The sequence below is a fragment of the Agelaius phoeniceus genome, chromosome 17 (assembly GCF_051311805.1).
Source record: "Agelaius phoeniceus isolate bAgePho1 chromosome 17, bAgePho1.hap1, whole genome shotgun sequence".
Lineage (NCBI taxonomy): Eukaryota > Metazoa > Chordata > Aves > Passeriformes > Icteridae > Agelaius > Agelaius phoeniceus.
Window position 1 is genome coordinate 14,910,049 of NC_135281.1, and position 280,508 is coordinate 15,190,556.

The 280,508-nt window shown below is 49.4% G+C and overlaps 3 protein-coding genes and 1 long non-coding RNA gene across 8 annotated transcripts; 3 read left to right on the forward strand and 1 right to left on the reverse strand.

Annotated features, from left to right (window-relative positions):
* Window positions 1-41,326: 41,326 nt before the first annotated feature.
* SALL4 (spalt like transcription factor 4) lies at window positions 41,327-55,945 on the forward strand. Of its 2 annotated transcripts, none has more exons than XM_054644562.2 (4): window positions 41,327-41,465; window positions 49,323-51,854; window positions 52,449-52,756; window positions 53,821-55,945. In XM_054644562.2, the coding sequence occupies exons 1-4, from the start codon at window positions 41,396-41,398 to the stop codon at window positions 54,241-54,243; spliced, it is 3,333 nt and encodes a 1,110-aa protein (XP_054500537.2). In that variant the 5' UTR covers window positions 41,327-41,395; the 3' UTR covers window positions 54,244-55,945. The 2 variants fall into 2 exon arrangements, with proteins under 2 accessions (XP_054500537.2, XP_077043501.1); XM_077187386.1 differs by lacking the exon at window positions 41,327-41,465 and adding an exon at window positions 41,949-42,159.
* Window positions 55,946-64,976: 9,031 nt separating this feature from the next.
* ATP9A (ATPase phospholipid transporting 9A (putative)) lies at window positions 64,977-112,699 on the forward strand. Of its 2 annotated transcripts, none has more exons than XM_077187528.1 (28): window positions 64,977-65,214; window positions 71,038-71,182; window positions 71,495-71,608; window positions 73,041-73,149; window positions 78,240-78,298; window positions 79,183-79,234; window positions 79,783-79,877; window positions 80,205-80,285; window positions 80,465-80,540; window positions 82,562-82,638; window positions 83,246-83,406; window positions 84,080-84,222; window positions 84,941-85,053; window positions 87,133-87,345; window positions 92,232-92,393; window positions 95,799-95,891; window positions 96,783-96,866; window positions 98,268-98,438; window positions 100,168-100,266; window positions 100,522-100,611; window positions 101,524-101,668; window positions 102,154-102,218; window positions 102,970-103,125; window positions 103,452-103,516; window positions 104,276-104,384; window positions 105,622-105,679; window positions 107,520-107,723; window positions 108,853-112,699. In XM_077187528.1, exons 1-28 carry the CDS (start codon window positions 65,147-65,149, stop codon window positions 108,987-108,989), a joined length of 3,144 nt encoding a protein of 1,047 aa, XP_077043643.1. In that variant the 5' UTR covers window positions 64,977-65,146; the 3' UTR covers window positions 108,990-112,699. The 2 variants fall into 2 exon arrangements, with proteins under 2 accessions (XP_077043643.1, XP_077043644.1); XM_077187529.1 differs by having other exon boundaries at window positions 87,136-87,345.
* A 10,177-nt stretch (window positions 112,700-122,876) lies between these two features.
* On the forward strand, window positions 122,877-207,876 carry NFATC2 (nuclear factor of activated T cells 2). 2 transcript variants are annotated; one of them, XM_077187301.1, is made up of 10 exons: window positions 122,877-123,111; window positions 138,179-138,688; window positions 139,951-140,119; window positions 150,491-150,693; window positions 152,609-152,781; window positions 161,877-162,017; window positions 172,621-172,676; window positions 173,457-173,583; window positions 175,116-175,808; window positions 201,931-207,876. In XM_077187301.1, the coding sequence occupies exons 2-10, from the start codon at window positions 138,192-138,194 to the stop codon at window positions 201,984-201,986; spliced, it is 2,115 nt and encodes a 704-aa protein (XP_077043416.1). In that variant the 5' UTR covers window positions 122,877-123,111; window positions 138,179-138,191; the 3' UTR covers window positions 201,987-207,876. The 2 variants fall into 2 exon arrangements, with proteins under 2 accessions (XP_077043416.1, XP_054500296.2); XM_054644321.2 differs by lacking the exon at window positions 122,877-123,111 and adding an exon at window positions 129,436-129,786 and having other exon boundaries at window positions 137,662-138,688.
* Window positions 207,877-213,794: 5,918 nt separating this feature from the next.
* Window positions 213,795-224,267, reverse strand: LOC143695398 (uncharacterized). 2 transcript variants are annotated; one of them, XR_013184538.1, is made up of 4 exons: window positions 223,551-224,267; window positions 222,176-222,246; window positions 221,677-221,760; window positions 213,795-215,206 (listed from the first exon to the last, which is right to left on the reverse strand). It is a non-coding gene; the product is annotated as an uncharacterized LOC143695398 (long non-coding RNA). The 2 variants fall into 2 exon arrangements; XR_013184537.1 differs by lacking the exon at window positions 222,176-222,246.
* Between the last annotated feature and the right edge of the window lie 56,241 nt (window positions 224,268-280,508).

Here is a 280,508-nt window from a genome sequence, read left to right on the forward strand (position 1 = left end):
TGGGGTTGTTTTCCTTCAATATCACAGCCTGTCTGAGAGATGCACTTCTCTTTTTGTGACACATTTTCGTTACTAATGTCTGAGCAAGGTGGAATCAGGAGGTGAAGGTGACAAATAATGAGTGGGTGTTATCCCAGGCACTCTGCTCAGGGGCTGCACAATCTCCACTCATGACAAGTTTGCTGCAGCACTCAGGGCTGCAATTCACTGCCAGAGGTGCAACAGGGGCTGCTTGTGCTTCATCCCCAGCAGGACAGTTCCTTTGGGAACTGTGGTGTTCCCTAAAAGCCTGGGGGACCCTCCTGGCGTTAGAAAGGGGAGCTAAAGATGTTCCTTTGGAGGGGGACACCCAGCAGGCCAGCCCAGGACGGGCACCACCATCCCAGCATTGCCAGGCACCAGCCAGCCTTGAATTGACAAGGTCAGTCTGAGCTGCAAATGGATCCAGACCTGTTTGTGCATCCTCTGAATTTCCTGGCGTCACTATTTGGTCATTTGGGTTCATTGAATGGAATCCTTTCTTTTGGGCATGGAATGAAAGTCCTGCTTGCATTTAGCCCATCAGCAATGTGCAGTGGTGCTCTGGGCAGTTTGTAAAGGAAGTCTCATTGAAATTGCTGGTTACCATCATAACTGAGAGGCACTTCCTTTCATGCCTCCCTTTAAATGCAGCTCTGATGCTTGCTGGCCATAAATGCAGCCTGCTCCCTGCACTTGAAAAAGCTGGGAAAGCACATAAGTGATTCTGGTATTTTCCTGTTCCCATTAAAAATGCTCCACGTCCTGTATTTGCACGGTTGCCAATGTGATTTCGCTCAGGCCTGCTAAGCTCTTTTCTCTCTACTGTAGGTCTGATTGTACCATTTTTCCAAAGAGAACCCCAGGTTTCCCCTTTCCATGGCCCAGAAGCGCTCCTGCTGTGACCCTGCAGCCCAACTCTGTGTCCCAGCAGGGCACAGGGGGCACTTCCAGCCCCACTTCCTTCCCCAGGGGGGAGCAGGGTCCCCAGGGCTGCCCCCGGGGGCACTTCCAGCCCCATTTCCTTCCCCAGGGCTGCCCCCTGCCTCCCTGGCTGCTGTTTGCCAGCTTGCAGCCACACCTGCTCCAGGCCCTAACCCCTTTTATGAGGAAAACCTTAATTCCTTCCAGTAAAGTCACTGCTGAGGCTGCCACCCCCTGAGCCTCCCTTCCCATCCCCTCTGCAGCTCCAGCTCCTCAGTGCTGGCAGCAAACCCATCCCTGGCTTGATCCATTTGGTATAAACATTTCCTGGAGCTCATAAACACCTTTGTCATTTATCAGGGCAGCAGAGATGTTTATTGGCCAGATAGAAAACTCTGCTGGGATCAGGGCTCCTGGAGACTCCCTGATCCCTGCGCTGACACTCCCCAAAGAGGGGCTGAACGTGGGGCCAGGTTTCATTCCCGATGTGGGGCCCCCCAGTTTTTAATTGCTCCTGGTGATGATTGCAGCTTCCAGCAGGAGCTGGTGAGCACTGTCTGAGCAAAGCTGGTTTTACAGCAGTCCTGGTATGGACCAAATTGAGGGAGGTAAAAGGGCTGGGTGGTGGGGGAGGAAGAGGAGATCTATAACTGGCATGTTAATAAAACTCCAGTTTGTCACTTCAGCAGCACACCCTGAGTGTAATAACTAAGCTTCCTTTCTATACCCCCTATGAGTTCCTTTGTATTGACAGATGCCATTTGTTCATTTACGACGTGATAATAAAAACCTTCAGCTTTGCTGAATGTTGTTCTTTTCCTCCCCTGACACTGGGGCACCAAATGGTTTGTACTGCACTCAGCAGGCACTTTTCATTAAAGATCATGCCATGAAAATGAACTGTATTTGAAAACCATTTAGGAGCAGAAGTTCTGCTGCTGAATAGGCTGCACAGAAACCTTCCCTGGCTGCTTCCCAGGAGCCTCACAGGCTCCCACACGGATGCTGGCCTGAGGGGGGGTTCATGTCCAGCAGCATTTGGGACTCCAGCTGCTCAGACTCCTCTAGCAGTGATTCTCCATTGCTATCAGCTTCCTGCTATTATTTCTCTTTTTTTTTTTAATCTCTATCTGATTTTAAATGCCTCAAAAAATCTTTCTTTGTGCTTATCTGTGCTTCTTGAAACCGGTGATTTCAAAGTTTTCACACTCATGCAAATGAAGGCTAAACTGTAAGTTTGGATGGCTGAAAACAAACATAGGGATTGATAATTAAGCCTTTTTTCAGGAATGCTTTAAACATGGCTCAAACCATATTTTTAAGTACTGATCAAAATTCACCTGTAACTGTGATTTGCTTTGCAAAGTTACAGAATGCTTCAGATTCCCACTGAGCTGAGCAAAACATGGGTGCACAGCTTTGGGCTGCACTCACCTTGGAAAATCAGGCCCACAGGTTTGCAGTGCTCTGCCCAAAATGTAGCACTGTTAAAAAAGTTCAAACCAAAGCAATGAGCAACATTTGTTCAACACATTAATTAAATTTTACCCTGGGCAATAAGTGAGATTTCTCTCCCTCTGTAGAGTCAGTCATTTAGTAGCTGGCTGTAGGTTTTGCTGTGAGTATAAAAAAATAGAAGAATATGCATTAATTATTTCTAATTAAGCCAAAAAAATTATTATTGAAGCAAAAATAATTAAGCAAACTGGAACACAGCCACACACTGTACGTTTTAAATACCAACAGAGTGCTCTCAGCATTTTCCCTAGGCAGAACTCTAGAAACTCACCTCCAGCTTCTGCAAAGCTCCAGTAGGACAATGTGAGTATCTTCATTATAGTGACGATGATTTTAATTAATCATTTTTCATTGCACTTTACAAAATACCTGTAAAAGAAGGGATTACCAACCCCAAAAAAGGTACTCATAACTGTTCTCACCCTTCCCTGCTCATCCTGGAGGAGGGACTTCTATCACCAACATTATCACTTGTTGTCAAACAAGTACAGAGATGTTAGCCCGGAGGATGAAATAGTTTAATCATGGGGAAACAATTTGCAGTGCACAGATCTCAGCTGGTTCCCTTTCATCTGCTCACAGTTACTCAGCGACTCCCAAAATCTGTTTTGTGGCTGTAATAAAATTCATTCTCCACTCTCCCAGGCACACACCAAATGGTTTGGCTAATTCTGAAGTGTTGCAATCACCTGGAACAAAGACAGGATTCATAAGTTTTCAGGGGGAGCATTCTGGGGTTTTTGAATCACATAAACATGATATTTGTCTTTCAAAACATAAATAAAGGGGAGATTATAGATGTAAGGTCCGGGTTTATCTCTAGATTTACAACATCCATGTGATGATATAATCCATGTTACATGTGTGTTCTCACTCTGTATAGATGCACTTTGACTATTAAAAAGCAACAATTGTATTTATTCAATGGCTTCCTTTCCTCAGTGTGACCAAACCCAAGCAATTACTTCTTGGCAATTGTTCATTAGAATCGAAATAATGTTAACTTCATCAGAGCTGTCTGTCAACTTCTAATTTGCTGCCTGAGCAAGCCTGTTTCTTAAACTTTGATTAGACTGGCAATATCTTCTGTAATCTCTCCTAAGAAAGTGCCCTCTAACACTTTAAAGCTTTGTACATCCGAATATGAGCAGAGGAAATACAGGTCTGATGTTTTTCATATTCTCTTATCTCTTCCTCTCTCGCACAAAAATGGCTTTTGCTGAGTGCAGATAAGATCTCTGTGTGAGCACAAAGCTCTGGGGTTAATTCACAGTGCTGCTGCTGCTCTTCTCAGGCTCAGCTGCTCCTGGGCCGTTATTGTGGTCGCTGCAGGCACAGACAGACAGACAGACAGACAGAGCTGGTTCACCTGCCAGGGAGCCCTGGGCACCTCTCAGTGAGCCACAGGGACAGCAGGCAGGGCAGGGCAGGGCACAGGGCTTTCTCACTCTGGTGATGATGCCTCAGGTTCAGCTTTTCCATTTTTCACATTCTGTGCTGCTTTAGTGTGTGGGTCTGAGCTCCATATCAGGGGATGGTGAGCTCTGTGCACAGAGCAGGGAGACAAAACAATTCCTGCTCAAATGATCCAAATCTCAGCCCAGGAGCACAAACCCCGTGGGCTGGAGAGAGAAAAACAAGCAGGGTGGGACTGCAGGGGCTAAAGCTGGAATGGGACAATGAACTGCAAGATGCAAATGGAGCAGAACTGATCCCAGGGACAGAGCCCGTGCCCGGCCGTGCATTTTGGGGCCATTTTGGTTCATCTTGGGTGCAGCCCTGGCTGGGCTCTGGTGCTGCCCAAGGTAGATCCACTGAGGAGATCTTTGAATAAATCCGTGCTTCATTCTTTAGCTCTGTCCAGCCTCTGTTCTAGCTCAGCCTGCACAGGGCATGTGACAACAGCAGAACATTTGGGTTAGGCCAGGATGTCCCTCCAGGAGCTCCCTGGGAGTTCCATCAGTGCCTCAGAGAGGTTTGGTGTCCAGCTCCTTGCAGAGGGGACACAAAGATCCCCATGATGCTCAAACTCCAGCGTGGGGAGTGGTCCCTGTGTGGGGTGAGGGAAGGGGGGAGCTGAGAGCTGGGGCTGGTGATGGCCAGGGTGGTGTCAGAGCCCTGGTTGCTGTCAGGACAGCTGCCTCCACCCCAGCCCAGCCCTCTGGTGTCCTCACTGACCCCTGAGCTCCCAAACTTCCCAGGGAGAGGAGCTGAGCAGTTCCCAGGTGCAGGGCAGCCTCGCTGTGCCCTGAGCACACAGAGCAGGACCTGCCCATCCTCTGGGCTGCTGACAGCCCTGATCAGCTCTCTGTGCCACAGGCACCAGCACAGCTTCTCAGGAGGCATGAGAGGGACACCTGTGGGCCCTTGCAGAGCTCTGACAGCCCTGTCCATCAGCTGGGCCATCCCCTGGGCTCTGCACAGCTCCCAGACAGCAGCTGGGATTAGAACCCCACCGTGCTCACTTGGCAAGGGAAGAGCAGAGGGAAAGGACACCCTGCTGGCTGAGGACACTCACTGTGGTCACGTCCTCCCTCAGCTGGAAACCTCCTGGGCAACCTGGAGCAACCTGGCTGCTCCCTTTGCCTCAGTTTCCCCCGTGCAGGTTTCAGTGTTTCCCAAGGCCAGCATGCTGTTGTGACACATCATATTCAGCTACTCCCTAATGGGGACCATATAAATTCCGTAGCTGCTTTATCTGATCTAGCAGTCATGAGTCTGCCTGTCTGAAAGCTGCTGCTGCTCTTGATAAGAAAACATTCCTGCTCCAGAAATTCCTTTTTGAGGGAAGTGGGGAAGGTCTCAGTCATGTTCTGCTGAGCAGGTGCCTGGGCAGCAGCAGATTCATGGTCACAGCCCTGTCCTGGCACTCTGTGGCTGAGGTTCTCTGTAAATGTGCATCCAGGTGTGCCCTGGAGAAGGGGACAGTCCCTTGGCAGGCACCTGCTGCCATTTCTGCAATGCCAAGGGAGCCCTGCAGCCCAAATCCTGGGTCATCCCTTCTAAACAAACTGAGCAGGAATTACTGCTCTCATGGGCTTGGTTTGTGGTGTTTCCTTAAAGCAAAATAATGGGAATTAGTTATTCTAATCTCGTTTGAAAATGAGATTTTAGTGTGTTTCAATATGCCTAACAGCTCCTGACTGTAGCCCCTGAGTGTCCCTGTCCATTTTGGGGGCAGCTGAGGCCACTCAGACACGGAGGTGCCTTTTTACCTTCTGTGGCCAGCTCCCCAAAGGAGCTCCAGGTCCCACATCTCCCCCTCCACAAGCAAACAGAAAGAGGTTTCTGGGTTACAAATGGCAGCACTGGCAGCGTCCCAGCTGGGCACAGCTGCTGCCAGTGCCCATGGAAGTCCTGGGAAGTGCCACCAGTGCTGCTGCTGAGAGCTCTGACAGGGCATGGGACAGCTCTGAGCCACAGCAGAGCCACAGGGACCTGAGTTCAGTGCTTGGTACTGAATTCTGCCCTTCCCTCCCCACCTTTTCATTTCATTGCCCCTCCCTCCAGTCAGTCCTGCAGGGTTAATGCAAATAACCTGTTTATTACTTCAGCACTTCATGAGAAACATGACTTGTCTAGTTCTGTTTATAGAGCATGTAATCATTAGAATAAAATAACAACAAAGATCAAGTCACCATCTGTATTAAAGGTGACCTGGAGTCTTCCCTGGGACAGAAATGCTGCTCTGAGCACCTCAGAAGCTTTGGGGACCTCACTAAAATCTGTGCCATTTCTAACAATGCACATCATTAGCTTTTAGTTGTGAGTTACCCATAACCACTAGTTCTGGTGGGCTTTGCTGGGAGATTATTTCTGTTTTGTTGCTATGGTGGTTGCGTCTGGTTTTGAAAGGTGGGGATGTTTTGTCACTCAATTGGAATCAGATTAATTGAGCTCCTTCTGATATAAAAGTCTCAAATCAATACAGTGTTCACCTTGTAAAATGCACTTTTTTTTGTTTGTTTAGTGCCTCCTGAGATCAGATGCATTAAAATCCACGTGGAACTAACTTTTCTTTCTCTTCTCACCCCCACACTTCCCCATATGTGCTTTTGATTTTCCCCTCAGGGTACCTATGGGAGGTCTGGAAAACTCTTGGGAGCTTTCAAAGAATGTTAATATGTATAACACTGCATTTTCAGTTTTAAATACAACATGTAAAGACCTTTCTTTTGAGGATAAACAAGTAAAGCTGCTAGCTAAAAACTATTTGTAATAAAAAGTTCCCACTTACCATAAAAAAGCTTAATAACATTTAATTGTATTTCATAGCATTTTGCACCCATAGTATTAAGCTTTTACAGTTCCTTGTAAAATGTCTGGGCAACACCGACTTTCAATTCTTCTGAGCTGGTTTTTAACTCTTTTTGATAAGAAATTTCTGCCTAATGGTCCAGTGCAGCATTTTCCATTCAAACCTTGAGCATTTTGTTTGCCCCAGAGCAGAGCCCGGTGCTGGTATCTGCAGAGATCTAACAAACCCCATTCCTGATGCTTTCTGTGAGATTGCAATCAATTTGTGCCACAAGTCATTCTGCAGACAACAAGAATAAACATTTCTAAGATCAAGCCCTGCAGCTGAGGCGCAAAGAGCCAGCACCTTTGGGTGGATGGTGATTCTGTGGTGGTGATCAGCAGGCATTAACTTATTGGTTATAGCTGCACTCCCTCATTTTACCCTCCCTCGAAGAGTTAGCTGGGCAGTGCTTCAGATAAAGACTGTGAAATTTGATCACTGGAACTAAAATGGATGGCTTAGCTGCCTAATCTCCTCCATCCCGTTATCATCAGCTCCCAATCCCCTCCCCACACCATCTTCAAAATTGGGAAACAGCCCCAGACTTATGGGAATGTGCTGCTGAGTTAGGGTAAACAGCTCTCCCAGGCTGTGTGGCCACAGGCACAGGTGGGAGCCCAAAGGGGGAACATTCACTTTTGGGGAGATTTTGGCAGGTTGTCTGTGGGATCAGCTTCTTCGGGTCCATAACTGATTGTCTGATAGCAGCTGAAAGCATCTGGTAATACATTGCTAACTTGTATAATCTGCCTTGAACCCAGCAAATTGCCTCTGCTGGCCAAATCCCCCCAGGAAGGGAGCAGTCTGGGTGAGGCAGGAGGGGAGAGCTCTCTGCCCAGCCAGCAGTGCCACACCAATGGGGAGAGCAGAGCCCTGAGTGCCCCCTGCCAGGGCACCAGGCTGCCCTGGGGCTGGCTTTGCTTCCCCCAAAAGGGGCTGTTTCTCCACTGATGCAAATGAAGTGAATTCATTTTGCAGGATTGGTTATTGATCCCTTCCCTGGGGATGCGCTCCAGCCCAGATGTGATTCCTTTGTGCTGGGTTTCTCTTCACCCACAGCCTGGTTCACTCCTGCTGCTTCCAGAGCCAACTGCCCAGCCTGGAATGCACCAGGATTGGTGGCTGAGTGTCATTCATGGAGCTCCCCTCACCAGAATCGCTTCATGTGAAGAAAAAAATAAGTTTACTACTGACATCACATGTCCCTTTTTCACCCACAGATCTTACTGAGCTTCACAAAGGGGGAAATTATCCACGTTTTTGTGATCACAATAGTAAAGTACAGCTAAAATCCAGGTTTAATATGAGGTGTTTATTCCATGCTGCAGGAGTATATAAATACATAATATCCCAGATTTTGAATGTATTAGGTGCTGAAAATATTTTTAGGGAAAAAAAAGTGCTTCTTTTCCAAACTGCTTCAATCTCTCTGTGAGAAAAGATATCAAAGTGGGACAGAAAGCAAATGGATTGGGTTAAGAATCTGAACCTCTGGAATTCCAGCAATAAAGGTTTATGATTAGATTTTAACTGGACAACTTATTGGGCATATTGATAAATCATCCCCACCTACATTGTGTACTAATGCACTTCCCACAGAAATGAACAGGTACTAATAAACCAGCTGGGATTTCCTATGATGTTATTTGTGGGCTTTTGCCAGTTTGCCACTGCTCTGTCAGCTCTGGGCTCCTGCTCCTGCCTGGGGACAATGTCTGTGCTCTGGGCAAGGGGGAAATCCCCCAGGCACAGCTGGAATATTGGAGCTGGGACTGGGGTTGGCTTTGGTCTTCACGTTGTGACATCAGGACTGCTGTGAGTAAGGAAATGATGGCCTAATTTAATGTTTTATTGATATGGTTTATGTGTTTCTTCCATCTCATTTCAAACCAAATGTCCTCTATCCAAAAAGAGAAGCCTCTCAGAGCCTGCACTCCCCATCCCCCTTAGCCAGCCAAGGACATATTTAAAACTTAAGGGCAAATGTTCCATAAAACACTGCCCAACCCTTTGCAAATTCCCTGCATAACTCTCACATGCATCCTCTAACTCGAGTCCATCCCTACTCCAAAGTTGTAATTTGCCCTGCAGTCCTTTTCTCTCTCTCTCTCTCTCTCTTTTTTACAATCTCTGAGATGGCAATTAGCTCAAGAGATGCACTTAGAGCTTGGACTCAATTACAGATCCCTCCTCTCCAGGCTCTGCTGCTCCATGCTAATTTAAACGTCCTTTTGCATGAAGCATCAGTCTGAATTCTTTAATTGTTCCCTCCTTATCAGAGATTTGGAGGCTTTCCACCCATGGGTGTGGTAATCAGAGTCCCAAAGGCAAACTAGGACGAGGTTTTGTTAAAGAAAATCCCCTGGGGCAGAATCACCAAAGCTAAAGAAAGAAAAATAGCCATCCTAGAGCTGGCCATTAATGCAGACTTCTTCTCTCCACAGAGCTGACAGAGCTTCCCAAGAGGAGTGAACATTGTCACCTGCATTTTAGAGTGCGTGAGCTGAGCCAGAGCAGAAAGTCACATCTGATGGATCTGGACAAGGCAGCCCTGATGTGGAGCACAGAGGTTTGGATTTGCTGCCTGAGCTGTTATTCCCTGTTTTTCCTGGCTGAGGATATAAAGGGTGACACAGCAAGGGTCAGCACCACCTTCCCTTGTCCTGCAGGTCCCGCAGGTTTGTGGATTTGGTCTGAAATACATGCAGGGGGTGCCTTGAGTGAAATGCTTCTCCTGCTGTGAACCTGAACCCTGGTGCCTTTGGTTTAACTCTGTCAGTGCAGGCCAGGCTCCCAGGGTGTCCCCTTTGCCTTCCCCACACAACAGATGTCACCAACACGGGAGAGACGTGAGCTTGAGGTACCAGCGCTCTGCAGCAGCCCCTGGAGCAGCAGCACAAACAAAGATGCCCTTGAGGCTTTGAAGGAAGCTGTGCCTGTGTCCTTGCCAGCAGTCCTGCCTGTCCTATAGGCAGTGCTGCCTGGAAAATGCTGCTGGGCCTGATGGCTGCAGAGCCAAACATTGGATGTGACACTTTGCTACTCCTAGACCCCAACGTCCTGCTGCTGTATATTAAGCATCCCCCTCGTGAAGTGAAAGCAGCTCATAAAAGTGTGGAGCAGAAAGTCCAAACTTACATGGGGACTGCTCCATTTGCTCTGTGTGGCCATAATGGGGTTATTTATGGGACATGTAGGAAAGATTAAAGGTTTTCATAATAAAGGAAAGCGAGAGCTCAAGAACTGGGTGCCTCCTAACAGCACTGATTCTCGAGACAGGATAAATCACCCCAGCAACCATTAAAACTTCAAGAAGATTGCTTGTAAACCTCCAAGCCATGCCAATAAAGCATATTCCTTGCCACAGAGCAGCCCAGATGGTGGAGCTCAGCAGTTTTCAGAGCTGCTCACAGTTGAACCCTGGTGCCTGTCTCCCCAGAGGGCACAGTGCCAGGGGAGCACGATGGGATCCATGGGATCTGTCAGTGTGGGAGCACAGGGACAGCAGGGCCAGAACCTCCCAGCCTGAGGGAGCACGATGGGATCCATGGGATCTGTCAGTGTGGGAGCACAGGGACACCAGGGCCAGAGCCTCCCAGCCTGAGGGAGCACGATGGGATCCATGGGATCTGTCAGTGTGGGAGCACAGGGACAGCAGGGCCAGAACCTCCCAGCCTGAGGGAGCTCTATGGGATCCATGGGATCTGTCAGTGTGGGAGCACAGGGACACCAGGGCCAGAGCCTCCCAGCCTGAGGGAGCACGATGGGATCCATGGGATCTGTCAGTGTGGGAGCACAGGGACAGCAGGGCCAGAGCCTCCCAGCCTGAGGGAGCACGATGGGATCCATGGGATCTGTCAGTGTGGGAGCACAGGGACAGCAGGGCCAGAGCCTCCCAGCCTGAGGGAGCACGATGGGATCCATGGGATCTGTCAGTGTGGGAGCACAGGGACAGCAGGGCCAGAACCTCCCAGCCTGAGCCCAGCTCGGGGCTGGCTCCATCTCTGCCCTCAGCAGCTCCAGCCCATTCTGCATTCTGCTGCTTCTTGGGGGGCTCCCATCACGACACAATCTCAGAGACAAGTTTTTATGGGTTTTATGGGCTTCAGGAAGTTAGGAAAATATTCCAAGGCCCTTCAAGGTTCTGGTTCATTTGCATTTTAAAAAGTCAAGTCTGCCCATTCCTTCCACCCTGAAAGACCAAGTGGAATGTGCAATAAATCACAGTTTGAATTTGTGTGTGGCACAGCCTCACTCAGGGATCCTTCCCTGGGTCCTATCCCAGAGAAAAACCCCAAACCAAAGTTTTTGTATTGTTTCTCCTCCTCTTTTTGTTGTTTGGTTGTCTGGTTGGGATTTCTTCCGTTGGTTTTGGTTTGTGTTGGTTTTTTCTTCCCCGTTTCTGTTTCAGGAAAACCCAGCCCAGATTTCCAGGGGTGGCCCTGCTTGCTCAGGCTGGACAGAGGTGTAATACATGTATGTATCATTTATAACAGAGGTAAGTGCTGAGGAAGGTGATGAAGGGGTTAATCTGGGCCAGCACTGGCCCAAGATTAATTCCCATAGATGGATCATGCCTGGTCCAAATTCTACAAGTGGATTTTCCTCATGTTTCAGTTCTTTTTCAAGCCTTGCTCAAGAGAAGTAACCAGATCCAATTTTCATGTTAATTCTCAAACTTGATTTAAGAGAGAGGAGTAAATTTATGAAGAGTCTTGATTCTGCAGACTGCAGGCTCCCCATGGGGGTGTTCAGTGATTTTCTGGGGAGTTCTGGTAACAGGCTCAATTCCCACAACAACAGCTTGGCTCTTACTGGGGGATTTCTGCTCTTGCTACATAATAAATCCCAATTCTTATAATAAAAAAAAAAAGGAAAATCTACCAACATAAAAACCATTGATAGTTAAGCAGCTGTTCAGGTTTTGGGAAGCATTTTTTTTCCCAGACAATATAAGAAAGTCTTTCTGGGACAGAGATGAAGTAAATATCTCAAAAATACATCACCGTGGGTCACCTGTGTAAATCAATGGCAGTAGGAGAATGACAATCTGGTTTTTCCATTGCCATTCTGTTTTTTCATGGAGCCATTCCAAAGCTGTGCAGGAGGAATTGTCTTATTCAGTTGAAATCCATGGATCTTTGTTCCATGCCTTTGGTGCAAACTGGGATTTATCAACAGGAGGAGATGGATCCAAAGCTCCTGCCCATACAAACCAGGATGTCACAGTGTCCAAAGAACCTTCAGATATCCCATTTACCACAGGATGCCTGCAGGCCTGGCTCTAAATTCATAAATATTCCAGTCCCCTGAATGAGAGAATGAAGGAAAATTTAGAGGAGCTAGAAAACACCTCTAAAACTTAGGTGATAACATCACCAGGCCAAAATCCTGCATCTTTCTGGGAAGGAATAATGAGGAAACATCAGTGCCAAAACTCTCCCAGGTGACTTGGGCAGCAGCACCAGGAGCCCTGGGATGGGCCCGGGGTGCTGGGGCCATGGAGGTCACTGGGATTTGCCTCCCGAGCAGGGGGAGCCACAGGGGACGGGGGCAAGGGGGAGATGTGTCTGGGACCCCCAAACTCCACCCTGGTGCTCCTCCATGGCTTGCACTGCTCAGGAAACTCGAGTCCAGCACTTGGCCCCGGAGTGGGGAGAGTTTCCTGTCTGGAGACACCAAACTGTGCTTCGAGCACGGCCAAAGTGCATTTTCTTTGTCTGTGGGAAGGTCAAAAGCACTGAAGCACCAGACCTGCAGTCAGAGCAGTGCAGAAGGGAATTGTGAGTATAAAAACTGGCAAATGTGAGGCAAGTCCAGGAATATCTCGTTCCTGTTTGTTTCTGCTCCCTTACTCCCCAGATATTTGTGTGTTGCCAGCACAGCATCAGTATCTGAGTTGTGTTGTTTTTTTTTTTTTTAATTTTCCTCCTGAATTAAGCATCCAGAATCCTCCCAGAAATGCCCATGAGATTTGAAGTTAGCCTGGAAATCTTTCAAAGGACCCCAAAGATAACTGCACTGGGTCTTCTATTGCATTTCCATTTTATGGCATCTTTTTATATTCTGCAGTAGCCTTTTCTGAATAAAAATGAGACAGCCTCTTAAGAGGCCTTTTTATTATTTGCATTTGGCAAAAACAGCCTTAATGAGCTGTTAAGAGTCATTCCCCAGTCCTATTGTTGGTGATGCATGGGAGCCTGTAAAGTGCTGAAAAGCCAAAAGACAATTTATGATCCCTGATGCTATCCCTTCCTGAGACAATCCCACAGAAAGGAAGATATCAGGGAGTAGGAAGTCCCATTATTTAAATGGCTGGGTAAGTTTTACTGGAGTCATAACTGTGGAATTTGCTATTTTCATTTCAGAGCTGCCCCAGCCCCTGCTCCCCGGCAGAGGAGCGATGGCACCGAGCTCCTTCCCCCGTGCACAGAGTGGGAGATGGCTTAGGGAAATGTCCCCATTCATTCCCGGATGGAGAAATGGCCCCAGATTCCCAACAGGCAGAGATCAGTTGATGAATCTGCTGGTTTCTGCCGGCTGGGGCAGGGGGTCTGTGCTCACTCGCTCTGGGAAGGGCAAGGAACTGGAATTTCCTCAGATAGGGGACAGGAGGTGACTCAGCACCAGGCAAACCCCAAATGCAGAATCTCTGCAGGCTGTGCAGCCGAGGCATGGGAGGCTCTGGGGTCCCTTGGGAAGGGGCAGCAGCCAGCACCCCACAGTGAAAAGGAGAGCAGAGGAGTGAGGGTTTGTGGCCAGCTCCAGCCCCTGACCTGAGCAGAGCTGGCTCCTTGCCTGGCACTGATTGACAGAGGGAGCAGCATTGGAAGCTTTGGTGAATTTGGGCTGCAGAGCCACCCCCAGCCTGGCACACAGGGACTCATCCCTTCCCTTGGTCCTTGGTGGGTGCTGGGAATCTGCAGTTGGGATGGAGAGAGCAATCCCTGATTTTGGGACACACAGACCCAGCACTGGGCATTCAGGCCATTGCTGCACTTGTCTCTTCACCTGGTTCCAAAGGGCACCCTGTGAGCTTTATTTGAATTGAAATGTATCATTTACAACCTATTTTTTACTGAATAATCAAATCTGTGACTTGCTGATCTTTCTGTTATTGTGACATGTAGTAGCCATGTTCTGCTGGAACAGAACAGTTCCAAAATGAAGAGCTCAGGCCCACTTAGAACACCAGCACAGGTTCTGCTTTCCATCTCTGTCCCCCAGGAAGTTTGATAAAGGATCTCAACCTGCAGTGCTTTTCCCACTGATCTGTATTTTTTTCAGGCACAATTGAATTTGATTTTTGAATTCCCCTGAGACATCAGGCTCTGACTCTGACCTGGCATCCCAGAAGGAGCTGAGTGATTTAAGATTATCCCTTCCTGCACTAACAGCACTGGAGCTGCTGTATAATTTTTTCTTGCAGTGGGGATCTCTGTGCTGCTGGGTCCCAGGCCCAGCCCTTTGTGTGGAATGCAATCATCAGCAATTCCCCATGTGCCCAGCATTTTGTCACAGCTCCTTACAGCTCTCAGCCACGCCAGGGAACTCCTGGGAGAAGGGTGACAATAACCTGATGCAAGCCCACAGCAGCTGGATTCTTGGCACTTCACTTGGCTTCTGATTCTTTAAATGTTCTTTCCTTGGGGAACTTTATTTGCATGAAAACACAGCACAATAATTTGACGACTGCTCACCCTCATGATGTGCAGAGAAACAAAGCAGCTCAACAGTGAACTAAGCAATCAGTTATATTTAATTTTTTTTTCTGAAATCACACCTCTCACTTTCTTTCCTCTGCTGTGACTTACAAAGGTGACTTACAGTGCAGCTGGGTTATGCAGTAAAACGAGGAACTCAGAGCTGCTGAAAGAAAAGGATCATTCTTCTGTGAGCTGGGGGAACAAAGCTCCCCAATACATGTCCTGTTCTGCCTGCACCAAGTGCTTTTGTGCAGCTCTCAGCACCAACCCCGCTGCTCCCAGTGCTCATCCCAGCAGCTCTCTTCAGTGAGCTCACCAAAATAACGGCTGTGGAGCAAATGTTCTCAGCCTTCCCTTGCAGACTGAAGGGACAATTGTGCAAATTGTGTATGGGAATGGAGGGGAGCAAGGACAGCAGGAGCCCAGCTGAGGATGGGCCCATGCACAGGACAAAGCTGGGGCTGACAGTGCTGTCCCTGCCTCAGTCATGTCCCTTGTCCCCTGTCAAGTAGGGACACTTGCTGGGAGATGCTGCTGGCCTGAGAAAACTGCAAACAGCCCAGGGGCTGAGAACACAGCCTGGGGAATGAAAACCCAGCCCAGGGGCTGAGAACCCAGCCTGGGCACTGAGAATCCAGCCTGGGGACCAAAAACCCAGCCCAGGGACTGAGAACCCAGTCTGGGACTGAGAACCCAGCCCAGGGACTGAGAACCCAGCTCAGGGAATGGAAATACAGCCCAGGGATCAAGAACCCAGCCCAGGGACTGAGAACACAACCCAGGGACCAAAAACCCAGCCCAGGGGCTGAAAGCCCATCCCAGCTGCTGCCATGGACAGCACCCAGTGACCTTCCCAGCCTTGTTCTCAAGTTAAAGTTCCAGCTCTAACTGCCAGCTTTGCCTAATTATTATCCCCCAGATGAAAACTGTAATTATTTATGAGCAGCTTTACACAGGAACGGATCAGCCCAGTTCTCCCTTCTCAGAATAAATCTGTATAAAAACCAGAATAAATCTGTATAAAAAGCAGAATAAATCTGTATAAAAAACAGAATAAATCTGTATAAAAAGTCCTGTGTGAAACTTTGGGGGGTCCTTCGCATCACCTGGGGTCCTGTCCAAGCTCTGCCTCCAGTCTGGCCCAGCAGAGCATCCCAGTGCCCACCCCAAGCCTGGCAGCTCCTCGGGAGGGAGGCAGAGCAGGGCACAGAGGAGCAGCCCCTGCTCATTTGTCTGCCCATATATTTATATTTACATTTATAGTTATATTTAACAAATTTAAATATATATTTATATTATATCTAATTTGTCTGCCTTTATGTTTATATTTATATTTATATTTAATACACTGTTAAATATATGTATTTATATCTATATTATATTTAACAAACTGGTTTTTCTTCTGATGTTTGGAGGGCAGACTATATTTATATTTATTATATTTATGTTTATAATATTTATATTTATAATATTTATATTATTTATATTTATATTTATATTTATATTTATATTTATATTTATATTTATATTTATATTTATTTGCAGTTCTATTTCTACTTTCAATTACATTTATATTTATGTATCAAATGACATTTACAATTCTATTTATAGTTATTTTGTTTTCATATTTACATTTTCATTTCTTTGTGTGGACACGTAAATTCCCGGCGGAGGAAGGGCAAAGCCGAGCCCCGGCTTGGAAGCGGGGTGGGAGATGGACCAGCAGCTCGTGCTTGATGTGCATGTGATAAAGCGGAGCACAAAAGCCGCTTAGGACGGGCCCGCGGAGATTAGCTAACAAGAACCGAGCCTTTCTTTTCAGAGGCGTTATTAGCATATTTTTCATCAATACTACACTTAACAGCTCCTACATAGCAGGAAGTGGTATTTAACCTCTTGTTCCAACGTAACGAGATTACTTTGGTGGTTATGTTCCATTCCATTCATAAAGAGCCTCCTGTGCCCGGTTAATGAGATTCGCTGGGCTCCAGCTGAACTGGGAGAACGCTCCAGGATGGATTCGGAATATTGACATTTTAACCTGGCCTTGTCTCTCAGGCTGCACTGAGGGCGGTGTAAAACTCGATGGTGGCAGATAAGGGGTGTCTGTCGCTGGAAAACCCTGCCAGCTTCTGGTATTTAACTCTCATTCTGAAAGGTAAACGTTGTTTGAAATACATGAACATCACCTGAGGTTTGAGGCACAACCAGGTGAAACTCGTTTTTCCTTTATTTGGATATAAAACTCTGAGCCAGCAGAACTCTGCTGCCACAAAACTTTGCTGTTTCACTGAATACAGTGAATTGGAAAATGACAGAAGTAGAGTTTGGAATAAAACAACAAAGCAGGTGAGCCTTATGGGATTTCTGTTTTCAACAACTCCCTGCTCCTAATAGTTTCCTTTTTTAATTATTTTTTTGCCCTAGAGAGTTTGTGGGTTGCAAGAAGGGTACCAGCATTGTTTTTGTTACTTGAAGGATGCAGCATTAATTCATAAAAAATAACCTGAAAGAAAATAAATACTTGCAACAGCTGAATTTAGTTTAGCAGAGAGTTACAGCAGCATCTCCCTCCTGTACAAACTGGTTTGTTCTTCTACAAAAAAAACCTTCCAAAATAATTAAAGGAGTCTCCTTTCCCATCTTCTGTAAGAACAGGGGTTTACCTCTGGGTAAAAGAAAGGAATAAATATAGAAGCTAATTAAACTCAGCCATTTAGCTTAACAATGCAGCTGTTTTGCTGTTTGGCTGTAGTGTTGCGTGCAGCAGCACAAAAGAGACACTTTGGATTTTTATCCCACTCCCACCCACCTTCCCAAGACTCATCAGCACAGCCCTGACCCTCTGCATTGTCTTTAAGCCAAAGGAAAATCTCCAAGTGAACAGTGACAATGAGTTTTCATGCCCAAGATTAAAATTACAAAATTAGGAAAAAAGATGGGATTTTTTTTTTCCCTCCTCTATGCTGCTGCTTCAGAGAAGGTCTTTAAACCCTTTTGTTTGTGCATCTTCAGGCTGCAAAGTTAATTTAAAGGGGCACTGCCAAGGTTAGCAAGCTCAGAATTTGATTTGACTGGCTGTGCATGTTCCCTAATCACTGCTTGGAAAGTCTGCATAGTTCTACATCTTTTTATCTTGAGGGAGGAAAAAAAAATTCCTCCAGGAAAATACATCAAAGGTGCAGGTCTGACTCCATGGGCAACCCTGCAAAACCTGCCCAGCCTTTCTACAGAATAGAGGAAAACATTTTTGAATGAGAAACAACTTCCTTTGTAAGGTTCCCAAAGGAATGAGTTCAGTCAAAAAAGAAAAAGGTGACTGAGGAGGAGGAGGGTTCTGTCCGTGGTGTGCAATGTGAAACCCAAACCAGCACAGCAAGCACTTGTCAGGGGGTTTGGGGACACTTTTTATTATTCAAATAACTTCTGAACAGCAGCCCCAAAGCTATTTCCTTCATTTTGCTCTGAAAACATCAAGTATTTACTCATGACTTGGAGTTATAGTCAGATCCCATGGAATTGTTCCTGCAGAACAGAACATGGAGCACCGAGCTGGGTTTTCTGTGTCCTCCCAGCTCCTGTGGGTTTTCCTGGGGCACTGCAGAGTGGGGGCTGAGCTGAGCCCATCCCCTCTTAGTGCTCAGGTGAGCTGAGCCCTGCTGGGAGCCCAGCCCATCCCATCCCCGCTCAGGTGAGCTGAGCTCTGCGGGAGCTGAGCCCAGCCCATCCCATCCCCTCTCAATCTCAGGTGAGCTGGGCTCTGCCGGGAGCTGAGCCCATCCCATCCAATCTCTCAGGTGAGCTGAGCCCTGCCAGGAGCTGAGCCCATCCCATCCCATCCCCTCTCAGTGCTCAGGTGAGCTGAGCCCATCCCATCTCCTCTCAGGTGAGCTGGGCTCTGCAGGAGCTGAGCCCATCCCATCTCCTCTCAGGTGAGCTGGGCTCTGCCGGGAGCTGAGCCCATCCCCTCTCAATCTCAGGTGAGCTGGGCTCTGCCGGGAGCTGTCCAGCAAGGGCTGCCCCGAGCAGCAGCTCCTGCAGGGATGCTGAGAGCCCCGGGTCCTGCTCTGCTGCTTTGCACTTGGGAAAATCGCAGGGAAATTGGGGACTGGGCGTTTCCCTCTGCTGGGAACTGTGCAGAGCCACAGCTGCTGCTGCAGGGATGAGTCTGAGGAGCACAAACTCAGCCAGGGCCATGTCCCCGTGCCTCAGCCCTGCTGCCAGCCCTGGCTGTCCCACCCACGCTGATTTCCAGGCACTTTCTCCTGTGATTTCTGAAATGTTTAAACCTGGGTACAAGCATAAGCAGTTTGTTGAATCAGGATGTGAAGTGGCACCTTCTGCTCTTATAAATTGCATTTTAAAGCTCGTTTTGGAGCATCATGGTAAAATAAATCCTTATCTTAGTGCTAATAAAAACCACTATTATTGGGACCTTTCCTGGAGGAATTCATGGGAAGAGAAATGCTGTACAACTGCAGCTGACCTTGCTTCTTGATCAACCTGATAATTAATAGGAATAGGGAGAAAGCCCTGTATTTCTGAGTGCTGATCAGGCAGCAAAGGCACTCCAAACATCTGAAGAAAAAACAGTTTGTTAATTGCTGTCTAGACAGTTTATTGCTGCAATAAGATCAAAACACAGAATACTGAGGTTTGTGGTATGAATCATGCAGACTAAACAATTGTTTTATTGCATTTACAGAGCACTTGATTTATAATGCAGTCAGCTCGGTAATAAAATTCCTCCATTGTATATCCTGAATAATTTCAGCTCGTTTCACATCCCCCTGGTTGGATTCTATATGGAGATGTTTTAAAAATGCCTGGATGGAGAGGGGATTAGTGCCATGTGGGTATAAAGTTCCTTATCTGGGGTCTCTGCAGGATCATCAGAGGCATCCAGTGCTCAGCCAGCACTGCCTGGATCAGCTGTGGCACTGGGGACACCCCAAGGAGCAGATTTATGGGGCTGCAGCCCCAGAGAGGGCACTGCAGGGACAGCCAGGCTGGCCCATGGCAGGAGAGCTCATCCCATGCACCTTCAGCCAAAAGGGATCAATCAGACAAGAGGCTTTTCCCCTTTTTTTACACTTTATTACTCTATTTTACTGAGAAGGAAGATTTATCTGTCTGCTTCTGTGGGCATCTCTGGGGGTGAAAGGAGCTTCTTTGGAAACCAAGAAACTTTTAGGATGATGGAAATTCCTCTTTGTTAAGCACTGAGCTGGGCTAAGGGAATAACTGCATGACTCTGAGTCTGTGCAGAGTGCCAGCTTTCCCTGGGAGCACCAAGTGATGTTCCCTGTGCTTTGGGTGTTTGACATCTTTGTATTATTTTCATTTCCTAGTTTTGACAGATTATAATCATCCCAACATCCCTGAAGACCAAAGAAATAAAAGCTGAGATTGTAGTTCTGGAGCAAAGTCAAAGCAGAATCCCCATTCCCCAAAAGCTGGGCTGCCATTCTGCCCCAGTGAGAGGAAATGCAGCCTCGTGGCCAGAGGGATGCTTGAGAGAGAACCTGGGATGCAAACAGAGCCCAGAAATGCAGGAACTGGCTGCTCCTCTAGAACTAGAGATTTTCATTAATAGAGTTGTAAAGGAAATCCATAACATGGATGTCAATAATGCAGAACTGTAGCTTTGCAGTTTTGAATGTCCAGACAAATTATTTGGGTACTTTCTAACAAAAGTGAGAATCTGTTGCTGCCTGGGAGGATTTGACACTAGATCTGCAGGTAAAAATAGCAAATATTCTATTTAGAGCCCAACTTCTCTGCAGGTGGAGTGAATGTCTCCAGAGGGGGGGTGTGGTTTGGTGTGGCAGGGCACTGGCCCACGCTGCTCCAGCTGCCACAGCTTTTGGGTACAAATTCAGGCAGTTTTGTGCTCAGGATGTGCAGCAGGTGTCAGCCACCAGCACCACCCCTGGCAGCACCCATGGGCTCCCAGAGGAGCTGGATCAGCTCCTGCCCTCCCCAGCAGGAAGGGCCAGAAGGCTCTGACCAGAGTCAGGGCACTCTTGTGAAGAATTTTAGGAGAGAAATATGAGAATTTGGTTTGCCCCCTTTTCAGCCTAATTTTGATGTTCTGCTCCCTGATGGCCTTGAGGACTATTATTATTATTATTATTATTATTATTATTATTATTATTATTATTATTATTATTATTATTATTATTATTATTATTATTATTATTATTACAATAACAACCACAATAAAACAATAGTATTATTATTAAATAAATTAATAAATATATTATTAAATAAATTAATATTAATAAATAAATTAATAAAATTATTATTATTACAATAGCAAGCACAATAAAACAATAATACTATTATTAAATAAATTAATAAATATACTATTACATAAATTAATGTTAATAAAAATTAATAAAATTATTATTATTACAATAGCAAGCACAAATATTATTATTATTATTATTATTATTATTATTATTATTATTATTATTATTATTATTATTATTATTATTATTATTATTATTATTCAGAGAACAGCTTCAGAGCGTGAGCCCAAGCAGGAGGGTGGCACAGCCAGTGTGCCCTCTGCTCCAAAGCTGAGCTGGGAACAAGAAAGCAGATGCATTTATGGTGGGGAAAGAGAGAGAGGGAAGGATTCTCTCTGAGGAAAGGCACCAAGATTTTGGAGAGACTGTGAGCAGCACATGCAGGCTCTGGAAGGCTCCCAGGCAGCCCAGGCTGTGCCAGTCCCTGCCCCTGGCAGGGCACCTTCTCCCCCAGCCCAGCCCGAGCTGTTCCCAGCACTCAGCCCTCCATGCTTTATTTTATTTTTTACGTGCCTTTAAACGCTGTGAGCAGCATTTCTGTCGTTTATTGCTGCTCAATAAAGTTTTATCTCATGGAACTCCTGATTTATTTACTCCATCTTGCAGAACAGACACGTGCTCTCTCCCACATCAGCACCCCTTTACCAGATTCATAAAACGTGTTAACAATTCATTTAAAATTCATGCAGGAGGCAGGCCCAGCTCCCTGGCAGGGCAGAGCAAAGCAGCAGCACGGTCCCTGAGCATGGCACAGGCTGTCAGGGGCTGTCTGAGCTCCCTGCCACTGCTGCCCTGTCCAGCCGGCCAAACAACATCCCCACGCTGCCCACTCACCCCCCAGCTTCTGCTCATTTTCCTCCTCAGCCAGCAGGAAAGCACAGACTGGGAGAGTGCCTGGTCAGGAGTTTATCTGCAGCCTTTCAGTTTCTGCTCTCCCTGCTCAGCAGGGCTTTCACCTGCCCTGACAAGAGGCAGCTTTGCTGCTCTGCCTGGGGGTCAGCTGAGAATCAAAATGAGGGGGTTTTATCCCTGGGGGAAAATCATCCCAGCCAGTAGCTCTGGGGATGGCTGTGGAATACCCTGGTGACTGCTTGGCCCCGTGCATGGGGTTATTTACTGCCTGCAGCTGCTCTCAGCACTGCAGTGATTGCATTTCCCTGCTCACAGCACTGCAGTGATTGCATTTCCCTGCTCACAGCACTGCTGCTGATTGCATTTCCCTGCTCACAGCATTGCATTTCCCTGCTCACAGCACTGCAGTGATTGCATTTCCCTGCTCACAGCATTGCATTTCCCTGCTCACAGCACTGCAGTGATTGCATTTCCCTGCTCTCAGCACTGCATTTCCGTGCTCACAGACTGCTGATTGCATTTCCCTGCTCACAGCATTGCATTTCCCTGCCCACAGCATTGCTGCAGATTGCATTTCCCTGCTCACAGCACTGCTGATTGCATTTCCCTGCTCACAGCACTGCTGTTATTGCATTTCCCTGCTCACAGCATTGCATTTCCTGCCCACAGCATTGCTGCAGATTGCATTTCCCTGCTCACAGCATTGCAGTGATTGCATTTCCCTGCTCTCAGCACTGCATTTCCCTGCTCACAGCACTGCAGTGATTTCATTTCCCTGCTCACAGCACTGCTGTTATTGCATTTCCCTGCTCACAGCATTGCATTTCCCTGCTCACAGCACTGCTGTTATTGCATTTCCCTGCTCACAGCACTGCTGATTGCATTTCCCTGCTCTTAGCACTGCAAATTGCATTTCCCTGCTCACAGCATTGCATTTCCCTGCTCACAGCACAGCTGTTATTGCATTTCCCTGCTCACAGCATTGCTGTTTTATTTTCCAGCACCAAAGGACCCTGGCTCTGAGCCTGAGCACCAACATCCCACCCCAGGCTGCTCTCAGCAAGCTGCCCCACTCTGACCCTTGGCCAGCCAAAGAAGATTTCTGGGACACCTCAGGCTTCCTTATCCCCTGCAATCTCATGGTATTTGCACAATCCCCAACCCAGGGAGATGGGACTATCTCTGCTTGTTCCCTTCTATCCCAAACCTAGCTGGGAAAGACAGTCTGCTGTTTGTGAATTCCAGGGGGGAATTATTGGCAATTATTGGCAATTGTGTGCTGCCCCAGCTAGGAACACTAAAATCTGGGCTGTGGGCAGGTCCCAGGCGTGTGCTGCAGGCACCAAGTGTCCTTCAGAGGAGCACCCAGCTGGGTGTGCATTCCTCACCCATTGTACACACACTTGTGCAATATTTGGCTTATTTGTGCAACATAATTAATGAAACATGTCTCATTGGCACCAGCATCCCCAGGGACCCTAAAGTAAACGGGGGCCTTTGAAGCTGAGAGGCTCTTAAAAGCAGCAGATATTTCCCACAAGTTTATTAAACCAAGCTTTACTGGTGCTAAATGAGCAGCCTGCAGACAGGCCCTTATCTGGCAAAGCTGGCACAGATCTATTGGAGAAATACAGCAACAGTTTGCAGTGTCCACAGCAGCTCTCAGTCCTTCCTTCTGCACTGCTGGTGCACTTGGCTGCCAAAAGCGCCAGGTTTGGGGTGAGGTGTCCCTGCCTGAGGCTGCCCCTCTGCAGGAGCAGCCCTGAGCCCCAGGGCATTGCCCACGGGCAATTCCCAAAACCCAGGGAAGATGCCAAGCCCTGTAAAGCCCCTCGGGGGGGTCACTCCTGCCCCACAGCCACTGCCCCAGGCCTGAAGTGTTTGAGAGTGTCAGGACTTCTGGGACACCTCAGGCTTCCTTATCCCCTGCAATCTCATGGTATTTGCACAATTCCCAGCCCAGGGAGATGGGACTATCTCTGCTTGTTCCCTTCTATCCCAGTCCTAGCTGGGAACAGTCTGGTGTTTGTGAATTCCAGGGGGAGATTATTGGTAATTATTGGCAATTATTGGTAATTTTTTGAGGTGCCCCAGAGTGTCAGGAGCTGGGCTGGGGTGCTGGCAGTGCCCACCCTGCCCCTGCAGGTGATGGGAGCTCCCCGTGCTGCTCCAAGCCCTCAGAGCACTGGGGCTGTTTGTGGGTTTGCACATCCCTCACCCCACCCCAGTGGATGGTGAATGGTCCTGGAGCCTCTCCTGAGCTGCTGGACAGAGCCCATTGTTGGAGGGTGCTCATCCCTGTGCTCTGCCCAACACCTGCCCCTGGAGCAGGTGTGGAGTGAGTCCATGTGAGAACTGTTTGCTGCTATTTCTCTCTGGATTTTAATGGCATTTGTGCAGGTGCACAGCTTTAAAAGGGGCTTTTTCCTCATTGGTCCAAATTTCAGCTGGAGCAAGAGCCCTTCACAGCAATCTGAAGGTTGATTTTTAACAGTGCTCTCCAAATTTTGTGTTGCACCACTGAGAATTGCTCAGTTTTATTTAATAATGATGTGTTTGAGTATCTTAAATATGTTTGATAGGTGGGGGCAGTTTGTGCCAGCACTAAATGAAGCCAAGGCAGCTGAGGATGTGTGCAGCTATTCACATTCATAAGTTCATTTCAGTGCAAATGCTGTCTTAGTTAATAAGCAATTACGTTTAATTGCAGAACCAAGCCTCATTCTGTGGCATTCAGCACAATCCTCATCCTGATAATCATGGCAGAGCCCAAACCTCTGGGCTGAGGCTGTGGCTCCATGGCAGCAGGGCTCAGTGCACCCTTGCCCATCACACCTTTCCCAGTCTCATCCCTTGGTTTCTGAGTGTTTTCAGGCTGGACCAGTTCCCTGGGCAGGTGACAGAGCTCAGAACAAGGGGGGCAAGCACAGGAAGGATTTTGGTGCATGGAAGGGAATCCTGGATAATTGGAAAGCAGAACTGTGCCCAGCCCGGGGTGAAGGGATCTGCAGCTCAGGTGGGTGATGGCCCCAGCCTGCCCTGATGCCTGTTCCCATGGGAGAATCCCTCCCAGCAGGGCTTGATTCTCTGTCTTTGGAATTCCTGGAGGGCTGAAGCTTATTTGTACATCAAACAAGGCCCAGTTGGAGTCTAGCAGGCAGAATTGTCCCCCTAATATAACTCAGCTGTGTGTGTATTTCATTGCAAAGAAAATACAGCCATGGCTTGCACCAGGTCCCCTCATCAGAGGCCACAGCATCAGTGCTAAAAGCTCCTCTGACTTCTGTGTGCTGAAAGAGGGGCAGGAGTCTGGATAAATGCAAATTTATTCAGAATCATCTGAGGTATTTGGAGGTACAGGCACAGGAGATCTGAGTCAAGCCACTTGTCCTAGTTTCTGTCACCCAAACACTAACCCTCTATAAATCATTAATTTCCAGACTGTTTATTATCCAGGGGAAGTAACAAACCAGGAGTATCACATAACACATCCTAAGAATGCCTTGTTCATTTTAAGAGCAAATAAAACTAAATAGCACCAAGTTGTTAGTGATGCAGCCTAGGAGGCTGAGCAGAACACAAAAAGGGGCCTTAATCAGACAGAGGCCACAAAATAAACAGGGAAAAAAGAAGGGGGAAAGGCTTTGGACAAGAGTGAGCACACGTAGCCTCCCTCACATGGATATTCTTTGTTTGCTGTCCCAGGAAATGCCTCTGCTCCTCCTGTGCTGGGCTTTGGAGCAGCAATGCTTTCCACAGCTGCTGCTGCTGCCCCAGCCTCCTCCTCACAGCCCTGATTTCACTCCTGTCCCCAGGCAGAGAGCAGGGCAGAGCCTCTGCTTCAAAAAATAATCATCACAATTCATTACTGCACGGGGAAAGCAAACTTGTGGGTGTTTGGTTAGCAGGGCCATCCCTAATGTCCCTAATGTCCCTAATGGCTTTGTCAGGTGGCACCAGGAGCGGGGCAGGGACATGAATTCCCAGCTGAGGATGAGGAGGAGCAGAGGCAGCTTTATCTGAGCCCTGCCTCGTCTGGAGCTCACCCTCCAGGGCAGTGCAGGGTCAGAGCAGAGCCTGCCAGGGCACCCAGGGGATGCTCCAGCAGCCAGCCCAGGCACAGGGAGCCTGCTCCTGCATCCCCTGCTCCAAAGGGCCACCACAGAGGGGCCAGAGCGACAAGGAGTGAGATCCACGAGGTGGGAATTGTGATTTATTGGGTGGCTTTCAGTGGATAGTGCTGACAGCTGGGAAATGCAGATCCCCTGGCAGCTCTGCTAATGCAGCCCAGCCAGGCTCTGAGCTGCCTCCTCCTGCTCAGCCCTCCCAGCCCCACTTTCTGTCCATTTAGCTTAAATGCCTTTCAGCTTCCCCCAGTAAAGTCCTTTTCTGGGCAATATTTCAGAGCTCATAGTGAGCTGGGTGTTCTGCTGGTCACACTTGTCAGGAAGGTATTGTACTTCTGAAAGTGATGTCAGCAAAACTGTAATCCAGGCCTCACATGTTATTTTGCTCCATATGTTATTTATTTTAATCCTTTAAGGTCCCAAAATACTATTTATTTACAGCTGCCCTTTAAAGTTATTGTTAGTTACAAAATATTAGAAACATAGTTTCATCTATAAAATGTGTAATTAAATTAATCTTTACCATACTTTTTCTTACCTCACACAGGAAGCATTTTAGGCTGATGAATACCATGGACATATAATTAGTACTTTATACCATAAACTAGATTATAACTTACACTGTCCACCCTGGCTCCAAAAATCCTTGCAGATTTTAATTCAATTGCTGCCCTTTATCTGCATGAAAGCTTTTGAATTCAATTATTGGTTTGATTCTCCAGGGGGGATTTGTGCCTTTGTAGGGGTGGTAGTTTTAAACTTGGGTTTAGTGGAAGTCTCAAATTAGGCACTTGTATCTATATTTAGGCAACTAGCAGAGTTTAAATGCTGAACATCTGATTTTTCCAGCTGAGGTTTGCCTAAGTTGGGGTTTAATGGGAATCGAGGCTGCACATGAGAGTGAAGGGAAACAAATTCTGAGGTGTGTCTGAATTCCAGTGGGAATTGGGCACCTGAAATGCTCAGGCTCTTCTGAAAGCCCCCTCCATGCCTAACTCCACCCTGCAGTGCCTGAATCCCTTTCAGAACCTGGCAGGACACTTGGAGGAAATGTTTACCAGCAAACCCAGCAAAACCTCCTCATTCTCTGTGACTTGTCCTTTCCATGCCTGAGAAATTTCAGATATTTACACCCCCTGGGGCAGACCTGCCCTTTTGTATTTTAGCTGGAGATGATGGGTGCAGTTGAAACACATTTTGGACAGGGGCTGGGAACCAGCCAGGGTCTCTGCTCTGGGGTTCTCTCCCAGCTGGGGCTGCTTGGGGTTGATGCTGCAGGTCCAGGCTCCGTGGGACAGAGCAGAGCCAGCCCATTCATCCTCCTGGCCCTGCAGAGCCAGGCCTGTGTTTATAGCAGCTTGTTTAGCTTACCCCTAATGCACATCCTAGCACCCACCTCCCATGCACATCCCCAGACATGTTTATGAAAATTCTTTATAAGCAAAATATTTTACTCACATGGAGTGAGTTCAGCTACAGAACAGCCTCAGCACCAGGGGCTGGTCCAACCCTCCCTGTGCATCTTTTATTTGGGAATTCATCCTTCAGCCCACCCACGTCAGCACAGCAAAACTGGAGCTGCAGCACGTGTGGAACACCCTGTGCTGGTTGTGCTGCAGTTGCTCTGGAGATTAAACACCACTGCAGAGGCAAAGGTGAGCTGGCAGTGGAGAACAGCAGCTGGGATTTGGACCCAGGTTTGGATTGAATTCTTTAAATGTGTCTTTAGAGCAGGTAGTACATCCAATAGGGTTCAATATAGGCAGCACCGAGCTGCCTGAGCATTCACACCTGCCTTGGTCCCAAGGAGATCTCAGGCTCTCACAGAGCCACTGACTCCTTTTGTGGGTGCTCAGCACTTCTGAAAGTCTGGCAAGAGGCTTTGAAATATTAAACAATAGCCCCACTCCAGCAGGAAGTGAAATCATGTAAAATTAGCAGAGAGACACATAAAAAGGGGACATGACATTCAGGAGATATTTTATTATATTAGACAGCAACTTCATAGGAAATGCTTTCTAGGGAAGTGATTTATTGGACTGTGGGACTCGTGGCCACCCAGACAAGGATTTTAGAAGTTTCATGCACAGACTGGATGACAGACGTATCTTTGTTTAACTGGTGGTGTTAATGGCATTTCTGCAAGGCAGGTTTAACCTCAGGCTTCAGAATCTGATCTACGCTGAAAACAGAACCAAATGTGGTGCCTGGTTATCTTGCTGGTCTTTGACACCATCTTTCCTGAGCATCAAGTGATGCCCAGTGTCAAAACTCATTACTGGATGAGACAGGAACCTTCCCCTCCTCCTGGTTTAGTTATTTCCATCCCACACACTAATTTCTGTTCTCCTAAAATCAGATTTTGGTGCTCACACTCTGCAGGAAAGGTGAAATGTCCCTCAGAGAGATTCTGCCCTCAAAGATGGAGGGGATGAGCTCTAGAGCCAGCAATCAGCAGCAGCTCAGACAGGTCTCCCTCCCTGGATGCAGGTTTGTGCCCACACTGATCCCACCTGCCCTAATTCCAGGCTCATCAGGATTCAGGGGCACCACTGAATGCTGCACTCAGCCTTCTGCTGCATTATTTATGGTAATTCTTTCCTGAGGGGGGGAAAAAAATAAAGAAAATAAAAAATATTGAAGGTGCTTTTTAAACTCATAAATATCATGAATCAAAGGCAGTTTGGCAAATCTGTTTGATGGCTTCAGGCCCACTGGGGATGTGCCCACGGTGAGAGGCTGAGCCTTGCTGAGGGATCTGTGTGCCTGAGGGAAGAGTCACAGGAGCCATGGACCAGGAATCCTTCCCTTTATCCACCACTCCCTCCCTTCCTGCATCCCCCATTTCCTCTCCTTACTCTTGATACCTTTCCCAAGTTGTAGCTCCACAATCCATTCACCTGCTGTGATCCTCAGACTAAAAGCAGAAAGGGACTGAAGCTCAGATTCCAGCAGGCTGAAATCTGATTTCCTGCCTGTTTTATTCACCTGTCATTGAGAGGATCTGGAAAGCTGAATATTCACTGAGTTTGGATGAATAAATTCCGCATAAGAGATAACCACAGCATTATGCTCATAGTTCTAGAAGGAAAAAATCCCTATAGAGCACAGGCATACACACTCACACTGCCAGATATTAGCTTAAATTATCCCCCAAAGCTCCAGAATTACCTTAAAGTTATCTGTGACTTTAATGCATATAAATAAATATATATATATATACACACAGAGAGGTCATATATAAATACTGGAAATATCTATATACTAGAAATATATATACTAAAAATGTTCTGTTTACTTTCTGAGGGTTTATGACCTTAGGATGAACCCCACATTTTCAAGCTCTTCTTTATTTTCCCGTATTTTAAGATTACTTTTGAGATCTGCAGAAGAAAGGCTTCTCTGACAAGCATTTGTTTCTCCAGGAACTCCAGTTCTAAATGAAACCTCAAATATCGTGGGAGCTGGAAACCCGAAACCCCAGAGTTTGTATCAAGAACCTGCTGGATTGAACAGTGAGGCTCTGAATATCCTCATTCATCTTCAGAATCACCATCAGCTGCCTCTGTAACTGCAGAGCCCCAAAATTATGGAAGTTTGCAGAAATATCCCCTCACAACATGAATTAAACTCCTTTTTCCTTGTTTTTGAGCACATGAGGATGGAACTTCCATCGTGTTTCACAGATAACAAAATCCCATGGAAGGCTTGGTTTACAGGAGTAAACCAAGAGTTTGAGGATCACCTGGACACGACTCTCAGGTGGGGTTGTTGGGGTGTCTGCAGGGCCAGGAGCTGGGCTTGGTGATCCTTGTGGGTCCCTTTTAACTCAGGAGACTCCGTGGTGCTGTTAGAAACGGGACCACACTCCCACTACTGAAAGTGATACCTATTTTGGACAGTTCTATGAAATAAAATCCATTTTTCTTGGAGTAAATGTTGAAGGCAGAAAGGAGCTGGTGGGTCACCAGCACTGTGGGCTCAGAGCCTCAGGTGTTCCCCATCACCCCAGTGCTAAGGAGCACCCCCATTTATCCCACCAGGGCCAGCCCAGGAGGGCTCTGGAGGATGGGGCTGGGAGAAGATGCTGTTCTCTGGCTGCAGAACGAGAGCAGAGATGGACATCCCACTCCTCAGGACTCAGTAAGTGTGAAAAGGTGAATTTATGGATTCCTCTGTCCTTTCCCTCCTGTGTGGCACCCCCAGGCCAGGCTGGCAGAGCAGCTTCAGGGAGTGAATCCCTTGCAGGGGAGGCTGCAAACACCCCTTGGGACAAGAAGTCCAGGGATGAGATCAAGCCTTGCCTTGTTACACCAAATTTCAAGGCCTTAATAAGTTATTTTTCTATACCAAACCATTTTTGGGCATTCCTGCCCCTGCTTAGCTCTGCAGACACCTCAATATTGGAAAAGCTGCTTCACCAAGGGAGCACCCAGAGTGCAGGGAGAGGAGGATTTTAGGGGATTTTAAGAGAGTTGTGCTGTGCAGTCCCTGGGGAGGGAAATGCAGCCTGGCCCAGGAGATGCATCCCTGGCTGTGTGAGCCTTGCCCCGGGCTGTCCCAGCAGCACTCCCGGAGCTGCAGCAGCTCTGCCCACACAGGCCGGGGCTGCAGAGACAAACCCTGCCCTGGGCTGGGCCTGTTTGACAGCGCTCCCTCACTGCCGGGACCAACAGAGCCAGGCAGAGCTGCAGGACAAATCCCCCGGTTCACGTTTACAGAACAGGCTCCCCCTACTCCGGAAGAGCTACAAAATGCATTAATTGAGCTTCAGGGTGGCTGATAATTACATAATTGCAGACTAATTTCCCCTTTCCTAGAGGTGAAGTTACACTGGTGGCAAAAAAAGACCCACAGAGTCTTTTCAGGAGCAGAAAAGTTCCTGCACAAACCAGGCCTGAGCCCAGCCTGGGGCGGGCCTGAGCCTGAGCCCGGCCTGGGGAAGGGGGCCTGAGCCCAGCCTGGGGGATCTGAGCCCGGCCTGGGGAAGGGGGCCTGAGCCCGGCCTGGGGGGCAGCTTTGGGGCTGGGGGGCTCCAGCCCCATGTGCAGCCTCCTCTCCTCCCTGGAGAGACCCCCACACACTTTTTGTGGCCGTGGGCTGAGGAAATGACCCAGCTGAGCCTGCAGCTTTTTTTTTTTTTCTTTTTTTTTTGCCTTTTTTTTTTTTTTTCCTGGGTTATTTTTCAGCCAGTGCAGCGCAAAATGAACAAAAGCGAGCTGGGAGCACAGGCTGGTTTAGCAGTGATGCTGTTCATGCTGAAACTCCAGTGGCACTGAGCTGAACTGGGGGGTTTTGGCTCTGTGGGCTCAGAACCCTGCCCAAACCCTGCTGCCACCTTCCTTCCTGTGCCCAACCTGTAACTTCATCATCATCATCATCAGGGCTCCTGGCTGGGCCTCCTGGGCTTTGCCGTGCTCTGGTTTAACAGCCCTGAGCACACCCAGGGCCCAGAATAAAAACCAGGGGCAGGCTGATGGATGGGGCTGCAGTGGTTCCATTTCTGACAGAGCATTAGCACCCAAAGTTCAGGCTCCTCTGCCTTGATTTCACCCAAAATTCACATTCCTTAGCCTTGATTTCACCCAAAATTCAGGGTTCTTGATTTCACCATTTCTCATCTGAGTTCAGTGACTTCCTTTGAAGCCAGAACCAGCCCTGGGTGTTCAGAGGGGGTGATGAAGCTGTTCCACCTCAAGCTCTCTCTCACCTCACCTGCAGGTAACACCCCACACCTTGATCAGCCCTTCCAGCCCCAGGCAATAACTTTATGCTGCTGTAGGGAGGATAAAATCTGTGCATTTCTTGGGATGACCTCATCTGGTCCCTGAAAGCCCAAGTGCTTCCCAGTCTTTTGCTTTCCCCCCCCCAGAAAATAACAAATATTTCTCAGCCATTTTAAAACTTGTGGCTTCATACTCCAATAACAACTTGGAAAGGTTTGTGGGAAACAAGTCTGCAAATGTACTTAGTGTATGGAAAATGATTTTTCTGAAGAACATACAAGGTGTTCTATTTCACCTAATTCTCTGTATTGATTTCTGTGCATCATCTTCTTCCTTCCCTTTTTCATCTTTTAATGCATTTCTATTTCTTCCGAACACACAAAACTCCCCGGTTCTTTTACAAAACAGAACAAAGAAGTTTTCCTTCCCAATCAGTAATTTCGTTTTCTTTTGTAATTGTAAAAAGAAACTCCTGAAAAATCAATACATTGTTGCCAAGTCGTACAAAACCGGGAATGGAGCAAGGTTAGTAAATAAAGGAAATTGCATTTTCTTCCTCTCTTTGGTCACCCCTTTGCACACTCAAGGTGACTGCCAATCTCTTGGTGCTTCCACCCCAGCTATTCTCCCTTCCCTCCCTGGAAATTTCCAAGTCAATCTTGGAGATGAAAAGAAAAGTTTGAAAAGAATCGTTCTTGGAGCCCAAATTGCTGATGTCCCGAATGACAGCAACCCCCACCCGGGATGGCTGGCTCCGGAGGGTAACCCGAGCCCTCTCAATTAACCAGCCCGAGATAAAGATTGCTCATGCTAAAGATGTCACATAACACCGGCCTTGGAAATTGGAAAGTCTCAGCGACAGGGAAGATACCTGCTCGGCTGGATCAATAGTTTCAACATATATCAATATTTGGAGACGATTTACTCTCTTGATGTGCAAAACTGAGTGAATTTGTGCAAGGGCAGCTTCTTGTGGAAAAACCTCTTTAATTAAAACGTGGAAGGGCCCGTTTACAGGTGAGAGCTCAGATCTTTCTGTGAGGCTTTTTGCCATCTGTAAATCCCCACTCGGATTTTGGGAGCTCTGATGTGAGCTGCCCCCAAATCTGAAGGGGCAGAAGAGATGTGTTACCAGCTTGATTTGCACCTGCAATTAAACAGACACCCAGGCCAGGCCAATTTACACTGAAACTTAATTGCAAGTATAAATCTTGTGTATACAAATGACATATAAATAAAACCTCTCCCAGATACCCGTGATCTGTTACACAAAGGAGCCAAGGGCCCCATATCTCCTTTTTTTTTTCATGGTTACAAGTCTCACTTTGGGCCACAGAATCACCTTAATGCATTTGTCTTTTTGCCTAAAAATACCTAACTGTGGGATGTCAAAAAAATAAATCAGGACCCAGTGTGTCCTGGCACACTTTTAAACAGGGATGTTGTTAACAATTAATCAGCAGAAGAGTGTGGGGGTTACAATTTATTAACTGTTGTTCCAGTGTCTGTGAAGGGGCTTTGCTGCTCTTGAGTTTTGGTGGAGAGAGCCAGGAGTGAGTGTTGTGAGGAATAGGTCAGGGATTGTGGTTTGCTGAGGCTGTTTTTTGTTTTCTAACCCATATTTCATGTGTGGAAGGCACTTTGAGAGCTGAGCTGCGCAGAGCTCCTTCTGTGAGTGCCAAATTCCTGTGCAAGGAGAAGGTGAAGAAAGGGAACATCCAAAAAAGAGCAAACAGCAAAAAGAGCAGCCCAGGCTGGGTGCTTCCCCTGGAAACACCTCTCACATAATGATGTACAAAATGGAGTGTCTGGGGGCTTTGGGGAAGCCTGGACTGGAGACTGGAGGGGGGTGAGACGCGAGCTGGAGTGGTTTGGTGCCTGGACCAGGCTGAGCATCCTCCCAGGAGTGTTGGGATCTCCAGGGAGGCTCACACCGAACCAGGGCCGGCTGTTGGAGGGCGGAGCTGTAATTTCCTTCGGTCTCAAGGCTGGTCCCTGCAGAGGCAGTTAGATTTTTGGTTTTCTCCCCAAACTGTACCCAGGAGGTTTTTTGCACTGCTGTTGTGGTGATGAGCCCGTTCTCGGTGTGCCCTGCGTACCCAGGGCTCACAGCAGTGACAGACCAAAGGCCACAAACAGGAAAAGATATCATATGAAAAAAAAAACCAAAAACGTTTTCAGCTTTTGTCCTTTCCGTGCTGCAAGGTGTCAAGCGCTGAGCCGGGCCGGGACCATTGTTCACCCAAGTGCCCCTTTCAAATGGAAATTTGCAAAAGCCACATCCACCAAAGGGGTTCTTTCCCTCAACCCTGGCTCCTGCCTCTACCCCAATAAAACCTGAGGCCTCTTAGTCCATACTTAGGACTTGTTACTAGGTTTTAAAGCTTCTTTCAGGCACAGTTTTAGCCTAATCTGGCTGTACCACCACCACGGGCAAGATTAAAATAAGGCAAGGTTACACTGCCTTCGACTTGAATGTAAGGCAGGAATCTGATTTCGGGTTTTTACGAGTGAACTGTCTGTTCAAAAATATCTTTCTGGAGCTCCACGAGCCTGGCTGTGTCCCCACAGGAAACAGGCTCAAGGATTCCCAAAGGTTTGTTGATTTTTCAGCTTTCATGCTCCGAAGATGTATTTCCTTTGAAGTGTCTCAAATAGGGTAGTATCCAATTATATTTGTAATCCCAATCTAATTCAATCAGGGGCTCCAATTATAGCTGATCTGCCTCTTAATCTAGTTAAAATCTGTGGAGTAGACTGGACCTTGGTGAACATAACTACATTAAAATTTAGCTGTTAACAGGGATAACCAAGTTACAAGACACAACTAGCTGAAAAGTGGGAGGTTGGCAATGGAAATGGGTTTATCCTCCTCGAATCCAAACCCTGCACCAGCGCTCCTCGCAGCCAAATCCCTGCCAAGATTATCATTATGAAGGGCTTTAAAAAGTACTTTTGTTCTGAGCGAAATACAGCTGATTCAGCTTTGGCCCTTGTTTTCTTCCTCCTGAATTCTTCATCCCAGCTCCCCCCACAGAGGGAGAGCCTCAGGGGCATCCCCTTGGAGCTCCCTGGAGCCCTGCAGCTGCCTGGCACCTTCCTGCTCACCTTGGCACAGCTGGAGCAGCCAGGGGTGCCACAAACCCACCCTCCCCTGGCACCCCAAGAGGAGCTGAGGAGCTCAGCCGTGCCCAGTCTGAGCCGAGATATCAAACAATATTAAAAGTGTAACCCTAACTTCAGCAGGCTCGCTCTGCTGCGGCACTTCAGCATCTCTGAGAAGTCAGACAGAAACCCCTCAGTTCATTTCAAGGGGTGGTATTGGAAATGTCATCCAAGCTGGAGATAATGCACTGAAATCAGCTTTTTGAGATAATTATGGCAGCAGAGCACAGCACCAGCTTTGAGTGTTGGGCAAGAAAAGGCCTGTAGGGAATGGGGAGAAGGAAGGGATGGGCTTCCTTCACCCCCTACTCTTGGTACCAGATCTAGAAATTGTGAGACAATAACACTCTGTAAATTATGCAGATGCTGAAGGGTGATCATTCTGTTCTGACCCCTGCATTTCCCCCTCCCTCCTGGCATAGAGAGTAGAGCACTAAATTTGATCATTTTAGGTGTTCAAGTCATCATTCCAAGCTAACACTTCATAAAAAACCAACTCATACATTTATGTCCTTTTTTCTATCAGCTTCTATTTGGATAGTTTTGTGTTGATTTCTATTCATGCTTTTAAGTGTTAATGTTTTGGGTTGGGTTTTTTCCTATTGACTTCCAGCCACAACAGTTGAAGACAAGAGGCTTGGGGATTTTTTGTTGGTGATAATATTTCTTTTTTTTAAACTAAAAGTTGAGTTATCGAAGAGCAGACGGCACCTCCCAAACCTGCTCTCAATCTCCACTAACAATTGGTTGCCAGTCCTTCTCCAAGTGTGGCATGAACCAAATTCACCCATATGGAGAGTAGCCAAATTTAGGACTGGGTTATAACTGATAAAAGTAATTGGAAAAACTGCTGTAGCAGAAGAAATGGAATTAGGTCTACCACATTCAAAAAAATGTTATTAATCATAGTCATAAAAGCAGAAAATGAAAGCTAATTTTACTAAGTAAAAGCCCCCTGCTAAGTGGTATTTTGACATCTGAAAATAATTCAGTTTCGATCCTGGTGCTCCGCTGACACGAGCGAGGAAATTGATAATTCTCTCTCGAGCTGCTGTTTCAAGTCATCCCCACATGGATGATTTTCTCTGCAAGCAGCAGAACCCAGAGCTGGAGCCCAAGTCAGCCCTTTGCTCCACGTGCCTTTCACCAGCTGCTTTTTGGGATAACACAAAGTGTGACAACAAATGGATTATGGAGCAGCGCTGCCTCAATATCTGAGACAAGGACACAGGGGAAGGGAGTCCTCATTTGCTACCCACTAAGTTGTATTTTTATTGCCATCTGGTTCAATATTTCACTGGCACATTCAGATATTGCTTGGTATTCACTGGAAAAAAAAAATCCAATTCCAAAGCATGCAGAGGATTGAGCCAAGGCTGTGGCAGCCCTGGTGCACCCTCACACCACTGCTGTAAAAAGGGGAATAAAGAGACATCTCCCTAGGCTCCATTACAGCCCCGTGCTAAAGAAAGGGTTTGTGTACCTTGTCTGGGAGGAAAGGATCTCACAGGATTCCTGTTACTCTCCCTGATGTATCACTGGGCCATGAAATTCAAAGAAGACAGCAGACAAAGCCAAGTTACACCTACCTCTGATCTTGGGTTTATTCAGAAGCAAGTAAGTGTTTGAAATTGAACAAATATTGCAGAGGAGGGGGAATGTTATTCACTTTACACCCAGGTAACCCATTCTGAAATATGCTGGTACTCCTGGGGAAAGGTGGACCTCTTGCTCTCAGCTTGCATCTGACATCCAATACAAGACATTGCACAAGGACACTGAGAAATCAGAGCTGATAAAGCGTTCTCCTGCACAGGTGAAGTGCTGGGGCATTTCCACAAACACCCAGAGATTTGTTTGTTTACCTGCCTAACCCACATGCCTCTCATTCCTCCTGGCTGGCAGCTCCTTGGTGGCTCTTTCAAAAACTTCCAATTCCTGTGATATTCCCTTCCCTCGTGGGGGAGAGCTGAGCTTGGAAAGAAGTTTCTAACGTTGGCCTGAAGGGTAGTAAAGAACAGGGTACCCTGTGATTATATGGGCCTGAAAACACATTTAAAACTAGGAACATGGCCCAGCTGACAGCTCAGTCCTGCCTGCATTAACATTAATGGAATTCCCTCCTTCCCTCGTGGAAGGAGGGAATTCAGCTTCTCCTCTTTCAGCAGTGCTGTGCTGCATTTTCTGCAGCTGAACCCAAAGCACCACCAGGAAGAGCAGGGAGCTGTTCCCTGAGGCTGCTGAAGGATTGGTCTCCATCCTTCTCCCCCTGCTCAGCTTTCCCTGCTCAGTCCCACTTTGGTGCCTCTGCCTGGCTGGCTGCTGTCTGGGTAAGGTCTGAGCCCTAACTCTGCTTCCAACAGCCACATTAATTTGGATATTTCTTCTCTCTCCAGGTGATGATTGCCACACAATGAACACAAACTCATGTCTTCAGAACTTCTCCCCCGTGATCAGGTTTGACCGAGGTGCTCAGCAGCTTCTAGAATGGAGGATGGACTGAGGGAAAACATAACCTTTATTTTGCTATACAGGAGAAAAAAAATACAAAAAAAAGTCCCTCCATTATCACAGTTATAATGGTATAAAAGGTGTTTAAGGAGGAGTCTCCCGGGTTTGGATTGGGATGGAGTCTGCTCTGGAGGAGTCACTGCCCTTGCCAATATTAGGTTTAGCACCCTTATGAACTGCCTCTGAATTTGAATGTCTGAGTCTCTGCACTCAATCTTGATAAACTGGCCCGACCATGAATGTTAATCACCCTGATTTACATTGCCTGCAGAGCTATGGACAACTTCATATCAGCAACCTCCAGCTCCCTTGGCATGTTCCAACGGGGAACTTCCCTGCTGCCTCCCGGGCACTGGAGAGGAGCCCTGGGAGTGAGCCCTGGGAGTGAGGGAATGAGCACTGGAAGCTTTGTCTGGAGGGAGCTGCAGCCAGGAGCAGGGCAAGAACACCCCAGCCAAGGGCACTGCTGTGCCTCAAAGACCTTTCTCTTTTTCGGCTCTCCAAGCTCTAAAGATGTAGGTAACACACAGGAAAAGACATTTTCAGTTATATTTGGATTCTGAACACATAAAGAAAGACTTAAGTTTGAAACTTGTGTGTTCTTCCCAGCAACGAACGGAGCTGCTCAGAGGAACCAAGGCAGGATTTGAGGCAATGTCCTCTCCCTTGGTGGGTTAGTGAGTGAGCACAGGGAGATAGACACAATGCATGCATCTTCAGCAAACACCTCTATCCGTTTTTTCCATTTTCTTGCAGCACCATTCCAGAGGACAGGAATTTCCAGGGCTGGGCAGAGCCAGCTGCTGGCGGGTTCCTGGTGGCAGGAGCTCCACGTGCTGCTGGGGCAGGGTGTTCAAACATCTCCTGTTATCACCCGAGCTGCTCCTGGAAATTCGCCTGCCAGGGACGCTGCGCAGCTCCGTTGGTGGTAGGAGATTGTTCCTCTGCACTTTTCTTAAAAAAATAAATAAAATGTCAAGCCCGAAAAGGAAGCCTGCTATTTTTCAAATCCGGGAGCTGTAATCATGCTAATCCATATGATCGTGCTAAAGCCAAGCAAAATGCCTTTTTCATATGATGTAATCAGCCAGGGCAGCCTATTTATAACCACCACGGGCTGGGAACACCTTCCCAGAAAAATACAATCAGGACAGCTTTCCCTTGGTCACGTTCTTCCTCCCCGTATTTTTCACTTTCTTTGTGCTCTTTCACCTACTTGTGCTGTCTTCCCAGCCTTAAATACAGCAACTTTTTAATTTTTATTTTAAACTAATGCTTCCCATGCATTCTATTTTATCTGTGCTTTAGAGCCGTGCTGAGTGAAATCGCAGTCCTGTGAAATCAATACCAAAACTTCTATTGATTTCATATAATATATTCCTTTAAATTCAGTACAAATGCTCCACAGGAGTTGTCTATTTTAAGTATGGATCTACTGTACAGGGCTGTCAGTCTCTCAGCTGGATACATAAACCAGCGTGGTTTAATAAATTCATTGGTGTGGCTCGGGAGCTTTCCGTGTAATAACTGAAAATCTGTTGGTCATACCGAGCATATCAAGTGTAAAAGGAGAGGATTCATCAATGTGAATATCTATCTGTGGATCGATTGGTATCAATCTTGTTTAACAGTCTATTTCCTCAGGACACACTTTGGGAACAAAGAGCATTTCAAACTGTTGGTTAAACAAACAAATATAGAGAAGCTCTTTGGGCAACATGGGGGTGGAGTAAACACCAGAGAAAAATGGTCAGCAATTTCAAATACCCGGTAATCTCTCCCATTTCATATTAGTAAATACAGAGTTTCTCTTGATGTAATGTGCCCATTAAAATGCACCAAGAATGCTGGTTTTAAACAATTTTTTTGATTGCAGAAGAAAGTGGCCTGGAAACCAACATTTGTCCCCTGACCTCCATGTTCAGAAGTTGTCCAAGGAGGAGGGTGACATCTTCTGCTCTGCAAGATTTGTGTTATCCTTAGCTAAATAAAACCCCCTTATGAGACGCTGTAAAAACAAAACCAAGCCCCGAGAGGATACAGAGCTAATTAGATCAGGATGCACTGCTCACCTCCATCTACAGCAGCAAGAGATTTCATGCCTGTCCCATCCAGGTCTCCCCCTCCTCAAGCACCCCCAAAATAAAGAAAATCCTGACCAGTACTTGACATGACTGTGCAAAAGCACTCATTTTGGTACAGAGTAAAGGTTGTACAGCCCCCGGGGGTTTTGCAGGGTAAAAGTGCCAGTGAAGAACCAGGAGAAAGGAGCCCCTGGCGTTGTGCAATGTCCTGTGGCAGTTGTGCGGCTGCCTGAGGTGCCATCGCTTCCTCCCTCCGGCTGCCGAGGCAGATTTGGGGTTTCCAGCGTGCACCACCCTTGTGCACCGCCCCGTGCCCCGGGGTGGATGCAGCGCTGAGCCGAACCCTCCCTAAGCTGAGCCCTCCCTGAGCCGAACCCTCCCTGAGCCGAGCCCTCCCTAAGCTGAGCCCTCCCTGAGCCGAACCCTCCCTGAGCCGAACCCTCCCTGAGCTGAGCCCTCCCTGAGCCGAACCCTCCCTGAGCCGAACCCTCCCTGAGCCGAACCCTCCCTGAGCCGAGCCCTCCCTGAGCCGAACCCTCCCTGAGCCGAACCCTCCCTGAGCCGAACCCTCCCTGAGCCGAGCCCTCCCTAAGCTGAGCCTTCCCTGAGCCGAACCCTCCCTGAGCTGAGCCCTCCCTAAGCTGAGCCCTCCCTGAGCCGAACCTTCCCTGAGCCGAGCCCTCCCTAAGCCGAACCCTCCCTAAGCTGAGCCCTCCCTGAGCCGAACCCTCCCTGAGCCGAACCCTCCCTGAGCTGAGCCCTCCCTGAGCCGAACCCTCCCTGAGCCGAACCCTCCCTGAGCAGGCAGGAAACTGAGGCACAGACCCCGCTCCATTGCTCGCCGATGAATGCAATGGCAAAGGCAAACCCAGTGTGCCTTCAGCTGGACCTGATTCTCCTGAGCCCTTATCTCGCGTCCTCCTCCTCCAAATCGACATCATCATCTCTTCATCAAATAAATCCCCAGTGCTCTCCAGCAAAGCACTTCATTTTTCATAGACGGACCTGGGGTGTGCGTGTTGTTCTACATTAAATCAAAAAGCAATCATGTGTCCCACAGAGATTTCGCAGTTTTTGGAATTGTTTGGAGTGTTTGCAGGTTTTGGAGATGTGCAGTCCACATCTCCTCACATTGAAGGATCCTCACATTTTTGCTTTTGTGAGATCAGTGACGGTGCAGGGGTGACTCTGCCTGTGGCACTCGGGGGCTCTGCGGCACAGTTCAGTGCCAGGCTCAGCTGGGCCGGGTCCTGCAGCCGCACGGACCGTCCCCAATGTGCCACCCAGCGCCGGGGGCCACCCGGCTGGGGCTCGGGGGGAAGATTTCCGCGTGGCTCACGTTCCCATGGAACCCAACAGCCGAAAAGGGGAGTGAAGATGAAAATTATTCCGCTCTGCATTAACGCAGCCAACTTAGTGTGGGAAAACACTCTCAAAGCACTGCTGCTTCAACTTTTTCACACGTGCCTCACGTCTTTACTTGTTGTTAAAAATACTACTGTCTCAGCTTCGCCTGCTTCCCAGAAATCGAGACTTTAAAGCGTCCTCAAACAGCTGAACCAAACCAGTCTAATTACGCTCCGTCTGCATCCGCTTTTAAAGCCCCTCCAGCCGCCCTCCCCACCGCGGGACCCCGCGCTCGCCCCTCGCAGCTCCCGGTGCTCTTCCCTTGCCACCTTATCGAGCGACAAAGGGAAGAATGAGCATTGTCCCGGGCTGCTGCTTGCTTTAGGGGAGGGGGGGGGAAAAAACTCTTTAAAGCACGATATAAACCGCGCAGGTGAGACAACAAAGGTGCTGTCGGTGTGCGGCAGGAGAGCGGCGGTGCCCGGTGTTTGTTTACCGGGGGTGGCCCGGGCTGCCCCGGCCCCGGGGGCTCTCGCCTTTGTCGCCCGCCGGGGCGGGCCGGGCGCGGGGACTACATGGCCCAGCGTGCCCCGCTGCGCGGATCAATGGGGCTGATTTGAATAATCTGTGAGCCCTTGGACTCAGGCCAATCAGCCGTCAGGGACCCATGATAAATCGCAATGCATTATTGATAATAATAATTACTCTGACATGCGCATTCCGCCCAAATTTCCCAACTCTAGGAATTTGTTGTGAAGAGGAAAATAATTGCTACTATTGCATGCTCCCGATGCTGGTGCACCATGTCGCGACGGAAGCAGGCGAAGCCCCAGCACATCAACTCCGAGGAGCAGCCCCCAGATGCTGCAAGTGGTGAGCGCAGAGGGGCGCGGGGCGGCCGCGGCTCCGGGCTCGGCTGATGCGCGGAGGCGGCGGCGGGAGCGAGGGGCGCTTCCCAGGGCGCTTTTTCCACCCTCGTGCTTCACCCCCCGCGCTTTTCCCCCCGCGGGCTCCGCCACCCGCCGGCCCAAGGCTCGCCCCAGGTTTTTTTTGGGGGGCCGAACTCCCCGGCGGGGCTGAGCGAGGCGCGGGCTCCTCGCTGTTTTCGGGGAGGTTCGGCTTGGGGCGGCTGCGGAGCGCAGCATTGCCCCGCATTGCCCCGCGATGCTCCGCACGCTCCCCCCGAGCCCGCGGAGCCTCCGCCGGGTCCCGCGTGGGGCCGCGGCCGCGTGGGAGGGGAGCCCCAGAGGCTCCCCGAGGCGGAGGGAATTGGGGGGATGGGGCTAGAGGGGTGGGGGAGCAGGGGGAGAATTTACAGAGAACTTTGGAGGGCTAGGAAATGGTTCGGGCTGCGTTTCCTCGGCGTGCTTAGCACTTTGTCGGGAGTTAAATGAGAATTTTTGTGGGGCTTTAAAAAAAACCCAAAAAAACAAAAAAAACCCCACAAAATTGGGGGGGGGAAAGGCTCCACGCTCGGACTATTTTTGTTGGAGATCACAATCGCCCTGGACCTTTTGTAGCTTGACCTCCAGCCATCTTTGATTTCCGACTTCCTAAAATAACTCCGGTGAGCTAATGTGGGGTGTGCGCGAGCGCTTTGTACTGGGGCGGCGAGGGGGACCCGGCCCCGCCGATCGCTCTCCCCGCTTTTGGGGAGCTCGCGTTCCTGGGCCGCGCTTCGGGGAACGCAGAAATCCCGGCTGAAATCGGCCGGGAGCGGCCGTGGGGTGGGCGGGCAGGGGAAGGGCAGGGGGCACTCGCCGCTGGCCCCGCGGGAGCGGCGCTGCCGGAGCGGCATCTCCCGAGCCGGGCTGCGGGCAGGCGCCTCCCGGCTCTTCCCCCGCTCGCCGCGGGGCTCGGGGCGCTCCCGGGCGCAGTGCGGCGGCACCAGGGCACGGCCCGGCCCGGCCGGGAGAGTTTGCTCGGAGTTGTTGCGGTTGTTGTGCCCAAATGATTCCGTGTGCCCCCCAAGACCTTTCTTCGGGACCTTTGCTTGCGTTTGGGACTGGTTTTGTTTCCGTGCCTAGAACTGATGAAAACCCATGCACGTTACGGGAGCTGCTTATTCCCAGCCCGCAGGAGGTTCGGGCTCTTTAATTTTTTTTTTTTCCTCCTCCCCCTTCTCTTCTTTGAGTCGAAATGTGCAATTGTTGGGTCCGGTTAATGGTGACTTAAGAAACAGCATGCTGGCCAGAAGGCAATAAATCCCATGTTTAATGCATGACTGTTTTCCTTTGTGCATATGGTTAGGTTGGGGGATGGAGGTGATGTTTCCACATGTAAATCTCTGCCCGCTGCTGGAAAGGCACCTCCGGCCCCGCGCTGAAACAAAAGGGTTAATCACTCCTGATGCGGCGCTGGGGCGGGGGAGGCGTGCGGGAGGCAGGGAGGGAGGGAGGATCGCTCCACACCGCGCTCTCCGGGGCAATGGCCAGCTGCTTTTTTGTTATTGTTGTTCGGGCTTTTTCCCCCCCCGTCCCGTTCTCAATTTTAACAACCAAACCCTGGATGAAATCCCTCCGGAGCGCTCAGCGGCCGCCCAGGCCGGCGGACTTGGCGGAGCTGTGGCCCCGCCGGGGGGATTCTCCTGCTGCTCGTGGGGTGCTGTGGATTTTTGGGGTCGGGGCAGGTCCCGTCCTGCGGGATCTCCGCTCTCCGAAATGCAACCCGGGGCTGCGGCTCCGACGGCTTGGACCGCCCGCCAATCTCCCAAATAATCTCGATATTCCCCGCTCCAGGTGTGCCCGTAAATAATAAGTGATGAAGTTGCATAACAAAGTCGAAATTCCGCAGGGATTTGTCTGGGGCATTAGCGAGGATATACACATACTCGTAATAATAAAATCAAGCCCTTATCTCCTTTTTTGCAAGTATTCCCTTTTTTCGCAAAGCGATTTGGGACCCACCTCTGTGAACAATGCAGCGGGTTAAAGTGTCCCGCGAACCTGGGGATCCATTAACAGGTCAAAAAATCAGCAGGTGGTCACAGGGGAATAATGCTACATACTGAAAATTAGCATTTCCACAAAGGGCTTGAAAATGCCTATTGTGCTGGATTGCTGCCATTAAAAATCGGATTCATTCTTAAAAATACAGTATCAAACTGCAACTTTTTTTTTTCTCTTTTTCCTCAGGGTAAAATTAGCGTAGCTTTGCTTCAATTACATCTCCGATTCGTGCGCCGAGTTCTGTAGGACTGGAGAGGGATGTTGGCCGAGGAGAGGTTGAGCAAGGAAAGCCCAAGTTTTGCGGTGGTTTATCCTGGGTTTGTTTCGGCTGCCCGAAGCTGCTGGCGGGGGCCGGGAGCCCTGGGTGCGGGAGCATCCCCGCCGTGCCCGGGGTGCCGCAGCCCTGGCCAGGGGCAGAGGGTGCCGGGGGGCGATGCCCGGCTTGCTTTTCCTTTTACGTAAGTGAAACATTATATTCGTGGCGGGGATGGAGCCCTTTCGCCGCGCTCGGCGGCATGTGACGTTTTGACAGAGCTGCTGCTCTAACCTTTGCCTCCTCCTGCTTGCTGTGGGTGGTAAGTTGATGTCAGGCTCACAATTAGGACTCTCATGCAATTGACCTTGGCAGCGGGGTTTGTGCCGTTTAGCTCGCTCTTAAACACCGTGCGGGTGTTAAGTGTGCTCCAGGTAGGGCCGGGCGGGGGGCTCGGGGGGCCGCGGGCTCGGAGCCGGCCGGAGCCCCCCCCGTGGCCGCCGAGCGCGGAGCGGGGCTCGCTGGCACCTCAGGTGGGCCCGGGGGGCGGCGGCCCCGCCCGGCCTGGTGGTGCTGGCCCGGAGGGGCCGGAGCGCGGGCCGTGAGTGCCCTCCACCGACCGGCCCCGGCAGCGAGCACCGGGGGGCTCCGGGCACCGGGGGCTCCGAGCCCGGCCCGGCCCTCCACCGACCGGTCCCGGCAGCGAGCACCGGGGGGCTCCGGGCACCGGGGGCTCTGAGCCGAGCCCGGCCCCGGCAGCGCGCACCGGGGGGCTCCGAGCACCGGGGGCTCCGAGCCCGGCCCGGCCCTGGCTCCGAGCACTGGAGGGCTCCGAGCCCGGTCCGGCCCGGCCCTCCACCGACCGACCCCGGCTCCGAGCACCGGGGGCTCCGAGCCGAGCCCGGCCCTCCACCGACCGGCCCCGGCTCCGAGCACCGGAGCCTCCGTGCCCGGCCCGAGCGGGGTGAGCCCTCGAGGGGCAGCGTCTCCGATTTCCCCGCGGGTTTTAGCGCTTATTCTGCTCTTCACAAGCGCCTGTTCGCTGTGGTTTTTACGGTGTTCGGCTGAATATCTCGTTTGAAGTTGTGGATAGGCCAAAGGGGGAATTAGTCGGTAGATAATCAAATAGTTGAAGCATTGAGAGAGAGCCTGCAAGGATGTGAAATGGTGATTGTGGGGGAAAGGCGTTTCTGCGTCGTTCTTGGGTAGAAAAACGCAGCTGATGAATTCAGCGTAGAGAGCATCGAGGCCTTTGGAATATCTCTAAGTTGTCAGTCGCGCGTTTTGCTTACTCAAAAAAGTGATTTCGTCACAGTTAAAATGCACTAAATGTTGTTTGAGAGTGGGAGAAGGGCGATTTGGGGCAGTTAGGAGCTTTTGGAAGCCCTCTCCTTTGGAGAAGGAGAAAAGCATCAGGGACCCTGAGAGCGACAGCGAGCTGATGGCAGCGGGTTCGTGTCTGGGAGTGGAGGGTGGTAATCAATCCTCCCGGAGTTAATTTAAACCGGGGAGGTGCATGGTCTTTGTTAACCTTAGAGTAAAAGTAGTTGGTCAGATGTAGGCTGTGGGGAAAGTAAGCTCATGAAAGGTATCAAAACTCCTGAATAAAAAACGTGGGTGGGAAGGCTTGAGTTTTGTTTCATCCCAATTCAAGTGAAATAAAGTTGAGGGAAAAAAAGTCACTAATGTCTTAGATGAGTGGTAGGCCAGCAGCACCCTTCTTGAAATCCCATCAAACCAGATTTACTTCACTCCTTTTACTGTTTTCCTTAAAAAAAAATAAATCATTTGAGTGGTGTGGATTTTATCAGCCTTCCTTGTCGATGACCGCCTTGTCCTACACAATAGTGGATTTTATCCATCCATTTGCCAGTGATTCAATCTAACCCCCCTGCTGGGTTTACTGCATTCTTCTAACTTATTGGATAACTAGATGCTGAGAGATAACATTCCTGAAATTCGGGGGTGGGGAGATAAAAAAAACACAGTAGAAGTCCTGTCCCTTGGAAGCCTTTGGAGTGGGTTAAGTGAAGTGCAGAGGAATTGTCGTGGCAGGGCAGTGCTGGGTAAATCCCCAGCGGTCGTGGGCAGAGCCGCCCTCCTGGCATGAAAAACCCCGAGTTGAGGCTGTTGCTGCATTTCGGTGGCCACTGGTGGGCTCAGGCAGCTGAGGGGCTCTGATGATGGCAGCACTTGGGGCAGGGAGAGGAGGTCGTTACAAATCACCATGATTTTCACAGAAGCTGTTGGGTTTTTTTACAGAAACAGTCAATTGCTCCTTTGTTATTCCAGCTACTGTGAATTTATCTAAAACCCTTTCTCGAAGGTAAAAAGGAAAATAATGCATAACTTCCCTATTTGTCATGCAGCAAGTCGTTTCAAGCTCTGAACTGAATTTATTCAGAGTCCAGCTAATGCTTCACTGTCAGGGAAAGGAGAATATGTGACAGGGCAGGGCTGCCAGCCTCTGGTGCCCAGCTCAGGCACCCTCAGTGCACTGGAGTCTCTTTCTCTGAGATGGCCACTGCTGCTCCGAGCCAGCAAAGTCACCAGAGCTCCTCAGAATTACAAAAATGAGGAGCGTGGGCTGTGCTGGAGATTGGGAAAGGGGCATTTAATTGAGTGTGATCTTATCAGCGCAGAAGTAGAAAAATAAGAAGTATTATCATGGGAAAGGAGATAAATGATCGGATGCTTTGAAGCAGTTAAAGTTGGAGGACTTGTCTAGACATTATCCTGGAATATCTCCTTGGGGGTGGGCAACAGTGTTTGGTGCAGACATTTCTGTGCCACTGGAAAAAGTAAAAGCTGAGGTTATTTTTTATTATTTCGTGACGTGGAAACAGTGTTGTTCTGCCTGGGGGATGGGACTGGGAAAGCCCCAAACCCTGGAAGGATTTGGAAGTGATTTTTATGTTTTAGTATTCTATGAAATTCTAATTTACTATTCTGTGAAACAGGAAATTAGTCAAAGACCTCTCAAGTCAGCATAGAGTAGTTCTAGAGGTTTTCTTTTTTTTAATCCAGGTGCCTTCTTTCCAAGTATATCTGCTCAGACTCCTGCAAAACGAGTTTAAAATAATCTGTTCTTAATCCTGGTTGACTCTGTTGACCAAGTTCTGAATTGTGCAGTAGTTGTACTTGTCTGCAAGGCTGGGCTTCCCTGTGTGTTTTAGAGTTAAATCAGCTTTAGAGACATCACTTTAACGATATCTGGGGTGGGAAATGTGTGCTGCCGTTCTTGTTTCTGTCACTTGCAGGAGTTGTTTGGGCTGAAGGGAAAGTGTTTAATTTTCCCTGCTTAAATGGGAGGCATCCAAACATTTTTGATCTCATCTGTGCTGAGAACTCCCTTCGTCCCCGTTCAAGGACTTGTGCAGGTTTGGATTTATTGCTCTGCAGATCACAGAAGAACAGGCCTCTGATACTTGCGAATTTTTGTTATTGATCAAATGTTTATTTTTACAAGTAAACTTTCACATGCACTTAGTGCCACACAGCATTAAACGGTTGAAGTTTGCTCTGTTGAGCACACACAGTGCCCTTGTTGAGGTCGGAAATGGCGAGGGTTGCCATATCCTCCCTCAAGCAGGGTGATGTACTTGAATTGTCACCTGGCCATGGTCCCTCCACATTCGGGACACACCCAGGTGTGGTTTGGCCGCACCTTGCACAGACCAAAGCCACAAGAAGCTCCTGAGCTTCACCTCGTCCCACCCTGGGGGCAGCTGGGGACTGGAGCTGGGGGTGTGGGCAGGGCAGGGCAGGGGTGGCACCTTCCCTGAGCCCTCTGCACCCGTGGCACCTTCCCTGAGCCCTCTGCACCCATGGCACCCTTCCCTGAGCCCTCTGCACCCGTGGCACCTTCCCTGAGCCCTCTGCACCCATGGCACCCTTCCCTGAGCCCTCTGCACCCATGGCACCCTTCCCTGAGCCCTCTGCACCCGTGGCACCCGGGAATGGGAGCAGAGCCAGGGGAGCCCATGGGGGTGGCACCCTTCCCTGAGCCCTCTGCGCCCATGGCACCCTTCCCTGAGCCCTCTGCGCCCATGGCACCTTCCCTGAGCCCTCTGCGCCCATGGCACCTTCCCTGAGCCCTCTGCACCCATGGCACCCTTCCCTGAGCCCTCTGCACCTGTGGCACCTTCCCTGAGCCCTCTGCGCCCGTGGCACCCTTCCCTGAGCCCTCTGCGCCCGTGGCACCCTTCCCTGAGCCCTCTGCGCCCATGGCACCCTTCCCTGAGCCCTCTGCGCCCATGGCACCCTTCCCTGAGCCCTCTGCGCCCATGGCACCCTTCCCTGAGCCCTCTGCGCCCATGGCACCCTTCCCTGAGCCCTCTGTGCCTGTGGCACCTTCCCTGAGCCCTCTGCACCCGTGGCACCCAGGGAATGGGAGCAGAGCCAGGGGGAGCCCATGGGGGCTCAGCCCTTTCTGCCTCCCCCTTGCTGGGAGGTTTTCCCTCCTGCCCTGAGCTCTGCCACACCTCCAGCAGCCTGGGAGTTTCTTGTTTGAGGGATGGCAAGGCTGAGCAAAAACATCCTGTTTTGGTTATAATTTCTCTTAACCTCTTGCAGTTCAGATATTTCCCCGACTTTTTTTCTTTTTTTTTTTTTTCTTTTTTTTTTCTTTTTTTTTCTTTTTTTTTTTTTTTGGTCCATGTACAAATTCTGCTCAGTCTGAGCTGTGGTGTGCTGGTGGTGGAAGGGCAGGAGAGGACTCTTGGCTTTCCCTGCCCCTTCCCAAAGTGGGTGAGTTGTGGGTGCAGCTGAAGGAGGCCTCCTGCGAGGTCGGAAATGCCCCGGTGTAGTTTTGTGAACAGGACTTGTTACTTATATTATTTTTTAATAATCATAGGTATCAATGCAGGCGCATACTCGAGTGTCAAGTTCCAGATTTAATCATTCTCTGCTACTGTGTCCATGTAGAGATTATTAGTGGGGTGGGTTTGCTTTCAAAGGATTTCAGAGCTAATATTGGCCTTGCTTGGCTGTTGTCAGCCCTCTTGGCTTGTAATTACTTTCAGAATGGCAGAGCAAAACTCGTTTAGATCGGTACAGTAAGAATTGCTCAAAATTCCTGTGTTAACGATCTTTTATGAATTTGTGAGAGATGGTTAAGAAAGAGTTAGAACCTGAAGTGTAAACAGCAGATAACTCGTGTGTGGTGTTTTGCTCGGCACCTCCTCTGTCCTGGTGTTCCTTTTAAGCTGTGGTGCAGGTGCTGCCTTGCAGAACTGTTCCAGGGGATTTTTACCTGTATAAAGGGATTTGGAATGAATCTTTTTTCATTGAGCCTTGTGAGAGTTTTTTTAAAATACGTTTTTTCTTGTAAACTGAACTGAGATTAATATTTATTTTGGGTTGTGAAGGAGTTGGCATCAAAACAAAGAGCAGTACTTCAGCTTAATCTGCAAACTTGATTCCAGTGTCTTGTACTTTAATTTGCAATTGGGGTGGAGGCAGTGATCTTAATAGTGAATGCTTGATCTAAATCTGGCAATTAATAATGTGACTTTCTTTTATTTCAAGGGAGTCCACAAGACGTCCCAGGTGATAGAGATGGTGAAATGAGTTCCAAAAGGTGCCGCACGGAGGAAACCAAAATCTGTGAGAAATGCTGTGCAGAATTCTTTGTTCTCTCTGAATTCCTTGAGCATAAGAAAAATTGCACTAAAAATCCGCCTGTTCTAATCATGAACGACAGCGAGGGAACAGTCCCCCCTGAGAGCTTCTCCGAGGCTCCTCTGGGGACCTTCCCGAGCGACCGCGTGGACGGCAGGACACGCAAGGACATTCAGGCCAAGGGCTGCACTGCCTCCGTGGAAAAGAGAGAAGGAAAGATGGATGCTGAGCCGGTAGGAGGAATGTACCTTAAAATAGAACCCCCCCTGACGCCCGCGGCTCCCGGCCTGAGCTATCTACCGAAACCCAAAGTACCAAACACTAACGTGACTTTGCAGACCATCCGTGGCACTAAGGTGGCCGTGAACCAGCGGACGTCGGACGCCATCTCCTCCTCGGCGGCCGGGTTCAACGCCATCCCCATGATCCTGGAGCAGCTGGTGTGCCTGCAGCAGCAGCAGCTCCAGCAGATCCAGCTGACGGAGCAGATCCGCATCCAGATCGCCATGATGGCTCCCCACGCCCTGCACCCCTCCATCGCAGCTGCTACTGACCCGCTCAAAGCTCTGGGTGCCCACATGTCCCAGCAGCTCTCGGCTGCCGTGGCTTTAATCGGACAGAAAGCTGGGAGCCAGAGCCTATCACTGGAATCCTTGAAGCAAGGAAAACTACCTCATTCTAACACTGGCATTGCAGCCGCCAGCTCGCTGGCTGCTGGGCTCTCCTCCTCCTTCCCCCTGAAGCCAGAGGGGAGCCGAGGCCTGCCCGGCTCCATCTCTCAGTTCCCAAATCCTTTGCTACCTCAGTCCTCCGGCTCGGTCATCTTCCAGAACCCGCTTTCGGCCGTCTCGTCCGTGATGGATTCCTCAAAGAAGGGCAAGGGGAAACCGCCCAACATCAGCGTGTCTGAAAGCAAACCGAACGCGGAGGAGCCGTTCTTCAAACACAAGTGTAAATTCTGTGGGAAGGTCTTTGGCAACGACAGTGCCCTGCAGATCCACCTCCGCTCCCACACCGGGGAAAGGCCCTATAAGTGTAACATCTGTGGGAACCGCTTCACCACCAAAGGAAACCTCAAAGTGCATTTTCAGCGTCACAAAGACAAGTACCCCCACATAAAGATGAATCCTTACCCAGTTCCTGAGCACCTGGACAATGTTCCTACCAGCACTGGAATCCCATACGGGATGTCTGTGCCACTGGATGAGTCCAACCTGATTGTGGACAGCAAACCTCTCCTAACAACTCTGCCTACCTCTGCGGCCACCGGCGCACCTCAGGCCATCTCCAGCCTGGCAGGCATCAAGGAGGCTCTGCCTGGTACGTTCTCAAGTGAGCTGCAGTCGAGGCCCTCCCCCGAAAGCGAGGGTGGCTCCTCCTCGTCAGGGGCGGTCGGCCACGAGTCGGGAACGGAGCAGAGCTTGAGCTCACCGCAAGCTGCCTGCAGCGTGAGCATCTTCCACGTAGGTGGGTCAAACGAGCAAGGCTCAGAGACATCAAAGCTCCAGCAGCTGGTTGAAAATATCGACAAGTCCACTTCTGACCCCAACGAGTGCCTGATCTGTCATAGAGTGCTGAGCTGCCAGAGCTCACTGAAGATGCATTACCGCACCCACACCGGGGAGAGGCCATTCAAGTGTAAGATCTGTGGCCGTGCCTTCTCCACTAAAGGGAACCTCAAAACCCACTATGGTGTCCACAGGGCCAACACCCCCTTGAAGATGCAGCACTCGTGTCCCATTTGCCAGAAGAAGTTTACAAACGCCGTGGTGCTGCAGCAGCACATCCGCATGCACATGGGCGGGCAGATCCCCAACACGCCCATGCCAGAGCCCCCCTGCGACACCGAGGGGGATCCTGCCGTGCCCGAGAAGAACGGAGACATCGGGCGCCCAGAGGAGATCGTGGAAAGCATAGACATGGAAGATGACATGGACTCTCAGGATGGCCCCAGGAGCTCCTCCAAACCTCCTACTCCATATGATGCACAATCAGAGTCGCCAGCCGCGGCCGCCACCTTCTCTGGGGTTGGAGCGCTGGAGAACCAGATGAAGATGGTGGCCTCCTCGCTGAGCTTGCAGCGGCAGAGCAGTCTGAAGTCCAGCGACAACGGCTCTGCAGAGAGCGACGGCATGACCAATGACTCGGCCTCGCTGGTGGGTGATGCTGACTACCAGAACGGCCGGAGCCCCGCCGCCTCCGAGGCTGCCTCGCTGCAGGCACCGTCCCCGGCCAACAGCCAGGCTGAGAGCGTCAGGTCCAAGTCACCTGCCTTCAACAGCCAGGAGGATTCGGGCCTGGGGAGTAAATCAGAGGGTGCTGAGAACGCTCCTGCAGAAGTGGAAGGGGTTGTTGGAGCTTTGGATTTAACGTACGGCAACATCGGGCGGAAGGTCATCAAGGAAGAGCCGGGGCTACACTTTGCAAATGGAGAATATGGTGAGTAATGCAGAGTGCTGGCAGGGATTTGGGGTGGGGCAGTAGGAAATCAATCCTAAAAGGACCAACAGGAAACCAAACTTCCTCAGCTTTCCCCTCTTCCTGCTCCTCTGTTTAGATAAGGGCATAGGCCCTGTAAAGTTTTCCTGACTAAGTCAAGCCCAAAATTCTAAGGCTTAACTGCTGTCATCTCCTTAAAATTAATGTAGACTGTGCCCTCTCTGTCTTTCATGGGCTCATTTGGTATCTCCTTATAGCTCTTTAAAAATATGCATTTATGTGTTTAAGGGAAAACTGCTTATCCCGAGAGTGTGATGTGGAAATTCTAAAATAGTCTGTGGGGTTTTCAGGCTCTGTAGCAGTGAGCTTAAGGTTGATCTAAATTTGACCTGAAAGATTTTCTGTCTCTTAAGCTTATCAACAAACCCAAGGATGAACTGATTCCTTTTGGGGTATCCTAGGAAGCGTGGTGGCCTCTGCAGATGTGCTCTTGAGGCGCATACAGCTTCAAAGGCAGGGCCTGGAGTCTCAGCCAGGCTTAAGCTTGGAAGCAGAATTAGGCTGGGATAAGCAGCACCTCTGCTTTCTTTGCAGGTCGAAGCAGTATTCCAGCTGCTTTTGTCAGAGCCCCACCAGCCCTGATAAAAATGGAGCTGCCCGGCGATCGTCCCCTCAGCACTGGCCACTTCATTGGCCCCCCAGCTCTGTCCCCCGGCGTCGCCCCTCTGCTGGTGCCGCGCCCCAAGTTCTGCCGTCCTGCCAAACAGCACATCTGCACTACCTGCGGGAAGAACTTCTCCTCTGCCAGCGCCCTGCAGATCCACGAGCGCACCCACACCGGGGAGAAGCCCTTTGCCTGCACCATCTGTGGGAGAGCCTTCACCACCAAGGGGAACCTGAAGGTGGGTCCTGTCTGCTGTCATCTCCTTGGTCTCTGAGACTAAGACTAGGGAGTAGAAACTAGGGTTTCTAATATTTGACCTGCCTCTGAGGCAGCACTGATTTTTCTCTTAGCTCCTCAAATACTTACTTCTGACCCGTGTCTCCTTCCTGAGTTTCTCCACACAGTTTTTTGTGTAAGTGTTACTGAGATTCACCCTCGGGTCTTTGCTGCTGTCTTTGACTTTCCTTTTGGGACGGAAGGGGAGGCTTAGCCCTCACTAAGCAGATTGCTTTCTTTTTTAATTTGGATTTGGATGTGTCAAGACATAAGCATTTCATAGACTGCTACAAAATGCTGCCTGCTGAGTAAATGCATTACACTGCACTGCTTGAAATTTTGAGAGATGAGGAGGGATAAACTGGGATAATCCTGAGATGGCACAAAGTGCTTGGGGATTGTGGCTAAGCACACGCTGAAGAAGTGCTGTGAGTCTGTCCTTCTGCCAGATGAATCCATCTGTCCCGTGAGGGATTCAGCTACCTCACTTGCACAGAGGCTTCTCCCTCCCTGTGAGAACCTCTTCAAGCTCTTGCATAAATGCTGAAGGGGAGAGAAAATACTCTGCAGTGTGCGAGCAGTGCCTTGCTGGAAGCACCAGCAGAATGTGGTGTGGAAGATTTCAGCTTAAATGAACCTCTGCCAAATTACTTGGTGGTTTTTTTTGCATTACCCAGTATTTTTTTCAGTATGGTCTGTTTGCAGCAGATAATGTGGTTTCTGTTTTGAGGGGAGAGAGGGTGTCTTTGCCAACAACACTTATTACAAGTGTAAAACACAGTCCTCCGAGTCCTCTAACAGCCAGCTCCAGAGAACCATGGTGATGTCAGGCAGTGAATGACTGTGTCTTACACATGCCAGGAAGGGAGCTCTGACAAGAACCACCCAACTTAATATTTAGCTGAATTCAAACAGAGCAAGCCTGACTTCTTTGGGCTACTTGGCTGCAAGCACAGTAGAATTTGGGTCCACCATGGAAGAGCTGCAGAATTAACGATTCTCTTTGCTTTCCCCCCCCTCCGGAAGGTCCACGTAGGAACCCACATGTGGAACAGCTCAGCCAGGCGGGGCAGGCGGCTGTCCATCGACAACCCCATGGCCCTGCTGGGCAACGACCCCAAGAAGGTGTCGGAGATGTTCCCCAAGGAGATGGTGGCGCCCTCGGTGAGCATCGACCCCGCCGTGTGGAACCAGTACGCGGCCGTGCTCAGCAACGGGCTGGCCGTGAAGGCCAACGAGATCTCGGTGATCCAGAGCGGGGCCCTGCCCGCCCTGCCCGTGCCCCTGCCCGGGGGCTCGCCCCTGAACTCTGCCCCGGCCGCCAAGGCAGACCCGGCCCAGGCCGGCACCGCTGCCGAGGCGGAGAAGGCGGGCAGCGCTGCTGCAGACAGTGTGCCAAAACACCAGTTCCCTCTCTTCCTGGAGGAGAACAAAATCGCCGTCAGCTAAGGACTCGAGAGGAGATGACCTACAGAAAGAACAAATATATATAGACACAAACATATATTTTTAAGAGATTCCACTTCGGCCTCCTATTTTCCTATTGATGTGCAAATGATTTTATGGTTGTCTTTGTAAGAGTTGCCCAGAGTACAATCATGATATTGCTTTGCAAATAGTAATTAATAAAGAATAGGATTTCCTTCTATTTGGAAAGATGCGGGTCTTGCAAAGTAGTTCTTACGTGTGACTTTAATGTGTACAAGCCTTACAGAAGTTTCTACAACTTGAAATTCCAAAGGTTAGAATATTTACCTCTTTGTTTAGAGTGATAATGGGGGTTTTGAATAGAGTGGAAACAACCTACTGTTGATGGAAAAGCTTCTATTTACTGATGAGAAATGGAAACTATTGATGCGGGTAAATATCCTAGAATGTCTGCCACCCTCTTAGAGTTTTTCTGTTTGGATTTTTGGCTCTGTGTGGTTTCTGAATGTACTTTTTCTTAATAATTGCTATAAAAGCTACAAAGTTTTTTTTTTTAATTCCTTTGGTTTTTTGCCTCAGAAGTTCTATGAAAAGCAAGTTGCTGTTTTTCTTTAGTCACTGCTCCTAAGTAATTAATTCTTTGTGTTGTTGACTGCTGCTTATTTAATACTACTACTAGGACAGTCCTTCAAGTATAGTGCCAAAATTCCTGCTTCCAAAGGTGTGCAGTTTTTCCTAGATGTTTTATTTCAATACCAAGAGCCCCAAACAAGCATGGGTGGGTATGTATATACTTTTTTTTGTTGTTGTTGTTTCCTCTTGAAAGGGAAGACTTGCCTTGGGAAGTCAGGTCTGAAAGCTCTGCAAGGAATCTCAGGTGACTGTTGCAATTTGCCATGGGAACTGGTTTCCTTAGCAAGAGACTTTTTGTTTTTATTTTTTATTTTTCGTTTGGGTAATTTAGGAGATCAGTCTGTGTAAACCTGTATTTAAATATGAAGTATTCATGCTTAGGTTAAATGTTTTGTGGGTTTTTGGATGGCATTCCTACTCTGGTCATTAAGGTTTTTTTGGTGGTCTGTGAGCTTGCATTCCACCAAAATGGTAATTAATGATCCACGTGTGTTGTATGAAGGTTGCTGGGATAGTCATCTGGATTCTAAGTTATCTACCTCATTTTTTTCCTTTTGTAGTTGTAGTGTCTATTTTTTCTAATAATGACCACTGTAATGACTGAGATCCAAGCAGATGCTTCCATGCACTATGTGAAACCAAAACCTGTTGTATTATTAGTGGAAGCACCTGAGGAGTTGCTGGACTGACCTTTCACTATTCCTCAAATGCCTGCTGGAACTGGATGTGGAGTGGGATCTGAACCAGGCTGCAAAGGGAGCATTTGGTGTGGAAGGACTGAAGGAGGGAAAGAAACCTGGCTGTGGACTGCAGGAAATCTTCAAGTCCAGTCTCTTGTGGAAGGCCCCAAAAATGCAGATTTACCAAAAGTTTGTGTGATGTTGTTGCACCTGATTCTTGCTTATGATCTCTGTATGCCGAGTTGTGCCTTTCCTGCTGGACTCGTGGGTAAGAACATACCAGTACCTGTTTACACTGTAAAATGGATATTGTTACATAGACCACGCAAAAGGCATCCCAATTGTCACATTTCTACATTGTGAATGTATGACTTGGAAGAACTCTGTAGTTTTGAGTATCTACTGATGCGTTTCTGTTGACATTTTTGAGAATAAATTTTGGGATGGCTTTTTCACACTTGGTGCTGAACATTTTTCTGGCAAAAAGCTTTTTGTCTGCTGAAGAGTGAGTTTAGGAGGCAGCATGCTGCTTCACTCCAGGGACCTGAAATCCAGGAGCTAGAGTTGGGCTTTAGTTCATTGCTTAGAGCAACAGGGGCTAGGAGGCCATGGAGGAGTTGGAGATCCATTGCTCAGGAACAGCTGGGCTTTGATGCAGGGCTTGGGATGTGCCAGGGGTGTTGATTTCCCCACTAGAATACAATGACAGGAATATGGGCAATCATTTTTGTACTGTGATCATCCTACAAAGGGAAAACAAATATTAAGTTGTCAAATTGCCAGTGCCTGAAGATGCTGGCTGCATGGAAAAGGGATAAATAACTTCTCCTAAAGAGCAAAGAAAGACAGTTCTGAGATAAAATGGAAAAGTACTGAGATCCTGATTCTGGCAACAAAATCCAGTAAATGTCTTTTGCCTTCGGGAAGTAACAGAGGAGGAAAAGGGAACCCTAAAGCTGCACTCTTCCAACATCAGAGCTGCCTGATTGTGGTGCTCCTTGCTCAGTCCTTGGGAGTGCAAAGAGAGGCAAGAACAAACACTTTCTCATCTCTGGCAAGCTGTGTTGTCAAGCTCTGAAGGGAGGTGTAGGGAGGGCAGGACAAATCTGAGGAAGCTCTGACCCTTGCAGTGGTGGGTTGGATTTCTGGCCAAGCTGTGGGGCTCTGGCTACCTCTTCATTACCATCCACAGCAGTGTAATTCCATATTCACACCTCTGCTGCCTTCAGCTGTATTGTCCAGCAGGTGGGACAGTGAGGGGAGATGAGGAGGGAAGGAGTTTTATAAAGCCTGAGTGCAGGTCTAGAACTAAACAGCAAGGAAGGTGCTGGCACAGCAGGACAGCAGAGGCTGTGCTGGGGGAATGGGGCAGGCCCCAAACGCTGTGACCTGGCCTGGGGCAGTGCAGGGGCTCTGCTCTCCTGGCCTGGGGCAGTGCAGGGGCTCTGCTCTCCTGGCCTGGGGCACTCAGGGCTCTGCTCTCCTGGCCTGGGGCAGTGCAGGGGCTCTGCTCTCCTGACCTGGGGCAGTGCAGGGGCTCTGCTCTCCTGGCCTGGGGCACTCAGGGCTCTGCTCTCCTGACCTGGGGCAGTACAGGGGCTCTGCTCTCCTGGCCCGGGACACTCAGGGCTTGGCTCTCCTGGCCCGGGGCACTCAGGGCTCTGCTCTCCTGGCCTGGGGCACTCAGGGCTCTGCTCTCCTGGCCTGGGGCAGTGCAGGGGCTCTGCTCTCCTGGCCCGGGGCACTCAGGGCTCTGCTCTCCAGGCCATGTGCCAGGTGCTGGCTGTGCCCCACGCTGTCACAGCCTGGTGACAAGGCAGCTCCAGGCTGGAGCAGGGTGAGATCCCTGGCTAAGCTAGCAAGTCCTGGATCTCCCCACAGCTCCTGGGTAGCAGGTAGGACCTATCTGAGCCTGTCCTCACAGCAGGAGCTGGGCCACAGGGACGTTCCTGCTGCAGGGAGGGTGTTTGCAAAGCGAGCTGGGGATTACCTGCCCTCCCATGCGTGAGAGCTGAACCCACGCCTTGGGCAAGTCAGTGTGCTGGCACTGCCCACAGGGGCAAGTGTGCTTAGCTCACAGTAACATCTACAGTTGCATCTCAGCAGTTAAAAGAGACAGCTGATTGTCTTGTGGCCTGGCTGATGTGACTCAGGAGCGAGTTCAGGGAGCTGCTGCAGTGGTGTGAGAGCACAGTGAGCTCGGTGTGTGCACTCTCTGCTCATCAGCCTCTCCTCTTGCCTGGAGCACTCTGTTGTTGGTGTTTGTTACTGCTTGCTTTGCCCCTCACTCAGAGAATTTGCAGGCTGCTGCTGGTGTGTAAGTAGCAGATGTGCTTGCATGAGCTAAGGTAAAATCTGGCTTGCTTAAAATGTCAAATTTGAACTTAAACATTGCATTGCTTAAAACAAAAACCTGAACGGTAAGTAAGTACATTTGCTTTACTTTAATACATTACCTCAAGTATTCCTCTAAGGAAAGATTTCTTTAAACCTGCCCTTTCTGTTCAAAGCCTCCCAAAAAGTCGGCGGGAACTTTGAGGAGGGAATTTGACAATTGTAGATGAGCAGCTCTGGGCTGAGCTCAGCGAGGCTGATTTGCCTCTCCACAGCTGGCAGTGGGGGAAGGACCTGGCTGAGGTGCTTGAACTGATGGGATGGCAGAGAGGGGCTGAAACAACAGCAAAGAGAGGAGTATGACATTACTTTTCATTTTTTTTCTGTTGAAGGCCATGGTGCTCCTGGCAGGGTGTGCAGCCTGGAGTCAGGGAAGGTGATCATTTCTGTCAGAAATGAGACAGAAAGCTGCCCTGCTGTCTGTGTGATCCCCAGAGGTTTCTGCTCAGAGCTGAGGCTTTCTCGGTGCCTTTGTGTGCTGAGTGCTCAGCCCAGAGGGCTCCTCTGCCTGCCCTTGCCCTGCCTCCCTGCTGGCCGGGCTGCACTGAGTGCTGGCCTCACGTGTTTGACTTCAGCTCACATTCACCACTGACCTAGAAAAGCTCCTGGCACTGCACAGCCACAGCAGGACAGGAAACAGCTCAGAGGCACAGAAAGAACCAGCAATTACACACTCCTGGAGCCCATTACCATGCTATCTATTTTGTTATCATGGTTTCTGCTTTGTGCACGTTGAGTTCACTGCACATAAAGGGCCATGTTCTGATTGCTGCTGCTGCTGGCTGCTTTATTGGAAAGCTTGTTTGTTAATGCCTGTTCTAAGTGATTTTGTGCCGGACTTCCCAGCCACTCTCTGGCAGCATCACTCTCCTTTTAAACTTCTCTATTGACATATCTGATTGTCACATCTCACAAGCCAAAGATTCACTTCTCTGACTCAATTACTTTGTGCAGAAAGTGGAATCTCAAGTCAGAATGAGAACAGGTGGATCTCATCATGGGCCTTGTTTTCCATACTTGGCTTAGGCAAAATCCAGACATGACAAAACATTTGTGTGAATGACTCCCTAAAGAAAACGAAAACCCCAAATCCAGTAAAGTTCACAATATCTAGTGCTCTTAAATATGTATGTTTGTTTACTCAGAGCTCTGAGTGCCACCTCCAGGGGTTCCTGGGGCACCTCCAGGGATGGGCACTCCAAACCTCCCTGGGCTGCCTTTCCAGGAGGGACAAAACTGAGCAAACTGAGCTGAGTCAAACACTCAGATCATGAACCCATGGGAATCTGAGGGCCAGGTTGTTCTGTTCACACAGTGTGCTGTGAACAGAAGGTGATGCATGAGGAATGTATGGGGAAAAGAATGACAAATAACCTGTATTCTCAGTGTAGTGATACAGAATCAGTCCTGAAATCCTCTGTTCACTGCTTTTCCCAGATACTCCCTGGCTCTGCAGCCCTGTGCATGTGGTGACAGAGGCTGTTTGTAAATCAGGTTACCTGGGTTGGCTTCACAGCCCTGCACAGTCCTGTCCATCCTCTTGGCAAAGTTTGTTTTAGAAAAAATTGTCTCCATGCAGTCTAGATGTTCAGAATACCAAACATAACTTTTTAATTTTTTTTTTGACACACTGTTTTGGTTCTCTTTCCCACGAAACCAGTTTGATTACTTAGGTCCTTAAAGTTCAGCACACATTCAGGTGATTTGCTGCCTCGGGGTATCTAAATTTCTGTATGTATTAAAAGTACTCCACCCCTCTCAAGTCCCAAAGTGCAGATTTGAAAAACATCAAATTCCTTCATTACTTATTCTTCTGTCACCCCCTAAATTCTTCCAGTCCTAAATGACAAAATAACTGCATTATGTAGGGATTTTGGGTTTTGTTTTTTTATGTTTTATAAAAGTTGCACATATGAAATGTGTAACAAATATTTTCAGTTTATAGCTTTACATGTTTTATTACACTCGCAGGAGGTGTAACAGAAAAACAGCATGGCAAGAATTCACAGAACAGCTACAGCTAATAGCCAGATCATGTCAAGAGCTAACAAAATACAAACAAAATACAAGTGGGAGTGTATTTGTCTGGAAAGCCTTTTTCTTTCTTCATTTCTTAAGCTGACAGCTGTCCTAGCTGAACGACAGTTTGACTATTATAGTTTTAAAAAGTAGGTGCTAAAGGGTTGTTTTCTTCTTGATCCACAACATATAATTATGCAAGGAAGAAAAAGATCCTACACAAAGACTGCACTTCCTCAGAGCAGTATCTGCTCTGAAACTTCATTATGGGAATGCCAAATGTTCCCTGCGCAGCAGAGCCCATGGCAGTGGGAGCTTTATTGTAGTTTCCCTTAGCAAGTGTTGATGGATTTATGGAGGGCTTCATTAAATATAGGCTTAAAGGATATCCGCTATCGCCCACTTGTCAAAAGCCAAAATCATATCAAAGCCATGGCTGCAGCTCGGGGCTGCAGGTGTTAACAGTGCTCACTAATCTGGGAGTGTTTCAGCCCCCAATTAATGGCAGGGCTCTTGTCTGAGCCCAGCCCTCTCAGAGATAAATTTCCAAGATGAATGCATCCTGTGGAGGCTGAGGGCACTTGTACAGCGATCCCGCCCTGCTGATGGCTCCTGCTGGGCTGGCCCAGCTCGGCCTTGGGCTTCCCTGTGGTGCCTTGACAGGCTCCCTGCAACAGAGGCTGGGCAGAGTTAAGGAATAAAGCAGGGATTTATTAAAGGGCCTTAATGGATACGCCTTGGGCAGGAAAAGAGCCTGGCCAAGCCTACACCCAAGATGGATGGTGAGTCGTGAGTTTTCACACTTTTATAAGTTTTGGTCCATTTCCATATTGGGGTTCATTGTCTAATCACAGCTCCAGGTTAAGCAGTCCCATCCTCCCAGTTTGCTCTCCTCAATTCCCTGCTGTTTGCACTTTTTGGGCCTGAAGCTGCATTGGCTCTGGGGCTGGAAAGGGATTGTTTCATGTGACTGAGCTGTGAGGAGAACTGGCTAGCACTTTATATGCAGTTCAGAGTTATAAACCAATGCAGTCCAGAATCTGGAAAACATGAAAGCTAAAACTGGGGGCAGCACCTGGCTCTCAGTGCTCCTTCCCAGCAGTGGCTCCGTGTGTGGAGCTGAGCTGGGAATGGGCAGCTTTGGCAGGTTTGCTCTGATTGTGAGGGACTGAATGCCACAGCCCAGGCTCTGATTCTGGGGGACTGAATGCCACAGGCCAGGCTCTGATTTGGGGGGACTGAATGCCACAGCCCAGGCTCTGATTGTGAGGGATTGAATGCCACAGCCCAGGCTCTGATTGTGAGGGATTGAGTACCACAGCCCAGGCTCTGATTCTGGGGGACTGAATGCCACAGCCCAGGCTCTGATTTGGGGGGATTGAATGCCACAGCCCAGGCTCTGATTCTGGGGGATTGGATGCCACAGCCCAAGCTCTGATTCTGGGGGATTGGATGCCACAGCCCAGGCTCTGATTGTGAGGGATTGAATGCCACAGCCCAAGCTCTGATTTGAGGGGATTGAATGCCACAGCCCAGGCTCTGATTTGGGGGGATTGAATGCCACAGCCCAGGCTCTGATTTGGGGGGATTGAATGCCACAGCCCAGGCTCTGATTTTCAGGGATTGAATGCCACAGCCCAGGCTCTGATTGTGAGGGATTGACTGCCACAGCCCAGCCCTGTTTCAGTGCTGCTTGGGGAGCAGTGATGTGTCACAGCACCAAACTCTTTGCCTGTCACTGTGGGAGTGAGTCAGAGCACAGGGAATTATCCCAGTGCAGGAGCCCAGTGCTGCCCCTTTGCCCTTGGCAACCAAATCCCTTCTCCTGCCTTCCTCACAAGCGGGGCAGCTGCAGACACAGCCCTGGAACAAAGCTGCAAATACCACCTGCAACGGGCTGTGCTTCCAGACAAAGGGGGTGCACTCTGGTGTTTGTGAAACATGCACTTATGGAATCAGATAAGAACAGGTACAAAGAATAATGGCACAACTCGGGCTGCCCTGCCTGTGGAATTATAAACATTTTGTTCAACCAGTCGTACACCCTTAGTCTGGGCCAACTTCTTAGATGTCAGAATTCTCTATATTTTGATATTCATGGTTAGGGGAAAAAAGTAAAGTAAACAAACCCAAAAGTAGTTCCAAAATTGAATTAATCTTTCAGCTTATAAGAAGTCAAACAGGATATAATTATTATGACTTTCCTCTGTGTTCATCAGGAAAAATACAATAGTCCTATGCATAAAATACCCAATTATTTATTTAGTAGAGAACTATAATGGAACAAAATTTATAGCATATTGTGCTAAACAGGTAATGAGTACAATTTGCCAATGCATTGTTAGAACCACCCATCCATTGTTTGAGTGGGAAACTGGCACCAGGACTTGCTCCTTGAAGGAGTACCCCCAGCACACAATTTATTTACATGTTCTTTGATCAGTGGAGCTGAGAGACCTGGGTGCCTTTGAGGGTCAGGGGGGCCCTGAAGGCCTCACGTGTGGGTGAGAAATTGGTGTCATGGGCAGAGAGCAGGGGCCAAAGCCAGGGGACAAGGAGGGGACAGAGCTCTGCACCACACAGCTGAGCGGGAGAAAGGCAGGAGAGGAGGCAGCAAGGCTTCCAAAAGCAGTGGGAAATTGTGGCAGGGACTGATGGACACAGGAATTTCTGGTTTGATTAAGATGCACCTGCAGCCAGGTGTATCCACAGGCTGGGCTTTGCCAGAATCAGTTTCCACTTGTTTGTGTGAGCCTGAACTATGGGAGACAGTGCATAAAACACAATCCTGCTGGCAAAGCAGGTGTGCTTGTGCTGCCTGCTCAGGAAAAGGCATTAAATCACCCCAATCCACAGCCTGGTACTTTCACCCAACCTCTGTGTTCAAAATGGGGCTCAGCCTTGGACTGCCAACAAACCATCCCTGGGCTAAATGGGATTTATGGGGTGCAGTGGTGAGAACTGTGACAGAGTCTGAGGGACTCTCCCTACAGGACAACCTCAGAGGGGGCCAAGGGGCCCAGCCCTGGGTTTACGATAAATCACTTGCTGGGATCACAAGGAAGGATATAAAACTGCTTGCTCTGCTGTTAATTTAATCATCTGGGGGAAAAAGTCGTGGGAGGAAAAAAAACAACATAGATAATGATTTAAAATTATGGAAAATATCTTAGCTCCTTTTAATTAGCAGTGGTGCAGTATTAATTCTGGAGCTTGCAGGGCTCCTTTGTGAGCCTGAAGTTCTGTGCTTGCAAAAGTAGAGCATCAAAGCAAGCCAGTGGCATTGGAAAAAAACAAAATCAGTTTTATTTCAGTTGATTTAACAATTCTAACTTCTCAGACTGAGGCTGGAGGTTTTCCCTTGGGCATTCCTTCTCAACAGGAGAATGAAAATCAAAGGCTTGGAAACCAGGAGAGCTCATACCTGCTGTGAGTGCTGCTGAGATCACAAGAGGATCCTTCCAGCAAAGCAAATGTTATGCCAGAAATACATCAAGGAGTGGGTTTAGCCCATTGGGCTACAGCCTGGTCTAGACCCTCCAGAGTGATTTTATAGCTAAAACCCAAAAGTGTCTCAATACAAGGCAGAAAATCAGAGTGCCCATAAGGAGGCTTTGAGCGTTTTTCTGGCTCCTCAGATGCTGTGTGAGGCTGCAGAGCATCCCTTTGCTCCTCCTGGAGGATTTTTGGGACTGAGTCACCTTGCAGCAGTCAGTGGTTCCTTCTCCCACGTCCTTGGATGTTGGAGTGGGGCAGGAATGATGTGGGGGAGCTTCAGCTGCTCCATGTAAAAGAGAGATGTCATAAAGTTCTGTCTGACAGAAAGGTGTCAAGGGCATAAAAGAACATTGGATGTTTTACAAATCCAGTGCCACTTTCACATCAAAGCAAATGAAAAATGGCATTTGATAAGTTTTGTTTTAATCGAGGCTGGAGGCTCAGACTGGCATTCCAGCCTGTACAGCATTAGGGCAGTGGGTTTGTGGCAATGGTGTGACAAGGTCCTCTTTAGGTTCTTCAATTGCTCCTTTTAGGAAATTATAATTTGCAGTGAATTCTAGCATCACATCCTTTCATATAAAAAAAATTCAGATGTAGAATATGAGAAAAAATAGAGCAAATATGTTTTGTGCCCTGAAGTGTTTGTGGGAGAAGGGATTTCTGTTTCTACTTCAGCTGTCTCCAGGAGGTGGTAAGAACAGTAGATTGAGAAATAATAAATTAAAACATGGTATTACTTAATTGAAATACAGCCTAAAAATCAATCCTACAGTTTTTGTAACAAGACAGCCCAAGTTAGGATGGCATTGGAAATATGTGTCTAAACAGTACTGGTGCCTGAAACTGGTGTAACTCTTCATTGTCTTGCTGGTGTAACTCTTCATTGTCTTGCTGAAATGTCCTCATTGCAAAATGCCAGGATGACTCTGCTTCAACTGTAAGGGAAAATATTAAATGACAGTTGAAGGTTTTGTGCTGCTGTAATCCATAGTGTAACGAGATGCTTGAAATCAGAACCACAAGTGCTGGAGCAATTTGAGCCTAAATTTGCAGAGGACATCTGAATTTGGATCCAGAGACGGGCGTTGAGAGGAGGGGGTGAAGGTCACGGAGCGCGCAGGGTGCGAGCAGCAGCAGCAGGGATCCCATCCCTGCCGCGGGTGGGGTGCGCTACAGGAGGGGAGCCGAGCCCGCAGCTGCGCCAGGCAGAGCACAGAGCACGGCGGGGTGAGCTGCGGGCCTTGGGCCGGCCGGGGGCTGCCGAGGCTGGGAGAGAACGGGAAACGAGCGCGGGGCGCCGGGGAAAGCGCACGACGGGTGACGGACAGAGCGGGTGACGGCCGGGGACGGGACCAGGGTGGGGCAGGGCGGGGCAGATCAGGGCGGGGCAGATCAGGGCGGGGCTGCCCTGCCCGGTCCGGGGCGGAGCGGACCCGACCCCACCCGACCCCACCTGGCCCCTTGGAGCCGCCGGGTGCCGGCGCTCGGGGCCGGGCCGGCGGAGCCTCCCTGGCCGCTCGGTGCGGGGTGCCCGGAGCGCGGGGCGGAGCCGGCGGCGGGGCGGGCGCGGCACCTGCGTGCTGGGAGCCGGCGGCGCCGGGCCGGCCCCTCGGCGGTGCCGCCAGACGGCGGCGGCCGGGCTGGGCGCTGCCGGCAGCCGGAGCATCCCCGCTCCGCTCCGCCCCGCAGCCGCGGCCATGACCGACAACATCCCGCTGCAGCCGGTCCGGCAGAAGAAGCGCATGGACAGCAAGCACCGCGGCGGGTGAGGGGCGGCGCGACCCCCGGGGCGGCGGCGGAGCCGCGCTCGGGATGCGCGGGACGGGGGCGGCGGCCCGAGCCCGGGCGGGAGGAGGAGGAGGAGAGGATGAGGAGGATGAGCGGGGGGGAGGCAGGCGGGCGCTGACAGGTTGCTCCTGACGCCATTGCCGCGGCACGCCCGGCGCACGGCAGGATGCGGGCGGGCTGCGGGAGCGGGGACAGCCCCGGCGGGGAGCGGCTCGGCCCGGCCCGGCCTTCAGCGCCGGAGCCGCGGACACAGCGGGGCAGCAGCGCCCGGAGGGGCCGGGCCGGGCGGGGGCCGCGGTGACACGGCCGCGGTGACACGGCCCCCGCCCGGCCCGGCCCGGCCCGGCTCCTGCTTGTCATCGTCCATCCCCGCTGTGGAATCAGCCGGGGCCGGAGAATCCCCGGCCTCGGCTGGGAGGAGCGCAGGAGCATCGGTGGTGCGTGTAACAAAGGCCCGGCTCCCATTTACTGTATCAGCTCGGCAATACAATATCCTTGGTGGCGATGTCGCCGTAGCCCGGGCGTGCGATGCGTCCCTAAAGGAGACGTAGGGAAATGTTTATACCGGTGTGCCCATGCAGGAAGTTAAATAAGGAAAATGGTTTTCCAATAGTCTGCCATTACGAAATCGCACCACTGTGCAGACAGGTTGGTTTGCACACAGCAGGGTGTACGTGGTATCCGAGTCACCTGGCTGTCAATTATCACAGCATTTCATTCGTCCCTGGAGAATTTGGGTTTTTTAAATGTGGTGAGTGGTGTTAGCAAAATAAACCAAAATATTGACAGAAATTTTCACTATTAGAGCAAGGGGAAATATACACGTTTGCCTTGTTAATGTTTTTGGTTGGTAGTTTGTGTTCAGAGCCCTGCGACTGACATTGCTGTGCACGGTTTATTCAGCATTAGGTGTTTTCCTTGTTGCCAGGTGGTTGGCGGTGCTGTGGCCGTACCCGGGGCAGGGAGGTGTGTGTGATGCAGCAGCAATCCCCGGTGCCTGTGTCACATGCGCTGCTGAGCCAGTGCCACAAGGTGCAGCCACCACGGCCTTGCCTTTGGTGACGCGATTGAAGGGAGCGGGGAGAGGTGAGGGCCTGGGAAATTTCTCCAAGCTGCTCGATTGGATTCTTTTCCTGGAGTTCTGTAATCTCCAGCAAGAGCCTCCTGGGTGTTGGATGTGGTTAGTGCTGCCTAGCAGAGCCTGCCCTCAGCTAACCCGAGCCATGGGTCATTGCCTGTGGATTCTGCCTGATTAGCAGCCACTGAGAGGCTTTCCAGTGGTGGCAAAAAATTCCAGCGGCACAGGAAGGAAGCTTGCCTAGGGCTTTCACTCAATGGCAGTTGAAATAAATTGGATTTGGGGTTTCTGTTTGGTGCAGTAATTGTTTGGGGGTGGGATTTGTCATACATGAGGAACCCTTGTTTTAGTGATGTGATCTCCTGGTGTTTGATCAAGTGATGGATAGCAAAGCATTGAAGTCAAGTCAAACCAGTGTTAGAAACCACAGAATAAATCATCCAGCAAGTGGAGGGGTCCCTGGTGTCACAGCCAGAACAGAGTCCTGGGAATCCTAGGCCATAATCAAGGCCTCCTTTCTTCTGTTCCCTCTGAGGAAAAACCCACACGAAAGCCATCCAATTTATGTTCCTTGGCGCATATGAAACCCAGGATGAGCAAGTGTTGAGGGGCTTCACTTTAGCACAGCCCCAGCTGGTTCCTGCTCTGGGGGTCCTCCAGCAGTGAGGGTGAGTTTTCAGACAGATTTTTGTTGGTATGGTCTTCTGGAGTGGGGAGCAGATTTCTGATCATGAATGCCTCTATAGAAATCTTGGTTTCTGTTAAAATAAAAGCAAGAAATGGCTAATTCACCTGTAGGGCAGGTGCCATCCAGCAAGGCTTTTATTTCCTTCAGCTTCTGGCATGCTTGGAAAGGAAGCCAGGGAGGAGCTGGCTCAGGAACCTTGCAGAGATGAGTGATGGCTCAGACAGCTCAGGTCTGTGCTGGAGAGAAGCCATGAGCTTAAAGAAGCGAGTGGGAGAGTGGGGATCTGTTCCTGAGCACAGCTTCAGAGGGGCTGAGCTCTCCATTCCCATGCTGTGCCTTGATTCAGCCCTGTTCATCCCGAGGCTTTGCAGCTCTCTGGAGCCCTGTGAGGAGGGAGGGATGGCAGAACTGCAGCAGCCCTGCTGGGCTGGGGCTGAGCCCGAGCTGCCAGGGGCCCAGTCAGGAGCTGCAGGTTCCTGGAGCACCCTGGGCGCTCTGCTCAGCACGTGACACGAGTGGTCCCCTAAATAGCTCCTGGTGTCAGCCCTCAGTCCTGCAAGGCTCCTTTTAAAGCAGCAGACTGCTGTGCTCATGCAGCTGCTGTGAGGAGAAGGCCTGGCTCCAGAGCTGCAGGGGAAGGAGGAGCTTTACAGGAACACTTGCTGAGGCTGTGCCACGGTGCTGCCTGTGTACTCTGGCTCTGTTTAAAATGGCAAATTCCATTTCAGAGTCAACAGAGAGGGATGGCAGCTCCTGCCCTGGGAGAGCCTGTGTGGGTGTGCCCTGGCACATGCAGCCTGGGGCTGGGCTGCCTTCCCACAGCCTGGGAATTGGGAATTGCAGGAATTGCAGCTCCCCTGGCCCTTCCAGAGCCATGCCAGCTGCACGGCCTGCAGCAGGAGTGTTACAGAATGTTCCACCTGCAGGTGCATAAAAGGGTGAGGTGGTGGTCATGCATGGCTCTGGTTTTCTTTAGCCATGGAAAATTTGTCCCCTGTTTTTGGAATGATGTCACGTGGGGGTTGGTTTGTGTGTTAGAGGTGCCAAGCACAGCCCATGAGGGTCACAGAAACAAGATCTGAGAAATGGGCTCGGTTTAGAAGTGACTAAATATGCCAGTGAACTTCAGCACCAATTTGACAAATGCCACCTCAGAACTCATTTGGTTGTAGGTTTGCACGCCTACAAAAGTGGCACTTTTTTCCCATTGGGTTTGTTTTACATGGGAGTATTTTTCATTTGATCCTCAAATACTTCTCTGTCAAACATTTATAAATAAAACCTGCTTCTTGCTAGTGGCTGTTCACCTGGCAGTCACTCTGCTGTGTTCCTGCCTCTTACATCACCACTGGGAATGTGGTTTTGTGAGCAAATATAATCCCAGGTGAAGTGCACAGCAGACCTGTTCTTCAGTTCCTCCTGTTCATTTGGATCCCTCTGCAGATTGAGGGCAGCATCCCCTACAGGCCTGAGCTTCAGGTACGGTTTGCATCCTGAGAGATTCTTTTCAGTGGTTGTGACTCTATTTGAGGATTTTTGAGTTTGTTTCCCATTGTTATTTTTGCCAAGTTATGATTTAAAATGTGAATTGCACAGTGCTGTATAAGCTGTCCTCATGTGGTTTTCGTGGTCTTTCTGCAAGGTGATGTTTTTGAAAGTCCATTATTTACCCTGACTTCCTTTTCTATACTTCAGGGTTATTGCAGGACTGTTCTTCAGTCCTTCAGCTTCAAAATGGAGAAGGAGAAATGTTTAGGAACCTGTTCCCAAACTTTTACAGAAACTGTTTACATTTCTGTAACATTGTGATTCCTCTTCTTGGAAAGTGCACATTCACTTTATCAGCCTTTCTCAGCAGCAATGTAAACTCCCAGCTGTTTTTCTAGACAATCTTTCCCTTTCCAGGATGCAGTCTTTAGATTTCATGATGGAAAACATTTTATTATTCCTACTAATGCAAATAATTCTCTGCCAGAAACTTCCTCCTGTGCCACTGCCTTTGCTCTGAGCAGAGAATTTTGTAGTAATGGAGCCCCTTCCCTCATCATCTGCATCTCTAAGCTTGGGACTTAAAAATAGGGATGGCAGCCAGAGAAACAGCAGATCACAGAACTACACAGTGCCTGCAAAACTCTTGCAGGGAGGAACAAATAAAGTGACTGGAAAAAGCTGACAGCTCCAGTCAAAAGGACTTGATATTTAAAGGGCACCAAAGCTAATCTGAAAACACCTATGTATGTGCTCAGAGTACTTTGTTTCTGGTGCCCATATGAATAGGTTTTTCTTTTTTACATTAAGATTATTCAGTTTCCAGAGGAGAAAGGGAAAGGAGAACTAATAATCTTATTGATTCTTCCCCAGTGAAATTTAAGACATCACTGAAAAGTTTAAAAATAATTAAAAATTAAGGCAATTGGCCACCTTTGGGAGGAGTGATAAACATCTGCCTGGAAGAATGAGCACATGGTTCTGTGCTTGAGAAATTGCTCTGTTCTGACCAAAAGTTCACTTTTAACTGATTTCAGCAGTTCATGGGCTGGCACTGGAGCAGTTATTGTGAGATAACATTCCTGCTGGAGCAGGGTTTGGGCAGTGGATTGCTCTGAGCCCACCCAGCACAGCCCAGGAGGGGCAAACACGGTCACAGGGTGCTGAGGGTTAAACACCAGCACTGGGGTTGAGGGGGTGCCTTCAGAACAAAAATCCTGGAACTTTCTGGGGTAAGAGTCAGGATTTGCTGTCAGGATTTTCCTCCCTGGCACAGGAGCTCCAGGGCTGTGATGTAATGGGATTCCTGAGGGCTGAGGAACCTCCCCAGTTCCAGTGTTGCAACCTGGGGCTCCCAGTGCTGGTTGTAGTATTCTGTTCATTGGGAATTTCAAAATTAAATATTTTACAGGAAGCTCGTGCCGTAAGGCTGTGGAGGAGACTCCCAGCAGAAATTCTGGATATTCCTTACTCTGGCATCCACGCTCCTGATATTTGCCTTCAAAACTTGCTAGGCAGGAAGTTTTCCTTTTGTTTGTTTAATTAGGTTTTCAGTTTGCTTTCCCTGTAATTCAGGAGCTTGCAAAAACTGACTCCAGCCAGGCAGGGATTTCACAAACCTGTTAGTTTTACTCAGCAGATTCTCCCATGCCCTTTCTTGCATATTCTTGGAGCTGCATTATTTTTAGGTTGTTTCTCAGGCCCCGGAGTAGCACAGCATTTGTAAATGACCATTCTTACAGCAACAAGTGTGTTTGTGGGGCAAATGCTGCAAGGGGTCACCCTATTGTAAATATTATGATATAGGTGTGGGGCTATTTTGCTGTTGAGTACAATCCCTGTAAGAGGCCCAGCCTCAAAAATAAACAAAGGTAAATGGTTTCAGATGTCTGATTGCAAGGACTGACGGATTTTTCCTAACTGGAAAGCACATTGTGATGAAATAGGCTGTGTGGAGACCAGATTTGCTCCCTTGGGTAAAGCTTCATTTTGGAGCCTTTTCTCCTTTGTGAAGGAAGGAAAAACACATTTTTCTCCCTTTATTTCTGTAGAGCATATCTATATTCTGTTGAAATCCAAATAACACCATTTATAGCAGTTTCTATTCCAATATATTTGGGATGCAAGTGGCTATTTGTCTTAGGTCTTCACCTGCAAGCACAAAAGCAAACTGAAATTGAAAGGTATCTAGCTCATAAATACATTTCTGTAGTAGAGCTTCTGAATTTCAGTGTTTAACACCAATTTTGCTGTTTGTCTGATCTTGGTAACCAGCTGCCTTTCAGTGTGGATTTTATACATAAATGTGGGGGGGAAAGAATCTACTAGTTTGGTTTTTTTAACAAGCAAAACTAGTTTGTAGAGGTGACAAAAATTGAGAGTTTCAGGGGCACGCAGAACTTCCTGAAGTGGTTATATTGAGGGTATTTCTATTAATTCTGGTTGTATGGCACTCCCTAGGGAGCAGCTGAGGCAGGGGGTGTGTGTGTGACACCCAGAGGTGTGCTAGGAATGAACTCATTCATTAATGAATGGTCCCTCTGCAGGTGCTGTGAGTGCCTGAGGTGCTGTGGCAGGAGGGAGCCGAGGCCTCGGAGTGTCTGGCTTGGGCACCCAGAGAAGAGAGACCAGAGGTACCCTCGCAATGTCATCAACAACCAGAAGTACAACTTTTTTACCTTCCTCCCTGGGGTAAGCATGACTAAAGTTGCTTTTCATTGTCCCACCCCAACGCTTTCCCCATTTTTCAGTGGTTTTACAGTAGATAAGTGCAGAATCTGGAGCTGGAGAAAACGCTGGGGTTGTGTTTGGTGGAGTTGATGCCAAGGCTGCCTCAGGGCAGCAGCAAACCAGACACAGAAGTGTCCTGAGTGTCCAGGACTGCTTTAAAACTGCCCCAAGTCAGCATTTAGTCACTAGGAAAGCATGCAGAAATGTTTCTGGTGGTTACTTCAACATGCGTAACATCCTCCCTTCTCTTTTTGTCTACTTTTTTTTTTTTAGGTATTGTTTAACCAGTTCAAATACTTCTTCAACCTTTATTTCTTGCTCTTGGCCTGCTCTCAGTTCGTGGTTGAGATGAGGCTTGGTGCACTTTACACATACTGGGTTCCTCTGGTAGGTCCTTCAAGGTTATTTCTCCAAGTTTTGGTGTTTGACAAAATTTCTTGTGCTGTCTTTTCTGTGAGGTGTAAGTTTACACCTTCAATGGTATTTTTAACTTGCTTCCTGAGGCCTGTGCTGTGCATGTTGTAGGGTTTACCTTTCAGTGCAGTGACATCCCTGGGAAAAGCCAGAAAGGAGTGAAGGGGCAGCTCTGGGACACTGCTGTTAAAATTCTATTTGTTTTAAAGCCTGGATCTCCATGAATTCTCCATGAATGATATGTGAGATGACACAGTCAGCTGGAACATGTGGGAATATTTGGGGGTGATTATTTGAAGGCTCTTCAATCAGCTGAAACCTAAGCTGAAAATAGCTGATGCGTTTTTAGTTTTATTTTGGGAAGCAGGTAGGAATTTCTAGGTAAATGAATTAATGCATTTCATTGTTATATTAATTAATTAGATCACACATTTAGATATGTGTAAGTACTAGAAACCTGCAGTTTCTAACATCCCCTTGCTCCCTTCCTAAAGCTCCTTATTGACAGAGGTAATCAGTAGCTGGTTGAAGCTTTCAACACAAGTTGTAAAAAGTTCATTTTCTGTGGTGCATGAGGAGTCTTTTAACTGTTTAGTCTGAGCTAATAGTCTCTGGTAGAAACATGACTTTGTGATACCAAGCCCACAAAGAATTGCCTTGCATTTATTAATTATTTTTTATACAGTGAAGGATGGGATGCAGGCATTTCCTCATGGCAAGAGGAAATGAAATGACTGCTCAGATGTACAGAAGAGTAGGACTGAAGCCCTAATCAGGCAAACGTGTAATTATACCATGAGCAGAGCACATAAATATCTTTAGAGTGTTATTTGTGTAGGTGGAGTGTCTGTGTACATACACATGAAGGCACCTGCATCCTCTGTTTATCTGAATATATAAAAAGGGGTTTATACAGATTTCTCTTTACATTGCTATACAAAGAACTCTCCCAGATGAGTTGTGCTGAGTACAGTGGCTCTGAGGTGCTGAGCACTGGGATTAGAGGGGTCTGCCTTACCCTGGATTTCTCTCTCTTGATTACTCAGCTGTGGGGTGAAATGAGATCTGGTCCTTACATTCTTCAGGTAAACTCCACGGAGGTTCTTTGGGGATAAACTTTATAAAGATTTGCTTGGGGGATTACCTTTACAAAGGTGTGCCTGGGGAGAGCACCCTGATAAAACTGGGAAGTTTCTTAAGCAGCAAGTGTGTTTTTAAGGAGCTGGTGTGGGTTTGGTACTGGGGATTGCACAGCAGCACATCTCAGTGCACCGATGCAGGAGGATCAGCTAGAGGAAGGAAATGCAGATTGTTACATTGGCACTGATAAATATGGCTGTTGTTGGAGGCAGATGTGATTTCTCCCTGACCCTTTGCTCCCTCTGTTTCCCCGTGCTGCTGGCAGGGGTTTGTGCTGGCTGTCACCGTGATCCGCGAGGCGGCCGAGGAGCTGCGCTGCTACATGAGGGACAAGGAGGTGAACTCGCAGATCTACAGCAAGCTCACAGCCAGAGGTCAGCCCCAGGCTGGGAACTCAGCCCTGCTGACAGCCAGAGCCAGAGTTCAGGCCTGGGAGGGGGCTCTGGGCTCCCAGGCACGTGGCTTTGTGGCCACGGAGCCCCGGCACGCGGGGGCTGCTCCTGGGTGGCTCCTCAGCGGCTCTGCTGGAGGTTGGGGTTTGCTGAGGGATTCATGGCATGGGCTGGGTGGGAAGGGACCCTAAGGATCACCCAGTGCCACCCCATCCATGGGCAGGGACACCTCCCACTGTCCCAGGTGCTCCCAGGCCCTTCCAGGCCCAGTGTCCAGCCTGGCCTTGGGCACTGCCAGGGATCCAGGGGCAGCCCCAGCTGCTCTGGGCACCGGTGCCAGGGCCTGCCCACCCTACAGAGCCTAAAAAGACCCTAAAAATGATGAGGTGTGTGTTTGTCTGCAGCAGCTGCTGTGGTTCCTGAGGACTGGCAGGATCAGCTCCTGCATTTTCCATGTCCATCCCCTTGAGCTCCTCTGCAGCCCTGAGGAGTTTGGAGCCCCCGTTTGGGAGAGAGCCCAGGCTGGGCTCAGCTGAGCCTGACCCTGCTCTGGCCATTGTTTCCAGCTGTGCTGTACCTAACAAAGACATTTAAATTCTCATTTGAACAATCCAGTGCTGCCTCACCATGGAGTTACTTCTAATACCATGACAAAGATGGTGAGGCCAGAGTTTTGTTTCAAAAAGGGGATGAACTGAATTTGAGCAAGTTTTGGTTCTTTTCCGTTTCCAATTTCTGACTTATAAAAGTTTATACCCCTGGATTAAGATGCAGTGATGTAGGTGTAGTAAAAAAAAATGCTGCATTTGTAGGAATAAGGCTGCTTTTCAAATATAATTGCTTAAGGCTGGATATATTTCTCATGCCAGGAGTTATGAGGCAACTCCAAACTGGGGAGTTTGAGTTTTCTGAATATTAAATCCCCTTTTAATAACATGTTCTTAGTACAACACTTAAAATGCTTGGCAACCAACAAAAGCCTCATCCAAGAGGGGTGTACTACATCTATTTAAAGATATAAAAGAGTTGCCTTCTGGATTCTATTCAATGATCTATAAGGGGCCTGACCTCTCCTTTAGTTCTTTTCATATTGCTATTACGTTTCCCATGAATGATTTCCCTCCCCCCAGTCCTTTAACTTCTCTAATTTTTGTGAAAGAAACCAAGGAGGATTGGCAGCTGGGCACTAGCTGAAAATCTCAAGCCACTGTATTTAACATGATCTTTGTGCTGAAACAGGAATGAGAGTGTAGTATAGCTCAGAGTAGAAAAATTGTAGAAAATTATTTATGATTGTCACATGGTTTGGGGAGAAGAGTAATTTTCTGTCTCTCACTGAATCTCAGAACTTATTTTTTTGGGAGAGCTGATCATCTTTTCTGCTGATTAAAACCTCAGCTCCTCTGGGAATTACCTGGGAGCAGGGAAGGGCCTGGTGAGGCTGGGGATGGAAATTTGGGGGTTAATTTATCTCACCCCTTTATACAGTCAGAGGAAGGAGCTGGCTTTTCAAGGGAGAGTGTCACCAGCTCAGAGGTAGAGGCAGCAAATATCAAAATAAATTTGGAACAGCTGATGTGAACAATTAATTTTCAGTGTAGCTGACAGTAGGACCTGGGGTTTTTACAAGCTGTTTCTTTTGTTGCTGCTGTTGAAAAGCACAGGTCGTGCTGCAGGGGTTTGGTACAGCCCTGTGCTGAGACCTAATGACAAAAACCTCCACCCTAAACCTTTTTTATCTTTTTACCCAGATGATCCATTTATGTTCCAAAATGACAAAGCCAGCAGACTTCTCGAAAAGTGGTTTTTTTTGGTTGTTTCTTTTTTTAGTGGAAAGCTCTGCATTTAAAGAAGAATTGTTTGGATTGTTATAAAAAATAATCAAATTTCAATCCCCTATTCATAAGCCACAAGCCTTCCTGTGTTCAGGGCTCTGTGTTCTGATCTGCTTGATGGAGAGCTCGAACTGTGCTTGCAAATTCCTGGCTTGTTTTTCTTCTCCTGCAGCCCCCCTCCCTGGGTAACACTGCATAATAGAGAGAAACTCCACAGAAAAGTGGGAAGGGACCTCCTACTGAGGGGTGCTACTTAAGATACAGATCATTGGCATTTACCAGCCATAAAAAAACCAATATTTTCCCAAACTCTGCAAGTCCCGCTCCACAGCATAAGGCTACAAAAGCCAAAAGTTTGGTGCAGCACATCAAACAAACCCACCCCCCTTCTTTTTTATGTTTTAGATGCATTTAACTTGTTTTAGTAAACCTCTGGCTTCATCTTTAATTCCAGAGTAAGTGTTTGGGTCTGTACTTCAGTGCAGCTTTGCAGATCTATTGTGAAATTTTGACCTAAGTGTTCATAGGGCAAAAAGGGGAATCTTTTCTGGCTAATATATTTATTCCTTGAAATGATCTGCTTTCTGGTGCATCCATCATGCTGCAAATTTGGTGATAATTTCAAAAACCATAGCTTAAATTGGAGCAAACTGTTTGCATTTGATTATGTTTACTTTCTTGTCTTTAAACAAGATAAATCAGGGCATAGCAGAGAATGAAACAAATACCAGACAAATTTTAACAATAGATTTATTTGAATGAGAGCTCAAGACTAGTTCCTTTTAAAAAGTGATAAACACCAACTTCTATTCTGATAAACTTAAGGAAGTACAAGCTGAAAGTGATATAAACGCTGAATAAACCTGTGTGTATTTAGAGGAAGCATTTCTAGTTGCACTTACAAAACCAGGAGTTTATAATTACAAAAATATTTAATTACAAAAATATTTAAATAGAGCAGTTGTAGGAAATGGAACAGTTGTGCTTATTAGCTGGTTTTAAACATGCATGAGAAAACATCTGATGTTTAGGTGGCAGTTTCCCCACAGAAAGAAAAGGGAATTACAGAATTCCCAAGATCAAAATAAAACTAATTCAAGTAAGTTCTTTATGGGAGTCCTGAGTCAAAGGAAACATCTGGTCCTGGGCCTTCTTAGCAGGACGTGTGTGCACACTGCAGAGATGTCACCCACGGGGGCCAGGGAGGCTGCAAAAGCAGAATTAGCTACCTAAAAAGGGCATCTCATTTATCCAGGAGTTATAAAAACGTGTGCTGGTTAGAAAGGTCCCCTCTTTGTTTTACCCTCCAACAGCTGAGGTTGGGAGGGTTCCTGAACAAGACAAATCTGCTCCAGCTGCTTTGGGTTTTCTCAAATTGGAAAAATTCTGCAGCAGATGATACTGTTTTCAGCATAATGATCCCAAAAGCCTTTTATGTACGTAATGATAGGAAATCATCACGTTACAGCTTTGTCCAGGCATTAATTTTTCTTTTGCAGAATGATTTTTTTCCTTGTTAAGGAAAACCTAAAAAAGTAAGTTTGCCTGAACCCTGCAGGTAGCGCTGCTTCTGCTGACAGTCACCAGATAAGTCCTTGTGATCTTGGAGAGAATACAGAAAGTATGGTTAAACAAATCCATAGCTTTTCTGCACTTTGGGTCGGGAGTGGCTGTGCCTGTGTGGGGAGAGCACTCGGGCTTTTTCCCCCCCTTCCTTTGCACAGGAGAATATTCAAAAGCACTTTTTGTTGCTTTGTGAATAACCGTATTAAAAGGGGAGGAAGAGATGTTATCTGTCAGACCCTTTTAGTGTCATAGTACCTAACTTTGTATAGCCCATACAGAAGACTGCCAGGGATGCTTTTTTTGATCCTCTTGGAGTGCAGCTTTTCTTTTCAAGCCCCAGCGTAATGGACTCTTAATCCCCGGTTTGCTTCCTGCCCCGGCAGAGATGTCTTTAGCCCAGCATTCGTTTTGTTTACTTTTTTTTTTTTTTAAACCAAAAACCCTCACAAGGCAAACTCCAGAATCCATGAAAGACCTATGAGATATTTGTGAAATGGGCCATGACTGCTTATAATTTGTAGGAATAATTACAGCATGCAAGGAAGTCTGCATTTATTAGCAGCAGTGATGAAGCATGTTGTTAGGCACACAGTGTGTCACCAAAGCAGCAGGCTGCCCCAGCCCAGAATGGCTTTCATTGTTAATTTGGAGCAGAAACACTGAAGCATATCCTGAGAAGGATGCTAATGAAGGGACTGCCAGTAGTAAAATCCCAGTGACCTTTGTGCTTTGTGCTAATTTCTATTCCCCCTCCCTTCCCCCTCCTGCTTTCCCCTGAGCTGCTATCTGGCCAGTTAGCCCGTGAATTTTGAGGTACAGTAGGAGTGTTGTCCGTGCCAGGGTGAGCTCCACGTGCCTCCCCCACTTCCACTCAAATCACAGCAGATTAAAGAGGCTTTTGTTGAAATATAACAGACACGTGGAGGCAGGGTTCAAATTAACTGATTATAAATCACTAGTTAGTCTGAGAAGCCAAATCTAGAGCTGGCTAATGATTTGAAATTACTAGCCAATTGTTAAATTAATCCCCTGTTTTAAAGCAACTGGGAAATGTTTGACAGCTGCACAGGAATAAATATTTACATGATTTCTGTAGGACGTGTTCTCTGCTGGTTTGGCCAGGGCTGCAAGAGGCAAAGGAGAGGTGGCAGAGCTGAGCCAGAGACTGTAGCTGCAGCAGGCAGCAAGTGAGGCTGGATTTTGGAAGGACCCGTTGTACTTCCAGGCCTTGGCTTGAGAGTCGAGCTTTGCATTTCCAGGCACCTGAGATAAAGGAATTGGATTTGATGGTTCCCTGCTGTAACTTTCTGTTCTTGCTCTGGCACCTGCCTGATGCTGAAAGTGTTTTTGAATTCATGAGTTAAGCAGTACAAAAAGGAGTTTAGTGAGTTGTTTCAGAGTTATGACTAAGGAGTGGCTGGGGCTTTCTGCAGCCAGGGCTGGTGTCTGGAGCTGTTACAGGAGGGGCTTCAGCCCTTTGTGGGGGACCCACCCCTTAGTGGGGATAGTGAGCTCAGAAATCCTCCCAGGGCAGCATTGCCCAGTTCCTGGGGTGGAAACATTTCCCATTTTCACCCCCATAGTGCAGGGGAAGGAAGGGAGGGGAGGAGCAGCACACAGCACCCAAACCCTGTCCTGCTCCGCTCTGACACCAGCGCCTTTCCTTTGCAGGGACTGTCAAGGTGAAGAGCTCTAACATACAAGTGGGTGACCTCATCATTGTGGAAAAGGTTTGCCTTTATATTCATCTTTACTGTGGAAAGTTGGTTGTATGGGTTTTTTGGGTTTTTTTTTTTTTTGTTTGCAAGACCACAGAAAATGAGATCTTTTGAATTCCTACTTACTTTACAGCAGGCTTAGAATATCAGGTGTTGAACACAAGTTTAAATATTTAATCACTTTACGGTGTTCTCCCACTTCACCAATGACATCATTATCTTTTCAAATGAGGGTAAATCTGTAGGTATGCCTATAACCTCTTCTTTTACTTATACTATAGCAAGATAAAGAACTTCCCTATCCTTTCTGTGACTGTTGGCCACAGGTTAAATACCTGGAACAAATGCAGCACCCAGGTGTTTCTTTGGGTATAAGCATTGCAGCTTTGGGAGACCCAGTGATCTGTTTGTAGATACTGGTATATACAGGCATATTTCCCCCTTTGTACAACTTCTAATGTGTTTTTTTTAAATCCACTGATTTTGTTTTTCCCACCCACTCTCTGCAAGCAGCCGTGACCTCTAAAACCATTAGTATGAAAATACTCAGTACAAAATGAGAAACTTGGTAGCTGCAGATTCCAGATACAACCTTTCTGCTAACATGGGACTCCTTGAAAGGAAACCAGCACTAGTTTAAGATTTCTTCATACTTCTAGAATTACTCTCCAGCCCTTTTGTAAACCTAACCCTTGGGTCTGGTCAGTGGGAGCTGGCACCAGTTATTATCGTGCACTTGGAATTCTGCAGGGAAGCGAGTTCAGGATTCAAAGCAAACTGAATCCCAGGCTCCAGGCTGACAAAGGAATCCTCTTTGTGCCTCTGCTGCTCTGGGGAAGGCGCTGCACACGCGTGCAGGGCTGGCTGCACAATAATGGCCTTTCTTCTCCCCCCAGAACCAGAGGGTCCCTGCTGACATGATCTTCCTGAGGACGTCGGAGAAGAATGGTAAACATCTGGAACCAATTGTCAAAATAGCCATTAACCTTTCACTGGTTGTTTGGAGAAAATTATCTTTTGGAAATGTGAAAGAAATAGATAATAGTAAAATTTTAGAGAGAGGGGGAACTCAAGTGGTTTTATGGACCACCACTTCTCAGGATGTTATACTCTAGTTTTGTTTGCTAATCAAAGAATGTAGGGGTTCAGTCCAGGGTAAATGAATCTGGTTGCATTTTAGATATATTTACTTACTGTTCAGGCTTGCTTTGTTAAGTGTGGGATAAGGAAATGTTTGATCAGAAGGGTTAGAAAACAGATTAATGGGAACATTTCAAGTGTCTTAAAAAAAATATAGCACAGAGAATTCTGTCCTAGTGGAGGGAAAGGAATGTGGTGCAGGAACACCATCATTCCATTATTAACAAATGCAAATCAGCCCGTGTTTCCAGAGGAAGAAGGATGTGGGTGTCCTAGAGGGGAGGCCATGCCCTGAGTTACCTGCAGGTGTGCCTGGCAGAGGTGGCAGGGTCCCTGACTGCTGTTCCCATCCCCAGGGTCCTGCTTCCTGCGCACGGACCAGCTGGACGGGGAGACCGACTGGAAGCTGCGGCTGCCCGTCACCTGCACCCAGCGCCTGCCCACGGCCTCTGTGAGCACCTGCCTGGCACTCTGTGCTTGGGAGCTGTGGACAGGCTTTACCTGAAAACCTGGGGCTGCTGCAGTCCTGTTTTCAGGCTGGGGTTTCTTTCCTGGGGCACAGATAAGTCCCAGGAGTCCCTCAGGTGTCACCCCAGGAAGTCCCCTGCTACCCCAGGTGTGTTTTCTGGGGGACTCCTAGATTGCAGTAGGTATCAAGTCAATTCTAAAACCATGCCAAGTAACTCTTGGTGCAGTATTCTGATGAAACTCCTGTACATTATAAGCTGTGGCTGGCTGATAGGAGCTGGTAGGGCTGATGGATGTGTCTGTTTGACAGGACCTGCTGCAAATCCGCTCCTACGTCTACGCAGAAGAACCCAACATTGACATACACAACTTCGTGGGGACCTTCACCAGGGTGAGTCAGCTGGCAGGGCCTGAAATCAGCCAGGGTTTATGGAAATTCTCCATCCTATCAGAAATCCCTCTGCCAGCTTACCCAGCATCCCTCCCCAAACACCTCTGTGGACTCCTCTCATCCTCTGCTCTTTTCCATTACTGACAAGTTTGTTTATTTTTCTCTTTTTCCCATTGTAGGAGGACAGTGACCCTCCAGTAAATGAAAGTTTAAGCATAGAAAACACCCTGTGGGCCAGCACAGTGATTGCATCAGGTAAGGTGGAGACCCATGTAAAATTGTTTTTAAGGGAATATGTTAACAATTTTTAAAGGTATTTCTGTGATGGAATAATAATTCTGTCAGTTGGAGAAATTAGCAGTTGGAATGAGGTTTCCCCCTTGTCCTAACACCTCTGGGGAGCTAAGCTGACATCTAATTGCCTCTTGGACATTCCTAGATGAGAAAGAAGTGGAGTGGCCTTTGGGGCCCTTCTTTAGCATCTAGGAGCAGAATAGCACTTAATTGCTCTGCACATTGACATCCTAATCTGTAACAGAAATGGTGTCAAATGGATTCTGGGAACAGAAGCTGAGATGAAAGATTTCCAGGTAAGTGCTGCCATCGAGTTTGTCCTATATACTCTTAAGAAAGGAAAAAAATCAAGTCTTTGACAGATTTTGACTCATATGTACGATAAACTCCCGAGGCCTGAGATTAATCAATGCCCCCCTGTAGGGGCTTGTCAAAGTAAAAGCCTTGTTCCTCTCCTGCCCAGTGTGTTTGCTGGGCAGTAGCTGGAGGAGAGTGGAATTCTGGAGTCCAGCTCTGGAGCTAAACTTATCAAACGGAGAGACTTGACAGTGCATTTGCAAATATAATTTCAAAGGGTTTATGCGATTGAGTCTGTTTGAAATGGCCATAAACCAGCTAGAAACACTCCCTTTTCACAGATCAATCTGTTTTCAAGCTTATTCTAGTCCTGGCAGGTGCTTCCTCTCATTTTGACTGACTGATCAATACAATACTGGATTTTGTTTCTCCTGTGGTAATAACAAATAGCATGTTGTAAGTTATTTCTGTAAGGAGAAAATGTGGATATTATTTTTCTTCTGCTGTCGGGTTGTGGTGCCATCTCATGGGGCAGCCCCTGTAAGATGAAGCAGAGCAATGTGTCTTTCTCCATCTGCTGCAGGAGGGCTGGGTCTGACTGTTTGCAGTGGATTTGGAGTAGCTATGCCATCTGCTGATCTGAATTGTGATGATCTTACCACCACCTGCCATCTGGCTCCAAGGATTTGTTGTTGTTTTTGGGGGTGTTTTTTTAAAGGAATGTTTCTCAGCATATTTTTAGAAACCACCTCTCTTGAATCAGCCTTATTTTAAAATAAGTCACCTGCAGCTTGTTAAAACTGATCATTAGTGAGAGCAGGGGAGCAGTAGAGTATAAAGTAGCAATGTATTGGCAGTAGTGCTTTTTTTAGAGTTGGTTTTCTCCATTTTTACAGACTCCTAACTCTGGGCAATAGCAGCTTTTAAGCTGTTGATGGTAGACAGCTTTTTCTTCATGGCTCTTTGAAAAGTCTTTAAGAGAAAACCCATAGAAACCCTGTATTTTATGGTGAATTATGTTTCTGCAAGAAGAAAATTGGGGTCTTTGTTGCTCTCATCTCTTTAGCAACTGTGGGACAGAGCATTCAAATTCACTGATGGGCTCCCAGCAGCTCCATCTGTTCCAGGAAGGTAGGAGTTGGTGTGATTCACTTTGTGGTAGGAGCAGTATTTAGATAAATGCTTAAAGTAAATTGTAGATTTTAAAATAAGGTAATTCTGTCTTTGAGCTCTGGAATTAATTAGATTTGCTCTGTTTGTTTCAACCTTTGCCAGTAAATACCCCTAGCCCAGAGCTGGTGTAATTTGGAGACACAATGAAGGTTTGGTGGAAGGCAGCACCAAAGTGGGATTCCAAGTGGTGGGAGGAAATCCAAGAAATCCTCCATCCCTACCAACATTTATTTATAGTCTAGAGAGACAAATGGATCAAAAGGGGGTCAGGGAAGGTAGAGCAGAGCTGGCTGCTCTTCCCATGAGCTGATGGAGTCTGTGATGCTGCATCAAGTCCAGCCCTGAGACTGAATTACTGCCTGCGAGGATGTTTCCTGTTCCAGTCTGTGTTTTCATAGGTGTGGTGTTGCAGATCCCAGCTTTTTGAGTTTCTGCTTGCTTCTGAAATTAGCCTGCTGAAAGTGCTCTCCACCTGAGGAGTATTTTCATGGAGAAAACCTCTGTGTGTGCAGGTACTGTGGTGGGAGTTGTCCTCTACACGGGAAGGGAGCTGCGCAGTGTGATGAACACCTCCAACCCCAGAAGTAAGGTATGGTGAAGAAACAGGTTTGTAATAAATAACAAGGGTCAGAAACAGATCATTTTTTAAAAGGAGATCCTTCTAAATTCTCTATGTACACACTCTAGGGACAACTTCATAGGAGTAATTCATATTTTCCAGCCTGTGATTTAAGATAGTTACCAGGACAGAAGCTATTTCTCCTGGATTTCTATAGGATTTTTTTCATCCTATTATACATATGTCATGACACTTTTTTAAGGTTGTTCAAACCATTGTTTTATATGTTTATAATGAGACAGTTCCCATTAGAATAGAAAAGCTTCTTTTGCTGTATTTCTTCCATTGTAGCACAGCTAAGACACAGTGCAGGGATGTTTACACAGCTTTTGGCAGCGTGAGCCCTCTCACACCTCTGCATCCTCTGCTGAGCTTCTGAGGGATGGAAATCTCATGTAATAAGCTGGCAAGCGTATTGATTATAAATTTAAATATGTTTGTAGTGTTTTGAAAGAAGAGAAGCTGACTAGTGGGAATGGCTCTTTGGATGGAGTGGCAGCTCACTTCCTTTGTGAATATTGCACTGAGCTGGCACCTTCATCTGTGTGCCTGAAATCTGTCTCTCCTGCTGTTCTAGATTGGCCTCTTTGATTTGGAGGTGAACTGTCTCACAAAGATCCTGTTTGGGGCTCTGGTGGTGGTGTCCCTGGTCATGGTGGCCCTTCAGCACTTCGCAGGCCGCTGGTACCTGCAGATCATCAGGTTCCTGCTGCTGTTCTCAAACATCATTCCCATCAGGTGAGGGCACAGCTGGGAGTGCTCCCAGCACAGCACTGCCTGCTCGGGCCCCTGAGCTCTTACCTGCTCCTGGCACAGCTCAGCCAGGCCAGAAGTAGAAATGAAGCTAGAACATAAGAATTGCTTTGTAGTTTCTGCTGAATTTGTTGAATTTATTAACCCATTCGCTGGCTCAGACTGGGGATTAGGCATTTAAATTCCCTTCTCTCAGTGTTTGATATACTTGGTTACTGTGATTAGAACAGAGTAAAAAATGGAAAAGGAGGGTGTTTTATACAGAATGTAGGGGAATGCATTTAGAGGGCAATGAAACTTTGATATTAAATTGTACTGTATTAGAAAGTAGATTAGTAAATTTGGGTGCAGGACTGGGATTCATTTCAGTTCCATTTTTAATCTGCTCTCTGGTATCCATCACTGTCCTTACTCTGTCCACCTTCCCCTCAAATCATATCTGCTCTTCTCATTCAATTTTGTCATCTGTCTTTGAATGACAGGGTAATTACACTGGCCACCAGAGCACTGACTTTGAACAAACTTCTGAAACTCTCCTTTGGCACCTCAGGTTCACTGTGGAACTTGTTGTCCTTTCATTGCACTGTGGCAGTTCACAAGGATTTTTTCCAAAGTTTACCTGGTGATAATTTTTATTTTCCTTTTTCCTCCTGTGCAGTTTACGTGTGAATCTGGACATGGGGAAGATTGTGTACAGCTGGGTGATCCGCAGAGATTCCAAAATCCCTGGCACTGTGGTTCGGTCCAGCACCATCCCTGAGCAGCTGGGGAGGATTTCCTATTTGCTTACAGACAAAACAGGTACTGGTGCAGAAAATACAGCTTTGAGTCATGGCATGCTGTTTGGATTCTGTTATGTTTTTGGCCAGGAAAAGATAATAATGTGAGATTTCTTTGGACTGGAAGAAATATGCATTTCCTGTCACTTTGACAATATGATTTAATCAGATTTTGAAAAAAAAAGTTCTGCTTTTTTTTGTTCTGAATGTGCTGTAAGTAAGCTAGGACAGGAATATTATACTACTTGAAGGAATACTTAAAGCACACTATTACAACAACAGCTGAGGGTAAAAATAAAATTAAAATCAACTTTTTAGAGCTGGTTTTCAAAGCCAGGTTAAGATAACATATATATAGGCAGAAGCTGTCTGCTGCTGCCTTACACTTTTGAAGCTGAGCTTGAATTGAAGTCCTGAGCTGTAATGAAGAGCTTGGTCTGACATAAAATCCTGGTCCCACTGAAGTAGTTTCCGATGTTTTTGGTTCCAGTGAGACCAGAACTGTGCCTGCAGCTCCTGCTGGCATTGACTGTGGGCTAAATCTCATTGTTACTTATACACTCCCAGTTCCCAGGAGAATGAGCCCTCAGGTCTGTTGATTTTGGGTTTTTTGCCAGCCCTGGCTGTGCTGGGAGTGCTGCAGTGATGGCTTCAGCTGCTGGCCCACATTCAGGTTTCTGTGCTGGAGGCACAGCGGGGACAGGAGGTGTTGTTCCCACCCCATGGTGCTGTTTTCCCAGGGACTCTCACCCAGAATGAGATGGTTTTCAAGAGGCTCCACCTGGGAACGGTGGCGTACGGCCTGGACTCCATGGACGAGGTGCAGAGCCACATATTCAGCATTTACACACAGGTACAACCAGCTGCATCCCCTGGCTTCCTCTGCCCAAAATTCCACATTGCTGGGCCAGTGGGGAATTCATGTGGTAGGGATCTGCTTATGAGCTGCTTCTGGGAAAGCCTGAGGGTCACTGGATGCTTCATTCATAAATAATGTCGTGATTGCTCATTATGTTCTGTGGGTTGTTTCACATCACGAGCAAGTGTGTCTTGCTGCTGAGGTCTGAGTCTAAAATAACTTTTATTTAGACATCCAGCTATCTCTTTTTTTTCTCCTTCCTAGCATTTAGTTCTTCTCTTGTGTTGAGACCCTTAAATGACAGAACTGTATTTAAAAAAACCAAAAAACAAAAAAAAACCCAGACTTCAGCTTTATTTGCCTTCATTTTGTACAGAATCTCTAGAGAAAACTTGACTACTGATTAATTATTTGCCAAAGTGCCCAGTCAGGAACCTTTGGGTGACTGACTAGTGCAGTGTGTGAGCAGTGACTGAGTGCACTTCAGCTGAGGGTTTGCTGTTGGATTTTGGCAGCAGTGCTGATGAGCAGTGATACTAATTTTGAAGATCTTATGGGTCCTAATCACTAGTGTGGAAAATAACATGTGGAATTACCCTGGTAAGGGATATATGTCTCATAAAACTTTCATAATTACCAAGTGAGATTCCTTATAATGAGAAGCATTTGCTGGCAATGATTCATTTTGAACTGTAGTTCTTATTCTTTGCTCTTATTTTTACCATGTTGTGGCCCTTTGACCTGGAAGTGAAACTCTTGTCCTCTTGACACTAAAGGTTAACAGAGCAGGAAACTGGATCACTGTGTGTCCCTTCTTCAACTGGGATAATTTAGTAATTGTGCAATTATCTGAAGACTCCCATTCTGATACTAAAAATAGTATTAAAAAATAAATGAATGTAATTAAGATTTTCTAGCTCCATACCAGTCATCTGTTTTGTGTTTTCACCAATTATATTCTCTTGCACATGAAACCCAAGTGACTCTAAATTTCCCAAACCAATGGTCTTTTGTGGAGTAAAAAAGTGGTTTTGCTGAGTCTTTTGAGGCTGGTGTGTCCCCCTTTGGTGGATTTGCACCATTTTTCTTGGTGTACTGTCCCAAAGCTTCAATCTATTGGGGCCCTTCAGGAGCAATGCTCCAGGAGCTGAGCTGCACTGGGGTGTTCCCAGGGGACAATGAGTGGCCTGAGTGAGGGGTGGTATGGCAATGCTGCGAGGGCCCCGAAAAAGGAGGAATGATGAGGAGGACTCCATCAATCAGAGGGCTAATTAATTACTTTATTATACTATATTATTCTATACATCTAAAACTGAATCTGCCAAGCACTCAACCCTGCACACACTTCCCAGAATCTCGTGACTGTCACCCAACAGTCCCAACACACCCACACCTGGCCTTGATAGGCCAAGGAAACAAAACACCATCACTGTGGGTAAACAATCTGCACATTGCATTCTACTTTGGCACAAACACGGGCACAGCAAATGATAAGAATTGTGTTTCCTTTCTCTGAGGTTCAGAGAATGCAAAACCCAGAGATATTCTTGGGAAGAATCGTGCCTTGCTTTTCTCTGTGAAGAGAAATGTGGGGCTGCAGGGTGGAGAGTGTGCCTGGTCTGTCGGGACAGGGGCCTGCATGGTCTGTACAAACTGATTCCAAATGTCACTTTTCCCCCCATAAGAGCATGCCTGGTCTGTGGGGACACAGACCTGTGCAGTCCATACAAATGGAACCTAAATGTAATTTTTCCCCCCAGTAAGAGCATGCCTGGTCTGTGGGGACATGGGCCTGCACAAATTGCACCCAAATGTCATTTTTCCCCTCAGTAAGAGCGTGCCTGGTCTGTGGGGACATGGGCCTGCACAAACTGCACCCAAATGTCATTTTTCCCCTCAGTAAGAGCATGCCTGGTCTGTGGGGACATGGGCCTGCACAAACCGATCCTGAATATCATTTTTCCCCTTGGTAAGAGCATGCCTGGTCTGTGGGGACACAGGTCTGCGCAGTCCGTACAAACTGATCCCAAATGTCATTTTTCCCCCAGTAAGAGCGTGTTGTGTGTCCCCCAGCAGGCGCAGGACCCCCCGGCCGTGAAGGGGCTGTCCCTGGCCACCAAGGTGCGGCGCAGCATGAGCAGCCGCGTGCACGAGGCCGTCAAGGCCATCGCGCTGTGCCACAACGTCACCCCCGTCTACGAGAGCAACGGCGTCACCGACCAGGCCGAGGCCGAGCGCCACTATGAGGACTCCTGCAGGGTGTACCAGGCCTCCAGCCCTGACGAGGTCAGTCAGAGCAGCCTGGGACCCTGCTGGCTGCAAAAACCCCATGGTTCTCTGGGGGAGGGCTCGGGGTTAGTGAAGGGGATAATATTGTAATGTGTTTGTAGCTCTGATAAGCTGGGAATAGGCTGTGAGTGCCCTCTCAGCTGTTCTGCCTCTCTGCTTGAAGCTCCAGACTGCTGTCTGGCTGTTCTGTCAGCCTCTGCATCACAAAATTTTGTCCCTGTTTCTGCACCTTTTGTCCTGGGCGTATTTTTCATTTCAAGTCTGAGAATCCCTTTGACTAGGTTAGGTAAATTATGAGCAATCTTATCTTGTCTGGGGGAGGATGGCTTGTGGAAGAGGGTTGGAATGCTCCCTCAGCTCAGCTCTGCGAGGTGTGTGATGTTCCAGACCAGGGAAAAGCTGGGAATCACTGTAACCATGGCACATCCCACGTGCAGGTGGGCAGAGCCAGTGCCCAGGTTAATTCTGGGGAGGGAGTGAAGTGCACAAGTTTATTGGAGAGCAAAGCTGGGCCCTGCCATTCTCTGCCAGCACCCAGTGCAGCCAGGGCTGTGCAGGTGGCATGGTGGGGAGAAGCTTTGGAGCTCTCCAGACACCCACTGGAGACTTTTATTGAGCATTTGGGAGATCAGGTTCAATGCAGCACTTACAGTTTAAGTGCTGTTTGCCACCCCCTGCAAAATCTGGGAAATGTAATTATAGTGTTGTTTCCTTCTGTGACAAAGACAGGAGGAATAAAATGTGGTTTCATATATTGGTTAGGCTTCTTGGATACACCTTTTAGTGCAACAAAAGTAACACATTTTGCTTTCTATCAATATGTACAATTACATTTGCTCTGTGCTGGAGAGACACTGAAGTTTGAGATTTCTCCTGAGAATCCCACTGACTGTGAGATCAAATCACCCTTTTGACTACATTCAAAGGGTTCTTCCATGTATTGCCTCAGACAAACCAGCTTTGCCTCTGATAATAACCTTCCCACCTTTGCCATCACAAGAGAAGCTGGCTTGCCTCATTGCTGGAGAAATGGAATTCAATGCACCCGTTGGAAGCCCAGCTGAGTGAGGATTTTGGGGCTGTTGTGCTGCTGAAAGACTGGCACAGAGCTGGTTTGCACATTTACATACATTCAAAATATTCCCTATAGTGTTTTTCTCCCAAAGTAGGCAATTCATTTGTTTCATATATATTTATATATATTAATTTTCTTCCGTGCATCATCCAAAGGCTGCATTTCTGCAGTGCCCCCTGCATGGCTGGGCTGCAGTGAGGTGCCAGCAGCCTGGGCAGGGTGTGGGTGTCCTGTCCCACATGGCTGGGGCAGGGTTGCTCTCCCCTGAAAAGGCAGTGTACAGAAAGTAAGTGCCTATGCACTGAAACGAGTTCTGAATGATTTCCAGATGGTCATTTTTGTGATCTGCATCAAAGTTTGTTTTTTTTTTTTTTTTCTCCTAAAGCATTTACAGGCTATTTTTGCACAGATTTCTGTTTATTTACATATATACTGTGGTATATTGTGAAGTCAGTGATTTTTCTTTTACTTTTATCTTTATACTGTTCTGTCTTTAAAATATTTACACAGCAATTTGTCTGAAATACCCAGGGGATATTGTTTATTTGTTTTACTATAGCGTGATAACTAATCCTTCCAAGATTATTGTTTAAATTCTTTTTTCCTTTCCTAAGTAGAGAATTACAGCAGGTTCAGAAATCAGATATGCTTTGCTGCACTGAGGAAATCTTGTCTGTAGGTCTTGGATATACAAATATTATTTAGCCGTGCTCTGTATGTCATCCTAGATGGTACAAAATGCAGGAGCTACACAAGTGGAGCCCTTGAGAAGGGAGTAATGCTGTTAAATAACATTCCCTGTAGGGGAATGGCTTTGGACTCCTGTTAAAGCAGCCTTTGAAATCCTATATCAATAAAATATTGCCATGGCAGGGAAGGTCAGTTTATGAAATGAGTACAAAAACTTGTATTCTCTTTACTTTAACAGCAAGGGTAATTTCTACCAGTTGGCATAGGATTCATTTCCTGTAACAGAAAGCAGGATTTCCTAAATTTGTTTCCTGTGCACGCTGCCATTTAGAAGTCTTGAAGTATCTTTATTCAGGTATCAGTTACAGCCTTGGGGCTCTGCGAGCCAGTTGTCAGTTGTAGCCATACAGTAACTAACAGGGGAAATGAAATAGATATAATCTGATCAGAGATAAGAGGGCTGGGATTCCTGGGCAAACAGTCTTTAACCCTGACAAGGGCGGCAGCTGCCAGGACATGAAAGGGTGTGGGATCAATTGGTCTCTGCCTGCTGTCTGCCTGCCTAGGCAGCCCAGAGGGGACCCTGCAGAGCAGCTCATGGCACAGAAGGATCAATTTGTCTCTTTAGAATGAAATTTATTAGTCGATACTCACTTCAGTGGTGGCTTGGGTAATTTAATTGTCGGGGAGAGCAAAGTTGGAGGGTACTGTGCTGGGCTGCTGGGGTTGCTGTGCTTTGAAATGCTCACATCTGTATCAGGCCTGGCCTGGCCCTGCAAATGCTGGCAGGGACTTCATTGATTTCCCCCATCAGTGAGCATGGGCTCCCTTTAAGGTGTTCGACGGCTTTCAAACCTGCTTGTAATTCTCCTTCCTCTAAGTTGTAAATACACTTTTGCATCTTGAATATTTCTCATCTTTGTGCTGTGGCTGAGAGCACCTTGAGTTTTACAGGGGGAGCTGGGATGTGCTCCCCATCCCAGCCCAGCGCCCAGACATGCCAGAAGAGCTGGCAGTGCTTCTGGTGCCATGGGTGCTGGTGTCCCCTGTGCCACCTCCAACCTGCTGCTTATCCGTTTGTCCCTCTGCACAAAGCTTTGCTTCCAGAGCTCTGTGGGATGGCAGGGAAGGAGGGAGGAGGTGTTTGTGCAGAGGAGACCTTTAACAGGCCAGGCTGGAGCAGAGGTTTGTACCTCCAGGCATTTGGAGCTCACCAGCACAGGCTGAACAGCCAGGGCTGTTCACACGCTGAACGCCACGCAGCATCATGCTGGGAATAATTCCCAATAATTATTTATTAACCAGAGTATTAGAAAGTCAAGCTCCATCTCTGCTCTAGGAGGATTATCTAACTGCACACTTTAATGCACTGAGGAGGGCTTGAAGAAACTTCTGAGAAAGATAAGCTTGAAAGAGCCTTTGATTTGTCGTAATCTTTGGGAGTAAGCCTGCACAAACTTGTTAATATTAAGCTAAATATTGATTCAAATTGACTTAAAGGTCTTTCAAGGCAAAGCAACTCAATTATTTTTTTTTTTAATCTGACAATTTAAGACTACTTTATGAAAGGAAAAGTTTGGTTTAGGGTTCTCTTTTAAGCTTTTGGATGAAAAGGAGCCAAGTTTACAAAAGCTTCTTCAGTTAGTCCCAAATGTATCAATTCATTAATAAAATCTCAACTCAGTGCAAGTATTTACAGGTTCTGATTTTATTTATATCTCTTGTATGGGATTTTCCAAAATCAATTTCATTTTTAACTGAGGTATTTGTGGTCGCTTGAGGCAGTAGAGGCAGAACCTGAAAGGCAGAAGGGATAATTAACCTTCAAGTCGACAGCAACCATGTGCCCAGCACTCTTGTGCCTTTGAAAATGTCACTGTAAAACACTTCCAGTATTTCATGTCTGTTTATCCCTTGATCCTTTCTGGGGGCCAGTGATAGATGGGCTCGTGTCAGCTGCTGCTCCATCTGTTACTGCCCAGACAGCTTCTGCAGCTAAATCTCAGCAAGCTCAGGCTGAGATGGATGTGTCAGCTGAGCTGGGCACTCTGGGGGAAGCAAAATAAAGGCTTTGGTTTTCTGGCATGGCTCTGGTTGCAATTGAGTGAAAGTTTGCAGAGAATTCAGTTTTGTAGGTCCTAAAATAGTAGAGGCTGCAATCAAAATGATGCCCACCTCAGTTCAGTTAAACCTTGAACAATCTGGGGATTTTTGGGGGGTGTTTTTTTGGTTTTTTAATGTTTAGGAAGAAGGGTTCTCTGCTAATAAGTGTCTGAGCCAGCCTTCAGCTGTCTTGCTGATCACTGCAAAATTGTTGAAATTTGTTGATGAGCTGTTACTGCTGAAAACACAGAGAATACCACAGAGCTCATTTTGTTTGGGTGTTTTAATATGAATTTTTAATGTGCTGCATTAGTGTCTCTGGCTTTGAAATTGCAAATCCAGGGTGAATGTGTTGTTTTGAATTCTTAATTTCATAGACAGCAAGCTGGGAAATAGCTCTTTCCAAAAGTAAATGTTTGTAAAGGAGTTTCCCTGATGTGCCCATGAGGTTTGGGCACCCTAGGGCTGGGTGGAGAATTCCAGTGCCTGCCCCTTGCTGAGGGTTGTACTTTGGAATGAAATCATGGAATCATTTAGATTGGAAAAGCCCTCCCAGCCCATTGTGTCGAAACTCTGCCCAGTGCCCACCTTGTCCCCAGCCCAGAGCCCTGAGTGCCACCTCCAGCCCTTCCTGGGACACCTGCAGGGATGGGCACTCCAAACCTCCCTGGGCAGCCTTTCCATGGGGAAATTCCTGGTGTCCAGTGGAACATGGCAGGCAAAGGCAGGGAGGTGGCCACGGACACGTGGGCAGTGCCACAGCAGCATCAGACACGGGCTGGGCTGCCTAAAGCCTGGCAGGAAGGGTCTGGAAAAAGCCACTGGGAAAGCCATGGAGGAACACCTGTGTTTGTCAGTGGATGTGTTTGATAGCACTGCTAATGGCTGGTGAATTAATGACTGTGAGTTAATGCCTGGTGAATTAATGCCTGACTGGTGAATTCTCTGCAGCCACCTGCTAGCCCTCCCGTCGGGAGCTGTGGCAGGAGCCCTCACCGTGCCCTTCTCCTCTCAGGTGGCCCTGGTGCAGTGGACAGAGAGCGTGGGCCTGACCCTGGTGGGCAGAGACCAGTCCTCAGTGCAGCTGAGGAGCCCAGGGGGGCACATCCTCAACTTCACCATCCTGCAGATCTTCCCCTTCACCTACGAGAGCAAGCGCATGGGCATCATCGTGCGGGTAAGGGCTGCCAGGGCCGGGTACCTGGGGACAGCCACACCTGGGCCAGCCTGGGGCTTCACCTGGGCTGGCCTCCTGCTCAGGACTGTCACCAGAGCACAGTGGGACAGCCAGCCAGGGCTGGGCCATCAGCAAGGCAATCCACTCCCTGCCTGGGCAGCACGAGGGGAAGCACTTGGAAGGCTCTGGATAGGAACACGTGGCCAAGAGCAGGGATGGCAGGGCGAGGGAGCTGAGAGGCTGAGCTGGCACAAACCAATCACTGTGCTAAATCTGGGAGTTCAGAGAGCACAGGGTGCATTGAACAGACACTGAGTGCTCCCACAAACACCTTGTGCTGCAGGGGAGACCTGCAACAAGTGCAGCGTGCATGCAGTGCAGCAAGGGTAAATTCTTCAAATCAATTGCTTCTATAATGGAAATTATGTGGAGACTCTGGGCAATCTTTTTACAAGCTAGAATAGGAATACTGTCTATAGAAGAGGGAGGACTAAAGAACCTCCCTCCCTGCTGCTTTTATTGCAAGTGCAAACTTTTGGTGAAATGCTATTTTATCAAAGGTAGAAGAGGTGGACAAACAATCAAAGCCAGGGTGAGCTTCATTAAATCGTGGTTTTATGCTCAACAGAAGTGAATGCCCTGAAATTTTCTTATCATGAATGTAAGAGTGCTCCTTTTTCTTTTCCCTTCTTTGATTTGAAGTTTATCCCTTTTAAATTACTTATTTTTTATCTTCTCCCCCACTAGGAATAAAAAGGTTTCTAGTTTGTATTTCTCTGTTTAGATTTTGCCATTTGTATTTTAGGCAGAACCAGCAAAACTCCCACTTGTGGTCAGTGGGAGCAACATCAGGCCTGGATCCTGACTGTAAATACCTTTAAAGGAGCATTGGTCCCTCTCTGTGAATTGTCTTTATTTTGTAGCCATTCAGCTGCTCTAAGCCACTAAAATCAGCTCTGTGTGTGCTCTGTGCAGAATTAGGGTTAAGTAGCAGACCTTGACTGCCTGGGTATCACTTTGCCACGTTTCTGTATATTCCAAAATCGTATCTTCAAGCAGGGTTTTAATTTCCATTTAAAAAAAGACATTTATAAATAGATAGTTACTAAGTAAAATTTGCTTTAATTAGACATTTATTTTTGATTGTGTAGGCACTCCATTTGGTTTGATCCACAGCTTGAAGGGTGTTCACCTTTTCAGTGTTTCTCCTAAACTGTGCTGCTTATTTAAAAAACAGAAATAGTGGGAGGGAGAGCAGCATGAAGCATCCAGAAGAAAATACCCCCAGGGAGGGAGATGAAGCTGCACCCAGCACTGCAGTGAGCAGAACCCAAAGGGAAACATTCCTGCTCACCTGCACAGGGATTGCCTGTCCTTACAAACTGCAGTTTTCAGGCTCTTGAGAGCCCTGGGAGAATTTTGCCAGGCTTCCTGCCCAGCCTGGGGACAGAGTGTGAGCAGCTCCTGTGTCCAGCCCAGCAGTGCTGGCCCTGCAGGCAGCATCTCCCTGCACATCCTGTCTGCTCTGCCCCTAGGAAATGATCTCCTTCAACACAGCTTCTAGGAAATAAAGCAATAGTTAATAGTGAAAACAAGTGGCAGATGCTGCCTGCTTTGGGATATTTTTACAATATCTGAGTGTTTCCTTGCACTCAACTGTCATTTCTGTACCTGATTATTTCAGTTCTAAGAAAACCTGTTCTACCCAAGCAGCCTCCTCACCATAGTGTGCACTGACTTATCTGCCTCTTTGAAGAAGGCCTGTTTGTTTGACCACAATATTTTCCATTCTTTGTTTGCTTTATTTTTTTCCCCTTAGCCGTGTGGAATGATCTTTGTTGTAGAGCAGAGATAGTGCTATTGTCATATCTGGAATTGAAAAGGAGCCTTTGAACCGTGGCCAGAGGCAGCCCATGGTGGAAAAAGATGCTTCCCCAAAACAATGTAACTGGCAAATCTGTGTGCAGATTTATAGAGTGATCTTGCCATGATCTGAGAACGCACTAACCTCCTCCTGAACTCGGGCAGAGGAAATGACTAATGCAAGGAGATAGCTGATACAGTATTTATATTGGACAAAAAATCTAAACTATCTTAAGCCAGCTCTGCAGCACAGGAAGTGCAGTCTTTATTCAGCTTCCTACAGAGATGTTGTTAGACACTCTTTAATCAAATAATTTCATAGATAAACCTTTACCTTTGGGTACTGCCAGAAGTGGTGTGTTTTATTTAAACAGGTTCTGGTTGTTTTGGAAGAGTGACACCCATTTTCCTCTGGGGATGTGGGATGTGTATCACTCAGTGAGGGTTGGATGTTCCAGGACATTGAAAACCACACTTGGGCTCAATTATGAGCATCTTCCTTGTGAAAATCTCTATGAGCTTGGCAAAGATATTCAGCAAAGGAGCTTCATTATCCTTGGTTACTCCTTCATTTCCTCAGCAAAGACACTTTATTTCTTTGCAGTTTTAGTGTCCACATCAGGTGCTACATTTTGCCTTTTTTTTTTTTTTTGCTATGGATTTAAACTCTGTTTTGCCAGTGCCACAGAACCTGGGGCTTTTAACCTATTCATGTGTGAGAGCCTCTACCACTAATTTCTGTAACAGTGGAACAGACTGACCCAAATATTAGGTGAGAGAATGAAGTGTCCACTTTGCTTTTCTTTCATTTTTCTTATTTCTAAAGTTCTTTGGTCCCTTCATTCACAGCTGTTTATTTCAGATCTTCCTGGGCTTTTTGGTTTTGCATTTTAAGTTTGTTTTCCTCCTTTCCCTGGTGGCTGTCAAGGTTTACAGAGCAGTTTGTTCCTTACTCATAGTTTTGTCTCCTTTGAGGAAATTGCCAGGGTTTCCATTAGCTTGTAATACTCAGAGCTGTGGCCCCCTCACCTATCTGCCTGCTTAGAAGGGACCTTTTAATTTGTGGTAATGTAAATACGCTTTGCTTGCAGCCTATAAACCCCTTGTATCAGATAAGGCAGGCAGCAGTCTAAGCTTTCTGTGGCAAGCATGAGCTTTAATTATGCATATTCCATATGGTGTAACAGAGCAGGTAAATCAGAGGGATTTTTACCCTGCTAGGCTTTGTGCATCTGTTCTGTTGTTCAGGTAAGCAGAGAGTCAGGTTTCAAGGTGAGGGCTTGAGGTTATTCTGGAGGCACAGGCACTCAGGGCTGGGAGGGCCTGTCTGTGTGGAGATGCTGATTAAAAAGCTGATCCCCCTTGTCTAAAGCATGAATTCCTGCTGGGAGGAGGTGGGTAGGCATCTCCTTGTGGCCCCAGAGCAGGAGCTGAGCTGGTGGCCCTTCACTGCCCCAGAGCAGAGAGCTCTGTGCCTGCTGTGCTGAGAATTCATGGCTCCCTTTGCCCCTGAGCTGTGTGAGTGCTGTGTTGTGTCTGCAGGATGAATCCACAGGAGAGATCACGTTCTACATGAAGGGGGCCGACGTGGTGATGGCTGGCATCGTGCAGTACAACGACTGGCTGGAGGAGGAGGTACGGGGCTGCTCTGCTCTGCTCCAGCCCATTGCAGCAGGCCTCAAATATCCATGAAATGTCTGCAAGCCAGAAGGTTCTGATCCTGGCAGTTCCTTGGATTAGTCCTCAGCCAGATACACCCACAGGAACAAGGGTGTCAGTGGCGAGTTCAGCGTATCGAACGTGAAATAGGTGCTGGGAATAAAATGGGTTTGGCTCAAAATTGACTGACACTCACCAGATTTGTCCTGGGCTTGATTCTGTGTTTGGATCTGTCTTTGCCTGAAGGGTCCGGTTTCAAAACTACATTTGGCAGCTTTGTGCTGGGGTGTGTTTGTCAGGTTAGCAGTAAAGGTGGCACAGAGTTCATGGAATCCCAGAATGGGTTGGGTTGGGAGGGACCTTGAATCTCATCCCATTGCACCCCCTGCCATGGGCAGGGACACCCTTCCCAGGATGCTCCAAGCCCTGTCCAGCCTGGCCTGGGACACTTCCAGGGGCGTCCTAAAAGCAGCTTCACTTACTGATTCTCTGGTGTTCAGAGAAATAATAATATCTTGGGTGTATTTTAAAGAGTTGGTTGCCAAAGATGTGAAGTCTACAAATCACAGGCTTGTGCCCTTTTACTTAGACACAGAGAAAATCTAATCAGTGGGGTTGTTTTTGCCCCCCTGGTGTATTAGTGAGGACATTTTTCTTCCTGATCACTAGGCTAGGTCACAAACCACTGGAGATCCCCCTTTCCTCTCGTGTTTATCATGCACTTTATCAGATATTGCAGACTTGCTGGGGTTGCTCAAATGGGATGGTTATTTTCTTAACCTGCTATCTTACACTGGCATCTCCACGCTGCTGTGCATAAATCATTTCAGTGCAGTTTATGGTTTACAATGTGATCCTTCTTTGCAGTGTGGTAACATGGCTCGGGAAGGCCTCAGGGTTCTTGTCGTGGCCAAGAAGTCTCTGACAGAAGAGCAGTACCAAGACTTTGAAGTAAGTTTTTATTTGTTTTTTTTTCCTTTGTTTTCAAACAGTCACTGAAGTGATTCTCACAAAACTCCTGTGATAATGCTGCCTCTCACCTCCCAACTCTCTGCTAGAATTGTTCTGAAATGTCTTGATATTCTTTTTTCAAGTGATAGGTATGAAGTGTTTATCCCAAGGAAGACCCTCCCAAGCAGTTCCTGAATCCTGAATAACCAGAATATAAACCAGGCAACAATATAAACCTGCCTGGCAACAGGGGCTCCACATGTGGGGTTTGGGTCTCTGCTCAGGGCACTGCCTGGCTTATCCAGGCAGACAGAATGGGAAGGGGAACTGTTCAGTTAATGCAGGGATATGGTGCAGCTGCTTAGGGTTCTGTGGTGCCATTGTTTCTGGAAGTGTTGCCTGTGGTGGCAGGGAGCTGCTTGCAGGCTCTGCAGGTGCCCCTCCAGCAGCTGCTGTGCCTGTGTGTGCCCTGTGCTGCCCACCTGGAATGCCCAGGGACAAAACTGCAACAGCTCCCTGAAGCATGTTACACCTTGAATCATGGAATCAGAATTGCCTGGGTTGGAGGGCACCTTAAAGAGGACGTGGTTCCAAGCTGTGCATGGGGACACCTTTCCCTAGAGCAGGTGCAAGGCCACAGAGGGAGGCTGACTGCTTCCCTCTGGAGCTGGCCAGCCCTGTGTCCCCAGTCCCAGGCTGGCTGTGCTCTGTGTGTCCCCAGTCCCAGGCTGGCTGTGCTCTGTCCCCAGTGCCAGGCTGGCTGTGCTCTGTGTGTCCCCAGTGCCAGGCTGGCTGTGCTCTGTGTGTCCCCAGTCCCAGGCTGGCTGTGCTCTGTGTGTCCCCAGTCCCAGGCTGGCTGTGCTCTGTGTGTCCCCAGTCCCAGGCAGGCTGTGCTCTGTGTGTCCCCAGTCCCAAGCTGGCTGTGCTCTGTGTGTCCCCAGTCCCAGGCTGGCTGTGCTCTGTGTGTCCCCAGTCCCAGGCTGGCTGTGCTCTGTGTGTCCCCAGTCCCAGGCTGGCTGTGCTCTGTGTGTCCCCAGTCCCAGGCTGGCTGTGCTCTGTGTGTCCCCAGTCCCAGGCTGGCTGTGCTCTGTGTGTCCCCAGTCCCAGGCAGGCTGTGCTCTGTCCCCAGTCCTGAGCAGGCTGTGCTCTGTGTGTCCCCAGTCCCAGGCTGGCTGTGCTCTGTGTGTCCCCAGTCCCAGGCTGGCTGTGCTCTGTGTGTCCCCAGTCCCAGGCTGGCTGTGCTCTGTGTGTCCCCAGTCCCAGGCTGGCTGTGCTCTGTGTGTCCCCAGTCCCAGGCTGGCTGTGCTCTGTCCCCAGTCCCAAGCTGGCTGTGCTCTGTCCCCAGTCCCGAGCAGGCTGTGCTCTGTCCCCAGTCCCAAGCTGGCTGTGCTCTGTCCCCAGGCACGCTACGTCCAGGCCAAGCTGAGTGTCCACGACCGCTCCCTGAAGGTGGCCACGGTGATCGAGAGCCTGGAGATGGAGATGGAGCTGCTGTGTCTCACTGGGGTGGAGGACCAGCTGCAGACAGACGTCAGGCCCACACTGGAGACGCTGAGGAACGCTGGCATTAAGGTCTGCCTGCCCAGGGCTGCTCCAGCAGGAGCACTGAGACCCTCTGGAGCGTGTGGCCCTGTCCCACAGGCAGTACATTAAATGTTGGGGGGCCCTGTGAGGGTTTTAAACATCACTGTGGGAACAGAATGTGCTGCAGGTGGTAAATCTTAACACATGAGTGTGGCACCTCTTGTGCTTTTCATCTCTTCTGGCACAGAAAGGAATCAGGTGGGCACAAGAGGGGTCCAACAGGAGATTTGGGGCAGTTCTTCTTTCAGGGAGTTGCATGAAACAAGGCAGGTTTGGGCTGTGTTTGCTTTGTGGTACATGAACCCCCATGCTGGGCTCAGAGCTGTGGATATCCACGTTTCAGTAGCCACTAGAGGGGAGTCTGAGCCAAGAGAATCAGGGACTGGATTTTTTTTTTTCCAGCTTTCTGGGCATCTGTGACTCCACACCTACAGCCTGAGCTGTGCTCAGCTGTGAAGGAGCTGCTGTGGTGCCTGTGTAGGTTCTCTCTCTGAAAAATTTGTCAGGCTTGCAAAAGGGGAAAAAAAATGGATTAAACATTCAGATTTGGGTAAGAAAAGTAGGTGAAAGGTCCTGGTTGTGGTTTCTCTGCTTTAAGTTGCAAAGTGAGCAAAAATCCAAATCCGTGCTGTGAAGGCAAAGTAGGGCTGTGTGCTGGGGGCTGAGGTAGGACAGGGAATTCAATACTTGGGATGAGCTTCCAAAAGAGCTTTTTGTTTGGGGCCACCCCTGTAAACAACAGAGACTTCAGCAGAGAGGTGAGCCCAGGGGAATCAGAGCTCCTCAGTGATGCTGGAGTCCTGGCCCAGCACTCCAAAGGCTTTTCCTGCTTCCCTTTCTCCTCACCTTGGCTGCAGCTGGAGGTGTGGGACGTGCTGAGCACCCCTTGCACTGCAGTGTTCATCAGGGCATTGCATGTGAGGAGGAAATCCAGAGTGGAGGGGGTCTTGCAGTTCATGCCTGTCTTGTTAGGATCAAATCTCTTTCCAACCTCAGATTATTGAACAAATGAATGAGTCTTTGTGTGGGTTTTTTTGTTGATGTTTTGGGATTTTCTTAAGGTTTTTGTATTTTTCATTAAATATTTTTGGGCAGTGTCTTGAAAGAATAAAAACACCAGTGGAAAAAACCAAACTCACTGTGATATATTTACACTGGAGAAGGAATTCTCAGCCATTGCTGCTGACATTGCTTTCTAACTCCCTCCCCTCACCAGCACAAAATAAAAGAAGCAGTGTAGATTTAAAAAAAAAATCTAAAAAAAAACCCTCAAGCAAGTTAGTGTGTTCCAGACGTACACATCAGCACTGAGCTAACCCCAGTTGCATCATCCACATTTCAGGCTGGGCCAGGAGGGATCTTTCTGCAGCAGGGCCCAGTTGAGAAATGGCTGGGGAGGGACACATTAACACACAAATACACATTTTTTTTACTTGCATTTTGTGGGTTTATCAGCAGAATCTTGAAATATTGCAGGTGGGAAAAATGTTACCCAGAGTTTGTAACTTCCTTTGTGTCTCAGCCTCTGTAAGAGCTTTGCTGTCTTTGCGTGTGAGAATTTTCTTGCATGTTTTAAAATAGGGGGTTTTTAGAAGAATAATTTGTACATGTATTTTAACAGTCCTTTTATAAGCCTGAAGGGGCAGGTGGTACTTGCAGAGGTCCTGCAGACGTGGTTGTTAAGCTTCCCTTAAGACATGAAATGTTTGGATTTTAGGTGTGGATGCTGACAGGGGATAAGCTGGAGACAGCCACGTGTACGGCCAAGAACGCTCATCTGGTGACACGGACACAGGACATCCATATATTCAGACTAGTGAGTAACACCCACAGACCCTGGCTCAAGGGGCCCAGGCTCTGGGACAGGAGGGCTGTGAGATCACAACTGGTTTCCAGCAGGGTATTTTTATTCTTTTGCCCCAGCTTTCTACCCCGAGTTTTTATTTCTGTGACTGCTGCCCTGACTCAGTGTGCTGCCTGTCCTGGCTGCGTCACTTTTGTTCCCTCTGGGACTCTTTGCTGTTTTCTCACCCCAGTGGAGCACCCCTTGCTCAGTTCCATCCTCCCCCAGGTGACAAACCGAGGAGAAGCCCACCTGGAGCTGAACGCCTTCCGCCGCAAGCACGACTGTGCCCTGGTCATCTCGGGGGACTCACTGGAGGTACTGATGCCTCAAGTGTTAGCTTTCACACTTTCCAGATGCTGGACTGCATAGTATGTAACTCTGAACTGCATATAAAGTGCTAGCCAGTTCTCCTCACAGCTCAGTCACACAAAACAATCCCTTTCCAGCCCCAGAGCCAATGCAGCTTCAGGCCCAAAAAGTGCAAACAGCAGGGAATTGAGGAGAGCAATCTGGGAGGATGGGACTGCAGAACCTGGAGCTGTAATTAGACAAATAACCCCAATATGGAAATGGACCAAAACTTATCAAAGTGTGAAAAGTTGTGACTCAGGGTCCATCTTGGGTCCATCTTGGGCAGAGCCATGGCCAGGTTATTGTGCTACCCAAGGTGTATCCTTTGAAGGCCTTTTTAATGAATCCCTACTTTATTAAAGTATTTATTTAAATAGTTTATTTAGTTTATTTATAGTTTAGTTTATTAAATCCCTGCTGTCTAGCCTCTGTTCTAGGTAGCCTCTGTTCTAGGTAGCCTCTCAAGGGATCAGTAGGCCCAGCCCATAGCACAGGCTGGGGAAAGGCTGGTGCCCGCAGAGCAGGTGTAACCCAGGGCTGTGCTGTGTGTGACCTGGGGCTGTGCTGTGTGTAACCCAGGGCTGTGTGCTGTGTGTAACCAGGTGTGTGCAGTGTGTAACCCGGGGCTGTGCAGTGTGTAACCCGGGGCTGTGCAGTGTGTAACCAGGTGTGTGCAGTGTGTAACCAGGTGTGTGCAGTGTGTAACCAGGGCTGTGCTGTGTGTAACCAGGGCTGTGCTGTGTGTAACCAGGTGTGCCTGAAGTACTACGAGTGCGAGTTCATGGAGCTGGCGTGCCAGTGCCCCGCCGTGGTGTGCTGTGTGTAACCCAGGGGTGTGTGCTGTGTGTAACCCAGGTGTGTGCTGTGTGTAACCAGGTGTGCCTGAAGTACTACGAGTGCGAGTTCATGGAGCTGGCGTGCCAGTGCCCCGCCGTGGTGTGCTGCCGCTGCGCCCCCACGCAGAAGGCGCAGATCGTGCGGCTGCTGCAGGAGAGGACGGGCAAGCTCACCTGTGCCGTGGGTGAGTCACAGCAGGGCCAGGCACGCGGGAATGGCAGCTGCCAGCTCTTCTCTGAGTGAAGTCTCACTCACCTCACACCCCTGGAGATGGAGATTTAGGGAGCGGTGGTTCTGTGGGGTCATAGAGAAAATGATGGAAATTTTGCATGTGGAAATTCAATGCCAAACTCCTCATCACCCTTTCAGGTGGCATCTTTGCAAAGCAGAGCTTGGACCTGATCAGGTGAAGTGCCACTGTTAATTTGAGCTGTGTTTCAGCATTGGAGATAGAATGGTACCACCTGCAAGGGAGATATATCAATCGCTGATCTGGGGGTCTATTAAAACAAAACTTAAGGGCTTAAGTTCATGATTTCTGTTTAAAATCTTGCTTTTGTTGATTGGGTTGTTTCTTATAATATTCCAGTGTGGTGCAGATGATTTTGGTGGGGTTGCAGGTTGCCCCTGTTGCTTAACTCTCAGTTTTGTTTGTGCTCTGCCCTGCAGGTGATGGAGGGAATGATGTTAGCATGATTCAGGAGGCTGACTGTGGTGTTGGAGTTGAAGGAAAGGTGAGATTACCTCATCTTTAATGAGAATTTCTGTGGCCAGTTTTCAGGCCACTCTTAAATGAATCCTCAGATATTTGTGCAAGAAAGGGAACAAGCTCCCACAAGAACCATCATCAGACCAGTAGCCCTATAATGAGAAATAATTTGGCTATAAAGGAGACTACTGTTAAAGGGAGTTCAAGTTCATTACTTGTTTTTTGGCAGAACCCCTGAATTTGTTACCTCATGGTTAGTTTTGGGGGTTTTTGATGCTCCAAGTGCTGGAGTTATAATTACCCTGATAAGATATACCCTACATGCACAATTAAAAACTGCTCACATTAGTTTGCAAAACAAACTCTGGGTTAGAGCTCTGATTCCTGCACCTGGGGCTGTGTGGAGCTGCAGGACTGGATTGGCAGCAGCAGACAGACTCTGCTTGCAGTGAGCCAAAATTGTGTGAACTTTTGAGACTGAGAATTTGTTCAGCACTGACTTGATAGGAGTGTCACGTTAACATGTGTGTTGTGAATCAGAATCCAGAGGTTGCTTAGAATTGGAGGCCAAGGTTCAAATGGGAATTCTCCTCATATTTTTGCTCTTTGCTTAAAACCCACAGTGGAAGGAGAAGTACTGAGGCAATGCTCTCCCTCACCTAGCATACTGCAAATATTCCTGGAAATTGTGTCCGTGATAACTCAGTAATAACACGATATTCTTTGTTTCCAGTGCTGAATGATCTCACTGTGCTTTTCCTTGCCCTTGTTCCCAGGAAGGGAAGCAGGCATCACTGGCAGCTGATTTCTCCATCACTCAGTTCAAGCACCTGGGCCGTTTGCTCATGGTCCATGGAAGGAACAGCTACAAGAGGTCTGCAGCCCTCAGCCAGTTTGTGATCCACAGGAGCCTCTGCATCAGCACCATGCAGGTAAAGGGGCTGCCAGGAGGGAAATCATGAAGGAAAGGTCCTGTGTCTCATTTGGAATGCTGCTATTTCTTCTCCTGAAAATTTTCATGGGTTAGGACTTGAAATTGCTACTTTGATATGAAAACACATGAGAAAATTCCTGGTGTTGGACAAATACCAGCAACTGCTCCAAAGGAATAGAAAGGGTTGATGTTCCATGAGTCTGTCTTCATTTCAGGAGTTGGGAGAGCCCACTGGAGGAATGTTCCAGTTTGAACAGAGTGTATTTTTAAGCTGTTACTTTTACTGCAGTATCTCAGTGCCTAAAAAGCTCATTTCTTTTCTAGGCTGTTTTCTCATCAGTGTTTTACTTTGCTTCAGTTCCTCTCTACCAAGGCTTCCTCATCATTGGGTAAGAGCTCACTTTTTGCTGGTAATGAGGAGAACCTCTGCACAGTGAACACTTTTGGGCTGATTAACAGGCAAGCCATGAACATCTCCACTCTGCTCACTGCACTGCTTCAGGAGCTGGGTGTGAGCCTTGTCCCCTTCAGTGCAGGCACTTGCAGAAACCTTTCCAGCAGGATGGTTTGTCGTGTTTGTGAAGCACCCATCCTCCAGGAATGTTCCTTTGATCCCAGTAAAAGCAGAGTGCCAGCTGTTCTGGGCTGGTGTCTGCACAGCAGTGAGAGGCAGTGCCCAGCTCCTGGCAGTGTCAGGAAGAGAGACAACCCATCCTTAGTTCCTACCCAAAAACTCTCTAGAACAGGGCATTGCAACTGTAATCCCAGTATGACTTCTGAGACATTCTAGTACATAATTTGAAAACCAGCAAATTCATCTCCATTGCCTTCTGATGCAAACAGAATCAGACCTGAGCTCTAGAGCAGACTTTGGGATGGGCACAGGTCAGTCCTTGGCTCCTTTAAGAACCCACTGCAGTATTTGAGGCTGTCACTTGTGGATGAGTGTTCCTGATCAAAACTCACTCAAAAAGCCAATCCTGATGGCTTTTCCCTACCTGCAAAACTCTGGTGTGCTCCATTTGCTCGTTTTTATAACGTGTACATTATTGGGCACTTAGAGAATATGCTATTTCCTTTCTGGAGCCTAGCATTTGTTTTGCTTCTCTCCACCTGAGATATTTACTGGACTCCTGCCTTCTTCCCAGGTACTCTACAATTTACACCATGTTTCCTGTGTTTTCTCTTGTCCTGGACAAGGATGTGAAATCTGAAGTGGCAATGTTGTACCCAGAGCTCTACAAAGACCTTCTTAAGGTGTGTGAGACTTTTGCTTGTGTGTTTTGCTCTAAGGCAAGATCCTCATCTTGATTTAAAACTGTAAATGTGTAAAGTCAAATATATTGCCAGGAGATCCAGAACTTTATCAGGGATTTTCAGGCAAAATTCTGTTAAAGTCAAATTTGAATCCACAGATAGAAACAGAATTTCTGGCAGTTGTTTATTGAATGCTGCATGAAATGCAATTTATTAAAAACGGCTGGGCAAGTAGAAGTTCCATTCTGTGGGAAATTCTGGGGATTTAATATTACCAATTTGTTCCATAATAAAGGGAAAAGAGAAATTGTTGGGGATTTGGCAGTGTCCTGAAGCCAGAAGAGGGAAGAGGGGAAAGGATCTGCTCATTTGATGGAGGCAGGGGCTTATCCCAGAGTAGAATATCTTCAGTAGAAATTTGACTGCAGCATGATCTAAAGGTTTGCTTGTTGTGCCATTTTTGTAGCTTTAGCATCTATGTCAGGTCCTTCTCTTTAAACAAAGAAAACTTTATTTTATGTTTGCCACAGAAATATGAGGAAGGTAGATCTTGTCTTAGGTTCCTTTTTAACTTTTTTTATTCCTCCCTGGAAAATGTTTTGAATAACTGGGGAATGCAGCCTGGGAACATCTTTCTTAGTTGGAGGAAGGGGTGGACTGAGTCTTCCCCAGCTCCCTTCCCTCAAGGATTGCTGTTTAACAGATACTCTGAGAAGCACAGCCTGTTTTTCCAGAGCCTCAATAAGTCTCCATCTGGTTTCACTTGGATGTTGTCTCTTATGTCATAAACCACTAATTCTTCAACCATCCTTAGGCCTGGTCTAAACATAGGGGGTTTTGTGCTGGTATAGCTGTGTTGGCTGGAGATGGTTTTTTAAAATCTATCTGCCTTCAATATGAGGGTGATTTGTGTGTGTCTAGAAATACAGCATTAATGTGTTCACATCGATGTGTGTACACACATCTTCTATTTCATGGGGATTCAACTCCTGAGGCATCTTTGCACTGAATTAATTGTGTGTGCACTGAGGGCCAGGTTGTGCTGGGGGAGCCCTGAGCTGCCACAGCCCCTTCATGCACCCAGAAAAATGAGAGTAAAGGGGCACTACCTTAGCGTTGCTTGATTTATTTTCTTTTTTTTTCCAAAGCACCTTCCAGTTCTCTTATTAATTTCTAATAAGTGAATTTTCATAAAAGAAAACCCCAATGGAGCTTTATCTTTTTTTCCCCCACCCAGGGACGACCGTTGTCATACAAAACGTTTTTAATCTGGGTCTTGATAAGCATTTATCAAGGTAAGAAATCAACTTCTGCTTGTGCCTTTAGATTTTGTAGTGTGTGTGGCTATCTAAGGTTTGGTATTGCAGAAGTAAGGCATGAAATGAATTTCCCAAAGCACCCTGGTGGTGATGAATATATATTTTTTTTGTCTCAGAAAATGTCGGTAGCGTTACCAAAGGAAAAAATTATCTAAACCCAAATATTGGCAGTAATTGGTCAATGCTGTGATGTAGAATTCAAACCATTGTGCCTCTTCCCATCAGAGCCATCCACTGTCACTCTGTGCAAGTTCCTTGCAGTGCTGTAGTTACCCCTCTGTAAAGCAGAGCTCATTATTCTCCCTCCCTTCTTTTGGGAAAAGTTCTCCAGTCTATGGATTTTGCAGGTTTTTGTCGACATGGAAAATGCAGCATCTGTAGCCTTCTGTATTTTATCAAAAAATGGAAGTGGCAAGAGTTCTGGTGGCTTCACAGGCATCTGTGATTCAGGGTCACAGTCAAGCTCATGTTCTTGATCATATCTGATACACTCTAATTAGGCTGCTAAAGCAATTACGTAAATGCCTTAATTACAATGCATTTCAACAGTGGATGTAGTAGTTTGGGTATATATCTAAGAAGGTATTTTCTTTCATTTTGTCTTTTTCTAAAATCAGGACCCTCAAATTCAAGTGGTCTCTGTAGATATTAATCAGGGAGTTGTAGAAAACAGGTCAGTAATGTGGAGCTAAAAGCTGAAGTGGCAAAATTCCTTGTTTTCTCTTTATCAACAAGAGTGAGAATAAGGGGTCAAAATAAGCAGGTAATTCTTACAGATTTAATTAATGTTGCCACCCTCAGCAGGGATGGAGTGTAAGATCTCCGTTAGCTTTATTTTCTGAACTCTATCACAGGCATCCTACAACAGGGATCAAGGGCTTGGGATGCTGAGTAACACAATGGCAAAGCCAAGGCATTGAGAGAACACTCCCAAGTGGTGGAAGGCTGCAGCCAGAGGGTGATGCACAGGGGGAAAGATTCCTCCTTGAGCTAAGAGCCCTCTCTGGTTACAGGGTTTGGTTAAAGTGACCTCACCAGTGCTGTGCTCAAGAACCAGCAAACAGCGGCCAAACAACGGGGCCAGTTGCTAGCAGAGATGAGCCCGACCAAAACTTGAGCAGCCCAAAAGTTTGGAAAGTTCACAGCTGGGTTTGAACTCCGTGGCTGGAGCTGGGTTCCCTCGCAGGTTTTCCCTTCCGGAGGCGGCCAGGAGTGATGGATGTTGGTGTGGATTACTCATGCTGCTCACATGAGTTATTTGTGCAGGTGGCCTGCAGCAGCCCTGGCCAGGCAGCATAGGAGCACAAACAATGCCTCGTTAGCAGGGCTCTAATGGGATTCTCTTAGGGGAGGTGTAAAGGGGAGAGATTTCAGCTCAGGCAGTGCAAATTGAGCCTCACTTGTATCCACTGAGCGTTTCAACACTTGGCTGCCTCTTGGCATGAGGCAGTGTGGTAGGATATAGAAGAATTTGATATCTTTTAGCTTCTGAGTAGTGACCAAGTGCTTTTGTGGGAGGATAGAGTTTCATGATGTTAGAGATCTCCAGTTGCCAAAACAGCATGTATTAATTTCCTATCTCCATGTGTCTATGAACATCATAGACTGTTAGAAAACTTTGGGTACCTCTGCTGTAACTTTTCCCTGCCTTCTCATCAGTTCTGTCTCCTAAATAGTAACTGATTCGTTGTCATTACATTCATCAGGTTTCATGAAAAACAGCCTCAAGACAGGATTGTTTCAGCCTTTCCAAGGCCTAACTGTGGGTTTGAGAGCTGAGCCGGTGTTTGACTGAAATAGTTCCATTCCCTTGCAGGTAGCATCATCATGTACGGAGCACTCCTCCTCTTTGAATCCGAATTTGTGCACATTGTTGCCATCTCCTTCACGTCCCTGATCCTCACCGAGCTGCTGATGGTGGCACTGACAATCCAGACGTGGCACTGGCTGATGATTGTGGCTGAGCTGCTCAGCCTCTCCTGCTACATCGCTTCCCTGGTCTTCTTGCACGAGTTTATTGGTGAGGTTCCATGCTCTCCTCCAGAGTCAGTTCATGGCCTGGATGGTAACAGGACTGAGCTGAGCAGAAGGCTCTTGGTGGGCACAGTGACAGTGGTACCACAGTAAGCTCTGTGGGATTTGAAGGCACTTGGAAGATATTTTATGGTTTCTTCCCACAGCAAAATGCTAGAGAAGGTAAAGATGGTCAGCAGAGTGTGCTGATACCCAGTGAATCTCATTCATTCTTTGAGCTCCAGCACGTGTCAGCTGTCTCATGTAGCAGTGACCTTTATTCCCATGTGGGAATTTGACATGGAAGGTTGAAGTCTGTGCTGTTGGATTGAAAGATTTGGTCTCTTAAACTGGGGGAAGGAGCTGCCTCCTAAAACTTACCTTATTTTATCTGTTCACTGGGACCATTCTCTTATGGGTTTAGTTGTAGGTGTTTTAGTTGCCTGAAGCAGAACTGATCCTATTCCCTGGCTAGAGGAAGGAGGGTGAGGAGTTCCAGATTCCCCCAGTAACTGTCGAATTTCCAATATCAGACCCATGGGCTCGTTCAGTGTTCATTCAGGAGCCACAAGATGTCACTGCTTCTTCCATAAAGCTCTTTCCTAACTGAAGACAACAGGAATAACTTCCCCCTGGCTGGATCTGTCTCTTGCATGTGGTTATGCCAGTTCCATTTTGAAGGATGCTTTAACTCTTTTTGTAAAGGTTCTGAGGTGTTTTGGGTCAGGAGCTGGGCTCAGCCAGGCAGCAGAGGCAGTTCCCAGAGTGGGAGGACATGCAGTGCTTGGCAGTGCCAGGAGGATGTCCCTGTTCCAGGTGGGGTTTGGGAGGGCAGTTACCTGTGAGAACCACATTCCTTACACCCCACTGCTCAGCACAGCTCTGCATCTTCTGGGGAAGAGGAGGGCAGAGGAGTGAGGAGCCAGGTGTCATGTGAGCTTTGATCTTGGAGGTGGGGCAGCTTTAAGAATTGTAAAATTACAGAATGGCCTGGGATGGAAGGGAGCTTCAAGATGATCTGGGTCCAACCTTGTGCCATGGGCAGAAGAAAGCAGTGGGGGATTGAGTTGCATTTCTGCACCCCTTCCCAGAAGGTTCTCCCCGTGGTTTGACTCTGTGCTCATTTCTCCACACAGATGTTTACTTCATTGCCACCTTGTCGTTCCTGTGGAAGGTCACTGTCATCACCCTGGTGAGCTGCCTGCCCCTCTACGTCCTCAAGTACCTGAGACGGAGGTTTTCTCCCCCCAGCTACTCGAAGCTCACGTCCTAGGGCTGCTGCTGCTGGCACACAGAGACAGACATTGCCCAGGGCCCCGAGACACCCCAGCTGTTCCTCAATGACCAGGCCTGTCCCTGCCTCAGGGCCCCGTGGTGATCTCTGGTACCTGCTGCTGTGGTGAGGCACTTCCAGACTGCCCTGGACAGGACCCTGGCACCACAAGGGACTGTTTGGAGGGTGGAGGCTCTGAGTTCATCCAGTTCTTGGCACTTTTGTTCTACTTAACTGGGGTCAAATGCATGGAACTGCGATGGCAATGGGTTTCTCTTGCATGGTTCAAAGTCTGTGGAAGCTGCTACCTGACCTTGGGATTTACATTTGACAATTTGAAGTGAATTTTTTAAGTGTCTGCGCTGTCCTTTGCATTGTGTTACCTTTTGTTAAGTTTATGTTATTCGTCTTTTTGATTCAAGTAGTTACATTCTTTTTACATCTTGGAAATCCCTTAATGTAGGTGATGCACTACACTGCTGACAGCTGATTCCTGATTTATGGCATGTTGTTTCCATAATGGGGCTCCAGCCTGTCGGATCTACACACACTGGAGAATCTGAGCGTGTCTGAGATTTTCCTTCCGTTGAAATGTGGTCACCCCAGTGATTTTGGAGGTATCCAGCCATTGATAATGACAGAAAAGTGGTAGCTCAAAACGAGAAAATTCAGTTTTGTTTAGCTTTTGTGCTTCCTGTTAAAAGGAGCAGTGACATAATAGTTTCACTCTGTATTTATTTGTGTAGGAGAAAATTATCTAAACTAAAGCAAATCCTCTTTGGAACAGAACTTTGCAGTTGATCATCCTTGAAATGTGTCGACAACGTGAGAAGAGTCTCGTACTGTTCTGCAGACAATGTGGCAGACGTGTCTTGAATCCTTGGAGACTGAAAGGAGAGGTCACAGAGCTGCTACTCCTCACAGCTCCATGAAATCTGTTTCCTGTTAGTGTGAAACTTTGAGGATGAGCTGCAAATAAGCAGAGGCACTCCTAGGTGGATGTTTTAATGACATGCTCCCTGCAGAGAGGCAGTTTTTGGAGACTTGCACTTGCTCGGCTCTAAAAACCAAACCTGAATCACAGGAGTGGGTTCATACAAAGGCATTAGGCTGAGTGCAGAGCAAATTTATGTGGTTTTCATTCTCCAAAATTAAACTCTGTGAGTTCTGTCATTATTATAATTATTTAGTCCACATTGTAATCTCATGAGGAGAGCCACACGTACTTGGGCTTCTCAGCAGAAGGACAGAGACTTACAGGGACCTTTTAGAGCTGGGTTGGTGCATCAAGCACGGATGGGCTTTTAGTGGCAACCATCCTCCAAGAGTCTGAGGCTCTTCAGTCTGTGCTAAATTAGCTGCTTGCTGTCTTCTTCCCACATCAGAGAAACCACGGGCGGAGCTGGCACTGCTTGGGACCCTTGTTCCTTGGCTGCCCAGGGGGGAAAGAGCCCAGGGCCTCAGCTCCTGTCCCAGAGCAGGGCCTGAGCTCCTGTCCCAAGGCAGAACCAGGGCTCCCTTCTGGCAGTTGGGCTCACAGCCTCCTGTGAATTAATTAATTAATTAATGCCTTTTTGCCAGAAAGGTCCTTAACGTTGTCTTCATCATGACTGGAGAGTGTTGGCCGTGCCACTGCTCTGGAGTCCCCAGACAGCATTTCACAGAATCATGGAATGGTTTGGGTTGGAAGGGACCTTAAAGCCCACCCAGTGCCACCCCTGCCATGGCAGGGACACCTTCCACTGTCCCAGGTGCTCCCAGCCCCAGTGTCCAGCCTGGCCTTGGGCACTGCCAGGGATGCAGGGGCAGCCACAGCTGCTCTGGGCACCTCTGCCAGGGCCTGCCCACCCTGCCAGAATTTCTTCTATATAAATATCCCATCCAGTTTGCTTTCATTGGTTTAAGTACAAGAACCAAGAATTCCTCTTGGCCCCAGGTGGCAACTGAGCAGCAGCCCAGTCCCCCTGGGCTCTGGTGCCCAGCCCTGCCCCTCTCCTGTGTCTTGGTAGTTCAATGTCCTGCAACAGCAACAGTGCCAAGCTACTGTGTGTAAATATTTGAGACATATAAATGGTAGAATTCACTGTTTCCTCAAGTCAATACAGTTTACACTGAGTGGACCATATTTGCAAACTATTAGCTTACACCAAGAAGGGAGTGAACTGTGATTTCATTTGTATTTATTGAATCATAAGTTTAGTAGCATATTTAGTAGAGTTGATAGTGATCTAGAGCTGTGTTTTGGGGTGTGGATTATGTTCTTTCCAGTTTGTGTTTTTGCACAAGGTAGTAAATCCAGAAGTCATTTCTGCCTGGATATATACTACAGTTTTTCAAAGCAGTCAGAGGCTAAAACTGCCATCTAACAAACAGCAGGAACTTCTATTTTTCAAGTTTAGCACTTTATGTTTGCAACCCATTTCTCATAAGTTATTTAAAAATGTTTTTAAAAGCAAAATTTAATACACATGTTCCTATTACTGTACATTAAAATAAATGGATTCTCTGCTGGAAATTTCATCTTTTCCTCTAGTATGCTCATAATTTGTACTTTTGGGGAGTGAAGCATTGTTTTTCTTCTTCTGTGCAGTATCTTGTTTGTGGCCTTAGTGTTCTTCCTATTCCTTTCTCTGTGTGGGTTGTGTGCTGTGGCAGCTCATGTGTGACCTGTGTGCTTTGGGGCTGCCCCAGGCACTGCCCCTGGTGCCAGTGGAGTCTCCCTGTGCTCCTGCTGCCCGTGCTGAGCTGCTGCAGGCTGAGGTTTTGTGGCACACTCTGCAGCAGTTCCAGGTGTGTCACACCCTCTCTATCCCCTCACCTCTGGATCTCTCTCCTCTGCAGAGCTTGTCCTGTTCACCTGGGCGAACATTCGTTCAGCTCAGCTCGTGGGGCAGTGGAAACCCAACATTTTGGGTTCCACAGACTGTGCAGGGTCTGATCAGAGCTGTTTGAGGTGAGGGGTGTTCAGGACCATCCCTGGTGTCCCCTTGGGGTGTGTGCTGGGGGCTGCAGCAGGGGCGTCCTCCTGTGCTCCCAGAGCTGTCCCAGCCCAGCCCCGGCCTCTGGAGCTGCCTGGGGAGTGGTGCTGGCTTTGTCAGGGAGCCCCAGCTCAGGGGAACCCCTAAAGCTGCTCTGGGGGGTTTCTGTGGGGGAAAGCTGCTGCAGCTCTGCTGCACCACAGCAGAGCTCTGCCCCACCAGGGATGTGAGCCCTGCCTTGTGCAGCTCAGTGTCCCGAGCTGTTCCTGTGGGACTGGGCTCAGCCCCCAGTGTCCGGGGCCCATTTCAGCAGGATGGGCTCTTTATTTATTATTAGTTAGTTCATAAGTGTTAAACTCTATGATTTGCATGAAATCCTGTGGTTCACAGCTTTGCCAATATGGTCCATTACTACTGCCTACGACAACTTGTGTACTTATATGCCTTTGAGAACAGTTTTCATTGTTAAAATTGTTTAAAAACTCAATGTTAAGTTAATTTAATTTTTAATGGGGAAATGGATTCTGGTGTCAAAATGGTATTTACTGTGATGCCGATGTTTTGTACCTGTCATCCAGCTAAACAACCTGTAAATATCCTGAGTCAAGAGAAACATGAATGCCAATTATTTATTGTTCTGTGGAGTTACATGTCGCAGATGTGTAAGACCTTAAAAGGGAATGTTGTAAAACAAGGTGGAAAAAATAAATTTTATGCAACTTCTTTACTTCACCCCTGTATGATGCACCTGGTTAGTCCTGGCATGGTCAGTCCCAGGCGTGTGGGGATTGTCAGGACACAGGGAAGTTGTACCATGGGCCTTTAACCTGTGGGTGGGAAATGCATCTCCAAGAGGTGATCAGAGCTGCTGTGATAAATTCTTTCCAGAGCCAGCTTTGGTTTTAACAGGGGTGGTCACTGCTGCTGGCAGCCCCTGCTGGGAATGGGGAGGGAACTGTCCCAGGAACACAGATGTGTCCTGCCCTGGGAAGAGCAGCATTAGGAGCAGCATTAGGAGCAGCATTAGGAGCAGCTGTTCTGGGCATGTTCCCATCCCCTGGACATTGGGGCAGTGAGTGCCTCAGCACGAGAGCAGGGCCAGGAGCAGGGGCAGAGGCAGGACTGAACCCTGAATATTCTCCACAGGGGAAACGTCAATAATGGTGAGTACAAACACAGTACAGCCATCTTCTACAAAAATGTAATAGAGCCATAAACACTCCTAAAAACAAGAAAATTAGGACTGCAATTGGATAAAGTAAATCTCTGACTTGGGAGACTGTTTATTGAAAGCAGTGATGAGCTATCCCTGGGATCACTGGCCATCTATGGAAGTGTTTCTTTTAGATTCTATAGGACACAGATGCCCTTTTTAATGAATAGCTTTTTTTTTTTTGTATAAAGTAGTTAATGCAAATATTAAATAAACCATTTTTGTGATGTTTGCATACATCAAATGAATGGTCTAGACTCCAGAAATCACAGGAACAGACTTTGCTCCCAAGTGTTACCAATTTCCCACTCTAAATGGGTTACATAAGCCCTGGCTAGTGGTTCCTTTAATTTATGGATGGTTTCTTTTTAATGGTGAAACATGTAATTAAAAAAAGCTAGAAATAGTTTTTCTAAACTTACTCTGGAAGGGAAGGAGAATTTCAGCAAAATTTTTTTCACCCAAACATTGCATAATAGTAGAAATGTCAAAGATTTCCATGGGGTTTCATTTCATTCTTCATGTGGCTGTGGTCATGCAAGAAGTTTGAAGACTGCAGGGGCTGGCAGATTTTTGGAAGATCACACATCCTGGGGTAAGTTTTCAGCCTGGGCTTTACCAAAGAATGCCACTGGCCTTGTTTTCCAAACTGGGGTTGTATTAGACACTGGTGTCTCTGCTTTTCCTTTTTCTGAGGAGAAAGAATAGGTGCTGGCTGGAATTGGGTGTCTTGCTCTGGCCCTGAGCCTGATGGAGCTGTAGAGGCCTCCCTGCACATGAACCATGGGGAGAGGAAAACCTCATTGAGCTGCTCTGTCCTCACCTTCAGCCACTGCCTCTTCTCCCCTGCATTGCTGTGGCATTAAATAATTGTCTTACATCTGCACTCCTGTTCCCCTTTCCCAGGTAGGAGAACCAGTGGTCTGTGCTGGCCCCACAGGCAGAGCACAGGAAGCAGAAAAATATTTCTTTTTTGGTGCTAAGATTTTCTCAGCACTTTAAACATGGGAGTCAATCTAACAGGAAAGTTCCTTCTTCCACAGAGTATTCAGATGTCTGGTTTTAAATGAGAAATGTGATTGCAGGCTCTAAAAACCTTCTGATTGGGAGTGTTGATAAACCCCAATCCCAACATTTCAGTGGATTCTCTTCTGTGTTCTTCTGGAGCTGCAGATGCACATCACACCTGTGCTGAACGTTAGAGGTGAGTGCCAGTGGGAGCTGGGGGGCTCTGTGTGCAGCAGGGAGGGCCCCTCTGCAGTGCACAGGCAAACCCAGGGCTGCTGCACACCCTGCCCAGGGGCACCTTCAAAGCTGAGGCCTCCTTAGGCCATGAGCATTTGATAGCCTTAAAACTCTCTGGGTGCTGTGGGGTGTCTGGGTTACGTGGTGCATCTCTGAAGTGTTGCTGCTGTAATTAAAGCTAGAGATGAGGAGCCTCTTGCAGGATCTGGCTGTGAGAAGAATCTCCTTCTATCCTTCCCTCTGCTGCTCTTCCTCCCTTCGTGGCCAAGACCTGAGGGTTACAAAAAGGGCTTTAAAATCACTGCATTCCCTCTTTAAAGCCTCCTGCTCTTGGCTTGCTGGAACTGTCCACGTGAGGCAGAATATTGTCTGCTCTTCAGATTCCCTCAGAAAGGAGGAGTAACAAGAACAAGCTGTGCAAAAGAATTTAACGCAGTAAAGATGGGGGTAATAGTCATTCTCATTTGTCCTTTTATGTGAAACAGATTTTATTTTAAATGTACACTCTGAGTAGCTTAACCATATCCAGAGAGTTGTTCAGCAGGGCAAAAGCAGAGTTACCCCAGGATGAATGAGAGCATGAGTGGGGCTGAGTGGTGGCACACCTTGGTGGCTCTGGGACACTGGGGTGTCCTGCCCCGTGCTGCTGGCAGGCAGCAGATTGACTCCTGAGCCTCACATCTGCTCCACAGGGCTCTGCTGCAGCTCTGGCACTTCTGTGCCTGCCCTGTGCTGCCCCTGCTGCCTTTAAAACCTCACCTCAGGCTCCTCTGGTGCAGATGCCACCAACATGTGACAAAAAGTGATGCAAATTGCTATTGACCAGGACTCCTACTAAAAATAAGAACATCAAATGCCTTGTAATGGTCTCACTGAGGCATTTCCCTGCTCCAGCAGCAATGGTGTCACTGCCATGGGGAGAAGCTGTGCTCAAACAAGCTCTGGGAAAGGCAAGGGATGGTGCCCACAGAGGCAGAACTCCTCTGCACCTTTGTATTCTGAGATTAGGGTTTGGAATTAAAAGGCACATTTATAAGGGTCAGCACTGCCTCTGTCGGATTTTAATACCTGATTTTTCCTAGAGAGGCTCCAGAAGACAAATTGTGAGTGAAATCTGTTTGCAGCACTGAGCCCTGAGGAGAGGAGCTCCCAAAGCAGATGGAAATGAGCACGGAGTTGGTGTCTGCTGCAGGACTGGGGCTGATGGAAAGGAGCAGGTCACCCTCACCCAGCCCTCACACAACCCTCAGGTTTTCTCAAGCCTGAGCTGAATTCTTGCCAGTGCTCATCACTGGAGTGTGGAGCTGGTTCTTACAGGTGCTGTGCTCTCCAGAACTGCCTCCAAAGGAAAGAAACCTCCTGTGTTTGACAGGTGGGTGCCAGCACCCCTGTGATGTCCCCCCAGGAGCCCTGATTTACAGAGCCCCAGCTCATCCTCCCTGCAGAGCAGAGTGCCACAAAGCCCTCAGTGAGAGCAGAGCCTACAGGAAACCCCAGGTGTTAACATCCACTAAAAGCTGCCACGCTTGGCTGAGCCGGGCCCAGGCAGGCCTGACCTAATGCGGAGCTTTGTGGAGGTGGCAGGGAAGGACTAATTCCAGACCCTGCACTCCATCACGGGCTGAAGGGCCTCTGGTCACCCTGGGGCTCTCTGCCCCTCTGCATAACTGGATGCAGTTGGCTCCTGGAGAAACGGGGAGAGTAAATCTGAGGTGCTGAAAGAAATACTGCAGCAGAAATTACACTGTGGGGAAGGTTTTATACGTGTTGGGGTGAATTAATGAATGGGTTTGGGGTTTTTGGAAAGAAAAAAAACACAACAAACTTTGTGCACAAATACATAGTTTAAAATATAATCTCTTTCAAACGCCAGCTATTTTAACAACAGTGTAAATCAGATTTTACAGACCACATATTTCAAGTATGAAGTTCATTAAATGTGTGAAATTCTAGATTAGCTGCCGGGTGTGGCCAGAGCCCCAGTAATGAATTGTAAATTCTGTTCAGGATATAATATCAGATTCCCTTGCCCTGGCACTGATATGAAAGGACTAAAGCCACCTTTTCAAAACAGTCATAACCTTTCTTTATTATCTTTATTTAGTTTAGCCATCATATGATATAATGAATGACTGAATCAGTGTTTCCATCCTGAACCTAATGCACAGGTGTTTAACCTCATTAATTTGTGGGTTTATTATTATTGAACCAACTTATGTCTCAATGTAACTGAAATAAATGCTATCAGTTTATATATGTTTTTGCCAGTGCCCTGCCAGTGGGTGGTTGGCTGTCTTTAGATTGAAGAATATCACTCTAAACTACAATTCCCTTGGAATTTATGTGAAACAAAATTGATGAATGAATGATGCTGTTCTCATTCCATGGGAGCCAGGTGCCGAAGGGAGCAGCTCTCCCTTGTGCTGCTGTGTGCAGTGACATTGAGGGACAGACCCCAGAGGTGTCCAGCTCCACTGGGCAGGGCAGGCAGGACAGAAACCCAGGTGCAGCTCCAGGGGTGCTGTGGATTGATCCAGCACCTCTGGACCTGCACAGCCTGGCCTTGTTTGTTCCTCTCCCTTTCCCTCCTGCACCAAAGGGAAGGAGCTTCACAAGTCCTGATATAACCAATAATGGGAATTTTCCAGGTAGCTGGGCCTGAAATCCAGGGCTAAGGAGAAGAATTGGTACCTCTCATTCGAGAGGCTGGAGACCAACTCAAGAGGTTGGAGACTCTTCCCAATGCAGAATGTCCAATGGTGGATGAAAAGCCAGCTCTCATTGGGAGGAGATTTGAGCAGCTCTGGTTCCACACCTGGAGAGCTCAGTGTGGGTGATTCCCTGGGCCAGCAGAGCTCAGTGAAGATCCAAGACTCTGTAATTCAGCCAAGGGAGTTGAGAAGAATGTCCCTCATTGAGAAGAGGTAATTTAGACAGGTGAACAGGCAGGAATGAGCCCGAAGCAGCCCCGGGCTGGGAGGATGCTCCAGGGCTGCTCGGGAAGGGGCAGGAGCTGCCAGACTCCAGCACCTGGCACTGCTGGGGCTGAGGGAGCCGGGAGGGCAGAGAGGGCACAGCCCAGGGTGGGAATCCTGCTCAGCCCCGCTCTGCAGCCCAGCATGGACGTGTAAAGGGCAGAGAAAACACAGCCCAGGGTGGGAATCCTGCCCAGCCCCGCTCTGCAGCACACACAGCTGTGTAGAGGGCAATGAACACACAGCCCAGGCTGGGAATCCTGCTCAGCCCTGCTCTGCAGCACACACAGATGTGTAGAGGGCAGTGAACACACAGCCCAGGGTGGGAATCCTGCTCAGCCCCACTCTGCAGCCCAGCATGGACGTGTAAAGGGCAGTGAACACACAGCCCAGGGTGGGAATCCTGCTCAGCCCCACTCTGCAGCCCAGCATGGATGTGTAGAGGGCAGAGAAAACACAGCCCAGGGTGGGAATCCTGCCCAGCCCTGCTCTGCAGCCCAGCATGGATGTGTAGAGGGCAGTGAACACACAGCCCAGGGTGGGAATCCTGCCCAGCCCCGCTCTGCAGCCCAGCATGGACGTGTGGAGGCTGCTCCAGGAGCCTCGGGTGCGAGGGACACTCGGGGAGGGCGCTGTTTACTTTGGAAGGGCCAGCGGCTTTTGTCAAAAATACTTATTGTTGCTGTGAGACTGAAATACCTTTTGCAAGTGGAAAACAGAGATGTCTCCATGAAGTCTCTGATGATAAAATCCAGGCAGCTGCCCCAATGGCCTGAGAGCACATCCTCAGGAAGCCTTGATGCCTTATCTCCTAAAGAGCATGAGAAATAATAATAATTTCTTAAAATAATGGGTTTTATTGCCAAATGCCTGCGTGGAGTCGGGCAGGGAGGTTCATCCTCCAGCAGAGCGATGCTGTGGGTGGCTGCCAGGGGAAGGCAGGGACCCCCCTGGGCTGGGACCTCCAGAGCCCCCGAGGCCCCCGGGCTCCTGCAGCTCTCCCCGTGCTCCTGCAGCTCTCCCCAGGCTCCTGCAGCTCTCCCCGGGCTCCTGCAGCTCTCCCTGGTCTCTCCTGCAGCTCTCCCCGTGCTCCCGCAGCTCTCCCCAGGCTCCTGCAGCTCTCCCCGGGCTCCTGCAGCTCTCCCTGGTCTCTCCTGCAGCTCTCCCCAGGCTCCTGCAGCTCTCCCCGTGCTCCCGCAGCTCTCCCCGGGCTCCTGCAGCTCTCCCCAGGCTCCTGCAGCTCTCCCCGGGCTCCTGCAGCTCTCCCCGGGCTCCTGCAGCTCTCCCCAAACTCCTGCAGCTCTCCCCAGGCTCCTGCAGCTCTCCCCAAACTCCTGCTGCTCTCCCCAGGCTCCTGCAGCTCTCCCTGGTCTCTCCTGCAGCTCTCCCCAGGCTCCTGGAGCTCTCCCCGGGCTCCTGCAGCTCTCCCCAAACTCCTGGAGCTGTCCCCGTGCTCCTGCAGCTCTCCCCGGGCTCCTGCAGCTCTCCCCAGGTTCCTGCAGCTCTCCCCGTGCTCCTGCAGCTCTCCCCAAACTCCTGCAGCTCTCCCCGGTCTCTCCTGCAGCTCTCCCCATGCTCCTGCAGCTCTCCCCAAACTCCTGCAGCTCTCCCCGGTCTCTCCTGCAGCTCTCCCCGGGCTCCTGCAGCTCTCCCCGGGCTCCTGCAGCTCTCCCCAAACTCCTGGAGCTCTCCCCGGGCTCCTGCAGCTCTCCCCAAACTCCTGCAGCTCTCCCCAGGCTCCTGCAGCTCTCCCTGGGCTCCTGCAGCTCTCCCTGGTCTCTCCTGCAGCTCTCCCCAGGTTCCTGCAGCTCTCCCCGGGTTCCTGCAGCTCTCCCCAAACTCTTGCAGCTCTCCCCGGGCTCCTGCAGCTCTCCCCGGGCTCCTGCAGCTCTCCCCAGGCTCCTGCAGCTCTCCCCAGGCTCCTGCAGCTCTCCCCGTGCCTCTGCTGCTCTCCTCTGCCGGGCACAGAGCTCCTTGCTCGGCCTCCTGGGCTGTGAGCCCGGGGTGAGCACGGGCAGGGCCGTTCCCGGGGACAAGTTCAGCTTCCAAATCCTCCCCCCGAGGCGGGGAGCCGCTGGGGTCGGGGCCAGCAGATGCATCTCTGCCCTGGCCCCAAAGCCAGGCACATGCTGGGCACATCCCAGAGGCTGCCACGGGCGTGGGGGGCAGCTGGGTTGGTTTTTGGGGGGTAGGGATGCAGTCCAGAATGTGCCCCTAAAAGGAAGAGGAAGTATTCTCCTAAAGAGGGAATAAATAGCTAAAAATATTAGCTATTAATAGCTCCCTACCTCCAAAAATAAAATCCCTTAGTGATACCAAAATAAGAAAGCAAAGGAAAGTCGGAGGTATTTGGCCTTCCTTTGAAAAATGAAGCTAAAAATAACTATATATATATAAAAATCTCTCGTTTCTAGGGAAAGTCTCTGCCCCCGCATCCAGCCTGCACAGTTATATAAGACTTGAACTACATCCCCCTCTCCTCCGCGGCCGCTCACAACGCGCTGGAGCCGCGGCCAGATGGAGAAAGGTTCCGTCAGGAAAGTTTAACTCAGCGGGGAAGCTGCAGCCAGTGGAGGACACGATTCTCTCGCTGAACTCTCCAAAAGCCTTGGAAATCTTACAGTTGTGTCATATGCTGGTTTGGGGAATGCTAGTCCGGAGGCAGCCGCCAGCCCTCTTTCACTTCTTTATTTATTTATTTCTCTTTTTTTTTTATTTTTTTTTTTTTCGTGTTGCACTGAGTTTAATTTGGGTAGCAGGATTCAGCAGTTTTAAGTTGGAAAAAACTTAGTGGAAGAAGATATTTTAGGAAAAGCCTGTCATGTGAACTAGCGGGAGCCGATCAACCCGGGCTATTAAAAGAAAGACATTGTATTTTTAAACGGTGCAGCCTAGGGCAGCCAACCTGCGTGCCCGGGGCCGGCAGCTCCGCGTGGGAGGCTCCAGGCCGAGCTTTCCATCGGGGTGGCCCAAAATCCGCTCGGGATCCCCCTGGCCGGGTGCCCCCGCCTTGTGCCCCCCCTCATCCTCCTCGGCCCCGCTTTGCCCCTTCCCGGCTCCGTTCAGTGCCCCCATCGCCCCAAGGCCCGTCCCCACTGCCCCCTGTGCTCCCCGGGCCATTCTGACTGGGGCTACTGGGGGCACTGCTCAGAGCACAGCGGGGCTGCAGGCTGGGCTAATTTCTTATTTCTCCCGACTAGTATTTAATTAAAATCGGGTTTTTTTCTCCACACAAAGCAGCAGCTTTGGGAAACCTCGGTTTCCCTTCACTGCTCCCAAACAGGAATCCGGTGATTGTGACTGCGCTGCTGCTGGCGGTGGATGCGCTCAGAGCTGGCGGGGAGCTCAGGTGTGCCGGGGGATGCGGGTGCTCAGGTGTGATACCTGTGCGGGGGGATGCAGGAGCTCAGGTGTGATACCTGTGCCAGGGGTGCAGGGAGCTCAGGTGTGCCAGGGATGTGTGGGAGCTCAGGTGTGCCGGGGGATGCGGGGAGCTCAGGTGTGCCACCTGTGTAGGAGCTCAGGTGTGCCACCTGTGCAGGGGGATGCGAGGAGTTCAGGTGTGCCACCTGTGCCAGGGGTGTGTGGGAGCTCAGGTGTGCCAGGGGTGTGTCGGAGCTCAGGTGTGCCCCCTGTGCCAGGGCTGTGCGGGAGCTCAGGTGTGCCACCTGTGCCAGGGGTGTGTGGGAGCTCAGGTGTGCCAGGGCTGTGCGGGAGTTCAGGTGTGCCACCTGTGCCAGGGCTGTGCGGGAGCTCAGGTGTGCCACCTGTGCCAGGGGATGCGGGGGGGGGTGTCAGGTGTGCCCCCTGTGCCAGGGGTGTAGGGAGCCCAGGTGTGCCCCCTGTGCCGGGTCCGCCTGGGGCTTTGCGGGACTCTCTCGCGTGGTTCGAAGCTGCTCGCCGAGAGGGCTGTGGAGGGAAAAGCCTCCAGGTCCGAGCCTGAGGGTCCGGTGCAATTTTGGGCCCCGCCCCGCCGCGCCAGGGCTCAACAGGAGCATCCCCACGGGAGAGAGGCTCAGCCCCGCGGCCGGGGAGGAAAAGGCTCCCGGGAGGGACCCGGGGGGTGCGAGGGGGTCCCGCCGCGGGGCCCGGGGGGAGCCGTGGCCAGCGGGGTCCCCGGTTGCATAACGGGCCCGCGGGGAAGGGATTTCCGCCCCGACGTGTCCAAAGATGACAAAGGATAGGAAAGTGAGGTGCGCTGAGTTTCCCTGGGCTGCTGCAGTTGCTAGCCTGCGGGACAACAAACGCGAGCAGCAGAAAGTTTGATTGCGATACCTCCTTCGAGTCGATTTGGGGAGCGAGGGAGTGAAAAATGGAAATGCGGGGCGGGTGCCAGGCCGCCCTCCGCGCTCCCCCGGCCAAGCCCGGCTGCCGTGACTCACCGGGGCTCCGGTGACCCCGGCCGCTCTCCCCGAGGGGCTCCAGAGCTGCCTCCTCCCCGGGGAATCCTTTATGTGTGCGACCTCTGCATCCCTGCAGGAATGAGCTCTGTGCAAGTGCAGTCGCACGGAGACAGCGAGCCCAGCGCCCAGAGAGAGGCAGATGCTCCTCGCAGAGCAGTGAAAACCATACATTGTGAGACCGCCGCAGTTCATGACATCCCCGGCTTTATTTTCCTGTTTTCTTTTGCTTTATTTTCCTGTTTATACATCGGACATGTAAACACACACGGGTTGTCTTGGTTTCGGAGGCTTCCTTGGCTATTTCGTTCTTGCTAAGCTCCACGTGTATCAGTGGAAATCCATGGGGTTGCTCCTCTCCTAAATTGATCTAAAAATAGGAACAGAGAGAGGTCTGTGCAATGCCACTAAACAAATTCACCGATTCTTAATTTTTCTTTTCGTCTTTGTATGAAGAATTGAGCCAGTAGTAATTAGAAGCCAAAAGCTGTGCCAGTAACAAGATGGGTATTAATAGAGTGCTGCTGAATTTAAAAGACATAAATATAAGCTGGGGACTTCGCTTTTCTGAATGATTTATTCAAAGGTAAATGCAGCAGCAGCCTGAGCTTGTCTCTGCTGGGAAGAAGGAAAACTTCTGCACAGAAGCCCCGTTGCTTTGAAAGGCTTTGCAGTTCCTGCAAGTTTTGTTTAAAAAGCACACACTGGGATTTTTAACATCATCCATATTTCTTTCTTACTCGCTCTCTAACTTTCTGCTCAACAATTAAGTGCTTGTGCTGCAGACTGAGAAAGCCGCAGAGCTGCCTTGGCCCGGAGCTGGGAGACGTCATGGATTCCTGAGTGTGAAGTTGCAGGAAAGCCCTCAGTTTGGGAGATGGAGCCGATCCAGGGGTTTCCATGGCACTGGGATAAACAGGAGGAAACAGTGAGGGAATCCCGTTATTTTACAGCATTCAAAGACTATAAACACTCGGAGCAGGGAAGGAAGTGGCCTTTCCCTCTCTAGTAACCCTCATCTCAGAGCAGAGAACTGACTTCACTTCAGGAACACGCTCAGCCCAGTTCGGATCCCTCTTTGCACCTCCAAACACTTACTGAGGAGGCGAGCAAGAGGGGTTCCCTCTGTCCGGGCGGCACTGCTTGAAGATGGTTTAAAGGAGATTTTTTTTTCCTTCTTTTTTTTTTTTTTTAATTTTTAAATTTTTTTTTTTTCTGATATAGATTTTTTTTTTTTTAAATTCCTGATGCAGCGAGAAACTGCCTGCAGGCTGGTACACTACCACCACATCATGAGGTCTATGGATCAAGGTAGGGTGCGAGTGCTGCGTGTCCGGGCGCTGTGTGTGTGTCGCTCTGTCCGTCCCGCGGCTCGGGCCCGCTGGCAGGCGGGTGGGCAGGAGGGGTTCGCGGCCAGAAGGGCCCTCGGGGAAGGGACTGGGCTGCCTTTAGGTTTGCTTTGGTTTGAAGCGATCCGCCACGGCGATACAAATCCGTCTGGAGCAGCCTCCTTTCAACTGCAGCCAGAGGGACTCTCCTCATCCAAGCCATCACCCCAGGAGTCTCTCTGACTAACCCGGCCGCTTAACCCTTGCGCCGCCTGCCCGGCCCGGGGGCTGGGGGCCGGCGCCGCTGCCCGGGCCCGGCGGAGGCGGCGGCGGCGGCAGCGGGGCCGGCCGGGGCTCGGCTCTGCGGGCCCGGGTGCGCGGGGTCCCGGCGGGGCCGGTGCCGCGGGGCGGGGGCGCGGCCGGGCCGGGCGGCGGGCGGGGGTCGGGGCTGGGGGCGGCGTGCGGGGCTCAGGAGGAGGCGAGAGTTAAGAGTTAAGAGTTAAGAGTTAAGAGTTAAGAGCTGAGCGCGGCGAGAGGAGGAGCCTGCCCCGCTGTCAGCGCCGGCCCGCGGCACCGGGCGCTCCGCAGCGCGGCTGTTCCCCAGCCCGGGCACGGCGCAGCCTTCGGGGATGCTGCGGCTCCCTCGGGCATCCTCCGGGCTGCCCCGCCGGGCTGCGGTAGCGCAGGGCAGGGCAGGGCAGGGCGTGCGGAGGCGGAGGGGCTCGGGCTCGCACGGGGCACGGGACACGGGGCACGGGGCGCCTCTCCGGGCCGTGCCGGGCGGCGGCTCCGGGCCGGGCGGAGGATGCTCGGTGCGGGGCAGCCCTGGCCGCCGCAGCCCCGTCCCGCAGCGCGGCCGAGCAGCAGCGAGCCCGGGCGCTCCCCGGCGCTCGGAGCGCTGCGCCCGCCGGGCGCTGCCGCTGCGGGACAGGGGCAGGAGGGGTACAAGGGAAGGGCTCTTCCATCTGGCCGCTCCATCCTGGATCCGCGGTTCCCCCGCCCGCGCTGGCAGCGCAGCTCGGAGCTGAGTCAGAGCCGCGGAGGCTGAGCGGCTCCGGGGGACGCGGCGAGCGCGGCACGGCCGCCTTTGAGGGCCCTTGGTAGCCGCTGTTTGTTTTCTCCTGCCGGAGCGAGCTCCCCGGGCACCTGCCAAAACACACTCGTTAACACCTACACCCAAAGGGGATCATCCGAGAGCTCCGATTCTCGGACAAGCCAATGGAAAGACTCTTGAGTGGCTTTATACCGCCTTAAGATCAGGCCATTGCCCTGCCTCGTGTCTCCTCGGCTTTCTCCAGACAAAACTCCCTCTCTCTGGAGCGCTCCAGCTGCTCTTAGTCACTCTCACAACAGCCCCTGGAAGTTATTTTCTGCGGGGCAGCAAAGGGAACGAGGAGAATTCGTGCTCCTGCCAGGGACCTCACCTGCTCTGCAGGACAGCAGCACCAAAGCTCAGGGCAGCAGCGGGGGCAGCACCACACCCCCTCCAGTGCTGGGCAGCTCTGCTCTCCCCAGGGCCCTGCAGTCACACCCAGAAGGAAAAGCATTCATTTTATCTTTTATTTCCAGATCGAATATTTGAGAGCACAGCAGCCAGTGGAGCAGTGCAATCAGAGAGCCTTGAGATGCTCCAGAGAGAACACGCTCCCGGGCCCAGAATGTGTTTTTGCCTTGTGCAAATGCCTGCTCCCGTCAGTGGTGCAGGAGAGATTGGAGCAGTCCCTGCCCCTGACTGTCCTCTGTGTCACAAGGCTGCTCCCAGCATTTCCACAAGGAAAAAGCAGCATGAAACTGCAAGGGGTTAATAATACATGGCATTTTTGGGATCAGTCTCTGCCTCTGGGAGGATTCCTGCACCCACAACAAAGTGTTAGAGTCTTACTAATGCAGGGTGTGTAAATGATGATGTGTTAATAATTTTAAGCCCTTATCCCCTTTTATGATTGGAGCAGGCTCAGGATGAGGAATGAGGGCTCTGCACAAACACCCTGCCAGCAAAAAGCTGCTTCGGTGGCTTTGCTCCCTGAGCTGGGCTTCAGCAAGTCCCAGCCAGGGCAGAGACCTTGCCCAGGTGCCCCTGGGTCCCTGTGCCACCCTGGGGTCCCAGGGCTGGGAATTCTCTGTCACTCGACCTTTCTCTCCACCAGCCTGTCCTGTGGGGCAGCAGCCACAGGCAGCAAATGATTCCAGAGTCCTTCGTGCAGGGCAGGAATCACATTCACAGATGGGACCCTGTCAGAACTGGAGCACTCTTTTATAATATTCCAGCAGATATTCTGAGTGAAATTTCATCACTCATTTTTAAAAAAATAGCCAAGGATAATAATATCCTAGAACTTCTTTTCCACTACTGGTCTAATCTATTTTTTATAAAAACTATGATATGTGCATTCCTTTGGTTTGCCCAGCAGACTTCAGAACTTAATGGGAACGTGGAGATATGAGCAATTTTTCCATTGTCCTTTCTTGCCAAACCACTTTAAGCTTGAAATTGGGGGGTAATATCTCTGACTCAAGCTGACCCCAAAATTGAAAAGTAGTGTGTGTGCCTGTGCCTCTCAAAGGAGCTACCAGATATTTCTCCCTTCTCTCTCCCTCCTTTTTTTTCTCTAATAACACTCCCCACTCTCCAGACCAAGCAACCAGTCACTCACAGGCTGAGCTCATTTTAAAGAGCTTGGATTAAGTCCATGTGCAAGTTTTAGTTGCCTGTTAAATTTCTAATGCCTGCCACATACACCATTAGAACACTTAGATTTTTAAGACAGCATTGACTCATATTTTCTTTGGGGTTTAGCAGCTAAATAGACATGCAGCTTTCTTAATCCACTTTTTCTGCCTCTTTTTCTTTTAAAAAGTTTAATGTGACAGTATTGCAGTATTAGAGGTCCAGAGTAAATTATGTATCATGTGGGACAAATAATAATTAGCACAGACATTTCTGAGATCAAACAGAATTTCTTCACCTCAGAGCATCCTCTGCTCCCTTGCATTAGTGAAATTATTGGTGCAGGGAATACAGTGGGGCAGTACAAGTAGAAACTGAAAATAGTAAATGAGAAGTTACATTGGCAGTGCATTTAAACACTGAGAAATCTGTGGAGCAGTCTCTAACTCCAGTCAGTATCACACTAGAAGTGCTCTTTGTGGCTTTGTTTGTGGATTCCCCGTCCCCCAGCACCTAGGTAGTCCAGTATTCACATTCTTCTGAAGTTTTATTGAAGCACAGCCCTGCCAAAGGGCAGCACGGATCCAAGTCTGTGGAAAAGGCCTGCTCCCATCCTGCAGTTCCCTGAAATGGCAGCACAGTGATTTCCAGCTCTGCTCTGTGTGGAGCCTGCTGCAAGCATACGTGGCTGCAATTTCTGTTAATGCTGCCAAGGACAGGCTTTGCTTCAGCCCTTCAAACACCTTCTTGGCTCGTGAAAACAGCTTTATAGAAAAACCCCAGAGCTAGAGCTGACTCCTGGATCTCAGGGTGGCTGCTGAGAGCCTGAGCAGAGCCGGGACCACTCTCCATGACCCTGACACAGGGGAAATGCATGCAGGATCCTCAGGGAAAGGAAGGCTCTGATGCGACAAAGATTGAGATTTAGGAACACCAAGCAGTATTTCTGATCTTTGATCACTGTACTCCAGCCTTTCACTCCAGCCCTAGTGAAAATCAAGCTTTGGGAAGCATTTGTCACATTATCTGGGTTTTTTCTTTGATGTTTCTGAGTGTATATGCTGGGCTGAAGAGCCCACAGTCTATTCAAGTCTAGGAGCTTCCCTGCCTTTCCTTCACCACTAATTATTAATGACAGACTGTGGGCAGTATTTGTCAGTTATGTAGTTATTAACAGCTAAAACTTAATTTATAATGTTTTATTTTCACTGTGGGCTCAAGAGCCTGTTTTGGATCTAAACTAAACTCCACTCAGCATTTGGAAGGCTCCAAAAACTACAGCTGTCACTTGAGCTGGATTCTGCAGCTGCCCACACCTACCAGCAGCTTCATGCCCCTCCAATATTTAGGCCAGATCTATGTTTTGTGCATTTGTAGCATTTCTGCTCGCAATAACACACAGGTGGGTGCAAAGCCAGCCCACAGAGCGCTCCAGCTGACATCCCTGTGCTCTCAGAGCGTGTGGGAGCTCTGTTCCTGTAGGTTCTGAGCAGTGCCCCTATGGGACGGTGTCCTGGTGTGCCCTGCAGGGAGGAGCAGCAGGGACACACTGCATTACAGCCCGGTGCCTCCCGCTCCCTGACATCTGTCAGGCTGGGCAAAAATCCCTGAATCCTATCAGCTGAGCTAATTCCTATGTTTCTCTAGCACTTTTCTCACTGCTGTCTTGTCACCCTCGCTCCTGGGCAGAGGCAGGGCTGACGATTCCGTGTGTCAGCAGTGACACGCTGCTCTTGGAAAGCCAAGGGTACATTTTCCATTTGTGGAGCATTACTAATCACACGAGTAGCTGAGGATAAATTTGAAGCTTCACATGCCTAATGGGAAGCAAAGGATGGGATAGAGCTTTAGCAGAAGTCAGGGTCGTCTCCCCATGCCCTCCTGCCAATCACCTGTATCTCACTTGAAAAGCCCAGAGTTTTGTGTCATTTCTTTCTGAGGCTAATCCAATAGATGCTCTCCAGTCGTGCTCCGTGTGGTGTCAGCTGTGAGGATGACAGCTCTCTTTAGTGCTAAGCCAAGATCAGCAAGTATATTTTGTTTTTCTAATGAATTTTAAATAGAAGAGGCAACGATAAAAGACCAGCAAAGGGTTAGGATCACTGGATAACAGATACAAACAATCCAATTTAATAGATGTTTAAACAATTCAGAAGAAGCCAGGCTCTCAGAGAGAGCAGCACAGGCTCCCCAAAGGGCTGGCAGTGTCTGTGAATGCCTCAGTGAACATTCTCTTTGCAGGCTCACCTGCCCTTTCTGACAGGCACTTTTCCCTATCCCCTGGCACCTTCCAGTAACAAATTAATGCCACAAGGCCTGACTCTGGTGTGAGTGCTGCCCACCTGGCCTGGTGCAGCCTCCCAGCAGGTTTGGCTGCTCCCTGAGGGCCCTTTCAGCCCCAGCCCTGTGTGGTGGCTCTGCTCACACAGGGACCTGCCAGTCCTGGGCTTCTTCAGAACTCAGTGAAGAACCTGACTGCAAACTACAGGGAAAGTCTGAGTTCTTGTTCTCTGGATGAGCAAAAGGGTGTGATGAGAATGATTTGTCACTACTTGGCTGGACACATTAATGAGAAAGGCAGTAGGTTATAAACCCAACTGCAGAGATTCTAGTTCGTGTGTGCTTTAAAACAGACTTTCTGTGACCTTAGACAAGTAACGTAACTTAAAGATTTGTCTTGCAGTTAATGCTGCTGTGCTGACAGGCTTAGCAAATAAAAACAAGCTGAAGTAAACACCAAAATACTTTTTTAATGATCTTGGTCCCTCTGCCTTTCCTCCCTGCCCTGTCTACAGACTGGGAGCATTTTTCAAACTCACAGACCCGATGACAGCCATCTGCACACTCATAAAGGGCAGCACACAAACAGGTAAGCGAGGCAACCACAGATGGCTGAGCACACAAAGCCAGGGTCCCCAGTCACCCACGAGTGAAGTCACTGCTGGTGCTAGCAGCCGTCCCAGGGGCAGGAGGCCGTCGGGGGGCAGCGGCCAGCACCCTGTGCAGGGCCAGGGCACATGGGATGAATGCAGTCAATGTGGTGGAGGTGCCGCGGGGACCCGGGGAAGCTGGCAGCACCCGGCCGTGGTCAGCAGGGACCGCGGCGAGCGCCCATGCCCTGAAACGCTGTTTGTGAGCGAGGCAGGAGGAGAACAGAGCCCTTGTGCACGGCGGGCCCGGTGCCTCTAAAGGTGCTCCAGCTAGGAGAGGCTGTCCTGTGCTCTCAGCAGCCGCTGCAAGCGGAGCACATGGCGCGGGATGCGCGAAGCCCGGAGCGGGCAGGGGCACGGCCGCGCTGCCGGGGCGGCGGGGACGCTGCAGCCCTCCAGAGAGGGGCTGGGGTACACAGCCGGTCACACCCGACGAGGGGCACCAGGGCGGAGATGCTCGGCCAAGGGTGCCGTTTCTGGAGCCCCCGAGCCGGAGCAGCCCCGTTATCCCGGTGCTGCTGCCGGAGGGCGCGGGGCCCGTGCGGTGCTGCCGGGCCGGTGCCGGCTCCTCCCCGGGGGCGGCCCCGGCGCAGGTGGCTGCGAGGAGCAGGAAGCTGCCCCGCTACCGCCCGTGCCGTGCTGTGCTGTGCTGTGCTGTGCTGTGCCGGGCCGAGCAGTGCCGTGCAGAGCCGAGCCGTGCTGTGCTGTGCCGTGCCGCCCGGGGCTCGCCGCCCGCACCCGCCGTCGGGGCAGCGCGCCGGCCGCAGCCTCCCCAGCCAGGGCATTTCTTGGTGTTTGCTCGCGTTGTTCTCTGCGTTTCCCCGCTGTGACCACCCGGCTCTCGCTGCCGGAGGCTCCGCCGGGTCGCGGCTCTCGGGGCAGCCCCGCTCCCGGGCCGCCATGAGCGCCGCGGGCCCCGGGCCCGGGCCCGGCCCCGACCCCGGCCCGCAGGAGGGGGGCCCCGGGCACGGCCCCGGCCCGGCCCGGCCGGACAGCCCGCAGGAGGAGCTCGACTTCTCCATCCTCTTCGACTACGACTACGACTACAAGCCGATCGAAGGTTGGTGAGGGGCCGCCCGGGGCGGCCGAGCCCCCGGCAGCTCCTCGGGGCCGGCCCGGCAGGCGGGGCCGGGCCGCGGCCGTCGGGGGCCGCTGGGCCGGCAGGTGCCTGCCCGGGGCCGCTGCACCGAGCGGCGCGGTGTGAGCCGGGATGGAGCCCAGCGGCTCGGTGTGTGCCGGGATGGAGCCCAGCGGCTCGGTGTGTGCCGGGCTGCAGTGTCGGGGCGGCTCGGTGTGAGCCGGGATGGAGCCCAGCGGCTCGGTGTGAGCCAGGCTGCGGTGTCGGTCCGGCCGGGGACATCGCCGCTGTCCCCGGGGCCGTGTAGCCGGCAGTGAGCGCTGCTGCAGGGCAGGGGAGGCGCTCGACACAGCCCGGCTGGGCTCTCGCTACCCCCGCACCGTGCCCAGGCAGCTCCCGGGCAGCCAGAGCGCTGGGGCGTGCAGCCCTCGGAGCTGCTGTCAGCCCTGAGCGGCCCTCGGAGCTGCTGCCAGCCCTGTACAGCCCTCGGAGCTGCTGTCAGCCCCGAACAGCCCTCGGAGCTGCTGCCAGCCCTGTACAGCCCTCGGAGCTGCTGCCAGCCCTGTACGGCCCTCGGAGCTGCTGCCAGCCCCGAACAGCCCTCGGAGCTGCTGTCAGCCCTGTACAGCCCTCGGAGCTGCTGCCAGCCCCGAACAGCCCTCGGAGCTGCTGTCAGCCCTGTACAGCCCTCGGAGCTGCTGTCAGCCCTGTACAGCCCTCGGAGCTGCTGTCAGCCCTGTACAGCCCTCGGAGCTGCTGTCAGCCCTGTACAGCCCTCGGAGCTGCTGTCAGCTCTGTACAGCCCTCGGAGCTGCTGTCAGCCCTGAGCGGCCCTCGGAGCTGCTGTCAGCCCTGTACAGCCCTCGGAGCTGCTGTCAGCCCTGTACGGCCCTCGGAGCTGCTGCCAGCCCCGAACAGCCCTCGGAGCTGCCGCCCGCAGCCATGGCTCCAGCCTGGGGACAAACAGCACCAGCTTAAGTTAAAATTGAGAAAAAAGAGAAAGGTTTGCAGACTGTTCTGCCTTTCTGGGCTTATGCTGTGGTACTTTAAAGTGCAGTGGCAAGTGTTCCCTGACTTTCTAAATGGTAGCTCTGTCTGTTGTTGGTACTAAACAGGAATATTTCCCATAAAGTATAGATTTGTGTAAACAAGACAAAGCCGAAGGAGAGGACCCAGAGGAATGATTTGTTGGGATGTTGTCTCTAAGATACACTGGTTTCACTGGTTTGGATTCTGCTCAGTGGAGAGCTGGTGTTTCCCTGGGGCATCTCAGAGATGTTGCGTTCCTCTGAAGGAGGAGACCTTTGAGGCCTGAGTCATGGTGTCATTAGTGAAATGGAGAGCTGTTGCTGAGTTTTATTCTCTTTGTCCTTGTTTAAGTGTACAGATGTGCACCAGCATCAAAGCTGCCTGGGGATGGCTCATGCCAGCAGGTGGACAAAGCTGAATTTTCATTCAAGGTTTCATGTAGATCAAAATAAGCTACAATAAATCCACGATGGGGAGGGGTTAATGGTTTTAATGAAAATACACGGAATGTCAGTGAAAGCTTCAGATGCTGGTGTGTTCACATCTTTACAGTACACAGTGCTGCTGTGAAGCCTTAAGTGGGAAGTTCTACAGAATATAATCATACGTAGGTGGGGGTAGAAAGTTTAATCTTCAAACCACATAAATGCGGAGCAGCGTGTGCTTGTTGTAGAAGTAACTTCCTTCTTGAGCCTGCTTTCTTCACTTTTGAATGACTGGAAACCATAATTAGTAGTAATTTTGTTCCAAAGATGGAAATCATTAGCATTAAAATAAAAAAAAAAGATCCCAACCATATATATGAGCATTGTAATCTGGAGAACATTCTCCCTGGCTTTGAAAAGGCAGCAGCTCCAGTCTGTAAGCAATCCAGGATACATCCGCAAGCTTTAATGTACAAAAGATTAAAGCGTGTTTACATGAGAGCAGAAAATGGTCCATTTCTGAGCAAGGGCTTTGTCCACATGCTGCTGGTAACTGATGCTCATTGTTCATGTGCAGTCCTGGCCTCATCTGAACTGCTCTTGGGCAAACAGTCCTGTGCAGGGCAGGATTCAAAGTGGAACCAAAACCAAAGGAGTGGGTCCCAGCTCCTCAGTCTGGTTCCTGCATTTGGTTCCTGCCTCCTAGCCTGGGCTGCTTCACCCACTGCTCATGACAAGTCCTGAAATTGCAATTCTATAAGCACCCTAAAAGGGATTTTTTAAATTAAAAAAATACAGGAAAACGTAAATTTTGGGCTCTAGGGATGGATTGGGGTGAACGTTTATTCCTGATAAACAATTTTCTGAAAGGTTGGAATTTGGCAGTGTCCATCCAAAGTTTTGTTTTAAAAGTAGGACCTATATCACAACTTGTTGTCATGGGGATGCCAGAAATATCCTTCCTGAAAGTGTCTGGCATTCAGTAGTGCTTGTGTGTGCCATGGACTGATATAAAAGCAACAGGGAAAAGAAGGGTCAACAAAAACCCTGCAGTCAATATTGTTAATATTAGATGTTCCTCTTGAAGCCAGCCATTTCCAAAAGCAGTGGTGCTGTAGAGTGCTTTTTACCTTTACTTGCCAGACTTTAATTAGCAATCTTCTCAGGATTTGCAAACAAAAAACATCTGCTGAACTCAGGGGCCTGTCCAGGTGAACAGGATGTGGGAGTGTGGGCAAGGCATGCCCTGCTTTCAGGTGGAAGCTGTGATTTCATTTGGCCATTGAGGATGTTTTCGGTGTCCTTTGAGCACAAAAGTGTGAGGTGCATTCCCTGCAGAGTTCCTGTGCAGGTGTTGGTAGTGGTATCAGTGATAGCCCAAATTTTAGCTCATTTCAAACATGCCAGGTGAGCTAATGAGCATTTCCAAATGAGCTCCTACAAGCAGGGCTCCCAGAGGAGTGAGTTCTGATGGCTGCTGGGTGTGCTCTTCCCTCACACCTGTTTCTGGCTGCTGAGAGACAAAATGCTGAGCTGCAGACAGTGCTGTGCTCCAGCAGCTCCCCTGGGGTTGCTGGGCTCACTGTGGGATGATCTGCTGAGAGGTAAAGCTGCCACATCATTTTTAATGCTTGAGCTCAACCCTTCTGGGAGCTGATGCTCTGAGGGGTGTTCTGCAAATCCAAACAAAAGCTGTGTTTAAATGAGATTCCAGATGAAACCCTGAGACAGCAGGTAAGAATGCAGATAGGAAGGAGTATTTTCTGGAGGCTCAGGCCCTTGTGTAGCTCATTAGAGTCTGAGACTGCATCTGGTGATATGGATCTACAAGGTCTGTGTGTGTGTAGTGTAGGGAGGGGAAGCAGGGAGCATCCATAAATATTAATATTCTTCCAAATGCTTGTTTGTATGTAGACAGGCTCCCAGGGATATTGCCACGTCTTGTAGGTGTCAAGCCCTGAATAATTTGCCTCGTTCCTTTTTTTCTTCTCCCAGATGCAAAGCTATTAAAAGGAAAAAAACTGAAAGTGCATGCAGTTGGGTCCTGGGGCTGGCTCAGGAACACAGGAGGCAGTGTTCAGCACTGCCATAAGGAAACAAATATGCACATCTCCCAGAGAATTCCAGATTTCACTCAGGAAACCAGCTCTCACTTGGAGCTTCCAAGCAGTTAGTGTAAATAACAGACAACTCAGCTTTTGAAAAATGCAAAGAAGCTCTGGACTGGCCCCTTCAAATGACAATAAGCAAGTTAATTAAAAAAAGAAAATCGACTATTTTCCTTATGCAAGTAAGGGACTCCAGTTAAATCCCGGGAGCTGCAGCCAGCGGATGTGAGGTCAGAGCCCAACTTGTGCCCCTGGCCTGCACAGGGCTATCTTTAGCTTTTCCTAGAGGATGGTTTGGATAAACCCAGCATGGAATGCAGCTGCTGGGTGGGCCTTTATTCCCTCATTTCATGCTAATTGTCACATTTGGCCGAGTGGTGGCTTTGAAGGCGCTGCCTTGTTTCAGACCAGTGCAGGGTGGCCCTCCCCAAGCCATGTGTGCTCACACTGCTGTGGCCCTGGCCTTGGGGAGCCTTTTCCTTTTCCTTTCTGCCGTTCAGAGATGTGTGAAAGAGGGTTTGGTAAATCAGGGGTCAAGTCCTTTGGAACTGTAATCCCTTGATCTCTTTCACCTGTGGTTCAGCTCTCCCTGGGTTCCTAAGGGCACTGCTGAGGGTCTCCCCCTGGGGAGGCTGCCTGCACCCTTCCTGGGCCTGGCCAGAGGAGTTCCTTGGGGGTTCTTTGCAGTACAGGAGCATCCAGACCCTGCTGTGGTGAGAGAGACAGTCGTGGGGCTGAGACCTGTGGGAATACGGGGCAGTGAGAGCTGGCAGCTCGTGGGCAGTTTGGGGGGGATCCCAGAGGGCTTGGGCCACACTGCTCTGGGAAGAGGAGCTGAGTGACACAGGGAAGGGTGTTTGCTGACAGCAAAGCTGACTGAGAGCCCAAGGAGGTGCCAGTGCTGCCTGGGTGTGAGACTCGCTTTCTTTTAACCCCCCTGTGAAAGCAGAAGGATCTTTTGGTACTGAATCAGAGGGTGAATCAGCAGTGAAACCTCAGGCTGGGAAATGCTTGAGTGCAGGGAGGGGGGAAGTGCTGGAGCTGCCCATGCTGAGAGCTGTCTGAGATATCCATCAGAAGAGCAGTGGAGAGGCCAGTGCTTTGCTGGAGTATTGCAGGCTGTGTTCTGGGATGCAAAATGCAGAAATGGATGAACCCTGGATGGTGGCACAGCCTTGGGAACAAAGCTTATCTCTGAGTTACTTCATTCCTTGGAAAACACCTTTGCTGGGCTGATCCATCCCATACCTGTTCTGTGTAAGGGCTCTCCCTCCCTGGGAGCCCAGCTGGAGGGTGGCAGGGCTGTTCCCTGCCATCCCAGTGTGGCAGAGGGCCAGCACTGTGAAGTTTGCTGCCCTGAGCTCCTACCCAAGCTCGCCTTGGCAGCTCAGGGAGAAGTTTGAGTGGTGCTGGGGCCATGTGCCTGGAGCCACTGCTGTGTCCTGGGCTCTGTGTCCCCACTGGCATCTGCAAGGGCAGGGAGAAAGCAGCTGAGCTGCTGGCCAGCATCCTGTGCCCCTCACAGAGGCAGGGCTGGACGCTGCTCACAGAGGCAGCTGCTGCTGCTGCTGGTGATGCTCCTGTCCCGGGGCTGTTGGCTCTGCCCTGCCCTTTCCTCGAGCAGATTCCTGACCTCAGCCGAGCTGCCTGGAGCAGAGCAGCCAGTCCCCTCGTGCTGAAGCAACAAGCAGCATTGCTGCTGATTTCCGTGGAAGAGCCGTTGATTTGTGGGAGCAGCCGCCGCTGTTTGAGCGCGGTGCCCGCATCCCTGCCCGGTGAGGTCAGAGCCGCTGGAGCATCCCCGGCGTTGCCGTGGGGACAGAGCCTGCATTGTGCCTCTGCAGCTCCCGCGGCCCCGAGCCGTGCCCGTGAGTCCGGCTCAGCCTCTCCCCGGCTCGGGGCAGGCTTTGTGTGCCCACGGGCCCGGGCACTGACAGCTCGCCATGCGGGGAAGGTAAATAAACACTGCTCTGCACAGGAGCTGTGGGTGTTTGCTCGGCACGGGCTGTGCCCGCTGCCGGGGCAGGCTGGGGCTTGCTCTGTGTGTGTGAGCGTTGTTATTCACACCTGCAACGTGGGTCCTGCGGGAGGGGCAGCGCCACGGTGAAAGTGCTCTTTGAAACACGGGGTTTCAGGGGTAGGATGGGAAAATGTGGGTTGTCTGAAGCCCCGGTTTTGCTGGGCTGTCCCTGCGAGGAAGGGGTGTGTTCTTTATTCAGCAGACTTTTAAAATTACACGTGCACGTACAAATACATTTGCTTTTCCCATACCCAACACAAGCCTCCCCCCCGGCTTTGCTGCTGTGTTGAGTTTTGGTTGTGTACCAGTTGTACCTGGCACAGATAATTCAGTTTAAGGTGTGGGGGGCAGCCTTAGCTGTGGCTGTGCTGCATGGGGAGCTGAAAGGCTCACCTGTTCCTTGAGGTGAAGCTGTTCAGCATGGAGAGGTTTCTGCTCCTGCTGGTGCACCAATCCTGCCTCGAGCCTGGCATCCAGCCTGGCTCTGCCTGGGGCTGGTTTTGCCCCTGGTGTCAGCTGGGAAGGGGCTGGTTGTCCCCAGAGCTGTGGGAGCCGTGCTCTGAGGTTGTGGGGGGTGTGTTTCTCTGCTCATTGTGCAGACATGACGAGTTCTGTTCAAAGGGAATCTCAGCAGCAATCTCGAGGCTTGATGTGTCAGACCTGAGTGATGGGGATGACACACTGCTCCTGAGTGCCAAAGCTCTGAAATCAACGGCGCTAAAAATACGTTTGGCTCACAATTCAGTGACTCGTTGCTGTTTTCCTATCCCCAAACCAGCTGTGTGCTGGGATTAAAAGCCAGAGGGAACCTTAAGAAATGTGCAAGCTGGACTGTCGTGTGCAGCTCCCCTCCTGGCCCAGCCATTCTGTGTGTTGGTTTGTTTGCTCGGCTCTTGGGGTTTCCCACTGAACACAAAGGCTCAGCAGTTCCTGAAAATGAACAGAAGCCCGCTGAAAATAAGTCAGAATCTCTCTGCATGTAGAAGTTTCACTGGGAACTTCTGCTACTTTTGCAGAAAGCTCAGTCAGCTCCTGCCTGGCTTTCTGTATGGTATTTTCTCATGGGAATTGCTGTCTAATGCCATGTAGATGTTAGACAAAATGCTGGAGCAGTAATTTAAATATTTAAATGAAACCCTCTGCCTGTGACATGCACTGATCTGTGCCCAGAGCGAGCAGATAGGGTGAATTAATCCCAAATTGTGGAGCTGTTTCAGGTACTTCCTGCTGGATACACTGAAATCTTTAAAACATATACAAATCCTGGTAATGTTTTGCATGTTTTTATGTCATGACAAATATTCTTCAGCTCCAGGGGCTGATGTCCATGGGAATACCTGCCATGGCTCTGCTGTCTGGGATGCCACTGCCATTGCACACCCTCGGGTGCTGGGACCAGACTGGAGCTGGGTTCTGCAGTGCTGGTAGGAGTTCTGTGTCCCTGGAATCATCCCTGTGCTCTGCAAGCTGGGCAGAGTTTGCAAAATGGGAATCTCTGCAAATTGAGGACTTTTGGTACCAGCAGAGAGGGAGTTCTACTGAACACTTACTTGTTATTGTGTATTTTATATTCCCTGTCTGAAAATGTTCTCTGGGCTGAAATTGGAATGTGATTGCCCTTAACCACAGGGCTGGATTCTTTCTCCCCCTCTCTTCTCTAACAAATATTTGTGAATGTGTTTTCTGACTCACATGAAACCCGTCACCAAACTTGCTGTCATGACACAGAGCCAAACAAATCATCACACAGAACTGACTTTTCAATGTAAGAGTTTGAGCTCAGCTTTGGTTCATGAAGCCTTTCGGGGCTGGGTTTGGCTGTGTAAAGAAGGTGTTTCTCCCTTCTCCAAAAGCTGTTCCTCAACATTTGGTTTTATGTAGACCTGTTTGGAAGCGATTTTGTGATGTGCTGGTTTCAGTCCAGCTCCCGGTTGGCAAAATGTGACCAAAGTCACAGCACCTGGGGTGTCCCTTGGACAGAGGGGCTGACACGCTGCTGCCCTGCCCAGGGGATCCCTCAGGTGAGGCTCAGGCAGCAGGAGCCTGGCTGGAGGTGTTTGCAGTGCTTCTGTCCATGCTGCACCTGCCCTGAGCACTTGAGCTTCCCTGGCTCTTAATCCAGTACTTCTCACAGGCATTAACTGCAGTGAACAAGAATTAAATAATAAGCTAATATCAGATCACAGCCAGTTTATAAATATGCATTTTTTTAATCCATGATTGCTCAGCTTCTGTAACAATATTTACAGTCTTAAAGAGACCCTTCTTTTTCCAGAAGAACCGACTCCACATAAAACCAACAGCCCACCCTCTGGAGTTACATACGCTCATGATGTCTTGGACTGTGGCCTCAAGCCATGCCCCCTGCCTTTTCCTAACCTTCCTGCAGATCCCATGGGCAGATATGGACAGCCAGATAGCATAGGGCCAACACCTACACACCCTGCCAACGCTGCAGGGGCCTCTGCTCCGAGCCCTAGGATTGAAATAACTCCATATCATGAACTGATTCATTCGGGGGGCCCCTTCCGCAGCAGAGACACAGATGTTCTGTTGGCAGAACATCAGCCAAACTCAGCCACCACTAGCCCGAGGGTTACCCTGCCTGTCCCTGGCTTTGAGGGCTACAGAGAACCACTGTGTCTGAGCCCAGCTAGTAGCGGCTCCTCTGCAAGTTTCATTTCAGAGACAAATGTATCTCCTTGCACGTCTCCATGTGTTTCACCAAATAATGGTCCTAGTGATGACCTTTGTCCACAGTTTCAAAACATCCATACTCATTATTCTCCTAGAACCTCTCCAATAATGTCACCACGAACAAGCACCACGGAGGAAGCCTGCTTGGGACGCCACTCACCATCTCCCTGTCCCAACTCAAGGTCCTCGTCGCCAGGTGCAAAGCGGAGGTTCTCTTGCACGGGGCTCTACAGCGCCCAGCTGCCCTGCTCCTCGCCCCGGCAGTCACGGAGCCCCTCTCCACAGGCCTCTCCTCGCCTGCCCCCGAGAGAAGAGACCTCTGCAGCCACTTACACACAGCTGGCCAGTGCTGCCCTTCCCATGGATGCTATGAGCAGCCTTCCCACGGATCCTTCCTGTGGCGTCCCCACGAAGATCTGGAAAACCAGCCCCGATCCTTCACCCATGTCTTCCCACAAAAACAGCATTCCGTGTCACGTCTTTCAGACTGTCGACTTCCACGGGCCCTGTGAGCAGGAGGACAGGAGAAACTCGGCTCCAGAATCCATTCTGTTGGTTCCTCCATCCTGGACAAAGCAGCTGGTGCCTGCAATCCCAATCTGCAGGTATGCAATGCTTCCTGTGGGCGTGCTTTCCGTGTTTTTTCATGGTTTGGTGTCCTCTGTCACGGCTGATGATCCCTAGGGAGGGTTTTCTTGGGCAGGTCCTGCTGCAGGCCAGAGCTGGGTGCTCAGGGACAGCACTGGTTAATGGGAGCCTGGTCCACAGGATTCTGAGATAAAAAAGTCAGGGCTTGGAATAAACATCACCAAAGAGGTTAATTGATAGCACAGTACACTACAAATTTCCAAATGATTTGTGTAAATAGCAGATTGCAGACAGCCTTTGACAAAGGCTGAACACTCTGGTGCCATCCTGCTGCTTTTAAAATAGTGGGATTTCTTCTGTAAAGTCACTTACAAATTTCCTTCAAGGACGAAAATGCTTGAAGTAATGCCTGGTTCCAAACAGAGCTCACTGCTCCAGGTCAGACTGAGCATTTGGTCGGCTCTGGTGACGTAGTGTTGGTTGTCACTTTGTCAGTTGTCCCTTAGCCCAAATCTCAGCCCTCCATTGTCTGGCTCTGTGGCATGTGGCAGGACCGAGGGTGCCAAGTGTGTGACTCTGCTCTCAGTCCCTGCTGGCACCCTGTCAGTGCCATCCTGCTGGCACTGAGGTTGTCCCAGGCTGTTCCTGACCTGCTGAACACAAACTGGGAGTGAAAGAGCACAGGCTGTGACTTCCTTGCCTTGTCAGACCGGTCCTGGCAGCAGCCTCTGCTCACAGAGTGAGAGTGGCTTAAAATCCGGTGCAGGCCTTAGTTGTACCTTGCAGTGTATTCATTTCATGTCATAAACCCTTATGTATTTTCATAACAGGAAAACTAGTACCAGGTAAGAATGTTTAGCATTTTATTGATGTGCATTTTAATATTTATGGAAATTGTAACAACTGTTAATTTACACAGCTGGTAGGTAGTGGCAAATGGAGTTAATATTTCACAATACCTATGCTGTGATCCAAGTTGGAGACGCACAGCAAAAGCAAGATAAAAGAGGGGGATCTTTGAAAAAATGTAACTGCTACAGGTATTTCTGTTTAAGAAACAGAAATATCTTGCCCTCTTCTGCAAGGAGATGGGCCCACAGAAATTGTCTTCTCAGCAGAGCTCGCAGTCAGGTGTGAGCAGTGCAGCAGAATCTCACGGGAGTTCAAGCAGACTCCCGAAGGTTTCAGGTGGGGCGCTGGGAGGAAGGAGGGAGCAGGCTTTGAGAAATGAGGTTCTCAGGAGTTTCCCTGTCGGTGTGTGTGTCTCTCTGTGTCCCAGCTTGCCCGTGCAGTCCCTGCCTCCCCTGGAGTGGCCCCTGTGCAGCCAGTCTGGCCCCTACGAGCTGCGCATCGAGGTGCAGCCCAAGCCCCACCACCGCGCGCACTACGAGACTGAGGGCAGCCGCGGCGCCGTCAAGGCTCCCACCGGGGGCCACCCCGTGGTCCAGGTAAGGCTCTGGGGATCTCCTGGAGGAAAAGGGGGGCAAGTTCATCTCTGAGATGCTCGCTGGGGGCTGTCCCTGAAAGAGGAGCGCCCTGTGAGCTTTGGGATGTGCTTAAAGGGTGTGAGCTGAGCCGTGGTGAGGTCCAGGATTTTGGGAAGGTTGATTTGGGTTGGCTTCTGAAAGCTCAGAAACGTGGGCAATGTATTTGCTGCCTTTTCTGGGCTGTATAAACCTTGTGTGATCCCCTGTCACGACTGTCATGAGGTGCCTGGGAAGTCACTGCTGAAACAAGTGAGCAAAACTCAGGCTGCCAGTGGTGGAGAGAACGAATTTGTCCCTTTGCTGACCTGAGAGCTGAATGAGCTGAAGCCTTCTTCTGTTTGGAGTGTGAACAGCTTTTCCTTCACCTTTCAAAGGGTGGTATAAAATACTGGCTGAGTAGCTGCAGTGTAGCCAAGTGGGGGCACATCAGTCATTTCCCTCATTTCCCCTGGTTTCAGCCCATGTTTCCTGAAGGAAAGCCAAAGCCAGGCTGGGGTCGGGGCTGTGCTGTGTCACTGGGAGAGTGCTGGAATGATGTGTGGAAGCTGAACAGGTCAGCCACAGCTTCAGCCCTCACTAAACAAAGTTGGCTGCATCCCACAGATGTTCCTGACACACTCAGGGCTTGCAGGAACCAGGAAAACATTAACATTTATGTGTAATTTCAAGCATGTGATCAATACCACTAATTTCACTGGGCTGATTTGTACTTAACTTCAAGCATATGTTCAGTATTCCCCTGCAGGCTCACCCCCTTTTAAAATCAAGCCATAAATTGTTAAATCAATGAATTTGTTTGCTTTGATGGAGCTGGATGTACATGTATGGCCTGGGTATTTGAGTAAAGCGTGCAGGGTAATAATAAACAGCAGTCCCATTTGCCATACCTCAGTAATGCAGGCTTTTTGGTTTGGGTCTGACAAGCTCACAGCCTCCTGTGGTGTGTTTGAAGCTGCCTGGAAGCAGGAATGATACCAATCAGCACTTGCTCCTTTCTCAGTTGGGCTGCAGCTACAGTATCACTTACCCTCCCAAGGTATCCCTATCAACAGGGTCCTTATTGCAGTGAAGGACTTTTTGTGACATGGGGAAATAGAATTTGTTTCCTTCCTGCAATCAATATCAATCAAAGAGGCATTTATATTTTCTGTTGAGGACAGGAACCAATATTGCTAGTTTTATCATAATTTGCCATCAAGCTTCAGGATCTAAAACTATAAATTCAAATGTCCACTTGAGTTCCCCAAGCAGATGTGCCTCTGCACAGCTGGGCCTGCATCTGGGGAAAATATGGACAGTTTCTTTCTGAAGGTTTCTTGTAAAGCTGGAAGTATTTGTTGAATTTGTGTTCATTTGAACATAACCAGGTTCATATGGATGCCAAGTAATGAGATAGTTGCACCTGTATGGTTTATGACATCTCAGACTGGGGGAGGCTAGTAAAATCCAAAGTTTTCATGTTAGAAGTTATTTGGCTTTGGGGGATCTGGTTTTTTTCCCCTCTCTCTTTCTTTCCCCTCTGTGAAGCTTAACTTTGTCTCCTTGTTAGATGTAAACAGAATATTTTTTCTAAAACACAATCCCTTTTGAAACAAATCTGATTTAAAAAAAGCCTTCAATTAACCCTTCATGTGACTAATTACCCAGCTGAACCTGCTGGCAGAAGAGGTCATGGCTGGTTTTTGCAGCACAGTGCTGCCCTGCAATATTTATTTTTTGGAAAATGCATTTTGCATGCAGATTTCTTCTTTTGGGTGCTCTGAAGCTACAAACCAGCAGATCTCATATCCTCCAAGCCTTATCTTGTGGTTTATCTTTCTGATGCTGCTTCCTCTTCTTCACGTGTCACGCCCCGAGTTTGTGCCCAGGCTCTGCACCAGTGGTGCACCCCAGCATGGCAGGGAAGGGCTGGTGGCCAAAGCCTCAGGGAGCAGCACAGGTGGAGTGGGACATTGGCTGTGCCAGGAGGAGGGGGAGAAGCCCTGCATGCCATGGAATGTTCACCTGTCTGAATTCAGGGCCGTGTGGAGTCCCATGGAGGAGCACAGGCTCCCAGCTCAGGTGTTTGAGTCACTCCTGGGAGGAGTTTACAGCTTGTGTTAACTGTAGGGAAGCTCAGGTTTTAGGGGTGTGAGTATCCCCTGGATGTTAAGGTGCTGAGAATAGCCAGGAGATGCTTTGTAGCCAGGACAAAGGTGAAGTTTCCATGATCCTTCCATCCTGAGGTCCCCCCAGTCACTGAGACCACAGAGCAGGGGGAGGCACGTTTGGTTCCCAGCTCTTTTTCCCAAAGCTGCTTATTTGTACCCAGCTGCTCCAGTCAAGGCTGTGCAGGAGCCTGTCCATTGGGAAAGGCAGTGGCTGCTCCTGTGCAAAGAGCTTGTGGATGTGACTGGGATGGGGATGGCAGAGCAAACACAGTCCTGGAGTGGAATGGCAGAGGTTAAATACCCACTGTTTACCTTGGTACAACATCCAAATGCAGGGCAGGGCTGCCAAACCCCAGTGCTCAGGTGAGGGCAGGGGCAGGCACAGGGACCCCCAGCCCCTCCAGCCCTGTGTGCCAGGCTCCCCCTCACTTCTCCTCTCCCAAGCAGGAAAGCTGTGCAGAGAGGGGCTCCTGTTCACCACAGCCAGCCCAACGTTCCCCTGGGTTTAACTTTAAAAATTGTGGTGGCTTTCACTGCTTCTTTTTATTTTTCTTATTAAAAAGAAACTGGAATGGCAGAGTTGTTAGTGGAGCTCACAGGAGCTGCTTTACAATAACAAACGTATGTTCCACTTTCCTTTTATATTTGAATTTTGCCGTCTGTGTTTTCTTGTGGTTTCACAGTCAAAGGAGACATTGTTTCTTAGCCTGGGCTTCCCATGGGGCTCTGACTTTTAACTGTATGTGACTTCCAACATTCAGCTAATTCATTGGTGTGTTAGTGAAACCAGAGCCTTTGATGGAAACTCAAAACCAAATCACAGCTCATGGGGTGATTCACACTCTCACACGTGGGGCCGCTGCTGCTGAAACCCTGTCAGCCCTCCCAGAGGGTTTGCTGCCCAGGGCACATCCCAGCAGCTGAGTTTATCCTGTCCCAACCTTCCCCAGGCCCCTGGGCAGGGCAGGGCAAGGCCAGGCTGTGCTGGAGCTGGCTGGTGCTGCACAGCATCTTCGAGCCACCCTGGCCTGCTCTGGAGCTGGCTTTGGCTCCTGCAGGGCTTTTGGTGTCACAAAGCACCTGCACCTTTCACACCTGATTTACTGCAGGCCTACAGGGCTTGTTTGCACAGCGGGATCCTTGCAGGGGCCTCTTGAGCTTTGAGCTCTGGGCCCTGGGTTTATTTACTGCTGTTCCCCGTGCTGCTGCAGGGATTGATGTGCGGCGGCCAAACCAGAGAATTCAGCTGCATCTGGGAAATTCTCTCCAGAACCAATATGCCATCAAATGTGAGGGTAGGTCAGCAGCCCCGTGCTGTGCTGCAGGCATGGCTATGATTCTGAGTGGAGGTGAATGGAAAGCTCTCACTGAAACTTCTGAGCCTAACTGAGAATACACAGCTTTTGATGGAGAGGAGTTTTGGCAGAGGTGAGGGGAAGCAGCGTGTACCAGCTGGTTTGAGGGGGATGCCTGTGCAGGTTTTGTGGGTCACAAATACTCCTGGAAGAGGGAGATGCAAGATAATGATTTCCTGTAGGTTCTCACTTCAGGACTGTGCAGAGGGGGTCAGTGTGCTGTAAAGCAAAGCTGGAATTTCACACGTGGGCACTTCCAGCACAGAGCTCACCCCATCCAGAGCCTGCTGGAGTATCCTCAGGAGGAGTTCACACAGGGTGGGCAGTGTCCTGTAAATTCCCACCAGAGCTCTCTGCTTCTGGGCTTCCCTGCCCAGCTGAGCCTCCAGCTCTCCCTTGCTCTCTCAAGACTGATGTCTGTGCAGTTGGAGTGCCCTTGTCACCATGGCTGCTGTCAAGTTTTGTGGCACACCAGGGTGGCACAGGGGATGCTCCTGGGGAAGGATGAGCTGAGTGTGGCAGAGGAAGGTGAGGTTTTAGAAAAGCCCTGCTTTGCCACCCTCTGCTCCGCTCCAGCTGGGCTGGGGCTGTTCCACAGTGCCTCTGACAGCTGGCAAGGGTCCAGCTTTGCTAACTGGTGCCAGAGCTCCGTGCTGAGGGACTCCCCCAGTGTGATTGTGTCAAAATCATCAAATTTTCACCCTCTGGTTTCCTGGTGGCACAGTGAGTTCTGTCGTGCTGGGGAGGTTTAGCTCCTTTGTCATGGAGTGCTTTAATGGCACAGTTGGTTTTCTTAGCCAGCTGTGAAAATGAGAGCTCCAAATCCTCCTCCCTGCACATGGACAGATGCTTTGTGCCTCTTCTTTTAAACTGTCATCTGAGATAGCCAAAGCATCCTGAAAACAGGAGCAGCTCTTCACAGGGGCAGGGAAACTGGAGCCCAGAGAGGAAACAACTTGCTTACATTGCGGCGTGAGGTCAGGCAGGAGCAAACCCTCCTGACTGCTTTCTTCCAGGGGCTGCTGTCTCTGTCCCAGACAGAGACATTAATTATTATTATATTAACCCCATCTGAAAGCAGCAATCCCAGTAAGACACTGAGGGGGAGTCTGGTTGTCATTTACTGTAAGAAACAGCAGAGCAAACGAGATTCAACCCTTGGAATTTTGACTAAACTGTCACCAAAATAAGAAACACTTAAAACTGAGTATCAAAAAACTATAATTTAGCAGAATCAGATGTTCAAAGGATTGTCTACAGAGGCCTTTTTAGACAGCTTTGGTAGGGAGCAAAAGGAACTAAGGCAAAGATTTCCTTCTGGTTTGAGTTCTTTTGCAGTGTCCCAAGTACATTAAATTGAACAAAACCATGTGAGAAGATTGGGCTTTGTTGCTCAATGTCAGCTCTAAGTGAAGCAGGCAGAGGAGCTGCTACATGATACAGTGGCTGGACGAGGTCTTTGTTGAATGCCTGACAGTTATTGATATGCCACTCTCCCCTAGACAATGCAGTGACATTTTCCATCTCGCTACGAGTATTGTTGAGCAAAAACCTCCCCAAGAAAATCCTTGTGGTCAGCGGGTATTGACGATGGGGATTAACGATCCAAATCCGAGGCTGGAGCCGTTTGCAGCAGGAAGGGGGGGCAGAAACGGGGCCGTCGGCCCAGAGCATCCTCTGGGAGGGTCCGAAAGGCCCGGGGAGAGCTCGGGGAGCGGTGCCGGGGCGGAGCAGCCCCGCTGGTGTCGGGCACGGCAGCAGGAAGGGAGCCCCGGGAGGAAGCGAATTCTCAGGGCTCTGTGCTCGCCTCTCGTTGAACGCTGCTCGCCCGGCTCTGCCGGCCGGGATGAGCTCGAATCGCCGAGCTGACCGCACACACGCACATCCCCAGGGACTCCAGGGACACAGCCGGAGATGCACGGACCAAAGCCCGGCTCACCCTGGGCTCCGAGAGCGGCTTGCCGAGTGCTTTCGAGCAGATAAAACCCCCAAGCCTAGAGAATCCATTCCCCACGGTTATACTTCCCTCCTGGCCACGGCTTGCCTTGTCTAGACAGGAAAGTGCTTGAAAGATGCAGCTTTGTCCATCCCGGGGAGAAAGACCCACAGGCAGAGCTCTGTTGGGGTGAAAGGGAAATAAATGACTCCCTTGTACTCTCCAGAGCAGTTGGTCCACACAGGCTCTTACTGGGGCTCTTCAAGCACACCAGTACCAGTTGCAGATGCTGCTGCTCTTATCGTGCAAAGCCAGCACTGCACAGAGGATTTTGATGTGCAGCAGCCAAACCAGAAATCCCCAAGAAAATTTGGCTTGCAGCCCAGCAGTGAACAGGTAAAGCTTGCAATACTGCTGGGAACTGAGGTGCTGCAGCTGCTGAGCGGTGCCTGAAGTGCCAGTTTGGGGTGCTTGCAGGACAGGGTCAGCATCCCCTGTCAGCATCCCCTGCAGCAGGGCACAAGGCACCACGGGTTTCTCACTGGGCTTTGGCTGCTCATCCTCTGCAGGACCTAGGAAATCACTGCCCCTCTCTGGCCTGGCTTCTGGGTAAGAATAAAAAAAAGTTAGCATATTTATTTTCTATGAATCCCTCTTCTTCCTGCTAATAATGTAATTCAACATAAATTATAATAATATTTAAATTCAAGAAAGCATATCCCAGATTAAAAGATCTAAATTTCAAAATTGCACTGATTTCCCCCTGTATAGGTATGTTGTTATCTACAGATGATCACCTACAGAATCTTTAAAGAATTTGCCTTGCTTTCTGACTCTGCTGTCAATGCATCCCTCGATTCCAGCTCAGCTGAGCAGTGTTGCAGCCTTCACCTGTGCAGAGCTCTGCTCTTTGTGCAGCACAGCAGTGACCCTGTGTTTCACATCCCCTGGCCAGGGGCACTGCCAGCTGCTTGGGTGCAGGGTTTGGGTCATCTCTGCACTGGGTCGGGAATGGTTTAGGAGGGAATTAACACCTGGGCTTTAAGTGCTGTGTATTTGGAGCTGGGGTCTCAGTTTGTGGGGAGATCTGAGTTTTGGAGCAGGTCAGGAGAAGTGTTTCACATGCCTGATGTGTGCTCCTGATGGCTGCAGTGCCAGGGCCATCACAGGGTGGTGTTGGGTGTGTAACTGAACAAACTCAGCAGCTAAGGGCACATCTGCTCATTTTTGCATGCAGAATTGCACAAGTGCCTTCTGCAAATGGCACTCAAATCCTCCCCTTTCCCAAATTTGACTGGTATTGATCCATGGATGGAGTGCAGAATGAATTTGATTTCTCTAGAGGTGAGATGATGCTTTTAATCGGGCCACACATTTCCATTTTGTTTAGGAACCCAATCATAGCAGCAAACCAAACAAGAAAAGTCTCCTTGTTTTCGGAATGATGTTATTTGTTTATCTGCCAAAGTGCTTTGCATTTCCTCAGGTCACAGACCAGCCCATGTCTGGCTGTGTTAATATTGTAAGAGTTAGGCAAAAGCAAAGTTTAAGAAAAATCTTTCAACTGAAAGAAATAGGATCTTAAAGTCCCAAAATAGAGTATGGAAAGGTACACATCATGTCTGGCTTCTCTTTCCCCTTGTGGCAAATGTGACTCAAAGGAGTTGGGTTTTTTCCAACTCGATCTGTATACAGTTTGGGGGAGTTTTATTGTGAATAGGTCACCTTATAATGCACAAAAATATTTCCTCCCAGAGTTCTGTATTCATAAATCTTTCTTGATCCTCGCTCTCTTGAAACTGAAATCCAGATGATTTTGTTTTCTTCATGGAAAGAGAAGTGAGAAAGAGTGAAGGCACACCTTGGTGTGGGGCTGGTGCTCCCCTGGAAGGGCTTGGAGGGAGCAGCTCTGATGAGCAGAACAACACTGAAACACGGAGATTTTAGAGCAGCCTGCTTGTCGATAAGGGAGGAAAAAATGAATTTCAAAGTTAGTATTTTAAAAAGCATTTTAAATCTTCACTTCTCAAGGTTTGTTTAAGGGTCAAATTTATTCCACCTTTGCTTCTCCAAGGAAAAGATTGGTGCTTTGGTTAGATATTAAAGCAGCTGCCTGGTGTAATGGAGGTGAGTGTCTATTGACAGTGACAATCCTCAGCAGTTCAGCTTTAAGAAGAGACATATCTCTGAAGCATAGCTTTGATATATTCATTCATTCTAGCTCACAGAATTTTCTCTACGCTCTGTCCCTGCTGAGCAGGGGGAGCATCACTGTTCCCTGGTGCTGGTAAAGAGAGAGCTGCTGTGACATGACCGGAGCTGTGCTAAATTGGTGGTGAAGATGAGTGTAAAACTCTGATTTTCAAGTTCCTGGAGTGTTTCTGTGAGCTGTTCATCTCTGGTTTTTTTATTCCATAGTCATCCTACTGTAGCAAGTGAAAGGTAGATGGAGATGGTTATGGTAAATGATCAATATATTAGCCCTGAAAATGCAATCAATTAGCTCAAGGATAAACCCTTTTAAATGGGGACACTTGACTCTTTTACATATATTTTTTCTCTTTGTATTTGCATTTTATAATGCTATTCTGATTTTACAATTACATCATCCCAGAGCATTGCCATAATATCATAAATAACAAAAAAAAAAAAGAAGTAATTTTCTTCCACTGACCAAACTGATTTAAAATCTGGTTCTGTGGAGGATCAGGAGGCCTTTTACTGTGTGTTTTATGCCCCTGGGCCAGCAGATGATACAGACAGTGCCCTATGAACAGGGAATCAATTCTTCTCTTCCTTAAGTCTGTATGCATTTATACAACACACACCCACAGGCATGCACATTATTGGACAACCATGAGCAGTTTTGTCTTGGGAACTCATTCTGCACATGAGCAAACACCACTTAAAATTACTTTTAAAGATGGCCAGTATGAAACCCTGTGTATGTAGCCAGTTCTGTTACAGCTGCTACTGACTGTGCTCACTGGGGGCAGATTTTCTTTTGTAATTTATTATCTGTTTTCCTCCCTTTCAGTCTCCCACCCATAACTCTGGGATTTTGTTCTGCCAGTACAGAGGGGAGAGCAAAAGCTGCTTTGCTGTCACTGTAATAACCCCTCCTGTCCAAAGGATGCTCTCCTTGTAGTAGCTGGCTCCACCAAGAATTACTCTGTCAGGCATGACAATAAACACACTCAGTGCTTAAAAGCTGCTCTTCCCTCACCCCTTGTGCAGACAGGATGGCTTTTGGTGATACAGGGGCTTTGCACTGAAGGCCAGGAAAGGCTGGATTTTGAAAGCCCTGTGCTTAGGGTGAGTTTCTGTGTGGTGCCCAGTGGATCTGGGCTGTGGATCAGCAGAGCCTGACTCCTCCATCAGTGCCTGTTCCCAGCAGATCTGTCATTTTGGCCTCTGTTGCTTTTCATCTCCCATCTGCTTTATCCTTTTCCAAATGTGCCCGTGGCTGCTGCTGTATTTCTCACAATCCTGGCCATGCTGTGTCTCCAGTACCAGCCCTGGTGCTCCAGTTCCCTGCTCCTCCCCTGGCTCCCAGAGGCAGCTGAAGGCTTGCACAGAGCCTCCTGCTCCTCTCCTGGCTCCCAGAGGCAGCTGAAGGCTTGCACAGAGCCTCCTGCTCCTCCCCTGGCTCCCAGAGGCAGCTGAAGGCTTGCACAGAGCCTCCTGCTCCTCCCCTGGCTCCCAGAGGCAGCTGAAGGCTTGCACAGAGCCTCCTGCTCCTCTCCTGGCTCCCAGAGGCAGCTGAAGGCTTGCACAGAGCCTCCTGCTCCTCTCCTGGCTCCCAGAGGCAGCTGAAGGCTTGCACAGAGCCTCCTGCCCCGTTCCCCTCCTGCCCATCTCCAGAACGCTGGTGCCAGCGAGGTGTGGGATAGTCTGGGCTGTGCCTGGGCTGGGCTCTGCAGTTTGCTCTTGCACAGCCCCTGCCCAGGGCCTGGTGCCTTCAGTGGAGCTGTTCCTGGAGCTGTTCATGCTGTGCAGGGGAGGCTGCTCCCTCAGCCCTGCCTGGGGGTCTCTGGGGCACAGCCCCTGGCTTTGCTGGCTCCAGAGTGTGTGCTGGGTGAGGAGTGGTGGCTCTGGAGAGTGAGTGAGTGTCACTTACATCTGCCACACTGGAGGAAGGCTGCCAGCACTGCATTGATGCTGCATGTGGTCCCCTTCCAGGGGGGAATTAATCCTTATGTGCAAGGATACCTCCTGCTGACTGGTGAAAAGAAAAAAAAAGGAAAAAAACCCTGGTTTGGCTATGAATACCATTAGCTTAATCTTCCTTTTCTCTGATCTTCCAGTACTATTTGCTTTGTATGGCTTCATCAAGGTTTTGTATGTGGACAGAGTAATTGAAAACAAATTTGGCATGTCTCAGGCCATAAAGTTCCCTTTCAGCTCGATCCCTGGCTATGTGGTAGATAAATGTCTGGTTCTCATTTTTGGTTATGTGAGAAATTTAGAATGGTTTGATTTGTAATTTTGAACATTAATAAGGAAGGAGAAATTTCCTTGTCTCCCTGCTCTATGGAGGCATTTTGGTTTCCTTGCAGCAAATGGTGTTTGTGAAAAAAACAACAAAGAAGACAGAATAATGTGTGTCCTTGAGGCCTAGCAACCCCAGGCTCTGAGGTCAACTAAGCCATCCTTGTGCTGTTCAGTCCCAGATCCAAAATGCCATCTCTACCTGTACAGGTGGTGTTTTAATATCATGTAAGAGGCATGGTTGAAGGTGAACCAGCAGCTGTGGGAAGGATGAACTTCCACGAGCAGTGTATCAGTGCAGATACCCACATTTATACATCTGTACATGTCTGCAAACCTCCCTGGTTTCCTGAGGGCTTTGCAGGCCCGGTGTGTGACAGCAGTTTCCATGTCTTGCCAGCTGCACGGGTACATGGAGAACAAGCCCCTGGGGCTGCAGATCTTCATTGGCACGGCGGATGAGCGCATCCTGAAGCCCCACGCCTTCTACCAGGTGCATCGCATCACGGGCAAAACCGTCACCACCACCAGCTACGAGAAGATCATTGGCAACACCAAGGTGCTCGAGATCCCCCTGGAACCCAAAAACAACATGAAAGCAACGTAAGTAGATTTCTTTTTGTTAACAAGGTTGAGGTGGATGAAGTTGGCACTGAAGTTCTTTCTCTTTGGAAAGGAGTCACTTAAAGAATAGTGATGCTCTGGAGGGACTCCCCTTTCCAGCACGTTGGGTGGTTTGTGAGGGCAAGACCCTTTTACAAGACCAGCTACAAGCACCTGGGTTAAAGCTGCTGGGACAGTTCCCATCCAGCAGGTGACCACGCAGGCACTTCTGCTCTGTATTCCAGTTTCTGCAGTGACTGTGCTGTAATCACAGAATGGTTTGGGTTGGAAGAGCCCTTACAGCCCATCCAGTGCCACCCCTGCCATGGCAGGGACACCTTCCACTGTCCCAGGCTGCTCCAAGCCCTGTCCAGCCTGGCCTTGGACACTTCAGGGTGGGACATCCATTGTCTCACTAATCCATCATCTCACAGTCAGAATGGGTTTGGAGTGCACTCAGGAAAAGAAGACTCAAATCTCAGGTCCTTGTGCTGCAGGGACACAGTGAGGAGCAAGGGCGGGATGCATTTTACAACATTTAATGGAATACAAAGCATCTCTTCTGAAGTGCTCTGGCCACGAGATCTCCTCTTGTAACAGGTTAACAGAAAAGCAAGTACAGGCACATCTTGTCTGTATTACTCCTTTCAGTTTTATGGAGGTAGAGGGATGAAGTGGGCACCAGTCTGAAAACTTCAGGCTTGAATGTGTGCCAGGCATGAGAGTGATTGCTCTGCAGAGGGAAGAGCTGTATCTCCATCCTTCAGAGGAGCCTGACAAAATTGGCAGAGCAGTTATGTTTTTAAGCCCCCCTACTTCATTGCAAAATCCACATTCTTTCTTCATATTTTTTTAGAAAATATACCTCATTCCTAACAAGGAACCCTGGAATAATAAACCCCTGCACATATGTAAGGGTGAGGAACAGTGTGGGTGTAGAAGCAGCTTGGGGCTTATACCTCCCCAAACGTGATTTTAATTCATATCAAGAGAAGAGAAATGATGTGTTTTTAGAACTGATATCAAAATGGGCTGGCAGTGCCTGTTTAATAGCAGTACTCACTGCCTGCTCTGAGAACTATTGCTGAGCTTGACAAATAATTGTCACATTTTCCTAACACAGGCATGTTTGCAAGGTTACACTGGACTCTGGAGAAGCTAATCTTCACTTACACCAAATATTAAGTTGCAGTGCTGATTGAAGCAATTCTAATCCTTTCATTGCTGCTCAGCCCCATCCTGCTCCCTGCACCCTCCCTTTGTGCAGGGACACAGTGAATGGGAGAATGAATATCTGCTCTTGCCTTGCCTGGGAACAATGTCCCCGGGTTTTGGAAGATGACACAGTGGCCTGGGCCAGGCTGGAGCAGTCAGGAGGAGCCAGCAGTGCTTTGGAGCTGAATTCCAGGTGCCTGGCTGGTGCAGGCAGTGTGGATTCTGTAACCAGCTGCCCCAGCTGCTGTGATTCCCCACGGGGCTGAGCTGCCCTGCCCAGCTGTGGGCAGGGAAGGGGTGCTGGGCAGTCCCTGGGAGCTGGGCTCTGGGGAGAGCTGCTGATGGAGGCTCCTGCCCTGGGCAGGGCTCTGCCTTCTGCTCTCCTGTGCTTAGCACTGGGAAACAAGATTTGGGGTTTTAATGCTTGGAGAGCAGCTTCTGCTGTGGCCAGAGAGCGGGGAGAGGTCCAGCAGCACCCCTTGTGTGCTGTGTGTCTGGGCTTTCCTCACCCCTCGTGTGCTGCGTGTCTGGGGTTTCCTCACCCCTCGTGTGCTGCGTGTCTGGGCTTTCCTCACCCCTCGTGTGCTGCGTGTCTGGGAACGTCTGGATCCCGAGCAGAGCGTGTCCTTGGAGCTGCTGTGAGCCCCGGGGAGGGAGCAGGTCCCGGGCAGGGCAGTGAGCTGGGCTCTGTGTGTTGCAGCATCGACTGCGCGGGGATCCTGAAGCTGCGCAACGCGGACATCGAGCTGCGCAAGGGCGAGACCGACATCGGCCGCAAGAACACGCGGGTGCGCCTGGTGTTCCGCGTGCACATCCCCGAGCCCAGCGGCAGGGTCGTGTCCCTGCAGGCGGCCTCCAACCCCATCGAGTGCTGTGAGTATCCCTGCACTGCTGCTGCTGCTCTGCTGCCCTGCTCAGGGCTGGCTCTGCCCCCTGTGCCAGCTGTGCCAGCTGTGCCTGCGGCTCTGCCCTCCCTCCAGGCACTCCCTGTCCTCAGAGGGCTTTGGGGGCAGGTGGCTCTTCAGGGGGGCTTGTGAAGGCAGCAAGCTCTGTGCTGCAAGTGTGGGGGCTGTTGCAGAGTTCATTTATCAGTGCATTGCTGCTGGGTCCTGCTGGCTCTCCTGGAAGCAGCATGGGGTGTGTGTAGGGACACACCTGTGCTGTCCCTGTTGGTGAAGTGTTCAAGCTGTCTGCTTTCCTGGCTTTATTTCGAGTGGAGGCCCAATCAGAACTCGTCCTCCACAAACTGGCAGGTGGCTGGAGGTTTGAACTCAGACTGGGCTGGCTCCAAGCACTGTGGCCAGTCCCGTGCCAAGGGAGTGACCGGAGTCCTCTGGTCTGAGCTGTGGCAGGAGCACAGCTGAAACGGAGGCACAGCCCTGATTCTGGGCTCAGGTGCATTCTGGGCATTGTTTTTTCTAGCTGTCAGTGCCAAGGGGTGCAGAGCTCAGGAGGCTGAAGCACAGGTGGTTCTGGTATTCCCCTGAGGGACAGAAGAAAACCGGCAGTTTTGATTTCTGAAGTGCAAATCCCATAAACGTGTGAGCTCACAATCTGCACCTCCCACTCATTATAACTGACTGGATCCTGAGAAAGAGAGGCCTCTGATGAGGCCCCCTGTGTCACAGTCATTTCTGGAAGGGCTCTACCCACTTTACTGGTTCCTGTGCATCCTGTGATGCTTTTTGTTGTTAAATGGTGCCTTTTTGTGGTTTGGGGATTTCACAAATACCTAATGAACAGTTTTCCTCTGCCTTTGCTGAATGACTCACCCCTTTAGCAGAACCTGTCTTGCCATAAGTCATGTGAAGAAAGCCATTGAGTCTCTCATGTGTCAGTTGTATTTATTGAGATGCAGACTTTACTTAGTACAGCTGCTTAGAATGAGAGAAGCCAGTTCTGGGTGGGAAATCAAACTGGCTGGTGAATTATTGATGGCAGCTTCTTAAAAAGCAGTACAAATGAATAGTCCAGGCAAGGCTGGGAGAGGATGATGGCTATGGATGATCTCTTGGCAGTGTTTCTGAGAAGGTACCAACTATCAGAAGGTTTTAGCAGCTGAGTGAAGCCTCTGGGCACTGTGATGGGGAAGAGACAGCAGTGGGAGTAGCCAGCACCTCTGTCCATAGGAAATTGTCCCGTTCCTCCGTGGGAGCAGATGGCTGAAACAATAGTGGCCTCCACCCCAGACGTGTCCCTGCTGGAACAAAGGTCCATTTGCTAAAGGAAGCACTCAGAGAGGAGCTCCTGGCGTGGGGAAGCTCCAGGTGTAACTCCTACACCCTGCAGGCAGGAAAACAGCTCCAGCCCAGGGCAGGAGAGGCTGGCCCTGGGTCCCACAGGGAGCCCCACAGATCACCCCCCACCTACTCAAATTCTCATCAGGAAAAGCAAGCATGAGTAAGCCAGGCATTGCTGGGGCCCTTCCACAATGGCACGTTGTGTTTGTGCCCATCACTGCATTTCAAGCAGAAATCCAGGCATGGTTTGCAGAATAAATCACATTTTTCTGAGCTGTATGCACACACCTAATTTGCCTGTGCAGTGAGTGCTGTGGCAGAGCCTTGGTTAAGATGTTGAGGCATTTATTCTGAGATGTCTTTGCATTGATGAGTCTTAGGGGTATTAAAAAAGCCAAGGGTGGAGATACCAGTATGAGTGGCTTATTGTTAGTGGGGTTTTTTATAATTTAAGTATTAAAATATTGCCTTCATAGAAGACAGCAAAGCTCCTACAAGAAAAAAAAACCCAAAAAAACCCCAAAAAAATGTATTTGATCCCCAAGGAAATAAAATGAGAAAGTTTGATTTTTGGAATAGTAGATATACAGGTAGTTTGGGGAGATATGTTAAGGACTGTGCTTTTCTGAACTCAAGGAAGCAGGGAATGAAGTGATCTGGAGTACTAAGCCTCTGCCATTTAGTGTGTATGTTGCATATTTAGCTCTGGTTTTGCATTTCAGTAGCACTCCCTATCTCAGCCTGGTTCTGGGAAGAGAGTTAAAGACATCAGGGGGCTCAGCCAGCATTAGCAGTGCAGCCTAGATCTCACTAGAGGAGGTAACCTCAGCTTGTCCCAGCCAATCTGCACACCTTGCAGGGCTCCCAGGCAGTCCCAGGTAGGCTCAGGTGCCCTGCCAAGAAGGGGCGCTGGGGCTGGGGGATGTTTTCTTCTTGTCCCACCTTCTGTGCTGCTGGGATTCACTTTTTTTTCCCCTTTGTTTGGGTGTTTTTTGACCTGGCCAGCTGAGAACCCTAATCCCAGGGGTTCTCCTCAGGATCCCTCCTGTCTGGCAGCAGAAATGCTGTCCCTCTGGGGAAGCCTTGGTGAGCAGCAGCTCCAGGATCACGGCCCATTTCCCTTCCCAGGGCTCCCCCAGTGCGTTGCTACCAGCAGAGTATCCGAGCCTCTCCTCCCCAGAAGCTGATCCCCAGGAATTCCCAGCAGTGTCAGCAGATCATTAGCTGCAGTGAAGCAAGAACTGTGAAACAGCTGCTTTTCAGAGGGCTGTTTGATTCCACCTCATCTGTGTCACACTCAGCATTGACAGATTTTCGGAGGGGATTTCACAGGTTCAGGGCATCATCCGGAGCGAGCTCCTCCCCAGGAGCTGTGTGGGAGGACAGGGGGTGATGTGTGCTTAGATGATCACTTGTGCCTTAAAATGGACCTCAGACCCAGACAAGCCTGCACCATTCAGCAGCTTTTTTCTGCTGTTGCCTGTTGATTCATCCTGAAGCCATTGGGGAGGCACAGGCATTTGAAATCCCTCTGAGAACTGTGGCAGCAGGCCATGGCTCAGGCAGGTGTGGGAGACCACGCTGCTGTAGCTGTGTGCTGGAGAGGTGGGAGAGATCCCTTCTCCTGGTGTGCTGCAGCTGAGCAGTGAAGTGCCAGCCCCACGGGGGATGTGGGGACCCTGAGCCCGTGTCCTACCTGCCCTGGCTCCAGCCCCATCCCTGCTCAGGGCTGGCTGTGTCCCCATGTCCCTGCTGGGACAGCTCGCTGCTCTGGGCTGGAGCTGGGCCAGCAGGGCTGTCACAGAGCTGCTGGTGACATTGCAGGTCAGGGGTCACTGCGTTCACCTGTCCCTTCAAACACAGCCACGTGGAAAACCACCCCTGGAGAGGCTGGACACTTGCAGCCTGTTAGTTTTGAGCTGTGAGGATGATTTCCGTTCCTTTGCCTTTCCCCAAGAGCTGGAGCTCGTTTCTTGGGGAGTGGGTGGGCTCTGGTGTTACAGAAGTTGTTAACCCTGGGCTGCCTCTCCAAGGCAGATTTGTCATCACCTCTGGGAGTCAGGCTGGGTGCCCCAATTCTGTTTGCAGTCCTTGGCTGCAGCATCCTGGAGCAGAGGGAGCAGGGTGGAATCCAGGGTAGTAGGGTAGCTTGTTGTGCTCTGTGCTGTCAGCAACCAAAAACTGCTCCATGCAAATGTCTGAGTGTGAGGCTCAGGAGTGTCCTACACTGGGCCCCAGGTTTCATTCTAATGAATCCTGTTAAACCTTCCCAAAGTCTGTCACAGTTCTTGCTTTGCAGAGTCCATGTTTGCTGACTCTGAGCTGTGCTCATGAATCCCCTAAAACGCAGACTTAAATTGCACTTGGCACGAGAGAAGGGGACTAAAATCTTGTTCTTATAATAGATATTCCAAGGTGGTAAAAAAGCAAAACAAACAAAACTTATTGCTAAAGAACCGTGTGTCCATCTAGAGGAATGTAAATAGTTTCTATTATTGGCCGTATTTTGTTCCGTTAAATTGGGTCAAATTTCTTATTTCCCTTTAATCAATTTCCCTGGAAGTTTCCTTTATTTTTCTCTCCTTCTAGTAGATTTTCCCATAATATTAGACAATCTGAGCCTATGATTTGTGAGACATTAATAACTACAGAGGAAAGAGCTAGTCATGTAAAAGAATGTTGTCTTGGCAAGGCAGCGAGTGCTTTTCCTCAGCTGGGAGTTGTGCTCTTGGAACACAGCAGCAGGCAAGAAGGAGCCCTGCTTTATTCAGATAGAAAAGCAGAAACAAATGGTCTCTTTGCACTTGGGAGATACCTATTTGCAAGTTTAACCATAACCCTGATTATTATGGGAGTCTCATGGTTTCCAGTTGAATTGAATGAATTTTTTCCCCCTTTCATTTCGACTTCAAGACAGTCCCGCAGTTGGCTGCCAGTGCAGCTGACAGAAAAACTGGTGCTTTCTCTAAAGAACACCTTCTCTCTCTTGAAGCACCGAATGTAAAAGCTAATTCTGACATTTGCCGCTCTGAACGTGCAGCTGAAATATTTCAGTCTTTAAAGCTGGAGTCAGAGTGAAGGGGATGCCAGCCTTGCTCCGGGTCAGCTCCTGCTCACTTCTTGTCTTTAGTGCTGCTGTGGTGCAGGCCAACAGCCCAGCACACACAGAGTGCTGAGCAGCATTCCAGCAGAGCACATCCCTGCACAAGGACTGAAGGGAAATGCTGTGCATACCCACGGGGATGAGTGACAGAGAAGCGAGCCCAGGCCATGGCTTCCCTGCCATTCATCACACACTGGCTTGCTGAGCTGGCTGCAGTTCATAGAAAGTTTCACACTTATCTGACACTGCTGCCATGGCTGCTTGTCACTTCTCCTTTGCGAGGACATCATAAATTATCTGCAGAGGAGGAGGTGGAGAAAAGCTCTCTATTTTTGGTGCTTTTTGCTTGGATGGCTCTGCACAAACTGCTGATTAAGTCTTGCTGGCAGCAAATTAGAAACTGTTGTCAGTCACACTGTGTTCTTCTTTTCAGAGTGTTGAGACCACATTCTCAAGGTTTCCCCATGGGGGCTGGAAATCAGCTTTATTTACTTGGTTTGTACATCTTCCACTGCGCCATACTCCTACCAGGAGGGAAATTATCCTGTCCTCCTGATCAGAAATGTGCTTCTCTCTAGGGTGCCTTGCTGATGTTTCCCTGGCTGCTGGAGATGTCTCCTGCCCATGGTCCTCCCATGGCTGCCCAGCCTTTGTCTTTGCTCCCACTGCAGAGCTCAGGATGCTTCAGGGAGTGATGCAGGGGATCAAAGTCTCTCAAACATTAATGAGTTGGATGAGTGTTGAGCACAGCAGCTCTGTTCCTATCAATCCTACCGCAGGCAGCTCGTGGTAAATAAACCCAGTGTGACAGCAGGAATGAAATATTTGCTTTGGCTCATTGAGGTTTGCACCGAGGTGGAAGAATTAATCCCATAACAAATTACACCTCTGCTATTGCTTCCAGGGGTCAGGGTTTCTTTAGCAGCAGACATCCTGCTCTAGCTGCTCTTCTCAAACCCAACAGGAATCAGGGGCTGGATCAAGAGCCTTTGGAGGTTTGCAAAGACATGGCAGGGGTGGTGAGTCCCAGCTCGAAGGCTTCCAGCAAGCTGGGGTGAGCTGGGGTTGCTCTGGGCAGGGTAAGGACAGAGGTGTCCAGAGAGGTTCTGAATAGTTGTTCTGGTGAGGCCACCTCTCCTAAACAGCCACAATTTTGGTTGGTTGGCTTGTGAGTTAATCACAGGTAGCAGTGGCTTTGTCCTCTCTGAGCTGCACTGAGCCTCAGTCCTGCTCCTCCTGATCAGGTGTCACAAGGATCAAATCTCTGCTGTCTCACTGCCAGCAGTGGGGAGGACAGAGAACCTGAGATCTGGAGTCAGTCTGCACGTGTGGGAGAGAGGGCTTCACTCTAGCAGGAGGTCATGACAGAATTATAGAATGATGGAATGTCTTGGCTTGGAGGGGACCTTAAAGCCCCTCCAGTCCCACCCCCTGCCATGGGACACCTTCCACCAGGCCAGGCTGCTCCAGCTGACGTTGTCCCTTGTCACCTCCCAGCAGCAATGGGTGACACCCTCCTGGGGGACATTTGGAGCTGCAACAGACTTCTCCAGGTCATCAGTTTTCTCAAGACATCCCCTTTCCCCTGAAAGGCAGATCTGCTCTCTGCTGAGGAGGAGAGGGGTGGATGCTGTGGGCAGGTGGGGAAGCAAGCCCCACCTTTGCCTGCCTTGGCACAGTCCCTGTGGTCAGCTGTGCATCCCCTGTGAGGTGCCCAGCCTGCTGCCCATGCTCAGCTGCTCTGCAGCTGCTGGCACAGCCTGGGGCTGGCAGCAGGGGGTGCAGGGGAGCCTGGGGGGCTGTGGCAGCCCCTGCTCCCTGCAGCCTGAGCTCCCTGGAGGTGCTGCAGGGCTCTCTCAGACAGTGGCTCCCTTTCTGTCTTGTGTCACTGCGTGCATTGTGTTTCTTGGCACCACGAATCCATGACATCTTGATTTGCAAACAGTCAAATAAAATAGAAAAATAATGTCCCCTGTTAATAGGTTGACACACTGCTTCAGGCCAAGTGTGAGTATTTCTATAGCATTTGCTTTGCTGCCTTATGTCAGTAACTGTTGCTATTGAAAGTAAACACCCCAACTGGTTAAATCAACAGTGTTTTGTTTATTCAAAGCTCATAAACTCCAGTAGCTGTAGGTCACTTTATGAAGTGCCAACCCCTGGGGAAAGAGAAGGAATAGTGTGAAATTATTGCATGCAGTGCACCCATCATGAGCCTTAGAGGAAGGGGATTTATTAGCAATTAATATTTCTTGCAGAGGAAAAAAAAATAATCCTATTGAGGCAGCTCCACACTGAAGCTTGAACCTCTGTACTGGTGGAAATGGGGAAGGGGGTGAAGCCTTCTTACACGCCTGGGTGAAAAAAAGAGACCTTGGAAAATGAAAAGTGGCTGGGGCTTTTATTATTCGAAAAGGATTTCAGACCACCCAAAGGGAGGAGAGGAATTCAGGTGAAACAGGGCAGGGGAAAGCCTTGAGTGGTGTCTGCACTGGGGAGCTCAGTGGGGCTGCTCCAGGTGGGATTGCTGTGCAGCACATCTGAGGCACAATTGCACACCTCCCCTTGTGCCAGGGCAGGCACAGCTCGGGAGGTGCCCAAAGCCGTGCCAGGTGCAGCAGCTCCAGATGTGACTGAGAGGAGTCAGTGTCACTTCCAGGCCAAAATCTGCCCTTCCTCATGCTGAAAAAGCCTTGGACACCACTGATCTGTGGGATGGCAGGTACCAAGCTCTCTGTTAAAACAACAAAGCTGGAAAGAGAGGTAGGTTAATCTGGAATTTCGATGACTTAGGATGTTTTGGAAGTGAAATTTGATGATTGAATAGGAATAAAGAGTGTCCAGGGCAATGCTTAAATACTTAAATGTTCTCTCTTGACTGTTGTAGACATGCTTTTTCATGATTGCTATTTACTCTTAAGCCTTTGAGGTTACAGATCTGTCTTTGTGATAAATCCAATTAGGAACTCGTCAAAAATGTTAGTATTTTGGGAAATAAATTAATCCTACAGCCATGTGAAAGAAATTATCAGCGTCTTTGAAAGTAATCTGAATATATATTTTTCAACTGGCAGTATATTAGCCCAGATGTTATATACTTGAAAAGAACAATGAGTCCGAAAGCAGTTTTAAATAGATTTCAAAAATGCCTCTCAAATGGCATAAGAAAGTTACAACTATTCAATTACCTCTATTCTTTGATAAGAGCAAAATCTCTGTCTCGTGTCTGCAGGGTTCAGCAGAGCTAGAGAAGTTGCTGTGAAAGGTTTAATGCTTGAGTTTTCTCACCAGATACTCTAACATTTTCTCCAGGTGACGAGAGGATTTGTTCTTTGCGAGGGCTGCAGAGCAGTGCCAGGTCAGGTCACAGCCTGCCTGGTGTGAGTCAGGCCCAGCACTGCACATCCAGGATCACATTCCCTCATTTCTGGCTCTGCAGCCAGGGGTGTTCAGTGAAGGCACAAGTGCTCAGGGTCTCTGTCAGGGAGAGCTGAAACCCAGCCAAGGCAGCTGGGAAAGAGATGAGCAGGATCCCCTGGAGGCCTTTCCAGTTGGGGTGGATGGATCTGGAGGAGTTGGAGTGCAGGTCATGAACTCACAGTTCACCAGCCCCGAGCTGCTGCCCACCTGCTCTGCTCACAGGGAAGCTCCTGATGTTTTCCAGCTGCCTGTGGTGTAGGGAACAGCTCTCACATCTTCACTTCCTTCAGCTCTCACCTCTCGATAGCAAACACTTGGGATGGCTCTGCAGGGCTCTCCAAGGCTTTTCTGACCATGCAGTGGCTGTTCTAATGGCATCAGAGGAAAGCAGGTGGAGGGATGGTGCTCTCCTGATTTTCTGGCTGGGGAAAGAGAGAATAACTTGCTAAAGTCATGCTCCAAATTCGTGGCCAAGAACAGTAAAGACCTTAGAAAGCCTTGCTGACATCCGTGTCCATCTGGATCCCACCCTACCTTTCCTTCCCTTGCCTTTCACAGTCAGGCTCAGTCTGTGACACAGGGCCCTGCTCCTCAGATGTTCAGGAACATGCTTGGGAAGCCCCTGGGCTGCAGCAGTCCTGCTGTGACCCCTCCTGCTCACAACTGGGGGTTCATGGCTGCCCCCAGGGCTCGGTGCCCGCACTTGGAGCTGGAGATGGAGCTGTTGTTGGCAACCCCTGTGCCAGGCCTGCCCTGTGGGAGGCACTGGGGTTTTGGAAAAGAGGTTGATTTTATTTTTTTCCCCCCTCTGAAGGAATTCAGTGTTATTCAGTGGAATCCTCTGTGCAGGTGGAATTTTTGGGCTCTAGGGCTGTAGTGTGCCTGCACTTGAAAATTTGGCCGTTGACTTGGAAACAGGCATGGGCAAGTTTCAGCTCATTCATCCAAGCTGTCCTTTCTCAAGGACAAGGAGCAGGGCCAGCACAGCTGAACCACTGCAGCCAACTCCTGAATGTTTCCAAATAAAATGCCTTGAGTAAGTTTATTTTTCCCTCTCGGACCTAAATTTAGCGCCCTGGAGAAGCTGCTTTGGCAGTCAGGGGATGGTAACGATGACAAGATCAATCTGTGGATAGTTCTGGGAAGATTTGGAAAGTCCTGGTAAAACAGAGCTGGTTTCATTCATGTTTGCAATTTGTCCACAGCCCAAAGGTCTGCTCATGAGCTTCCAATGGTTGAAAGACAAGACATTGACAGCTGCCTGGTTTATGGAGGACAGCAGATGATCCTCACTGGACAGAATTTCACAGCAGAGTCCAAGGTGGTGTTCACAGAAAAAACATCAGGTAAGGCAGGTTTTTCCTAACTTTCCCTAACGGGATAAGGCAAAGCTGTAGTGCCAAATCTCATCATAAGATTTGTGTCATGATACTCAAGTGAGTAGTCCCATTCAAGTTCATGTAAGTAAAACCATGTGAGTAAAGTTAGACTTGGGAGCAACTGTTTGTGTTGTTGCTTCACAAGAATCCAGGCACTGGGAATCAGCAGGGACAGGATTTGTTAGCAGAGAAAGGAGATGAGCACTACAATGTTCCTCTGTGCTTGCCTAATCTCATGTTTAGTGAATGCTACCATAGAAATCATCATTGAAATGAACATTTTTATTGATGTGAGCTACAGGCTAAGATCTTTTCTTCCCTCTAGAAATCTGTGGTGGAAAAGCAAACATAATGTGTCTTTTTATATAAAATTATTTTTATACATAATGAATCAATCCCTTCTCCTTCTATATTTTTGATTGTAAACTTTGTGTTCCCTTTGTGCTGTTAAGAAAACCTGGTGCTTAGAAGTTTTCTGTCAGTGAATTGAGGTAGAGGTACCTTAAGTGATATGTCCAGTGACTTGCAAGGAGTTTAAGAGATTGCATTGCCCAAGTGAGCAGCATGTCCATGCTCTATGGGGTAATGCCATTGGAAAAAAGTGAGAATTGAGCCAAAAATGAATGTACATTCATGAACATACATGGGCACCAGCTGGTGACATGGGGGGGAGAAAAAGCATCCTGTGGGTCCCAGCTCCTTCCCACAGCAGCAGCCAGCCAGGCTGTTTTTGCAGGTATGAAAGGCTCTGAAGAGCTGTGGAGGTTCAGATGAGCCTGTGCAGTCAGAGGATTTCTTTTGGCACGCTCTGTTTCCTTTCAGCCCATGGATTAATTCCTTCCCACTGGGCTGCCACTGTTCCACCATGTCAGCGCCTGGGGAAGGTGCTGGGGAACATCTTGGCAGCCTGCAGTGCTACCTGTCCCAAGAATGCTCTGCAGTAGCTGCAGGAGATGATCCACTCAAAGGAGGCAGCTCTTGGTGCCATTTCGAGGAAACATCCCAAACGCCCTGCCCCTGTTTCCATAGGAGAGCAGAGAAGGCTCTGGCTGCAAGAGATGTTAGAAAGTGAAAAGAACAACAATATTTTCCACACTAAATCTAAAGCTTTTCTTCGCTGCTGGGGAAACTGCAGAGTTTTTTCCTCTTTTTTTCCCTCCTGGTAGGGGAGAGACAGGACTTATCCCAGCAGCAGTGCCCAGTCTGGAGCAGGGATTTGCTTGCTGGTGTTCCATATCCTGCCTCCCCCCAGCCCTCGGCCTCTGCAGGCAGTCTCAGTCTGCTGGACTCTGAGTAAATCACTGGCACAAGGGGATTTGGAGGATGGGAGGTCCAGAGTCAAATGCTCAGGCTGAATCAGAGCTCTGTGTGGTTTGCAGTGGGTTATCTGGGGGACTCTGTGCTCAGTGCTCCTCTGTGTGTTCCATAATGCAGCAGCACCTCTGGCAGAGGTGCCTGAAGTGCTTTTAAATGAAGATTGCTTTGTTTAATAGGTGGATCCTAAGGTGAGGAAGGTTAAGAAGCTGGGCTGGACATGCAGGTCATGCATGGGCTGAGTGCAGCAAACTGAGAATTGCTTTGTGCCTGCCTTGTCAGAGGCTGATGAGTATCCCAGCTCACCTGAAAATCAGGATCTTGTGCACCTGAGGCTTTCAGCCTCCCTCATTCTGCACTGTAGACAATTCTAAATCCCCCTGGGATGTCTGTTGATAGTTGCCATTGCCTTGGGCTGCAGGAGCCCAGAGCAGTGAGCCCAGCCGTGCAGCCCCAGGCATCGATGGAGCAGTGTCTGGGTGGAAGGAGGAGCAGCTCATCCACCCACGGCTCCCCTGCCCTGCACAGCCCGTGCAGAAAGTGCTGATGAGCTGCTCAGGGGCAGGGGAAGCCACAGGCCCCGTGCTGGGGTGGGTGGCAGCACAGCTCTGCTGACCCCAGCTGCAGCAGGCTGCGTCTCTTCCAGAGCACGCCGCTGCCGCGGAGCCTGTGAGACAATCACACCTCTGTCGGGGCAGGAAGATGCAGCAAGCTTGCAGGGGAAGCTTGGTTTGCTTAGAGTTTCATTTTAACAGCTCACAAACCTTGTCTGTGCTAGCAAGTGGTGCTGGATTTCCCACTTTTGCCACCAGTTTTAGCTGTGCTGGTAATAGCGAGGGTGAGAGCAGCGGTGTAGGCAAACATCCCACAGCTTTGGGCACACCAGGCTCCACTGGGCACGCCAGGCTTGGCTGTCCAGTGGTTAGGGTGAGAGTGGCAAGGCTCTTTTTCCCCCAAAAAAAATCTTTCTTCACGTATTTTTGTGCAGCCAGATTCTTTCATTGTTCCACAGACTCCAAACTCCAGGTGCCTTTGGATCTGGGTGAAACGGTGCTGGGAGGGCGTCACTCGTGTGCTTTACAGAGCTGAGGGAGCTGCTGCTTGGGGTCACAGCTGTAAATTAGGTTTCATCCCTGAGGGAAACACTCAGAACCTCTTTCCATTTCCTCTGGATCTTGTAGATGATTCTCACCCACCATTAGGAAGGCAGAGGAACATGGAACTGGTCACATTTGTGACAAAAATGCGTGTCCCCGTGAGCAGTAATGAGCAGGCTTGCTTTGTCGTTTCACAGAAGTGCAGATAGTATATTTTTCCATAGAAATACCTGGAAAAGAAGGACAATTCCCTGCATTGTGGGGGATGTCACTGTGGCAGGGAGTGTCGTGTCACGCGAGCCGCCGGCGGGGGCAGGAGCTGCTGGGGACAGGGCTGGGACAGGCTCAGGCTCAGCCTCACGACAGGAAATGGCAGCAGGAAACACAGCGAAGGGGCTGGAGCTCAGTGCTCCGAGGGATAAAGTGCTTGTGTTTGAAATGCTGATGCATAAATAGCGTTAATTTTCTGAATGCTCAAGTTTATCAACATGCAAGCCTTAGAGTTCTGAGTTCTTCTTACGGTTATCTCTTGCTGATGCAAGATCATAAAATGTAGCTGCTGTGAGCCATGGGAGCTCATGAATTCCTTAAGCCCAGCACACAAATGCAGAGTTTGGCTGATGGAGTTTGAAGATCTGAACTTGGAGACACGTAACTGAGCCCAGCTAAGTTAAAGTAGGTCAGGGAAGCAACCAGATTGGACTGTATTCTTGTAATTTTGATCTGGAAGACAAAGCTTGAAAAGCAGTGTTGGAGCTATCAAGGACTTGGAATAGGGTGAAGGTCGAGGGTGTTAGTGTTTGGTTGGGGCCCAGATCTTACAGTGCAGTTAAAAAAAGAAGGGATCTGGAATTCCCCCTTTTATTTATTTTAATTGTCTTGTAATAATTTGCAAGTCAGATGCTGGTTGCGTTGTGTTTACTCCCAGTTGTGTACTGGTTACTGCTGCTCAGCTGTCAGTGATAGAGGAGGTTCGTGTTTCTCGGGGAGAAAAGTGCAAATGGGCTGTGATTTCCCCTGCCAAACTCTTCTGGTGGCCACATGGACATCGTGAATCATCTCTAGGACAATGTGGGTGGTGGAGGAACAGCCCAAACACAACGTCCATCCCTGGAGTGGCTCCACCATAAATCTCCAGCTTGGGCCAGGCAGGGTAAGGAGAGGAGGTGCTGCCTGTGCCCTTTGAACTGGGGCAGCTGCCAGGTGTGGACATCCCCAAAATAACAAAACAAATGGGACAAAACAAATCTGCCCAGCTCTGGAGCCCAGCAGTGGTGCTTGGCCACACCTGGATGTGTCCTGGCTCAGGCTGGGGTGTGCAGGGTGGCGGTGCTGGTTGAGGTTCTGTGTGCACAGTGCCCAAAATGCTGCAGCCCACGTGCTGGAAACAAGCATGGGATGTGTGCCAGGGGATCCCAGGAGTCCTGCAGGACAATGCACTGCAGGCCATGGTGGTGGGATGACATCAGGACAGGTTTAATGTGGACAGAAGGTTGCTGCTGTGGGGGTTTGAGGGTAGGATCGTGTTCTCTATGGGAGACATGAAAGGAAATTCCAACTCTGTCTACAGCAGTGTTCCCCTTTTTGCTGGGTCAGTTCCTCACCATGCTCCAGACAGGGAGCTGAATCCCTTTTTGTAGTCTGACAGTTTCATGAATGATCCAAGCACTCCTGGGAAGTGCAGAAAATAACAAACAACTTTCAGCAGTTAACTCTGTGAACTTAATAATGCAACATTAATGATGCAATTTTCCCAGGCAAATTCAAGATAAAATAGACAAAAAAGCTTTTTAAAAAACTTTCAGTGTTTTCCCAGGTTCATTCAAAAGAGATGTTTGCTACTTGAACAAATAAACAACTGTGAATATTGAATGTGAGGGTAAGGAGTATTAATCAGGAGGATTGGTTTGCCTGGCTCTGCTGTGCAAATTAGAAAGTTTCAGGATAATGGGGCACCTTGTGCCTCTCCTTGCTGCTGTAGCTGCTGAAAGCCAGCAAACCTTTCTCCCCAAAGGTTTTCCCCTGGCTGGAATGTGCTGCTTCCCCAGGTGTTCTTGTAATCCTACGGGGCATTCCAAAAAAACAGGGATTCCAAAAAAACACTGCAAAACAGGAAAAAATCCAGGGCTCACCCAGAGAAAAATGCAGAAGAGTGTGGCTGCAGAAACGGAGTTGCCATAGCTGTTGGAGACTCAGCGAGACAGGGTGGAATCCAGTGTTTTGGAAGGTTTCCCCGTATGACACAAGATTTTGGAATTTTACAGCTGGTAAATCCTTATTAACACAGGCAGCCACTGCTGGCCTGGATTCCCTGGCTCACTGTTTACCATGGGGGCGCCTGATGGAAGTGTGCCTGGTCCTGATTATTCAGCTTAATTGTTTAGGGAGAATATTAAAAAATAATCATAACTCTTGGCATAAACAAAAGGCAGAGAGACAAGCTCCCATCACCTGTTGACAGAAAATTGATCATGAAGAAAGCTGGCATGGGGAGTGGAATTCCCTGTTCTCCCACTTAGTCATCGCATCCTGGTGTGACTCATTTTATTACATGGAGGTTCCCAGTGGTTTTATTTTGAGAGAAGCTTTTGTTTAATAATTTATATACACACACACACACACAAACACACTTACAATCTTAAAAAAACAACAAATCTATTCTGATGAATTGGCATAAGGGATCATTTGGAAGAGCTCTGGAATGAAATACTGTTCCTCCTGCTTCACTGTTCAACTACTGTATTTATATTTTATTTTAATGGGAATTGAATTCCTCAACAATAGATGGGGAGAATTCGCCTCTAGACTTGTTCTCACTGTGCAAAATGTCAGATTTGGGGCTGGGCTGGCTGGTGGATGAGTAATCCATTGCCCTTTTACCTCCCAGACCTTGCCCTGTATCTCCAGCCTTGGTGACTCAAACTTCTGTCCTCAGTGCAGCAAAGGCACTGGCCTCTGCTCTTAACAAACAGAGCTCCATTAACTGCAGTGGGCAGTCTTGCTTCAGAAAGAAAAAGAAATCCATGAAAATGAAGCTCAGGGATAAATTTAATAGTTCTGCTTTTCATGAGTTTTAAATACACTCATGTTGTGTTTGCTGTAAAGTTTGAAAATGGTTTTGAAGTAAGAGTTTAGAAGGAGACAACTGCTGAGGACCAGATGCTGAGCAGCCTTGTGCTGGCCTGAAGCAGAGTAAGTTCCCAGCTAAAATCAGAATTTGTCCCTGAATTTGTCTGGAATTTGTCCAGAGCAGCAGAGATTCTGAGTGAGGGTTCCTCATAAGGTTTCTGCTGCCCAGGGTGGTTTTGTCCAACTGGAAATCATTCACTGCCCTCCCTTTGTTCTTGGGGTAGCTCTAAAAACCCTCCTTTGTTTTCCAGAGATGTCTGTCATCTACTGATAAAAGCTGACAGAGATAATTGTGCTTTTCTGGAAGTCCTTCCAAGAATCAGAGTGCATGGGGACAGTTCCTGCAGGCCCAGGGGGAGCTGTGCAGAGCTGAACTGTGCAGAAATGTGCAGAACTGAGCACTCAGAGCCCTGCCCCTCTGGTCACCAGGCTGGCTTTCTCTGGGGAACCAGTAACAGGTTGTTCATTAAGTAATTTGTGTAATGCTTGACTGAAAAGCAGTGTACATTTGCAGGCCTCAAATCACATGCAGGCGTGGAATCCCATCCAGAATCAGCACAATAGTATATTTAGTCTTCAGCTGCAGAGAACTGCAGAGAACATTTCCTGAGCCTCTCAGTCCATCAGTCATGTTTGTTCAAATAAAGCAGTGAGTTTGTTTCCCTGCTAGTTACTGACCCCAAAGTCATGAGTAAGGGATCCTGAATAATGTGTAAAGGCTGTAACTGGTTCAGAAAACCTTTAATTGGCTAATTAAAAAGGGTCCTATAAGGGACTGCAGAGAATCACCCCAAATGTTCCTAATGCAGCCTGACATTTTGATTTCCCCCAGTTTGAAGCAGGACTTTTGGTATGATGGCAGTTTGGGTTAGGAAGGGTAGAATTACTTTCTTCCAACAACTCATTCATTCCCCCAAAGAGTGCTGACACAATCAGATCTCTCATCGGGGTTTAATGCTAAGTCTCATAGCCCTGAAGCAGCACAAAAATCTCTATTTCCTGAACATTTCACTGACCTGTGGTGTTAAAGACTTGCCAACTAAGACAAACCATTAAATGAGCAGGGAACCACAACAGTAAAAATACTGCATGAGGCAGCTGTGGCTGGTAAGACCTCAGGGTCTAAATCCAGGAATATTTTATCATCCTGAGTGCAACTGCTGCCCTTTCCAGAGGCAGGGCTTGGATTCCCTGTGGTGGAGGCACAGCTTGAAAGGCACCACACACACAGACCTGGACTCCCCAGTGATCCTTTCAGCTTTCTGTCCTGTCCGTGGTGGAGCAGCTTGAACTCTATGCAATCAGCAGCTATCTGCACTTGTAGACTTTGGATTAAATTATTAATCAAGCTGGGGTTAGGCTCCTGTGTTTCCAAGCAGGAGCTGTCTGTCCCATTGTGGCGTGACTGAATTATGGGGTAATTCAGGCAGAAGGGATCTCTGGAGGGTTGAGCACAGCCTCCTGCTCAGAGCTAAACATTTCTGGTGCCCAGGCATCACCTGGATTCCAGGGAAGGGCCTTGGGTGTGACAGGTTTTGCCCTGGGGCTGTGCTCCACTGTCACATCAGCCTTAGGATTTTTAGTACATCCTTACAATAAGAATCCTGGTCTTGTTGAGGATTTTCTCCAAGCCCCCACTTTAATTTCCTCCTAAAAATTTTTGCATTTATGCACATTGTAAAGGTGATAAATGTGTTGACAGTTTGGTGCAGGTTTTCTCTATTCAGAATTTCCTGAAATGATCCTGAGACTTCTCAGTTTATTCCTCCTGCTCTCCATTAGCTCCCAGGGTGTGCATAACCAAAAGCTTTCTTTTCATTACCAGGAAAAAGAATAGGTTAAAGTAGAAAGAGAGACTTGTGAATGCAGTTGTATTTTTCATTTTCCTCACAGCCTCCCTCATCCTCCTGCCAAAAGCTCCCCATAATGTGCACATCCAGAGCAGTTAAAGGAAAAGCAAATATTGATTGTCTCGAGCTGAAGTGAAGCAGTGAGACAGATGGAGCCACATCATCATATTGAATATAAAGGTCAGGGAGTGAACTGCAGAGTGCTTAAATCCAACAGGGCTCAAAGAACAGCAATTGCTGCTGCTGACAGATTTGTTAGAAACCTGTTTAGCTGCCACAAATATGGAATATATCCAAACAGAAGCATCTATCATTGTTGGAATGATAACCCCAAATACATTTATTTCTTGTTTGCTTTTTCTCATTCTTACTTTTGACCCACACAGACTTTGGACTCAGCCTGAACATCATTTGATTTTTATGGTTGGCTTCATTAGCTTTTAGTGCAATTTCAGTGGCTCAGTTACTAAATCAAATCCCCTGTGGTTGTGGTTGCATGTGTTCCACAGGCTCCTTGGATGTGGCACATGACTTGGAGGCCCGTTTCTACTTTAGTTTATGCATTTTGGACCAACAAATCCTTTTGATTTCCACCTTCTTTGTGAAGTTAGTGCTGTTGTATCTGCACAGACTGTTTGAATTTAGCAGTACAGAAACAAAGATGAAAACATTCTGCCTGGAGCAAAACCAGTGTCAAATATTCCTTCTTGGCTGTCCTTGTCAGGCCATCTTCATGTGGCATTGCTGAGACAGCTCCCATGTGTGTCTCTGTCAGAGCTCTCCCTTTATGATGGATTCTCTTGTTTCCTTTTCCTTCCTCTTTTCCTCACAGAACTCTAAAAACTTATCCTTTGGGATGTTTAGGATTGTGGGGAGGTTCCTCACACACTGTGATGGTTTCTTTTCTCAGAGCTCACCTAGAACAGGAATCTCCCCTTAGAGCATTCCCTACCTCATAGTGAGACAAGGATTTGCTGGATTAACCCCCCCAGTATTTTGGCTCCCCCTTCCCTGTTCCTGTCTCAAGAGCAGCAAGGAGTTGGCTGCATTAACAGGGCTACAGATGGAGTATGGCAGTGGCCAGAGTGGAGGCTGATGTTGAATGACATTAACCATGGAATGTTTTCCATGCCTTTGCAGCAGTCCCTGGGCTGTGCAGTGACACACAGCTCTGCTGAGGCCATCCCAGCCCCAGCAGCTGCTCAGCCCCGCGCTAGAAAAGAACAACTCACAGGAGGGAACTTCAAAAAAGAGAAAGAAAATTCAGAGTTTTTCAGTGTTCCCTCCTTGCAGCTGGAAGCCTGGGATCTCCTGATGGGGCAACATTTCCAACTCTTTGGGATCTCCTGATGGGGCCACACTTGCACTCTTTGGGATCTCCTGATGGGGCCACACTCCCAACTCTTTGGGATCTCCTGATGGGGCCACACTCCCAACTCTTTGGGATCTCCTGATGGGGCCACATTTCCAACTCTTTGGGATCTCCTGATGGGGCCACACTCCCAACTCTTTGGGATCTCCTGATGGGGCCACACTTGCACTCTTTGGGATCTCCTGATGGGGCCACACTCCCAACTCTTTGGGATCTCCTGATGGGGCCACATTTCCAACTCTTTGGGATCTCCTGATGGGGCCACACTCGCAGCTGTTCCTGGCTGTGTCCATGGCCCAGGGAGGGTTGGGTGAGGGAGCCCAGCAGGGTCCTGGTGCCCCCTGCCCCACAGCAGCCCCAGGAGCCCATCCCAAGGGAGGGATGAGAGCTGTGAGCTCCAGGACAAGCTGCCTGTGCCCAGTGGGTGTGAGCAGAGCTGTCCAGGTATGGGACAGGTGAGGTTCTGTCCTAGAAGGGACCCTGGGGCTGTGTCCTGGCCACAGCTGGGAAGAGGCTGCCCCAGAGCCTGGCACATCTGTCAGCTCATTGTCTGGGCCCAGCACAGAACAAAGAGCAAACAACAGAAGAAATGCAAAATGCATTTAAAAATACTCTTTCATTTCCCTTTTTGCCAGAAGCAGAAGTGCTTAAATAACAGAGGACAAAAGCAGCTCTTGCAGAACTTCCAAGAGTTGGGAAAAATAAAAAGCTCTGTGAGAAGGACTGGGTTTAGGAGATTTTCCCCCTTGTCCTGCCCTTTTGGGGAACCCCAAAGCAGGCAGAGCTGCTCCCCTAAAGCAGAGAGCAGCTCCTGGCTGCAGCATTCCCAGTCCACCAGGTCACTGGGATACGTGTCCCCTGGCCAGTTTAAAAGCAGGCTTTCAGAAAGGTATGAAGCAATTTTTTTCCCTCCCATCAGTACTTTTCTTCTGCAAATTGCTTGGCTAAAAGGCTCAATGGAATGTGAAAATCAAAGGGATAAAGATTAAAATCTAAAAAAAATAAAGAAGGAAAGCACTGCAAAAAATGTTTCTATATTTAAGGAATATTTGTAACCAGAGGAAGCACCCAGTCTGTAAATGAATGTCCTGTCACTGCTGACACACTCTTGCAGCACAGGGGTTACTGTGGTGCTGCTCCATACAGGGGGATCACATTTTATTTTCTCTCTAGTGTAGTTTTGTGTAACTCAGGATGGAGATGAGCTGCATGGATGCAATAATTAAGGGCAGCAGAGCTTGCAGGGGTTCAGGGCAGAGGCTGTCCCACATGCAGAGGAGTGCTTTTGCACTGAGTACAGTGAATATCTGGTGCTTCACCACGGCTTTAGGGCTGTCAGGGGCATTCTGTGGGAATCCAAGTGGTCTTGGCTCAAAGCAGCAGAGTTTGCTGAGCTGCTGACCCAGTGTGACCATTCACAAGTTGTGTGACCTTCAGGTGCCCTCCACCAGTCAGGCTGGCTGGACTCAGGCCTGGTAAAAAGCAGATGTTGCACCTGTGCTAAATATTTCATTCCTCAGTTTGGCTAATTTCTACATAAACATTGAACTTTAATATGTATGTGAGCTCTTTCCTGGCGAGAGAAGTGTTCAGTGATGTGTTTCAATGAAATGCTGCTGCTTTCAGTTAGGACTGGGAAGGTGCTTGAAATTAAGTCCATTTTGAGAGCTTTGCTAACTTAATGCCCTTGATTTGTCTCTCTTTTTTTTTTTAAATAAGTTCTTTTCTTAAATAAGTTCTTTTTTTAAATAAGTTCTTAAAAAAAAAAACCACAACACAGTGAGGTTAATGTTGTGATATTCTTGTAGATGGGCAGCAGATCTGGGAAATGGAGGCAACAGTGGACAAAGACAAGAGCCAGCCTGTGAGTATGAAACACAAGGGGGGTGTCCTGTCCAGCTTGTGTTCAAGGGGAGCTCCCAAAGAGCAGGGCAGAAGCAGAAAGAGCAGCAGTGCCACGATGACCAAGTGCCACACGCTGCAGCAGTGCATGTGCTGCAGGAAGGATTGATTCCTGCAGCAGAGCCACCCCAAGGGAGTCCCTGCTGGATTCTGCCCTGCACACCCCCAGGCCAGCCCAGGCTCTGCAGGATGCTGCCCCCGGGCCAGCCCTGGCTGCTGTGTCCAAAGCCAGGGTTTGTCCTGCAGGAGTTCCAGTGCTCTGTGGAGGGAAGGAGCCCCTCTGGTCCCTTGGCTTGCTTGGGCAGGCAGAGCTCTCAGGAGCCAGCAGTGACTCTGCCATGGGCCATGGTGCCCCAGGAGGCAGCAGGGTCTGCCTGTGGATAAATCCAAAGCCTACAGAATAATTGAGTTACTCTGACAAAAAGAGGGAATTCTGCAGTGCACACTCCTTTATCAGGCACTGTGGGATTAGCAGAGCTTCTGCATTTGTCACCATTTCATGTTTTATTTGTAGCTGGGACTTCTCTCCAGGTTCAGGAGGGATACAGTCCATAGAAACCAACTTGTCAGTGCCAAAAAGCTGCTGGTCTTTCACCCTCTGCCCCTTTTTTCTCTTCTTTATAGGGATGAACAGGGAGGTTCCTCTTGTCATGGCTGGAGGTGTAGCAAGGGCAGCTGCACTGCAGCCCCTGGCCAGCCTCAGGTGCTGATCCCTTGCTGTCCCCTGTGTCATTTCTTTCAGAGCATGCTTTTTGTGGAAATTCCTGAGTACAGGAACAAGCACATCCGCACCGCCGTGAAGGTGAATTTCTATGTCATCAATGGCAAAAGGAAAAGAAGCCAACCCCAGCATTTCACCTATCACCCAGGTAATTCTCAGGGACAGAGCCACTTGTTATCCAAGTTCATGAGCAGGGTTTGATTTTCTGCTCTGTTGTTTTCTTGCCATTCTTTGAGGATCTAAATGTTGCTAATTCAATTCAGCCCTCAGCAGCTGCTTGGTTTAAAAGATGCCTGTGATTTATGATCAGGAATTTCCATCAGTTTGGGGTGTCAGTGATCTGTTATTCTGGCTGTGGGCTGATGCTGCCCCATTCACTTGGTGGGAGTTTGCCAAGAGCCTCAGTGGGAACAGGCTCAGTCTGGGACGTGGTGTGACCCTCTGAAAACCATGAGTGTTGCCTTCTCTGACGTGTCCAGCAATAAGAAAACATCAGATCTGGGAAAGGGCTTGGGATGGAGGAAGGCAAGCAATATATATTCTTCAGAGTGAGGCTAGCTGGGAAAAATATGAATGCTTTTGTGATGTTCTTCCTCTGGGGGATTGGTGAGCCATGTCACAATAAATGCAGCAGGATTACTAATGAGATTCCCAGAATTTCTCAGCTTTGGCTGGGGGGAAATTATTGTGAGAAAACCAGAGTATTGTGTTTGTGGAAAGCAGAAAGCATAAAATAACAGCACCAGATTTTATGCAAGCTTCAAATGATGTCTTTATTTGACTGGTCTCTAAGGAAAGGCGAACATTCATTCAGACTCTTATTTTGGTCTCCTCCAGCCTGAAAATCTCTGGTCCTCTCCCTGAATTTATGAACTCCATTGGGTATCACCAATGTGAAGGGTTTGTTCAGTTGCTAAATTGTTCTGCTCTGGAACAGTATTGAGAAGCACACTTCCATCTCAATATAGAACCTAAAATACACCACTTAGGAGAAGGAAGCTTTACTTCCAGACAGGAATTTTGCATGACCACTACATGGTGGTGGTGTGGTGTTTCTGTATTGAGTTTTGGGGAAGATTTGACCAAAAAATCATTGGAAATGTAGAGGACCATCATTTATCCCACCAGGATTCATACAACCCTTACTAAATCATGGTCTTTTAAAAGATGGTGTCAGACAGGTCTTCAGCTCTCAGCACTGAGGGAACTTTGTGCAGCAGAGACAAAAGCTCTAGAATATTCAGCTCTGCCTTTGGGCACTGGTTAGATGTTGGACAGAAAGATGGGCAGTTGTTTATGTCCTGGGATTTCTATTGATTCGGTCTCCTTTGAGATGGAAGTACTGCATGAAACACCTATCTATGACTTCTTATTTTGTCTGTGTTCCAGAATGGCCCTTAAATGAATTAAAACAGGAGCTGAAGTGTTGAATTTTTCAGCTTTAGCAATTTGTGCTTCATTAGTGCATTTACGAATTTTTAAGAACCTCTTAGCACAGAGTGCTTTGAAGAATCTTTGCAGTGGTTGCATGTGGGTGATTTATTAAACTCAGTGCTTGTGACATATGAATTTAGACACACAAATCTTGTAAAAGGCTTAAATCTCTTATTGCTTCAAGGAAAACCTCTCTGTTTCTCCTCAGCTCGTTACAAATAACGTCCTTTGCATGCTTTATTCTAGTACCATCAATCAAAACAGAGCCCATTGATGACTATGATCCAGCCCTAATCTGCAGTCCAGTGCACAGTGCTCTGGGGACAGTAACACAGCCTTACTATTCACAGCACACACTGGCCACCGAGTCCCCCTCCTGCCTCGTGGCCACCATGGCTCCTTGCCAGCAGCTGCGCTCAGGCCTCTCCTCTCCCGACTCGCGGTACCAGCAGCAGAACCCGGCTGTCATTTACCAGAGGAGCAAGAGCCTGAGCCCCAGCCAGCTGGGCTACCAGCAGCCCGGCCTGATGGCCACGCCAGCTGCCCTTGGGGACGGGCACAGGTCCGTGCTGGTGCACGCCGGCTCCCCAGCCCAGAGCGCGGCCGTGCTGCAGCACTCCCCGGGCCACCAGCAGTCCTCTCCTGTCATCCACTACTCTCCAACCAACCAGCAGCTGAGGTGTGGCAGCCACCAGGAGTTCCAGCACATCATGTGCTGTGAGAATTTCACGGGCAGCGTGTCGAGGTCCAGCCAGCCCCAGGGCGGCCAGGCGCAGAGGCTGAGCCCCAGCTCGTACCCCACAGTGATCCAGCAGCAGGCGGCCCCGGGCACCAGGGCAGCCAAGAACGGGCCCCCAGGCACCGAGCACAAGGACGTGCTGCCTGCAGGAGTCACCATCAAGCAGGAGCAGAACCTGGACCAGGCCTACCTGGACGATGGTGAGTGCTGTGCCCCTCTCAGGGCTGCTTTGTTGGAGGGAGGGGCTGAGGTTAGAGTTGCCTGTGCTCCTGTTGCACGCTGTGGATGTTGGTGGCTGTGGACATTTGCTGTGCTTTCAGGCTGGGTTGGGTCGCTCATTAGGTGCACTGTTGGTTGATGGCAAAGCACTTTGGCCACTCACCCACAGGACCCCTCTGCTTGCTCTGTGCCACGTTGAGCTGGTCCCATTTTGTCTCCCTTTGCCAAAGGTTCCATTGCCAGTTTGGAAAATGGCGGATCTGAAATTACTTCTTCATTATTTTATTATATTTTTTCATATCAGGGCAAAGTCCACTTTGTAAAAATGCTCTTGTACATTTTGTACCAAAAAAAAGCCCATTGAGCAATCTATCAAGGCCTGTAATGAATGGGGTAGTGCTGCAGGCAAAACCATTGCAGATGTTCTAGATGAACAGTGGGACATTGATAAGTTAAACAATGCTGTTCCTTTGTTGTGAGCCAGCTGATTTAGCCTTTAGGAATGAATATAAGTTAGAGTAAAGCTTTCTTTGAACATATCCTGCTTATTCTTAGGTAGGCAGCCATTGGCAGTCTGGTTGATTGGTTCTTTTATTAAAGCATGTTTCTGGCAGGAGGAAATCAATGCAAAATTAATAGTGCAGCTGGACACAGCAATCACAGAGAGCAGCAGCAAACCCTACATTGATTTTGGTGGGAGCAGAGTGAGGCTGCTGGAACTATTGCTGCAAATGCAGGATGTTCCTGTGCAGGAAGTACAGACCTGGCTGTCACAAATGGTAGCTCTGCTCCCCTCTCAGTGCAGGCAGTGGCAGCTGGATCTCCTGGGTGTGCACCAGGATGTGCTCCAACAGTTTGGGATTTTTACTGCACTTACTGGAGTAATTGTGAAGTTGTGCCTGTGAAAGTGTTGCTTTCCTCAGCTTGGGTCCTGAGTGCTCTGTTTCGTGTGCAGCCTTCACTGCTGGGTCTGTGGGCAGAGGTTGGATGGTTTCCTCTGTTACTGTGTTTGCAGAGCGGGTGATGCAGCTTTGGTGCCATCGCAGTAAAATCTGGAGAGTTTTTACTGCTTCCCTTCTCTGAGCAGGAGATTCAGGAGATTCATTTAACTTGGGAGATTCACTTTTCATTCAGGGACTCGGGCATAATAACGAGGCAAGAGAATCTTTTTGACAGGAGAACAAAGCTCTGTTGTTTAGGGTGTTTTTAAGATGAGAAGCTGAGAGATTCTTCCACATTTCCAAGAATACTTGGTACACACCTTGTAAAAGAAAGAAAAGAGATTGCTTTTGCTTCAAGATTCTATCTTCAAAGTCAAGCCACAGTCCACTTAAAAGAACTCCTAAGATAGACTGCCAAGTTAATTTTGCTGAGTTTTGCATCAGGCCAGTGACACCCAAGGGCAGCACAGCTCACCCAGAATGCACTCAGCCCCCCTGCTAAGGGAGCCATTAGGAGAACTGCAGCAATTAATAATGAAATCCCAGGCTTCTCCTTGGCTGCCTGCATCATCTTCAATTGATTTCAGCTAGGGATTGCTTTATCAATCATGCCACCCAAGTCAGGCCAGGCAGGATGGGCTACATGCAGTCTCTTTACTGACCTCAGTGAGTTTATATCAGCTGGAAGTGTGACTTGGAGAATTGTGATTTACTTTAGGGCTTTGCAAAGCATTTCATTCTGAAATGTTCAGGACTTGAATTGAAAAGCCACATTGTTTGCTGCTGGGGAAAAGTGACTCAGAACATAACAAAAGCCATGTTTTTCCTGACTAGAAAGTTTGGGTTTGTGCTTTATGGTATTAAAAGAAAGCAAACCCAAAGGATTATGGAGGCTTTGCCCTTAAATCCCCTTTATCCAGAGAGCTCTTGTGAGATAAAGTGAGCTGTGAGGCCTTGCAGTGATTTCCACGGACAGACACGGAGCTGGTGCTGGCCCAGGCAGGCTTGGCATGAGCCAAGTGCTGCTGCTGCTGCTGCCCAGGCTCTTGGGCAATCACTGCTGCTGCCTCTCACTTCCCTCTGCTCTTCCTCCCTTCCCCCATCTTCCTGCTGCCCCTGCCTTGTTCTCCTTTCTCCAGAGTTCTGCTGACATCCAGCTTTTGGCTCTTTGTTCTGGTGCCTCCTCTCAGCAGCCCTTGCCCGCTGCCTTGGTTAACCCACAGCCTCAGTGTCCTGGGCTTTGTTTCTGTCCTGAGCTTTGTGGAGTGGGCTGGGCATGGCCCACGCTGGCAGTTCCTCATTCCTGGAGCTGGTGCCTGTCAGGGTGGGCACGCTGAGGGTGCTGGGGCTGTCCTGGCAGTGCCCAGAGCAGAGCATCCCCCAGCTGACACCACTGTCCTTTCTCTGCACCTCTCTCAGCCCCCTGAACTCACTGCTGGCAGCACCCCTCATTGTTGTCTTCTCTTCCCTGCTGTAAAAAGAGGTTATTTGTCCTTCCTGAGAGCATGGCTTGGTTTTGCTCAGAGCCTTCACTGCTCCACAGGGCACAAAGCACTGGGAGTTCAGCACATTTAACCTGCTTTGGAATGGTGAGAGCTGCTCTCCCCTCTGCAGGAGGACTCCAGGCCTGGGGGCTCTCGAGGTGGAGTGCAGCCAGACCAGCCTGGAGCCCAAGGCAGGTGATGGCAAGGATTTAGCATCCCCTCAGATGGGCTTTGCATGTGCCAGGAGTGCCTGGTGCCCAGCTGGTGCCCTCCCCAGCCCCCTGGGGACCACTTCAGCAGAGCTGTAGCTGGTTCCTGGCCCTGCTGCAGATGTGCAGAGCTGCCTCTTGCTTTCTGGAAGGAGACTCTGGCCCCTCTTCTCCTCTTTCTGTGCAGCCTCAGCCCAGCCCAGGCTGCGGTGCCTCCTGCAGCCTCCCAGCCCTGCCCTCCCAGCCAGGGTGACAAAACAGGCTTGCAGGAGGGAAGGCTCCACTCCCCAGTGTCAGAGGGTGGATTTGGATGTGTACCCATCAGGGCCTGATGCAAGTTCAGCATTTCCACACAGGACTGCCTTCACACGCATACCCCTCCATATTTCTCTGTAAAATAGATACATCTGTAACTTTCTGATAGCAAATACTGGGAAGAGTCCCCAGAGGAGGGGCTGTTCATGAAAAAGTGACAGGGAAACCTTTGTTACACACCTCTGCCTCAGAGATTCACTACTGTGGATTACCAGGGCAGGAGTGTCCCTGAGGGCCAGGAGACCCTTGGGGATGCATCAGGTCCAGGCTAGTGCTGGCAAGCAGGGACCAGGCTCAAATGCAAGTGAAAGCCATGGGGTGACAGAGTCATCAGCTCCTTTCAGCCGAGGCCTCATCTTAATATTGTTCATAACCAAACCGCCCATGATGGTAAAAGTTACCCAAACAACCACACCAGTATGTTGACAAATAGAATGTAGTTCCTGCAGCGCCCTCAGAGCACTGAGATTAACTCTTTAAAGCACAAACCCAGCCCAAAATGTAGTTCTTTGCAGCACTGTCTGCAATACCCTGGGCTGGGGCACTGTCTGTGCTCCTCCTGCAGAGCCAGTTCCCCCTCTGGGACTCAGACACGAGGCTCAATTCCACACACAGATCATGGCTTGAGTGTTATCAGCTTGCCTGCCTTAGATTGAGATCTTTGCAAAGAAAAATGATTGTCATAATTCAAATAGTAACTGCCTAACCACATCTGACACTCCCAAGTCTGCTGGATACAGCAGCTGTCAATTATTTTTGGTGCACAGTGATGTCCTCTGGGGAGGAGAGGAGCAAGGCAGATGCTGTGTAGTGGTTTATCAGGCTGCTGATCAGCAGAGATGTTTTATAGTGAGCTCAGGTATTTCGCAGAAAACTCGAGACACGTCAGATATTTCTTTAGAAAGCGGCTGTGCAGGATGTGCAGTGTGGTCCTCACACCACCCAGCTCTTCAGATCCCCTCCATGACAAGCTGTGTGTTCAGTGTGCAGTTTTGCTCATCCAGTACTCCTCAGAGTGTGTTACATTTCATCCATGCATTTCCTTCCTGTGTTCTTTCATTCAGTAACAAGAAAACCCTCAGTCTGTCCCCCCAGTACCGTGATATGCAATTCACATTCAGCTGGAAGCTTTCTTTTCTGGCCAGCTCTGTTCTCTCTGGGCAGGGAGTGCCTGCAGCAAACCCAGAGTGCTGCTGCAGGGCAGAGCTCCCTGTGCCAGCCAGCCCTGGGGGCTCTGGCCTGTCCTGAGCATCCTGCTGGCCCTGCCCCTGGATGGTGGCACAGGCACCTCTGGCAGCTGGGGGTTCCAGAGGGAGCCCCTCTGAGCTCTGGGGCTGCTCTGGCAGGGCCAGGGTCCTGCCTGCCTGAGAGCAGCTGCTTTTCTCTCCAAACACTGTCTTGAGCCCATGCACAGCACGGAGGTTGGTGGCTCTAGGGGCAGATTTTTGGTTGGTTTGAAGTTGTTTCCATCTTGTGTCCGTGCAGAGTCAAGTAGCAAGACAGGGCAGAGGGGAATGTTCTTGTTTGCTGGCATTTTAGACAGGGTGAATTTGAGTCCTGCAAATGGGCTGGGGTTCAGTTTCGAGCAACAATTTGCATCTAAAAAAGCCATGCTCTGTTTCTAATTAGAACTCCTTTTCATAGAAGGTGTGGTCACTTCTGCTCAGGCAGAGTTTGACTAAGAGTGAAGCCTGTATATTCTCCAAAGCATTTTGCTCAAACACTCTAGCAAATCTATGTATTCATTAGGCTCATTCCTGAAGCTCTGACTCACATTATTACAGATTTTCTGTTCTCTGCTGGGACCTTGCAGCACTCCCTCAGTACACTGCAGCTTTATTTTTGGATCACTACTCTTGTGGGTTTGTGTTAGGATCTCCATGCCCTGTCCTGTGCCTTGCTTTTCTAGAGGCAGTGTAAAAAGAGGAAAAGCCATCGTTCTGCTCCCAAAACCCTCAAGTCTGGCAGGAAGTAGAAGGATCAGTCTGGTAGGAGGAAGGTCTGGGTTCAGTCTGAGCTTGGTCTTTCAGCAAAGTATTCAACGTCCCTGCACTTCAGTTTACCTTTATTAAAAAATACCTTATCCTTCCTTCTTGTACAGTTAAGAATTAATTAATTTCTGTTTGTTACACACACGTGGATTCTCAGAAAAATCCCTACACTTGCATACCTGAATATGAATTAAGTATTTGTGTTGTTATAGCAGGCTCCATCTGCTCTTCTTCTTCACCTCTAGCAAAAATTCAGTGTTTAAAAGCTCAGACAAATCCAGCCCCGTGTGGAGACTGCCCTTTCCCCAGCAGCCTCAAAGCATGCAAACCAAAACAAAGCGAGAAAAAGAAAAACCCTTACATCCCAAATCAGCAGTAGAGGAAGGAAGAACATGAACTGAGTGATTAAAACCATCGTTCCACTGGCACCTCTTTGTTCTGGAGCTCAGGAATCTTTAATTGGTGCAGGCAGTGCCCACAGGCAGTTGTGTGACAAAGCGTTTCCTATGGAGCACACAGGAACATGCAGAGCCCACGAGGAGCCCAGGGCTGCACGGGGGCACTGCTGCCTCCTCCCTGGGCAGCAGAGCCCAGCTCAGGGCACTGAGGTGCAAGGCACGTCCCCCTTTGAAGGCTGCCTCTTATCAGCTGAAAGCACTCAGCTTTTGGGAGGCATCAGGCCATTTGCAATGATAGTTTTGAAATACTGGCAGAGTTACTTGAAAAAAAGAGCTTGTTCGTGCAGTTGGGAATTGAAAGCTTCTAAACCACAATAAAGTCCTTTCCCAGACTTGTTGTCCATTTAGTCCAAGCTCATGGCATTCCTTAGACAGTCTGAATCACAGGCAGCAGACAGCTCTTACAAAGGAGACCATAGACACCCATCTGTTGGGAGGCATCTGCCAAAATAGACCATACATTTACTTTTATTCCTTCAATCCACTTTCAATTTAAAGGGATAATAGCAATAACATTTTTCACTCCAGTGCAGGGAAATGGTAATGAATTAAAATTATTCCACTGTAGGAGGAGGCAGACAGGCTTGTCCCCAGCTCTCACAGATGGCTGAAGCAGGATCAGAGCTATTGAAGGACTTGGCTCCAGCTGAGGCAAGAAATCAGTGGTGAAACTGTGGCTTTCCTGGAGAATCCCAGACTTCCAGGTGCCCCCAGGTGTGCAGGAGCTGGAGCAGCACTGGCTGTGCTGTGTTTACCATAAATCACGTTGCACTGAAGGGAGGGACTGGCAGAACTCCTGCCTCCTTTCTCTCCTGTTGTGCTGTACCTGTCAGAGAGCTGCAGGTGCTTCCAGCAGTGAGCACTGCTGGGAGGACTCTGGCACTGGGGTCAGCCTGCCAGAAACATTCTCATTGCTTGGGATGAATCTGGCACTGGGGTCTCTGGCACTGGGGTCAGCCTGCCAGAAACATTCTCATTGCTTGGGATGAATCTGGAGACTGAGCAAAGCTGTTGTGTGAGCAAGTGCAGGTGTGAGGAAAAGGGATCTTCCTACAAGCTGGGAAAACTCTGGGTGCCTCACACAGAAATTCTCTCAAAATCGTAACAGTTTTAACAGCAGGTTTTAAAAACGGGGACTTTGGTGATGAGAGGTGTGCAGCTAGAAAATGGTTTATAACAAAACCATGTGAAGTAGGAAAGGGGATGAACTCATTCGAGTGCTGAATTCTCCATTTTGCATTGAACCAGAGAAATGCTCTCTGCAAACCTCGAGCAGGGCTTGTGTTACACTCCAGCAGCTCACCACAGAGCTGGGCTGGTTAAGGTGGTTGGGATTTTTTGTTTTTTAATTTTATTTTGCTAACACAGCTATTCTGGTGAAAACACAGCTCTGCTGGTGTCAAAGCCTGGGATCAGCAGAGTCAGGGAACAGCAGCAGCTCCCTCCCTGCAGGGGTTTGTGCTGGGGTGGCTGTGCAGGGGCAGGGGGTTGTTCCTGCTCAGCTGGGGTAGCTGATAGAGTCAATGTGAACATATGGGGAAATAGAAGGGATTTTTATGTGACTGTCATTGCAGAGCTCAGCCTGCTTGGTCTGTTGAGTACCTCAGGATGAATCCCAGTAACTCCCAGCACAGGTGAAGCACTGAGCTGGACTCATGGCCAGGAGCAGGCTTTGCTGAGGGACCTTGTACCTGCAGCAAGGGGGTGTTTGCCCTCACAAATAGGGAAAATCCTAAAATCCTTTTAGCTCCCCTTCAGAATGAGCATGATGTAATTGAATATTAATCAGTGAACTAGCTCACATCCACATGGCAGCTCGAGGCTCTTGCTAATTCTTTGCAAATTTCATTGCATTTTTGGAATATTAATGGCGATTTACAAGTCCCTGTGCAGGTGACTTTTCTTACTGATCTTTTCAGGTCCTATCCGAGGAAAAAAACCAAAATGTTAAAAATACAAGTGGCATGTTTTGGGCTTTCAAAATTGAGACAGACAAAACTGATGCAACTTTGGGGCGGGAGGTGGATTGCATGATTGAAAAACCAGTCTCATGATTGTTGGAGGCCTGACTCATGAGCCCTGAACGCCTGGGTTTGGCATTGCTGCTCCTCACAGCTTCATTTGCTACAAACTGAGTTCATGCTAGGAATGCACAGAGGTGGGGAAAGGTCTTTTCTCCCCTTAAAGCTCGATGTAATAATTGGGAGGGTTCAGCTCCTCCTGCAATGGCTCTTGAAAAGGACTCGAGTCCTTTTTGAGCTGCACTTTGAAATGCTGGGAGCAGCTGCAGAGCCTTGCTGCTCAGAAAAGTTTGGAAAACATCTGCACATTTTTTTAACTGTTGTGAAATAAAATGCTTGGCAAGAATAACCATCTTAAAGATCTACAATCTTTTTATGGTGCAAACTGAAAGGCAGCTATAAAGTCTTCTACTGTAGAAAAATGCCTGGATTCTCAGCATTACTTGCAGAAGCAGAATTTCTCAGCTCAGGTCTGCTCCTGCCAGGGACCAGGGATAGTTGGTGGGGCACTTTTTGTCTGTATAAACCTCTTGTCTCACAAGAATGGAGACCTAGAATTTATTAGTTTAAAATCTGGGGGTTTTCCACCTGTTTTTCATAGTTTGTTATAAATAATAATGTAATTTATTTATAATTAACTATACCTCTAGAAATATAATGATAATTTATAATATGTATTTATTGATAAATCTCTGGCCATTTTTAAATTAAGAAAATGAGGATGAATCATCTGAATGTCCCATCTGAGTTAAGTTTTCTTGGGAGAACTCAGAGCAGTGAGAGCTGCTTTTCTGCCCAGCAGAAGCTGGTATGGCCTTACACTGCCCAACCCTTTTATTGCTGTTTCCTCACCAGTTCCAAGGGAGTTCTGTGCTCACATTTGGATGCAGTGAGTGCTTAGAGGCATTTTTAAAGCAAATGTACAGGACAATTCTGCACTGGCTGTGCGAGGTGCTCCATGACCTAATAGGTGACTGCAGCTCCTGTGATGTGAACAGCAAGCAGCACATCCCTGGCTGTGCCAGGGGAGAGTCAGGGATGGGGGAAGAGCAAATACTTGGGACCATAAAACTCCCTGCAGCACTTCAGCTGCTGGTTTGGATTTTCAGGCAGGTGCTGGCTTTCACACTCTCACTCTGTAATGCAGCTTTTTCTGTGTTTACCAAGAAGAAACCTAAAATGTATAAGCAATGCAGTTGTGTCTGAATCATCACTGAGTCCCCATGCTTCAGTTTTGCAAGCACAGAAATCTGGGCATGCATCCAGCTGGGGATTTCACAGATGACTCCTCGCTCTAAGAGGGGTCTGTGCAAAAACCTGAAATCCAAGGATTCCCAATTTTGCAAGCATTCATATCCTCCAGTTTGTGTGCACATCTCCAAGGGATGCTGCAGTCTGTTTGGAATTAAAACTCTGATCCCTACAAATTCGCATGACTAATGGTCTGCAAATGACTGAGAACTTGGTCTGAGTTGGATTTAGCCAGTGTTAGGTACAGAAGAGTTAAATCTTCAGCTACTGTTAACTGGAATCAAAGCACTGAGGATCACAGAGCTTCACCAGGAGCAGCTCTTGGTGACCCAGTGACAAACAAGGCTGACACTCCTCATCTTCTGACACGTTCTCCTAATCCACACAGTTCCCATTTTAATCAAGCCATGTCCTTTTGTGGATTTTTAGTTTGGAAACTTTGCACTCCAAAGCATAGACTAACCTCTGCCTTCAGCTGAACAAACACTGCTTCTTTAGAGTGAGATTGCAATTTAGATGTAGTGAGAAAAGGGTTGTTGACTTCTGCCTGTGGATGTTGGGGTGCTAGGCTTGCACCTGAGGGGGAATTTTTCCACGTGGATAGTTGTGGATAACTGTGCTCTGCGTGAAGCTGAGACCCTGCACAAGCTGTGGGGTGATGTCCCTGCAAAGTGCCAGCAGCGTGGCCCTTCCTCAGTGGTGACTTGCTCTGACTCTCTGCAAGGAGGGCAAAGGCAGCAGTAAATTAGAGAAGTGTGAGTTTGCAGTCATTCCCTGTGATCAGCTCTGCCAGGGCAGTCTAGTCAAAGGTTCCCAAATTGTGGTGTGGTGTGGTTTGGTTTGGTTTCTTAATGATGAATGACTTCATCAGCCCTGAATGAATGGAGTCAAATGTAGGACAAATAGTGAGACACAGGAATGACTCCTGTGACATTTGCAATGGATGGCTGCTGGTTTATTTAGGTGGTTTCTCAGTTTCTTTGGAAAGAGTGAGAGTGCCTTAAAGAAGGGGGAACCACTTCATAAGTATGGGGGTCAGTGGTGAACGTACTGTGACAGTTGAAGCTCCTGGGGCTCAGCATCTGTCACTGGGAGCAGCTCTTTGCTGAGGTCTGGGTTCCAGAGACTCCACAGCCACAGGGCCAGAGCCCTGGCTGCTGGAGCAGACATTGCATTCCCTCTGGGGTCAGATCCCTCCCACTGCTGGGCCTTCATCAGCCGCTTGTGGGCTTCTACTTCTGCCCCTGGTCACCAGCAGAGGAATCTGAGCTTAGGACTCAGGGAAGTGCCCCAGTTCAAGTCACTGCAGATGAAGTCATTCTAATTCTGTGCAAATGATGTTTGCAAAGGCTGGAAATAGTCTGGACACACCAGGCATCAGGCAGATCCAGGCTTAAATCAGGACTGAGGCAAACATGAGGGGAACTTTTAGCAGCTGCATTTTTTAATTGTAGTTTGGGTGTGTATCTTTCTTCCTTAAAATTGCATTACATTTTCTCTTATCTGATTTCTCCTGCACCCTTGTTTGTTTGCTTTGGGTGCTGTCTCTTTCCTTGGAAAGGAGTCCAAGATTGCAGCATCCAGCAGGTAGACCCTGATTTTCAGCTAGGTAGGCTGGGTTACATGAGGGCTCTTCTGAGGCCATCCTGCAGCTTCATACCCTCAAATAACTTAGTAGTGTTGTAAGAGATGTTTCCTTTTTTAAAAAATGCCATTGATCTTTATACAAATTTTTCTTCAGGACAATTTTTATAGGCTATTATTAAAACACAAAACTAGTGCTATGTCTGTTTTAGAAATTAGTATCTCTGGCCCTTTGTTTTGTTCTTGGTTACACTTCTTAGCTCTTCAAAACCAATGTAAATTTTAGATCAAGATTATGGCTTCATAGAATTTCAGGCTGTTCAGATAACAGTCTTGGTTTAGATGCAGCACTGAATGCTCCTCCAGTCTGTGGTGCAGAAACACATCTCTGCTTTCAGAGCCTGCTGCTGAGCACGTGTGTGTGTGCAGGGGCTGGAGGGAGCCTCTCCCACGGGGACACTGCAGTGCAGCCCTTGGGGCCAGAACCTGGCAAATGACCCAGCCCTTGCTGCCAGAGAGGCTGCAGCGATGCCTTGGTCTCAGAGTCTGTGTGAGCAGCACCAGGCACTGGTGTCCTCCTGAGTGAGCACACCCTGCTGCCTGGGGTTTGTTCCCCACCTGCATGCAGTGCCCGAGCTCGGGCTGGCAGGATGGGAGCCTGCAGGGTGAGAGGTAGCACAGGGCAGCCTGCCCAGCCCCTGAGTGCCACAGGGCACACACAGCCTGTGGGGTTAGCACAGGGCAGCCTGCCCAGCCCCTGAGTGCCACAGGGCACACACAGCCTGTGGGGTTAGCACAGGACAGCCTGCCCAGCCCCTGAGTGCCACAGAGCCTTTGGGGTTAGCACAGGGCAGCCTGCACAGCCCCTGAGTGCCACAGGGCACACACAGCCTTTGGGGTTAGCACAGAGCAGCCTGCACAGCCCCTGAGTGCCACAGGGCGCAGCCTGTGGGGTTAGCACAGGACAGCCTGTACAGCCCCTGAGTGCCACAGAGCCTTTGGGGTTAGCACAGGGCAGCCTGCACAGCCCCTGAGTGCCACAGGGCACACACAGCCTGTGGGGTTAGCACAGGGCAGCCTGCACAGCCCCTGAGTGCCACAGAGCACACACAGCCTGTGGGGTTAGCACAGGGCAGCCTGCACAGCCCCTGAGTGCCACAGAGCACACACAGCCTGTGGGGTTAGCACAGGGCAGCCTGCCCAGCCCCTGAGTGCCACAGAGCCTTTGGGGATAGCACAGGGCAGCCTGCCCAGCCCCTGAGTGCCACAGGGCCTCTGGGGTTAGCACAGAGCAGCCTGCACAGCCCCTGAGTGCCACAGGGCACACACAGCCTGTGGGGTTAGCACAGGGCAGCCTGCACAGCCCCTGAGTGCCACAGGGCCTTTGGGGATAGCACAGGGCAGCCTGCACAGCCCCTGAGTGCCACACCTGAGTGCCACAGAGCCTTTGGGGATAGCACAGAGCAGCCTGCACAGCCCCTGGGTGCCACAGGGCACACACAGCCTGTGAGGTTAGCACAGTGCAGCCTGCCCAGCCCCTGAGTGCCACACCTGAGTGCCACAGAGCCTTTGGGGATAGCACAGGGCAGCCTGCCCAGCCCCTGAGTGCCACAGGGAGCAGCCTCTGGGGTCTCTCCCACCACCCCTCGGATGCTCGGTTATCTGGGGAGCCCCTGTCTGTGGCACGGAGGCAGAAATGCTTTGGCAGGGCAAGAAGTGAGGAAATGAATTTTCTTGTCTTTGAAAACAGCGCGGCCATCCCGCCTGGACAGCTCGAATTTGTTGTGATAGCAAAACAAGTTCTATGGAAACCATTGTGAGCCCCGAGCGAGGCTGCCCAGGAGAGTTGGGGAAAGCCGCTTTTGTTTGTTGTGCTTGGCATCGCTCTGCTCTGGATGAAGATGCTTTAATTTTGTGGGGAGACCCAAGAGAGCATTCCTCTTTTTCCATAGCAGAGAGCCTTCCAAGCTGGCATAAGCGTCCCCTCTTTCCAGCTGCTCCTTTCCAAACACACTGTGCCTCCTAAAGATAGTCTGTACAGTGGCTGGGGCCGGTGGAAAACATGAAGCCTGCATGGATTAGCCCAGGAATTCATTTGGGCTGACGAATTGGGTTTCCCTCTATAAACAGCAGTAGTGTTTTCATCTTCTGGACAGCACAGCCAGCTTCACGTCCTCCTGCTCCTCGCCCAGCCCTCTGCCCGTGTCCAGCCCAGCTGAGAGCACAGCAAGGCCTCTGCTGGGGGATGGAAAACAGCCCATGTTCAATGAGGTGTTTGCACCTATCTCCCCTCTCAGACAGGTTTTTTCCAGCCCTCAGAAGAGGTGGTGGGGTTATTTTGTTAGACTGGTTTTTTTCTCCAGTTTATTTTTCTTTCCAGGTAAAAGGGAAATTAAAGCAGTCCCTTCTCCCTGGCTTAGTGACCTTACAGGCAGCCCACACTATGTATTTTCTGCTTAGTTTAATTTTAAGTACAATGTGCTTAGCATCAGCAGGAGTTGGGGTTCTCTAGAGGGGATTTTGCCTCCCTTTTTCCCCCCAGGGCCCTGCAGAGCATCCCTGCCTCCAGGGCCATCCTGCCCCTGCCAGGGGAGCACCCCCAGCACAGCACTGCTCCCAATACACTTTCCTATCACTTAGACTTTCTTTTATAGCTTGCTTAGTAAATAATGAGGAGTTATTAATCACCCCACATCATTCCTGTGGTTGCTCAGGAAAGGTGTGAAAGCCAATTTTGTGATCAGGCTGCAGTTAGTGGTGGTTTGTATTTACCTGACTGTTCAGTGATGGATGGTTTTGTCCATGTCCCTGAGTAACTGAGTGTAGAATTGGAGCTGTTGTGGATAAAAGTAGGGGATTTGATATTCAGCTGTCAAATGGAAGAATTGTTCAGGTAGTAAAGCTCTATCCCCTGATCACCCTGTTTTCACATGTATAACCCACACCCCGTTAAAGATTTGTTCCTTGGAAAGAAGTCTCAGCAAGCCTCCACCTCCTCATAACTCTGCAGTCTGCCCTGCCCTTTCAAGGCACTCTGGTCCAGCCTGTCCTCTTTCTCAATCATAGATAGCATTGATTTTTCCCATCACAAGATGGGATTTTACAAAAACAACTGCAAAAAAGCAGCAAACCAGAAAGTGGGTAGCAATGCTGTAATGGTTTGCAGTTTTATTGATGGGTACATATTTGTGCAGCTTCCCCACCCTCCTGCTGTGACTGCAGGGCAGTTTAGCCTCATTCCCACCTGAGTGGGAGCCCTAGGGTGCTCTCAGGACAGGCTTTCCTGTCTGGGTCCTCCAAGCAAACTCTCTGGCTGCCAGGGGTGTGCAGCTGGAGCATCAGCCACACGAGGCAGACAAAGCCCAGCAGATTTCCAAAAGGCTAACAGCTGGATGCAGATGACATTCTCAAATTAAGCCAAGCCCAGAGCAGTTGCTCTCTGGCCCCTTCCCATGCAGGGCCAGGCTGGGCACCTCACACCATTGGGAGGAAAAGGAAACAGCTGTGGGTGTTTCTGAGCACCTTGAATGAGAAGGAGGGAGCCCCCAGTGGGGCCAGTCACCCTCCTGAGTCACAGGAATTGTGGCCAGGAGGCTGCAGCCTGTCTCTCCTGGGGGTCATCCCACCCTCAGCCAGGGTCAGCAGTGACCAAACCCTCTGCAGACTCTGCTGGCTGTGTCCACTCCCCGTGGTGATTTCCAGCCCAAAAAGACACACTGGGTGATTATTTTCAGTGTTGATTACTCATGCTGAGGGGTTGCTTACGGTGCTGCCGAGGGGACCCCAAGGAAAGCCCCGTGGTGTGACCCATGTGTGACCCAGCCAGGGCAGAGCACACTCCCAGCTCACCAACAGGATGTTGGCTGCTGACTTGGCCATGAGACATAACCCAGCTCTGCTTGAGGGGGCTCTCCCAAGGCCTCTGCTTGCTGTCAGTTCAAAACAGGGGAAGTTTCCAGCTCTGTGATGCTCCTTCTGCCCTCTCCCAGCACCCACAGTAGCATGAACTTGTTCTGAAGTTTCCAAGGCTTAACCACCCACTTCAGCTTGAGCAAATTTTAGCTTCTTGGCCGAAGAGCAGGAACACACAGCCTCAGGAATAGTCTGGTTTTTCCCATCACTTCCATGTTTAGGTCTCTTGATGTGGCATTTTTGTAGTACCTGGGATATTCCTTCCCCTTCACCAGGCCTGTTTTGGCACAAGTCCAGTGTGGTTGGAAGCATGGCATGTGCTCCCTGCCAGGCAGGCCTGCAGTGCCAGGGCACAGCCAGAGCTGGCTGGGACAGGCTCTGCAGATGGCCTGCAGCCCATGGCCAAGTGTCTGAGCCTCTCGAGCTGGGCCAGCACAGCTGAGGATGGACACGTCCTGCTGCTTTCTTTGGCCATTCCAGAGGCCGTTCCCTTAGGCCATCCCAAGGCTGTTCCCTTAGGCCATCCCAAGGCCGTTCCCTTAGGCCATCCCAAGGCCATTCCCTTAGGCCATCCCAAGGCCACTCCCTTAGGCCATCCCAAAATCTGTTCCCTTAGGCCATCCCAAGGCCATTCCCTTAGGCCATCCCAAGGCCATTCCCTTAGGCCATCCCAAGGCCGTTCCCTTAGGCCATCCCAAGGCCATTCCCTTAGGCCATCCCAAGGCCATTCCCTTAGGCCATCCCAAAGGATGTTCCCTTAGGCCATCCCAAGGCCGTTCCCTTAGGCCATCCCAAAGGCTGTTCCCTTAGGCCATCCCAAGGCCATTCCCTTAGGCCATCCCAAAGGATGTTCCCAGTCCTGCTCAGGACTCTCTGTGGTGTTGCCAGAGGTGCTGGGCACGGCCTGTGCCCCATCCTGAGGGTGACATGTGCTGTGTGTGTGTGCTGTGACACATGGCTGGGTGTCAGAGCTCCAGTTCAGAGTGAGCTGCCCAGGTCCCTTTAGGAGCTGGCCTTGCTGCAGGCTCCATGTGGGGGCCCTGCTCTGTGTGTGTGACCAGGCCATTTCTGTCCTGCTGGCAGCCACCCTCCTGCCAGCACTGCTCACAGGGACTGCTGGGGATGTGCCCTTGGCCCTGCTGCTGCTGCTGTGTGTTCCAGCTGTCCGTGGCTGGTTCCCTCTGCAGGACAGACAGCATTCCCACTGAATCCCCATTCCCAGCCTGCCAACTGCTGCTGAGTGTGTGCTGGGCTCCGATGAGATCACGTCAAAGCTAAGCAAGTTTGATCTTTCTCTCGGGCAGGAGGGTGTTTTATCATGCTGTGGTTCCAAGGGCGCTGTTGTTGGGTTGGAATTCTCCCAGGAAGCGTAGCAGTGCATGGTTAAATGCAAAGTAATAGGTTCAATATGAGGCACGGAGCTCTGAGCTGGCTGAGCACACTTGTGTTTGAAGGAGAGCATGGTTACACAGCTGGAGAGATCAGGATGGGCCTGCCAGGTATTCCAGAGCTTGCAGCGTGCCCCTGGGACACTGCCTGAGCACAGCATTCACTCCTGCCTGCCGGGCCTGGGGACCCACACAGCCCCAGACCTCACAGCTGGAAACTGGGGATGCTCATCATTACAGCCCAGGAAGGATTCCCTGGGGCAGTCTCTTTGGGTGGTGGTTCCTGCATCTTGATCTGGAATTGGGATATCTGAACTGATTGCAGGAGATCTGGAAATAATTGAGGGCTAATTTCTGAACAAATGGAGGTTATTGCTATTGTGCTGTAATTCATTATTGGGAATTGCCCAACCTCAGCAGTATGGGCTGCACTTCAGCTAAAGGTGAACCTCTGCTGGACATGGAGGAGCTCATTGTGTTTCTGGTAATTGATAGCCCTTCTTTTCTCTTTCCTTTAATGCTTTTTCTTTTCTTTCGTCTTCTCTTCGTATTGAAAACAAAAGTTTTCTTGTTCATGCCATTGATTCAGATTGAAAGTTTGAAGGCTTTGGATGATGCAGATAACATTTTTCTTGTTCTCTCAAGCTGTTTACTGTCAGATGTTCCTGGCCTTCTTGAGGCAAGATGTAAAACCAGTTACAGTATCTGCTCCCCTGGTCTTTTGCACTCCTTTTCCCAGTTATCCCTGTCTCTTTATAATTAGGTCTGTCTCGTGTTCTCTGATTTATACATGTACCCCATAGTATTGGATAGTATTTTTATTAGTACATTATTTTATGGTAGAAACCCCAGCACTCTGTTGTGGCAGATGCTGCTTTGACTCCACAGTTAAAAAAAGCAGTTCCTCCCTCAAAGGAGTTCCAGTCAAAGTGCAAAATAAGAGCAAACAGCTGGATGTGGGCAGGCACACAGTATCTTGTATGTGGCACCTCCTTGACATTATTAGATGTGAATTGTAACACTCTGTCAGTAAGCAGTTAAATATTTCATGGTCTGGCTGCTTTCCAGCTGCCTTGGGAGCAGTAACTGCAGCCCCCAAGTGCTGGACTGCTGTTGGCAGGACTGCAGAGCTGCTGCCCATCTCTGCCCTTGGAGGCCCTTCCCAAAGGGGGGAACAATCTTCTCCCAAGTATTCATTTGTGGAAGGATGTGAGGCATGATAGAAGAAATAATCTGTGTGTGAAAGTGATGCTGTGTGTTCCCCTGCCCAGTGTGGTGCCTGTGCCCGTGGTCCTGCTGACAGTCAAGCACCTGGGAGCCATTGCCTCGTGCAGGCTGGCTGGGCTGGGGCTGCTTGTCCAGCAGAGGAATTGCAGGCAGAGGGAGATTTGCATGTCTGGGCAGAGAGGAGCTGGGTTTGCTTGGCACAATTCCTCACAGGCCACTTGTGCATCTTCCCTGTTACCTTAGGATGGGGATTTTCTGCTGTTTTCCCCTGAGAACCAGGCTCAGGATTCAGTTCAGACGTGTCAGGAGGGAAGGCTGGAGTGGGGAGAGGCTGGGGTTCTGCAGGGCTCACAGCCCTTCAGAGGGGACGTGTCAGAGTGAAGACACAGCACAAGATAAGATGCCAGAGAATTAGAGCCAGTGAATAGTTTTGTGGATTAACAGACATAAGCACTAGAGCTCAAGGGAGGGAAAAGATTCCATTATTGACTGTTCATCCCCTGCAAAACTGCCTAAAGGGAAGGCTTAATATGGTTTGTTTTCCCTTAATTAAATATTTGTTACATGGTTTGTTTCCCCTCAATTAAATATTTGTTCTGGGGGTTCCTTTGTGACAGAAATAAAAAAGCAGCAGCATTGCCTATCTTGTACTTTCAGCTAATCCTGAACGTGCTGTAGCTGTTCTTCTGCCCTCCCCCCAATTATTTCCTGTAAAAAATGCCTTTCTCACATCCATTCCCTTTTCTCTCTCTGTTTTTGAATCACTTTGCTGAATGACTCACCCTGCCCCAGTAAATAGGTTAACTTTAGGAGAATGATGAAACTGCACAGTGACGTGGATAGAGAGTTGTTGCTCGTGTGCTTTCCCTGCAGTTGCTGTTTTAGGGGTGTTGTGGTGTCCAATTCCAATTTCATCAGGTTTTAAACCACGAGGTGCTGCTGCATCGCCAGCCTCCTCTGGCTGTGCTGCTTTTGATCTAAAAGAAATGTGTCTTAGTACCAAATGACACTGCTTATCTCAGCAAGTGTGGATCAAATCCCTGAGGCCCAAACCAAGCACAATAAACCAGACAGGAGCACACTTCTCCCTTGTGCTTTGCAGCAGCACAGTCAAGAGTTAGCAGTGACAAAATGAGGATTCTTGCCTTGTGGTTCCTAAGCCTCAGTCCATCAGCCTAATATTTCTGCATGGGTTTAGCCAAGTTACATGGTTTATAAAATTAACTCCATCCCCTTCTGGTATAAGTTTTTGTGTATTTATTTATTATGTGCTCATTCTACTTGGAATATTTTACTTGGTCTTGTTGCATGTAAACTAAAGCTAAATACAAACTTCATCTTTTCTCAGTAACTCACTAAGTATCAAGGAGAGAGAGCCAACTCCATGACTCAAACACGTGTCCCTTCCTTGCAATTGCAGCCAAAACTCTCTGGCATCAGAGTGCTGCAGAATGAAAGTCAGATCTAAATATATGTGAGCAGAAAGAAAGTCAGTTAAAAAAAGACTTTGTTATGGAAAGCTACTACAAACCAAATCCACGGTGGCCTGGAGTTCCTCATCACACCCAGGCTGATCTAGTTTTCCACTTTCAAGGTACTCTTCCCAAAGCAGCTGCTGACACTGGTGGAGGAGCTGCACAGAGCCAGCTCAGCTCCTTGCAGCCCCTTTCTGCCTCCTGTGTGGTGACTAAACAGGCTTCAGGGGTTTACCTGATAAAGCACAGGATGTTTATCACCATCCTAGCAAACAGGAATACAGGAGCTTTTGTTTCATGCCCATGTAGCTCTGGCATTGATACCCAGAGCCAGTCCTTGGTCAGTAACCTGGGAAGGGCCTGGCCCTGGGTGCCACCCTGAGCACCATCCCTGGGTTTGTGTCAGTGCCTGCAGTGCTCTGGGCAGAGAAAGGGTGTAGAGAATGAGATTTAAAGAAACAAAACCACCCCAGTTTGCTGAGGTGCCTCTCCCAGCTCTGCTCCAAGTGTCTGACACAACCCTCCAAACCCAGCTCAGGGAGTCTGAGCCTGCAGAACAGCTCCAAGGGCTGCCCACAGGCATTTGCTGAAGCCTGCTGGGGCAGGAGGAAAAGGACATGAAATTGTTCCTGAAGGTGCCCCTTCTTCCACCAGTGCATGTGTAGGCAGGGCTTGCACCAGTCTTAGAACTGCCTGTTGAAAAAAGTGGTGACTAAATACTGAAATCCATCAAGCAAACAGGAAATCACCCTCTGGAGCAACAACTGCTCTTTGTGGTAGCCAGCAGCCAGGATAGAATCCCAGCTCATGTGTGTGCATGTGTGCCTGCACATATCACAATTCCCTGGCTCATGGAAAACTTAACCCAGTGGGTTCAAACAGGGATCAAATGGATGAGATAACTGAAAGCACCACAAATGGCACCCATCAGCCTTAGGACTGTTCCCTGCAGCTCATGCAGGGCAGCCTTTGGCAGCTGTTTCTGCAGGAGAATGTGTCAGTTGTGCTGTAATTGTCCTCCTGCCCCATTTTCTGTGTCATTTGTGCTGTAACTCTCCTCCTGCCCCATTTTCTGTGTCATTTGTGCTGTAATTGTCCTCCTGCCCCATTTTCCGTGTCATTTGTGCTCTAACTCTCCTCCTGCCTGTGTGAGCTGAGCACCTGATGGTGCTTTGGGCTCTCAAGGGTCTGCAGTCCTGCCTAAGGACTTTAAAACCCTCCTGCAGGGCTCCTGGGGGTGCTGCTCTCTGCTCCCAGATCCCCACACACAGCAGAGTGGATTTGCAGAGGGTGCAGCTCATGTTGTGGAGGTTGTCACCTCTCAGGCTGGTTTCTCTTAGCTGAGCAGGGATTATTGGGGTTCCAGGAGTGTGACCTCCCAGCCTTTGTGCATTTTGCAGCCCAAAGCAGATCTGTACCAGGTCTGGTCCTTCAGGGATGCTTGGCCAGGGCCACATGGCAGGATGATGACAGAGCTCCCGGCCCTGGAGTCCCCCCATTCCCCTCTGGGTCACTTTTCCTGCCAGCTTTGAGGCTCTTGATCTTTTCTGGAAGTACAGTGACAATAATGAAAGTGCTTAGAGAACCCTTAGTGTTTCTGAGGTGGTGTCACAGACAGATTTGTGTTTTGAGTACTTCCTTCCTGCTGGTTTTGATCTACAGTGCATTTAGGGCATTGAATGTTTTTAGCAGAAATGCTATCTTTATTTTTTGCTCTTTTCTTGCAGGCACACCCAGCTTACTGTTAAATTTGGGTAGGACAATACTGAAGATACCAATTGTTTAATTTTTGCACCTCACTCTGGCACTGTGCTGAAATATAAGGGAAGGATGTTTAAATGTCATGGTGCAATCCAGATCCTGTAAATCCAGAGCAGTTCAGATATTGATTTCAGTTGGGATGGGCTTTAGCCAAAAATATGCATTTTATTTAGATTCTGTTTTCCATCAGATATCTGCATTATGTTGCTAAATTCATGGAAAGATGCCAATGGCTTTGGAGTCTATTGATACTCCCACAGCAAAAATGCATCCTGGGACTTGAGTTGCCACTTAGTTTGAGGTCAGCAAGTCTTCCAAGAGTTGGCTTAATTAATGGAGGGGAGCTGATTGCTGCTGGGCTGGAGGGTGCTGAGGAGGGTCTCGGGTCACACAGACTCTGTGGGGGATAAGCAGGACAAGGCAGATGCAGGGTGCATCTCTTGGCATTATTTCAGTGAGGAGGGAGCCCTGGGTTTGATGTGTAATTAAACCTTTACACCGAGAACACCTCAGTGATTGTACGTCCCCATTTTCCAGGAAAAAAGCCTTTAATTGCTGTTGGTTTCTAAAACAAGCCCAGTACTTTTCCCCAGCACAGTTTGTTGGTTTGGGCTCCCTGTGCCTGGTGCACCCAGACTGGTATTTCCCAGCCAGGGAGTCGCTGTGCTCTCGTGTGCAGGAGCTGATTTTCCAGGATGCAGAATATAAAATAGGCTGTGTACTGAGTGGGAGGTTCCAGGGCATGATACGTGGCTGCACAATCCCTGGGAGCCAAGGAAAATACTTCCTTTCTATATATAGTCACCTGAAATCCAGCAGCAAAGACACTTCTGAATCCTGCACTCCAAACTTGGTTTTTAAGAAGCACTTTTTGCTCCTTAATATTGCGAATTTTTATTATTTTTTCCACATGGTTTTGCAGGAGTGCCAAATGCTTTCATGGTGAATTCAAAAGAAATCTAAAAAGATTAGGAAATTTTAAAAAGGCAGAAAATTTTAAATACTGCCTTTTCCTGAGGAAAATAATTCACCTTACTTGCATTTGAAGCAAAGACTGTAACTTTCATGACTTCTTTACTCAGATCTTTCCTGTTCTGTGCAATTAAGGCAAAGTCTGATTTTCACAGCCACTGTGGTTGCATCTCTCAATTGAAAGGGACTGACTTTGGATCTTATTTGGGCACTGGGGTGACCAGAACAGTGAATTTTGCAAAGGCAAAATTCTGGAGTCTCAGACCAAATCATCAGCTTTTCACTTTTGTCACCAATCTAGGAGTGTAAGTTTTGGAATATTCATTTTTAGATAATATCAGTTGAGAAAAGAGGGGGGGAAAAGTAAAATCTCCTGCTGGATCTGAGCAAACAGAGAGGTCAGGGGTAAAATTCTGCCTTGTGTGTTGTCTATGCTGAAATGTCCTTTTATGAAATTAACCCACAAAGTGGAAGAGTAGTGAAAGCTGTAACACTTGGCCGTGCAGCATAGGTCAAAGGTTACCTTTTTTTCTCAAAAATGGTTTTGCAAATCTTTTTCAGAGCTGATAGATACACACCTTAGCTGGATACAAAACATTATATGAAAAAGAATGACTGTGATCTTTGATCCAAGCAATCAAAAAGAAAGGTAATTGGTATTTTTCTGCCTTTTCTCCAGCTGTGTGTTTCTCTTAACCTTTATTTATTTATTTTTTCAATTAAGAAGTCATGCCACCTTTTTATTTGGCGTAGAGGGTTTAAAATATTTAATTTTATTTAATTTTTTTTTATTTTAATATTCTTTTTCTTCCCCACTTGTGTAGCACAGAGCTGTCCTGAGGTAGCTGGGGCCTGGTGGGCAGGGAAGGAGAGGTGGGGCTGTGCATGCTGGGCTGAAGCATCCAGAGGATCCCATCCTTCCAGGCAGGGCAGGTTTGAGGGCACTCTGCCAGCCAGGGTCAGCTTTGCTGCACCAGTTCCTGCCCAGGGCTTTGCTTTGCGTGTCCCAGTTCCTGCTGGCCGTGGCAGGACAATGGAGCACTGCAGGGAGGAGCCTCTGGGGCTGAGCTTTGCCTTCCTGAGGGGCCCCAAACTGCTGCAGGATCCCCAGAGGGTCAGTGCCACCTGTATGGAGCACCCATGGCACCCCTGGTACCCAGGGGACCTGTGGGATTGTCCCCAGAGGGTCAGTGCCACCTGTGTGGAGCACCCATGGCATCCCTGGTACCCAGGGGATCTGTGGGATTGTCCCCAGAGGGTCAGTGCCACCTGTGTGCAGCACCCATGGCATCCCTGGTACCCAGGGGATCTGTGGGATTGTCCCCAGAGGGTCAGTGCCACCTGTGTGGAACACCCATGGCATCCCTGGTAGCCAGGGGATCTGTGGGATCATCCCCAGAGGGTCACTGCCACCTGTATGGGGTGGCACAGGTGGAGCTGTCCCCAGAGGGTCACTGCCACCTGTATGCAGCACCCCTGGCACCCCTGGTACCCAGGGGGATCTGTGGGGTGGCACAGGTGCAGAGGGGTGAGTGTGGCACCTCACAGGGTGACATTGCCCCCTCAAGGGGCTCCTTTTGTCTCTGTGTCACCCCACAGGAACTCAGCCCAGTTTCCAGCTGGGAGGATGAGGGGGAGGCTTGGCTGTCACTGGGGCCTGGGGCAGGGGCTGATGCCCACCAGGGACACAGACTGCCCCCACAGTTCCAGCAGCCTCTGGGTCACCTCCCTGGCACCCCCAGGGCTCTGTCCCACTCCTACAGCAGCAGGAGGTGACACAGGACATGCTGAAGGGTGCCCAGGCAGGCTGCTGGCAGCTGTGATCTCAATATCTTTCTTTATGATTTAATTTTTCATTATCTTTGCATATGTGCCTGTGGCCTCATTTAATCAGTTCTCTCATTAACCAGATCAATAGTGGTGTGCTCCAGAGCAACCAGTGCCAGGCACCTTAAACAGCAATGTTTTATTTATTAATCACATCATCTCCTGTTCCTCTCAGCTAGAAATGAGCAAATAATGACAACTGATACTTGAGATACATTTTAACCACACTGCCAAAAAGAGATAGCTGGGAGTTCAGACCAGCAGGTTCAGCACATGCTCTGGGCTTCCTCTGAGGTTTAGGCACAGCTCAGTTTGCTGATTTAGTCCAGGCAGATTTGGTTCAGGCTCAGTTTCTGGTTTGGTTCAGGCTCAGTTTCTGGTTTGGTTCAGGCTCAGTTTCTGGCTTAGTCCAGGCTCAGTTTCTGGTTTGGTTCAGGTTCAGTTTGCTGGTTTAGTCCAGGCTCAGTTTCTGGTTTGGTTCAGGCAGATTTGGTTCAGGCTCAGTTTCTGGTTTGGTTCAGGCTCAGTTTCTGGTTTGGTTCAGGTACAGTTTCTGATTTGGTTCAGGCTCAGTTTCTGGTTTGGTTCAGGCTCAGTTTGCTGGTTTGGTTCAGGTTCAGTTTGCTGGTTTAGTCCAGGCTCAGTTTCTGGTTTGGTTCAGGCTCAGTTTCTGGCTTAGTCCAGGCTCAGTTTGCTGGTTTGCTCCAGGCAGATTTGGTTCAGGCTCAGTTTCTGGTTTGGGGCAGCCTTCTGTGGAAGCCCAGGTCTCTTGGGTAGCCCTGGCTGTGGGCACACAGTCCTGGAGCAGATCCCCAGGGATGTGTGATCTCACTGGCCTTGGGCTGGAGGTCATTTCCAGCTTGGAGAGCCAGCCATGCCTTGGGATCATCCCTGTTAATTTATTTACATCTTGATTGGCCTTAGGGACTCTGGTTGTAGGGTTTAGTGCTGGGACAAGCCCTGACACACTCTAGTGATGCCCAGCCTCACCTGCACCTAACACTCCTCTCACCACTTGGATTTGGGTGAAGCTCAGGGTGGCTGTGGGGCATTCAGGCCAGCTGATAACAGGAAGCTCTTGACACTCAGGTTCTCACAAAAACCCCAATTTTCCACGTGGGAGAGCTGGCAGGGAGCAGTCCTGGGTGTGCCTGTCCATGGGGTTCATGCTTCACAATCTTCCCCTGCACCTTTCAGCCCTGCTCAGGCTGCAGCCCCCTGTAACCTCAGCCCACAGAAGCCACTGCTGACCTCAGGGGAGGGAAAGTGAAGTTTGCAGGCTGAGTCAGCACTTCACCACAGCATCCAACCTGGCCAGAGCCAGAGCTGGCCCTAAAGAGGGAACAACCAAAGCTGGACCCTCAAAGCCTCTTCAGAGAGCTCCACTGAATTATCTGCTGTGTTTCACTTCATATTTAACCCTTCCTAGATGCAGATGACTGCTGGCTCTGCTATTTCCATGACTGTAGTAGATGAAAGGGATAGGTAAAACTCATCTGTGGTATTTTTGGTAGCACAAACAAGTGTGTTGATAAATAAATTGCCTGCAGCCTCAGCCCACTTGTTTCTCAGAAGGAAATGACCCTCTAAGAGTGGGTGCCCACTTCTTTTACCTCACTGCTATTTTTAGCTGAGGCTGTGAAAACTTTCCATTGAAGACCTGCTCCTGTCATTTCCTGGGTAGAGCAGGCAGGAAGCTGTGAGTGAGCAGGGGAGGCTCTGTCAGGCTGGACCAACCTCCCCTCCCTCTGGCTGCTGCCCTGCACTGCAGAGCAGCCCTGCCCGAGCACCCAAACCTTCCTCCTTTGCCTCAAGTCACCCCAGAGCCAGCAGCTGGCAGTGGCAGGTGGGATGCTGGGCAGGAATTCTGCTTTTCTCACCCAAATCATCTCCAGGAGGCCCCAGTCTGGCTCAAATCAGGCATCTCCCAGCCAGAATTGGGAAGAGCTGAGCCATGGGCTGTTACTGGTGGGATCTCTGAGCCCCCCAGGTCCAGCAGCAACATGGAGCTTTGAAAAAATCCAGATTTTACTTCCTCAGAGACAAATCCCAGCATGCAGAGAGGAAGGAGATTTCAAACCATGAATTGTAAATACTAAAAACTAATTCATGTGTTCCCCTTCCCAGAGACTAGGCACCAGGTCTTTTAGATAGGGGGAAGTACTGAAATTCTATGTAAGTTAATACTATGTTAATTAATGTTTCTCATAAACATTTATTAGAAATTTGATAGAATATAGAGGAGTCTTAGAGCTGCAAACCTGAGGATTAATCAGTCTTGGGTGAGGGCCTGCTTTGGTTTGAATTAGTCCCTGTTTCAGCCCTTAAATATCAGTAGGGAGAAGTCATTTAGATCTGGGGTCTGGAACCTAGAAAATTCAGTTTTCTTGTTTTAAGGCAAATCAGAGTAACTGAGCAGTTTGCACACTGTGCTGAATACAGCACCCAGGGGCTGCAGGTGAAATGGAGCCCCAAAAAGGCAGTTCTGGAGTTCTGCACCTAAATTCCAGGGAGCACCTGAATTCTAGAGAGAGAATTCTTGTTCCAGGAGGTGCCAGAGGGTGCTTTAGGCAAGTGAGTGTGGAAAGTTCCCAGGAGACGTTGGCTGTTGTAATTAAAGTGATATTGTTCTGACTTTTAAACAGACAGCAGAGCTCTTCAGTGTCTTCCCTTGAGCTTTATTGACAGGCCTGTCCCAGCCTCTCCCACAAACAGTGCAGGGTGTTTGTGCTCCACTCTGCAAATAAATGATAATAAAGATGTAAAGCAGCTAGAGTCTAGAGTGGGATTAAAAAAATTCCAAACATAAACCACCCAAATGCAAACTTTTTCACCTGAATTGCAGCCTCTGTGTTTTCATCACTGTCCACTGTATTTCCTCCAAACCTGGCCTTTTTCTCTTTAAAGTATTTCTCGTTCAGCCTAGTGAAGCTGTGGAAATGCTTGGATAGCTGGAGATGTTCCTCCCTTTTCCCCTGGGGTGAGGGCAGTGCCTGTGGCACAGGCAGTGTGTGTGAGGGCTGGGGCAGGCCCTGGGCACACCTCTCTCTGTTCTATGGCACCTGAATCATGTTGAATGCAGTGAAACCCCCTCTCTCCCCTCCTTCCTAAAAAAACCCCTCTCTCCCCTCCCCTCCTAAAACTCTTTTATTTAGATTTTATTGAAATTGAGTTATGAATGCAGAGGGGATGTTTGCAGCTTGACTGCCCAAGGATTGCTTTTACTTTTTACTTGTCCTGATGTTGGAAGTGCTTTAATGTTTCCTCCTCTTTCTTTTATTTCCCAGTTAACGAAATTATCAGGAAGGAATTTTCCGGACTCCCTGCCAGAAGTCAGACATAGAAGAAGAGATTTGTGAGACAACTTTTACCAAATCCTTCCACAAGTGACCTCTTAGATCCTTCCAGTGCCCCTGCAACCTCTGGCTTCCTTTGCAGTTCATCTCCAGGCAGAGACTCAGTGCAAGGAACAATGAATTGGCACCAATGACAGCCTTGGCTGAGCACCTCGCACCTCTGTGTGTAAACAGCACGCAGGACACCCTTCCTTCCATCCAGAGACCACATTGTTCTCCTGGAACAGAGCATCTGTCTGAGGAAACACTTCAGGCCTGCTGCAGCCCATCTGTCTGTGCGTCCGTCCGTCCATCCATCCGTCCATCCGTGGGGGAACGCAGGAGCCGTGCCCTGGGCAGGGCACTGGGGTGGGCAGAGGGAACACAGCAATCTATTCATGGAGCAGGAGCACCATCCTGCAGGGCACCAACAGTGATGTGCCCTGCAGGTCACAGAGCCCTCCTGAGAAATGTCATTATTGCAGGGAACTGAGGCAGCCAAGCTCGCTCAGCCTTCAGCCAGTCCAGGATCAAAGCCAGTTTGCTCTGAGCACTGGGGTTGGTATTTCAAACAGGAGATCTCAGCCCAATCCAGTTTTCTTCATTTTTCTTGTCAGGCTGGATAGGAATTTGAAAGAGAGGGATTCTCATAACCAACCAGTGAAAAGAGCAATTCAGCAGTTGCAAATGCTTGCCCCAAGGTAAAATAAACCCAGGTAAACCAGAGATTAATATATAGGAGTCACAGTAAATCCAAAGATTTTATGATTGATCCTTATTAGTATTTAGGCAGTATATGAACACACCTTAGATATTTTCTCTCTATCAAATTTTTGCTGTTTCTTTTCATGTAGAACCTGCTCTTGGCTCATACCTTGTCTCATTTAGCAGCTGGCACATTTACTCACCCAAGCTGCAGAGGAAAATAATTGCATCTTACAGAAGCCATACATTCCAGAGAAATTAGACACTTATTTATATTCACCTGGCCTCTTTAGCTTTGCAAAGCTACCAGCAATTCCTGGAAAGGTTCCATTTCCATGGGAGTTAGTATTCTGTTATGTTTTGCTTCGTGTGTTAGAATATCCTGTCCTGACTCCTGCTTAGCACATTCCAGGTAACCACTGCCACCTGCAGTTGTACAAGTTAGAATATTTAGGGAGTCAGGGATAAAAGGCTTCTGAGTGGGTAACCAGTGTACAGTCAAAGATAGCCATAACATTTTAGGAATTCCATAGCAATCTTTCCTGGTTTTATAAATAAGGAATGCTGATATTTTCAGGAATGCAGAGCCTGAGCTCTGCTCTAGAGCACAGTGAAATTAATCCAGTTTTCAGTTGTGTCACAGTAAACTTGGCAGTGTCCACTGCTCACAGCAGGAGTGAGGGGATGGGAATACAGCAGAGCAGCCTCAAAATTGGTTCCCCAATGTCTCAAGAAAGGTTTTGCACAATACCTGCACAGCATGGCTTGGTCCAACTAAAATCTCTTCAGGACTATCAGAAAGAATATATTTTCTGCCACTGAAAGCTTAAACTCTGCAAGGTCCTGGGGTTAGAGTGGGAGACAGAAGCATTAGGTTCTTCAGAACACCTGAGCTGGGGCTCAGCTAAAATTTGGCTCTTGAACAGAAGTCTGAACATCACAAGAGCAGCTCTGAACTCCAGATTCAGCCCAGCTCAGATCCAGACCCAGAGCAGAGCCCTGCACATCCCAGCCTGGCATTAATGGCACCCCTGGCTTCTACTCCTGCTTTGTGGGGTTCAGATCTTTCACCCCAAAATGAGTTCCCTCTATCCCAACACCCCAAACTCCTGGGGTGCCTCCCTGGTGCTCTCCTGGTGAGCTCTGCCCTGCAGGTGCCCTGGCCAAGCCCCAGCCTGGACCTGCACAGGTGAAAATGGCCTTTTTTCATTTTAATTTTAATTTTTTAATTGCTGCCTTTTCCAGAAACAAAAGTGAGGCCCAGCCCTGCTGAAGAGGGGAATTCCTGTTAGGCAGCACTCAGCAGGCCTGACTGGCTCACACGCCTCAAAAAGCTCTTTTGGATTGTTAAAAGCTGTCACTGGGCCAGAATCTGACACATATTAGGGGTTTTTAGTGCAGTCTGATGAATGAGACAATTTTGACATATTCTAAAGGCCAAAAGTTGCCTTGTCAGAAGTTCTGTGCTATAGCTGAGTAAAAGAACAGACCAAATGCATCTCCCCAGTTTCATACTTGGATGTATCAAACATTTTCCATGATCCAACCTGTAAAGTATAGGAGAAATTTAAAAAACAACGGAAACCCATCCACAGAAAAAAAAAAAGAATCTTCAGATTACTGGCAGAACCTTCTCTTTTGCTGGATTTTAAATGGAAGCTGAAAGAAGCCCAGGAAGGTCCTTTCAGATGTGAGATGTGCTGCTGCTGCTGCTGCTGCTCTGGTGATTCTCTGCAGCAACTACTCATCAAGTTAGGAGAATAATTTTTTGCATATTTATTTTTTGATAATATCAATTTAGAAAAGGGGGTTAGAAGTAAAATCTAGTGCTGGATCTGAGCAAAGGGAAAGGTCAGTGTTTAAGTTCTGCCTTCTGGGTTGTTGAGGCTGAAATGTCCTTTTAATAAATTACCCCCCAAAGGAAGGAGTAGCTGAAACCTTGGAGCAAAGGCTGTTCAGGGCCCAGGGCAGCCAGGCAGGCACAGCCCTGCAGCCAAATACACCAGATTATTTCCACTGTGCTCATGTGTTCTTCAGGCTCTTTGCTATAGAGGGGAACAGAGGCTTGGGTTTGGATTTGTTGGATTATTTCTGGGGGTTGCTTTTTCTTTTGTTGCCTTTTTTTTGTTTGTTTGTTTGATTGGAGGGGTTTTTTTAGGGTTTGAGGGGTTTTTCCCGTTTTTTTGGGGCTGATGTTTTTTGTTTGGGGTTTTTTTTGGGGGGAAGGGGTTTTTAATGTGCTCCAGGTGCTCCAGGCACGCTTGCATTGGCTGTATTCCCTCCTCCTCTTTAATGCATAGGTATTAATGCAGTGCACAATGTCATTTGTATAATACACCCACACAGAGAGGGGCTCTTTACACAGGCTGGCAGTGACAGGACAACGGGGCAATGGCTTCAAATGGCTTTAAATCAGAAATGAGGATAAAAATCCTCCCTGGGAGGGTGGGCAGGGGCTGGGCTGGAATTCCCAGAGCAGCTGGGGCTGCCCCTGGATCCCTGGCTGTGCCTGGGGTCCCTGCCAGCCCAGGCCATGCCCTGCTCTCTGTGGGTGATTATTTTATCCATGGTTAGAAGTGAACACCCCGTGCAGAGCCGGGTCCCTCCTGTGTTGTCTCCCAGCAGCTCAACTTGGAGGCTTCACCCCATGTATTCTGAATTTTAGGGCTTCAGCCACAGCTGCACGAGCTGAGGCTCTGCTGCCCCATCTGCTTTTCCATGCAGCAGTAGTTAAACAATTCAGCTTCAACCACCTTTGTATTTATTTCCGGAGAAAAGGAGCATCCTCAGGCATAGTGTTGTGCATCGTTGTCTCTTTAAAAAGGAAAATGATATCTTAAAATATATAGCTAGGCTGAAGAGTTTCAATATATACAGTACTAAATTATTTCCTGTTCTTGCTGGGCAGAGTTTTTCCAGTATTAGTATTTCTGTTACTTAGTACAACTTTCTCTCTGTAGAGGCACGAGCTTAACCTTGGAAGAGTTAATACATTTTGTGAGCAATTTGTTCTCACTTTGTCTGGAAGATAGCCATATTTGCACATGAGGAAATTCTCTCTTTCCTCAGTTATCTGAATGTTTCACCACAGTGCCTTCCTGCCATTGTACCAAAGGCCTACAAATATCTTGTCTGCGGGGTGAACAACTCTAATGCATTTTCCATCAAAGTTGCACCATGTGAAGTTCATGTTGGAACTCAAAAGTTCATCTCTTTTTATTTGTCTTTTGTGTGTGTGTGTGTATTTTTTTTTAACTTCCATTTTTCCATCCGAGCTTTGGCTGCGAATACAGGATGAGCTTCTATAAACTCTGCATCAAATATACGTAGAATAAAAATCATCATTCATGATATGTAAACAGTCTGAGAGTGGAGTGGGAGTGGGCAGATATCAGGAAGATTTTTTTTTGTCAGTTATGAGTGTTGGAAGTCGAGTTTGCCAGGAGAGGAATTGCTTGTGAAGATACTTGCAATGAAATACAAAGTCCTGGTTTTGTTTTTCTCCATGAGAATGAGCAAAAAATGAGATCTGAGCAACAGCAGAGGAGTGAAAGTGTCTCATGTATGTTGTTTTTACTGGGAGAAAGAATGTAGAAGAGTCATGGGTTTTGCACTTGCTTTATTTGTATCCATGTAAATATGTACCCCTCCATTCTGTAGGAATACAGCAGTTCCTGAATGTAGAGGATTTCCAAAACCAGCACTATGTTATTCTCCAGTGTATAAAAAGCTGCTGCTTCATAACATATCTAGACCAGTCCTCAAAGTAGCTAGCATGTTTTTTAAAATGCATTTTGTAATCCGTATCTTTGCAACAAAAGTGACTGTGCTTTTTGTCTGACCAAATATGCAACAACTTTTGGATTAAGGTTTGTATTTATAAAGGATCAGTTTTCATTTTCTTACTTTTCTATGCAATTGTTGTTGAATTGTCGTTGTTCTAAAAAAAAAAAAAAGAAAAGAAAAAGATGTATTTGATAAATTTCCCAAAGACTTCAAAGACAGCTTTAAACGCTTCAGAAATATGTTTCTAAATATTTCAATCTGACTTTTTCCCCTGCATTTCTTTCCAAATTGCTACTTAATAGGGAACAATGATCTGCCAGATGGGACTCAGGAAAATGACTGTCTTAATTTCAAATCTTAAACCGATTCAGATCCTCATAATTTTTACACCACTTAAAATGATCTGATGTTCCAGTTTAGCTGCAATTCTGAGTGTTTGTTATTTATGTTCCATATTCCTGTGCAATAGGAAGAGATGCCACTGCTGGGTCTCAGTGGGGTGAATTGTAAAACTCTCCAGAAACCAACTCTTTTCCTCATCATTTACATGGCAGTGGCTTCTTACCTGTGAGGCAACACTCTGCCATCACACGTGGAAGATTGTAATCCTTTATTCATCTCAGTTCACAGTGAATAATCCACCTTTTGGAATGTTTTAAATCAGATTGGCATCTGTGTCTTTAGTATCTGCTGGTTCTAACTGCAGGGCTCCCAGCTGACACCAACTGTAGCTGCCAGCCAGTGTCCATCCCACCCTGGTCTGTTTAAGGTTTTTTAGCCATTTGTGTTGTTTCAGCGGTACAAAAATATAAATTAGTACCTGCACATTGCAATGAATTTCATCCGAAGGTGCTGATGCTGCAAAGATGTTTTCAAATGTAAAAAGTTACCTGGGGGGGTTGAGTTTCCTTCTGTAACTCCTAAAATAGCAACATTGGGTGGAAAGCTCCAGAAGTCTCAGAAATTCATAACGTTTGTAAAGCCCAGAAGTGCCCAGATGTGCTGCAGTGATTGCAGGATGGGCTCTGCTTGGGGCACCACTGTGCTGGTGGCACCTGGGCACAGGGAGCCTGAGCAGTGCTGGCCTGCCTGGCACTCACATTTTTATCTGTGTAATTATGAAGTGATTCCCCCCAAGCCAGCCCTCCCTGCCCTGGATGTTCAGGTAAAGCCATATTTTGACACATGAGTAAGCACTGTCACTCACATCATCCTAACTGATGTCTTTTGAATCAAGTTGCCTGTTCAAAAACCCAACTCTCACAATTGAAAAGGGGTTTATATCATTTACATTCCTACAACAACGTTGTTAACCTCCAATGTAATGATTTTTTGCTATCTGTAAAGTATTTTTATATATTGCCTGTACTATGGTAGATTAGCAATAAATGAAAGGGCATCACCTGCTGCAAGAGTGTTTAGTCTGTTCTTAAACACCTTTACTACCTTTGATAAATGAATATCAGGGGGCTGAGTCACCCACTTGTCTTCTTGCCCTGTCACCCTCAGAAATTCTCAGCAATGCTTGTGCAAAAGGATTGCAGAGCATGGAGCATTTCATCACTAATGAGCTGCTCAGCTCCCCTTTGGGTCGGGTCCTGTGCCTGAGACTGGTCACACTGAGACTTCTTAATTTCCCTCTTCTCATTTTCTATCTTCACCACCCCAATGAAAAGCCCCAAACAATCCACACCAACAGGTGCTGCAGAGGCTTGACCTTAATAAAGCAGTCATTTCCACCTATGTAAATGTCCTTCTGCAGCAGTAGATGCTTTTTGATAGTCTGAGGATGGACTCCATTTCACTTTTTTTCATCTAAATCTTAATTCTGCATTTCTCTGCTGGAGACACTAAAAGAGACATTTTCATACTGCTGTGCTGGAGGGATGCCCAGAGCCCATTATGGCCCAGTGAGAGCTGAGTTTATGCAGCGTCCAATTAAAGACATTTACCTTAACAAAATCAATATTATCCTTTGCATTTAAACCCAGAGAATTCAAACCATATTCCATGCATTTGTTGGCCATGGAGCAAGTGTTTTGCCTTGCTTATTCACAAAAGCCTCAGAGCAGGGGCCATGTGGAAGTTCTTAAGTCCCAACCCCTGCACAAAGGCTGGGAGCCTCAGGAACCAGACAGGCTTCGCCAACAAAGAAGCTGTTACTGGCTAGGAGAGAACATTTTATGATGAGCAAATATATGGCACACAGGATTTCAGCTCTATTCAGCAACAGGAAAATTTAAGTAACTTAACCTGGAAATTCCACAGCTCTGCTCTGAGAACTTGAGCACCTGACCTGCTCCTCTGGCTTTAATTTACGTCTTGGGGCTGAATTAAAGCACCACAACACTATCCCAGGTTTTTTGTCTTAACGGGAAATTTCCTGGATTTTGTAGACTTAACTCGCTCTTTTGTAACCCTTCAACATAGCTGAGTTTTTCCCAGTTTCAGGGTAGCAGCAAGGCAGAAAAGCCCATGTTTCTAATGAACATCTGGGTCTCATATGAGCACTCGCGTGCTCCGCTGTGTAAATATGCGATTTACAGCTTCTTTTTCTTCCCTGAAATACAGATGTAATTTAGGCAATTTAAGGAGCTGCCTTTCAGCTTCAGAGCAGATTCTTTTCTCAATACATCATCACTGGCTTGCTCAGGTGGCCAGGCTCACTGGGCTGCTCCTCACAGGGAAGAGGAGCTCCCACCCAGCACCATCCTCACCTTCCCCATCCCTGTGCCTGACTGGGACTCGCTGCTCCTCTGAACCCAGGGTAGAGGGGCTTGAATTTATTTTATTGCGGGAAGACAAAGCCCCAGCAGAGGATCTGAGCTCCTACTGACCCAAAGGGCAAAACTGCACAGAAAACTGCTGAGGTTTGAGGGATCACTTAGCCTGGACTGCTGGGAGAGGCTGGCACTGCAGGAGCTGCAGGCACTGGGGGTGACTGCAGCACAGAGGCACCTCTTTATTCCACAGACCAAACTAAGCCAAATCCAGGCGGGCACGGGGGCAGCCACTAAAATAAACCCTTTACCTGTTGCTCAGCCATACCCACAAACAGCAGAAGGCTGCATTTCCTCGGGTTGCTGCAGCACAGGGTGGCAGTGCCATCTGCAGGGAGCTGGGCACAGCCTGGCTGGGAGCCCACCCGAGGGACCAGGGGAGCAGGGCTGGCCTGGCCATGGAGGGACCCACATGGAGGGTGTTGGATTATGCCCTTTTCTGACCCAGAGAGGAGTTTTAAAAACTTTTATTCCATTTTCAGTCTCCTGTGAAAGGTGAGACAATACTGATGTTATAATTCACACCATCACAATCAAAAACTACTTCTTAATTACAATACATTATCAGTGTTCCTTGGCCTATCAGCTTTAGCCACACCTTGCTGGAAATGCCTTAAAGCCAATCATCTAAAATTACCCTTGATAAGTCCTACTACAATACATCTTTCACATTCCATTTCTCTAAAGTATCCAGTCTTATTTACATCCTTTGAAACTTGTTTCTAGTTCCATTTGTCTCTCAGCAATCTCAATCCTATTCAATAGCATTTCTCTGTGCCATTTGCAATTCCCCTCTCTGGAGCCCGAGTCCTGAGCTGTCCAGAGGCAGCTGGCAGTGGCTGAGGCTCCTGGAGGTGCTGACACCAGCAGCACACACTGACCCAGGGCTTTCCCAAAGCTTCTCTTCCAACTCAGCTGTTAAAAGACAAAAGGGGGAGTAGGGAGAGGAGATCATCCCACCAAGTATATTTCTTGGTTGCTGAGAGACTTCAAATCTCCCTAATGAATAAACACAGCACACTTAATTTTGTTTATGAAAACAGACTTATTGTGATGGCAAAAAGCATGAGTCAGTGCCCGGGCCGAGGGGAGAGCAGCTGGAGACACTCACCGAGGAGCAACGCCTCGGAAAGCAGAGCAGCTCCTCTCCAGCAGAGCCAAGAGCTGCAATTCCTCCTCTAACACAAACCACCAGCACACAGGGAGTGGGAGAGGCTTCCTCATGGCCTGCCTGCTGAGCAGACACTGCCAGGAAAGCTGCAGGTCTGGGAGGGAGCAGCAGACACTGCCCAGCCTGAGCCCAGCTCAGCACAGCCCAGGATGCTCCTGGCACAGCCCAGCCCAGCCTGGCCTGGCACAACCCAGCCCAGCTCAGCCCAACTCAGGATGCTCCTGGCACAGCCCAGCCCAGCCCAGCCCAGCCCAGCCCAGGATGCTCCTGGCACAGCCCAGCCCAGCCTGGCCTGGTCCCTCACTAACCCAGCACAGCACCAGGGAAGGGAAAGGTCTGAGACCCTCGAGGAGGAGGAGGAGGAATTGCTGAGCCACAAAACATTCCCATTCATCCCTGCATTGCCCTTTCATCCCTGCGTGCCCCCAATGTGTTTGGCATTTATTTTGCTTGAAAATCAGCCAAGTGGGACCTGAAACTGCTCCCATGGCCAAGTGGGACCTGAAACTGCTCCCATGGCCAGGTGGGACCTGAAACTGCTCCCATGGCTTCCTGACCTGGTGAAGGTCCTGAGGCTTCACACCAGCAGGTGCAGCAGTTCATTATTTCCTTGAACTGACTTTACTGTCCAGGCAATGCCTCACCATTGGCCTCCCTTCCCAAGTCCCATCTTCCAAAGGGGACTCCAGTGTCCACCCCACCTGAGGAGCCCTGGGCTGTCCCTGTGGCACTGCCACGTGCCAGCAGCACCCTGCAGAGCCAGCCTGGCACTCTCCCTCTGCTCCTCAGCGTGCCTTCATTTCTAAATGAACCAATGACCCCAGCCCTCCCTGCCAGCAGAGCCGGCTGCTCCCTTCCCCAGCTCCCCTGGTGCAAATCTGCCCCATCTGCAGGAGGGATGGAGGGGCCTGAACAAGGAGCCTCTCAGGCAGCTCTGCCTGCACAGAGCCCCTTTGTGTGCTGGGGGGTAACACACAGGGCTCTGTTCAAACAGAAAGGGCCAGACACAAGCTCAACGCTTTTCCTTCCTTCCTTAAAAAAGAATTTTTAAAAAAGGAACTCATTTTCAGAAGGCCAAGCATGGAGGAAGGAAAGAAATTTCAATTAAAAACCCTTAAATTGCAATTAAGAACCTTAAAAAGCTAAAATTGTTCATCTTGCATTGGTAATGTCACTACACACACCACAGGAGACAGGCCAAGCTGTCCCAGCTCCCTGAAAATGTCCCACAAACACTGAAACAAGAAGAGATGCAAAATCCTGAGTGCTCCACTGTGCACGTGAGGCAGAGAGGAGCCTGGCCCTGCAGTCACAGATTCTGAGGGCAAAAAGACAACAACCCAGGAAGAATGATGGATTTTAGCTTGTCCAGCACTGAGGGCCCTTTTGGGCTTCTGCCATGCAGCAGGAAGAGGTGAGGGCTCCTGCAGGCTGGGCTTTGCTCTACAGGCACACAGTCATTACTGTCAGATATTTAAACCAGCTCTCTGACAGATATTTGAACCAGCTCTCTGACAGATATTTAAACCAGTTCTCTGACAGATATTTGAACCAGTTCTCTGACAGACTCTTGCCTGCCACACCTGCTGGCACAGCGAGGCTGGGGCTCGTGGATTTTCAGCACTAAAACCTGCACCTTCAGCCAAAAAACCACCAGCTATAGAAAATATAAATCAACAGCTATAGAGTAATAATCATTTATAAAAAGGAAAAAAAGAAGTGACTCCAGCAGACTGAAAGGTCACATTTATCCATGGTGAAATGGTGTCTGGGGTCCGGGAGTCCCAAGGCTGTGGGGGTGCAGGATTTTCACCCAGGTTTTGCCCTAACTGACACAAAAGGCAGGACAGGGCCCAGAGGTGTGGCTGTGATGGTCCCAGCCCCTCTGCTGGGCTCAGGGGCTGGCTGTGCCTGCTCTGTCCTTTCCTGGCACTGGTGGATGCCCTGCCCCACTCCCACTCCTGCCCTGCCAGGGGTTACTGCTCAGCCATTTCCAGCAGGAACTGGATGCTCCACTCAGAGAACTCTTTTTAAAGTATCAAATGAAGCCCTGGATAAATAAAGGTCAGCAAGAAATACCAGAGGTCCTTCTGCAGCCTGTGTTAGTTCCAGGCCAGTCTTTCTGTTAGTGCAATTCACAGAGAAATTGCCATAAAAGAGTGAAAACTCTGTGATCTGAGACCTTCTGTTGTTTTCCTTTTGGTACCAGACTTGTCCCCTAAAGCTTGAGCTGCTTGAATCACAGATGGATCCTTTTCCAGCTCCTTTGAAGTTCCTGATTAAACAGTGACTTTTCATGGATCTTCAGTACAAAGCCAATTCCTCATCTGCCACAGCAGCACAAATGGGAGAGGATGTGACACCAGCCCGAACAAAGTGCCAGAAGTTTCACATAAAACCTGGGACAATTCCTCCTCTGCTTCTCAGAGAAGTGAAAATTTCAGGTTCCCTGGTTCCCGAGGAGGGAGCAGAGGCAGCACCTCCCCAGGAGCATCCCTGGCACCATGAGGACCACTGGGTTCCCATTTTGCTGTGCCCCTGCTACAGGAGGGTCTTGGGCCTTCTTAACATACAAACAAATCATGGTGAATAATAATTCCCCCTAAGATCCATGTGAAATACTCTATACCCACAAGTACTTATAATTCGGGGGGGGGGGAAGTGTATTAAAAACCAATTCTGTGGTACTGAAATTGGCTCAAAGCAGCCCCTTTAAAACAAACAAAAACCCTCCCTGAGCACTGTAGATGAGTTGGCCTTTCCCCAGGCAGCTCTGATTGAAAATCAAAGGCAGATGTGAGGGCAGAGCAGCAGCTCCAGCTCTCCCAGCAGTGCCTGGCACGCCCAGAGCATCCCCAGCAAAGGGAACAGGCTGGGCCCCAGGGCCACCCCATGGCCAGAGCCCTCCTGTGCCCCTGCTGTCCAAACAGGGCTGCTGAGCTCACACTGCAGGGCTGAGCCCCAGGGAAAGATGAGTTTCCTTGCACCTGAGGGCTCTGTGTGCAGCTCAGTGAGAGCAGCTCACATTCACCCCTGCCTTGTGCCGAGGGTGGGAAAAATCCTCCTGCACAGAGGGACTCCATCACCCCAGGGTGAGGAGATGAATTTCACTCCTGCCTTGTGCTGAGGGTGGGCAGAGCCCTCCTGCTCAGGGCTCCATCACCCCAGGGTGAGGAGATGAATTTCACTCCTGACTTGTCCTGAGGATGGGCAGAGTTCTCCTGCACAGAGGGGCTCCATCACCCCAGAGTGAGGAGCTCACATTCACCCCTGCCTTGTCCTTGAGGGTGGGCAGTTCTCCTGCTCAGGGCTGCATCACCCCAGAGTGAGGAGCTCACATTCACCCCTGCCTTGTCTTTGAGGATGGGCAGAGTTCTCCTCCTGCTCAGGGCTGCATCACCCCAGGGTGCAGCCAGCAGCACAGAGCTGGCACAGGCTGGGCAGGAGGAGCCCTGAGCAGCTCTAAACTCCTCTAAAAGAGAACTGAAGAAGAGAGGGAGATGATAAAGGAGGTTTTGTGCTGTGCTGGCAGAGGAGCAGAATTGATGATGTGATGAGTCAGTTCCCTCTCCAGCATTAACAATCTCCACATCCCTGCTCCAAAAGCAGCCTCTGTTCGAGGCCCCTGGCTCCAAGATCATCCTTGGGACAAGGATCTGTCTTCTCTCAAACGTGACTCTTCCTCTGTGGGAAGAGAAAAGCACCCCAGCACCACAACAAATGGTTCCAGGGCTGAGGGGCTGCCTGGCCCCTGGGCAGAACAGGATTTTGTGGCAAAGTACATCCCTTGTGAATGATCCTATTTACAGCACAAATTTCAGCCCGTTCCAGCTTGCCCTACCCAGAAATATTAGGAGAAGTGAACTTGAAAATTGAAAATCAGATCCACTTCCACATGCAGACTGGAGCTTTGCAGGATTCTTCTTTTTTTGGTTTTTTTTTTGGAAGTTCTTAGCCCTGGGACTGGGAGCACTCCCCTGCACTCCCACCCAAACTCTCCCTGCTGCAGGATGTGCCTTTCACACCAATGGCACTTTGTCTCTTGGCAAAGATGTGCCAAATGAGGCCTGACTCAGGGACCTGCTCACCAACAGCAGTGAGAATCCCCCTGGAAGTGTCCACAGAAGCAGAGTGAGGAGATAACCCTCTCTCTGAATTAGCTCTGTCTGGAGAGTGAAAATTCAGAATATCCCTGCAGCAGGGTGTGAGCCTGCCATAGCAGAGAGCCTCAGCAGCATCAGTTTTACTCATTTTGTCCTTTTCTCTAAAACAAAATGATCTGAGAATGGCAATGCCATTAGAACAGAGAAGGTGGAAATCAGACTCTTGCTAAGAAACACTCACCAGCATGGCCAAGATAAAAGATCAGCTCTGCTTCATGACTCACCTCTGAATCCACAGGGAGTTAAATACTCAAGTACTTTGAATTTGATGTGGTCACAATAAATAGCAACAGGCAATTGAATTCCCATCCTCAGTGTACAACACTCGGTTAAGGGGAGCTCTCCACCTCACCATCTGCTCTCTCTTCCCCCTTTCTCTCATTCCTACAACATCTTGCATTTCTACCTCCTTTTTCTCCCAAGAGAGCACAGAACCCTGAAAAGCACTCCCAGCCCTGCAGAACCATCTTCAAAGAGCTGAGGAAATGGTCCATGAATCGCTACAGGAGCAGCTTTCAAGCTCCTTACACTCTCACCTGCAGGCTTGGGGCACTGGAGGCAGGGTCCCAGTGCAGCTCTGTCCATGCTGGTCCTTCCTCCACCAGGGAAACACGCTGGCTTCACTAAATAACAACAATAAATACATCAATAAATAAATGATAACAACCTCTGCTCTAAGAGTGCACAGTGAGCACCATCCCTGCAGGAGCCCTGCACACACAGCCCCGTGTGTGTCCCACTGAGCCCGGCCTGGCTCTGCACAAAGGCTCCCATTCTGCTCCAGCCCTGCCCTGCAGACAGAGCTGGAGCTGGATGCAGCCCAGCAGAGCCCTCACAGGAGCCCAGGGCAGTCTGGAATGGGCTGGGACACTGCCCACACATGGCCCAGCACACCCCAGAGCCTGGGCAGGGTGGCTCTCCTGAGCCCAGCACCTGCTGACCCTGGAACACAAGGAGCAGCACGACTGCAGGGGCAGGAACCTCAGCAGAGCATCCAGCTACTCCAGAGCTGGCCTTTCAGCCTTCCTCCTGCTGCCAGAAAGGCTTTTGGTGCTGAACCCAAGGGCTCCCTTTGTTGTGCAGCTCTGTCTGCACTGGGGCTGCCCCAGCCGGGAGCCACCCGGTCCCTTTAGGGCACAGAGCTCCCTCCTGCAGCACCAGCAGCTCCCACCCGGTCCCTTTAGGGCACAGAGCTCCCTCCTGCAGCACCAGCAGCTCTCACCTGGTCCCTGCAGGGCACAGAGCTCCCTCCTGCAGCACCAGCAGCTCTCACCTGGTCCCTTTAGGGCACAGAGCTGCCTCCTGCAGCACCAGCAGCTCCCACCCGGTCCCTTTAGGGCACAGAGCTCCCTCCTGCAGCACCAGCAGCTCCCACCCGGTCCCTTTAGGGCACAGAGCTGCCTCCTGCAGCATCAGCAGCTCTCACCTGGTCCCTTTAGGGCACAGAGCTGCCTCCTGCAGCACCAGCAGCTCCCACCTGGTCCCTTTAGGGCACAGAGCTCCCTCCTGCAGCACCAGCAGCTCTCACCTGGTCCCTTTAGGGCACAGAGCTCCTTCCTGCAGCACCAGCAGCTCTCACCTGGTCCCTGCAGGACTCAGAGCTCCCTCCTGCAGCACCAGCAGCTCCCACCCGGTCCCTTTAGGGCACAGAGCTGCCTCCTGCAGCACCAGCAGCTCCCACCTGGTCCCTGCAGGGCACAGAGCTGCCTCCTGCAGCACCAGCAGCTCCCACCTGGTCCCTTTAGGGCACAGAGCTCCCTCCTGCAGCACCAGCAGCTCCCACCTGGTCCCTTTAGGGCACAGAGCTCCCTCCTGCAGCACCAGCAGCTCCCACCTGGTCCCTTTAGGGCACAGAGCTGCCTCCTGCAGCACCAGCAGCTCCCACCCGGTCCCTTTAGGGCACAGAGCTCCTTCCTGCAGCACCAGCAGCTCCCACCCGGTCCCTTTAGGGCACAGAGCTGCCTCCTGCAGCACCAGCAGCTCCCATCTGGTCCCTGCAGGGCACAGAGCCCCCTGTGGCTCAGCAGCTGCCCCACTCCTCCCCTCGTGGCCAGGTGTGCACCCCCATGGCAGCACCTGCAGCACTCCCAGTGCTGGGGTTCCTGTGGGAGGGGGTTTGGGTCAGCCAGGGGCTGTGCAGCCCCAGCCCCTGGGCTCAGCCCCAGCCCACAGGGACACAAGGAGCTCGCTGTTCTGGGCTGCTCTCTGAGGGACTGGGACATCTGCACTGCATTACAGCCTGCTCAAAGAAATGCTGTCTACATTAAGTACAAGTATTTAATTAGCACTTCATTTAGAGCATGTGGTACAGCTCACAGCTCCAGTTTGGGCCAGAGATGGTTTTCAGGGGTGGGTGGAAGCAGGGGGTGATGCCAGGAGAGCAGAGCAGCTCCCAGCCCCTGCAGGGACCTGGCCTGGCACAGGAGCCACAGCCACGAGTCCTGCAGGACCGAGCTCCCTTCCCTGCTCCCCTGAGGGCTCTCCCAGCCCCGGGGGGAGGCTGTCCCTGCTCCTGGGGCAGCTGCAGGCTGATCCCATCCACCCTGGATGAGCAGGGCCCCGAGCCCAGCCCAGCCCAGCCCAGGCCAGGCCAGGCCAGGCCAGGCCAGGCCGGGGAAGCCCCGGTGATTCAGAGCTGCTGTGAGTCACCCCCACCCCTCCATCCTCCCCAGGGAGAGGCCGATGAGCTGTGCCCAGGCCAGCACCAGCCGGGCTGTGCAGAGGGCCCAGGCCAGCAGGAGCTGCCCCTCCCAGGCACTCAGGGCCCTGCTGTCCCGGGACACCCCCCAAATCCCCCTGCACCCCTGCTCTGAACCGTTCCAAAGCAGCCCCTCCAGTGCAGAGCCCCTGACTCTGCTGGTTCCTCAAGCACGGGAGACTCCAGTGTCCGTGCTGGCCCCAACATCCCCTGGAGCACAGCCAAAGCCTCAAATGTGAGTTCCCTGCTGAGAGCAAGTCAAAAGGCATCTCCAGGCAGGCAGAGAGCAGGATCCCTGCCCAGAGCTGCTGCAGGATCCTCTCTCTGTTTCACACCTCTCAAGCCCAAGTTCTGATCTGGCCAACCTTGGATTTTAGCATCTGCTTGAATCCCCAACTCCAGCTACTTCTGTAGTACCTACAAAAAGCACAAACAAACAAAATTCCCTTGGGACACGCAGCTGTAATATTATCAGAATAAATCTCCACCAGACAGAACAAGCAGCTGTGGTTTTGTGGGGTTTTATACACAAATGCACACACATCTATCTACTCATGTACATGGAGATCTATAAATACAGCTATCTGGGAATATATGATAAAAAATCTTCCTTGGCAGTACCTAAAACTGCCATTAAAGTCAACATGACTGTGGGGAACACACACATAAAATCACTGATTGTCTCTTTTCTGCTTTATGAGCAGTGTCTCCACTTTCCATTCTGCAGCCATATCCTGTGCTATCTCTTTGCAAGGGGCACCAATAACCTGTTTTTCACATTTAATTCTCTTAGAGTATTTATTTCTAGTGTCACACTCCACCAGAATATTCCATTATCATCCAGTTATCACTGGGGACAGCAAATGACACAGCTCAGGGACAAACAGCACTGCTGTTGTTTGGTGTGACACTCACAAAATCTAAATGTTAAAGGGATGGAAGGCAGCACACATCTCTGGAACAGATTTCTGAGATTTCTGAGTTCCAAATACTGTCCTGTCACTCCAGCCCTTGTAAAGAGTCCCTGTCCATCATTTTGTGGGTACTGGGAGCTCACAACTGGGTGACCCCAGAGCTGCTCCTCTCCAGGCTGAACAACCCCAAATCTCCAGGACAGCTCTCCCAGGGTCTTGCTGAAAATGAAAAGGTTGGTCCCAGCTGGATGAAATGCAAATGCAGAAGGTGCTTGTCCTGCTCTTGCAGTGCCTGTGACACGTGTCTGCCACAGTGGGAGCAGCTGGGAAAGGCTGGGTTTGCTCCCAGCATGAGCCAGCTCCCTCTGAGCACCCCTGGAGCTGAGTGCTGGGGGAAACAAAGGGGAGGAGAGGGAGCAGGAGGAGCAGGGATCTCCTGGGGCAGAAACTCCGATTTACACTGCCCAGAGGAACAGAAAGGGGACACAAGGAGGAGACAGGAAAGACATCTTGGGCTGGGGTTCTGCTGGCTCCCCTGCTCCTCTCTGCATATTCCCTGGAAGTTTTCCTTGTGGCACAAACTGCTTCATGTGCATCTTGTTTACTTTTGGCCTGGATCGCTTCCTTTGGAGGCAGCCCAGCCCCTGTTGGGAACATCAGACAAATCTGGATTCATTTGAAACTCCCTTTTGGAAGAGGCAGGGCTGTCCTTGTCAACATGTCAGATTAGGAATGCTCCATTTGGTTTAATGGGGCTGGCTTTTGGTTTAATCCAAAAGACTCCATAAACTTCCATTGTAATTTATGCTCCAAAGCTTACAGCCTTTGGAACTCACATTCCCCTCCTTTCCTTTCTGGGTTTTCTGGAGGTAGTGCTCTCCTTCCTAAGCTGTCCCTTTGCTCTGCATCAGACCAATTGTATCCACCAGAGAGGCTCCATTTATTCTGCTGCAAGGAAGGGCTTTATCAATCTGAAAACAACACGATTTTTATGATCTGCAACGTTTAAAAATGCATCAAAGAATGAAGGGAAACCAAGGAACAGAATATTACAGAGGGGTACCTGAGATCACTACAGGATCAGTGGGACCAGATTTATTTCTCCTAACAAAGAATTCTCAGCTGTTACTGGCAAGTGCTTTCAGTCACAATGGAACAGCAACTTCTGAAAAGTCTCTGTAGTTTTCTTTTGCTCTTCTCTTACCTCGTAGATGGATGAACTCTCCATTATCTAAAGGAGATAAAGAGGACAGCAAAAGCATCTTTTACATTGGGAACTGTAGAGTTCTCTGAGGTATCCCCACAGCAGGCAAAGTGTTCTAAGTACTGACTGAATCAGGAAGGTTCTTGGATATCTGAGGATGGTTAACCACGAATTTAGTGCTGAGCTGGCACTCAGGACATCTGGGTTTCAATCCCATCTCTGGCATCTCCAGCATCTGGCACCCACACATCTATTGTGTGACTTTGAATGAGCAACTGCCTGCCATTCCCAGCCCATGGAGCAGGATAATGACACTTCCTCACGCTCCCCTTTGGTCTGTCTGATCCACTTAGGTGGAAAATGCATCAGCTCGGAGCTGTCCTTCCCCAGCCAGCCTGGGACGGGCTTTGGCCAACAGAAAATGCTTTCCAGAGATGGCTCAGCCCTTTTGAAGGAGCTCAAAGGCTGGAAGGGACCTCATTCCATGGACAGATCCACTGTGCCAGGCTGCTTCAAGCCTGTCCAGCCTGGCCTTGGGCAGCGCCAGGGATGGGGCAGAAGGGATGCTGAGAAAGCACCTTGAGGACAACATCCCCCACAGCCCTCAGAGCTGGCACCAATAAAGCTGTCAGACATTTCTAATATTTCTCAGCTATTTAAAATGTGAATATTCATCATTCTTGCAAACCAGAGCCTAATTAGAATCATAAATTATTGCTTCAAAGTAGAGCAGAAGAGCAGCTTGTGTTCTGCAGCTCATTTCACCCCGAGGAGCCCCAGTCACACCTCGTGTGTCCCTGAGCACAGCAATGAGGCACCAAGCACAGCACAGCTTTCACCTCTCACTAAGCATTAAAGGGCAAACCCAAATCTCCAAGCTGGATGGCTTAAATACACCTTTTACTCCCAAAAGGGCTTTTGAGGGGGATGCTGAGCAGCAGGGGTGGGTGGGGAGGGTGTTTGTGGCAGAAGGGAAGAACCCAGCCCTCCCTAACCTCTGCCATGCCCAAAGGCTGCTGGTTTCCACTTTCAGGGAGGATCTGAGACTTCTGCACCTTGTTTCTTAAACAAATAAAGCTCTCAGAATCACAGAATCATTTGGGTTGGAACAGCCCTCCCAGAACACCCATTCCAAGCTGTGCCCATCCCCACCCTGTCCCCAGCCCAGAGCTCTGAGTGCCACCCCCAGGAATTCCCTGGAGACCTCCAGGGATGGGCACCCCAGCCCTCCCTGGGCAGTTCCACTTCCTGAGCCCCCTTTCCATGGGGAAATTCCTGCTGGAATCCTACTCAGGGTGCAGGAGATGAGCACAGCAGCTCCCAGCCCTCATGGTGCCCTTCCCTGCTGGGGCTGTGCCTGGGCTGGCTGCAGGTGCCCAATCCTGGCTGTGTTTGTCATTCAGGGGAGAGAGAACAAACCCTGGCTGCCCTGGGGCTGTGCCTGGGCTGGCTGCAGGTGCCATCCCTGGCTGTGTTTGTCATTCAGGAGAGAGAGAACAAACCCTTCCTGCTCTGGGGCTGTGCCTGGGCTGGCTGTAGGTGCCCAATTCTGGCTGTGTTTGTCATTCAGGAGAGAGGAAACAAACCCTGCTCTGGGGCTGTGCCTGGGCTGGCTGCAGGTGCCCAATCCTGGCTGTGTTTGTCATTCAGGAGAGAGAGAACAAACCCTGCTCTGGGGCTGTGGCTGGGCTGGCTGCAGGTGCCCAATCCTGGCTGTGTTTGTCATTCAGAGGAGAGGGAACCACCCCTGCCTGCTCTGGGGCTGTGCCTGGGCTGGCTGCAGGTGCCCTCCCTGGCTGTGTTTGTCATTCAGGAGAGAACAAACCCTGGCTGCTCTGGGGCTGTGGCTGGGCTGGCTGCAGGTGCCCTCCCTGGCTGTGTTTGTCATTCAGGAGAGAGGAAACAAACCCTGCTCTGGGGCTGTGCCTGGGCTGGCTGCAGGTGCCCAATCCTGGCTGTGTTTGTCATTCAGGGGAGAGGGAACCACCCCTGGCTGCCCTGGGGCTGTGGCTGCACCTCCTGAGAAGCCCCAGGGAGCTGGGGATGTGCCCAGTGCCCGTGGGCTGAACACAGCAAACACACCTGGGGGTGTTTCCAGCTCCAAAAGATTTTCTGGTGGGCAAACACAGAGGAGCACTCGGGTCCCTGGTGGCCCTGCCTCAGCCCCAGTGATAATCAAAGTGATATTGATGGGCCCAAGGGCAGGACATGGCCAAGGACAGGACACAAAACCAGAGAAAAGCCAGATTTTCATCAGCTCTGAGAAATTGTACTCACACCAGTGTTGGGAGCTCCTCTGGTCCTGCTCTGGCTCTGAGATCAATTCCATTTCCATCCCATTTTCAGGTGTTCTGAATAGATCTGCTCAACATCAGGAAAAAATGACAAGATTCAGTTCCACAAAGTAATAATTAAAAATGAACAGTTCTACTGTGCGTGTCAAAGCATTGGGCCCATTACAGCCCATCTTAAATAATAGTAGCAATAGTAATAATAACAATATTAATAATTTTGATTATTTTAATTATTTGAAAATCATACATTTTCCTCAATAGAAAAATCTAGAAATCAAAACTGCATTGTTTATATTTGGATTTTCATTAGATAAAATACTTCCCCTTTTTAGTATAAAAATAGCATGAGGGTAAGAACCAAAATCTAAATCTGTTCTATTTGTGTTAACAACAGCTCTAATTTCAGGCTGCCTCTTTCCTACACCACATTTTTCTGTATTTCCTTTTGAGAGTTGTCCAAGATCATAGCCTTGAATCCAAACCTTTTTCTATTTCCTTGTAGGTCCAGCATCAAATCCCAAGGATCAAATTATTTCCTGGAATTTAAGTGTCTCTGCAGTAGATCAAATACGTATTTAAGAAAAACCCTTCAGATTATTTGATATGTGTTTGTGTTTTAAGAATATGCAAATTTAAAGAGGAAATGTGAAATAATACCAGCTTAGAGTGGGGTCTAAATTAAACACCAGCCATTTTAAATTTTATATAAACTATTTCTATATTCTCAAATAGTGCATCACTGCTGCTGATATTGTAGAGGAAGTCAAGGGAGTAATGCTCCAAGAAGCTGAACAGTTAAATGAGTAAATGAGCTTTACTTGGAGCAGGAACAGGAGAAAAGGAAATTCAGTGTATTTGAGTTTCAGTACATCTGTGCTCAATGAGAGGTCCTTCAACACTGAGGAGCCAATAAGGAACTGGAAAAGCAAGAAAACTTCTCCTCTTTTTGCCATTTATCCACAGCAAGGAGGGGTGAGAGGCTGAGTCTGTGAGCTCCAAACCTCTGACAGACACAGATGAGGAACAAGCACTTGGCTTTCCTGGGCTTCCCTAGGTCCATAAAAACCTGATTTTAATTGGAACTTGTGCCTGTGTGAGCTTCTCTTCCCGATACAGCCAAAGCTTTCCAAGACAGCTTCTAAGTAATAATTTCAAGCTGCTGTTTTTAAAGCTTTTAAATTGAGTTTCAGGTTTTATTCAAAAGCAGTTTCACACCAACTGGAAGTGAAACCAGGTGTCCTGTAAATAACAGATGCTTTCCAGCATTTCTAACCTAGTAAAACCAGAAAACCTGCTCGTCTGAATGGGTGCCTCCTGATTTACAGAATGGATTGAACATTCATCTATCAGGTCTCCTCTCCCAGAGCAGACTTTATAGAGCAGAATAAATCCAACACATAAAAGTCAACATTTACTAAGAAAGCATTTTAAAAGAGCAAATGCAAAACAGCTTTAAATCTGCTCTTCACCTCGAATGTTTCTGACTGTTGATATAGATCATGACTTTTAGTTGTCATTTAAATAACTTCAGTCAATTCCCTTCAAATATTTCCCTTTCCCTGAAGCAAACAGGGCAGAGGCTGCTGAGCCCCTGCTGCAGCACAGCTGGCAGGCTCTGTGCTGGGCTGGAGCACCACAATAATATATAATATATGATACATAATATATGATGTATAATATATAATATATGATATATAATATATATTATATAATATATAATATTATATAACATAGTATAAATATAAATATAAATATAAATATAAATATAAATATAAATATAAATATAAATATAAATATAAATATAAAATGAATATAATATAATATGAATATAATATAAGTTAGAATTCTGTAACTTACTTCTATTTCTCCCCAGCTCGGGAAGTGCAGAACCCAGTTTTGTGCAGAAAATGCCGTTTTCCCTCGCAGCCACGAGAGGGGAGCCTTTTCCTTCTGTAACTTAGGGAAAGTCTCCTCACCTGCCCAGCGCATGGAAAGCATCGGAGAGGGAGAGGCAGCTCCTCGGACTGAGCAGGGACGTTTGGCATCCCTTCCACAGTCAGTAAATACACACATCCAGGATTAAATGCACACATCCAGGATTAAATACACACATCCAGGATTAAATACACACATCCAGTGCATTAGAAACGATCCAGCCAGCTCATAACTGCACTCATGATTTATGTGAGCGTGCTGAAGGCTCTTGGTCCCAGGGCTTTGGGATGAAATGTGGATTTCCATTGGAGCCCTGGTGCTCTCGTCCCTCGCAGGGGTGGGATGGATTCCCTGGGAAGCCCGGGGCTGCTGCTGAAAGGCCACAGTCCCAGTCACACCCCGGTGACAAAGGACAGGCTGGCAGCTCATGCACTGCGGGCTCAAGTGCCACAGCTGCTGTTCCAGCTCAGCCCTTCCTTGTGCCTGCTCTCCTCTCCATGGTTCGCTGTTTGGAGATGAGGTTTGCACCTGCAGCACCAGCAGGGGTTTTTCCCTTGGGGACAACTTCCCTTGGTCCAAAAAGGCCTAATTTAAATGGTCACTTGTGGAGCTTCTGGCTTCTCTTGCTGGTGGGTCCAGAGAGTCAGGCCAGAGCTCAGCCAGCAGGTGAGAGAACCCCTGAGCTGGCTCTGAGCTGTGCTGGAGCAGAGCAGAGAGTTCCCCTCATTCCATGGGACACACAGAGGCACATCCTGCTGTTCCTGCAGGGTCCAGCCCTCTCTGGGGTACAATCCATGGCCCTGCCTGCTCAGAATTCACTGGCCAAGCGCACCCAAGGGAAGGACACTTCTTCCTGCCAACTTGTTTTGTTTTCAGACAAGAAATTGCATGTAATAAAAAAGTCTTCACTTGAAACTGGTCCTCAGAAGAGCAAAATAATTGAGATTATGCTCTTTATTTATCATCAGAAAGGGATGAGGTTTTAAAGCTGTTTTGTTCTTCTTTACAGTTGCTGTCAATTCTGACCTTTCCATGCAACTCATCAGCAGTCTCTTATTTCTCCTTCTTTAAATAAAGGGAAAGAAGTAATGAATTTTAACAAAGACTTTTTATGCCTCAGCGATTCTCAGAAGTCTGAGTTAAAGTAGCACTAAGAAAGCTTCAAACTGTTTGAAAAAACGTTCTCACCCTCACCATTGATCAGCCCTTGCTGTCAATATTTCTTGCCTCATTACCCACAGGTTCTCCAGTCATCTTGGTAGAAGGGACTTGATAGAAAAGTAAAACAGAAAATGAAATCATTCAATAAGTTAAAATGTTTGAGGCTTCTTTAAACCAGTATCTTGAAGCACTAATGACATAAAAAATTCCACACGTTTTTTACACATTGAGGAGTTTCTCTCCCCAGGAGAAATGTCTTGGCTGGCAATGACTGACCCTCTCCTCCTTTCAGCCCTTGCTCCCAGACAAGGGGCAGGCAGGCTGAGGTGCTGATATCCCCCACCAGTGCCAGAGCTGTGATTTATCCCTGTTTGGCCTCTGGAAATGCAGGAGGGGAGGGGGCACCGAGCATAAAGAGATTTCAGGGAAATGGGAGCTGCTCACAGGCACTGCTCACTCGCCAGTCTGTTCCATTTCTCCTCAAGACACTTGGCACTATTTGTTTGAGCAAATAACCAGGCCAGCAGCTGGTGTGGCAGAATCTCCCTAATTCACCTCTTTTCTATGTATTTAAATTTCCATTTCTATGTATTTAAATTTCCAGAATAAGTCGGGTACATGCTGAAAACTTTGTGTCTCCCACCCAAGCAAAGCAATCTCAGAACTTCACTTGGTATAGACACCAAGAGCAAAGCACCTCCTCTTCTCTGGTCACCTCAAGAAAGAAAAGCTCTATTAATTCTATTGGTTTGTCACTTTTACTGTCAGGTCAGAAACCCCTGTTTCTAACAATATTTCACTGTATTTACCAGTTTCTGCCTGCAGCTCTAAGTGGAACCAGGCACAAAATACCAAAACACTTTGGCACTTGCAGAGATTTGTGGGGTGGGAGAAACTGCCCACCCTCGGAGAGAAACAAAGGAAATCTCATTAATATCCATGTCTGCAGGGAGACAGAGCGTTCTGTTTCTTTGGATTTAGCCATTAATCTGGTTTTATTACTTTCATTAGTATTGTCATCTATGCTTCTGCTACTTTATACTTTACCAAATTAATTAATGCTAAAGATTAAAATGCAGCTGCCTAAAACATCCTACCAGGATTCAAACTGAAAAAAACCAACCCAGAATTCTAGAAACAAAGTTTTATGAAAGAACTCGTTGAGCAACTTTCTTGGCTTATAGGAGCTGATTTTCAGCAAGGTCTAGGATCTCTGTGCAATGGTAAGGCAGCAAATGTTTGGGGCTTGTGAAAGCTCATAAAAACTAAGGTTTATAATATTGTTTACTATTGAAATCTCAGCCTGCAGAGATCAAAAATGGAGAGATGAGTGGTTAAATGAGGATAAACCTCTATACTGCACTTAAAAACCAGTTGTGCATCTGGGAAGAGCAGGATGAGAATTTATGAGGCTGCTCTGGAGGAACTCACAGGCGTTTGAGCTCTTACTGAAACACAGCCATCCTGAGTTGCTCAAGGGGATGGAGGAAAGGAGAAGGAGAGGAAAATCAAAAATGCTGGGGGGAGAGCTAAATGCATAAATTGGCATATTGGTGCCTGTTTCCATTCTTTTCATATTTCTGAATTAATTTGGCCTTCATAAAAAAATAACGGCAGCCTCAGAGGGAGCTGCAGAGCATTTCAGGCCATGGCACAGAGCAGGAGCACACAGTGGCTGGGCTGGAGGGCAATTGGACATCACCCATGGCAGGGACACCTCCCATGTCCCAGGTGCTCCAGCCCCAGTGTCCAGCCTGGCCTTGGGCACTGCCAGGGATGCAGGGGCAGCCCCAGCTGCTCTGGGCACCTGTGCCAGGGCCTGCCCACCCTCCTGGGGACAATTCCTTCCTAATCTGATCCCAGCTGCTCTGTGCCAGGCTGCAGGCCCTGCCCCTGTCCTGTCTGTGTCTCCTGAGCTTGCCATTCCAGGCACGTTGGAGGGCAGGAGCTGCTGGACCCTGGAGCCCGGCTGGCAGCGCCTCTTCATCAGGAGGAGAGGGATGTCTAACGTCTCAGAGTACTTAACTCCAATTAACTGATTAGCTGGAGGGGAAATCCGAGCAAACACAAGGCTGTTTGATGTCTGGAAGTCAAAGACTGCCAGCTGTCTCTGTTTGGAATCCAGAGACCATCTGGGCTTGAGTGTGGTGTGGAACTTGGGGTGGCCAGGGCTCCACGGGCTCTGCCCAAAGTCTCAGCAGATCTGGGGTGCCAAAGCCTCCCCTTGGGGTGCCCTGGGTGCCTGAGGGGGACACGACTCCAGGGAGGAGAGCTGGACAGGGCAAACATGGGGCTGTGGGTGACACCTGAGGGAAAGGATCACTCTGGCAGGAAACTGTTAACAATAACACCAGCAGCAGCTCCCTGCTCGGAGATGAGGCTTTTCACCCACAGCTCAGACAGCTCCACGTGCTGCTCCCACTTATTAGGGACATTTCACAGGAGCAGGACAATGTCACAGCCCCATGGGACAACCTGCCTGCCAGCAGAGCCATGGTGCCCAGCCTGGCACCACCAAACCACTGCCAGACCTCTCTTTTGGGCTGGAGCCCTGTGAGAGCACACCTGGGCTGCCTGCTGCTCTCCTGGCTGTGCTATTCCTCCCTTCCCTCCTGTTTTCCCTTCTTCCCCTCCTGTTTTCCCTTCTTCCCCTCCTGTTTTCCCTTCTTCCCTTCCTTCCTGTTTTCCCTTCCTCCCCTCCTGTTTTCCCTTCTTCCCCTCCTGTTTTCCCTTCTTCCCTTCCTGTTTTCCCTTCCTCCCCTCCTGTTTTCCCTTCCTCTCCTGCTCCTCAGGTCTGGCTGGACTCGATGATCCCCGAGGTGTTTCCCATGGGAGGTGTGCAGCCAGCAGTGAGTTTGGGTGGTGCAGCCAGGTGAGGCCACACCTGCCCAGGGCTGGCAGCAAGGGCAGTGCCAGGCACCAGGGACTGGCACCTGTGGCCCAGGAGCCGGGGCAGGGGAGCCTGCCTGCCAGGGGAGCTCTGATCTCACACCTGAGCAGGGTTTGGGGCACAGAGCAGCACACACAGAGCAGCACACAGAGCACACACACAGCACACACACAGAGCACACACACAGCACACACACACAGAGCAGCACACACAGAGCAGCACACACAGAGCAGCACACAGAGCACACACACAGCACACACAGAGCACACACACAGAGCAGCACACACAGAGCAATTCACACAGCACACACACAGAGCACACACACACACAGCACACACACACACAGAGCACACACACAGAGCAGCACACACAGAGCACACACACAGCACACACACAGAGCACACACACACACACAGCACACACACACAGCACACACACACACACACACACACAGCACATACACACAGCACACACACACACAGCACACACACAGAGCACACACACAGAGCACACACACACACACACACACACAGCACACACAGCACACACAGCAGCACACACACAGAGCACACACACACACAGCACACACACACACACACAGCACACACACAGAGCACACACACAGCACACAAACACACAGCACACACAGAGCAGCACACAGAGCACACACACAGAGCACACACACAGCACACACACACAGCACATACACACAGAGCACACACACACAGCACACACACACAGCACATACACACAGAGCACACACACAGCACACACACACAGCACACACACACAGCAGCACACACACACACACACACACACAGCACACACACACACAGAGCAGCACACAGAGCACACACACAGCACACACACACACACACACACAGAGCACACACACACAGCAGCACACACACACACACAGCACACACACACAGCACACACACACACAGAGCACACACACACACACAGCACACACACACACACACACAGAGCACACACACACACACACACAGCACACACACACAGCACACACAGCACACACACACACACAGAGCACACACACACACAGAGCACAAACAGCACACACAGCACACACCGAGCTCTCCAAGGCTCAGGAGCTGCCAGATTCCTTCCCCTCACTCCCTGCCTGCTCCCAGCCTCTGCTGTGCTCTGTGTCCTGCAGGAGGCTTTCAGCTGTTCTGGTTAATCCTCAAACTCTCCATGTCTGCACCAAACCCAGGCCCTGGCTGAGACTGGGACTGTCAATTCTCATTCCTGCATTTTTCTATTAAATTTACTGTCCTGTTTCACTGATTTACCTCATATAACATTTGTGCTTTTCTTTCCCAGTGTTCTTTTAACAGCAGTATTGATTCAAATGGATGCAATAAATCTTTTTCTAAGAACATGTTCCTGTTTAAGATCAAATCAGAACACTCAGCCAAGCTAATTGGCTTAAAAGGTGTGCTGAGGATCAGTGGAGAAAAGTTTCTTTATTGGATCAGATTCTGATCACAGATTTAATGAGACTTGCATGGTATGAGACAGGACAAATCTGGCCTTTAATATTCACAGTTCTCCAATAAACCTTAGCAATTAGTTTTTAAATAGCAGTAGCAATATGCACACTATTACTTACTGTGAAAGCTTCAAACATTTAGCATAGGATGGTTTTCCTACAAAAATAACTTTTAAACTTTGATTGACAAAGACATTAATAAAATACTAAAAATATCTTCCTGTAGAGAACATAAATGTTATTTATCCCAAGCCATCCTGTGTCCAAACCACACAAAGTCCATGTGCTTCAGAGTCAGACATTTTCCATATATATTCCGAGTTTATATACAGAGTACATTGGATTGCTGGGATGACAGGGATCCAAGATGAGCCTGATACAGCAAAAAGACCAGAAGAGAGCCTGTCCTGCCTCCAACCAAGCAATCACAGCAGGCAGCACCACTGCAGCAGGCAGGGAAAGGGACACAGCCCCAGGAAGGGAAACCATTTCCAAAGCATCCTGCTTAGCTGGGAAGCAAACCATGCTCAGCTCAGGGAATGGTGTTCTGGGCAGCAAATGCAGCCTGCAAAATGCTCTGCAAACCCCCAAAGTGCTGCAGTGTGTGATGCAGAGCACCAGGACAGCTCCTCCTCTTCCCTCTGACAGGCCCCAGAGGAAAGGCTCCTAAACAGGCCAGCAGGGCTCAGGGAAATTGGTTTGGGGAACATTCTTGTTGGCCACAGTCACTGAACCTGCAAAAACCTGCCAGTACAGCCTCAGCCAGACAGCTCCAGCAGCACTCCCTTCAGGAAATCCCTCTTCAAGCACAAAATAATTGACATTGCACCCCTGTCCCCACATCCTGCTCTGTGCCAGTGTGTCACTGTCATGTTTTCTGAAAAATCCTCTGAAAAATCCTCTTTGCCCAGGATTTCCCCCTGAGAAGCCTCAGAGAAAAAGGAAAACAATTTGATCTCATTTGCTTCTCCTGTGTTTTGCAGGGAGGGTGGGATGCAGGGGGATCATTCTCCATCCCAGGCCTGCTTCACACCCACCCAGGGTGGCTGAATTACCAAATCTCCCTTTTATTACAAATCTCTGCCTCCAGGTTCCTCTGAGCCCCTCTGTAGTGCACAGGAGTGTTTTAATGTGTGCAATCCTTAAGTGTCAGTGGCATGGCAAGCAGATGAGTCTTTTATGACAGCAATTTTTCTTTCATTTCTCCCACTAAAACGATGCAGCAGGAATAAAAACAAGGTTTAGATGGTGAGAAGCGTGGCTGAGCTCAGGTACCACAATAGTCCTGCCTTGGCCACGGGAGGCCCAGCAGGGCACGGAGGCTTTCAGGGTGCTCTGCTGCACAGGGAGCCCAAGGAGCTGCAGGAGGATCCCCCAGTGCTGCCCAGCCCCTCTGCAGCCAGGCTTTGTTCTGGGCTCTGCTGGGGCTGCCCCAAGGGCAAGGTGCTTCCCCTGGCACCAAGGGACCCAGGGCTGAGGGCACAGCACAGCCCAGCTGCAGCAGAGGGGAGCAAAAGCCATCCTTAGCCTGCTCCTCCTCCTACCTCGCTCCCAGGGTTTGGTGCGTGGCACTGGCAGAGCCTGCAGAAGGAGCCAGGGATTTAATGAGCATTTGAAAGTTAAATAATTTGTGGATGTGACTGTTCTGAAGCCTCTGTTTGCAGAGAGCCAAAAAAAGCAACGTCTCTGTATGCAGAGGAAGATGAACCTCTCTAAACTTCTCAAAAATCTCTTCAGAAAGTCCTGGAAATGCCAATTGAGGCAGACAGGCACCAGTTTGGGAAGGCCACAGACTCAGGACATGTTTTGATACAGCTGCCAAAGGATGGAGAGATCTGAAATCCACCACGAGTAGATGGAATAGATTTTCTTTGCACCCTTTTGAAAACAACTTTGCAAACATTTATCACAGTGGCATTCAGCTGAAGCACAGTGAAGCCTTGAGGTGTTTCTGCTGTCAGGCTGAGGCAGCACAGAGCTCACTTTAAAACAAAATTGTAATGGCATTAAAAGGAAAAAACACACACGAGTAGTAGGGGGAGAAAGAAGGCAACACTTCAGCAGGTTGGATGCTGACTGTGAGATCACCTGGGCTGCTTTTCTTTTATCTGGACTGGGGATGATTGCTCTGGAGGGGAACAGAGCAGCTCCTGTGCTGAGAGAGCCCCAGCTGTGCCTCCCCCTCTGCCCACCCCAGCAGGGAAGGCAGAGCTGCCACCAGGCCAGCACCTAAACTCCTACCCCTCCTGCCAAAGCTCATCAAACGTGCCCTGGACAGCAACAGCCCTCATCAGGAAAAGTGGGAACTGCTCCTGAACCCTCAGCAACTCCTCAAACTCAGCTCTCAGGCCAAGCCAGAAGCTCCCCCAGGTCTGTGCCCTGCTGGCCTCGGGGACTCCCCAGCTGCTGAGCACCAGCTCAGGGCTCTGCCTGCTCCAGGGGCTGCTCTGGCCAAGGCCCAGGCGCTCAGAGGGGCTCTGGGGCTGTTTGCATCTGTCAGAGGCAGCCCCAGGCTGGCAGGGAGCTGTGCAGGCTCTGCCAAAGGGGCCCCAGGCTGCTGCAGCTCCCCTGGCCCTGCCCAAAGGGACCCCAGGCTGCTGCAGCTCCCCTGGCCCTGCCCAAAGCCCCCAGGCTGCTGCAGCTCCCCTGGCCCTGACCAAAGCCCCCACCCAGGCTGCTGCAGCTCCCCTGGCCCTGCCCAAAGGGACCCCAGGCTGCTGCAGCTCCCCTGGCCCTGCCCAAAGGGGCCCCAGGCTGCTGCAGCTCCCCTGGCCCTGCCCAAAGGGGCCCCAGGCTGCTGCAGCTCCCCTGGCCCTGCCCAAAGGGGCCCCAGGCTGCTGCAGCTCCCCTGGCCCTGCCCAAAGGGACCCCAGGCTGCTGCAGCTCCCCTGGCCCTGCCCAAAGCCCCCAGGCTGCTGCAGCTCCCCTGGCCCTGCCCAAAGCCCCCAGGCTGCTGCAGCTCCCCTGGCCCTGCCCAAAGGGACCCCAGGCTGCTGCAGCTCCCCTGGCCCTGCCCAAAGGGACCCCAGGCTGCTGCAGCTCCCCTGGCCCTGCCCAAAGGTGCCCCAGGCTGCTGCAGCTCCCCTGGCCCTGCCCAAAGCCCCCACCCAGGCTGCTGCAGCTCCCCTGGCCCTGCCCAAAGGGACCCCAGGCTGCTGCAGCTCCCCTGGCCCTGCCCAAAGCCCCCAGGCTGCCCTCCAGGGCTGCTCTGGGCCACAGCCAGCTGATTCTGACCACAATGTGCCTCCCAAAGCTGCCCTGGCACAGCCAGGCTGGGCTGGGTGCCCTGAGCAGGTCCCCCCTGCTGCCCTTTGGGCAATAAAGCACCCCAAATGTGGTTAATTCTGCTCCACAGTGCAGCTCTGCCCCACAGCACTGTGTGCACACACACATCCACAAACACCCAGGAAATGCCATCTCCACATTTCCAACGGGCTTGGAATGAAAGCATCAGGATCAGGGTCTGAGCCCAGGCGTCCCCCCTGAGTTTCTGAATCCTGGGATTCAGGCACACAGATCAGCTCTGCTCCCAAGGCTCCCTGCCTGTTCAGCATGGGAATGACCCAGCAATCACCCTCAGCTCTTCCACATGCCCAGGAAGAACTCTGCCATGAAATTACAGCTTCTGAGGAGGAGCAGCCAGGAGCTTTGTCCATGCCCTGCATGGGGAGAACCTGCTCACAGCCTGGCAAAGCCTCACCCTCTCTGCTCTGTGTGCTCAAGAGAGCTCATGAACCACTGCAGGAGCCTGGTTTAACCCCTCAGGTAATCTCTAATGTAGCTGTAATTAAAAATCTGCCTGGAACCGGGCAAATCAGCATCAATCCTTCAGGCCTGAGGGAGAACAGGACTCCTCTGTGGCCTGGTAATTCGAAGGTGGCTGATAAAAAAGAAGTCAGGAAGTTGAATAGCTGATGTGTTCAACACGGCATATTTTTAATTTCCCCTGCCTTGTTTGTGACTAAGATCTTTCCCATGCTGAGCCACGGAGCTGCAGCATTATTCACATGCACAATTGGAACAAAGCAGCAAACAGCTCACACTAATTCCCTATAAAGCCAGAACAAATCGTGTCATTTGCAATGCAAATGCGATTTCAAGCTTCATTAACATCTTCTTTAGGGCCTGGTGCCTCGGTGGTAGGACAGTGATGCTCCCCTGCTCCCAGACATGTGCCCACACCCTGGCACCCCCAGCTCCTCTGCCAGGGGAGGAGACAGGAGCACAACGAGCAGCAAAAGCCACCAGCAGGAACAGAACTTGCTGCGCTCCACTGGGAAAGGTTCACTTTCATTTTAGTGGGGTAAATTCCTGGTGCACCCAAACCTTGCCATTTCTTCTGCCTGTGCTTCAATAACTTCAGATCACAGCAGTGAACGGGGATGAAAGTGGGAATTAATTTCCTCAAAAACAACACCCAGACCTCTGGGAGCTTCCTTTTACTCTCAGGACCGAAAATGAAATCAGATTGTGAGATAAAACCTTTGTACCGATGGAGATGTGAGATAAGAGCCCTTGTGGCTCCTCCTGTACATCCCTGGTGCTTCCAGCAGCATCCAGAGCCTGCTCCATCCTGAGGAGGAGCAGCAGCCTTGGGGCAGGAACAGGCTGTGCCCATGGCAGGGCACAGGGCAGTCCCAGGGCAGGGGTGACTCCATGGCAGGCCCTGCTGCCTGTGCAATGTTTAATGCCCAGTAATTGCATTTAATGGAGGCTGTGGGAGCAAACACCAATGGACAGTTTGGAAACACAGCACTGGAGAGATTTAAAGGCTGCTGGCAGAGGAAGCTCCACAGGTTGTGTTGGTTTGTGGATTCAGGCTGATGCAATTACAGCAGAGCAGCTTTCCATGAGGGTAACTGAGGTGTAAACTCCGTAATTTGGATATTTTCGTGCACTTTTTAAACTTTGTTGGCATAGCTGGAGAAGTTTTCCCTTGCAAGCAAACCCCAGGGGTTTGGGAGTTCCAGGTTTTGGTGGAGTGGCCACGAGGGGTCCTGCTCAACCCAACATGTTCTGCACCTCCCTCAGCTAAATGTGACAAAATGCAAATGCAAACAGGCACACGGGCTGGCTTCAGAGCTGCACACGCTAAATTTAGGGAATGCAAATATTCCTCTGATTCATCTGCCCCGGGAGTGCCAGTGCAGGGATAAATCAGAGCTGGCTCAGGCCACAGCAGCTCTGGGTCAGCCCAAACCCTGACCATGCCCAGCCACAGCTGAAGCAACACCTGGGCACAGCCAGGCTCTGCTGGAGGTGCTGAAGCACTCCCAGCCAGGCAAGGGCACTGCTGGCACTGCAGGGATGCTGAGGCACTCCATGAAATGCTGGTGGCACAGCCCACCAGGAGCTCCTCTGGGAGAACAAAATTGTGAATGGGGAAATAAACCCCTGATAAATATCTGCCCTTTGTGTGCTGGACCTGGAGCAGCAGGGCTGGATCTCAGCACACAGGGAGCTGCTGTGCTCCCTTAAACTCCCCCAAAAAGCGAGCCCTGGCTGTTGTGTCAGGAGGAGCTGTAGGGGATGAGGGGCACAGCTCAGTGTGAGGGCTCAGCAGGCGCCTCTGCTCCTGCCAGCCCACCTGAAACCCTGGGGCAGGGCAGCAGAGCAGCTCACTCAGCTCCTGCTCTGCCCTCCACTCATCTCCCTGGGGTTTCCTGACCAAAGCAGCTTCTGCAGCTGCTCAGCCTGCAGAGCACACAGGAGCAGATCCCAGCCTGCAGAGCACACAGGGAGCAGATCCCAGCCTGCAGAGCAGCACAGGGAGCAGATCCCAGCCTGCAGAGCACACAGGGAGCAGATCCCAGCCTGCAGAGCAGCACAGGGAGCAGATCCCAGCCTGCAGAGCAGCACAGGGAGCAGATCCCAGCAGCACAGGAGCAGATCCCAACCTGCAGAGCACACAGGGAGCAGCACAAGAGCAATCCCAGCCTGCAGCCCAGGTGCAGCACAGCATCCCTGCCACAGCTCACTCTGAAGAACGGCACCTGCAGGCTCACAGAACCAGCTGGCACAAAAAACAAACTCCTCATGTCTCCTATGAGACCCGACTTTTCCTCCTCATCTGAGAGGATCCCTTTAAACCAACGTGAGCCCTTCCCCAGTGCACACATGCCATTGCTCTAAAAACTTCTATAATCACATCCTGTGAACAAACATGAGTCATGAACCAAACTCTGAAAGCAAAACAGGCTCCAAAATGAATCTCCATAATGATCCCATTACCCTCTGTGCTGGCTAAGCCCTCCCCATAACTCACTCTGGCGTTTTTCTGATGGAGATAAGGGGAAGAAGGAGTCCAGTGGCAAGCAGCCTCAGGCTGGGGGAGATTATGGAAGGAGAAAAACAAACCATTACTGAGGGTCAGCTGGAAACCATCCAGTGACCTGCGGGCAGGGAGGTGCAGAGAGCAGGGAAAGGAATTCCTTTTGTCCCCCAGAGAATGTTTGGAGCTGAAGCATCCAGAGCTGGGCTGTGAGGAGCCCAGAGCTCTGCCCCTGACGTTTGAGTGTGCAGGCAAAGGCAGGGTGAGCAGGCAGAGCCAGGGGAAGGATGGGGAGCTGCCAGTGCTGGGAGCACAGCCCAGAGCTGGGGCCAGGGGTGCCAGGCCTGCAGTGACCAGGGCAGAAATGTGAGATTCAGGAGCTGCTGCTGCAGCTCAGGCTCCTTGCAGAGCTGTCCTGACAGGAATCCAGGCTCTCATCCATCACTCCTGACTTCCACAAATATCAGTGGGAGCACACTCCCATCTCCACCGAGTCCCATGGAGCCAGGTCACCACTTTTTTGTCAGATCATACCTAAAAGGCATTATACATATATTTATTTCCATCTGTTTTATAGCCTTCATCACCATAGTAACTTATCCTCCTGTCAGGGCGGAACTCAGGAGAGGGAAAATCCACTTTCCCTTATCAGCACTCAAGGTTACTGCACCATTTTCACGAGGGATCTCAGGAGCCCATCCTGGCTGCCACATTCTGTGCTGCTGCTGGTGCCACTGATGGCCTGGGCCTGGGGCAGGGAGAGGAGGCTCTCCCCAGCAGGGCACCAGAAATGAGTGCACTGGAGCACAGAAACAGCACTGTGCATCCTTGCATCCAGCTCAGGCCAGAGCAACTGCTCTGAACACTGGATTCTTTTCTGATGCTTCAACTTTAAAACAAAAAAAAAAGAAAGAGGCAAGATAGAGACTATGAGTCCAAAAAGAGGCTGCAGGCACCAGTTGCTGCATGTAATCACTGGAAGCTGTAGCACTGTGAATATATTTCTGATTATGTTTCAGTGTTTCATTATTAAAAATGGGCTGCAGTTGATTCATAGTTTTGCTGCAATCAGCTGAAACCTAATTACCATCACAGCACAAACTACTTCTGAGGCAGCCTGGGGCTGCCAGGGACAAACACCACTGAATTCCCAGGGCCCTGCACCTCCCTGGGGCCAACAGCTCCTTTGGGTGGGAATTTTCTACAAAACTTCACAGCTGGGTTTGCCCTTCCCAGAGCTGCTGCCATCCCTGAGCAGGGCCCTGCATCCCAGCACCTCCAGAGCTGCTGCCATCCCTGAGCAGGGCCCTGCATCCCAGCATCTCCAGAGCAGCCATCCCTGAGCATGGCCCTGCATCCCAGCATCTCCAGAGCTGCTCCCTGAACAGGGCCCTGCATCCCAGCATCTCCATCCCAGCATCTCCAGAGCTGCCATCCCTGAGCATGGCCCTGCATCCCAGCATCTCCAGAGCTGCTCCCTGAGCATGGCCCTGCATCCCAGCATCTCCAGAGCTGCTCCCTGAGCACAGCCCTGCATCCCAGCATCTCCAGAGCTGCTCCCTGAGCATGGCCCTGCATCCCAGCATCTCCAGAGCTGCCATCCCTGAGCACGGCCCTGCATCCCAGCATCTCCAGAGCTGCTCCCTGAGCACAGCCCTGCATCCCAGCACCTCCATCCCAGCATCTCCAGAGCTGCCATCCTTCCCCAGAGCAGAGCAGCCTCTGCTGGGCTCCTGCAGAGCCCCCTCTCCTCCTCCTCTCCTCTCTCCTGCCCAGCCTGTTCTCACCAATTCTCATCAGGCACACCGAGGGGTAGCAGCAGGGTGGGGACCAACGTTTGTATTTTTGCCAGACGTTCAGCAGGAGCAGCAGGAGCAATAATGGCTTGTCACTCTGCCCATCCCTCTTCCTTCCCTCCCTCCAACCTGTCACTTAGCTTTGGGATTGCCCACGCAAAGAACCAGGAAATTACTGCCATTTCCCTGAATATCAGACAATTTATCCGTGCCTGTACCTTTGGTGGGTTCTTCCTACACAATTACAGCCCAAAGGGTGTCGGTAAAGTTGTTAAGAGTGTGGCAAGAATCCACAAATCATTAATCCAGTCCTGTGTTCTACCTCTAATTAGAGGCAATTTGCATCTGCTCCATATCCATATTGGTGCCAAGAGCAGCTCGGGCTGAGGAGGAAGATGGATCTGAGCATCCCTGCAGGCTCAAGGTGCAGCAGGGGGAAGAGAGAAGGGAAGGGGGCGAGCAGGGATGGGGCAGGAGGGAAACAGAGCCCCACTTCATGTTCCTGTCCTTCCTCAGGGCTGTCAGTGAAGTCACATCTCCATTGGCAACATCACAATCGTCTCCACAGCAACAAATGTGATGCTGCAGATCGCTGAAATATCTATTTTTGAAAAGGTAGGAGGAAAACACAAATGTGGAGCATGTAGGGGTTGAACAGCCACACAAGCCTAATGACTATAATGGGAGGTGCACAAAAATACTGGGAGAGGAGCTGAGCAAAACCACCCTCTGCAAAGTCCTTCCTGGAGCCCCCCAGCACCTCAGGGGCAAAGCAGCTGAGGGGGCCCAGAGGCAGCCAAGCCCCCTGGCCTCAGTGTCCCTGTCCCTGCTGGATGCCCCCAGCCCCAGCAAGGCCAGGGAGGAGCTGTGGGACCCTCTGGGTGCCAGGGGCCAGCTGAGCCGAGGACCAGCCAGGATTACACCAGGGTAAAGTGCAATTACTCCCCAGAAAGGGACCTAAAGGGGATTTGCATCCATAAAACACAAAGGGAATAAAGTGAAGGGAAATTTGTTCCCAAGTCTAATTTAGATGTAGCCAAGGGCTGTGAGCAGCACTGCCCTCAGGCTCCTGCAGCTGCTGCTGGAACTTCTAGGAAGTTTCTGCTGTGATTTTTGTGCCATCCAAGGTTAAAACACGCCTGCAGGTTAGCAGCTCTTGGAAATGTTTCTGACATTTTGGACAGAGCCTTAAAGAGCTCTTCAAAGGCAAGGGGGTGTGAATCCAGACTCTGTTTGATGCAGGCCTTGTGCCAAACCTTCCTGAGCCAAACCTTCCTGCTGGGGTCAGGGCTCTGAGCACTGAGATCCCATCACCTCCTCGGCAGAGAGGAGCACCCAGGAGGGAAGGCAAGAGCCCTTTCCTCATCCTGGGGACACAGCAGAGCTCCAGGGCCACTCGGGCTGGGAGTGGGGCTGTGACATCATTAATTCTTCATTGCTGAGGCAGCTCTCCTGGAAAGCCATTTCCTCAGGACATGCAGGAGGGCTTGCCCCAGAAAGGGAGGTGGATACCCCAGAAAGGGAGGTGGATGCCCAGAAAGGGAGGTGGATGCCCAGGAGGGGAGGTGGATGCCCCAGGAGGGAAGGTGGATACCCCAGAAAGGGAGGTGGATGCCCAGGAGGGGAGGTGGATGCCCCAGGAGGGAAGGTGGATACCCCAGAAAGGGAGGTGGATGCCCAGAAAGGGAGGTGGATGCCCAGGAGGGGAGGTGGATACCCCAGAAAGGGAGGTGGATGCCCCAGAAAGGGAGGTGGATGCCCCAGAAAGGGAGGTGGATGCCCCAGGAAGGGAGGTGGATGCCCCAGAAAGGGAGGTGGATGCCCAGGAAGGGAGGTGGATGCCCCAGGAAGGGAGGTGGATGCCCAGAAAGGGAGGTGGATGCCCCCTCTGTGAAGCATTATGAATAAGTAAGAGAATTAGGAATAAATAAGAGAATTAAAATAAATAAGAATAAAAAGGCTCCACGGCCTGATGTGGTTATGAAGTGGGTATGTGTTGTCAGCAAGGTTTCTGCATTCCCTGGTCCTCTCCTGGAATTGTCCTTTATCACAAGAAGCTGCAGAAATTGGCATTTTCCTCTGCCCTTTGTACCATGGCAGAGGTTTCTTAAGTAAAAGGTTAAAATTCAGCACATAATTCTGCAAGCTAAAATTTAAATGCTTAATTCTTATTGCCAACTTGAGCAAATCCCCACCACCTCCACTTCCTCTGCTCCTCGGGGCTACCCCTGCCATTCCTGGAGGGTTTGGAGGATGCCCTCAGGCCCAGGGTGGGATTGCTGGGTCTGTGCAGGGCCTGCACCAATGACCAGACTGGTAAATACCCAGAAGCACAGAAAGTCCCCAAATAACTGGAAAATGAGAGCGTGGGGTAAGAGCAGGGGTGGACAAATGAACAGAGCTGTGGTGCCTCCAAATCCCTTCTGGCACATCCCAGCCATCACTGCTGTTCCTGCCTTTGGGAACTGCAAATTGTAATCAAACTTATGCAAAACAGAGCCCTGAGAAGACGAAAAAGCTGTGTTTAAACTTCATATAGGAAGTGCAGCGCAGTAAATATTTTTAATTGGTGCTGTGAGTTATGCTCTGCTGCTGTGGCTGTGCCCTGCTAGGGTTTGAGATCAGCACTTTATCACTGAGCTGCTGATGGCTCCCACTGAATGCACACTAACAAGGACCAGGAGATGAGAGCACCATAAATAGTGGAGAATAAATGGGAATACTTTTCTCTCCACAAATAATAAATATTTCTTCAAAATGAGTCTCTCTGCTCTGGCACAACTGAATTTGATTGCCTTGGGTCTGTTTGGGAGAAAACCCAAGCCCCAGAAAATGCCACTTTCTCAAAGAACAGAGGAATGGATCCGTTTTTGAGAAGGGATCCCCTGGGAACATTTGAGACCCTGGGAGGGCTCCCAGAGAGCTCAGGGGTTGTGCCAGGCCTGCTCTGCAGCCCAGGGTGTCTGGACTCACAGCCAGGCTCCCCTTGCCCTGGATCGGCCCAGAGCGGTGCCCACACCTTGGCCCCAGGGCTGGGTCTCCTCTGAGCCTTGCAGGGCTTCAGCCTCACCTCCAGCACAGCCCAAAATGGGTTTTATGCCACAGCAAATAGCATTTTTGGGATGGGAAATCGATTTCCTTTCCAACTCCATTTTTAACCAGCGAGGCAGAACAGACCCACCTACTGTTCATGCTCCTGGAGGCTTCTCTTCCTCTGCACCTGGCAAGGCTGTGACTGAGAGATGGGCAGGAGCTGAGCTGTACCAGGGATGGCACAGCCCCGCTCTGCCCTCTCAGGGAGAGCAATGGCCCTGACCGAGAGCCCCAGCAGCACCAGCCCCTCCCAAAGCAGGCATGGGCACTCCAGGGGCTGCCCCCGGGGCCCTGCAGGGGTGACCTCGGCTCCCAGAGCTGTGCAGAACATTCTGGAAAACTCCAAACAAACGGGGGGTCACCCCCTCAGTCAGCCCAGGGTGCAAAGAGATTCTCCCTTCCTGACAACAGGAATTTAGAGACTTACATCCCTCCTGGAGACATCATTTTATCTCTCTTTTTTATATGGATAACAGAACATTAGCATGCACAAGTGCAATTAATATTTTCTTATTTTCCTACCTCATAAAATACAGAAATTTAAATCACCAAGGAATTAGAGGAATGAAGGGAGCATTATGTTTAAGCAGCCACATAATGTGGCTTGCATCATGTAATGGGATGTGTTTAATGCAGTTTTACACAGCAGCCTTTCATCATTTACATTTGCCTCTGGCTTAATAAACTGTGCCATTCTGTTTGGGTTTGTTACAGCTGCAAACGTTTCCCAGGCAGAACTGCACCTGGAACAGGGAAATTGGCAATCTGCATTTTCACACTTCACTTCCACACTTCTGCCCCTCAGCCTGCAGGCTCAGGGCTCTGTTCAGGAGTGTGGGAGAGGCCAGGCAGGACAGGAGTGGGAGCTGCTGGGTGGTGCCAGCCCCCCTGGCTGCAGGGGTCACCGTGCTGGAGCCCCCTGATGGGCTGTGACACCCACCCTGCTGTCCTGAGGGGCTGTGACACCCACCCTGCTGTCCCTGAGGGGCTGTGACACCCACCCTGCTGTCCTGAGGGGCTGTGACACCCACCCTGCAGCCCTGATGGGCTGTGACACCCACCCTGCTGCCCCTGAGGGGCTGTGACACCCAGGGCATCACTGAGCTCCACTGATGGGGCAGAGAGGAACAAACAAACAAACCCAGCTTTTCTCAGCCTCCAAGTGAGGAAAACACATCTGTGGACATTTCTGTGCCCAGCCTGGCCCCTCTGCTGCCCCAAACCCCCAGGGGTTAAAGGAACAAGGGGAGCTTTGGGCCCTCCTGGCACCTGTGCAGCTCCAGGTGCTCTGTGGGACCCCTGAGCATCCCCTCAGTGCCCAGACACAAACCCCAGCAGGGAAGGACACTGACCTGCCCACAGCCACAAATGAAGAGAGATTTTGCCTTGGAAAACTCTGTTTTCCAGTGTAAACACGAAGCCAAGAGCATACAGGGAGTATTGGGTTTAGTATCCAATAAAACAAGAATAAACTTTATGGGGATTTCTTTAAAAATTACCTCTCACAGCCGTTTCTATGCAGGCAGAGCTCCTGATGTACAGAGGTTCACTTAGGAGATTGCAAGTACAGAGATCCCTGATCTCTTTCATCTTTTTTCATTAAAAATCTGCGGTTGTGCAGGGTTGAAAGTTCTCCAAGATTTTATTAAATTGGGCAAAGCCAGAGGAGAAATAGCAAATAATGTTCACAAGGATAAAGTTGTGCTCTCATTATAGACTTCACACTCTCCTCTCAAGGCTGGGTTTTCATTCTGCCCCTCTGGCACTTTCTGGCCCCTGTTCATTTTGATGAACAACAGGCTCTTAGTCTTAATTTAAATCTAGATGCAGTGTAATCTTTGTTATGCCATATCACATATAAATCTTGTTTGGGACTTGCTTTTTTTTTTTTTTTTTAATAGGCATGCCAAGGCATGGCTTTCATAAAATTCTACCTAAAATGCTCTTTATACTTAAATAACAGAGTTACAAAGTGAGCATAATGGTAGCAAAAGAGGGTGGGGGGAGAGAAAAAAAAGGAAATGAAAGAGGTAATAAAAGAGATTTCCAGATGAGATTTGGAATCCAAAGCAGTGCCAGGAAGGCATTTCAATGGGAGGGAAGTACCCCGTGCAGTAGGCACTGCAGAGGAGAGGGCTCTGCTATAAACCTGGCAGCAGAGCTCAGGTGTGCAGGCAAACAATCAGGGGTCCTACACAAAAGCAGCAGAGCAAGGGCAGTTTGGGGGTGGGAGAAGTGCCTGGAGAAAGCTGTGGCTGCATCCCTGAGGCACATCCACGATGGAAGGGGCACGGGGAGCCTGTGAAGAAAGGCTTGAGTTCCCAATTAGGCACCAAAACTCATGGGCAGAGACCTTGTATACAACTAACTCTCCTTCCAGGACCTTGTGGAGATGGGAATTTGGGACAGGGGGGTGTTCAGAGCCTGGCACTCCTGGCCAAGGGAAGACAAGTCAAGAATGGCAGCAAGAAATGGGCAGACACAAATGTGTGCTGGTGGTCAGGTCTGGTCTCCCCCTGAAGGAGGCTGCACCCAGGGGTGGCTCCTGCTCACAGCAGAGCTCCTTTCACCCCAAACCACCCAGGAGATGAACCCAGCAGGGGCAGGGGTGGTTCCTGCTCACAGCAGAGCTCCTTTCACCCCAAACCATCCAGGAGATGAACCCAGCAGGGGCAGGGGTGGTTCCTGCTCACAGCAGAGCTCCTTTCACCCCAAACCATCCAGGAGATGAACCCAGCAGGGGCAGGGGTGGTTCCTGCTCACAGCAGAGCTCCTTTCCCCCAAACCATCCAGGAGATGAACCCAGCAGGGGCAGGGGTGGTTCCTGCTCACAGCAGAGCTCCTTTCCCCCCATCCATCCAGGAGATGAACCCAGCAGGGGCAGGGGTGGTTTGTGCTCACAGCAGAGCTCCTTTCACCCCAAACCATCCAGGAGATGAACCCAGCAGGGGCAGGGGTGGCTCCTGCTCACAGCAGAGCTCCTTTCACCCCAAACCACCCAGGAGATGAACCCAGCAGGGGCAGGGGTGGTTCCTGCTCACAGCAGAGCTCCTTTCCCTCCAAACATCCAGGAGATGAACCCAGCAGGGGCAGGGTTGGTTCCTGCTCACAGCAGAGCTCCTTTCACCCCAAACAACCCAGGACATGAACCCAGCAGGGGCAGGGGTGGTTCCTGCTCACAGCAGAGCTCCTTTCACCCCAACCATGCAGGAGATGAACCCCAGCAGGGGCAGGGGTGGTTCCTGCTCACAGCAGAGCTCCTTTCCCTCCATCCATCCAGGAGATGAACCCAGCAGGGGCAGGGGTGGCTCCTGCTCACAGCAGAGCTCCTTTCACCCCAAACAACCCAGGAGATGAACCCAGCAGGGGCAGGGGTGGCTCCTGCTCACAGCAGAGCTCCTTTCCCTCCAAACAACCCAGGAGATGAACCCAGCAGGGGCAGGGGTGGTTTGTGCTCACAGCAGAGCTCCTTTCACCCCAAACAACCCAGGAGATGAACCCAGCAGGGGCAGGGGTGGCTCCTGCTCACAGCAGAGCTCCTTTCACCCCAACCATCCAGGAGATGAACCCAGCAGGGGCAGGGGTGGTTTGTGCTCACAGCAGAGCTCCTTTCCCTCCATCCATCCAGGAGATGAACCCAGCAGGGGCAGGGGTGGTTTGTGCTCACAGCAGAGCTCCTTTCCCTCCATCCATCCAGGAGATGAACCCAGCAGGAGCAGGGGTGGTTTGTGCTCACAGCAGAGCTCCTTTCACCCCAAACCATCCAGGAGATGAACCCAGCAGGGGCAGGGGTGGCTCCTGCTCACAGCAGAGCTCCTTTCACCCCAAACATCCAGGAGATGAACCCAGCAGGGGCAGGGGTGGCTCCTGCTCACAGCAGAGCTCCTTTCACCCCAAACCATCCAGGAGATGAACCCAGCAGCTGCAGTGCCAACCCTGGCACAGGGAGAAGGAGCAGCCCAGGGAAACGTGGCACCTCTGCCACCCTCCTGCAATCACTGCACTTACCCTGAGCCCCCTCATCAGAGCTCATCAAGCAAACAGAGCTGATGAAATCAGGAGAAATATTGCCTGAATAACTCTTGAGATGGGCTCAGAGATTTCTGCAGCCTTATTAAAAATGATGGGCAAATCCTGATCAGCTTCTAATAATATCAGGTGTAATTACCCATGTGGGTACAAGTCCTTACAAGAAACAACTTTCCAGCACCTGTAGGATTAAATATTTCATACAATGGATGAAGAAAATGGACACTGGCCCTACACAGAGCAGAATTCTCCCAGGAACAAACTTTCTTACAGAGGTTTATGAATTTTCTGCTTCCAAATGCATTGGGAGCACAGGTTTGTCTGCGGTAAGAGAATCCCCACTTCCAGCCTGGGTAGAAATCAAGATTTACAGAGAAATGTGGAAATAATTAAAGGAGGGGGGAAAGCTACTCATGTTTTAATTTCATGCTTAGGTTCATTCAGAGTTTAAGACGAAGGCATGAGTCACCAGTTCCTATTTTATTCAAGCCCAACCCCTGGAGAGTGTTAGATTGCAGGGAGTTACAGCCTGTGCTCTGGCAAGAACCACTCTGGGCTATCCCAGTTTTGGGCTGCCATTTTCCTGATCCCTTGTGTTTGAGATTTAGCCCAAACTGCAGCAGCCCCCAGCAGAGGCTGTGCCAGTCTCAGCCTGCCCCAGGATGGGCTCCAGGGCTGCTCTCAGGGCTCAGCCCGGGGTTGTTATTGCTTGTGGCAGCCTCCGGGAAGCGCTTTCAGTCTCAGCTGATGGGAAAAGGCAGAGCTGGTGCTGTGCCCCACCAGGGCCTCCCTCGGGGGAAGGAGGATGGAGGATGCCTGTGACAGGACTAACCACAGCTCCTGGAGTTCAAGAGGGAAGGAGGATGGAGGATGCCTGTGACAGGATTAACCAAAGCTCCTGGAGTTCAAGAGGGAAGGAGGATGGAGGATGCCTGTGACAGGATTAACCAAAGCTCCTGGAGTTCAAGAGGGAAGGAGGATGGAGGATGCCTGTGACAGGATTAACCAAAGATCCTGGAGTTCAAGAGGGAAGGAGGATGGAGGATGCCTGTGACAGGACTAACCGCAGCTCCTGGAGTTCAAGAGTCGCCTTTCCTGAAATCCGTGATTTTCTGACAAAAGCCGTGTAAATGAGGAGGAGCTTGGCTGTGTTTAAAGGTTTTGGCCAGGGACATTGGCCTTTTCCCTGGCTGTGCCTCAGCAGCTGCATCAGAGCAGGGAGCAGGATGAGACTCCTGCAGCCCTCACCTCTTTTCCTATCACACACTCCTTCAAAGATTGCTGTTAAAATGCAGAGCAGCCTAGGATCAGAATACAGGAAAACAAAGCCAAAATCCCCGCTTTTGGTACCTTTTGTACCCCAGCTGGAGCTCCTGACTGTCCTCTAAGAGTGTGACACTGGTTTCACTGACCTCCACAAACACCCCCTGATGGTGGTGGTGTGAGACCTCCCCCTCTCTGACCTCTTCAGACTCCCAGAGCCTTTATTCCTTACATTTCAGTAATTAAACATTGCACGTGGCACAGACTCCGTGCTTGGTTTGTATCCAGCTTCCCTTCATTCTCCCACTTGACTGAGAGCCTTTAGGTTGTTTCATTCTTCAGTGCTGGACAGAGCTTTACCCTTAAACAGCAGAGTATTTTCCTCTGCTCAGCATGAAAGGATAGTTTTAGCTGATTAACTCAGACATGCTCCAGAAAGAGTTTTTAAATTCAATTTTTACATGAACATCGTGTTCACATTAGAAGCCTCCATAACAGGGGGGAAAAAGGATGATTTCTCAATAATTATTAAAAAGACCAGAATTTCAATTAAATTCCTGACCAGTAACAGGAAGGGTAAGAGAATCCAATTACAGCAACTCTTCCTTCCATCAGATGCTCCATGGGGATAAAAATGACCACGAGTGTGAGTAGAAATTGCAATCTGAGATCCCACATTAGGATGTTGGCTCTGAACTGCAGCTTTGATTTTCTGCCACTTTCCCTGACCAGCAAGGTGCTCCCCCCTAATCACACAAAATCAGAATTTATCAACAAGGGCTCTTTGGGGTTTGGAGATACCAAGAACCCATTACAGGCATTTTGCTCTCCATCCTCTCAGCGTGCATTCCAGATCTGTGAATGTGCCATCAGCTCAGCTAGATCGTGATAAGTGGCAGCAGAATTGTGCCAGCCACTCTATAAATGGAATTTTCAAGACAGGGGAAAAAAAAATAACATGAAATGAACCAAACCAAAACAACAACTGAGTCTGTGCTGTTTAATAGGATGAGAGAGGGAGAAAATTCTGGATTGTCAGAACAACTGTTGTCGTTGTGGGGAGAAAAAGGATGCCTGTGCCCAGTGTTCCTTGGGCCCAAAAACAAAGGAGAAAAGAAATATTTCCCTTTTGTCTCTGTCTCATTGCAGGGCCATCCCCCAATGGCACGATTTGGGAGTGAGCTGTGCATTGAAAGCTGAGCCCTTGCAGAGGGCAGCACACACAGCATGGAGCAGTCCTGGCTGTGCAGTGATATTTACCCCAATATCCCACCCAGCTAAGCAGGAGAGACCAAACTGAGAACTCCTACAATGAAAGGGCTGAAGTTTGGGGGGTTACAGCTCGAGAGGCAGCTCCAATAGAGTTTACAAGGTTGGGTTTCTGCACCCTCGTGCTGCCACCTACGCTCCTCTGCCTTGGTAAGGAGACACTCCAGCTCTGCCAGCACCACAGCCCCTGGAAAAACCCCAGAACTCTTCAGGGCTCAAATATCTGAGCTGGGATTCATCACACCCAGGCTCAGCTTCCTGTGCTGGAGCTCCCCACACCAAGGCCTGGACAGGAGGGCTCACCTGGCCTGAGGATGCTGCCATGAGTGAGTCAGGGCACTTTGTCCCAGCCCCACCAGGTCCCCTCCCCTGGGGCTCAGGTGACCCAGATGTCACCCCAGAGCTCCCCAGGGAGCCCCCAGCACCCACACATGGCACAGACACAGGCAGGGCTGCTGCTGCTGCTGCTGCTGCTCTGGGAGGCTCCACATGGGGCCAGGGCTGATCCCATCTGCTGCTCCCTCTGCTCCAGGTGCTAAAATAGCATCACTGTTAAAGCCCAAATGCTGGAACGCTGAGAATATCCCTTTTCTGCAGGAAAACACAGAGGAATATTAACCAGACAGAACTGGTTCACTCTGGAATTTCACCACGAGGGGATTGGCTCTGTGCACCAGCAGCCACCCCTCCCTCAGAGGCTTCGCCTGCAGGGCCACACTGGCTTTCCTCCACAGAAATGGGCACACACCCTTGCCATGGCACCTTTGGAATGCTGCACTTCCAACATGACCAACACTTCCACTCACCCTTTCATGCTGCACTTCCAACATGACCAACACTTCCACTCACCCTTTCATGCTGCATTTCCAATATGACCAACACTTCCACTCACCCTTTCATGCTGCATTTCCAGCATGACCAACACTTCCATTCACCCTTTCATGCTGCACTTCCAACGTGACCAACACTTCCACTCACCCTTTCTTCACAAGTCCAGCAACTTTCAGAGAATCTGACTGCACTGGCATAATGGTGCCATTACACTCATATTTCATTCATGATGAAAGCCAAAAAAGCCACTTTTACTCCCTGAATTCCCAGTTCTTCTGTGGCTTGCTGTAAGGCAGGCCACAGTGACAGGGATTATTTCTCTATTTCAGAAAGTAACATGACCCACCAATTAAAGCCCAGCACTAAAGCTCACCCAGCCTGTGACAGCAGTGACACATCTCAGCACCCACTACAACAGAAAAGCCACTGACCACAAAATACAAAGGACAGGGTTGTTTTTTTAAAAATGATATATTTGTTTCTTAATAAAGACAGGGCATTGTATATAAAGGAATAGGAGAAAGTTACTAATTTTGTTTGACCCCAAATGACCCCGTTTAGCTGCAACAAGACCTCAGTGGGATTTAAAGCATCAGGCAGAGCCTTTTACCTCCAGCCCAGTGGAAGTCACTGAGCAGAAGCTGCACAAATAGAGATGCTCAGATGTTCCTGTCCTCACTTTAACTCAGCACACACTGTCAGAGGGAGAAATGCTTTTGGAAATAGTGGGGGGGTTCCCAAGGACAAACACACTTCAAAGGAAAATATCTAGTGCCACTTTTTTTTTTTTTTGTTAAGTATTAAAATGGATTTTTAGACAAATAATGGCACTGCACAAATACTGTCCTCATTTTCTCCTAGAGGTTCTCCCACTGATGCTAGGGCTCAGAAAATGAATAGCTGGAGAAGCGAGTCACAAATCAGTACTGGAAGGAAAGGGAGATAGCACAAAACTATTACCTGACAGCAGATAGCTCCAGAGCTCAGCATTTTTATCAGAGTTTGAGTAATGGAACTTCCACAGCAGGAGAGCAGGGAGGGGAGCAGGCCAAGGCCAAACCTGACCCTGCCAAGGATGCTGTGACAAAGCAGGGAGCTGCCACACCCCTCTGGAGGCCCCCGGACACTGAGAAAAGCCTGGCTGAGGCCCTGCTGCACACACTGCACCCAGGCCTGGCCAAAACCCAGGCAAACCACACCCAAACTCCCGCTGTGCTTCGCTCTGCAGAGCACAGCCCCAGGGTTTGCCCTCCTCGCCGAGAGCCAGCAGCGCTGGGGGTTATTGGGTGGTTTTGTGCTGCACTCAGCCCTGGCCACCAGAGCAGCAATGCCAGGGGGCAGAGATGGGGCAGCTCCCAGGAGCCTGGGTACCCCTGGCAGAGGCAGCACGAGGCAGCTTTGGGCCAGGAGGGCAGGCCTGGCACGGGAGAAACGATAATTTCTGTTCTTAAACCAGATCAATGCAAGTGCTGTGATAAGAGTGCTGAATAACCTCTCACCCAGCACTAATCCCCTCCTGGGCTCTCCATCCCTAAATTGCTGTGACTGGGGAGTTTAGGATGCTTCTGAAATGCTTTGATTGTCTTCAGCTTTCCATTTTCTTCCCTCATGCAGCTCTTCCCTCTTACTGAGTCAACAGAATAATGAGGATGCTGTTCTTAGGTTTAAAGCTGAGTAAGTGACATTTCTATCCATTATTTATTTGCCTGGAAACTCTCATGAATACCACCAGTGATAATCACCTAATTCCTACCAATTTATTTCTAGATCACCATCACACACCAGGTGTGCTGCAGGTAGCAGCTCAATCCAATATTTATGAAGTGGTTTTTCTGTCAGTGAATGCAGAGAGCCTCAGCATGGTCACAAGCACAGCTGCTCTTTGGAACTGGGGACACATGGAGTAAAACACTGAGCTACAGGAGTTACTCTGCACACAGGTTACTCACACTGTACTACAGGAGTCACTCTGCACACAGGTTACTCACACTGTACTACAAGAGTTACACTGCACACAGGTTACTCACACTGTGCTACAGGAGTTACTCTGCACACAGGTTACACTGTACTGCAGGAGTCACTCTGCACACAGGTTACTCACACTGTGCTACAAGAGTTACTCTGCACACAGGTTACTCACACTGTGCTACAGGAGTTACTCTGCACACAGGTTACTCACCCTGTGCTACAGGAGTTACTCTGCACACAGGTTACTCACACTGTGCTACAGGAGTCACTCTGCACACAGGTTACTCACACTGTGCTACAGGAGTCACTCTGCACACAGGTTACTCACACTGTGCTACAGGAGTCACTCTGCACACAGGTTACTCACACTGTACTACAGGAGTTACTCTGCACACAGGTTACTCACACTGTACTACAGGAGTCACTCTGCACACAGGTTACTCACACCGTACTACAGGAGTCACTCTGCACACAGGTTACTCACACCATGCTACAGGAGTTACACTGCACACAGGTTACTCACACCATGCTACAGGAGTTACACTGCACACAGGTTACTCTCACCTTGCTACAGGAGTTACACTGCACACAGGTTACTCACACTGTGCTACAGGAGTTACTCTGCACACAGGTTACTCACACTGTACTACAGGAGTCACTCTGCACACAGGTTACTCACCCTGTGCTACAGGAGTTACTCTGCACACAGGTTACTCTCACCTTGCTACAGGAGTCACCCTGCACACTGCAGCTACTGATAAGGAATGATCATGAATGAATAAAATACAGCTCTGGTAGAAGTGGTGCAAAGCTGAAGGAAAAGCAGCATTTCATGAGTGCCATGACAACAAGCTACACATTTATACATTCTGCTCAAATCAAAGACAAACAACTGCATGGGACTTCAGATTGAAAACCAAACTACATTTCTCACTACAGCCTCTGCCAATTCCACAGGTCTGTATAAACCATAATTTTTTTCATACTTTAGGAATCCTCACAGATCTCCTGCAGAGGGTTGGAGGTCACAGGGCACCCCCCTGTCCTGGCTCCTGTCAGACAGAGACCCCAAAGCCCTTTGGTTCCAGGCAGGGCCAAAGCCCAGCCCTTCCAAACCTGCCGGGTTCCTGGGGATGTTTTGACTTGCAGCCCATGATGCCAACATCATCCTGCTCCACCACCACCATCCATCCAAACCCCTGAATTTCACCTGCTCAATCTGCACAGCCAGAAGGATCTCACTAAGACGGGTGACTGAAAGATTTCAGGGCAGCTCACGCTTTTTTGGGTGGATTTATGAGGATTTGTGAGGTTCAGGTGCCGTCCAGTTTGAGCCCAGGCTCAGAGGTGAAGCCAAGGCTGCTGTACCTCAGTGCCAGCAGCTCTCCCCTCAGCCCCACTGCTCTCCCTGCCCCAGCTCCTCCCTGAGCCAGGCCCAGGCTCTTGGAGTTATTTTCCTCAGAATCTGACAAACTTCACTCTGACTCAGCCTGATCTCCATTCCAAAATAGGGAAAGGGAAAGCAGCCAAGCTGGGGAGAGGAGGAGGAGGAGGAAAGGGAGGAGCAGGCAGCTGATCTGTTTTTAGAAAGAAGAGCAAAAGGAAGCTCAGATGTCCCTGGATCCCAAGCAGAATAGTATTCCATTGCTGATCTTTCTCCCCCATTGGATTCAGGACTCCCACGGGCCTCGGGATCAGTGGAGCAGGAAGAATGGGCACAGCATTCCCTTGGCAGGGATGCAGCAGCAGTGGGTAATTACACTAAGGATGGTTTTGGCACACACCCATGAAGAGGATGATCAGAAACCCTGGCAAATGGCACAGGAAAAGATCCAAAGGGGAAAGCTGCACACCAAGGATGCTCCAGCCTGTGTCAGGATCACAGGGAAGAGATTTTGCAGTCCTTATTTGATCATTTGCTCTTTTCTCTCCCCCTCAGAGCACATCACAAGAGTAAATCCTCCCTCCCTCAGAGCCATTTGTAGAAGAAAACCTCCATGCCCAGCTCTGCAGCCCCTCAGCATCAAACCTGGGCTGCTGGGAGCTGCCCCTGGGACTGGCTGGAACCTGGGGGCTGTTAGCAACAGAAACGAACCAGAAAAAATCCATAACGAACACAGGACCAAAAAGAGCACCTGGAACTGAGAAGCCTCCATTAGGCAGGCACGGGGCTGGCTCCCTGGAGCTCTCCTGCACTGAGGGAAGGTCAGGAAACCCCAGCAGAGCTTTGGGTTTGGCTCTCGCGCCGTGCCCACCTCCCAGTGCCTGCAGAGGTGCCAGGCCCTTCACAAACCCTGCCAGGGCTTGGAACGTTCCTTTGTGTGGTTTATTTGCTCACAGGATATCAAAGTGATGATTTGTCAAAGTTTCTCTGTCTAAATGCCAGAGCTGCTGCTGGTGCTCAGCTCCTGCTGCCTCCCCTGCCACGGCCAGGACCTCTCAGCTGCACAGGCCATGCAGACAGACATGCAGGAAATAGAAATAAAACGCTTCCCAAGGAGCTGGGGATGTCCCCCGTGCTCCTGGGCCCCTGCTGATGCTGGGCTAAACCTCAAAATGAACAACACACTGCATTTCCCACCACCTTTCATGTAATTAATGGGTACAATTAGTCAACCAAAGAGAAAATCGTCGGGCAGAAAGTCCATTGCAATGTAAATTTCAGTCTATTTTTTTTTAAGTATTTTATTTACTTGGCACCTTTGGCTTTGTTTTTCATTCATCATAATCCTTTTATCCCCTGAAATCTATATTGATTCCATTTCAAACTCTGCTCTTAATCTCATTTAATACATGTAGTCATTAGACCATTTCATATTCCAGTTGCCTGGGAAGTTGACAAAACCAGCTTTTTATAATCTCATTTTTCATTTAAATATTTTTCAAATTCTGTTTGCAGCCCCCTCACTCCTCTGGTTTTCTTTATTCTGAGCCTAAATAAATGTGTATCATGACAAACACCTGTGATTACAGGGCAGTAAATTCCCAAATTCCACCTGCAAAGAGCTGATTCCCAGATTTGTGTGTCTGATTTGGGACCTCTCAGGCCTCCACGTGAGGGTACAATATTGGCACATGCTGAGGCTCCTCATTAGTGTGCCCTGCACGCCCACAAGTGGCTTTTTATTTTTTACCCACAGCAACACCACTTGTGCATTCAATGCCATTAACTCCTCCTGTCGATTAGGCAAGGAATTATGTGAATGTTTTACCGAAAAATGGCAGGAAAAAATCAGAGTACAGGTATGGGAGCAAGGGAGACTGATCTGAAAAACCTGAACCCTCATTTCTCAAGCAGCTGTAACTTTCATTGATGCTTAAAGCCAACTGAAGTCAAGCATGTGAAGCAACAGCAAAATCATTTCTCTATATATTCAAGAGATTTTCATCCCAAGGGCTGCTGAAGAGCTTTTCCAAGATACATAATGAGAGCTAAATCAATGGATCTCAAAAGAGAGAGACTTCTGGGCTGGAATTTGATACATTTCTGGGAGAGAAACTTAGAAAGGATGGGCAGAATATGTTGTGCATTAAAATGACAGAGAAATCCAGCGCTGGGTCGTAGGGGTGGTATCACAGGACTTTCAAAAGGCACTTGCATTGCCACAGGAACGTGGTAAGGAGAGATAAAAATGAACCATCAGCTCTAAACAGCTGGAAGAGCTCATTAGCAGAGCCCCACGTGTTGCTGGGGACAGGCACCCATGGGGGCACAGCCTGCAGCCCTGCCCTCCTCAGCAGCAGAAATCCTCTCCTGGGGCACGGGGCACAGGGAAACCCGCGCTGGGAGCTGAATCCTGGGTGGGGAACTGGGAAATAAGTGACAGCAGAACAATAGTGCCACAACACTGGCAGCAGGACGGGCCCTCTGTGCAATGGCAGTTTTGGTGTTATGGGTAACCCTCACATCCTTCAAAGTGGAAGCTGGCACCTGAGGCCAAAGCAGCTCCCTGGGACAAATCCAGCAAATTCCAGGCAGCATTCCCAGGGGTGAATGAACTCCCCCGGTCCCCTGATGAGCAACGAGAACCTTTGTGAAGAAGCTTCCTCAGAGCAGCATGACCCAATGGTCTGCAGTTAATGCAACAAACCTCTCCTCTCCCACCGACCCTGGCAGGGCCTTCCCTGGAGAGAGGAGCTCCTGAATCCCCTGGGCTCAACCCCCCAGCCCCTCCATGCATCCCCAGGCTCACTGAGAGCTCACACTCCCTCCCTGGCAATGAAGGCAAAGCTTCTATATCTACATATCTATAAATATCCATAAATCCACCAAGGGAGGGGGTTAAACAGGGTATTTATCTGCAAACATTCTTGTAGAGAATGGAAAAAAATCATGGCTAAATGTTGTGATAATTGTGGGATGCCTTTTCCCTGAGTAATAGTGGGTATAGATCTGAACTGAGTATGGTGAGGAGCAGAAACAGCTCAGAAACTTCAGGTCACAGCTTGGAGAGAAGCAAAAACCTCCCCAGATCAATATCAGCAACGAGTACAACCCATGTCAGGTTTGGATTTTGCAAAGCCACTGGTAATCAGACAGGAGCTCTTCTCATCTCAGACCCCAAAGTTCAGAGGAATATTCTAATATTGATTTGGCTCTAAACATCTCCCCTGGAACAGCAAGCCCAGCAGAAGAAAGGCAGGCACATGAAACCATGAGAATAAAGGAAATTCTGCAAAGAGAACGTTTTCATTCTTACCAAAAAGAAGAGAAAAACCCAAGCAACAAAAAAAAAACCCACAACCCAAAACCCCTCAACAAACAAACCCAACCCAACTCAGCTGTTACATCCCTTTCCAAATCCTCTCTACACCTCTACTTTGAAGATATTTTTGCCTTGAAAGAAATAATTTTAATGTAAAATTATTCCATAGCATTTGCGGTTGAAATGTGCCTCTGCAAGGATTACTCTATAGTTCATTTAGAAGAGAGAGAATAAAATGCAAAGGAAATGTTTATTTCTGTAACATCAAAAGTCAGCTGTAATTTAATTAGCAGCTATGGCAGATTACAGGATTTGTGATTCCTCCAATAAAGACAGATTTTTTTTAGGGGCAATTAACACCAGACCAGATGTGAAGCCTTGAAATTCAGAGAGAACAAAAGTGGGAGGTGGAGGTGACAATAAAAACGCAGGAAGTGGAAACAAACAAGGTGTTTTCTAATTTTTGTCACAGTTGTCCTTGCCTGGGGGGAGACAGGTTACTGTTACAGGGAGATTAAATAACTAAAATTAGTGTGCAGAGCTTCCTCATGTGCAAAATGGAGTTCCTGTTCTCCATGCCCCTCCATTCAGAGCAAAGTTGTTTATTCATTAAAAAAAAAAATTACTTGTAGCAGTAATTTTGGGGGTTCATGAACTTTTATTATTTGTGCCATTTAATAAGCACAGGGAAAGAAAAAGGTCATGTCTTGACTGGAATAGCTTGTAAGTGAATTTATCAGCAAAACACAGAAGCTGGAGATAAAGACAAACCATGTTTAGTTGCTGTATTTGATTGTTTTCCTTGTGGCTTAATAGTGTAAATTAAAAGAGAGCTTAAATGTTAGCACCACTGACAAGATGGCACATCCAAAATTATGAGGAAGCAAATAAAATGATTCATGTGGAATTTTGAAATATCTCAAAATATGTCAGCCACCAGATGTCACAAAACCTGCAGGGGATGATGCAGTGCACCAGGAGAAGGGCAAGGCTCTGGCACAGCACAGCATGGCAGGAAATTATCCTACCAGTCCCCATAAATCTGAGAGCCTGGGAAGGAAAGGAATAAAACACACCAAAGACAGAACAAACTGAGATTTTCTCTGCCACCATTGACCCCAAAGGAGAAGTGAAGCGCTCAAGACCAGCATCTTGAGCGTGGCAGAAAACAAGACTGCCATCAACTAAAACAGAGCATTAAGAAAGCTCCAGGGCCAGTCTGACCTCACCTGGGTGTGACAAGGTCAGTGTTCAGCATCACCCACAAGTGCTACAGACCAGGCAGTCACCTGGAACTGCCAGCAGAACAAATTCCCAAATATTGATTTGTATTCGCACACAAAATGCAACAAATCCCATGTGAAAGGCACCATTCAGAGCAACTAGAAAGTACTTTCCCCACTGGCTTTGCCAAATGCATTTCCATGTGCTTATGGAAACACAGGGAATGTGTATGAACTCATTTCTATCCCAGCTTGATGCTGACAGCAAAGTCCTCAGCCCAAGCAGTGATGCTCAGTAAAGAACTGGACAAAACCTGACCCGATTTGCCAGAGCAAAGGCAGCAAAGGGTGCAAACAAGCATTTATCCTGTGCAGGAAGGAGCCCCAGCAAATAAACTCTTTGTTAAGACCCTTGAACACTTCTAAAGGCCCTGCAAGAGCATTTTTCCTCCTGATCCTGCATTTGTTCATTGGGCTGAGGGTCTGAGGAGCTCTGGCAGAGCATCACCCCCAAAGCAGGGCCCCCAGGCAGGGATGCAGAGCCTGGGGACAGGGGTGCAGCAGAGGGACTGCAGAATGGCAGGGGAGGGGGCGTGTGCTCAAATTAATTAATCCAATTAAACATCAGCACTGAGAAAGGTCAATAAAGAGAAAGATTTTCAACCACCTTGACCTTGAGTTGTTAACGAGGTGCAAATCCTCTCCCTAGGAAATGTGGCTGCTTGAGACAGGCTGCAAGGGAACCTGCAGAGCAGCCAGAGCATCCTGTTTATCTCCTTCTGGCCATGGATACAATCAGGAAATGTGGGAAATATGGGGCTCCTAGCTCGAAGCAGCTTGTGACATATAGAAAGGAAACAGAAGCGGTGTTTCAGTCAGAGCACCCACTACGTCCAAAATAACAATCCACCCTATCCACTCTGACAAAATAACACATAATAGAACTAAAACTGTGCTGACAAAAATAGTCTGTTAAGCTTCCCATTCCTCTGAGGCCTGCAGTCTATTTTTGCTGCTGAGAGCTGAAGTTACACACGCCCCACCGAAGCTCAGCCACTTGAAAGAAGCAGCCTGCAAAGCATTAATAATTCATCTGATTGAGTTTAGCTGGCACACTCTGCAACCAAACTGCACCAAACTCCTGTGAGGAAGGAGAGGAGCTGCTGCAGAAGGATATTTCCTGCTTTACAGCACGTTCCTTTTTTCTCCTGGGTGTGTTCATTGGCCATGAAAAGCAGTCCAAGAGGAGAAGGGGCTCATGTAGCACCAGGGTAGGAAAAGAGGCATCAGAAGGGTGAAATTCTCCATGCCAACCATGATCCACCAATCCAAGTCACTTCTGATAGCTCTGTGCTCCTTGGTGGTCCTGTTGAGGAGTTATCCCTGGCAGGGAAGGGCAGCACAGAGCTCTGGTGCCATCCCTGCCCTGCCCTCAGCCCCAGAAGTGCCCAGAGCTGAGGTGCAGCTCTGGCCTGGGACACCCCATTGCTCCTGTGCTGGCACAAACAGCTCCAAAGGACAGTCCCTGGGCCACAGCAGCACTCATGAACTCAGCCCTACCTTTAGGGCCATTCTTCTGAGTTTCCAAACATTTTCCAGAAAATGGCACTGAACTAAACCCCTGGCAGCCTCCAGGTTTATTCGCTCTATCGATTGCTCTGGAGATGAGTGGGAGCAATCATTTTGAAAAGGTTCATTCTCCAGAGTGAAGATGGAGGAAGTTAAATGCATTGCAACTGGTGAGTAACAGCTGAAAGGGAGAGCAGATGCAGCTAGGAGTGACTGAAACAGGAATGCACAGAGCACTGGGGTCTGCAGCAGCAATTTCTGATGGCACAAAGGGGATGCTGAGCATGCCCCAAAGCAGAGATTGCTCCTGAGGTGAGATGGAGAAGGCCCAGCTCGATTGCCTGACAGACCTGTTCCCTGACACTGGAAGAGTTGCAGGGTTTGTTTCCAGTTCCCTGGACCCCAGCCCTTGCCTGTGAGCAGAAGTGGCACTAAAGCAGCCAAGAGACCCAGGGCAGCCCCAGCCCCACCACAGGAGAGGAACAGCAGCTTCAGGACGCATGTGGTGAGGCAGCAAAATGATTTATTATCTAAAAGGATTTGTCCCAGTTTAGTTACAGTGTTGGGGTTTAGTGTTTTGTAACTAACACAGGCCCTGGAAGGCCCACAATTACCTTTTGTATTACAGTTAAAAGTGCAGGTGTCAAAACCTGAGACAGATGATAATCCATGGGCATTCATCATCCCAGCACCTGGGAACACAAAGCTCTGCAAAAGGCAGGACACAATGTCTGGCAAAATGTGTCCAGGAGAAATTCCATGGGCTGAGTTTCATCAAGAAGAGCTGCAGCTCACAAAGAACTTCGTGCTTTCAGCTCTCTGCTTCTCTATAATCTCATATATATATTTATCTATATAAGCTAGATCTTAACAGATGGGGAAAATCCATAAATTAGGCTTCTCTGGCATTAATTTGTTGGCGATTTTTCATTTGCATGAAACCAACCTTAAGTAATTTGTGTTTATGAGAAGAAAAAAAAACAACAAGATCTTTCACCATATTGAACCTCACCATCTCATGGAACAGGTCATTCATTGAATCATTATTGGATTATCTTCCAGTAATTAAGTCTCCTCAGTACAGCAGTTATTCATCTGAGTAGGTCTTAAAATACCACAGCAAGAGAGCATTAGCAACCACTTTTAGAAAAGTAATTCAGCCTAAAGAAGATGGAATATCATTTGTCCTTCCCAGTGTGTTATTCTGGCCCCCAAAAGCCTCAGGTCCTGCTGGAGCATCCAGAGTGGCTCAGAAACACCTGCTCACCCCACAGGGACCTTCTCTACTCCCAGAAGGTTCAGGATCCAAGCAGGGTGCTCATTTTCCTGGGTTTTACAGCTGCTTATGCCACAGCAGTACAAAATGAACAGCCAGGTCTGTCATCACTTTGGTACCTTGTGAGCAAATGAACCACACAAAGGAATTGGCCAAAGTTTCTCCAGGGTGTGTGCACCAAGCCGTTTCTCTTAAGAAGACATCCACTACATTGGGACTGATTTACTCTTTTCAACTGAAAAACGTGTCCATGCAGGAGGAGAGGAATCTGATCGTTTGTCTGGGGGATTTCCAGACCTTCAGTGCTGCAAATCCCAGGGCTGCAACCATCAGGAGGGCGCAGACAAATTGCTGCTGAGTGGGCTCAGTTTATCCAGCAGCACAGGACACCTTCTGTGAGATAAAGCCCAGTAAAACCAGGAGCAGAGCCACAGCATCTCTGCTGTTTGCTATCCCCATGGGCACATCCAGCCTCTCTCCTGGGAGCCTCAGCCCCCAGAGCCCCGGCACTGGGGCACAGGGGGTCCCATGGGCACGGCTGGGGTTTGGTGCCCAGGAGAGTGCGGCACCCGCAGGGTGTGAGCAGCTCATTGCTCAAAGCAGGACATTAATCAGCTCCAGGGCAGCCTCCCCTGCCCTCTGCTGACCCCTCTCATTTGCTCTCCAGTTTGGGTGTCCCAGTCTCCCTGCTCTCAGCTGCCCAGCACGAGGGGTGCTGTGGAACTATGGAAACTGAAGCCAACCTCACTGTTGTGACAAGCAAACATAACACTTCTGAGGATGAGGAGTTTTGCATTTCTGTGCTTGTCTGAGTTATGTTTATTTTCTGGTCTGGCACTTCCCAGCTGAAGTTAAACCTGAAGTTATGGCCTATCACACTGCAGAAGTCATCACCACACAAATCACCAGTTCAGCATTGTGCCCTCCCACACAGAGCTGTGCAGGCAGGGACACATTTCTGTTCCATTCCATGGAACACATTTTAATCACCTCACAAGGGAAAAACATCGCCACCCTCTGCTGCACCTTGCCTGGTGATGCCACAGCACTCAGCTCTGACCCTGCAGCTCTGGGTGCAGGAAAAGCCAAAGAGCCCCCACAGAAAAGCCAAGATTGGGAAAACAAAGCAGCCACCAAAAAGCCAACCCAGCTTCTCCCTGCACCAGGATCTGCTCAGGCAATAAACACCTCTGAAAAGCAAGCTGGCACATGAAGCCAGCAGTTACCTCTGCTGGGTTTTCATTTATTCCGTTTTGGAGCTTTATTTTTAATTCAGTGGCCTGACAGTGCTGCCCTGCCCTGTGCCAGGGAGCAGGGACCTCCATGCTGAGGCTGAACAGCAGCTGTGGACAAGTGCAGCAGTGAAAGCCAGCAAATGAAGTATTGTAATGAATAAATAGAGAATTCAAGAGAACTCAGGCTGGAGTCCCTAAGCACTGTTATTTGAAACTTGCAGTGAATGAGGGACAGAAATTTTCTGGACATTAATGTTAAAGTTTTATTGAAGTTTCTCTTCTAAGTGCTGGTGATAAAATTTGGCTCATAAACCCTCTGAGCTCAGAATATTAAAGAGACATTACATATTTTATGGCTGAAAAAGGACAAAATACCAGACCAAATTACAGAAAGCCAGGCTATGCCAGCTGTTTCACGACAATGTGTATTTTCAGTCCTTAATTAAAAGAAGAAACATGAAGTCCCAAAACACAATCATTATAAAGCTTTGAAGGAACTAAATCAAGTTTCTCATGCTTCTCTATGGACTTAAATTAAGTTCCCAATAAAGTGGGCAGTTAACCATGTAAGAACAGATCTCTTCAGGGCTTTAATTCAATGTCACTCATCTAAGTCACAAATGTCTTGGAAACTTCAGGGTCTCTTCTCAAGGGGGAAAGCCCAGGTTACACAACAGGACCAAAGCTGCAAGTTCACACTTTGGAGGTCAGATGTGCAGAAAATGGAGGACAAGGAGCAGATACAGAGAGTTTGTAGGCTGTGCCATGCAGTGGACATCTGCTTCTCCTGCCAAGGGGGGGTAACAGCAAGAAGCAATTTTTCAAGAGAATTGGAAATTATAACACACACAAATGTACCCTGAACTCCAGCCCCCTCAGGAAAGAGTAACACAGGCCTGCTTCTCCATTTCAGAGGAGCAAGACTTTTTGTTTTACACAGTCTGGGGGTGGAACCTTCAGCCTCAGCAGATGTTCCTGAGCTGCTCCTTGCAGGTGGGCAGAGAAATGTCCTGGCTCCTGCCCTCTGCCTGCCTGCCCTGAGAGTCTGGAGGGCTGATCCAGAGGGGACAGTGTTCTCAGAGGCAATCAGGACATTTTGGAACACAAAGTTCTCTGCTCAGGCAGGGTAGTTGAGTGCAGGTTGTTTTCTGATCCCTCCAGGGCTGTCTGCAGCATAGGCAGGGGGCTGAACACTGCATTCCCTGAGCCTGAGGCTTGTGTCACCACTGTCACAATCAGTCAATTCTTTCAGACTGAAATAACTTCAGTTTTCAGCGGGAATTTCGGTGTGAACTCAAGTTTTTAATTACAGCTAAACTGTGCCCAGCCTGATGAAGGAGACTCCTCAAACACAGGACAGGCTGAGCAAAGCCAGCAGAGAAGTGACTGCAATAAATCTCTGGCAATCCACACATCTCCAAACTGCCCACTTGTCTCAGATCCTGTCTCCAAGCACCCATCCACGTTCTTTACAGCTGCCTTTCCCTGCCAGAGCCTTGATGGGCTTTAAGACAAGGCAGGCAGCAACGCTAACAGGGTTTGTGCAGCTGACTCTGCCCCAGGCACACTGTGCCCCTGACTGAGGCACAGATTGTTCCTGCTGCAGGGTAAAGCTGCACAGAACGGCCACGGGGCACCTGGGGCTGCAGGGAAAGATCCATTTCACTCTGGGACATTAAACCACACTTGAACTTCCAAAATCCTCATTTTCCTGGGGATCAATATAGCCAATGCAGGCGTTCAGGGAATTCTGGTGGTGCTCAGCTAGAGGAAAAACCACTGGCAGTGGGCACAGCCTCACAGGTGGCACAGCCTGTCATTATTCCCTGCAGTGAGCCCAGTCCTGCTGCTCTCACCTGGAGATTCACCACAAGCCAGGTGCTCTCCCCACCTCTGCCTTATCTGACAATTAATTTTCTGGCATATAAAACCAGGGATTATTAATGGTGCCCCAGCTGTCCATGCCAGTGATTGGGATCAGCTCAAGCTCTCTTCAGCAGATAAATATTTTTCTATTTAAACCTAGCAACCCTGGATTTATGGGGAAAACTGTCAGCTTCTCAGTGAAGAAACTCTATCTTCTCAAACATTTGTGCAGTGTGTAGTAAAACATAACCTTGATCCAAATATAAAAAGTGTTTAGGTAGGAGATGAAAGGGGTGGTTTCTTGAATTAGAAATAATATCCTAGCCAGGAGTTATTCATGAAAGTGGAGTCTTAATATTTACTGAGGCTTTCAGCAGCACTGATGTGCACTAGAATTTATTAACTTTTCAAGTATTGCCCAATGTACCTGGGCACTGAAATGTTCCCCAGAAGCTCACCAGAAGTTGGGTCTGTCAGTGTCTATTTTAAACATTCAGCTGGGCTTCACCTGGAATCAAGGTTTAAAATACTCCTTTCTGTAAGAACACCATAAATTTGGGTGTGGAAAGGGCCCAGGAAAGGCTCTGGGAGCCCTGCAGGGTCTGTGGGCAGCTGCTGACCCCTGGCTGCTGGGGCTCCTGGGCAGGGACAGAGCCATCCCCTGTGCTGGCCCAGCAGCCAGGGCAGCTCAGAGCCCCCAGGGGTTTCTGCAATGCCAGGACCCACTGGGGCTCTCCCCAAAAAGCCCAGGCAGATCCCAGCCCTGGCAGAGGGGCTGAGAAAGCCGCAGGGAGGCAGGGCAGGTGCAGGAGCTGCACACGAGCACAGAGCACAGCACAGAGCCTCTGCTGGCACCTCACCCTGCGTGCCCAGAGCTGTGGGCATGGCTCTGCCTCCAGCTGCTCTCAGCACCAGAACCATTGCCTGCCTCACACCCTGTACAGAACTCACTGCACTTCACAGTGCAGCGGGTGAAGCCCTGACAAGACACACAACTCATGGCCTGGCACTTGGACGTTCCCTACAAGCCTTCTCTCTGCTCAGTTTGGGTGCAGAATGTCTATTTTGATAAACTGGGTCCTGAAAACACGTATCTGAAGATTTCCTTAAAAGAATAAGTCAGATGTGATTTGCAAACAGAAGCTGCCCATTTCTTTATGGCATCAGGCTCACAAACACACTTGAGGAGTTTGCAGTTGAATGGTGAAAGGGCAAAATGCACCAAGCAGCAGAGATGTGGAAGTCACCAGATGGGAGCAGGACCTGGTCTTGGTGCTCAAGAAATACCAAGCTGTGTCTCAGGGCACCAAGCTCATCAAGAATGGATTCCTCACTACCCAACTGCGTCTCCTCCCCATTTTCAGTTTGATACAGCTTGTTCATTTTCAGGAGATATTTTTTCCCCAGGAGCCCCAACACTGTTGTCACAGCTCCTGGAACTTCTCTGCTGGCTCCTGGCCCAGACAAGTTGTTAGTGAGCACATGCCTTTGTTATTGCTGAGACAGGAGATTGGACAGCTCTGCTGTGAACCAGGCCTGGCTGCTCCAAGGGTGCTCCCTGGGCTCTAAATGCTCAAATGACACCTGAACACCTGCAGACCCCCAGGCCGAGCCTGACACAGTGAGAGCTCCCAGGCCACAAATCCCCCCTCATCCTCTGCAGAGTCTGTGGCACCCAGGGACTGCACACAAGCACTGCAGAAAGGCCCAGGTACCCTCTGGAAATGGTCAGTGCTGAGCACTGAGTTAGTCTGGCTCACTAGAACCTAATCCCAGCTCTGGGCTCACGCCTGGTGCCCTGTCCCAGCTCTGGGCTGCTCTCAGAGCTGCTGTTTGGGTGGTGCTGTTGATTTCTGCAGTTTTTCCCATTCAGAGTCACTCAGAGCCTCTCCCTGCTGTCACTTGGCTCAGTCCCACTGAGGTGGGACACCCCAGGATGACAGATCTCATTACAAGCTCCCAGATAGCCCAAGCTCTCCTCCTTGGACTCTCTGTGCCAGGGGATTTTGCCAACCCAAAACCATATGGTTTTCATTCTCATGCCTGGAGACCCCAGTGCTTCCCTGCTCAGAGCTCTGCAAACAGCAGATGGGGCTGCCATGGATCCCTCCCAGCAGAACCAGCAGCACCCAGGGCCACCCCAGAGCCTGCTCCCACTGCTGGAAGCTCCAGAGCTCAGGGAAACATCCATCACCACCAAAATCCTGCCAGCAGCCACTGGCACTGATCAGACTCAGAGCCAATTCCAGACACGAACTAAACACAACATCCAGTTCTGTCCAAATCAGGTGGGAGCTCCTTATGAAAATGGAATGAGGAGTTAAATTGCTGTGCCTCTACATCCTCCTTGCAAAGGACAGGCCAGCACTGTGAGCTCCCAGCCAGAGCCCACCTGAGGCTGGTATTTCCCTTGTTGGGAAGGGAAATCCTTGTTCTGCTCCCTGGGAGCCACCCAGGGGGACACAGAGTCACCCACAGCAGGGGCCCTGCAGAGGGGTCAGCACAGAGCTGCACCCCAAGGTCCATCTGCTCTGAGAGCCCAAGGGAACCCTCTCTGCACAGAGAGGGGACTGGCAGCACAGTGTGCTGGGTGTTTGTAACACACCAGGGATCCATGCAGAGGGAACCCTTCTCTGCACACTGTGCTGTGTGTTTGTAACACACCAGGGATCCATGCACAGGGAACCCTTCTCTGCACAGTGTGCTGTGTGTTTGTAACACACCAGGGATCCATGCACACTGTGCTGTGTGTTTGTAACACACCAGGGATCCATGCACACTGTGCTGTGTGTTTGTAACACACCTCAGGGATCCATGCACAGTGTGCTGTGTGTTTGTAACACACCAGGGATCCATGCACAGTGTGCTGGGTGTTTGTAACACACACCAGGGATCCATGCACAGTGTGCTGTGTTTGTAACACACCTCAGGGATCCATGCACAGTGTGCTGTGTGTTTGTAACACACCTCAGGGATCCATGCACACTGTGCTGTGTGTTTGTAACACACACCAGGGATCCATGCACAGTGTGCTGTGTGTTTGTAACACACCTCAGGGATCCATGCACACTGTGCTGTGTGTTTGTAACACACCTGAGGGATCCATGCACAGTGTGCTGTGTGTTTGTAACACACCAGGGATCCATGCACAGTGTGCTGTGTGTTTGTAACACACCAGGGATCCATGCACACTGTGCTGTGTGTTTGTAACACACACCAGGGATCCATGCACAGTGTGCTGTGTGTTTGTAACACACACCAGGGATCCATGCACAGTGTGCTGTGTGTTTGTAACACACCTCAGGGATTCATGCACACTGTGCTGTGTGTTTGTAACACACCTGAGGGATCCATGCACAGTGTGCTGTGTGTTTGTAACACACCTCAGGGATCCATGCACAGTGTGCTGTGTGTTTGTAACACACCAGGGATCCATGCACACTGTGCTGTGTGTTTGTAACACACCAGGGATTCCATGCACACTGTGCTGTGTGTTTGTAACACACCAGGGATTCATGCACACTGTGCTGTGTGTTTGTAACACACCAGGGATCCATGCACAGTGTGCTGGGTGTTTGTAACACACCTGAGGGATTCCATGCACAGGGAACCCTTCTCTGCACACTGTGCTGTGTGTTTGTTTGTAACACACCTCAGGGATTCCATGCCAAGGTCCAGCTTGCACTGAGGGCAGGGAGGACCCTGAGTGATGGGAGCCCTGGCACAGTGGCAGAACCTGCAGCAGATGGGTGAGGGTGAAAACACAAGTGCTGCTGCTGCCCTGGAACACAGCAGTGACTCTGTGCTGGCAAATACTCTCTGTGCTGAAAACAAACTTCTACTCATGTTATTGGTTTTGAGGCTTGTAAGTGGTTTTCAGCCAGAATTCTCTGTGGGAATGGTTTGATCTCTTCAGTGCTACTCAATTCCCAGAATCAAGTCAGATCCAATAACAAAGAGCAGCTTGCAAACAGAACATTTGTTTCTAACCCATTTCTGAATGATTTCCATTATTACTATTGAAGGTGTGAGGATCAGACAGCCATTGTACCAAAGACTTCAGGGGTTTTCTGTAAAGCTTAGCAAGTTCTGCAAGAGCAGAACAAGAGCTTCACACTGCCAGTCTGAGCACAGGTCTGAAGTGAGCATCAGCAGGCAACAAACACGGACCAGCATCAGCAGGCACCAAACATGGACCAGCATCAGCAGGCAACAAACATGGACCAGCATCAGCAGGCACCAAACATGGACCAGCATCAGCAGGCAACAACCACGGACCAGCATCAGCAGGCAACAACCATGCACCAGCATCAGCAGGCAACAACCATGCACCAACATCAGCAGGCAACAAACACGGACCAGCATCAGCAGGCAATGAACATGGACCAGCATCAGCCTTTGCAGGGGATGGAGCCAGAGCTGAGTGCAGGGCAGGTTCCCAAACTCAGTGCTCTGTAACCTGCAGGCAGAGGTGCTGCAGGAGTTAATTGCAGCTGCACAAGTGCCAAGCCAGCCCCTCATAACCAAGGGAGCCACTCAGCCTGTTAAAATGAGGAACATTCCAGAGTGCTGCCTCTCCTTTCTGCCCAAAGAACCCCCCTGTGGCAATGGGCTCCCTTCAGAGCCCCTTGCAGCAGCTCTGCTCTGCTCTCCCCACCCTCCTGCACAGCCCAGAGGGGGAGCAGAGCTGCAGTTGCTGCAGTTCCTCCTGCCTGGCAGCTCCCACAGGTCTGGCTGGGACCTCTCCTCCCTCAGCATCCCCTCTGGAGCAGCTCCTTCCCCAGAGCTCTGGCAGCACAGGGGGGCAGGAATCCCAGCCCCAGCCCAGCCAGCAGGAAGGAGAACATTCCTGGGGATGCACGGAGCACAGCAATAATACACATACATAATTCTGATTTAAAGTCACCTGCAGAACACCTGAAGCCAAGCCTGTGCTTGGAGCCAGCATTACCCACAGCTGATGTGAAACTGTATGGAAATGAAATGAACCTGAGTGAGGGGCAGTAAAATCTGGCCAAAGCAGCTCCAACATCAGCCTTTGGCTCTCATATCACAACAACAAAAGCACAGCACAGCCCAGAGTAATGAGAGCTGGGCCAGCTTCACCTGAACTCCAACTCAGCCTCTGCTTCACTGGAGGTTATTAAATGCATAAATTGGTACAAATCAAAAAGGTGCTCTTGAGAATGCCCACGTGGCTTCCCAATTTTATTAAAGCCTTTGAGGATGGAAGTTCTTAATTGTCATGAAATCCATCTTCGAATACCAGCAAGCTCTTGCCTAGACAGGTGAAAATGAATAATTTTGTAGCCAGTGCTGACAAACTGCTGCTCTCTGCCATGGCAGGGGTGTGTTTAGCAGATGCTCCCCAAACACCTTTATGTGAACATTACTTTTAAAATCCATGTGGTCCAGTCACCTCATCCTCCCAAAGGGAAAAAGGCTCAGCATCTCTCCATCATCAGGGAAATCATTTCAACAGCCCCAGGAGCACCAGACCTTGTCCTGACACTGTTTAGTGCAGCTCCAAGTGTTTACACAGTTAACTTCCCTATCAAGAAATGACAAAAAGCATTAATGACTGCAGTGTCTCATTAATTAGTGTAAATACAGGTGAATCAGGCAGACCAGGCAACTCAGTAGAACTCTGGTGCTCACAGCATGTTAATATGTTCCTAATTAAGACCATCAGCTTTCCTTTTAATTAATACATTGACTTGCTTAAGATTTAATTGAAATGTTCCCCGCTCTCATTTTTCCAATTAAGAACGTGTACAACAGCAAGAGTGAAGCTGTTCCCTTCATGTTTGTGGGGATGAATTCAGCACTTCAGCTCCCATCTCGCTCACTCTGCAGGGTGGGATGGAGGGTGAGGGAGCCCCAGAGAGCATTTGGGAATGTGCACACACACTCAGAGCTCCCTTTGGGCAGGAGAGGAGCTGCTTCTGCTCCACAGGTGACACATGGACACCAGAACACAGAACTAAAGATTGCTGTGGCTTTGGTGCCTCTGAACCCAGAGACTGAGATCCACCAACATCCACAGATGTCTCCAGAATTGCAGGTTTGGAGAAAAACCCTCAGGGACAGGATTCCCTTAGCTCCTGTCTCATCAAGTGTAAAGTTCCAGACTGAATCAGTGAATCACTGGTTTAAATTTCTGTTTCCAAAGGCAAAATGAGACCTATTTCCACTATATCACTGCATTTTTTTAAAAACAAAGAGCACTCAGTGTATCCTCCCATCTGCTTTCTTCTGTGCTTGAATCACTTCAAACCTAACAGAGCTTCTGAACAGTTGTGTGTTTAACAAATACCCTGAAGAGCTGTTGAATTGAGATTCACAAAGTGTCAGATAGAACCTCCAGAGAATTTACCTGCAGGCAGAAGAGGGAGATGAGAAACAAAACTATTTCCATTTTCCCTCGCTAGAAATATTTCAAAACATTAGAAAAATATCCGAGCGGTTTGCATATATTAAAGCTGAACAGGGAAATGCCTTTTAATTGCACAGAAACTTCAGTTTCCCAAAGTTCTGGAGCACTTTATCAACCCTTAAATTGTACTCCCATTCCCTCTCTGCAGTGCTGGTTTCCCCTGAGGCTGAGCATTTCAGGAACAGGAGATTTCCAGGGAATATGGAGAGCTGCACCTGAGAACCTCTGCCAGGGTTTGCAGGGAGTCCTTCCCATGGACCAAATGGAGACACAGGATCCCAAAAACACAGCCCCTCTCTGTCACACAGAGTGCTGGTGGAGCACACACAGAACATCCCCTGATCCCCTGCCTTTCCCTCCTCTGGGCATGGGGCTCAGCACAAACCCCACCCCTGGCCATTTACAGCAGTTTGCTCGGGAACGTGGCACTCCTGTCCCAAAACTGCACTAAATTGTCCTGAAAACAACCCAGCAGTGAGGCAGAAGGAGAGGGAATGGCTCTGGGTTGGTACCAGAGCTGTACCCACAGCTGGGTCCTCTCCCCAGAACAATTCTGCCTGTGCCACACTGCCAGAGGAAGAGAGAGAAACTCCCCCCAAAGAGCAAAGGCTCTCTGGAACCTGCCCCACTTCATCTTCCAGAAGGGAAACAGCAAAAATCCTTCAGCCATTTCATCTTTTCCAGGGGAATTCTGCAGTGCTGGAGACAGCCCGGGAGTGCAGCCCCTGCCAGTGTGGTGTTCCTTGAAGGGCTGGAATCCAAACCATGGTGCCTGGGAGGGAGAATGGAGGGGGAAGCACAGAAATAGAGGCATTAAGAAGGACAGATATTCTGCTGGTAGGCAGGCTCACGATGGAAGGGGGATTATGATTAAAGAAAGCTCAAGAAGGGAACTTTAAAACAAAGAGAAGAACTGCCCAAGTTACAGGACCCAAACCCAAACAGAGCTGTCCTGGCAGAGGAGGCTGCATCTCCCCAGCCCCTTACATGGCAAATCCCTGAGGAATCCCAGCCTTTGTTTGGATTTCATGTTGCCTGTCGAGGCAGCACAAGGGCTCTGCTCACGTTTCCCGTTTATCTTCGGGACTTTCATGGGGATTTTGAGGCCTTTTTTGGGGGGAGGAAGCAGAGCCTGGTTTGTCCCCATGGCTTTGCCAGGCAGTGGCTCTGGGCAGCACCAGCCAGTGCCCCCAGGAGCCTCCCAGGCCTGGCAGCAGCAGGGCCAGGTGGGCACGTCCTGCACTGAACAGGGCAGAAAACATCACCCAGGGGCTGAAACCCCTCCCTGCCATGGGGGCTGAAACCCCTCCCTGCCATGGGATGTGGGGCTGAAACCCCTCCTGCCATGGGATGTGGGGCTGAAACCCCTCCCTGCCATGGGATGTGGGGCTGCTGTCATGGACATATTTCATGAAATTTTTTTTTGTTAAGATCTTTTTTTTTATCTTTTGAGAAGTTGAGAGGCTTCAGAAGCGAAATGTAAACAATAATTATATGTTGCTGTAGAATGCAACAGGTGCATTTTTGATTAGTTTTATGTAGTTGCTTTTAATTAATGGTTAATTACAGTCTAGCTGTCTCAGACTTTCTGGTCAGTTATAAAATTTTATTATCATTCTATTTCTTTCCTTTCAAGCCTTCTGATTAAATCATTTCTTCTATTCTTTTAGTACAGCTTTAGTATATAATTTTCTTTTAATATAATATATATCATAAAATAATAAAATCAACCTTCTGAAACACAAAGTCAAGATTCTCACCTCTTCCCTCGTCCTGAAACCCTGCAAACACCACCACAGGCTGCTGCTCCTTGCCCAGCTTTGCTGTCCCGCCCTCAGCAGGGCCCTGAGGCTTTGGGCAGACACAAAGCACTGCAAACACCCCGTGAAACCATCAGAAATTGGGCACCTCAGTTGTGCTGATAAATCAGCCTGCTGCAGTAAATGCTGCTCTGGACAGAAACGTTTGGCTTGGACCTGCCACAGGCACCTCTGGAGGAAGCCTCTGCTCCCCTCCTCACAACCCCAGCACCAGGACAGCGTTTGCTGGGGAATCACTAATTACTAATTACTGGGCAGCACTAAAAATGCACCACTCCAGGTCCCCCTGTGTGGGTCAGCTGCTAAACCAGTCACCTGTTTTTAGCTCTGCCAGACAATCAGGATGCTGTTCACAAAACACTTTACCTCAAAATAAAACTGCCTTCCTCAAATGACATTGTCAGGTTCTGTCCTTTTCACGTTTAATGTGAAACTTCAAATAAAAGATAAGGCAGTTTATTGAGAAAGGAAGGACTGTTCTTAATGGGAGAGAAAAATGAATGTATAATAGGCTAAATTTGAGTGATTATCAGCGAGAGAAGATGTTGAGATGCTAAGGACAAGAGATAAGGGGGGAGGAGTGAGGGAAGGGGCAGCACTGGTTGGAAGAAGCCTTTCCAAGGCCACAGCCTCAAACCATGAGAGCCCTGGGGTCAAGGGTGATTTCTGCAGAGCCTGCACAGCTCCCAGGGGCCTCCTGCCCTCCAGGGACTGCCCAGAGCCCAGCTCCAGCACCATTTCCAACCCCAAACCATCCACGGTTTCCCTGCCAGGCTCTCACCCTGCTGGTGCTTTCCCTTCTCCCCTCCCTCCTGACCCCTCAGGTCCCACACAAATGCACTTCCACCTCTTCCCCAGGCTCCAAAAGCCTTTTCCAAAGCACAAGTTTTTCCCCAGCTGTCCACTCTCCCTAATCCCCACAAGTCCTGGCACTTTCATCTTCCCAGGCTGAAGATGAATGAGAATCTGAGGTGCCAAGGGATTTGCAGACAAGTCCTGCTCTGCTCTCTGGGTGTTTGTGCAAGCCCAGAGAAATGCCCTTTACAGCAGAGCCAGGCTGGGTGTGACAGAGCATCACCAAGAAAAGCCCTGGGCCTGCCACAGAGAGACAGAGCAGAGCAGGACAGACCCCAAAGAGACCCCTGGAGCCCAGGGATCAGTGCCTCTCAAACAGAACAAACCCCAAACAGCTGGAGCCCAGTGAGCAGGACAGACCCCAAACAGCTGGATGCCAGGGATCAGTGTCTCTGAGTAGATAAACCCCAAACAGCTGGAGCCCAGGGATCAGAGCCTCTCAAACAGAACAAACCCCAAACAGCTGGAGCCCAGGGATCAGAGCCTCTCAAGACACCAGCTGAAGAATGCAGCCCCATTTGTGTTACCACAAACCAGAACAGGCACAATTAACCTTGCAGAGTGACAGGAGGATTCTTTGCTGTGTCACAAATTAGCCCCATCCTCAGCAGAGTTTTTGACTTTCACACAGTCCCATTTGCAGAAGGGATTCATCTTTATCTCAAACTGTAATTGAATGCCAGTAGTTACCTTGGTGACATTTAAAAATCTATCCCTGTGCTTTGCTGTCAACACTTTATAACACAATAAAGTGCCTCATGGAAAAAGTCAGAGCACAGCTTAGGGAATAGTTCCTATGACAACTCCATGAATCAGGGGATGGCAGAGATCCCCAAATGTCAAATGGACAGCAGCACACAGGTAGAGAAGGGCCAGGCTGAGGTCAGTGCTGTTCCCAAAGCTGTGCTGAACGCAGCTCCCAGCCAGTTCTGTAATTAAACAAAGGCTCCCATTCTCCAGGCACTCTCGTTGCACTGCAATTGCCAAATCCCTGGTGTTTATTGTGCAGTCAGTCCAGCTGATTTCTGCAGCCTCTGCTGGGGCTGACCACTGCCAGCGGGGGAGGAAGAGCCACCCTTCTGTCAGTGCTGTTTGCTTCAGGTGTTAAATACAAGTGGGAATGGAATTATTGGTCAAAACCAGGATTCCCATTCTGCTTATGGCAGCACATCCCCTGAGACCCGGGGACAGAGGGCCCTGGGCACTCACCCCTGGCAGCTCCAGGTTCATTGGTCACCAGAGGCAGATTTGTTCCACTGGCACGGCCCCACAGCTCCAGCTCTCCGTGAGAAGCAGGGAGAGGAGCTTGCCTGAGGCTCAGCATTGCTGAGGAAAGGCCCCACTGCCCAAGCCCACCTGCTCTTCCTGTGTTCTTGCCTCTCCTTTCAGTTTTCCTGCTCCCTCCCAGCTGCCCAGGCTCCCCCCCAGCACAGCCCTGGGCACTTCCACCCCTGCCCTCTGGGTCCACAGCCCACAAACACCTGGCCCTTGGGCCCCTGGAGCAGAGAATTCATTCTGTTTTGTTGTAAAACTAAATCTGAGCACCAGCTTATTTGGAAAAGGCTCCAGAGCAGCTGTCCATGGCCCTGCCTTCATGGCAAGGCTGTGCATGGCTTCTGTGGCTGTCCCACATCCACACCCCACAGTTCTCCATCCATTTCCAGGAGACAAAACCCAGCCTGGCGTGCCCTGAAGATAAGGCTGAGCTTTCCAGCTGCTCCTGCCCTACCAGCAGCAGAGTGCATCAGAAACCCAGGTTATCCATTTTATTAAAGAGCATTTTCCACTCACACAAAAGTGATGGGCCCTGCCAAGCACAGGAAGGCAGATATATGAGAAGTAAAAAGGGCAGATCTCAATCAGAACATGCAACAAAAACTGTGGCTTTTCAGCACTTCCCAAAGATGCCAGAAGTTTTGCCACTTTCACTGGAATTTCAAATAGAGGGAACAAAACACGAGCAGACTGATGATAACAACATGCCTGAGAAATGCAAACCAGGTAAAGCAGCAGATTACAATCTTGCCCTTCAGTAAAGGTCTTTTCACCTTAAATCCACTCAGTGTGGAGATAATCTTGCAACTGGAGACCACAAAAGAGAAGTTATTTGCATACAGAATAGGCTCACAGAAAATTAAACTGCTGTGCAAAACTAGAGCTTATTATGCAAGAAATGTGATAAGCTAAAACATACAAAAAACCCTCCTCAAGATCTGAGCAACATGAGCTAAAAATACCTCTATTGCATGTCATTTACAAATTCAAAGAGTTGTTTAGGCTGTGTTTAGATTGTGATCAAACAACACTCAATACATATTTTTTTCCACTTATGATTAAAGATAGTGCTGGATTTTAGGTGTTCTGATTGCTTTCCTCACTTCATTTTAGTGCTATTTTTAATTTGCACTTGATGTTCCCTGCACCCTTGCTGCAGGCACACTGGGAGGGTACCCAAGCCCTGCTCACCTTCTCCAGGCAGGCCAGGAGGGCTGGCAGGGAGCAGCCCTGGGCAAACGCTGGAGGATGAGAAATGCTCAGTGCCCCTGCTCACAGCCCAGCCCTGCAGGGCCTGGCACAGGCACCCCCTGCACCCCCTGCAGTGCTGCCACCCTGGGACATGGCACAGAGCTCCTGTGCAAGGGCTTTGTGCATCCAAACCCCTGGGACATGGCACAGACCCCCTGGGCCAGGGCTTTGTGCATCCAAACCCTGGGACATGGCACAGACCCCCTGTGCCAGGGCTTCCTGCATCCCAAATTACTGGGACATGGCACAGAGCTCCTGGGCCAGGGCTTCCTGCATCCAAACCCCTGGGACACTGCACAGAGCTCCTGTGCCAGGGCTTCCTGCATCCCAAACCCCTGGGACATGGCACAGAGCTCCTGTGCCAGGGCTTCCTGCATCCAAACCCTGGGACATGGCACAGAGCTCCTCTGCAAGGGCTTTGTGCATCCAAACCCCTGGGACATGGCACAGAGCTCCTGGGCCAGGGCTTCCTGCATCCAAACCCCAGACCCCCTGTGCCAGGGCTTCCTGCATCCAAACCCTGGGACATGGCACAGATCTGTGCCAGGGCTTCCTGCATCCAAACCCCAGAGCTCCTGGGCCAGGGCTTCCTGCATCCCAAATTACTGGGACATGGCACAGACCCCCTGGGCCAGGGCTTCCTGCATCCCAAACCCCTGGGACATGGCACAGAGCTCCTGTGCCAGGGCTTCCTGCATCCAAACCCCAGAGCTCCTGTGCCAGGGCTTCCTGCATCCCAAATTACTGGGACATGGCACAGAGCTCCTGTGCCAGGGCTTTCTGCATCCCAAACCCCTGGGACATGGCACAGAGCTCCTGTGCCAGGGCTTTGTGCATCCCAAACCCCAGAGCTCCTGTGCCAGGGCTTCCTGCATCCCAAACCCCAGAGCTCCTGTGCCAGGGCTTTGTGCATCCCAGGCTCCAGGTGTCACACCCTGGGCTGGCACTGTCCCTGCATGGCCCAGCTCTGGGACAGCTCCAGGCCAGCCCAGGGCAGGTGTCCTGTACCAGAAATGCTGTGCAGGTGCCAGGGCAGGTGAATTAATTCTCAGCATAACTCCTCAAACTTTCCATTCTTTCCAACTGCAAGGAACAGAGCTCAGTGCCGGGATGAAAAATTCCTGGACATAAATTACCATCATTTTTCTGTTACATAACATGATTTATCCAAAGCATGCACTGTGCTCATTCCAGCTTCCACCAAAGTCAATAGAATTGAAAGTGTTCAGCACCTCTGAGAAACCAGGACATGCTTATTCATGGGTATAATTTATGGCACCCAAATTAGAATATTCTGTCCTGAAGTTCCCAGTGCAGAACTTCTTCCCTTGTGCATGGACATTAATGGAGCAACGCTGGGATTTACCCCCAGATCTTCAGAGGAATGCCCAGGACTGCTCACACTTTAAACAGCCCCAAAACCCCTGAACTCCTGACTGGAGTCTCCTCTGCCCATCCACAAAGTGCCTCCAGCCAATATCCTCCTCTCCAGGAGCCCCTGCATCCACGAGGTGCCAAAAAGGAGCAGCTGCCAGAGACGCTCAAGCTGTGCATGAAGAGCAGCCATGGGGAAAGCTAAAGCAGAAATGGGGAGGAAATTCACTGTGCTGGGCTCTGCTCATGCTCAGGGCCACTTCCCAAGGCAGTTGCAGTCACCAGCCCCTCCTCTGGGACAGAGCTTTCCTCCCTTCCTCCCTCCTGGGCTGTGCCTTCAGTCCTCCCTGTGGGGTGGCTGCTGCCTTGGTGGCACTGAAACCCCCCTGGAGGCCTTTTCCACCCTAAGGATTCTGAGAAGGAGCAGATCCAAGCCTCCCTCCCAGGAAGCTGTTCCTAGAACTGAGCCTAACAAAGGCAGCCAAGCCTTTCCCCCAGTGCTCAGGTCCTGCAGAGTCTGAGTGTGCAGCCCAGTAACTCAGGACAGGATTCGTGATTTTTTTTTTTTCCTTAAATATGAAAAAATTAAATGCACTGAAAACCAAAATTACTGATGTTCCACAAGATGAAAGGTCTCAATGAGTACTTCAGGCACAGAAATGCCCAGAGTCCATCACATCCTGCCTAACACAGCATTCCTGCTGCCTCCACTGCTGCTCAGTGTGGGGCAGGCAAGGCCAGCAGAGGCTTTGAGGGGAGGACAGGTGGCCCCTGTCCCCTCCCAGCTCTGTCACCCCCAGTGCAATGATCTGTTTATTGAGCCCAGCACACACGTGGGCAGTTCAACTTAAAAAAACTAATATTAGGTATCATGTGTTACAAAGTAAACTTTTCACAGGGAAGATGTTTCTATAGAAACTAATGTTTTTCTGGCAACACATTTCACATCAGGGTTGCCATGGAAACAGAACTAGAGATGTGTTCAGCAAATAAGTTGTCAGTGCTTTGCCCAGCCCCTGCACTCTGCCCTGGGAGCCTCAGGGTGAGCACAGCACCCTGGGGCACCAGCCCAGTTTTTATTGGGGTGTGGAATCCTCCCTGCCATGGGAGAGCAGCCTTGTCCCCACACAGCCCATGCCCCACTCCCCAGGGCAGTGAAGGGCTCAGCTCTGGATCAGGTCAGAAACCCAGACAGCCCAGGACTGCTGGAAGGAGAGTGCCAGAGGGACACCTTCATCTGCAGGAGAGCAGTGAAATTCCCCTGCTGGAAACAGCCCTGGGCCCTGGAACCTCAGAGACACCTGGGCTGTGTCCCAGGGACCTCAGCCCATGCCAGGGAGAGCCCTGAACCCCCTGGCTCTGAGCCTGTTTGGGCTGAAACATTCCCAAGGGTTACATCCAGACTCCCACTCACCTCCAAGGAGAGTCTGCAAAAAGATCACAGCTCTGATCTGGCATTTACACAGCAGCTGAGATTTGAATGACTATTTGTTCAGTACCTCCCCATTCATCCAGCACCCTTTGTGCCCCTCCAGCCCTGGCACTGCTCCTGACCTTTGCTTTCCCACCCTCTCCCCTGGTTTTCCCTCCCAGCTCCCTCCACCCTAAGCCCCCAGGCCAGCAAGCAGCAGATGCTCCCATTCACTGCCCCTGCAGGCTGCTCCCTGCCTTGCCCTGCCTTCCCCAGGAGGAACCTTTGCTCCTCCAGGCAGCTTTTGGCCCTCACTGTTGGCTCAAACACAAAACCCCAAACCCCCCATGCAGAGGTGCCACCTGAAGGGAGGAAGCTGGGACTGACTCTCCCATCAGCTCCAAACCCAGCAGCAGCCCTGGAGAGTGCCCAGCCCTGCCCTTCAGAGCCTGCTCAAGCAGCTCTGAGCACTGCACATGGCAGGCAAAGGGACTGGCTGCTCAGGTGCCACTGTGTTTGGGCTCCCAGTCAAAACCAGCCTCCAAACCAGCACAGCCAGGCTGCTGGGACTGAAGGAGTGAGGCTGAACCTCCCTGCTGGCCCCAGCGCCTTTAACCGGGGCTCAAAGGGCAGCCCTGCTCAGTTCCTGCTCAGTTCCTGTTTCCAGGAGTGCACCCAGGGCTGGTTCACATTCCCTGTGCTCAGGGCGTTGAGATGCAGGGCTTTGCCACATGGGAATGAATCCAGGGGGAATCAGTGCCAGTGCAGCACAGAGGTCCTGCAGATGGGCCTGGTGTCCCAATGGAAGGGTCACCTCTGCTCCATTCTTTACAGAGATCCCACATGAAAACACCACTCTGGGCTGGGTGATAAAATCTGAGTCTTCAAGCTCATCCTCCAGCACTGGTTGGAGCATTTTAAATTATTTCACATTTCTGTAACTATGCAGTGGAATAACACTGAATCTGACACCCTCCCCATTTCACACTCTGCCCCCTCCTACCTGCTACCAACAGAAGGAGCAGCCACACAGCTCCTGGTGCTTCATCCTGAGGTGTTACAACGACACAGTCCAGACTCAAATGTCTTTAAGGAATCATTTTCAGGAGCAGAGTGTTAGTGTCCTTGTTCCCACTAAAGACTCAACAGAATAACCTACAACAAATAAGTAAAATTTCCTTGGGATAGCCCAGGATTGGAATTTTGAAGGAGCCATGTACCAGCCGTAATGATAAGGAAATATCTGAGCTTTGAAAAATACCACCAGACTTGCAAAATAGCTTTACATGGCCTGGGCAACAATTGGAGAGTGACCTTAAAGCTCCTCTGCTGACAGATTGTGAGTTACAGTGAATTTTACTCATTCATATACACAGCTCCTGCTCACCCTGGCCTCTGCTTGCAAAGCCTTAGGCTGGAATCTGCTCAAGCCAGGAGCTGCTTGCACATGCTCAAGAAATGCTAAATATAAACTGGATAATATGCAAAGAAATCATTTTAATGAACGTTTTAGGTCAAGGTCCAAGTCTTCGTTTGCCCCTAAGAGGCACCAAGGGGACAGTGAACACCTGTCCCAGGTACAAGGCCTGGAGCACTGCTGCAGCTCAAACAGCATCTCAGAAGGGAAGTCTCACCAACCCAAAACTTCCTAAACCTGTAGCACTTAAGAACCAATTAACAGCCCCTCTAATAAAGACAGAAAATAAGTCTCATAGAATGAATTACCTCTTACATCATCATATTGCCCCATAGCTCTAAATCTCTCCTTTTATCGCTGTTTTAAAAGCAGATTTTCAAGGGCACTGCCTCTTGATGAAGACCATTTCCTACATCCCCTTCAAACACTTCAGATTATTTAATGAGCAATCTGTAAATCAGGAATTGCAAAGGCATCATTTCACTATAATCTTTTCATTGAGTGGGCAGAACTTTGGGTCTGCCAAGAAGAAATTAAGTACCAGACCAGAAAGGTCTCACATTCCAGTGCCATCCAACACTTCCCAGCAAGCGCAGTTATTTCATTCAGTCCTAAACTGAATCCAACCCACAAAATAAAAACCTCTGGGATTACAACCAGGGCCTGTTTTCCTTCTCCTTTCCAGGAGCAGTACCTGGAGGCTCTGCCCGGGGCAGGGATCCACTCCCCACAGTGAGAGGAGAGCAGCACCACCCTGTGAAATGCACATTTCCATGTCTGGGGTCATTAGAGCTCTCCTTAACCAGGCACCAATCAGGGCCTTACAGAACTGTCTGGAAGCACAGAAGCTGCCCTTGGGAAGAGAATGGAGTTTGGTACTGGGTAGGGTCATTCCCCTAAGCAAAGAGAAGCAGTAATGAACACAGAAAAAAAAAAATAATCCAGTCTCTGAAAGGCACAGAAAAGCCTCAGAAGGGGCCCCTTTGCTGCACCTCACTGCAGCTGCTGCTCACCAGAGCCAGAAGCAATTCCTGCAACAAAATTAGCTGTTCCAAATGGCAAAAGCAGAAGGTGGCAAACTGTGACCTATTCCCAGGCTCATACATTAACAAAACCTCTTGTAAGCATTTTTTAAAAAATTATTATTAGGAAAACTCTAAGCACACAAGCTGGAAAATAGTTACATTCTTAATACAGATGAAAACTACTACCCTGCAGTCCAATCACACAAACAAATAGAATAATAAAGCAGGTGACATTTCCTATTAGCAATCTCCACTGGCTATGGTTGCAACTCTTGAGAAGCAAACTAGTGAAAAGTACCAAGCCTGTTTTGTTAAGACAGTGAATAAATTGGGTGCTTGTTAAGCCCTGATTGCTTCTTAAATATTTGGCTAGACTTGAATTTCTTGAGAGAAGGAGGTTTAAGGCCTTTTCAGTCTGATCCTGTGGGACCTGAATACAAAGCCCATCTTGTGAAATACCCTCCTGCTTGTGTGCAGTCTCAGAATCAGCTTCATTACTGAGACTGGGCTCAGAATCCAAATAGGAAATGCCCATTCAGGGTTGGGCTTCTCTGCTTGCTCTGGACACTTCCCCCCCACACCTTTTATTTTTTTAGTTCCAGTGCATTCCATGGCCTTGCTCCCTGCCCCTGGATGAGCCCTTGGGTCTCCAGATGGATTCACCCTCCCAGCCTGCAGGTGTGTGAGCACACGCATGCCCTGCACAGGGTTTGTTGCAGGAAATTGGATTTCCCCAAGCTCTGCATGCCCTGCACAGGGTTTGTTGCAGGAAATTGGATTTCCCCAAGCTCTGCATGCCCTGCACTGGGTTTGTTGCAGGAAATTGGATTCCCCCAAGCTCTGCCCCTGCCTTTTCCCAAGGTCATTTTGCCCCAGCAGGACCTTTGGAAACCCTTGGGATGGTTGGTGTTCAGGATGTGAACAAAGAGGGGAAAACAAAGCACTAAAGAAAGACAAATTTCCTCTCTTGCCAAGAGCAAACCAGCCAAGACCTCTTCACAAACCCCATCAGGGCACCCACCACGCCACTGTGCAGGGAGCTGACCTGGCACCAGCAATGTCCCCACCAAGGTCCCCATTTCCCCTGCAGCAGAGGGATGGGAGCTTCTGCAAGTCAGAGAGGCTCCAAAGGGTCTCAAAGCCCTGAACCCAGCTCCAAGTGTGCTGGTGCCATCACAAGAGCTATAAATAAATCTCAAATCACCCAAACTCTCATGTCAGTATAATTTCAAATGAGCCTGGGCAGAGAAGATCAGCCTCTCTGGGGTTGCATGCTTGGTTCTAATAGCATTGACTGCCTGGTAACAAGATGAAGAGCTCTCATAAAAAGAGACAAGCAGCAAGAAATTGTATTATGTACTAATACCCCCTCCCTGACAGCACTTATCTGCAGGACTGAGGTCTGCACAGAGAAAGGGAATCAAAAGCTCTGTTATCATCAACAATGGCTCTGCCTCTGCACCACGGGGACTCAGGGAGGGTTGGTGCCTCCCCCAGAGCAGCATTACCTGCACTGGAGCCAGGTGCAGCTGCTGCACCTGTCCACAGGTGTGCACAGGGACAAGCACAGAGCTGAGCAGCTTTCCTGCAGGGGAGCCTCAGGGAGAGCCCAGCACTGCCCAGCAGCAGCAGCTGCCCCTGCTCTGTCCTTCCTTTCCATCACCCACAGCCCTCAAAGCCTCTCTGTGCTCAGGGACCAGAGCTGGGCCCAGGGAGAGAGGTGGCAGCACAGGAAACAACAGAAGCTCAAGTGAATGTTGAAATTCTTACCTGCACTGGGCTGTCCTCCTCATTCACCTCCCAGACTCAGCAGCAGCTCATGAATCTGCCTCTTCTGATGGGAGGAATTGAAAAGGGATGGCTGAATGTGTTCCATTGCAGAGCTCCAGGCTTGGCCTGAATTTTAAGTGTTACTGGAGTTTAAAAAAATATAAAATAAAAACCAGGAAAGCGAGAGCAACACAGGGCATGGAGGAGAGCAGCGCTGGGAGTGTTTGTGGGAAAGGGGAGCAGCAGGGAAGCAGGAAGAGCACACGTCCCCACACACAAAAATT

Excerpts from the sequence above, each read along its gene's own strand:
- SALL4 (XM_054644562.2), top strand. The coding sequence starts at position 41,396 with ATGTCGCGACGGAAGCAGGCGAAGCCCCAGCACATCAACTCCGAGGAG. Across the intron at positions 41,466-49,322 it reads GCCCCCAGATGCTGCAAGTG|GGAGTCCACAAGACGTCCCA; the intron begins GTGAGCGCAGAG and ends TTTTATTTCAAG. Across the intron at positions 52,757-53,820 it reads CCACCAAGGGGAACCTGAAG|GTCCACGTAGGAACCCACAT; the intron begins GTGGGTCCTGTC and ends CCCCTCCGGAAG.
- ATP9A (XM_077187528.1), top strand. The coding sequence starts at position 65,147 with ATGACCGACAACATCCCGCTGCAGCCGGTCCGGCAGAAGAAGCGCATG. Across the intron at positions 78,299-79,182 it reads ACCTCATCATTGTGGAAAAG|AACCAGAGGGTCCCTGCTGA; the intron begins GTTTGCCTTTAT and ends TTCTCCCCCCAG. Across the intron at positions 79,235-79,782 it reads GAGGACGTCGGAGAAGAATG|GGTCCTGCTTCCTGCGCACG; the intron begins GTAAACATCTGG and ends TCCCATCCCCAG.
- NFATC2 (XM_054644321.2), top strand. The coding sequence starts at position 129,627 with ATGAGCGCCGCGGGCCCCGGGCCCGGGCCCGGCCCCGACCCCGGCCCG. Across the intron at positions 140,120-150,490 it reads GGGGCCACCCCGTGGTCCAG|CTGCACGGGTACATGGAGAA; the intron begins GTAAGGCTCTGG and ends ATGTCTTGCCAG. Across the intron at positions 152,782-161,876 it reads CTCCAACCCCATCGAGTGCT|CCCAAAGGTCTGCTCATGAG; the intron begins GTGAGTATCCCT and ends ATTTGTCCACAG.